The following is a 288,358-nucleotide window of genomic DNA, read 5'->3' as shown; positions in this document are numbered from 1 at the left end:
TCTTTCAAAAGTTTACAACTGAACACTGACTTAGTACAGCTTTGAAACGTTACTATGCAGAAGAAAAATGCTGCTTTCCCTTTAATTTTAGTAGTTTCCGTTTAACACAGCACTGACCTGTATTTGCTGCTTTTTTTTTTTCCATCTCTGCTGCTGCCTGATTGCGTACTTCCAGTTCCAAACGAGGTGTGTGGTTGACCGGTCAGCTCGTAACTCTGAGGTGCTACCGTATAACCAGAATGGGGTTGCAACAACAAACGTGTCCAAGATTGGGCTGTGATGTGTTCACTTTTCCCAGGCATGACATCATAGCTTGGCTGTGGTCAACATGGCTGTGGGCATTTTGAAGATACTTGCAGGGAGAGGGCCAAATTCTGCAGTTACTGTGGGGTAAATCTAGGATTAGTCCATTGACTTTAGTGGCATTACTCCAGATATATTCTCTTCAGGGCTAGCCTCAGACCAAATGGCACCCCAGGAGAGCGTCTTTGGTGCACTCCCCTTTCCATTTGTAAAACTTTTAAATACCTTACCACACCCCCAGCCTGGTGCCCCCCGCCCCCAAGCCCGGTACCCTAGGCGGTTGCCTGGGTTGCCTGCCCCTAAATCCAGCCCTGATCCTCATGTTACTGAAAGCATAATCTGGCCTGGCATACTTCCAACTCAGACCCATCTCTGAATCCATTAATTCTTTGAAACGGCAACATCTTTCTATACCAGAGTACATCTCTTGTGTCGGCTGGTGTCAATTTTGCCCTGATTTAACAATGCGTTCTGGGAAAGAGTTAAAAGTATGTGGAATCTGGCATGGAGGACTCAGGAGTGGGAGAAAGGGCAGGAAGAACGTTGCTGATGTACTCCCTAGCAGGCTAGTGTTCAGAACCCACTTCCTAAGACACTTGTATCTCATCAGGAAATGACAGAGGTATGAACAGCCAGCTCAGATCTGTGCTGTCCTATCCAGGGTCTAGTTTCCTAAAGCAACTACAGCTTTTTACATCTGTAATAGCCAGAATCAAAGGAGACCACTTTCATACTTGTCACTTTATTATTCAACTTAAATTAAAAATGTCAAACCAAGCAAACACCTCAACAGCTAACAGAAGCTGGAAAGTAACTACCCACCTTAGCTGTTCCCTCCAATCCACTGACCGTGAATAAAATCCCAAGAATTACGGGGGGGGGAGAAGGGAGGGAGAGAGAAATGCTGTGGTAAAATTTACAGGCACTCTCCTAGTGCTGGTTTGTGCAAAGGAAAAACATTTTAAGCCTGCAGCAGCAGTGAGAATCCAGCCCCAGTGAGCTGCAAATATTTCTCCTCCGTTTATGTTCAACGAGACCTCTCCTTGCTCCCCCACGCCCCTCTTTTTTGTGTGCAGTTGCTGCAAAGTCTGGTCATGCCCCTGTTCCATGAAGGAGGGGAGAGACACGTCTGAAATGTTTACAGACTCTGTTGCCTGGAGACAGAAGGAGGCTCCTCAGGGCAGCGAGCCAAGCCTTTAGCGGCTTTACATATAGGGAGTCAGACTCCGCCGCGTAAGAACAGATGTGCAGAGTGACATGGCTGGAGCAGGACTGACACCATCCCGCTAAGAAGAGGCTAGAATGCCATAGGCCGAGCTCTTGTGCATCAGAAGTCTAGGCCGATTATTGCTGATGGTGGGCAGCTTTACAGCTGGGAAGTTTTTTACAGCGTTGCCAACTCCTGTGATTTTAGTGCAAGTCTCACCAGACATGGTGGGTTTCTCAAAATCCCAACTCCTGATTTCAAGTAGTTCTCATGAGAATCTCGACTTTCATTTAAAAAAAAAAAAAGTGAGTTTCTGATCTTAGTGGTTGTGGCGAAACACTTGAAAACATCAACCCTAAAGGCTCAAAACCTGGAAAGTCCATATAAAGGATCCAAAGTATAAATTGTGGCAGAGCTCTGACCTTGCCCCCATGGGTCCTGCGCTTCTAGGTGGTATATGCTAGCCTCAGTGGCTCTCTGTGACTCTCCACGTAGCCCTTCTCTCTCTAGGGCCAGGGTTATAGTCTACTGAGCCCTTTTCATCATAAGCCAGCAAAGAGGTTGGTGAGAGAACTCCCACAGTCTCTGTTGTTCCTAGGGGCTTGTTTTAGAACAGTTTAGCCTCCTATCCTGACAGGGCCTGACTTCCCCTCCCAGGAGGTGTTCCTGTAGTGGTGGGTTGGGGGGAACCCGGGCCCGCCCTCTACTCCAGGTTCCGGCCCAGGGACCCTAATGGTAACAGCTGTTGGCAGCCAACCTTTCACTGCCAGAGTTGCTACATTTCCCTGGGCCATTTCCCCACAGCTCTCCTGCTTCTCCCTTCTTCACCCTTACCTTTGGGCTCCCTTATCAATAACTTGAGGGTGTCTTCATTGACCAGGCCTTCAGCTGCACTTCCTCTCCTCTGCCTCCCCAGCTCTCCTCTGCCTGACTGGAGTAAGCCTTTTTTATAGTATCAGCGGGGCCTTAATTAGAGTCAGGTGGTCACATTAGCTTAATGGCCTCACCTGACTCTTTGCAGGTTAATTGGAGTCAGGTGTTCTCATTAGCCTGGAGCAGCCCCTGCTCTGGTCAGTCAGGGTACAGAAAACTGTTAATGTAGTGGCCAGTATATCTGCCTTCTGCTCTTCTGCTGTACCCAGCTGGCCTGGGTCTGTCACAATATTTATTCAAAGATATCATGATTTTGGGGGGCCCAGCTCCTGTCGTTTGAAAGCTAGGGGTTGCCAAGACTGCATTATTTGTACAGCCCTGGAATCAAGGAGGAGCAGAAAAGGCATCAAAACTCCTAGCTTTCCAAAGGAAAACATTTTGAAGATCACCCTTAACAATAGGAAGAGCAATACTGGTGTAAATGCAGTTCAACAGAAAGGAGCCCAGGCTCAGATCCTCAAAGGTGTTGAGGTGGCTGACTTCTGGGCGTTAGGCACCTATATATCTTTGAGGATCTGGGCCCAACTCTTTGAAAGTTTTGCAGCTAATTACGGCCAGCAGAAAGACACCAAACTTAGCCAAGAGACCAATGAAGAGTGTAGAGTTGGTGCAGGGAGATGTATGTGATTAGACGGCGCAAATATGTAGGAACTGCAATCTTAGGGTTCAAGGAATCTCCATTTTCATCTTACTCTTCGGTGCAGAGGTAGCCAGGAATCATCTTTGATGGATTAGCTATGGGGGAAAAAATGGTGCAGTTGTGTTTTGAATAGGCACACGCAGGGGGAAATAGCAATTTTGAAGTGTCAGGAGATTGTTAGGAATCATTTGAAATGACTGCAATCACTAGGGTGATATACTATTAGGGATTATCCACAAGATCTGTCCCCTTTGAAAAACGAAGGCAAAACTCTCATTGACTACAATGGGAAGAGGTGCATACTTGGCAGCAGCAAATTTTGCTAGGAAATTGTTCTTTTCTTTCTAAATTCTTGTTAGTTAATATCAACTTCCTGCAAACTCCCATGGAGAAGGGATTTTAGCTTTAAAAAAAAGTCAGGGCTTTTTTTAGTAGACTCCATTGTCTTGCGTCTTCCTTGTTTTATCACAGAGATCATTGTTTTGTTATTTTGAGCATTTTTTGTTTGCTGTCTCTTTCGTGAGAAATCCTGCACAGCCTGTGTTGTGGACCCTCTCCTGCTCGCCAGGAGTCTGAATTCAACTTACGGCAAGGTGACTCAGTGCTCAGCTACTATCCGTCAGCTCTGGCAGACTCTGCAATTTCCTTAGTCTTCCAATAAGTTTCCTCCCCCAACGACTCTGGATTCTTTACTGGAAGGTCAAGCAAACCAGAACCTAGAGAAGAACCTAGAGAAGAAAGTCAACAGATTCTTCTGGTTTCTTAGGATATGACCAAAATATCCTCCTTTTCCAGTCTATAGCCATCCTCGCTGGCTGTCACAGTTACGTTCTCAAATTACATACAAGTAAAGGAAGTGGCCTTCAAATTAATAGCTTCCTTCATACTGTACTTCCACTACAACTATCGTGGGTGTAGGATATTCTGTAACTACTCACGTTGAGCGGTAAATAGATAATTAACTATTTGGACAACTGTAAAAATTTGCCTTTGAAGTATTCACACAATCTTTGCTGACCCTTTGTAGTCATCCAGGATTTAACCAGCCATAATTGAGGTCCAAGAAAGAACAGCCAATTTCTCTTTTTAATGCATAGTGCCAAATGATGTATGCATGTGCTAGGACGAAGAAAATGGTACAGGAAAGTCCACTAGCGTGAGTAGTTACAGCATACACTACGCCAGCTATAGGTGAAATACAATATTAAAGGAGCTATTAATTTGAAGGCCATGGTCTTGTAACATGGATGTATTGAACTATAATATGCAATGAAGGGAATTTCAGTTTATTTCCCAATATACTTATTAAAAATTACGTCCAAGTATTTGTTCAGAGCATAAGGACAGTGGGCCCAATTCACTCTACTGGGGCCAGCAGTGGAACCCAGAATTTGCACCCAGGGCAGCAGAAAGTCTGGTGGGAGAGAGGAACGTTGGTATAAGCTAACCACAACCCCTGCTTCTCTGGGGAGCAGGAAGCCAGCTGGCACAGTCTGTACACTGGCAGACCCAGTGTCGGAAGGAGAAGGACAGGGCTGCCAGAGGTATGCTGTTTTAGAGCTTCTCCAGGAAGCCCTTCTCTGCTGAACTTTTTCACATCCCTGGCCAAAACTTCTCCAAGGAGAAGCCCCCAAGGAAGGGCTGGGGCAGAACTGCCACTGATCTTCCTAATGGCTGAATTCCTCTCTCATATGCAGCTGCCTCTGGTGGCATTGGAAGTATGGAGTTGGCAGCACCTTATGCTGCTGGGAGTGAATTGGGTCCTTTGTCATAATAAAGCCAGATCAGAGCTGGGAGCGTTCGCAACTGTCTATTTTGGCTGCAGGTGGTGGTGATATTGTGCAATCCGCCGGCTGTTCATATAAACCCAGCACCTGACTTTGTGTTATTACATATTTTTTCTGGGCTGAATAAATTACCAGTGGACATCTGTAAAACACATTTGTGTGACTAAAAGGTTTATAAAGACATGATGGGTTAGCTCCAGCTCCCCTCCCACTTTAGCCCAAGGGTAAATTTCTGTGATGGATCCTCTCCAGTGACGAATGGCATTCCAGAATTAACAAAAGAGGAAAGAAGCATTTCTCTCTGTGTTACCCATTAGTTTCTTGAAGTTTATGCCAAACAAATTCTCTTACTGTTAAAGTTGTTTTGTAAGTGGATATCAATGGATATACCTCTGAGAACAAGGTAATTATGAGTAGGGGAAACTGTCTCCAATGGTTTCCATTTTTATGGCCTTGTATATATATCAGTGTAATACACATTTATTAATAAATGTGCTTTCTGATTGCTAATCCCCATAGGGACGAATTTTTGTTTTCCCTCATTCCCTGTAGCTGCAAAAACTTACTCACATGTTTAATTTATGCATTGCAAATAACCCCATTGATGTCCATTGCACTACTCACATTGTACAACGTTACGCTCAGAAATCTTTACAAAATTGGGACCTTATTTTTCAATTTTTAAAAATTTGTGTGTAAGTAAAGAAAAGAGCAAATTTTATCCAAAGAATATATAACACATTCTGCTCTCCCTTTCACCAGAGTTAAATCTAGACTCACTCTATGGACCTCAGTGGAGTCACTCCAGATTCCCTCTGGTGTAACAGAATGACATCTGATTATGATGTATCTGCCAAGCCTCTGAACAGAAAAATAATACTTTGCCTATATATATCTCAATACCAACGTAAGCTAAATCAATACACACTGAACCGTGTCCACCCAGGGAGATTTCACTGATTTAGTTAAAATTGGCAAATCTGTTAATTTCTTTTCCCATTTCAAAAAACCCCCAACCCTTCCACATATGACCATAATCAAGAAGGGAAGCAGGTGTTACTCAACAAACCAACATCTACCAACTAGATTTGCTGGCAATGATTAGACTTCGTCAGTATCCCGAATATATTTCTAACATGACACTGTGCTCATGATACTGGGGTCACTTAAAGTCAGGGATGAAGACCCAGTGGGGAGGGAAGATGGAGAGGTTAAGATCCAGTCATATTAGCCTCTAGGCCAGACCTCTTTTTTTTTTTTTTAATCTGAGATTTGGTACAATCTGGTCCATTCCAAAAGAGGAAAACAAACAAAACTCTCAAGAAGTATTTTTATGAACCCGCGTGTTAAACCCTAGGGATGGGGCAGCAGTAGCCGGAGAGGAGTTGACTCCACCATAGGCAGGGAATTCAGTTCAGCTTTCTCATCCGTGTTTTAACTTGGCCCTTCCAGAGTATTTGCAAGCTTCGATTTCTCCGACGCTTAGGGAACGACAATAACCCTGTTAAAACAAAGCACTAATGACGTTTTTAGTTACTAACTTTTTATTCCCGACATGCAGGATTTCAGGCAGTACAAGTTCCTTTCTTGGTTAGAGACGCAAGGGTGGCGGATGCAAAAGATAAAGAAAGGCAGCGAGTGGAGTTACTCTAGCTGAGGCAGGAAGGACACTCCTATTGTTGTTATAATAAGTTATAGCCAATGGGGAATCAGCCAGTTCATCCGTCCTTGAATAGCTCACTTGTTTGGACTCTTCCAGCCACGTTTTTGACCCTCTGCAGATTGCCCTTAAAGGGGTCTGTGGCTAGCGGTGAGCTGAGATCGCTAATTGCCGGTCGGGTTATATTGAAATACTTGAGGCCAGTATGGCTCTGTGCTGGTTTGGAGACAGAGGGGAGCCTATTAAGGGGGTTGGGGAGCTGGTACATCTCTGTCAGAGGTTAGGGCAGCCCTCAGAGATTCGCTAAATTACATCTATGCTGCACTTATTATGATTTGTATTTCGGTAATGTTGAGGCGTCCTCGTCATGGGCTGTACTGAGTTTATGAGGCTCTGCAGGGCGCCAAATTGCTGGTGGACAAGTTTGACTTGGCCACACCTCTCCCATTCCTTCCTACTCTGGCCTGTCCTGAACACCCGGTGCAGTGGCCCTGATGGAACACCCTCTGCCTCTGGGCGAAGGGGCCCGCTGCAGGGAGGATACTGCTTGGAGTGAGGGTGCTATTCTCTCTACCCTACAGTCCCTTTGTGCTAGCTAAGCTAGGGCAAAGGGGGCACAGGGCAATATTGATTTGACCCTGGGAGGCCTGATTCTGGTCTTATGCTGGTACAACTATTGGCTTCAGTCAGCAGTAACTCCACAAACCACAGGGTGTAACGGGGAGCAGAATCAGGCCTTGGATGACAGTCTCTGGTACACAGCTGTGAAACACATCTAAAACGACGAGAGCAAAAATAGAGGCCAGAAATGTGTAACGTATCCAAGGAACTAAGCAGTGACACACTATATAAAATGTTATTGTTCAACAAACACTGTGTCTAATAAACTCCAGTGACTAGTGTTAGCAGCTCGGCAGCTTGGAAACCCCAATGCCAGTTAAGTAAAGAAACAAAAAGCAGAGGCACAGGATGATACCCAAGCAGCACGGCTGGTTTTATTTTATAAGCTATTCAACTTTCCATATTAAACAAAGCAGCTTAGAGTGGATGAAACACATGGGTTTGGGGAAAAGGAGACCAACGTTCCCAACTCAGATCTCCCTGGATATGTACAGCCATTAAAAATAAGGGGTGTCCCTATGCCGCTAACTAGCTACTGGCGCATCAGAGAAGACCCCACCTTGCTGGCTAGGAGAGCAGGGAAAGCTGTCATTATACCAGTTGCACAGCAAGGCCAAGATCCTGAGAAGTGCCAGGGCCGGCTCTAGGTTTTTTGCTGCCCCAAGCAAAAAAAAATTTGGCTGCCCCCCATCCCAGCCCCCGGCTCCTTGCCGCACCCCCCTGCCACCCCAGCCCTGGGCTCTCCCCCACACACACACACCCTGCCGCCCCAGCCCTGGGCTCCCCCCCCACACCCTGCACCCTCCTGCCACAGCCCTGGGTCACTGGTAACTCGCTCCCAGGGCGGGTCATTCAGCAGGAATTTTGGATGCACACAGAACACCAACAGGATTAGTTCCCATATGGTTACAGAACTGCAGTAAAGTGGAACAATTTTCAGCTTGTGTGATTGGAGGATGTCTGGATGCATATTATAAGACTGTCCTACATAAATGAGGAAAAGTTGAGGTGCCTTTATTATTCTTTTGTTCCACTCTTTCTTTCTATGGGGAATTTGCCAATGCAATATCACTGTCTTCCTTTTAAACAAAACCAAAAAAAGGGCAATGGCTGTTGAAAATAGCAATTCCAGTCCTAATAACCACTGGGAAGCATTTCTTGCTCAATTTTATCCTACTTTTTCTACAGCAAGTTACAGTGGATCAGTATATTTGATTTGGGGGAAATGAAGGAACAGCCGCCCAAACTGAGCTTGAGCACTCCTGAATTTTGAGGTGTTCAAATCTGGAAGGCAGGTGCTGGGGAGGGGGGCTGTGGCTCTGCAGGGGAGCACGGCAGCATGTATGCAGCAGCGTGTCTGGCGCTGCGCGAAGCCAGACACGCTGGTCTGAGTGGCACGGTAAGGGGGCTGGGGAGTTGGAGAAGGGGTAGGGAGTTCTGGGGGGGCAGTCAGGGGCAGGGAGCAGGGGGGTTGGATGGGGCGGAGGTTCGGGGGGGCAGTCGGGCAGGGAAAAGGGGGGGTTAGATGGGTCAGGAGTTCGGGGGGCAGTCAGGGGACAGGCAGCGGTTGGATAGGCATGGGAGTCCCAGGGGTTTGTCAGGGAACAGGTAGGGGGTAGAGTCCTAGGGGAGAAGTTGGGGGGGTCTCAGGAGGGGGCAGTTGGGGACAAGGAGAAGGGAGGCTTAGATAGGGGGTGGGGTCCCGGGAGGGGGCAATCAGGGGACAAGGACCAGTGGGGCTTAGATAGGGGGTGGGGTCCTGGGGGGCAGTTGGGGCAGGGGTCCCGGGACAGGGTGCTCAGGGGACAGGGAGCAGGGGGGTTGGATGGATTGGGGTTTCTATGGGGGGCAGTCAGAGGGAGTGGATGGGGGCAGGGTGGGGCTACTCTCCCTCCCCACGGAGTGTCCAATTTTTTAATGTTAAAATATGGTCTCCCTGCCCTTCCCAGTGCAGCTCTCCATTCACAGCAGGCTGCAGCGTGAGGTCTCAGCTTCTTCACTCCCTCCCCCTCTTTCCTGTTGGTAGTGGCCAAGGGAATGCTGGGAAATGTAGTTCTTTCCCTGCTCCAGGGCTGGCTCTATAGGCAGGGAGCTAACCAAGGAACTACAGCTCCCAGGGCCCCCTGTTGGTTCTCAGCTCCCAGGCTGGATCCCTGCCGCCCCTGCAAATGGGCTGCCCCAAGCACGTGCTCGCTTTGCTGGTGCCTAGAGCCGCCCCTGTTAAGAGCCACACTATGCCATGGACTTCAACTGGAGCGGAGCAGGTCTGGAGGTGCGTCCAGAAGGATTCATTTGGGGAAGGACATTTTGGGCCTGTGAAATTCAGAACGCTTTTATGGACTTCAGTGGGAGCGGAAGGTGCTTAGCACCTTGCCGGATTAAGCCCTTAATCTTGTGTAGCAAGCAGAACCGCTTTCCAATCTTTACCAATGCACGTTGGCCAACGCAACGTGTTCCTGACCATATTCAAAGATCTCTGACCCAATCTCCTCTAGCAACCCCCTAGGACATCTCCATAAACGTATACAATGGCTCAAATGAATGCTTGTTGTAGGGCAGATGTTTGAAACTGTCCTCTCGTTAGAGCTCTGATTCAGTTGCTAATAGCTGCAGAAGTCCCTGCTACTGGCTTTACCCTTTAGGCCACACTTTCTTTTTTTGCATTTTTGGTACATTTGAGTGTCAGAAAACTCCCAAGATTTCTGGACTGCCTCCAGGACTGGATTTGGTCCATTGGCTTCTCGGTGGAAGCAGCTGAGAGTCTGAGATCACAGCATTGGCCTACCCATGTTGTCAAAAGCTGGGATGTTATGTTTGGACAGACTGAGTTCAGAGGTGCAACTTCTAGGACTATTGACATGCACGAAGGTGGCACCCTTAGTTATGTCGACAAGTTTGTTAGGAAAAAAATCTGAATTTACAGGTGCCTCCTTGTAAAACCTGTACACACCCAATATATCCTTGTGTATTCTGGAAATAGGTCCATGCTGCAAAATTTGGATTCTGTTGCAGCTTTTGTACACTCAAAAGTTTGACTGTTTGCATGCAGGAGTTTGAGGTTGCCCATTATCCGTATAGAGGCTACTTGAAAAATTCCAGTCCTGCTCGAGTTTAGATTTTGAAGAACCCCAAAGTTTGGGGAATGTTTGAATCCAAGACTTTAGTTTCAAATCTAGCTCTCCTAAGAATATCAGAATTCACAAAGGATGGATCGAGAATCATACCATTTTAGTTTCCAACCTATTGTTTCCTTCTGGTGACTTTTTCCTCTATGTGCAGCTGTGCTGGCGGCATCTGTCAACAGTTTTTAAAATATCAAAATAATGTTTTATTGTAGATTTTTTTTTTGTCCTGAAAGTAGACCATGATTTTCTCTGGCAAACCTTGCTGTAAGTAGCCTTTGATGATTAACAAAACAATTTAAACAGCAGCAGTTGGCTTAAATTTTTGGAGAATTTTTGGCACACTGAATAGTTAGAAGAAGAAAATCTTTTCTGTGTCTTGGATGTAAGTAATAACACATTCTTACAGATGTGGATTAATATGGCAGAGACAAAAATTAATTCCATGGGGAAAGTCTCACATACACAATGCCAATCAGAGTGTTAATTAGGCATCATTTCTTTGGTGCTAGTTCGAATGCTATACCAAAATGATCACAAGCTACTGCAGCAATCAGATTATCATTGTGTTTAGAAACTGCTACTCTCCAGATAGCTGTCAACAGATTAAACCCACAAACAGAACAGCTTGTTCAATTGGGTGAAGACATAAGTGAATGACGATTGCTATTAAAACAAGGAATAATGAGTTAATGTTTTCGGAAGATTAAATGTATTTTGGCTGTTTAGGAGGGAGAGACAAGGTGGGTGACGTAATACCGTGTATTGGACCAACTTCGGTTGGTGAAGAGACAAGCTTTTGAGCTTACCCAGAGCTCTTCTTCACTGCATTTAGGAATACTGAGATCAAGTCAGACAATGAGGGATAGTAAGGTAATTATGGCTTGAACATTTGATGCCTTTGAGCCAAAACTAGATCTCTGCCAATAGGGGTGACGTAAGTTCAAACAGTATAAAGCATGAGTAACTTCATCAAAGTCAGCAGTTACAGCTCTTAAGTCAAAACTGACTTCCAATATGAGTTGCCCCTCCTCCCCCCATTAGGCACTCTTGAAACCCCCACCCTAAAAGTCATGTGGGATCAGAATCAGGCCCAGAAAGTACAAAGTTGAGTCCATCTTGCTAAGCAAAACAGTAGGACTTGAGGACCCAGGAGTTCCTTTCCAGTTCTATCACATATGCTTGTCTATACTGGAAGGCCTTCAATTTGTCCAGGGTACTCAGTATACTGTAATGGGATTTTTTTAAAGCAAAATGTGACTATTAATTGTTTTAAAATTACCTTTATCGTAATACCTTCGTCAGGAAAGCCAAAGAGAGACGCTCTTAATCACTGAAAGTACGTGGCCCAGCTCCGCAGCTGGTGCTCATCTGTGGGAACGCAGAGCGGGTGGAGAGAGCTGCCATCCCGTTTTTAGGTGGCAGCTTTTCAACGCACTTCTGCACTCACTCTGCACGGAGAGAGGTCACTGCACGTAGGGCAGGCCCGGAGCTTCTGAAAACGAATACATTGGCCGACAAAATAAAAGCCACGTGGAGTTGTTAGCCTGAGGCATCGTTCAGGTAATGACAGTAGATTCTGCTTATTAGCAACATGGGGGTGCCAGCAAAGACTTGCCATTATCCGGCAGTTGCTAATAAGCGGGAGGCAGGTTTGTGAGGCAGCAGCCAGGGAAGGAAGCACTGGGTTTTGCCTTCCCTGGCAGCAGCCCTGCAAACCTACCTGAGGAGGGGGGCTGCAGTGGGATGGGGGGGGCTTTCTGTGGGGTTCAGGGGGCCCATGGGGCTGCACCGTACCACTCCCTGGACTTCTGGAGCATCAGGCTTCAGCATGTACCAGCGCTTCTTTTCCTGGTTGCAGCCCCCTGGCAGGGTGGAGAGCACAGGGCGAGGTACCAGGCCACAACCTTCCTTCGCATCTGACGGCCCCTTACCTCCTGGGCAGTCCCTGTGTTCAGGCTGGCACATCCCAGTGCTTCCTTTCCAGGCAGCTGCCTCGGGAACCTCCCTGTAGGTGAGGGCTATCTCACCCTCCCCCCACCCCCCAAAGTTGTTAATAAGTGGCCTTCCGCTGTCAAGAGCTGAATCCCGTTAATGTTGGAATTAATGGGAGGGGAGTGGTTCCCAACCACATGTTGCCATTAACCAGAAGTTGCTAATATCAGGACTGCTATTAAACGGAATCTCCTGTATGTTGCAAAGGAAGTTAGGGAAATATTCATCTCAATTCTGAACCCCGCCGTATCTCCCTAACACCTCATCCGATTTGCCTCCCTTTTGCAGAAGCACTGCATAATGTATTGTACTCCCCTTCGATCCTGCCTTTGAAAACAAGAAATCTCATGTCTGCCCCTCAGCTAATCCCTCATCTGCCAGCTTTGTCTGTTCCTGGGTTTTGCAGCAGGAGAACCAAGAACACTTTGAGGGATGCCTTTGGTTGATGCCTTTGACCATGATGTCACTGTGGGCTCTTAGGATCAGAACTCCCCCTTCGACTGCTTGGCAGCAAAGGCTGCAGGATGGCTGGTAGGAATCATTCCCCAAACAGACAGAGACCATAGAAGATCCTAAATGCGGAAAAGCTTCTTAGAAAACTAAGACAAAAAAAACATTAAATAAAAATGAGTGTTATAAAAGCAAGTGTAGTTTAACCCTGGCTAGTGGTTTAGCTCGATAAATTCCAGGCTAGTAAATAATTCAGAGAATAAGACTCTCTTGTTCTGCATTCAATCATGTCTGTCCTTCACCCTCTGATATGAAAATCCCAGCATTACTGCCTTGTGCTTTACTCTTCAGCATGACTCCCTTGTGCGTCCCAGACTCTGAGCCTCGCATTTTCTCTTTGTCTCCCCATGCTATCTCCCATTACCTACGCACCATGGCAACAGTTCCCACATCAGTTACCTTGCTTAACCGATTGCCTACCACTTCCAAGAGACATGAAACTCACCTCCGTGGTTGTATATCCCTTCCTGCACATGTAGATGGTAGCAATGTTTAATCTAATCATGTCATTCTCTTGTTTGCTTAGGCTGCCCTCCATATACAGTACTCGGGGTGTCATTGTCCAGAGCTGTAAGGGCTCTGTCTCACTTCCTCACCTAGTAATCGTGAGCTGAACTCCAATACGATGGTATCACATACCACAAAATTGTTTAGTCTCTCCCCTTCCAATAGATTTTCTTCAAATGCTCTCCCATGGGACATCTCTTGCAGGCTATCTGCTCCAAAATTCCCTACACCGTTACTACAGAGACCTGCAAAACACTTTCTTTTTGCTTTAGAAAATCTACAGGCTAAACCTCTTACAAGTAGCTTATTGGACAAACTGACTACTTGCTTCACTAGGTTAATAGAAGAACTGGTTCAGGAAAAAAATAGGAAATGGTCCAAAATCCAGCCCATAATTCAAAAAGAACTGAACACAAGTTCTTTGTAGGTCTGAAAAGGTCTATATAAACCTTTCCCCAACCCTCCAGAAAGCTCACTTCTGCTCTGAAATCCATCTGAGGGTTCCAGACAGCCTTAGTTCCTGCTCTGGTAGACTGGCTAGTGCCTTCAGATCTCACAAGTTCTGGGACTTCCCTGAGGTCAGAAAAGAAGCAATATATTTTAAAGCAGAGATCATTTAAGGAAGCCCTAGAGACTTTGAGGTTTGAATACAGCAACTGGCCCAAAGCCAGCAGAGAGAGTACCAGACCTGCAGAGACTCCCCAGCGTGACATCACCAAATGTAGCAGAACTGCTGGGCGCCAGAGAGTCTGCTAAGGATCAAAGAAAGAGGTTGGGGGTGGAGGAGGCAAGTAATATTGGGAAGAGGGAAAAGGAGCTGGTTAAACTGGGAGAGAAGTAGGGGGGTGGAGGGCAAAAGGGGGACTTCGGGAGGGGGGGGTTGGAGTGTGCTTTCAAACGTTTAGAGCTTGTCTAATCCAAAGCTCTGCCAAATGACCCAATGTCTGGTTACCAGATTAAAGAGGATCAAGTTGACCTCATTTAGCAGTTCATATTTATGTCCAGGTTTTCAGGAGGGTGGGCGTGCAAAAGCAGGTGTGCAACTGTGTGCTTAATTTTCACCTGCAGTTCAGCACAGTTGCACGTATAATCATGGTAACCGCATAAGCCAATTAAGCACCCAACTTTGGATGCCAGTTTTGCTCATGCAGTTGCACACACAAACCCTCTTGAATCTCTGCCCCGCTCTGCTCTAGATCACGTTGTGTGTAACGGTAAAACGGCTTTCATCAATGCCACGAAAATACACTTTCAATAATTTCATCACTCAATTGACATCCAACCCAATGCGTGTTGTGGGCAAGTGGGATTTGTACCTTTGAGCAATGATCCTAATGATCTTTTTCTCTTACCAATCACTTGAACGTCCCTTCTCAGCTCTGGAATTACGAGGGAAAGGATATGCTAGGGTACCTTATCTGTGCAATGCTCCAACTATGTATTAGCATTAATAGGAGTAGGTTTAATTCTCTGCCCCTGGCACACCATGATTAAAATACCACCCTAGTGCCTGTGTGGCACTGAGAAAAATGGTGACTACCAGGTTTTTGGCGAATAGATTTGAGTGTCTGAAACGTCTTTGATTCTTCATCGTCTGCGCTTTCTGTGCCTACCGCCTCGCTTTTCCCAGTGTGTATTCTCTGCAGCATTCGTTCCGTGACTCTGGCAACAGTGCATTGTCATTTGTATATTGAAATAAAGGATCAGCTGGGTATGAAAATTTGGAAAAGCTGATGTTTACACATATTGGTCTTTAAAACGCCAAAGACTCGTTTAGTTCAAAGCTCACAAAGCAACCGGTACCTGTTGCTAGTTAAGCCCTGGTTTTAAAATAAATTTTAAGGCCCCGATTTAGAAAAGTGATGAACACCTACTGCCTTCAATGCAGATAGACACTCATGCAACCCACACTGCCAAATGTAGCCTGCAGTGAAAGTCTCGGTTGTTTTTCATAACTCAGCCACACTTCGGCCGCCTTGACTGAAGCATCACATTTCTGCAGCCGCCCCCCAAAAACAAAAAATCATAGAACACCTGCATGACTATTTTTTTTTTGGTTATTGAATAGAGCTTTGTGCTAGTTTCTCTGTCTCCCTTCTCCATGATACTATCACGGATTAATTGGCACCAACACAGATGTTCACAGCTGCGTTCAAGATGTTGGTGAGTGCAGCATGTCAGTCATGCATGCTATCACTGAACAGATGAATTTATTTCATTCTTTAGGAAGACAGTTTTGTAATATGACCTAATAAAATCTTTCAGCTAGATTTCAGCAAGAGAGAATACTCATCAGTCTACCACAATGGCTTAGACTGAGAAAGCCATGCTCAGGCTGGGATTGTTGTTATTATTTTAACTCTCCTGTGCTGAATTTTTAATCAAACAATCATGAGACAAGCCCAGTTACCTAATGGAAGCAAGATGTCTATTAAAAATTACACTTAGTGAGAGTCTCTCATCCAGACGTCTCAAAGACTGTTACAAAAATGTGTGTGTGTGTTGTAACAAAATTATATATAGGGATCATTAGTGCCATTTTGCATACAGTTGCCCCCGTTCAAGCACTTAAGCCAATGGGACTTAATCTTAAATGGATGCCTGTGTTTAAATGCCCTGCTGAATATGTATGCGCTGAGGGGGACATGCCACTGCGCTTTAGGATGTTTGAAATCTGGATCCAGATCCAAAGTGCTCCGCCCCAACTATATCACTGGGGCTGTTCAGTGCAACATTAATTAACCCAAGAACATGTGACTTGGCACTTTGGACCAAATTCTGCCCCCCGCCCCCAATGTACACCCTGGTGCAAGTGTTTGAAGTCAATGGGGTGCCCAGGCAGTGAATCATGTTAGATTTGGCCCATTGTTTCAGCATAGCAGATTTTTAAGAGAGTCCTGGAGTAGCTAGGCATAACCTGTCAAACACTTTGAATTCTCACAGGCCCATCCAAATCGGCAACTATTGTGCATGCAGATTAAGCTATACGGGGAGCATGTGTAGTTGTGCTAGAACACAGGTGTGACGGGGTGGACATGCTCCAGCCCCCCGTGATCCTCTAGCAAGAGGAAGAAAGGGTTCCCAGCCCCGGCAAGGGGAGAGAGAGGCCCTCCTGCACCCACAGCAAGGTGGCAATCAGGGTGGGAGGAGCAGACAGCTTGTTAGAGGAGGCTATAAAAGGAGAAATGGGAGGGGAAGGGCCCTTGCACCCTGGGAGGATCTCACTGGCACTGGGCCTTGGCTGGCGAGGAGCAGCTTCCTGGGCTCAGTGGGCTGTAGAAATGACAGTACTTAGCCTTATGGAAGTAAGTAACCTGATGGGGTTGTGCCCCCTTCTTAGTGAGAGCTATTAACCTGAAACAACTTGCCTGCTATTGGGAGTCAGGAATGCCAAACTCTGGTGCCAGGGCGACGTTTCAGCAGCGAAGGCTGAGCAAACGTGAATGGAGAGCATAAAGGACTAAAAATGGATATCAATCATGGCAGGCAGACTAGACCTGCAGCACATGCCAAGGCATGTTTTCTGCAGCGTTCTCGAGGCCTATTTATGCTATTTGGTCTCGACTCTGATGGCAGTAGGATGTGGGTATTGCATGGATTGTCTTGGAAACAAAGATTTCTTGCTCTGTAAAAACATTTGCTGTAAACTGCCCCACGCTTTCCGAGATCTCCGCATTAAGACCCTCATCCTGCAAACGTGTTCCGAGGTGCCGAACTTCCAAGCACGTGGGTAGCTCTTTGGAAGTTAGGGAGTCTTACTGTTGACTTCAGCGGGAGCAGAGTTTGGCCGACCTTGAGTGCTTTTGAAAATTCCACCCCAACCCCGTAAGAATTAATCCTTCTCTTCAGCCAGTCAAGTCATAGATCCTACCCAGACATTTGGAGTTTTCAGCTGGTACATTAGATATGATGGTGCTTCTTGGCAGAGGTTGTTCGGGGAGCCTGTGTGACACAAGCATAGTTCTGTGTTCTCGCTATAGGCTCTTCTTAATAAAAACAACACAATATGTCCTGCTTAATGTTCTATTGCCTTACTCTAACACGCCATCTGCTTAGTGTAGCTGCTTTAGAGTCATTATAGTCCTTTACAGTTACAAGTTACAGAAACAAGTAACCTTCAAATGATGCCCACTCAGACTCCTTTTAAAAAATGACAGGGTAATTTATCTGAGAAATGACAGGGCAGTTTGGCTAAGAACACTACCCAGGTTCACTTTTGGTTGAGTTAGACAGTCAAGCAGAAAGCCGGCCTTCGTGATGTATGAAATTTGCACGTTTTGGTGTGCAAATGGAATGACTTAAACAGCTCATTTAACGATATGCCACTTAAAAGCATATTACTAGCTCATTATTGTAGCCTTGCTCTTAAGTGCTAAGGCATTACTTCTGACATTGGTACCGTCCATGTGAACATCTCCTATGCTCTCTCTCCGCAGTTTGAACTTCTTGCAAATAAACTACTAGAAAGCATATGGAAGCGCGTGCCCCATCAAGGCAGATTTGCTTAAGTTTAAGTCTACTGCAGAGTAGTGGTTTCTCAAACACCGCACATGCTTCAGCTTCATATTCTTTGTTGGAGCCTGTTAGAGGCGTGTGGGCCGTCCTGTCGGCACGCCTTTTTACAATCAGGACTGGTACAGCTCTTAGCAATGGCCATAAGTCCTGAGTTCCAAGACTGTTTCCAAGTCTCATTCATGTCTAATTGTATCATGTTCCCCCTTAGTAGCCTGTGATGAAAGTCAACGCTTACTGGAAGTAGGTGAATACACTGCTCCAATCCGTTCCTTGTCAACCATTGGCAAAGAGGTATGGCCAGAGTAAATGGAAACACGCTTTAATGATCAAAGTCACAGATGCTGCAGAAGGGGCAGAAGTGCCATTATTTGCACATTGCACAAAACATTCGAGGAAAATACTGTACAGAACAATTTTAAAAATCACCCTAAAAAAGCCGGGGGTGAAATAGAATGCAGAAGGGCAATGGAGATGGGCTTCCCCCATAGGAGGAGAGATTAACTTGGTTTCATTGAAGTCAATGGGAGTTAGAGTGAGACCACCACAGAGTGCTCTTGAATATTTCTCCCTTACACTGTATTGTACTGAGAGGAATTGAACGAGAGGGCCCAAATGAGTGGTTTAGAGAAGATCAGTCAGATGCTCCTTTTTTACCCTTTCTCATATTGCAAAAACAAGGAGTTTTCCAGTGAACACAAAACATGTTTGAAAGCTGATGAAGAGTAAATATCTATTATGTGAAGGATAATTAATCTGTGGAACTCACTGCCACATGATATGGAGACAACGATCTTAATATCGGTCAAAAAATGTTAATAGGAATAAATAAAAAATAAAGGGAAAAATATATCAAGACTATTGAGCTTCAGGCTATAAACCAGCCACTAACTGCATGAGAAATGTCCTTCAGTAGGGTCTGTTATAGGGATTTTACTCCTTGCATTGCATCAGGGACAGAATGCTGGAGCAGACTGAATGTTGGCCCGATCTAGAATGGCAATGCTGTTGTTCGTTTGTATTCTGTATTAGCAGGGGGAATAGACAAGATGACTTAATACAGTACATTTCTAGCAAGTTTTCAAGTTCTAAATTCTGTTCTTATTCAAATCCAATTTCAGTCTTGTTTGCTCCCGTGATTGGTTTTGAAAGCATTTTCTGTCACTGTCACCATTCCCCCTGCTTCAGAGTTTTACCAAGTTAGAGCCGGCTCCTCATCGGGGGTGAATAGCCATAATTCCAGCTGTGGCTCTGGTTTCATACTTACAATCACAGTCCTTATCCTGCTCTGAAGCTTAATGGGGGCTTTGCCATGAACTCCAATGGAAACAGGAGCAAGGTCCATTATTCTCAGTGACATGTGCGTTTGCAGTTCCAACTCCTTGTTCTCTTTCCCTCAGCCCCTCTCCAGCCACCAGAATACTTGGCTCCATTACCGGTGGCCTCTCGATTAGGGTTATAGGCAAAAAAGTTTGATTCCCGCCTCCTGTGGGACTGAACTAATACTTCTCCTAGATGAACTTAGCCCCTCACAAAAGGGCTCTTTGTATTTAGTCTTTAACCAGCTCTTTGTCTAGGCAGGTATTCAGCCCCGCATGAATAAAATGCCAATGCTCTCTGCTGAATCAGTGATTTATTCCTGCCCTGGGTTTCAAGGCGAAGAACAAAATGACAATTCCTGAGCTATTACAACTATAATTGGAGATAATAATATAGATAATTGGGGGAGAGGGAGCAACATTTACTTTGGAAAATGTAGACTGGCCTTAACGGAGTCCAAACGAAAGGCTCCTGGCCTTGCTTTGCAGCTATACCCAGCGGAACCTCTCTTTAAAAAGCGTGTTAAACAATATTTTAAAATTTAAAAAGTCGAGTGCCTGTGATTGGTCAAAGCAGAGGTTCATAACAGAGCCCAGGGAGCCGAACATAGGCTGAAGTTACCGCTAGAAACTTTAGCTGACGCTGCCTAGCTGTGATGGGGTTAAAGGAGAAATGGAGGCTCCTGAACTTGTGTGTGTATTGCTAATCCTCTGGATGGACTCAGAGCTTCTTACCTGTGTCTTGTGGACTGTACGGTGCTAACAAAACTCTCCTTTCGCTCCAGAGTAGGTGACCAGAGAGTAAGTGTGAAAAATTGGGACGGGGAGAGGGGGGGCAATTGGCACCTATATAAGAAAAAGCCCCAAATATCGGGACTGTCCCTATAAAATCGGGACATCTGGTCTCCCTACTCCAGAGGGAAGGGGCCTGCCTTCTGCAGCAGGGGCAATCTGTGTCCTAGCCCAGCTGTTGCTGCCGTTTGGAGAGGCCATGCTGCATAGCACAGTTATGCGTGTGAAGCCCTAAATGACCGCAGTTTTGTTTTGCTACTGTCTTTCCGCCTCTCCTCCCCCCACCCTGCATTTGTTGTCCTCAATCAGCCAGGGATGGACTCAGGCAGGAGTATTTTTTTTCATCCCGGGTCTGCTCCCAGTTGGGAGAAGAGGGGAATAAAATGAAACACTTTTACATAGTGTTCTTGTTTCTCTTTGTAGCGGGGTGGTCACCCTCTCCTGCCCTAGGAGAGGGCTGAGGTTGCGAGAGGGCTGCTGCTGGGGAAAGCAGCAAGCCTCGGCTGTTTGGGGAAACAGCCACACCTCAATCAGACCGTAGCCGGCCTTATAAAGGCCAGGGAAGCCAGGAGCTGAAGGACTCTCCCTCTAGCTCTTGAGGGAGAAGGGCCTGGCTGCTGGGAGCGGACAAAGGTACCTAGAGTGGAGCACGGCTGGGGAGCTCCAGCCTGGCGAACCCCCAGGCTGCAGGCCTTGATAAAGGCCAGAACAGGTAATGGGGCTACATAGGGGCAGCCTGGGGTAGGCAAAGGCAGCAGGTCCAAACCCCCCTTTGCCAGTGATGAATGGTGTGTACACTGCAGTCTGCCCCAGTGAACAGGGGCTAGATGGTGACTGGCAGTACCCATATACTGAGGGAAGGCAGGGATAGGGGGTTGGGGGTTCCCCTGGGAGGGGAGCCCCAGAGACTGGGGGGGTACTGCCGGGGGGCAGCCCCCAAGCAAAAGGGGCTCCGGGGTCCAGGATGGACATGGGGGCCAGCGACAAGCGGGACATTGGCCTGCAGAGGGCGCTCCAAAGGCTGGAGAGCTAATTCCCTGGACAACCAGCAGGAGGTGCCGCGGTGAGTCGCCGCATCGTTACACTCTTGCAGCGAGAGCCCTTCGAGACTACCCAGGTGGGGATAGAATATTGTTTCCATAAGAGCCTCGCTCAGCATCTTATACTTCGATAGTCCCTGCCCAAAACAGCTGACAATCTTTTTGTTCTGTTTGTACAGCACCTAGCACAGAGAAGTCCTGGTTTGGTCCAGGACTGGATTTCCTAGGTGTTATGATAATATAAATGATGAATAGTATCGGAGAGAAGCATTATTATTTATTAGTGCCTGTGCCTAAATATGGCCTTATCCATAATTATTTTTATCCAGGAAAATGTTTGTGCTATTTATAAAGATGAAGGGGGAGGAAAAGGCAACCTTCTGTTGGTAGGCCAAACATCACTTCTAAATGAACATATAATCTTCCTTGCACAAAGACAGACACATCTCAGCTGTTCTTCAGCACGCAACTTCCCATCCCAGGAAAGGGACGATGCCTGTCCCCAAAAAATATATATATTTTTTTTCCTGTGCTGATCTGACACTGAGCTGTAAACCCACCATTGACATTTCTTTTCCCAAAAGCAAAATTAATATTTAAGAAACACCCATGAACACGCATGCAGACACACACAACTTGCATTTACTTCATCTCGCCAGAATGTAAACTGAAGTCAATCTTTGATGTTACATGCACAGATGTTGTGGCCAAGATCTCCTGTGGCAAACGCTAAACAAAAAGTGACTGAACTACAGGAAGTTGAGCAGACCACAAACATCCAGCGCTACAGGGATGGCTCAAAGCTGCAATCTACAAAAATGCAATGATCTAACCCAATTCTCCTTAATTAAAGCAGGACTTCCCAAGATATCACACACAGTTGGGGCTGGTCTCAAATGCTCATTTTAGCTGCAGTTCCTGATCACTGTAAAGGAATTAATGTACTAACTAAGGCCCCAAGCCTGCCATTGATAGGTACTGTAGTTTGCCTGTGCACTGCATGGAGACACAGAGAAGTCAACAGGGCTCCATGAAGGTGCCGCAGACTGCTTGCCGGCAATGAATTGTGGCATTGGGGCCTTTGATAGAGAGAGACTTAGTTGAAAGGCTAAAATGTCAATCGCTTGTTTGTGATTGGCATATTTTAGCCCTTATTTCATTACTTCTGTATGTGAGAGCTGAGTGATTAACTCCTAGCCAATAATTTACTCAGTTAAATTAGTTCCTGTTACTGTTCTCAGATCGTACAATGAGCAGAGTGCAATGTCCTCAAATTTATTAGCAAAATAGAGTAACTTCAAATTATATAGACAAAGAGAGACAGACAGGCCGTCTCTCTCTCTCTCTTACACACACACACACACACACACACACACACACACACACACACTTAATCTCAAGCCTTTCACTCTATGCATTTGACGTTCCATATCCAAAGTGAGATCTGAATTGGCTAGTTGTGATTGGTCACACATGAATGATCATCACTTTTATAACTGGGAGAAGGAATTGAAGCCATAGATGGAGATTTAAGGAGATGATGCACAGCAGGTAAGGGAAATAATGAAAACGGGAACATTCTTCCTCTCTGGGTGAAATAGACCTTGTTTTTCCTCATCTCATTCACACAAAGTGAAGATGAACGCGTGCATAGTGTGAAAATGTACCCTGCTGTATGGTGCTTTTATATGCCCTTTTTTCAGAGTCCTGTCGGGTTTGGCGATCAGCATCTCCCATTGTGTTAAAGGCAGTGACCCATGCTCCAAACCACTTCTGGAGGCGGGAATTCTTGAACTTCCAAGTTCAAAATCCTTATCACAAGCATGTACGTCAGTAAACTCCGTTACTCAGATGTTCACAGAAAGAGCATCTGAGATGTCCAAGTATGGCTAAAATAAACTCCCCTTTAAATTTGAATATATGCTCTTGGACACCTTTTTTCTTTTTGCCTTCCAAGCGCCTCTTCCTAATCACCTACAATTTCTCATGTATAGTGCAGCTTTGATGTGAAATGCCAGTGTAGTGTACATCCCATGCTTAGAATATGGTCCATATAAGACTAATTACAAAATGCTTTCACATAACGGAGGGTAACAGGATTGTACCGTGAAAATTAGGTGGTCTTCCCTGTAACTGTCCCAGACGTCAATGTAACAAACTTCTAAAACCCACAAAGAATCTGGTGCCTACCACTGCACATCCTACTTAACCCATCAACTTCAGGAGATGTTAGAAAGTTGAAGACACTAAGAGGAGGATGTCTACAGTTCTGTTAGAACTTAATACAAAAATGATGCACGGTTTGTCCAAAGACCTGATACTGTAATCAGTGTGTTAACACCAACTTTGGTGTTCTTTGACTGATAATATGTATTTAGTCATGTAATTGTGCATGTATTTTACACAGAATTATACTGCTTGGGAGTTAACAAATACAGTCAGCTAATCAGGAGTCAATAGAACAAGGAGACATACTATGTATTTTATATATTCTAATATATGTAACTGACATGCTGTTTTATGCAACTGATAGGAAGCAGTGCATTTTCACAAAGTACATGTGCATAAAGGGCAGTAGATTTATCACTTGAAATTAATCCTTCCAAGTGGTTTTTATTGTAATAGCAGGAAACCAGCATTTTTTTTAACTTGCCTTATTGAAATCATCTGGACATATGCTACCTAATAAAATGGCAGTAGATGGCTGATGGACTTCCTGCGAGAAAAAGGGCTGATCAGATATGTACAGACCCTGTCAATAGAAATGAAACACGTAACAATAGTCATAATACAATGGGGAATGTGTTGGGTCAGATCTTCAGCTAATGTAAGATGACTGAGCACCAATCATATCATTGGGGCTCCCCTCATTTATATCAGCAGAGGATCCGGCCCATGATTTCTAAGGTGGACGCTCGCATATTTAGAACTAGTTAACCACATATGAACAGTGTTCGGCATGCTTCAAAAGAATAGCAGCAAGGTCACCATTTGCCTTTCTCTCCTTGTCCAAGAAATAAGCATCCGAGCTTTATTATGAATGGGACGTAGGGTAGGTCTACACTGCAGTTGTGGGGTGTGATTGCAGCTCGTGTAGACATACCTGAACTAGTTTGAAGCTACCTGCGTGAAGTTTTTTCATAAGCTTGGGGGCACATAGTCAAACTGAAGTGGCCCCAGACTTTCCTGAAAACAGCAACCCCAAAATAAACCAACCCGTTATGCTGATCATCTCAAGGCATTTTTCCTCTTTGGTTATTTTTTTCTCTTGTACAAGGTCTCCTTAAGCCAATTCACAAATTTGGTGGTGATAGTTGGTGGTGGTGGTTGTTTTTCCCCCCACAGCTTTCAGAGGTTTGAGCTGGAGCTAGTGTTGCCAAAAATGAGTTTGGAACAACAACTTTCTATCCCCTTTCAAACTAGTAGCTTTTTAAAAGAATCACTTCAGCATTGTTACTTTCTGATCACTTGCCCCTCCTCCCTAGTACCTGGAGGATAGCAGTGAATAGAGTTTCAAACAGAGAAAGAAATCCATAGAAGGCCAAAATGAAGACAGTGAGATTGTGAGGAGTCCTGGCTGGAGGACAGACGGAAGATACTGGGGAAATGTGGTGTCTGGCAATGAGATAACATGGTCTTGTGGTGTCTGTGATCAGATTGGTTTTGATGAATGACCAGCATGTTTAGTGGTGTCGTTTGTATGACTCATTCCTGAACTATCCAAATAGGTCCCAGCTAAATAGTGACTGCTGCTCTGCCCTTAGCGTCTATAACCCACTCTGAATTTTCAGGCCGAAAGCGCAGCAATTAGCACAGTCCATGAGAGCTTTTTATGGAGAGGGGTTTTGCATCACATACATTTTTTCTTCTGTTGCAAACAAACAAGAAGCCTGTTGCTCTTATTGATTCTTAAGTGAACAAAAGAAAATATGATGCCGCCTTGCTGAACAACTTTTGAAAGAGGGTAAACTTTCATATATAATAATCTCCTCTGACAATTAGGTAGTGGGCCAGATTCTCCACTCCACATAGCTATGCCAATTCACACCAGCTGAGGATCTGGCCCCATAAATCCGAATTTATTCACTGGAGGTCAGTCTTGACCTGTCAAACATTCACATTCCTACATTAACTTATTTTGCTTTCACTTCCCTGTCCAGATTGGCAGGTTGCCTAGGAACCTGGTTATTTAATCAGCACTCCCAATCTAACGAAGCCCACGGAGCTAAAAATATTTTGTACCAGTTTCCCAGTTCTCTTCTACACATTTTTCCACAAAGGGGAGAAATGAAATTCTGCATTTTGTGCCAGACCTGAAGCATGCGTAGAGTGGCAACGTGCTACCCTTCCTGCTGGCTCACTTCTACTTAAAACCAAACAATATTCTCCCCTCAGATATGCCATGAAACACACACAAGTTAATGGGTGAATACAGCGCCAAGTACAGCATAGCTTCACTGATTTGTACCAGATGAGGATCTGCCCCAAAGATCTGAGAGTGGATAAGACAGACAAATAGTAATAGATGGGGAAAAGGCTGAAGTCATTTATCTCATCAGTTCTAGTATTTTTAAAGGCTTCCCCAAGTCAGTCCCCACTCATCCTCTCGCTCTGTCTTGTTGGTCTTCATTCTGTTTCCCCAGACTGCCCCCCTTATCTTTCCTGCTCTCTATATGCTGTAATTGTGGAATTACATGGACATTTTTTATGGTTACAGCAGGAGTTCCTCATGCCCTCATGTGAATTCCACACATAATTTTTCATATTCTTGAATTCTGGCCACTGGCCTCCGGGTGCCAATATAAATGTCTGATTTTTGCTTTCTAATTCTATCAAGAGTCCATTTCTGATTTGTAAGTGTGGCAGGGGGGAGGGGAACAAACTGTAATCCAGATGCAAACTGTAAGCATTGCACATTTTTATATAACTTTGTAAGTATTGCCCTGGGGTCCTATTGTAGTCAGGATAGTGACTGTTAACTAGAACTGGGTGAAAGAATGCAAAGATTCAGGTTGACCGGCATAGTTCACAAATTTGTGTCCATTTCACCTAACTGTGTTGAAAAACACATACACATGTTTTGTTCTGACATTTTTGAAACAAAACACTTGACTTTTTGATTTAAAATGACTGTTTTGAAAGTACCTTTTTAAAAAAAAGAGGGGGCAAAAGCTTGGAAATGAAACACTGTTTTGTGTTTGCTCATAGTCCCAAGGTGCTACGCATTGTATTTCATAAGTGTCTGTACAATCTTTAAGAAGGCAGCCTGCCTGGAGCACCTTCCTGCAGCAAGCTGTGGTGTGACAGGTATATCTGCCTCAGTTTCCCCTCACAGGCAAACAATTCTGCTTCAGGCTTTCTTGTCTCCATAATACCCCTCATTGGGATTGACGTATTAGAAGATAGTCCAAACTGTTCCAAACATATAGTTTATTTCTCATCCCCGTGCAAACAATCAGTAAGATCAGACAACATCTTGTCCCAAAACACCCCAGGCATCACACTAGTGCCGTTGACTACACCTGGACTCTCTGGCAGTCCTCCCCTGTCCTACCACCAGGACAGCCAGCCCAGCTTTTCCAGCTGGAGTGCAAGCCTGCTCTTCAGCAGGAACTCCTCACAGTCTCCCAGCTGGGGAGCCTCCTTGCAGTACCCCCATGTCTTCCACCACACCTGGAAATCTTAACCATCCTCTTCCATCCCCCTGCATGACCGCCACCTGAGCTCTTCCAGCTGGAGAGTAAAGATGATCTCCCAGCAGAGAGGCCATGGAGGTTCCCACTGGGAAGAGCAGCTCACTCCCCCTGACCCTCTCCTTGTTTCTTTGGGGTCCAGCTCTCCGGCCCTGGAGATGTCAGTGAGTAAATTCCTCTGCTGCTCCCTTGTCTTCAGCCCTTTCGAACCCTTGGCTCCAGCTTACAGAGAGAAGGCAGCTCCCTGTGCTGCTCCTCCTGCCTTCAGCCCTCTCCAGTCATCCAGCCCTGGCTTGGATACCAGCCAGCAACCCCTCTTGCAGCTCTCCTGTCTTCTCACAGGAATCACCTTCTGCTTCTTCATGGGACCTGCTCCACTGCCCCTGGTGTCTGGCAGCTTTCACCTGCCCTTCCTGACTGAACCAGTCTGCTCAGACTCTCTGGGTCTCCCCCTCACTAGGCCTCTCTCTTCTCAAGGTCTCTCCCAGCAGGTTCCCCCTGCCTCCCCTCCCAGAGAACTTCCTGCTTCTGACCTGTCTCCCTATTCCCACGGAGCCGGCAGGGAGAGACCCACGTCTACTCTCTCTGCCACTCTCCTCGGTGATTCCCAAGCTTGCTATCCCTCACCAGGTCTCTGTCTCACTGGGTCTCTTTCCTTCCCTGCTCCAGGCCCAGGTGCCCTCTTTAAAGCCCTCTTAATTGGCCAAATTGGAGTGCACTGGTAAGGCACAGGAGCATGTGACATAAGGAGTTCACAAGCTAGATTATATATATATCTCGAGCAACCATCCATGAATCCAAACAGTAACCAGGTAAAGGTCTAATGAAAGGAAACCTGTTGATGACAACAAAACTGCCCCCGGGCTTATAAACAGAAGTCTCCACTAATCCAGGTCCCAATCCTTTACTGACTGAAGTCAATGGCAGCAGGAAAAGGGCCTGATTCAGCATTAATAACATGAGAAGTGACACAGGGTAAAAACGATCCAATCGTGTGGTCCTTGGCAAAGCCGTTATCTAAAACGTGGGGGGCTTGTATCTGTTTGTAGCTTTACTCTTTTGAGCCTTCCTGGCTGACTTGTTTGGGTGTTGCCTGACCTTCTATTTAATTACAATTGGAAAAAGGGGTGTTTTGGCTGAAGTCATAGAGGCAATGGCTATGTATAGTCTACAGGCATGCTATTTAGTGTGTCAAGAGACACCGTGTTCAGATGAAAAAATTTTCAAATGCAATGAGGGGCAATCGGCACCACTCGCTGCATTAGCTGAGCCTTCCAGCCAGGCTTCCAGAAGTAACCAAATCTCAGTCATTGCTGTTACATTTGGGATGTTCAGCATTCTGCTGCAGGGAACAGGGCAGGAACAGCGCCTGCTCAGAACCAGGGGGCTTGTTCTGGACGATACCATGACCATACACTTAGCTCTGAAGCAGAATGAACATTTAATCACGGTTTTTGGTGTGAGATTGGCTCCTTGAATCCAGTTCTCACTTGCAAGGGTCTGTCTGTGTGTGTCAAATGCATTTTCTGTTTCCAAATTGTTCTTTGCATTCTGTCTCCCTTACTTTATAGTGTTGACTATTTTTTTTTTCTAGAGATGGGAATTTCAAAGTTCTGAATCCAAAACTTCTGCATTTCATAGAATCATAGGACTGGAAGGGACCTCAAGAGGTCATGTAGTCCAGTGCCCTGCACTCATGGCAGGACTAAGGACAGGTCTATGCTACCACTTCAGTCAACGTAACTTATGTTGCTCAGGAGTGTGAAAAGGCCACCCCACCCTTAGCAACGCAAGTTACAGAGACCTAAGCGCTGTCTACACTGACACTATGTTGATGGGAGATGGCAACATGCAGCGGGGACCCTACAGTACCATGTGACCAAGTGGGGCCAGCAAACCCTGGCAAAAATCTGGCTTCACCTCTGCGGGGAAGGGGTCTCAGGGCTTCAGCCCCACAGAATGAGCTTGCTGCAGCTCAGGGCTTCAGCCCCACTCCTGCAGAAGCCCGAAGCCCCAGAAGGCACCTCCTGTGGGGCTGCAGCCACGAGACCCCCCTTCTCTGCAGAGCTGAAGCCTCTAGCCCCACCACCCTACTGTGGGACTAGTGCCCCGGCAGTCACCTCCCACAGGGCTGGAGCTCCAAGTCCCGTCAAGCTCGCCCCAGCTCTTGAACTTCTGAAGATTGTCATATGTGGTTCGGAGGGTCAGAAAGGTTGGCCCACCGGCTATATAGGCTAATGCTCTTGGTGGTGGAGGTCTTCAGTTCGGTCCCTATTGGCCAAGGTGGTGACCATCACACGTGCATCTCACCTTGTTTTTGAAAGTTAGGCTCAATTTGCAAATAAAAATATTGCTGTTCCCTGGCAGCCCTGTTGGGAGTCCCTTGCATCAGTGCTCCCCTCCACCTACAAAATCAAAATGAAACGTTCTAAATGTACCTTCTCATTCCCCTCTGCTACACTGTTCTCTCTAAGTGTGTTGGAAAGAATGTCATTATGTTCCATGGATCTGTCTGCTGTAAGTCACATTAGACCACAATAGATTTCTGCCTCTCTTTCTCCTGTCTGCCTTATCCATGTCCATCCCCCGTGTCTTGCTTGATCTGTCACATCGCCTGCCTTCTGATCTCCATTTCTTGGAAAGAAGGTATTTCTCCACCAAGCTTTGCCCAGAATATAAGTCCGTTAGGCTCTGATCCTGCAAGGAGGTCTTTGTGTGTGGGGGGGTACCAATGAAATCAGGGGGAGCATTACACAAGTGCAAGGTTTCACTCACATGAATCTGATTGTGAAGTGAGTTCTGGCTTCCTGGGACAAGGTATAAAGGTACATGGGCATGTAAGGGGTTCCCGGGTTCCCGCTGGTCCCATACGTGATCTGGGAGGAGTTATAAGGAAAGGGGTAACAAGGAATACTATGCTACTGTAGCGGAACAGGTGTCATCTTCTCTCCTCTCAGCTGGCTGAAGTTGGAAAGGCTCACATGGTGGTTAGGTGGGACTCTGAGTAGATCCGTTCATGTTTGGAAATAAAGCAAACCCCGAAGACCAGGATGGGATGTGACCTACGGTTGGGACTACATTTGGTGCATCTGCTCCTCGGCCATTTCTCTGACCAAAGCAAAGGCTCTCATTAGAATTGGGAGATGCACAATGAGGGTGGCTTGTAGAAAACTAGCTCTGAAATCAAAAAGGAGCACAGATGTTTTTGTTTTTGTCTCTTGTATATATTTTTAAAGGTAGATTTGAGGAGTATACTTGTTTGCTATTCCTTTAAGCTGATAACAGTCATTCAAAAAGAGTGAAAATGCATCATGCTCACACATGGTCTGTCCGACTTTTAAGTCTGGATTTCAACATGATGATGACGTTGGAGAACAGTTTTCTATTTCTACTGGATTGTTCCTGTTTGACCATGGTACTTCTATAGGAATACCACAATAAAATGTCCTTGGTTGTTGTTATTCCAGGTAAAATGCTGGGCAAATCTGCTAATTGAAAACATCTGATATCCTCTCCCCGCTTCCGCCAGCAAGCCACCATCAGCATTGCAAGGCTGCTCCTCCAACACCACAGCTGGGAACACCAGGCTAGCATTAAATCGACACAGCTGGCTCCTCTCCATTCTTCTCCTACCCCTCCCAGGATAGGGGCCGTGTCAGGGGTAGGTGGGCACATGTCAGACTCACTTTTGCATTGATTTCCCAGTTACGCTACTGCCTCTGTGACAGCTGCCCTGGGGATCTGGGGCATGTAAAGGTGGACAAGAGCCACTTTCACCCCCTCACCTGGATCTTTCCAAATGCAGCTCTGCTTTGGCTGCTGAACTGGGCCTCAATCCCCACTTACCCCATCATTTTATTTCCTCTCCATTCTCTTGTAATGTCTGCAGTGCACTTTTCCACATTCACCCTGCCTCCCACTCTGCCAGTCTCCTCTGATGCCTCCTGCCTGTTCTCGGGTTATTCTTAGACAACACACTTCCAGAAATCATTGGACACTCGTACCAATCCAGCCCAGAGCTCGGCCAGTGCCCTGATCTTCAAATCCTTCAGCTCCCCTGAGAGAGGGCTGCTGACTGTGCCCAATACAGGGTGGTTTTGGCATATGAACAGATGTCCATGCCTACTGGACAGGAACACCTGATCCTGACCTGGATCCAAATATGCAGAGATAAAAGGCAGGTATGTTGCCTGTTGTGCCACCTAGCCAGTTGGAGCTTATTTAGCAAGCATTTGATGAAGAAACAGAAGTTTCTTCTCCCCTGTGGCAGGTCTTTGGCACAAGAACAAAGCAATCCTTTTTAGCTGGCTTTCCTTTCCCCAAAGGAAAGGATGGAAATGATGTTTAGGTAACGCTTGGGTATTGTACGTACATTTGATGAGAGGACAATTAATATCCGGCCTCTTGCAAAGAGGCAATTGCTGCTTTAGCTTATAAATCACTGGATAGGTAGAGAACGGTCATCTATTAATGTGGCGTTTGCAAATGACTGCTTATTGTTTGCGTCCTGGTGGTGTAATTCTATCTGGCCTGAACTTTCCATACAGATTGCATACCTCTGTGATTATGTATTTGTCTCTACGAGGCTGCCAAATACATACAGTGCAGCATATGCAATCTGACCTCTACCACAGGCTATACAATTGTCTTTTCTAATCCACTCCGAGTTCCCATGCCCAACAATAGTGCTTCCAAGAAAGATCGTGCCACGCTAGATATGCCGATTGGCTACAGTGTTGATATTGTCCTAGGATGCACTAGTAATACCATCCTTATTGCAAATGTGCAAAACTGACCATTGTATGCAAGGGCCACATGTGCAACTGGGATTGGAGTTCCAGATAAGAAATCTAGAGGGCAGATCTACCTAATCTAACCACGGTCATCTTTTTCTTGTCTGAGCACTTCAGAGTTACAGAGGCAGAACCTGACCAATCCTGCAATCAAATCTGTGCGGTGGGATTCCTGGGTCCGTGTGGAGGCCAGCTCACTTCCACGGCAGCCTGCCTGGCTGGAGGAGTTCATCCACGTGGATCTGGAGGCAGGATTCGGGGTTACACATGGGATTTGAGCCCTATATGTTGGTTAACATTTACATCCATTAGTGACTATTCTATTTCTACATATGTGTGCCTCCCATTAACGTTCTCCCCGTTAGGTGCCTACTTGGTCCCCGTAGCATTTGAGTTTCACAGCCTTTACTATATTTATCCTCACAAGACCCCCGTGAGGTAAGGAAGTGCTATTATCCCCGTTGTACAGATGAGAGAACAGAGTCTAAGGGTAACGTTTTCAAAAATGGCTCAAGTGCCTGCGGACCTTACATCCTACTTGCTCTCCGGCTCTTACGGCCAGCTCTTAAAGGTATTTTGGCACCTAAATATAACCATAGGTGCCTAGTGGGATTTTCACTAAAGGGAGTTAGGTGCCTAGGGGCTTTTGAAATTACTCTAGATGCTTGTCTGTCTCTGTATGCTACTGACTACCTTTTAAAATGCAGCTCTAAGTCACTTTTGAAAATGAGACTTGGGCTCCCAAGTCACTTATGCACTTTTGAAAATGGTGCTCTACGTAACTTGCAGAAGGTTGCACAGTCTAGAGCAGGGACCATCCTCCTCTCGCGGGAGTTAAGCATGTCGATATAAGAAGGAGAATCTAAGAACATAAGAACGGCCATGGGTCAGACCAAAGGTCCATCTAGCCCAGTATCCTGTCTACCGACAGTGGCCAATGCCAGATGCCCCAGAGGGAGTGAACCTAACAGGTAATGAGGAGGAAAAGCATTTTAAGTTTTATGACCCACTTTTATTATAAACGATCTTGCTAGCATAATGTTCCAGTTCTAGACCCTACTTAACTTCCAGAAAGGCCACTGGTAAAATACTGATCTGAAGAATAAATAAATAACTGGGGAGTGATTCCAGACTTTCAACTTCACCAAACCCATCTTGAGCATGTTACATCACATAATTAAGCATCTGTAAATGTGGCAATGTGGCCATATTATTACAAAACTTCTGTAAATATTCATTAACTATTCCAACAACATTGTTTTCTCATGTCAAGTATGAAGAACTGCCTTTACTAACTCTCTGCTTTGGACTATGATTACTTATGAGCATTTAAGGGAAAAAAATGTGGTGTGTTTTTAGGGCCAAATTTAATTTTTATGGTGTCTCTTTCCTATGATATTTCCCTTCTTTGTTCTCCATAATGTTTTAAAGAGGAGCTTCTATTTTAATCAAAGATCCCAACTTTGGGGAAGTCCAGAATCAAATGCGGACATAAACATCTAAACCGGTCGCTCCTTCTCAAAGAGCCAGAAGCCAGATACTCCTAAACTCTGGGGATGTTCAGCTCAGGATCCTGCATTTACTGTTTGGACCAATGTGTAAAGTTCCAGAACTGCTGCTGTCATCCGCATCATGAGTTGTAACTTGATACGGGATGTCGTCATCACTTAGGCACTATGGTCCAGTGCCTTAGCTATGACCAACCTGCTCTGGTGGGGCAGCAAAGGAACCATGCCCCATCCAGGCTGGTCACCCCAGTGCACATTAGTACAACCTGAAGGCTGCTCCAAGACTGAGCTGCTGCCCCTGGCCCCCGGGGCCACTGAGGCAGCTGGGGATTGCTAGAGTTTCAGGCTGCCGTGGCGAAACCCACTATTCCCTGGCTACATCAGGAGCTCTGATGGGGGTGGCAGCAGAGTTGCTATGGTGATTCTGTGCCCCTATTTCACTTGCGTCTGACGAAGTGGGCATTCACCCACGAAAGCTTATGCTCCAATACTTCTGTTAGTCTTAAAGGTGCCACAGGACCCTCTGTTGATTTTTACAGATTCAGACTAACACGGCTACCCCTCTGATACTATTTCACACGGCAGTGTCAGGAGAGGAACGCAGGCAAGTAGAAAGCCTTCGCCTTTTGCTGTGTTAGGAAACAGAGAATAATTTCACATGCTTACATTTCTGCTTCTGTTTTTGATATGATCATTAAAAGGAGCTGTCTCTTGGCCACCATATTTGAAATTCTTCATCTCTTGCAAACCACCAGAATTCTTTCCTTGTTCCTTTCGCGTCTGCATTTTTCTTGTGCCCAAAGTACGCATCTACATCTAATCCATGCAGTAGATTCACAAGGAAAGGAGGCACAGGCACTCACAAATTTAAAAAAAAAAGACAAAGCAGTTTTAATGTTACTAACAGGGTAGGGGAAATGTACAAACCTCAACATTTGTTAGGTAAATTTTATAGCATGAATTTAACATTTGAATTATTCTGATTGTTTTATGACACATTCAATTATCCTGCCTCCTGCGAATTTTTTTCAAATTAAAGTGAGCTAGTAATTATCCTTTAAGTAATACTAAAGCAAGGTTTAATGGCTCGCATGCACTATATGCTTCTCAGCATGCCTGCGGTTAGTTTTGCTTTGCTGTTGATTATGGTGTAGCTGAGTGTGTCAGTAAGTATCGGAAACCAGTGATAAATCTTTCTTAACATAGCTAAGTGGGTGAGACAGAGCTGGGCCAAGTGCTATGCAAACTGCACATGTGAGTTTGTTATTCACAGTGTGAAAGGACGTCGATGGATCCTTTAGGATCTCAAGTATCCTGTGATTCATCGTACAATTATGACCGAATAATTTCTCTGCCATAAACAGAAATTTTAATATCTTAAGAACAGAGTTAAATTTTGCCGTAATGTACAATCCTGAAATTCATCCTCTCTCCCACCCCTAGAGACAAGGGGAGTTTTGGTTGAGTAATGGCTGCAAGCCGCTCAATCTTTATTCATGGGAGTGGCCCCATTGCCTACAGAATCTGTTCCTAGGAACTTCAGTGTTCTCCCACATACTGTTGTGTACTCACGGGTAGTCCCAAGCTCTGCCCTGTGGTATGTCTACACAGCTCCCATTAATATCAGCCAGGGACTTGAAGTCAATGAGAGTAGCATGCATGCATGTTTCCAATGCAGTCAGGCCCTATGCGAACCCATTAGCATTAAGATGGTGCTTTGTGTAATCTGACACGAAGACCTCATTTCCATTGCTAAATTTTATGACAATGAAATACACAGCTTACTGCAGTACTTTAAAACTGCCATCTTCAGGCTGGATCTTCCAAACAGCTCAGCAAAGCAGAAAATCTGCCCATTGGTGTCACAAGGAGAGTTTTTGGGTGAGGAGAGTCTTTCAAAAATCAACTTGAGCTGTTTGGAAAAATCTCCCCTCAACCCCAGGCTGTATTTGCCCTGTGAGTGAGTGCAGAATTTGGCCCTTCTTTTATTTAACTGTATAAATATACGCCTTATAAATGACAGTTGCATCATAAATTTTTGGTTAAATGAGTTAAAACTTTAAATTTTTTCACTGAACTCAGGATCATTGCTGAATAATATGCATGTATTATCACGGCTCACACTCAAAGGGTCTTTAATTATTTTTTTGGCATCTGAGGAAAGGAAAAGAAGTGCCCAGCTAACAGACAACATGTAATCCATCTGTGTTTGTTTTAGTGCATCCTGGATTTGTGGAAGATACTGACAAGAGATGTTGCCTGGGGTACATTGACCTTTGTGCACAGAAAGAAGTTACAGCTCACCAGACTAATAGTGTAAAACAAGAGAGCTGCTTGTCTTTAGATTATGACCCGGTCACTTAAAGCATGTGGGAAAAATGTGTTCAGATAAAGGCTACAAAATTGTTAACACTTTTAATTATGTTTAGATTACAGACCATTATACTACTAGCAGAGCCCACGTTATTGAAAATCTTATCAGCTGCCATTCCGTGAATGGCCTAGCTAATAATGCACTTGGTGAAGTCTCTTCATGTATTCATTCATGGTGTTTGTCCATCCATGCAGCCCTAGGAGTATTCTTTTGAAGCATCAGTCTGATCTTAATCCTGACCAACAATAGCTGTTTTATTCAAGTTATTCTTTATCACACAGTACTTAAAGAAATGATTTCCTTGCAATAATTTTCAGAGCCGGTGTATGTTGATGAAAAGTGAGGGCTTTTTTTCAAATAGTCATTCTGGGTTCCATCCATTCATCAGTTACATTTTTTTTAAAGCAGTTAAAATTGCAGCGATGTGGAATTTTCTTACAATATCTTTGTATGATTATTATTTTTTTTTTAACTTTTAAAAAAATCTTTGGTGTGAAGCAACAAACGGAAATTGGGAGAAGTATACGTAATTGAAATGTGCTCTCAACATCAGATGAGAGAAACTAAGCACTTAGTGTAAAGCTATTGAAATTCAAGGGGAAAATGAAAGATGTTCACTTCTTGTGTCTAGGCGATTGCTATTTTATTCAAGTGAACAATGGCTAATATTGCCAAACATCAAGGCTAACCAGAGAGGGATGTGTAATGAAACACTTAACACATCCAGGTCTAACCATAATACCCTATGGAATTCAATTAACTTGGTATCTACAAAGTTTGAATCAGAGGTTTGGTTTGGTACCCAAAGAAACCATCTGGGGAAAAAAATCACTGCCTGGGGCAGCAGCAAGTTTTTGTTTTGCCGGCATTAGCATTCAGCATCCCTGCCCACTGTATGGAGAGGACTAAAGCCCAGCGATCTGAGAAGGGGAGACCAAGCTGGAATGAAAAGGAACTAGGAGAAAAGAGAGGGAATCTTGCAACTGTGCTGTGGACTCTTGTGGAAAACTTTCCATATCTACAAAGCAAGGACCAGCTGTGCCCAGATACAGCTGTATAGACCTGGCAAATGCTTGTTTGATATCTTTTTGTTACCTAGCTGCACCCAGATTCTTTGGGGGAAAGTCAAGGGGGAGGGGGTGTCCACCCCGGATAGTGTGCAGAACAAGAAGCAATGACCGAACAGTCATCTGGTAATGAAGTTACTTCTAGAACTAGTTAGAAAATGTTTCTCCCTCCCCCAGGAATTTTTTTTTTACTTTTTATAGCCCCCCCACCTGCACAACTAAAATCTGAAATTTTCAGTTGCCAAAACTCCAAGTTTTCAGTCGATTTTTTTCAGTTTTGGTTTTCTAGTGAAAACTGGAAACGTTCAAGGAAAGCGGACACTTTCCACCAAAAAAAAAAAAAAAGTTTTTAGTTAAAAATCTAGCTTTTCATTGGAGGGAAAAGTTTCACTGCAAAATTTTGGACCAGCCTTGGCTATTTCCCAGTAGACATGGTGCCTCTTTTTAACATTGTCCAACGCTTCATTTCTGGCAATGCAAGGAAATGGCATCCTCGACTGATTTTTTTTTTCTTCTTGCGGCGGCTGTATGCAGAAATTGGGAGGCAGAATGGATGAACTGAAGTAACAGTGGAGTACCAGGGCAGCATAGCACCGTGAGAAAATAAATGCAAGCACGCATGCGTGCACACACACACACGATCCTTGCTCTTGATGATCACAGCTTCAGCAGTCTACTCCATATTTAACTTGCATCATAAGCATACAACCAAAGTCTATGAATTTGCAGGTGCCTGGCAAGTAGCTTACTCTGGCACAAAAGTTGGCCAGTGTATGTCTCCTAAGAACATCAGAATGGCCATACTGGATCAGGCCCAATGGTCCATAGACCCAATATCTATCTTCTGACAGTGGCTGGTGCCAGATGCTTCCAAGGGAATGAACAGAACAGGGAAATGATCGAGTGATCCATCCTCTGTCGTCCAGCCCCAGCTTCTAGCAGTCAGAAGCTTAGGGACCTATAGAGCATGGGGTTGCGTCCCTGACCATCTTGGCCAATAGCCTCTGATGGACCTGTCCTCTGGGAATTTATCTAATTCTTTTTTGAACCCAGTTATGCCTTTGGCCTTCACAACATCCCCCTGTAATGAGTTCCACAGGTTAACTGTGGATTGTGTGAAGAAGGACTTCCTTATGTTTGTTTTAAACCTGCTGTCCATTGATTTCATTGGGTGCCCCTCTTGCTGTATGATGTGAATGGGTAAACAACACTTCCTTATTCACTTTCTCCACCCCATTCATGATTTCATAGATCTGTCATATTCCCTGCCTCCCCCCCCCGTCTCTTTTCTAAGTTGAAAAGTCCCAGTCTCTTTAATTTCTTCTCATATGGCAGTTGTTCCATACCCCTCATCATATTTGTTGCCCTTCTCTGTACTTTTTCAAATTCTAATATATCCTTTTTGAGATGAGACGACCAGAACTGCCTGCTGGATTCAAGGTGTGGGCGTACCAGGGATTTATAGAGTGGCATTAGGATATTTTCTGTCTTATTATCTAACCCTTTTCTAATGGTGCCTAACATTCTGTTGGCTTTTTTGACTCCTGCTGCATGTTGAGCAGATGTTTTCAGAGAACTCTTCACAATGACTCCAAGAACTTTTTTTGAGTGGTCACAGCTAATTTAGACCCCATCATTTTGTATGAAGAGTTGGGATTATGTTTTCCAATGGGCATTACTTTGCATTTATCAACACTGAATTTCATCTGCCATTTTGTTGCCCAGTCACCCAGTTTAGTGAGATCCCTTTATAACTCTTTGTAGTCCTATTTGGACTTAACTCTCTTGAGTAGTTTTGTGTCGCCTGGGTTTTGTGTGTCTTGCCTGAATACAAATGCTTCATATACCACAATCTCTTGAGGTGGACACAGCCATGCATCTGATATGGCTCAGTCGTGGGCCACAGCCTTATTTAACTGTTTAAATATTAATATCTGTAAGTGATAGAGCACAATCTCCCTTCAAACAAATACCTAACAGTATCCCAGTCCAGCCCCCAATCACTGGCCATATAGACTCCACTGTTTAAAGGTGGCCCAACTCCTCCAATCTAAGTCACTAGGTGCAGGCAATTTCTGCAGCATCGGGCCTCTACAACGTTCTTTTGTTTGCTACAGAGCTATAGCTTATAGATGGGTCTAAGGTTGGCTTGCTTGTTCATGGGTGCAGCACCACTATCTTCAGTGGAGTTACACCTCCTTATAGCAGCTCTGAATGTTTCGTGATGGGCCTAGTCATGATTGGGGCCAGAATCCTCATTACCATGCAGAATTGAGCCCAATGTCCTTTTCAACTCCTGACTCAACCATAATTCTGATTGACATCATTGGAGTCAATGGGAGTTTTGCCTTTGTAAGGAGGTCAGGACAAAGTCCCCAGTGTTATGGGTGGGGAAAATTTCCAAATTATTTTTCATAGTCCATGCTTGTAAAGTCTTTATCAGAGAATATTCTGTCTTTCCTTTGTGAGCATAAAAGATTAATACAAATGTGTGGCTGAGGAGTACAAATTGCTTTTCCAATGACAATTAATCCACTGGGGCACTTAATCTTGTAGATTACACATGCACAGTTAATCATGTGGATTACACAGATACAGATATTTAATGAATAACGTAATTGGAAAAGTTTTATCGGAGTGTGGATATTTAAATGACCTTCTACTGCAAATACTGGGCCAAGTTTGTCTCCTGAGGTAAGATCTCTTCTAGGATTAACGCATCCCATGGTCTTATTGAACGGATTGTCTGCAGCTATTATGCAGTTAACTAGAACATAAAATAGTGACAAATAGATTTTTCTCTCTCAAATACAATTAATTCTGATTCATTTTCTCTTATCTTTTTATAGATTTATTTCTCTGAAAGGGAAGAACCACTGAAGAGAGAAAGCACATGGAATGTGGGGGACAAAACTATTCTCAACATGAGACGATTTGGTGGAAAATATTTTTCTACTGGTAAGGGAGTAAATCAACATTGCCTTAATAATCTCTCCCTCCCTCAACCAAATCTGTAGTTTATACATTTTTTAAAAGATTTTTTTCTTTACTTTTCTGGTCTCATTTCTCCCATGGTGAGAGGACTATCATTTTCATGTCACCAGAGCTGGGTTGAATTCCACTCTTTTTTCATCTGAGGAATATGAACAATTTACCACATCTTCAAACACATTCTTTTTTTGCAGAATGATTTTAATAAGAACATTTGTGCTTGATCAGGTTGTTGTATTTTTCAAAATGTGAGCAGACTGTTTTCAGTTGGTCACATGTTATGTTTCAATTCTGACTGGAGCCCCACCATCCTTCTTCAGGAAAACAGTCAAGCTTAACTTTTACTTCAATGGGACTTTTAAAAACATGCTTAATTGTAAGTACCTGATTAAGTGTTTCCCAAAATAGGACTGGATTTAAGCACATGCCATAATGCTTTTCTGAACTGGGGCCTGGATAAACATAAGTCTTAAAATTAGAGTCCTGAGCCTGAAAATATGTAACTTTACTCGTGTGTCTAGTGCCACTTAGTACAATGGGACTTCTGACATGAGCAGAATTAAATATATGAATAAGTGTTTGTGGGAACAGGGCTTAGAATTTCAAGTGCTCTACTCAAATTTTATAAATGTAAACCTTGCCTTTCATTAGTATTCTCCCATGTTCACTTAAAAGACGGTGCTTCTGTGAAATTAATAGCAAGAACATTTGTATGTAATATATTCAGAAAAGTACACCGTTGAAAAATGGACTCATTTAAAAGCTAGAATAAGTATTCACAGGACAACACTATAAAGCTGGGTGAATACTGGCAGACTATTTCTGTTTCAACACATTTGTAATAAAAAACTATTTTGAAGGGGTAGGAGGAATAGTGTTAACTCACTCTTTTTGGATAAGATATAAGATACGTAGACTGTTTCTTTATTGCTTTTGGCATGCTGATTTCTACTTAATACCCACAATGCTTAATGAAATTAGTTATGCTGCTAGCAGGTAGAGTAACAACTGATTAAGATATTTCTGAAATATTTCTCTTCAGTTGTATAACTAAGGCATAAATATTTACATTTTAGTTATCAGTAAAATACATTTTTTTGAAAGTACCAATAACAACTCAATCCCTTAATTAAGATATAAAACAGCTGTTTGATGGCACTTACAGAAACATTTCCCTTTGACTGATAACTTTAAGAGCAGAGAATTTCCTTTAGGCACTTTTAAATAATTCTCAAATATTTTGGAAAGAAGTTTTAAATATGAAGCTTATATAAATGCAAACCAGCACTTGTGGCAGTTTTTTCCCAAGGTTATAAATGTTGTTGTTTGTTCGCATGACCTCGGACTTGTGAATGGTTTTAATAATGAATGACTTATTATTAGGACTCATTCAGGTTGGGCCTCATTGTGTTAGGTGCTGTACAAACACATTGTAACATTTATGGTAGGTCATTTTATAGAACTTTTCACTAAATACTGTATCCTTGTTTATATCTGATTGGTACCCGCCAAGAGTTGGAATGGTCAATTAATTGACCATTGTTTGTGCCTATCACATTTCTAATTGCTGCTGGTATAAACCCTGGAAACCACTTAGTAATTCTTTAACGGTAGTTAATGACCAGTTTCTTAGGGTACATCTACACTACAGGGGGGAGTCGATTTAAGATACGCAAATTCAGCTACGTGAATAGCGTAGCTGAATTCGATGTATCGCAGCCGACTTACCCCGTTGTGAGGACGGCGGCAAAATCGACTTCTGCCGCTTTCTGTCGGCGGCGCTTACTACCACCTCCGCTGTGGAGTAAGAGCGCCGATTCGGGGATCGATTGTCGCGTCCCCACGGAACGCGATAAATCGATCCCCGAGAGGTCGATTTCTACCCGCCGATTCAGGCGGGTAGTATAGACCTAGCCTTAGCTGAGAGCTCAGAGCAAAGCAGGTTAAACTCTTCTGAACTGATTGTTAATCCCAAACCTTGAGATTGATGCTACCATGAACTTCATTCAGCAATTAAAAAATGCAGTGAGATTGGGAATGGTGGGAAAATATGGTCCTTCCATAATTGCCCATGTTCAGTAGTTGTCGTGTAGTTTGAAAACAAGCAGACTCCAAGTCAAAGCACCTGCTGCCATTCTAAGTGAATTCTGGTTGAAATTTCTTCTCTGAGACGTTGCCCACTGGGTACATTCCTATAGTAACACTAATAATTTTTTTCTACTGCAAGGCAAAATTACATATGCTACTTATGTTTTTACATTTGTAAATTTAAAAGCCAGGCCCTCAGATGGTGTAAACTGGCTTAGATTCTTAGGACTTCTCCCGGGAAGCTCTGCTTGGGCTAGTTTTTTTTTTAATAGGTGGACGTGAGGGTGGGGGAGACTTGTTCTTGTGACTGTCAGTCTGAATCAGGCCCTAAATGGGTGGAAGCCATGAATGAGTCTTTATTATGGTTGGTTGGAAATTTTCCATCCAAATTGTGGATGGAAAATTGAGTTTTTGATTAAACATTTTTTTGTGAAAACTACCTCCCTTCTGTGGAAAACCTTGATTTTTTTTTAAAACAGCCTAAAAACTGAAATATTTTCATTCAAAATGGCGTTGCCATATATCATGGGAGTTGTAGTTCAGGTGCCTAATACAATAGAATCTCAGAGTTACGAACACCAGAGTTACGAACTGACCAGTCAACCACAACCACACCTCACTGGGAACCAGAAATATGCAATCAGGCAGCAGCAGAGACAAAAGAAAGAAAGAAAGAAAGAAAGAAAAGACCACACACACACACACACAAAAGTAAATACAGTACAGTACTATGTTAAATGTAAACTTTAAAAAAACAATAAAGGGAAAGTTTAAAAAAATATTTGACAAGGTAAGGAAACTGTTTCTGTGGTTGTTTCATTTAAATTAAGATGGTTAAAAACATTATTTTTCTTCTGCATAGTAAAGCTTTAACACTGTATTAAGTCAATGTTCAGCTGTAAATTTTTGAAAGAACCACCATAACGTTTTTGTTCAGAGTTACGAACAACCTCCAGTCCTGATGTGTTCATAACTCTGAGGTTCTACTGTAGTTTCATTTTCCTCTACGATCCAGGCTCTCTGGCCAGACAGTTCCCAGGACTCCTCATGGCATGGTTCTCCTATGACACAACCTCCTCTCACTAGTTTTGGACCAAAATATTTGTTTTCCAAAATTTGCTGAAAAGTTGATTTTTTTTTAACCCATCTACTTTTTGAGGAGTCCTTGTGGCACCTTAGAGACTAACAAATGTATTTGGGCATAAGCTTTCATGGGCTAGAACCCACTTCATCAGATGCATGGAGTGGAAAATGATTATATATATATATAGTACATGAAAAGATGGGAGTTGCCTTACCAATTCTAACGAGACAGTTCAATTAAAGTGGGCTATTATCAGCAGGAGGAAAAAAATCACTTTTGTAGTGGTAATCTGGATTTTTCCTCCTGCTGATAATAGCCCACTTTAATTGAACTGTCTCGTTAGAATTGGTAAGGCAACTCCCATCTTTTCATGTACTATATATATATATCTTCCTACTGTATTTTCCACTCCATGCATCCGATGAAGTGGGTTCTAGCCCATGAAAGCTTATGCCCAAATAAATTTGTTAGTCTCTAAGATGCCACAAGTACTCCTCATTGTTTTTGCTGATACAGACTAACACGGCTACAACTCTGAAATTTATTTTCTGATTATCTCTAGATTTAATGCTGCAAGGATTTCTGCTCAGAAGTTCTTTGGCTGTTGAAGAGAGCATGCTGCTTAGAACAGCTTCTCCCAGGCTCACCCTAATATACCCCTTCAAAACCAAGGAGCCTCATTTACATGTTGGTAATCTGGAAAGTCTTTCCTGGGCTCACAGGTTCAATGGGGAGCAGGGCATGTTGGCTCCAGACACCCTTTCTACCTTTTGTTCCTCTCATATACTCCCCCATGCTATGTGTGATTTAAACACAAAAGAACCTAGGCTAAGAGGCAATATCTCTTGCAGTTATATGAAACATTATTTGCTTTTTTGGATTTATGTTAGCCTAAATTTAATTTTCTGTTACCCGTCTGACAAATGAATTTACATGGTCTGGATATCAATTAAGGAAAAGATTTTAATTTCAACTCTTATGCAAAGTGCTTAGTTTGATTAGGAGCAATCTTTCCCCATTAACTGCTTTACTTTGGGCTATTAGACATAGTTGTACCATAGCCAAGCGCTTCCTTGCAGCATCAGGAATTTACTTGGTACATGTGCTCACTCCTCCCTGTGGGATTACCTTTCTCCTACAATCTAGCCTGGAGAGAAACTTATTACTAAAATGACCTTGGCATTCTGCATAATATTTCCTTAATTTATGCTTCTTGGGTTCTTTTGGAATTCAGCTCCAATGGAGTTGTGTCCAAAACTGTGAGCAAAACCCAACTTTATAGCCCCAGAGCTTTTGCATAAAAATGACAATTTACGGAGTTAGCAGTTTAAGCAATTATTGGATGTGTGCCATGATACAGAATAGAAATTGGTTATCACCTCACTTTGTGTACACAGATCTTTATAACTCTGTTGGTGAGTGTTGATACTATGGAAAGATCAGAGTTTTTTTAAGCTTGGAAATTAATTTGTAATCATGGTTGGTCAAAATGTCAGAAAAATGCTGGATACATATATATAATAATATTGACCATTTTCAAAAAAAGTCAGTGCAGTCATCAGGCTTTATTATGCGATAAACTATTTTTCTCCAGAATATACAGTGGTTGTTATGGAATCATAGTCAACTAGCAAAGCAGAGCTTTTTAATGCTAGTGGTGAAATCCTGGACGCACTGCGGTCAATTGCAAAACATCTATTGTCTTCACTATAGGTGTCAGAGAAGCAGCCGTGTTAGTCTGTATCTGCAAAAAGAACAGGAATCCTTGTGGCACCTTAGAGACTAACAAATTTATTTGAGCATAAGCTTTCATGGGCTAAAACCCACTTCATCGGATGCATGCAGTTGAAAATACAGCAGGAAGATATATATACACACAGAGAACATGAGACAATGGGTGTTACCATACACACTGTATCGAGAGTGATCGGTTAAGATAAGCTATTACCAGCAGGAAAGAAAAAAAACTTTTTGTAGTGGTAATCAAAATGGCCCATTTCCAGCAGTTGACATTTCCGAGAAGAGATTGAGGGAACTGGGTTTATTTAGTCTGCAGAGGAGAAGATTGAGGGGGATTTGATAGCAGCCTTCAACTACCTGAAGGAGGGTTCCAAAGAGGATGGAGCTCGGCTGTTCTCAGTGGTGGCAGAGGACAGAACAAGGAGCAATGGTCTCATGTGAGGGGAGGTCTAGGTTGGATATTAGGAAAAAACTATTTCACTAGGAGGGTGGTGAAGCACTGGAATGGGTTATCTAGGGAGGTGGTGAAATCTCCTTCCTTAGAGGTTTTTAAGGCCCGGCTTGACAAAGCCCTGGCTGGGATGATTTAGTTGGGGTTGCTCCTGCTTTGAGCAGGGGGTTGGACTAGATACCTGCTGAGGTCTCATCCAACTCTAATCTTCTATGATTCTATGACAAATCCATGTTGGCTATTATTGATTATCCTATTATCCGTTAGGTGCTTACAAATTGATTGTTGAATAATTTGTTCCAGTATCTTCCCAGATATTGAAGTTAGGCTGACTGGTTTATAATTCTCCAGGTCCTTTCCCTCCCCCCACCCCACACCTTTTAAAAGATAAGTACTACGTCAGCCCTTCTCCATTCCTGGGACCTCGCCCATCCTCCCTGAGTTCTCGAAGATAATCACTCCCAGTTTTGAGATTGCTTTCACTAGTTCCTTAAGTATCATAGGGTGAATTTCTTCAGGCCCTGCTGACTTGAATACATCTAACTTATTTAACCTGTTCTTTCCCTATTCTGGCTTGTGTTCCTTTCCCTTGTTGTTAATATTAGTTGTGTTAAATATGTGGTCACAATTAACTCTTTTAGAGAAGACCAAAGCAAGGGAGGCATTAAACACCTCAGCCTTCATGATGTCATCCATTACTAGTTCTCCCCCCCAGCTAAGTAGTGGACCTATATTTTCTTTATCTTTTTCCATTCTTGGTCCTAATGTATCTACAGAACCTCTTCTTATCCACTTTTATGTCCCTTCCTAAGTGCAACTCATTTTGTGCCTTAGTCTTTCTGATTTTGTGCCTATAGGCTTGTGCTATTCTTTTGTACTCATCCTTATAATTTGTCCTTATTTCCACTTTTTGAAGGATTCCTTTTTGATTTTCAGGTCATTACAGAGCTCCTGATGGAGCCATATTGGCCTCTGTCTATTCTTCATGTCTTCTCTTTGCATCAGGATAGTTTGCCATTCTGCCTTTAATATTGTCTTTAGGAAACTCCCAGATTTCCTGAACTCCATTTTCCCTTAGATTTTCTTCCCATGAGAGCTCACCTGTCAGTTCTAAGTCTGTTAAAGTTTGCTTTTTTTGAGGTCCATTGTCTGTATTCTGCTGCTCTCCCTCCTTCCTTTCCTGAAAATCATGAAGCAACATTTCATGATCACTTTCACCCAAATTGCCTTCAACCTCCAGATTCGCAACCAATTACTCCCTGTTAGTCGGAATCAAGTCTAAAATGGCTGGCTCCCTGGTTGCTTTCTCCACCGTGTCAAACAAGAAGTTGTCTGCAATACATTTCAGGAACATATTGTACATTTTGTGTTTTGCTGTATTACTTTTCCAACAGAAGTCTGGGCAGCTCAAGATCTCCATTACTACCAGGTTTCGTGTTTTTTGGATACTTCTGTTATTTGTTCTAGAAATGCCTCATCCACCTCCTCTTCCTGACAGAGTGTGTTTTCTGCCACAAAATGGAAGTGCTCACGCATATGGAAGGTTGCAGTCATCAACAATGTTCATAAAATCAAATGGAATTCATAATTGGACACTGACATATTCCCCAAACTGTCACACCTTGAAAATGACTCTTCTATCTATGGGAAATCACTACAGTGATTGGTTGACAGATTGGATGTGCTCACAGTAGCCCATGTTGCTGAGGAGGGATTGGCTACTACATTTGACGTAACAATCTATGGCATTGTGGATCTTCTGTCGTCTCGACATTTGGCCAAATATTTAGACTGCTGAGCATTGTTTGCCTGTGTGTGTTGAGGGGGAAATAGATGCCCATACAGAGAGAAAATATGTGTTTCCAGTTTGATATTACATACATTTTGCAGGAACAAAACGTGAGTACATACATGTGTACATGCCTTTACTAGTCCCCCGCCTTTGGAAAACATGGCCATGAGTCTCTGTGGCATGCAGTGCACATCACTCATTTTATTTTACTTTTTGCACAGGGAAGGAATTTTATATTCATGTCAGACATTCTCATTCACTGCACTGATTACATAAGCTTCCCCTGTAACTTAGAGAACTGATTCTGCTCTCTCCAACTCCGTCACTGCAATTCATGTAGTTTAAGTATCAGCTATCAGCAAGAGGTAGCAGCTTGGGGTTTTCGGTGTATCGCTGAGGACTGAATGACAAGACAACAAGAAGACAAAGTGTGCACTTAGGAAAAAATGGAGATAATTTAACCTCCAGATTTATCTTCCTGCACTTGACGTCTCTAAGAACAGCTATGGATGACAAGCCTAATAACAAAAATCTGTGATCCGATTGCCTTTCAACAGAGAGCCTGTTCTATTGCATCATCCACAGCCCGAGCGTCAGTTGAAGGAAGAGAAACACCTGGAGTTAAGCGCTGAAAAACCCATTTAAAGGGGAAATACATGCTCAGATGGTAAAAGGTCATGGAAAAAGAGCGAGGTTTGTGAAGCAGCTGCAGCTAGTAGTGGGGAGGAGCAGCCATAACTGGAAATAATACTATCCTAGAGTCATGGGCCATGCGAGAAATCATCCCATTTGTTGTCACCCCGTAGTGTAGTAATATCGGGCTAGATCAGGGGGTCTCAAACTTCATTCCCCTTCTGACAACAAAAATTACTACATGATCCCAGGAGGGGGGACCGAAGTCTGAGCCTGCCTGAGCTCCGCTGCCTTGGGTAGGGGGACCAAAGCCTGAGCCTCACCACCCCGGGTGCGGGGGGACCCAAGCTAAATCCCAAGGAGCGTCAGCCCTGAGTGCGGGGCCTGTAACCTGAACCCCACTGCCCAGGGCTGAAGTCCTTGGGCTTCGGCCCTGGGCCCAGCAAGTTTAAGCCATCCCTGGTGACCCCATTGAAATGGAGTTGTGACCCACTTTGGGGTCCCGACCCACAGTTTGAGAACCGCTGGTCTAGACGGCCTCCGAATGCCTCTCACCTAGATACAGAGCAGGCAGTGTGAAAGTGATGGGAACTGAAAAGAGCAACAGTCAATTCTTCTAGCAGCCTCGATGTGTTGTGCAAGGTGAAATGAAATGGTGGGCCTGAGAGAGCCACCACTGATCAGCCAGCTCCACAGAGCAGGACCCAGGCAGAGCTGATCTACAGATGTGAGCAAACCAATCAGGAATTTGATGAAAGCAGCTGATTCACATTAACATGTTCCATGTCCGGTTTCCCCACCCATAAAAAAGGCCATTCCATGGCTTCATAAAAGTCACGCGCTGAGGTTAGCACAGAGCGCTGGGCAAAATTTTTCAGACAAAGCCTTTTTCGGTGAAAAATGAGGATTTGGTGACACCAAAATGTTTTGCGAGTTCATGTTGGTTTTTCTGAATCGCTTGTTGTGGGGGAGGGAGCGAAAAGGCAAAACCTTTAGATTTTTTTTTGTTTGTTTGAAATGACTTTTCATTTTGAAAATTCCTTTAATTTTTAAAAACAAAAACCTTTAAAAAATGGTCAACATTTATTAAATGTTTCACTGGACCTGAAGCAATGTTTTTCCGGAATTACCAGTGAACTTAAAAATCTGATATTCACACAGCGCTACTAATGCATTTTCTCTTGATAGCTGAGCTGTCATATTAACATCACCATGGATATCTGTTCAAATGATCCGATAAAAGTCCATCTCACCAACCTGTGCGTATCATCTAGTCTGCCAGCTCTGCCCTACCCAGTCCAGCTTCTAGAAAATGTGCAACTTTCTGTATCGAAAGGCTTTGAACAACCACCACCACAACAAGCATTGTTCTTCATCAGCTGCAACTGATAAAACAACAATTTGTAGTGACGTTCAACCGCAAGTATCTAAACCCTGGATTCATGCTGTAACTGCAGTACTAATATGGAATCAGCCCCCTCAGAGCCCTGTCTACTTGGAAACACACTAAGCCTAAATTTGGCAAGACGACCACCACATTTCTGTGCTGAAATCTGTAGCAAACTAGAGCGCTGCATCTGTATGAGGTTCAGACAGAAAACAAGGGGTTTTCCCCCTACAATTGAATTATATATTACAGTTTGTGATACTTACTTAAGCCCGTATTTCCAAAAGGCCTCCGCAAATGGCTAGAATTTCCAGAAGCATTTGTTTCATACATTCCTGTGCCTTTGTCTTTCTGTAGGTTTGCTGCCGAATGACAAGTTTGCTGGAGGATTTGACGCTGGCATGTCACAAAAGTAAGGCTCCCGAGAGTCACTATGTCATCTCCCCTCCTTCTAGCTGGCGAGAGGAGGTTCTTCCACATCTGCTGAGAAGGGGTCGGGGATAACAGTGGAAGGGTGGGAGATGAGGAACAGCGAACTGGGGTGGAAGGTTGGAGCTAACAATAGTGGGAGTTAGAAGGGGTCATGCAGGGAGAGTAGCCTGCCTGCCATGTCCTGGCTGCAATGTCCTGTGGTGAAGGAAAGACCAGGCACGCTCCATTTTGTTTAAATGGATTTCCTAGCACTAACAGTGGTGGGAGCACCTAGATGTAAAAGTGAGATACACGGGCAATTACTTTCCCCCAGGTGTGTGCTTTATCTGCTTTCTGGGAAAGCCCTGTCAATGTTTCCCGACCAGCTGGTGAAACAAAGCTACTAATTAATAGCGTAGCAAGGCAGTCAGTTCCCTCCACAGTCCATCTACCAGGCAGTGCCCCTTTCTGATTTTTTTCCACCCATGGGACTCGCCTGTCCCAGCCAGGACTGTGTTGAGATCCAGGTTCTCCATTACATCCCTCAACTTAACTCTTTTGGCCTTCAGTGCAATAGACAATGGAAGTCAAATGAGAACGCATTCTTATACTTTAGAATATGTGAAAACTCATGGTCCCTGATCTTAAATTGTATTAGACTAGTTCTGCTGGACCACTGCTTGAGTCTATGCTTCGGAAAGGCTGCATGGACTCGGGGTCAAACGCCCATCTGAGGATACTTGATGTTTAATGTTATCAGGATCAAAGTGATACGTGGAGTAGTTGTTGAAAGTCCATCTTCCAGGAAAGTCTGGGATGCAGCTACTTTATTAGCTGTGCTGACTTCTGATATCTTAAGAGGCTAACCCTTCACACCTGACAGGGAAGACTGTCTCCTGAAAAAGTAGAGACAGTTTATCTTGATAAATAACTTGGATACAACACAAAGGCCATTTGCTGGCTACGTACCTGCAATTGTCTGCAGTCAAAAAGGGTTAAGACTAAATTCTGAGTGGGTCTGTCTGTAACTTGATTATGTGCTGCTGATAAAGCCGTAATCAAAGAACTAAAACTCTTTTGAAGTTCAAAGGAATTTTGTGTTCATACAGATATGTGTAATGGATCTGATTATGGCAAATGATCGGAAGGTGTCTCATAATGGCAAATATAACTTGGGTAACACACAATGGGTCAAAGTCTAGGAATGACAGGACTTAATGCTACTTCAGAATGCCGTGGGTTGGAAAAATAGATAATTGGTTCACTCAAGACAATTTCCCCTCCATTGATCAGAGACTTTCTAAAACTGAGCTTAAGAGTTGACGGGTGAGACGGACACTGCCCTAGGAATAAGACACATGCTTTCGTCATGACACCATGCTGATTTCTAGCAAGGCAGGAAAGCTTCTCTTTATATTTTATTGGTAACAATTTTTCTTTACAAATTTGGCTCAGGCTAGAAAGAGCCCTACTCTGTATTTTCACTAGGCTTCATGTTGTTCTAGTAGACCTAAATATGAGTATTTGTAAGATCTCCATGACTGACTGGCTTTCTTTAGAAGGCACACTCTGACCAAGATCATAACCCCGTCTGTCTCTTGAGAGGAGCAGACAGAGGGAGTTGTTATCATAGACCACAAAGTTCAAGGAGTCCTTGCCTTAAGACGAAGGCAAGACTGGTGATTGCATGCCGAGGTCAGTACTGACAGGGCATGGGGGAGTGGATGACAGTGTTTGAGATAAATATACAAGAACTTAAACAGGCTGGTACTGAAATGCCATACAGCTTCAAGACAACAAATTGTGGTTTTGAGAACGATTCTTGAAGCCCAAATGGCTAGGGTGCACTAGAATCGCGAGATCTCATTTGGAAACCATCCGTTGAGGATACCTGCTCAGGGGACAGCTATGATGTGGATATAAGGGTTGAGGAGCACACGGAGAGGAGCAGACTAAGAAGTCTGTAGGGGAGGAGATTGTCTCCTACTTCATGTTTTGCATAGTGGGGTCCTGACCCTGCTCGGAGCTACTGTAATAATGACAGCAGCCCAAGCGAGAGGGTCCCTTGTTGGCATGGGCCTATGGCCAAGAGACAACAATAGAGGTGTACTAGGGAAGGGAAGGGCACAAGCTTTACCATTCCAAAGCAGCTTTCCATCACCCCCAGTACCTAGTGAAATCGTTATGCCTTTCAAAGGCATAACACCTCCAGGAACTGCCGCAGCCCCTCCCCAGCCCAGCATAACGTAATCTTGCCCCGAATGTAGAGTTCTCTCTCTCTCTCTCTCTTCCTTTTCCCTCCCTTCCATGCCAGGGAGTGAGGATTCCAAATCACAGCTAGAAAAGTCACTTTCCAGAATACTTTGTGTTGCGTCAGAACGTTCTGGTGTTGTTGTTCCTCTGTCAGATTTGCTTGATGGCATTTGAAAAACTGGCAGGAGAGGGAGGAACTAATAATCTCCCAAGTTATGAAATTCTGGTTTTGGAATGATTCAACCTAAGATCAATGTCTGGGGCGGGGTTTCATTCAAAAGGTGGGCAAGCTAGAACGTACTGCTCGTTGTGATTCCCTGTGCAGTGACTGCAGACTGGTCTGCGTATCTTTGTAAAACGATAGTAGCTGACTGAATCCCAAACCCCAGCTATTCGCTGTCTTCAGACACGTGCTGAGGAAAAGGCAATATTATGACTGTACATCATCCTAGTCTTCACGTGCCTCTGGGTAAGAGGACATATTGGGCCCAGTCTTGTCCTCAGTCTAACTAGGGGAATTATCTGGCCCCCATCCAGGGCCGGCTCTAGGATTTTTGCCACCCCAAGCAAAGTCAATTTTGGCTCCCCCCCCCCGTTTTTTCTTACCCCACCCCCCGTCCCCGCCTCAAATCCGCCCCTTCCCCAAATCCCCAGCCCTGCTTCCTCCCCCCAGGCTCTCAAGCCTGGGAGGGAGGGGGAGCAGCGGCGCACGAATCAGCTGTTTCACACGCTGCAGCCGCTCGGGATCTCCCCCTCCCTCCCAGGTTTGAGAGCCTGGGAGGGAAGGGGAGCAGCAGTGCGCGATTCAGCTGTTTCGCGCACCATGGCGCGCGAGCGGCACCAGCAGCGGAGGTGAGCTAGGGCGGCCGTGGCACATTTTTAGGGGCGGCAGGGGCAGCATTCTGGCGCCAGCCATGCCGCCCCTAAAAATGTGCCGCCCCAAGCACCAGCTTGTTTTGCTGGTGCCTAGAGCCGGCCCTGCCCCCATCACTACAGTATTTGAGTGCCTCACAATCTGTCATGTATTTAGCCTCACAACATCCCTATGAGGCAGGACAGTGTTCTTATCCCCATTTTACAGATGGGAAAACTGAAGCACGCAGAGGCTAGGTGACTTGCCAAAGGTCACACAAGAAGTCTGTGGCTAGCTCCCTAGCCATTGTACCATCCTTCCTCTCCATGTCAAGTTGCAGAAGAAGTAGAATCTTGATAGCTGACTGTCCCTTCGCTCCAATTTTAATATACTCTTATGTAACTGAAGAGTGTATCATAATGCATATGAAGAAGGGGGCCAAATTAAGGTTACACAGGCAACCTCGATTCAGGCATATCCTAGCATTTGAGTACTTGACTTTGCAACCTTGATGCACTTTCACAGAAGAATCACAGTACTTTTAACGTTTTATCTTTTTATGTAACAGCTGTGCTGATTTCAGCAGTTAATTTTGATAAGACCAAAATTGCAAAGAACAGGAATGATATTGCAAAATGGAAGTCACGCAGTCTGCCAAAGCGAACACACTACCTCAGCTAGGCAGGCTTCCAGTGCTGAACGGGTTAAAGTTTAACTGACCCATGCAAATCTGTTTTCAATATTCATTTTAGAATGGTTTTCTAGTCACCTGGCTGCTCTTTTTCCCCTTTCTGCATGTAAGCCTGGCATGATTCAAAAAAGAGAAGAAAATTGTCAGATTTGTGTGTGTCTACGTGTGTATGTGTGTGTGTGTGTGTCAGTCACAGATGGTTAAGAGCAAACACATCAAACACCTGTGCTCAGATACTAGGGGCGTGTACTTGGTTTTAAGAACATAGACACAGAAAGCAATCGAAAAAGTTCAGGTGTATGAATGTTTGAAATATCAAAACACGGTTGAGATTCGTAGAGATGTGAGACTAGCTATTGGTTGAATCCGAACCACATGCATAATACAATTGGGTCTGCAAGGCACGCCCACAGCCAGCTAAGCACATTGCAAACACACATTGAGGTAAGAGAGGAATTTGGTAGAAGAGAAGCAGCCCTGAAAATGTTTAAAACTTGGGGCAAACCTGGACTTGTGGCCCTCTCTATGAGCCAAGTTCCACACACAACTCCACTGGAGTCTCTGGGACCTGTTAGCACACACCTTGGTATACAACTGGCCCTATAACTGTAGGATTTCACATCTAGGGCCATTGAAGCCATAAGGGTAGATTTTTCAAAGACATGACAAGGAGTTAGGCATCCAACTTGTATAGATTTTTTTTTCCCAATGAGAATTGGTAACTAATAACCCTTTGCCTTGGAAAAATCTCCCCCCGTAGCAAACTCCAATGGGATCAGGATTTGGCACTTAGATTTCTTGTTCCTACCATCCAGCTGGAGAACAAATTACACAAGGCTTCCTGAGGCAACTGTCAATGGTGCTCTGTATTCCAGCCAGCAGGAGGTACTGTAAGAAGCTGTGTGCATTGGGTTAAAAAAGGATTGAGGCTAAAATATTTGATCTGCTTGCTGGACCTAAAGGTCAGAGTTGCAGAAAACCACTCTTAAGGATGGTTTGTTTGCCAAATACTGACGGATGACTGTCCCTTTCCTCAACAACTAAACTCTTGTTTAGCTTTATTTCAAATGTTTACATTTCTGCTGTGATTGCAATAAAAGACCTTTTCTTGTAGCAGCAGCAGCCAACCATCCGAGCACAAGAAAGGCGTCTGTAAAACTGGTCTCTAATCTGTGCTTGTAAAATTCTTTCTTTGAGAGAGGCCACACTAGCCATCCTGTGTTTTGCTTTTGGAAGGAAGTTAAACACACAGCATTTTAAGTTAGTTACCATACAGTTAGATCATCAGAATGAACAAGCTGACCAGTAGCAAAACCAAAATGGTTCAAATGAATGCCCTGGACTTTCTTACCAAAATTTAGATTTATCTTTAACGTCTTGAGGCTGATTGTAATGCAACTGTATCGGCAACAGCTTCCAATCACTGCAAGCCAGGACCAGTTGTCTTTGGTTCCCTGTTCTATACAGGGCTATTTGCTGTAATAGGAAATTGTTACTAATTCATTGAGTCCGCTGTGTGGGCTTGAACCGCATCGTATGTTACCAGGCACAGTGCTTCCTCTCTCTCTTTCTTAGTACCTTTTCATCCCCCCCTTATTGAGTTATACTCTGTGGTCAGACGGCCCGACCACTTCCCCAACCCAGAATTAGCACTGAAGAATGTAGCATCCGTTTTACTCTGTAGCCTCCATTTGGCTCCTTCCATTTTTTTTTTAAAACCTCTTGGGAATCTGTGTGCCTGGCCCAGGATTTCCAGCAAATCTCTCTAGTCTACGAGAGTATGACAGGCTCCATGCTTGTCCCTTCTGTAGGAAAGCCAAGGTTTGGAAACTCCGCTGACTTCTGCATGTTCATTTTCCTTTTCCAGCTGTCCTTCTGAGGAATGAGATGATCCAGCGCTGTGGGGAAGAGAGATCTGAAATACAGCCTGGAGAGGGGAGTGGCTGAGGAAAGCTTGTTCTCTTATTTAGCACATGTAACTATGGCCTTTAGGGCTGGTGGCCCCCCGCCCCTTGTCTCATTTATTATCCACAGCACTGAGAGGTCCTTGCTGAGATCCAGACACCATTTGCTGCTACTCACTGCACAATCATGTAGTCAATTCCTGGTGCAGCTGAGGAAGAGAGGACAAAGGTGGCGTTAAGCCGTCATTACACCCACTCAATCCTGGGGCTGCAAGATGCTACAGTGGCCCCGAGGTCCAGCTTGGAGCTATATCATGTGGAGATTCCCCCAGGAAGGGGAAACTCTCCATAGTACAAGCAGTGCGGCATTGGTACATAGGCAAGGATGGTTTAGGCTAATGTCTCTTGGGATATGGCTATGTTACAAGCACCACAGCTGCAGTGCTGCAGACACACGCTAGAGCGACAGAAGGGGGTTTTCTGTTGCTGTCGTAAATCCCTCCCCCTTGAGAAGTGGTAGCGAGGTTGACTGAAGAATTCTTCCATCAACCTAGTGGTGTCTATACCAGGGCTTAGACCAGCTTAACTACGTCTCTCCAGGGTGTGAATTTTTCATGCCTCCGAGCAACATAGCTGGGTCAACCTCAGTTTCAGGTGTACACCGGGCCTTGATGATGACACACTTGGACCTCATTTAGGAACAGCCCATCTGGAGATGGTACCTCCCATATCTCGCTTCCAAGCCCCTGAGTCTCCCACTTGCTCACTCTTGTTTAGGCCTAGATTCCAATACCCGTACTCAGCCTGAGACGCTCCTCCACCCAGTGAAGTCAGTGGAGTGAGGTGTTACTCAACATGAGAAGATTCTGGACCTGCAATTATTCAGAGTGATTTCTGAAAACACATACATTCTAGGTATACTTGGTCCTGCCTCCATGTGGGGGGATGGTCTAGCTGACCACCTGAGGTCCCTTCCAGCCCTAAAATTCTATGACTGATAGAGACTTAACGGGTCAGTCTTGTTCCCCCCAGAATATATTTGCTTAGATTCATTTTAAAGGAATTAAAATCTTCCCTACCCACTTATAAAATAGGCATCTCCAGTATTGCCAAACACAGAATATCGCCTGAGTTTCATGGAGAGGGAGCTTTCTAACGATGCCTTCTCCAGCGGTGGTGGGGTTAAGATATTTTTTAATGCTATGGCAACAGCAGGATGATACATGAAATCTTCCAGTTGGCTTCTTTTAAAACCTAATGGTGCTGACTTTCAAAAAGAAAAAGATTCGGGGTTAGGGCTTGAGTAGCGTGAGAGCACGACCGTGGCATGCCATTCACAACCCCCCACCCCGATTTTTGCACTCTGCATTTGAACCTCCCAGCACTTTGCAGGAGCTCCCATTGTATTCCAGCACAGCGGCGTTATTGAATTTCACCTCTTTTCTCTGACCTAAGAGGGGGGGGGAGAAAAACCTCTATGCTCCTTCTCCCCCACTGGTGTTGACTAAACCATGTGTGAGGGATTAAGGAAGAGCTCGGCACAGCATTTGAGCTCTGCTCTTACTACGGGAGCCGTTAAGGACTGGTGCTGGCACAGAAAGAAGAGAGTCTGTTTAACAGTTGGGCTTTTTTATCAAGGAAGTTACGATAGGACACCAAGAGAGGGATGAGGAATAAAGAAAATGATCCTTAATCCAGATAGCCCTTGACACCAATGATAGGCCATGGCTCCTTGCTGGGGTCCCAGTTTCCAAGATTCATCGTAAGGTTTTACGCTGTTCTTATAAGAAACGTGCCAATTTTTGGATGGAAAATGTTAAAGGAGCTTGTCTACTATGGGGCAATATTAATCCTTCTTACATGCAGATTATTTGCAAGAAAACCTTCTCTCTGATCTGGGTTCCCTGCTCTACACATTTGGTGGGCAGGTCTCATCTCCCTCTCTCAGTCTTTTTTCCCCCTTAAAATCCTTGCTCCTATTGGTATGGTCACCAGTCCCTCTGACTCAGCGCCTCGGAAAACTGTGCCTCGTTGTGGGTGCCCTGCGAAGTTCATGCTCTGAGGGGAGGTGATACTTCCTAAAGTGCTCATTTAGCATAGCTGGGAGGGCAGACTAGCTGCCCTGAGAGTGTTTATTAAACTGCACTGGCAAGAAAGAGAACCACAGAATAGTATTGGTTCATGTATTATTATCCACAGCTGTAAGGGACCCATTGCTGTAGTAACTGAAGAGACTGTATAGAGCCTAGATTTAGGCAGATGAAAATACATGATCCTGATTCTACTCCCTCTGGTTTTAACAGCCCCAATGAGGATAAGGGCAATAGCTTAGATGGTAGGAGAAAGCTAGTGCAATATCAGAATCTTATCGTTTTATTGCTTCTGTAAGCGCTGTGTTCCTGGTTAGAAGTTATGTATAGGCAGGGAGCACAGCAGTGGGTTTCTTAAAATGATCTCTCATCCACATAGGGAACAGAAAGGAGGCCACGTGACTGGAGCGAATGAGTGAGCAGGATGTCTTTGTAAAGGCTGAACTGATACCTTGATTTCCGCAGCTCTTCAGGAGGAAAGGTGGTCCTGGCTCTGGAGTGGGAGTCAGGTGACAGGAGTTCAGTTCCTGGCCTTGCTGTCAGGACCGGCTTAGAGAATTTTGGGGCCCCGTTCACTATGGAAATTGGGGACCCCCATCTCCCCTGGGGTGGGAGTCCCGTGGGATCTGGCCCCCAGAAGGGGGATTTCAGTTGAGGGGGAGTTACAGAGGAAGCCCCCTTCCCCTCCCAGTGCTTAATTGATCGTGAAAGAGGTGCTGCGGCTTAAGCCCAGGTGCCGGGGCTCAGCTCTGGCAAGGCCTGGCACAAATTAAGCCCTGTCCTTCCCCACTCACCTCACGGCTGCAGCTCCTGTCCTGCAACGCTGGCTAGGCTTGGCTCCCTACTCCGGGCACTGCCACCCCACCCTTCATGCACAGGGGTGGCAGCACCTCTCAGGTCTGGCTCTGCCCCCACCCCCCCATGACAGGAAGATGCCAGAGACAAAATGGAGGGAGTGGCACTGAGCGTCGCCCCCCACTGAGCAGCCTTCATATATGCTTCTTTGGAATTTCAGATGCTTGACACATGATATTTCCCGTATGGAAAAATAGCCTGCTCTGTATAAATAACATAACAAGATAAACATTGCACTCAGTGTGACAACCAAGGAAAATACTGAGAGGTCAATTTAAACGTTGAGATGGATTCAGAAGACAATGCTGGCTTTGTGACACAATCCGATGAAACTCGTCACACAAGACCCTAGCAATGGCAGGAGATGAAACAATAGTCTCTATCACACACACATCAGCTAGCATGTTCTTTTTATTTATTCTATATGCTGGCTAATGACAATACGTCTTTTGTTCTTACACCTGTTGGAGAAGGGAAATGAGCTGATGATGGAGTTTTAGTGGCTTTCCATGGGGCAAATGGGTCAGATTTCTTTTTCCCAGTTTATTGCCATACATCCGGTTTCATAAATGTGCTTTTCAGCCCAAGATATACAAGCTATTCAGAGCCTTGTTTGATCGTATTTTAAAGGACAATAAAGCAAGTCATGAAAATCCTCACCAGGGTGAAATAAGAGGGAAGACATTGCCAGTTGTAAAACAAGCAGCCGTTTAAAGCACATCAGATTATTTGTGGCATTGCAGGTTTGTGCTGCAGAAATACATCACGTGTGATTGCAGCAGCACTGACGCTCCTTTGCTTTGGCCCGACGGTTGTGTTTATAATGGCGATGCAAACAATAAAAATGCATGGCCGGGTACCATTCCCTGCTCCGATCACCACTATCCCTCTGCTCCGTTCTCCGTGTTTTAGCCCTTCTCTCTCTGATGGTTGCTGCATTGATTGGTCATCGCTGCCATTCATCTGCAGTAATCTTCATGCTAACACCAAAAGAATGAATGGTGAGATGAAGCTCCTGTAGCACAGCTAACAAGTCTTCCTTTGGGAGAATTTAGCGGAATCTGATATTGGGGCAATTCACAAAACTGGCCTGGAGGCACTGAGCCGGGGAAAACCCAGAGACAGTCAGCAAGGGCCTTTCCTCTGGGAAACGCCCCATCTTGGGAATCAACCCACTCCTCTGATCCCTGGGTGTGAGTCCTACCACCTCCAAGGCATTCTCTTCTCTGGTTCCTAAGCTGCAAGAGAAAGGTAAGCTCCTTGTTCAGTGAAATTTACAAAGTGAGGCAATGAAGATAAGCAGTCCGTTGCGTAGCAGATCCCTTCACGTTTCAGTCTGTGCTGACAGTGAAAATTCTATCGCTCGCTCCACTTCAAACCAAAGCGGACAAAACACTGTTAAAGCAGTACAGCCCTGCTTTGGTGGGACAATGGCTAGATAATCTCAAGGGCCTTGCCTATCTCTAACAACCCTGCTACAATGTGCCGTGGCATGAACATGCTGAGGTTTGTATGGCTGCAGGTTCAATACGCAGCTTTTGGCTTTAAAAACTAAAACAAAAGTAAGAGCATTACAGTCCGGTTTGCAATATGCCATGGGGGTTGTACTCCCTGGTGAAAATGCCATAGAGACCATCTGTTTCTTCTTACCCATCCCATTTCCTTCCGTACCAGTGACTGACAGTTCACGTCCTTCTACATACAAAATCCCAACTACAGAGGACACTTGCAAAGATGAATTAGCACTGCCATATTAAAAAAGCCTGGCTCCTGATTAGAAAAGCCGATGAGCATGTTGGAACGGTGCTGAATACGTAATATAAACGATATGTTGTGACAATTTTTCTTAAGTGACCTAACTCTTTGCTCCCTCTCCCCATTTATTTTTGGCTGTGTGGCAAGTGTTACAGCCAGCGGCCACACTTTGTATGAAGGATATATTTAGAAAGAGTTGACAGAGGGTTACTATATGATACAAGCACATTACAGACATGAGGAATGCTATAGATGGTTCTAAGCAAATCAGCAGAAAGTGTTATAGGTGGTTATAAACCATAGTAACAAGTAACCTGTTGGACTTTCTAACAATTGATTAACCACCTAATAAACACTCACCCTTCATAAACAGTATTAAAGGTACATTTATAAAGTGTGACTGAGCCAGCTACTGAAAGCTAACACATTGTTGGTGGGTTTTCTGGATTTTTATTTCTTTTTGTGGGTACTCCAAGAAGGTTAGGAATTGCGGTCCCAAATCCTCTCTCTTTAGAAAAATGTCAGAACTCTGACTTGACCTCCAAAGCAAATCAATGGAAAATCCTGAATTTGCCCTGTTATGAACAACCATTTCAGGGATTTGAATCCAGTATCTGTCTTATCTACAGGGATGATCCATTTTGCTCAGTCCACCGCACTGTACTAATACATTGCATTTCTATTCTTGTCAACCAAAGATCTCAAAGACTTTTACCAAAATTAATGAACTTTTCTATGTTACAGATGGGGAAACAAAAGGCTGGAGACTTGCCCAAGGTCTGACAGGAAGTACAGGGCAAAGAGCTGAATAGAACCCAGCCATCTTAATTACCAGGCCTGTGCTTTAACCACTAGACTACGCTTCCTTGATCTTTCTGATCTGAGCGCTACTCTACTTTAGTTACTCACAGTCAGCTAAATAACCAAAGCCATAATTCTTGTTCACTGATTATAGAAAGAATACTCTTAGGAGTGACATTTGGACCTCAATGAATCAAGACATCCGGCACAGTAACATCGTTTCCAGACGTGTCTTGCTTTACATACAGCATTCATCAGAACCTTATGACCAAAAGTGGCACCATACTGCTCTATAGAGAGCCCACCCTAATTTAGTTACCAACTAAATCAGATTCCATTCAGTTCTAGCTGGTTGGAAAATACTAAATATTTTCTGTGGAAAAACGTGAAAAAGAAAAGAAAAATCTTCACTTTCCAAACAGCGTTTCATGGAAATCTTCTGCAGAAATGTTTGGGTTTGATGTTTTTAAAAAGTCTCTTTGGGGGCTGAAAAAAAATCTCAATGAAATATTTCAAATCAACTCTAGTTACCACAGGTACCAGGAAAAGTGGGTACAATAAGTTGAAAGAATTGAGTGCAGTCCCTAATGTAAGAATGTCCTGGGGTTTTGTGGATGGTTGTTTCTGTGTGTGGTTTTAGAGCTGACCCTTAACAACATTTTAACCTTCGACTTGTATTTTCACTTTTTATTTAAAGGGAAAGATCTCCATGGAACCATGTGAGAGACAGCCCTGTAATACATGGATCACTGACACAACGGAGAACAGCAGTCCTGTCTATTGTGTCAATGCAGTGGCCATTGCTTCATGGATTATTATCACAGAACATCGAAGGGGCTGTTACAGGCTTGGAATCTATTGGGCCATTGTGGATTTGCGGAACTTTAATTTGAAGATAGTTGACACTACAGAGGGCAACAGATCTCTCAATCATGTCAATTGCAGGATTCTTGTAAAGGGAACACTTCCTCCTGACTAAATTCCTCATCCTAGAGGACACAAACCAGTGTGTATCCCTGTAAAAGGTAACAATGGTCAAAGTTTAGAGACTCAGTAATCTGAGACGTATCCCCCAAATTCTCTGATCTGGAAATCTTGTGGGAACTGACTGTCTGGTAAGCTTTCCAGCTAAAGCAGAACTGTGGGAGAAACTGGTGCAAAATTAGCCGCACCGTGGACCTAGTTGTTGCGATACTTCTGCAGCTGACTGGTTCCACTGGATTGCTTGCGTGTAACATTTTGTGTGTAGGTATTGGCAGGATCATGGGCCAATGCGCCTGTTTTTGATGGCTGGAGCGTCCGCTTTTTGTATCTTTTTTTTTTAAATCAGTGAAAGATTTCAAAACTGGGAATATAATCTGGATCTCTCCGCCTCTCTCAGCATGGCGATAGGCCCAGGGCCGATGCTCTCTCCCTGCAAAGATTCTGCAAAGTAGTTGTTCAAGGCCCTATGCCGTGCGCTCAAGAAAGTCAGCTGTCATATCCAGAGGGTTGGGTATATTATGTATTTCTCGCTGAGCAACTGGAAAAAAGTACTGTGTCTTTCCCGGGAACTGAGCAACTGGGTTTCTACTTGCAACTGCTCAGAATGTTGTCTGGGGCTTGTCGCTGCCCACAGAGCCTGATCACTCAGAAACAGCAAGGAGGACCTCTGTGGGAGGCACGTTTACCAGCTGTCCCATCCCACCTCCATACCCCACCCCCTCAAAAAGCTCATCCTGGAATAACGTGAGGGGGCATTAGACCTACTTGCTGGGAGCACTCCCAAAGATGCTGTGGGAGGGGGCCACATTATCCGCCTTAGATGATACCATCATGTAAAGGTAATAGTGGAGTGTCGGAGGCTAGTCTGTCTTGAAGCCCATTGTCAGGGAGGGGGATTTTGAAGGTCTAGAGAGGCATGGTGAGGCTTGGACACGTATGCGGTTCAGATAAGCAGCCAAGGTTTGTGATGTTCATCCACTCTGAACTCTGACCTTACTGAGATTTTCTTCCTTCTCTAAACTTATTGGGGTTTCCACGTTCTTCTTTGACTCTCCTCATAGTGCTGAAAGCAAGACAAGACACATTTGAAAACAAAATGGAGATTGTTATTTCTCTGTTCGCAACAGAGTAGGTGGAAATTGTGGGCATTGTTAAGGTAAGTGGCTGTTTGGAGTATGAACTGTCAACTACCTGAGCTCTGGTCTGCTCTCTGAGCTTGTGTTCAGTACAGGGTAGGCACTGTCTGTATCCATAGTGGTGTGATTTGGTTTTGCTTTTGGATGTACTTTTGCAGTGGTGACAAGGGATTTTAGTAATGGAAAAGGTCAAGACACTGTCTAAGCCCCAAATAAGAGAAGAAGAAGAAGAAAACATTTAATGATGTGGGATGTCAATAAAAAAAAGTCAATAGTCAGACCACCGATCCACATGTCTGCGCTGAGAATTCTCACCCCAGACCCTTCAGGTCAAGAGATGAGCGCAGTAGAAAATTGAGCGCTAGCATTTCTGTCTTCTTTGTGCTAAGCAAAGGGCTATGGCGTGTCTGTGACAGAATTCCTACAAGACAGGTAGGCTAAGAAGATCAGCATCACCCAGCATTTTGTAAGAAGAAGCAGAGTTTAGAGGAAAAAGTATATGCACAGTTGCACACCCACCAAATAGCATCTTCAGGAACAGCAGATAAGCTGGTCTGTTTCCCACTGGGATCCAAAGCATTAATTCTTATGGCAGATCTCTATGCCCATACAAAGCCCCATTTAGGTCATTGTAGGATCAGAACCACATTATAAGACGAAGGCCTGACCGATTTTGTTTTAATTTAAAAAAAAAATGTACTTGAACTCAATTGCCCAGAGCAACTAGATAAAACTGTGCTTACATAAAACAGATATTTTTACAGTCAAACGGGAGATGTTTACTATTCAGTATAAGTACTTATTTACCTCATAAATAACCATTTTCCAATCTTAATCAAGTACTTACATTTGTTTGCTTTAGTCTGATTTACTTATATTTTCCAGGGAATGTACATATTTTAGAGTAACACAGAACAAATGATGTATTGAGTGTATTTGCCATGGCTTTTGAAAATCATCCCAGTGTCCAAAGACTGCTTAAAAAGTTTTATTCCTCTTAAATGCTCTCTGCTTGCTGCTGCTAAATGTCATCTGCAAAGCCAGGAAGTCCTACCCTGCCAAATATGCAGTATCCAAGCCAGCAGGATTCAATCCAAATGATATTTTAGCCAGCTTTTGGAAACGAATAGAATTTGGGACCCAGAACTCAGGGAAGTATATAATGGAGTGGCAAATACAGATGGTCCATATGAAGCTTTCTGGGTAACTTCTAGTGTGACACATGAAATGTTTTGTGTCACTTAAAATATAGAAGTATTTTTGGCACTGATTATTTAGTGAAGTATATATTGATGCAATAGAGAAAAGAGCTGTGAGACTAAGGACTTGTTAGTTAGGCTTTGTACAGCTTTCCGGACTTGTGAGTATAAATGTCAGTATTGCTCCCAGTAAGTTATTCCATTCTATATGTGAACATGAGGCTTCCTCAATGCAACCCCAAATCACAGGAAACTCGTGTGGTTTGGAGTCCTCTGGCAGACTCAAAGCTGCTAATGTCCCAATTTGGGAAAATCAGTCATGGAGGCGGCAAGTCTGTTTGCAGGCTCAGGGCCATAAAGGCAAAACTGGACCTAGGCTGTGGTCATAGGCGCCAACTTCCCCTCTGCCCAGTGGGTGCTCGACACCCTCCCTCCCCCGGCCCTGCCCCTGTGTGACGAACTGGGACTGTTCTTAATGGGTTCTTTGAATGCTGAGTGGGGAAGAGTTGGCTGGGGAAGGTTGCAGGGGAGTTTGGCTGGGGCTGTCTGCATTGGGGATGGGAGACTTTCCTTGAGGGAGGAGACCTGAGCACGTAACATGAGAACCCAGGAAGGAGGTTGGAGGCCAGGTGACACGTCTGCCCGGGAAACTGGACAAAGGGTGGGGGAGGAGCCGGGGGGAGGTGGAGTGAGACGGCTGGAGGGAGTTTCAGTTTGGAACTGGCTGGAAGAATGGAGGGGAGCTCAGATGGGGCTCTGGTCTCCCAATGCGGCTCTGGCCTCCCTGCCCCCCAAGATGGACCTAACTGAGGGGGTCCTGTTGTCTGTACCAGCAAGGCCTGTCTTGGACTGTGTTCTTGTCATCTAAATAAACCTTCTGTTTTACTGGCTGGCTGAGAGTCATGGTGAATCGCGGAAAACTGGGAGTGCAGGGCCTTGACCCCCCACACACACTCCGTGACACCCTGGCCCGCCTCTTCCCACCCCTGCACTGCTCTCGCCCCACCCCCATTCCACCCCTTCCCCAAAGTCCCTGCCCCACCCTGCCTTTTCCCACCTCAACCCTGCCCTCTTCCCCCCTCCATTCTACCCCCTTCCCCTAAGTCCCTGCCTCACCCTGCCTCTTCTCCGCCTCCTCCCCTGAGCGTGTCCCCGCTCCTCCCCCGCCCTCCCGGAAAGTCCTAAGAGCCGCCAAACAGCTGTTAGGCAGCGGGGGGGGGCAGGAAGAGCTGGGAAGGAGGGGGAGGAGCGGGGACGTGGTGCACTAGGGTGGGGGGAGGGGCGAGGAGGGGAGAGCTTGGCTGCCCATGGGTTCTCCAGCCCTGGAGCACCACGAAGTCAGTGCCTATGCCTGAGGTAAATCTGAAGTTAAACCTACCTGCTTGGGGAATGGGTTGGTGACCGCTGTGGGTCAAAACCAGAATCAAAGTTTGCATGATTAGTCCTGTGCCGACTAAAAGAACCAAGGGTTGCAGGGAACTGCTGTGAGATCGAATCAATGGCTGACGAAAATCGGCTGCTGATAAATTAACACTAATCACTTGTATTGCTAAAGCTCTTCATCTGGAGGCCTGAGTCTGCTGCCCAAAAATAAAGTGGAACCAGACTATTACAAAGGGCAACAAAAAGTAAACCAATACATTGCACCCACCCTGGGGCAGAATGGGAAGGGAGGAGGAGTTAGGAAAAAGGAGTGTCTGCCCATGCCTAGAAGGAGGCGGATATTAACAAACACCAGCATTGAGCACCTTGTCCAGAACTGGCTGTGATCTGTGTTCCTCCCATAAACAAAGCTTCCATTGAAGTTGATGGAAGTTGGTCTATCTAGATCGGACCTTCAGAAGTGTTCATTACTTAGCAGCTCCCATTAGTACATAAATATTGCCATATCAGATCAGCTCCCAGGTCCATTAGTCTAGTATCTAATCTCTCATTGGTCTGTACCAGATGTTTCAGAAGAAAGTGTAAGAACCCCACAGTAGATTCATTTTCATCCTGATCTCTAATAGCGATTGGCTTAAGCTCTTAACATCCTTCCTCTTTTCAGTGGGAACTGCTGGGAAGTAAGCTGTCTTGAGAATCTGGCCCTATACACCCACAGTTGGCCTGTCCTATGGGCTACATTTTCAGAAGTGACTTGTGTTTTTGGGTGCCCAATTTGAAACACCTGGCAGGGCCCTGATTTTCAGAAAGTGCTGAGTATCCGCCCTCTGAAAATCAGGAATTTTTTTTAGTGTTTCCAGTTGGGCATCCATAATCACCAGTCACATCTGAAAATTTAGGCCATAGGGGTCAATCTAAAGCCCAGTGAAATCAATCAGTTTTTCCTTTAACTTCAGCCGATGAGGTGAACCACAGAATGCAGTGACTTCCTGGTACCATTCTCACCTCATTTCTAACTAATCATTTTTAACCCTAGAAACTGTCCAAAAGTAGGAGGTCAAAATACCAACTTCTCTTTAACCAAAAGCTTCTTCTTCAATGCTTAGCTGGACAGTCAGCCATAGTGATCGTTGGCCATTTGGTCCGTTCCTTTGCCGCCACAATACATCAGAACAGACTTGATGAACCCATGTAATAGGGGGGCTGCCTCTGGGCCACCTCTACCCGCGGTTGGTGTTATTTTATCATAGATGTTACCAGCCACCCGGAGAACGGCGTTTGCTGGAATGTCTTGTGGCACCCTCACGACATGTCCCAAAAGCGTAAGACGCCGTCTGTGGACAATGGTCCCAGTAGTCTATAGACCGGAGCGACCGTAAACATCTGCATTACAAATGAAGTCATTCCACTTTGTGCCCAATATACATCATTGGCACATTGCGTGGCAACCCTCCAGCTTTGCCCAGACTGAGTGGCACAGTGCCCAAGTTTCGCAACCGTACGACAGTATGGAGAGGCTACAGCTGGCAGAAACCGAAAGCTGTCTGAATAATCTTTGTATTTGACAAACTTCACAATTCTGTAGTCTAGTCTAAAAATATAAATATTTTACGTAGGTGGGCAATTTGAGTGCAGGGGACTCCTGAGGCATGTCAGTGCTAACTGGCACGAGTAAGGGGTTCACAGTCTGGATGGATGGAATATATGGATTTCCTGGAGCTGGGTGGCACCCTCTGTGTCAGATGTACACAAAGGACTATGAAACAATACGTGCCCCTATTTGGTTATTCAGCCACTGGCAGTGAGAGAGAGAGACTATGTCCTGAATGCTGGAAGGACAGGCAGCCTCTCTGTGGACTGGAAAGCAGAGCGGTCCTAGTTGGTAGCCCTCTGAAGAGAGGCCATAAGCTATTCCCTGGGAGGCATGGAGAGAAACTCTCCTTCTAGCTATCTAATGGTGAATATGATGTGGCTGCAGGCCCAGGAGTGGAGGAATGGGTTGGGGGAGGGCTTTGGAGGGGAGGGTTCATGTTCTGAACGAATACGTGGGGCTGGACCCTTGCTAGCAGGGCGGGAAACCAACTGCTGCTGGGTTAGTTTGCATAAACCATGGAAACCAACTGCTGCCGGCCCTGTACACCAGTGCAGCTTAGGCAGAGCCAGTCTGGAAGTAGGGCTTGCAGCAGAGTCCGTCTCTGGGCAACCTAATGAGCACACCAGCCTAATTGTTGGCTACACCGCCTAATTGGTTGGCAGAGTCAGCAGGCCAGCTCTTAAGCCCAACAGCAGCAGGTTGCCCATGGCTTGTTCCCAGCCATGCCTCACTCCAGGTAACCGGGTGTTGACCCTCGACTCTGATTCCTGACTTTGGCTCCGGCATCTGGTCTCTGACTCCGGGCTCTGGATTTCTGCTCCAACCAGTAGGCATGTCTGCCTGCGTCCCAGCCACTGACAGAGACACAGATTTCTCTCCGTATCCTTGTGCTGCTCGCCGCTGTCTCAAGGCCTGGCGATATGATAGCACAAGACTTGACAGCCGGCAGGAGGTCGCTGAAGCTGATCAGCCTGGAAGAAGCCAAACCACTTTTCTCAGCTTTGCCAAGTCAGCCCCTCTTCTTCGGAAAGGCAGCCAAGGTGGACGGTTTCGCTTTCCTCACTTGACGAAGGCAGTCAAATTACAATCCTTTGGAACGCTGTATAGTAGTGTAATGCAACATCTCCTTTCATGTAACTACTGCATTCATTCATTCATTCATTATCCACCCAAACAGAAACCTGGCAGTGACTTCCTCAGTGCAATATTTTTGGATCAGTTATTATATCTGTTGTCAGACCAGGAAATGTCAGCTTTCATCTGGCCTCACTTTTACGTGTAACTTTAAAAAAAAAAAACAGCAGCAAATTTGTTTTGGTGTATTTAACAAATTGATATATCCTCTACTGATGTCAGCTATCACCGAGCCACCAGCTTCATCACCAGGCACTCTGCTAGCTTTGACCACTGCTTTCGGGGCAGCAGCTGTCATGTTAATTGCCAGTAAAGACATCAAGCAAGACATAGCTTGAAAAGGAAAGGGCCAGTGTCTGGATTTCTTGCTGTGTTCTTCGTTGGGAAACACAACTTTATGATTCTGTGGCTCTAGTTCTCCTACAATCTCTTTTCTACGCTAACGTTGATGTCTGGGAAAAAAGAGTTAAGTGGGGTTGCTACTTAATTAAATTTTACCTTTGTATTTAATGTTCTATCTTAACCCACGCTATAAACAGGAACATAACCATTGCTATACCAGATCATAACCTAGCCTGATATTTCATTTCTGACAATCATTGGTTGGGGGGAGGGATAGCTCAGTGGTTTGAGCATTGGCCTGCTAAACCCACAGTTATGAGTTCAACCCTTAAGGGGGCTGCTTAGGGATCTGGGGCAAAATCAGTAGTTGGTCCTGCTAGTGAAGGCAGAGGGCTAGACTCAATGACCTTCCAGTTTTATGAGAGAGAGAGAGATATAACCTTTAAAAAAATGTTTTAAGCTTCAGAGGAAAGTGCAAGAAGTCCTGTAATGGACAATTAGGAAATCTCTCCAGAGGGGAAGAGGCTTTCTAACCGCCTATCAATTAGTGGGTTGGTTTATTAAACTTGAGGATTTGTATCTCTGACATACTTTTTTTTTTTTTAATCTTAACTCAAATGTCTCTGGAGGATGCTCTCATTCTCCTAATTTTTCCCCCTGAAACCTACTTATCTCTTAGCCTCAACGGGATCTTGTGACAGGGAATCCCACAGCGTAAAAACAATGGATCATTTCAAACCAGTATTTCTTGACTGGATAGGAAAGGACTCATTGGTAGCAGCATCTTCCTGCAAAGTCTGATGTATTAGGTGGCCAATAAAAAAATAAAGACGGCATCAAGCAATGCCTGAATTAGATTCAAAATATTAGCTGCATTGTTTTTAAAAGTGAAGAGGCATTTTCTTTGCAGTCACCAATACTGAATTAGTGACAAACCCCTGAGTTATGCTGGTGGCTTTGCCATTCACTTGAAGTATGAACTTGGTCAAACCACTTGGTAAAAGTCTCAAAAGTACTTTAGTGATTTAGGGGCTTACGTACTATTTGACTTTCAGTAATTACTCCCACTAGTTTAAAATACAAACTAAAAGAGGCATGTCTGGGCAGAGAGAAACACAGCTTCAGTCCAGGGCACAGATAATTTCTTCAGCCACAATGAATGTTAGGGCCCTTCCACAAACACGAAACTTGCATAGGAAAGAACGTTCAATTGCCCGTAAAACTCAACCTACTGGGCCTAAAAGTAACTCTGTTTGGGTTTCCTCTCCTTTCAAGGCATAGGCTCTCCCTCTGCCTCCCCCACCCCGACTCTGACAGATGAGAGCAGTTTTAGGTTCTGGCCATGACTAGATAGAACCCCACCCATGGAGGCCACTAAGGGAACATGTTGAATCTCCTGAACCACAAGTCCCTGTTGGCCTTGCCCACTTTATAGGCTGCACCCACCAGCTCTTAGGCTCATCAGCACAACAGGGCTTCTGTCCCCTGCCAATTGCACCACCACGGACCCAAGTCCACAGTCTGAGGCAGGCCCCCTCTGTAGACTTAACTTTAAGACACCACAATATTTTGCAGACTTTTATGTTAACAGGAACAGAGATTTCAATGTGTGTCTTTCTTCTCCTTGTGATTATTTATGCACTTCTGGTTTATTTTCAGCCTGTGTTTATATATTTCCAATTTTGTACTATTTTCATTATTGATGTGCTAAAAATAGGTATTTCCCAAAAGACCATTGTGGAAACATGCTTCTGTAGTTCAAATATCTTCCTCTACGTCTTCATTTGGCTGCTGATGACAAGACTAAGATGTTGAACAACTTGCTGAGGCTTCCAAAGATGATTACACTGTCTTTTCCTTCATCTCATTGTAAATCTGGAGAATGGTGGGTGGCCTCTTACAAAATGTATGAAAATCTTCTTTCATTACCCAATAGACAAACCTTCAGAACGTTCTGCTAATAATAATCACTTTAAATACAAAAGAAAATTGGTGCAAGAGAAGAAATTCTAGCAAGTATTCTCTTGCCAAATACGATGCTATGCAAGTGTATTTCAGATGTGGGGTACAGGTTTGTATACAAACAAAACATATGCTTGCAAGATATTTCGGGCATAGTGCAATGTTGTCGTCATCCTAGAACACAAAAACAGAGTGTGTTTTCTAAATCAGATTTGTCTTCCGATGACTATTGCTGAGACCAGGTGTCTCTGCCACACGCCAGGCTGGTTAGACGGTGGGACCAGAGATGTGTGTCTGTTTTCTAGCTCTAAGACAGCACTATACTTTTGTTAGTGAACACATGCCTAAAGTGTTAACATTTAGCCATGCTTTCAGCTTTTGGAAACTCTCTTGTCTAATTTTGCACATGAATTTATTTGGAGTGTTGGTTTAATAGCCTTTAAGATATGGATTACAAGAACCTGATCCTACTCAGGCACATGCTTAATTGCATCTGTGCAAGCAGTCCCGTCCTCCCAATGACACTACTCACTTGTGCAAAGTTAATCATTTGCAAGACAGGGGCCCAAGTTCAGAAAAAGCTTCCCATTGGAAACAGTAATCCAATGGGCTGCAGGGATCTACCATTTGTGGTGATGCCTAATAATGTAAGGACAATGGTTATGATGATGCTCTGTTAGTACGGACCTGTTGGAAAATATTTCATATGACCTCAGGTCATACAAAAGATCAAATCAATAAGTACCATTGTGTTTTTGGTATTTATTTGACCCATATTACTGTGGTATCTGAGCACTTCACAATCTTGAATGTATTTACCTTGCCCTCACCCCTGTGAGGAATGGAGTTACTACTATCCCTATCTTACAGATGGAGAAATAGAGGCACAGAATCTGAAGCCCAGATTTTCAAAGTTATTTAGGTTTTTAAAGACATAACTAGGTGCCTAGTAGGATTTTCACAAACACCTAAGTGCCTAATGAACTCCGATTGACTCGAATGGGAGTGAAGTACCCAGGCATTTTTAAAATCCCACCAGGTGCCTATCTGTCTCTTCAGGCAACAAAATCCCTTTGAAAATCTTTGCTTAGCTGACTTCCCTGATGTTACACAGGGAGTCTACAGCAGAGCAGGAATATAATTTGTTTCCTAAGTACCAGGCTCATGCCCTAACCATCCTTCTTCTGAATGTCCAATTGTGGATATAGTTATCTGGTAACATCTTAGCCATGGGCAGAATTGTTTATTGAGGAAACTTTCAGACTGCTCTGTACCAGGAATCAAAAAGTAAGAAAAGAAAGGCCTGCTAAAATACCTAGTCCACCTCCCCTGCCAACGCAGGATTATTCCTGAAAGCACCAACCAGTATGAAAACATTTGAACTGCAAGTGATAGATTCTCCAAGAACCTTCTAATTTGCAAATTAATATTTTTAAACATCAAATGTGAGTGTTTTACATGTTTATCTTTCCAGGAAACCCTCCTCTATTCCTTCCAGGAACTCAGCTGTAACTATCTACTTTGCGAGATATAGATATATATATATTTTTTTTTTTTTTTGCTAAAAACAGGAACTGATCTTTAAAGCCTTTATTAATAAACAATTTATATTTTTTGCAGTGAAGTATTTGGCCTAACCGACAAATTACCATTCACTTCACTGAAGAAACCATTTACCTCTGCAGCTGCTCTCTCTGGTGGGACTGATTCGAAGCCAAGTGAAGTCAATAGGAGCCTTTCCATTGACTTTAATGGGCTTTGGATTGATCTCAATATCTCTTTTTAGTGGTAATCCATTGGTCAGTGTATGTTACAGATCCACACATACACACTGTGCCCAATCCTCACAGGATATGACTCTGTTGTAGCCCATGTTAGCAAGCCTGGCTATTTAGCAAGCTGTAGCTGCTCATTGTAGAACCAATGCTCAATGTGTCAGCCAAGATGGCGGCTCTGATGTTTGCTCATATGTGAAGTGAGTTCAGATTCCAGCAACAGGAGCCTTATTCATCACTGTCCTGAAGCCCCTTTGAGATTACAAGGGGGTCACAGGGCAGATATATGGGCCCTGTGATGGGGTGTTTACCCCACATCAGCCCCTGAAGGTGTTAAGGTGGTTAGGTGGACCAATTAACCTAAGCTGCACCTGGAGAAGGAGCCAGGAAGCAATGAGGACTAATTAAAGGATGACACTCATCTCGACAGAAACAGGCAGAGCTTCTATAAAGCCAGGTAGTTGGTGGCAGAAAGGGGCTGCAGGAGCAAGGTCTGTAGTCACTCTCTCTGAGGCTAGGGATAGAAGGGAGGTTGGCTGGAGGGAAGGGAATACCCAGAGGAGAATGGAGAAGGAGCCTGACAGAGGAAATGTAGTAAGCAGTCCAGGGAAACAGCAGCAAGAGGTGGGACAGTGCCGACATTGGCTGCTGGTTGTAGGGTCCCTGGTCAGGATACCGGAGAAGAGGACAGGCCCAGATTCCCTTACCAGCCACTGGGGAAGTGGCAGCATTGAGGGGAAGTGAATTGAAAGGCTTTCCAGAACGGTTGGTCTAGAGAGACTTTGGTACACGCTGCCCTGGAAGGGGAAAACTAGTGACCTGGCCAGAGGGTCAAGCCACGAAGAGGGAACAGTCAAGTCCTGAGAGAGAGATGGAGTCAGCACCTGCAGGAAGGGGTGTCAGACTGGCAGAGCTAAACTTCAGCTGTGGCCACAAGGAGGCGCTCCAGCACCCTGTGTTGGACCCCCACAGGAATACCCCTGCTTCTGCACTGCCTTGGCAGCAGCCCCAGGTGCAAAGGGGGGTTGGAGTGGAGAGGGTTTTTGGAAGGGACACATGTCTAGACGCTGTCCAGCCCTGCAGCAGTATGACCAGGAAAAATCAAACGAATCTGAGCAAAGTTAAAATGGAGGCTGAACATCGGCAAATATTTCCTAGCAGTGAGATTACGAGGCTGGGGTGTATCCTGTCCAGGGGAGTGCTGGAAGGTCCATCACCTGAGTCATTTGGAATTAGACTGGACAAAACACTCAAGGCAATAATCCTGCACTGGTAGGGCATGGGCTGGATGACTTCACAGGTCCTTCCTATCTCTGGGTTCTATGCTAGCTGTACCATAAAACACAGAAATGCTTGATTTCCCTTTCCTTGCTCGTCTGTTCTGTCCTCATCCTGCCTCCTTTTTGCTTCTGTTCTCTCTTCTATTTCTGTGCCCTGCCCACTGTTTGAATGCTCCCTTGCTTCTCTTCTCTCACTGAGAAGGGAAGTTTCCCTTTAGGAAAGGGCACAGAAGTTCCTGTCTTCCGGACGAGGCTGCTTCTGTTACTATTAATGTTGCATTATATTATCTAATCACTGCTGCTCAGATTTCTGCCTCATGGCTGAGGGAGCAGAGCAAGCTGGCCTGAAAATATCTTCCTAATCCTCGAGCAGCAGCTTTCCCTACATCGCATGTGAGGCTTTATGGAGCACTTCAAGGGACAGCTCGTGGGTTATTTCCATATCAGCCGTGGCCTACCATTCTTTATGCTAATCCCTGTACTCTGATTGGTTTGCCAATTTCGCTGCATTTGGATATTATTTTCAATAGGCTGCTGTGCAGAAAACAGTCTCCAGAGCATTTCGGCGCATCCGAGACATTGCTCCCCGCAGGCCTGATCCTCCAAGGAGCTGAGCCCAGGCCTTCAGAAGCCCCAGACCTGCCTGGTGGTTGAGCATGTTTTGCAGGAAATGCAGAGCACTCGGCAGGATCAGGCCCCAGCTGTGAAAAGCAAACAAGCGACACGTTGCCAAAATAAATCACTGTTGTCTTTTTAGGGCTGTTGTGAGGGGTAAAGGCCCCTCCCCATAACGGTGCTGAACTTCCCCTCTAGAGCCACCCAGAACTGGTCTACCGACGCGCTGGCTGGTGAGAACGATACAAGGCAGTCTCTGTGCGCCTGCTGGGACTCAGTTTACCTCTGTAGCATAGCAGCCACCCACTCCACGATGCTTTAATCCATGCCAGGATTGAGGGAGACCCTGTCTTTTGAAAATAGACAGCACAGGCCATTTTAGTGAGCTAGAGTGAGGAGGAGAAAGTCTCTCGCTCTCTCTCTAGGTAGTAGCCTTGATGAAGAATCTGATTTAGATTCATGACAACCAAGTCCTGAATTCTCCAGCCCCAGAGTGAATGACCCAGCTTGTATTCCCTGGCGTTTGCAGGGTTGGCCTCAGACATTTTTTATTCTTTTTTACAACTATGGAGTGAACGTGGGACATCCTGGTAATGGGTATTCAAGATAGCATAGATTCATAGATTCTAAGGCGAGATGGGACCTTAGATCATCTACTCTGCCCTCCTGTATAACACAGACCATAGAAATTCCCCAAAATAATTCCTAGAGCAGATCTTTTAGAAAAACATTCAATTTTGATTAAAAGTAGTCAAAGATGGACAATCCACCACGACCCTTGGTAAATTGTTCCAACGGTAAATCATTCTCACTGTTAAAAATATATCCCTTATTTCCAGTCCCTTGCAGCCATTGGATCATGCGTTAGGCAAAGATTTATTCATGGGTATTTTTAGTAAAAGTCATGGACAGGTCATGGGCAATAAACAAAAATTCATGGCCTGTGACCTGTCCATGACTTTTACTATATAAATACCCATGACTAAAACTTAGCAGCTCCTGGGGCCCTGGGCACTGCTGCTCTGGGGGGCCCCAGGACATCGTTGCTGGGGGGGTCTGGGGGCTGATGGCTAGCCCCTGCACTGACCGTGAGGGCTGATTGCCCCCCAGCCACCCCTGCTCTGAGGCCCCTGGGACCACTGCTCAGGCACTCCCTGGGGCCAGCCGCCCCAAGGACCACCTGACCAGCGGCTGCTGTGGCTGGCCCCGGGGCCAGCTGCTCTGGCAGCCCTGGGATCAGCCGCACCGGCCACTGCAGCTGCAAAAGTCACGGAGGTCACGGAAAGTCACGGAGTCTGTGACTTCCGTGACCTCAATGACAGAATCGCAGCCTTAATCAGGCGCTACCCTTCTCTGCTAGATTGAAGAGCCCATTATTAAATATTTGTTCCCCAGATAGGTACTTATCGACTGTAATCAAGTCACTCCTTAACTAGCTCTTGAAGCTAAATAGATTAATCTCCTTAAGTCTATCGCTGTAAGGAACACGTTTTTAATCATGGTCATGGCTCCTCTCTGAACCCTCTCCAATTTATCAAAAGTCCTTCTTGAATTGTGGACAACAGCACTGGTTGCAACAGTGCCATATACAGAGGTAAAATAACCTCTCTACTCCTACTCGAGATTCCCCTATTTATGCTTCCCAGGATTGCATTAACTTTTTTGGCCACAGAGTCACTTTGAGAGCTCATTTTTAGCTGATTATCCACTACAACCCCCAAATCTTTTTCAGAGTCACTGCTCCTCAGGCTAGAGTCCCCCATCCAGTAAGTATGGCCTACTTTCTTTATGCCTAGATGTATAGATTTACATTGCGCCGGGTTAAAAAGCCTATTGTTTGCTTGCGCCCAGTTGACGAAGCAATCCAGATTGCTCTGAATCGATGACCTGTTGTCTTCATTCTTTACCACTCTCCCAATTTGTGTCATCCGCAAACTTTATCTGTGATTTTTATGGTTTCTTCCAGCCAGGTCATATGAGAATCTCAGCTTTCATTTTGTTAGAGAAGTTTCTGGTCCTCACAATTGTGGTCAGGGCCGGCTCCAGGCACCAGCTTCTCAAGCAGGTGCTTGGGGCGGCCGCTCTGGAGAGGGGCGGCAGGTCCAGGTATTCAGCGGCAGTTCAGCGGACGGTCCCTCACTCCACCTGGGAGTGAAGGACCTCCCGCCGAATTGCCACCGGAGATCGCAATCGTGGCTTTTTTTAGATCGTGATCGCGGCTTTTTTGTTTGTTTGTTTGTTTGTTTGTTTTGGCTACTTGGGGCGGCCAAAACCCTGGAGCCAGCCCTGATTGTGGTGAAAAGCTTGAAACCATGAACCCTAATGACTCAAAATCCCAAAGGCAAATGAAAAGAACCCAACATTATTTTGTAAGTGTCATGACTGTCTTGTTTCAGGGTAGCAGCCGTGTTAGTCTGTATCCTCAAAAAGAACAGGAGTACTTGTGGCACCTTAGAGACTAACACATTTATTAGAGCATAAGCTTTCGTGGGCTACACGAAGAAGTGGGTTGTAGCCCACGAAAGCTTATGCTCTAATAAATTTGTTAGTCTCTAAGGTGCCACAAGTACTCCTGGTCTTTTTGATGACTGTCTTGGTTTCTGGGGGCCTAACTCATGAACACTTGGAGTTGGCTATGCTGCATCCTTGATTCCCTTTCCACGGTCCTGTCTGGCTCTGGTGGCATCATGGGACTACTAGTGTGAGGGAGGATTAATCGTGAATCTTTGTAGGATTGGGTGATAACATGGCAATTGCAGCTGGTGAGTTCAGATGAAGAATGGCCCCAATTCAGCAAAACGCTTAAGCAGTGATTGCAACGGAACCTCAGCAGATGCAAGTTCTTTGCTGACTCTTGTATTTGGATTTTACTCTTTTATAACCCAAGGCCTGCTGGTGTGTAGCAAAGCAAATCTAAACACTGAGGCAGCACAACTTAGAAAGAAAAAAACAAAAAAGAAAATTCCCTGCTTCTACAGTTCATGCTGTTCTTCTAAACTATTTATAAATAGGTCTACTGTAGCCAGTGTTTGCATTTGAACTGCTTCTCTGTTCCAGTTTTCAAGGCTTCTCTGAGAGCTGAAAGTACAGGTCAGCTCGACTCCCCCCAGTTTTGAAGTAAGAAAGGGAGGGAGCTAACCCTGCAATCACAGACCAATTAAAATAGAACTCCTATAAATTAATACATGTTCACAACCTATGCATGGTGCCAATTGGGTACCCCTAATAAAATGCAACTGGCCTGCCTCTCAATCCTCTTCCCCTCTCATTTTCATTAACTCGACAACAGCTCTAATTTCCTGTGTCCTTTTCAAAGATCACTGTGCACATCATTTGGGATTCATGCAATACTGCGGACGGTTAAACAATGCAAACCACACACTTTGTCCTACGCTTGCCAAGAACCCCCTGGATTGGTTTTTGAGTTGATCTCATGCTTATCCTCCCTACAGTCTACATCCAAATAATACATGGCTCCATTTTTCCTCTAGTAAATTCATTACAGAAAGTAACAATCTATTCAGTGAAGGATTTTTTTCTGATTAATAGATATTCAGATATCAGAATGGTTTGACTTCATCAAGACCTAAAATGTATTTGATATTTTTTTTTAATTCTGGAAAATATTCCCTATCCTGTCTTTGAATTAATGTTTCAATAGCCTTCTTTTGGCCAACAGTGCAATCAAATATAGGTAATTAGTAACTACAGCCACGGGGGAGGAGGGGGGAATAGTTTAAAAATCATATTAATATATTAAACATTGTAAACCCTCTTAATGGGATTCTTTAATCACACAGAGAAACATGAGTAGACCAATTTAAGCAGTCTTTGAGTGTGATGTCATTCTGTCTCTGCATGGGGCAAATGAGCCACAGATAAACACCTTCCAAAAGCCTTTAGGCAAAAGGAAATAATCCTTCATGTACACATGCATGGTTCTTAGTGTCTAAACTTCTTCCTGGAGTTTGCATAGGAGGGCTGGTCAAATTTATCAAGCAGAGAATTTCTGAAAAGTTTGAAACAGACAACCGGGAAAGTGTGGGTTTAAATCAGGATGAGCAAACCTTAAACTGTCAAACCCATATACTGATTTTTATTGATTAGCACTGTCTGAAACTCCTGAATGCACAGAACTGGGCAGGAAACCTTAATTTAAAATAGTGTCACGAAAAAGAATGTTTCCACTTCTATCACTATTTGGTTGATAATACTAATACGTAACTCTTGTATAGCACTTTTTGTCAATACATCTCAAAGCACTGAACAGGAGGTCAGTTTTAAGACTGCAAGGATTTTAAAAATCACAGCACTGATTCTTTGATCCAGCTGAACTATACTCGAGGGCCAAGGTGGTCTTAAGTTTCTTAGTTGCCAATGCCCTTCTGAAAACATGGCCACTTACCCTTCATTTCAGTTCCTTCTGTGAAGACCTGGTCAGTTGCAGAGCTGGGGCATATTTTTGCTGATCCTGGTGTGTTTAATTGTCAATGATTGGATGAGGGTGTGTTACTTTTGTCCACACTAAGAGCATTCTGGGTGCCCTAAAGAAATGGAGCACCAGTGTCCTTGGGTTTGCTTAGATGCCTTCAGTTCCTTGTGTGGTACTGCCCCTCGCGGATGGTTATGTCATAGAGTCATAGATGACCTCAAGAGGTCATCTAGTCCAGTCCCCTGTACTCAAGGCAGGACTAGGTATTATTCCTGACAAGTGTTTGTCTAACCTGCTCTTAAAAATCTCCCGTGATGGAGATTCCACAACCTCCCTAGGCAATTTATTCCAGTGCTTAACCACCCTGACCGTTAGGAAGTTTTTCCAAATGTCCAATCTAAACCTCCTTTGCTGTGATTTAAGCCCATTGCTCATACACCATAGCTGTTACTTTGGCAAACTACCATCCACGCTCTGCTTGAAATCGAACTGTATCCTTGCAATTTGCCAAGGCAGTAACCATATGGCATTCTTACTATAGCATCTCTCGCCTAGTTTTTGTGCATTTACCTTTCTTCCATTTAGCTCTCATAACCACTTGGGGGACAATTGTCTTTGATGCAACAATCTTATTGGAGATTCACAGTTAGATTACTATTGTTCTGCCCATAATTCTCCAAACTGGTGAGCCCAATACAATATTGTGAGGTGTGTTGTGGTCGTCAAATGATGCTAAGTACAGGTCCCTCAAATCCATCAGGTCTTCTGCTGTTTGCATTGACTTCTGCTAACTTCTTTGACCATGCATAGGATGGGTTTGATGTAGTGCACTTGAAATGATGCAACAAGAGAGTTGCCAAAACGCATTCCTTGTGAACTGGGGATCATTTCTATTTTGATAACACAAACTGCAATTTACCTTATTTTTTTCCCATTGTTACTCAAAGTGTTGTATGATTGCTCGATTTCTAAAAGAGGTGAGTAGTGTTGTTTTCAGTCTCACTAGTTACAATCTGATGATTATAAAAGACGCAAACATTAAAGGAACAAAGAGTCCTGTGGCACCTTATAGACTAACAGACATATTGGAGCATGAGCTTTCATGGGTGAATACCCACTTCGTCGGATGCTCCAATACGTCTGTTAGTCTATAAGGTGCCACGGGGCTCTTTGCTGCTTTTACAGATCCAGACTAACACGGCTACCCCTCTGATACTTGAAAACATTAAAGGGCAGCTGTATGCTCACAAAAACTACCCATAACGATGTTTGAATACAACTATTTTGTAGTGTGCTTTTTAATTTTGAGAAAAGCAATACATTATTTTAAAGCATTGGGATTTTAAAAATAAACTTTCTACCAATGTGCTTATTATAGAGCCTAACCATAAACACACTCCTAACATCCTGTAAGGATTAATTTGCTTTTGTATTTCATCTATTTTGATTGATTAAAAGTATGTTTAAATATCACATTTTAAACAAGTGATCACTAGTTATTATTTTGTTAGCTTTACTTCCTTAAACCAATTTTAGACTGAAGTCATTGTTAATCTGTGCCCTTGGTGTTTTATCTCCAGTACTGAATTATATCAGTATTGTGGAAGTAGGAATAAATAAATGAATTTCTCTGGCACTTTTGCCTGTATGGGCTACTAAAACTATAGGGTATTTTTAGAGGGTTTTTTTTTTAATAAGGTCATAATTCCAAAATACCTCCTCCTTGGTTCTCTTAGAATTCTGCAAGAATGAAACAAGAGATAGGTCCAACTGGTACAAATGTGGGAGGTGGTGGAAAAGAGTAAGCACACACCTTTTCAGGCACATTCAGAGACATGCCAGTTGGATCCCATGTCACAAAGAATGAGTCAGAGATGTATTTCCTGCTGTACAGTATGCATGTGAATTAGATGGCTTAGAACCATTCCTTACACCTTCCCAAGGAAGGGAAAGAATTTGAAAACATCTTCCGTGCATCAAGGCTACTGAACTATTGGATGTGGGAGAACCAATTCCAGGACCATTTACAGTATTGCTATGTCTTAAACACAGCATGCATTTCTTGCTCTTGTTCCCTTTCAAAACAAGTTGTAGACTCTTTTTGGAATGGTCTCTGAAGCTGATATTTTATTCAATTATCCAGTTATATGAACTGGTCAACTCCAATGGCCAGATTTTCAAAAGCATGAGGTAGCCACAATTCCGGCCAGAATTTCAAGAACTCATCAGGCACCAAAATAAGAGGTCAGATTCTCTAAAAGAGCTCAGCATATTACAGACACGTGGGAGTCCTGAACAATCTGCTTTGCTTTGGATGGTTCATGGCTGTACTGTGGGGAAGATAAAATTGTTGCTGTGCTGACGCAGGGGGCCAAATTCTCCTCTTGAGAGACCCCTATCCACAGTTCGGGCATGCAGAAATGGCTTGGCATGGGATTGATGTAGTCAAACACATTGACAATGCTTTGCAGAATGTACATGTGCCAGCATTGAAAGCGTGCGAAGAGCTCGTGTGGTGACATTAAGTGCCACAGGCTGTTAGCCAGTGTGGGAATTAAGGCCTGGTCTAAAGCTCACTGAAAGTGACAGAAGGACTCAGTGGGCTTTGAATCAAGAGAAATCTTGATCTACTGAGATCTCAGACTGAGCATAGAAGGCTACAGAGAGATTACTTTTTGATTCACTACAATGAAGTCCTAACGCTTCCACGAACTGCAAAAAAAATGACACCTTTTTACTATACTTCTCAACATATGCTGAAGAATATATATTAGCTACCCATCTTTCTCTACTTCCCTCTACACTGAACCCTTTGTCTGTGTAGACGGCTTCAGTAACGGAAATTTAAACCTTCTGTTTACATCTATAAACAAGATAAGGTACAAATTGCTGCAATACAAACTTCCTCGCACTGGCCTTCCACTGACCTCAGTCATAAACCAAAGGGAACCTCCCTTTTTTTTTTATAACTGAAGGAGACTCCAGTCTCCATCGCTAAACAGCAGCTGCCAAATAAGCTTGCTGAATTATTTGTGTGACTGTTCTGTCACTGCTGTGCCACAGGACCTGGGACCACCAGATTCATTGCACTTAGCAAGAGGCCCCTACGTTAATAAATGGCAGTGGTAGCCCGACCTGCGTGGTCCTGAAGACACTTTACGCTGTAAAGTGAGGCTGATTAAAGACACTCATATCAGATGAAAATTTAGTATTTCACGTTATCACGTAACTAGTCAAAAAGCATTTCTACCATACAGCTGAAAAGGAAAACTACCCGTAGCTACTTTTAAAGTATTTGTGCAGCAAATGATGCTGGATAACTAATGACAGGATTGTGCTATGCTTTCTATTTTTTATATCCATGTTTTTCCCCCTCTCTGAAGATCATTTTTGTCAGATCAGGTGTACTGGCTGCAAACTACCTGTTTTTAACAGGCTGTAAAATAAGCAGAAGTATAATTGGATCAAAGAGAGATCCAGGCACCTCACATGTTTTTTATAGAAGCAGAAGGAAATGCTTACTCTGATCTATGAAAGTGACAGCGGAGGGCCACCTAGACAAACAGCTCTCTGCAATCTGAGCATTGGCTGCAAAGGGAAAATATGAGTACATGTTTTGACTGTGGCCTAAAGGAACATCTGGGTAGAAGGTACAGGAAACAAGAAGGTGTTAGTGACAAAGATTCCAAAAGCTCTGTCCTTCACAGCCTATGCTGTAGTTATAGCTGTATGCAACCTGGGCTCTCACCGGGTATCCTCTGCTATAAGACAATTGAACCTGATAATTCTGCTCCAGGAACAGTGATCTGGAGACAGAAGGTCACTACCACTCAGGAGCATGGCTTTTGATTTGTCAAATGGTCCTTCTAACACCAGCCGTCAACGGCATGTATCTGGGATCTCAACGGAGAAGACTTGGGCGAATACAGGAATCATCTAAATCTTGGTGTAACTTCTAGCTGGACAGTCCACTCTGCCTCTGGGAGCTACCTTTGCACCATAAAGAGGAGCTAATAGGCAACCCTGTCTCCCTGAAAAAAATCCTAGTAGATCATTCAATGCTTCCCTTAATAGCTTGATGCCACCCACTGTGCTGCAAATGATAACGCCTCAGCTTTTTTTAATGGCACTGTGATGTTTAGAAAGGGTGAATACTCCAGAATAAACAATGGCTAATGTTCTCACACAGCAGAGTCCAGCCCGAGGGCCAAACGCCTTTTAAAAGGTCAAGGGGTTGCAATCAATACCTTAACTATTTCTCTAAGCGCGGGCAGAGCCAGTTGAGCTCCAACCTTGCTCTCCCTGGAGCTCCCACAGCCCGGCAGGAAGCCGCCAGAGCTCCTCTCCCTTGCTCTCCTCCGTGATGCACCAGGTGGCCCACAGGTGAGCTGCTGGAACAGAGAAGGGAGAGTAATTGTTTGGAGCGCCTGGCTGCAGGGGGAGGCAGGTGGGGAAGCAGCAACCCCTGGAGCAATGAGGCTGATTCAAACACTGCTCCCGGAGCCCATTTTTCAATCATCATATGTAAACATTTGTAACACAGTTGCCCTCGAGGGCCACAGGTAGGACTCCGCTGTTCTAAACTGCAGGTATGGTAGCGGGTTGTTTAAAATTATATTCTCATAGCCTTATAGGTGATCAGAATAATTCGCAAAATGGAATAAGGTATTTAAATAAAAAAAGATGACCGGGATCCTTATTAGATAGCGATCCCAATGTCACTTTTTCTCTTGCTGAACTTTGTTCAGCGTTGAGCAGTTGGCTATTTAATTTTGGCTTCTTTTTTAAGTTACTTGCATTGCAGTTGTGCCTAGGAGCCCTGGACCTGTACCCCATGTGCTAGGCACTGTACAAACACCGAGCATGTTCTGAGGCAACCTCCTAATGGAGATGTCAGCTGATCCCAGTAACTGGCTACAACTCAATACCAACCTTCAACCTGGGTGAAGCAGCTGCCAGAGTTGTGTGTGGTTGTGGGGTGTGGCTACATAGACCAAGGTCAGTCTCCTCCAGTTGGGACTTTGGACTGCAGAGGGGACGGTGGGCTGGGAGCAGCTTCTGACAACAGGCTCTCGTTGCTGTGCTATGAAATGTTTTAGATGGAAATAATGTAGTAATTAAATACACGCTCTCTGTGCCTTGATAAGTGCAACACATGACCATATGGTTAGTTCTGAGTAACCCTTCCTCAGATGAAAGCATACCAGTTCCACAATATAAAATAGTGCTACACGATAGCTGTTTGGGGTAGAGACTTTCTTCTGGGTTTGTACAGCATCTAGCACAATGGTCCTGGGCCACAACTGGGATTCCCAGTGCTACTGCAATCAAATAATTAATAACAACACTATATCAGCCTTGTCCAGTAAGTCAACTGATCTATTAACTTCAGAGTAGTTTACAAGAGTTACGTTGTCTTCACTCCGGCATCTTCTGGATTGTTCTTTTTTAATTTTTCAGAAGCAAAGCAGGTAGACTATACAATGAAAAAGAAACTGGGAACAGCTGGATTCCAAAGCAAATCGTTGCTTCCTTTGCCTTCACTTCACTGTTGCCAACGCTTGGGACTTTGTCATGAATCTCATGATGTTGAGGTGTTGTTTTTTGTTTTGGGGTGGGTTTTTTTTTTTTTTGGGTAAAGCTCCAGTTCCTGGATTAAAGTGATTGTGAGAAGCTCAGCTTTCATTGGAAAAAATAAGTCTAGACCTCACGGTTGCAGAGAAAAACTTGAAAACATGAGCTTTTGTAACGCTGATAGACCCCGGTCGACGGTGGGTGGAATCGAATCTAGGCCCTCTGGAGCTAAATGCATGAGCCTCTACTGCATGAACATAAGAATGGCCCTACGGGGTCAGACCAAAGGTCCATCTAACCCTAGTAACGTGTCTTCTGACAGTGGCCAGTGCCAGGTGCCCCAGAGGGAATGAACAGAACAGGTAATCATCAAGTGATCCATTCCCTGTCACCCATTCCCAGCTTCTGGCAAACAGAGGCTACGGACACCGTTCCTGCCCATCCTGGCTAATAGCCATTGATGGACCTATCCTCCATGAATCTATCAAGTTCTTTTTTGAACCCTGTTATGGTCTTGGCCTTCACAACATCCTCTGGCAAGGAGTTCCACAGGTTGACCATGCATTGTGTGAAGAAATACTTCCTTTTGTTTGTTTTAAACCTGCTGTCTATTAATTTCATTTGGTGACCCCTAGTTCTTGTGTTATGAGAAGTAGTAAACAACTCTTCCTTATTCCCGCTTGGCCCTTAGCTAAGGTTGTAGAGCAGACTCATTAATCTCTCTCTAAGCGGTCTTGGTGCCACTAGATGAGACAGACCCAGGAGGTGGGTGAGTTACACTATGTGCACTGTAAAAGCTCAGAAACCGAAAGTCAAATAAAATGGATCACACTTTTTTTTTTTTTAAAGAAAAATCATGATTTTTTTAAACTTGACTCATGATTTTTTCAGTGCTTAGAGTTAGCAATACTGATAAGAAGGTAAAACAGCTACAATTAATTACAGTAAAAACTTTTTTTTCCAGCATGTTGGGGGAATGGGGGTGCCGGTAAATGAAAAATGCCGGTTAACTCAGAGGGAGGGAGTTTGGTTGCGGGAGGGGATGCGGGGCGTGGGGTTGGGGCAGAAGAGGGGGTGCGGGCTCTGGGAGGTAGTTTGGGTGTGGGAGGGGGTGCAGGGTGCTGGATCCAGGGGCCGCGCACCTCGGGTGGCTTCCCACAAGTGGCGACCTGTCCTGGCTGCTCCTAGGTGGAGGTGCGGCAGGTGGCTCTGAGCGCTGCCCCGAGCACTAGCTCCACAGCTCCCATTGGCTGTGAACCACAGCCAATGGGAGCTGCGTGTCCACCTAGGAGCAGCCGGGACAGGTCGCCGCTTGTGGGGAGCCACCTGAGGTGACTGCCCCGGATCTGGCACCCCGCACCCCAACCCCAATGCTGGCCCCACACCAACCAGACTATAAACCGGAATTTCAATGAAGATCAGAAATGCCGGTTTATAGCGCTTTCCGGTTGGCGAAGTGCCGGATAAAACAGCGTTTACTGTACTACTTTATGCAATGAATAATTCATCTGTGGAACAAACTGATTCCGTAACAGAATCCTGCAGCAAACTGTCATGTTAGTTTTCATGTATCACTATGTAATTATAAAACTGTAGAAGGAATATCATGCTAGCCATTCTCTCTTAGGAGAAGGGGAGGAAAAACTTCTCTCTGGCCATTTAATTTTAGAAAACCTCCTGAATGCGTGTGTTTACTTGCTAGCTCTCTTTTTTAGATTAATCAGAATTGACAATACTGATAAATTTTTGCCTCCGAAGAAATAGACCATTATAAATATAAACTCCCTAGGTCCTTTTAGGCATGGCAACAGAACGGTCTTCTGTTAAATATTCTTCCAAAGCCATCTGGTACCCTATTTTCATGGCCAAGTATTTCATAACTTCATTGCTCTAAAAGAAGATTATGCTTCCAACATTTGACCCTGGTTCTCTGGGCTACTCACTCAGACAGACTGACGTGTCTCAGCAAACTCCACCTGAGACTGTGGGCTAGTGAAACGAGTCTGTCTTAGTGCTTCTCCACTGCTTTCAACCCAGACCCCAAAATGCCAGTTGGGGTTCCTTGTAGATCTCAGTCCCGCAGGCTTTGCAGGGGGGCTGCAGCCAGAAGCTATGGCTGGTTTTGGGTGGGGTGCTGTCCATTTCTACTGCCATCCCACGCTGCTCCACTGGGAGGTGCTGGTTCAAGCATCAGTGCTGCGGTGCACCGGCTGCTTCCCTAGAAGCAGTGTGCGCGTATGGGGCATGAGAAAAAGGGGGGGAACAGAAGCAGCTCTGGAGAGGAAGAGAGAAAACTTCCATTTCACCTGTGCCATTTTCCTGGTTTTGTTTTTCTTAACTGAGGCAGTCCTCCCTCACCACCCACCTGCCAGTTGCATCCCGCCATCTGAGGAACACTGGCCTATTGCTATTGGGGATGAGGGAGGTGTCTAGTAGTAGTTCCTCATACTTAGTTTGAGGAGCAAATTTTAGGGGAATTATTGCTGCTTTCAGAGGAAGTGTGTGAACCACTGAGGTGGTACCAGCTCACTCAGTTTTGCTGTCCCACGAGAAGGCTCCACTTCCCAGGAGGTTCCAGTCACTCTCACCTCTTCCATTTTCTTTCTAGCTTAAACCCTGCTTCAAGCAAGCCTACCTCTTAGGCAGAGCACTTACATATGTGCTTAAGTCCCACTGAAGCCAACGGGATGTAAGCATATGCTTACAGTGCCTTGCTGAACAGGACTGGACCTAAGCACGTGCGTAGGTGCTTTCCTGAACCAGGGCCTTACAGAGGAAATGTACTTCACTGCCACTGCTCTGGCCACCAAGAAGATGCTCCAGGCTGGGGGCGCCACATGCTTCCACAAGGTTGCCACATGCCAGAAACTGGCTCTGAGACAAATGCATTCAGGCCATGGTAGTTATGCAGTTCAGGTAGCTCTTCGGTTGGGTGGAACTCCTGTTAGAATTTCCCCCCAAAGTCCATTTGTGATCCTTAGCTACTTGGCCTGCCTTTTAAACATGGAGCTTTATTGTGATGCCATGCTGGAGAGAGATGGTTCTTTCAAGCCACTGCACCCAGGTAATGAAATCTAATGTGGTCTATTCGCTTGTCTAGGGGAATATTAATAAACCTTCTGTGGTGCTGTAAAATATCCACAGGAAGGCACGCCAAGGATCCGATCCAGCTGCCACTGATTTTACCCTCATTTAGCCATTAGTAGTTTTCTGATAGTTTTATAATCAGTGCAGACTTAATAACACTCTGTATATAGTACAATATGGCTAAAGATTTCCTGAAGGAAGATTTTAAAGCAATTGAGTAAAATGTGACCCTCTTCTTCAAGTCATGTATGGCATACAAAGAGGCCAATTTGTGGAAGAAGAGTTTTTTGCATGTGTATTGTATCTTGGTTTTGATTTAAAAAAAAAAAAAAAAAGACTAGCTATTTCAATTTTATAATCGTTGGGGAAGGCCTAGTATTCAGGAAAAGCCTGAAAACGTCACTCAAATAAAAATGTGATGGTTTAATCAGATGTGCCACTGACATTGCTTTGTATGTTCAGTGCTGCATATAGATATGGTGAGGTGTTCCAGTGGAATGATCACGAGATTGGGTTATGGCACCATTTTATTGCATGGCCTTTGGCAAGTCAAGTGACTGACTACATTTTCCCATCTATAAGGCGACGATAATACATGTAATATCTGCCTCACAGGACGGTTGTGAGAATTAGTTTATTTGAAAATCTGTTAAGAAATACTGTAAAAGTACACGGCTCTAGGGCAGTGGTTTTCAACCTTTTTTAATTTGTGGACCCCTAAAAAAGTTTCAACCGGAGGTTCAAACCCCTTTGGAAATCTTAGACATAATCTGTGGACCCCACCAAGGATCTGCAGACTACATGTTGGAATCCACTGCTCTGGGGCAGAAACACTCTGCACCTGCGTCAGTTTCAGCATTCATGGGTTGTCTTCTGGGGCGGAGGTAAGGAACATCTGCTATATTTACTCTTAATTTGACACTTTTTTTTTTTGCAAAGGCACCTGGAATGCATAATATCAAAAATCAAAAGAAACGTGTTCAGATTCTGCTTAATTTACAGCATGTTAAATGCACGCAATAAATTAATTCAATGTTTAGTTTGAGGTTTTAATTGCCCAAAAGTCAGGAAATGCAGCATTAAGTGTCCCACAGCAACCTTAATTCTGTCCCATTTCATGGCTGCATTAAAATAGAGTCTGTATGTGCTTTCCGCTCCTGAGCTCTGTAATGGAATGGCAAGATACAGCGACTAGGTCAAACTAAGTACAAACTTTCTGCAAACACAACTAAAGGAGGCATAAGCAAAATAATTAATATACTGAAAACGTACTTCAAAGCTAACCTTAAAAAGTGAGGGATGGGCCAGCACTAGACCTGCAAAATTAGGAGGGATAGCTCAGTGGTTTGAGCATTGGCCTGCTAAACCCAGGGTTGTGAGTTCAGTCCTTGAAGGGGGTCATTTAGGGATCTGTGGCAAAAATCTGTTTGGAGATTGGGCCTGCTTTGAGCAGGGGGTTGGACTACATGACCTCCTGAGGTCCCTTCCAACCCTGATATTCTATGAAGACTATTAGGATCATCTCACCTGACCTCCAGCAGAATTCAGGCTGGAGAACCTCACCAGTTTCTGCATCAAGCTCATAACTGTTGAGCCTGCCTCTTCCACTCTCACCCCCAACTTACTAGTATCAAGCGATCCTCCAGGCTCCATGAGACAGCTGAGGGAAAACCTGGAGGCATTAAACACGGTGGCCCAGGTTGTTCCTGAACTTTGCCAATGGGAGGGTGTAGGAGAAACTTCCTTTCTACTCCCTCATGTTCCAGGAAAAGCAGGGACTGCTCCCTCCCTATGGTCCCGGGTGAGGGTGGTGTAAAATAGCTCCTACTAGGAAAAGGGCAGAATCAAACTACCACCCTCTTCCATCAGCCTATGCAGCTAGGTTGCATCATCCGTCTTTGCTCCGGGGGGGCTTCTGCTACCAGAGGCACAATTCTTGCTGATAAGAAGAATGGTCTAGTCAGAGGATAAGGCTATGGACTAGTGTTCAGGCAACAAGGGTTTGATACCCAGCTCCGCTACAGCCTTCCTGTGTGACCTTAGGCAAATCATTTAACCTTTCTGTGTCTCAGTTCCCCATCTGTAAAATGAGTTTAATACTTCCCAGCCTTGTACAGGTATTGAGGATAAAATCCATTAATGACTGAGCTGCTCAGATACTAAGTGATTTGAACCATCTAAGTGCCTAGATCGATCGCCCTGCCTGAGCCAGCATGGCGGCGCACCACACCGGGCACAGGCGAGTCCATTATGTGAGCGAAAGTTTGGAGAACAGTGAATTGAATGGAGAAAGCAGAAGCTGGAATGACTCCTGCAGAGGAGTTAGGCCACGAATTTAAACCCTTTAAGCAGTGCACCATCAAATGCTTTTGCTTGGCAGAGAAATGAAGAGACGCTTGAAAATTAAGTGCATGCCAAGAACCTGCAGGTGTTCAACTTCCTGGCCAGGTTGGAAAGGCTCAGTTGCTGTCGGATTTTCAATAAAGGCTCTGGCACAATGACTGAAAATACTCTTTGGAGGGATAGCCATTTTTGCATGGAGAAGTTACTGAATTCAGAGAAAAGAGGGCACGGGGGCAATATCTTTGCTAAAACTTTGGAGGGCGGATGCGATAAGAGAGAATTTCAGATACGCTAGGAAAGAAGTATGCTGGTTAAGAGGAATGAGAGCCTTCCATTCCTGGATTTAAATCTGGTCCCAAGAGGAAGGGAAAATCTGGCAGCTGCCATTGGTTATCTTGTGGCACCGAGGATCTACCATCAAAGGAAAACATTTTACCTTGTGGAATAAGAGTTGGGCAAGCAAACTGTGGAAGCCGATAAAGGAAGACAATACTGATACCGACAAGCAGGACAGCAAAGAACAGAGAGATTAAAGTTACTTAGGCTCCCAGTTGCCCCAACATAGAAAGATAAGACCCAGGAAAGATAGTGAAAATAGAGTTATAAAGCTAGAGGCAAGTTTGGTGTCCCCAAGAGTATTCTACTTAAACCTACATTTGTTCCCTGAGATACTGTACTGTCTGTGTGTGGTGATTAAGTGCTCTTTCGCTCCATAAATCAAGCAATTACAGCTTGATTTTTTTTGGCCGTATTTATGTAGGCAAAATTCCCACTGTCACACAGGATTTTTGCTTATGTAGGTTTGGGCCATTAGTTATTGCTTTGGGTGTAGAGACTTTGCATGCTGTAAGTAGTAACAGATCCTCCCTGATAGGAAAGTGTTTTGCTGAGTTTGTATTTATGGCTTAGTTCCTTCAGATGTTGCGCATCTATTCACTTATACTAAGATCTTCCTGTTGTATTTCCCAGTCCACAGCAGTAACTATTCAGAATGATGAACCATATACAACTTATTTGACATTATCCAAATGCCAATAAAAATACATTTTAAATAGGCAAATACCACACCTCCCAGAATGAGAGATGAACTTTAATGCCATTCTGCATCTGATTGTATACGGGCTTAAGCACAGAACACAGATCATCTGGGATGATTAACATGTATTGTTTGAACTTTAGTGTTAAATTATTTAGCTTTTTCAAAGGACATTGAAATTTAATTCAAAATAATTTATCATCATGGGAGGCATTTCTTGCCTTGAACAGGAAGGGGACTGGAATGGATTAGAACAGCAGTAATGCAAGATTGTGATTTTTTAATACCACTGCTAGAATGTGTTTTAAAATTTTGTCCCTTTGAAATTGTATCCTACAATTTCTAACCCCAAAAATATAAAATAAAGGATTATAAAATTCTCCAAGGGAGCAAATAATTTGCTTTAGTAATTTATGATACAATCTTGATTTTTCCCTCCTTTTCAGGTCCCTTATTACTCCTCTTTCCAATTTTCCTGTCTCCTGCTCCGATTCTTCAGTAATTGGGGGCTTATTAATATCTCTTTCAGGAGTGGTTGGGTGAGGTTCTTTGACCTGCAATGTGGAGGAGGTCAGAGTTGATGATCATGATTGTCCCTTCTGGCCTTAAAGTCTATGGATCTGTGTATATATGTCTTCACCTTTCCCTCTTACTTTCCAAACCCTAGATCCTACCATATCTGCTTCTGTCCCGCCTATGGGTTTCGGCTGGTTGCGTTGTAAATGATCTGCACTGGGATTTAGGAATTCTGGGTTCTATTCCCAGCTCTCTGCCATGGATGGTATGACTTGGGCCAAATCATTAAGGGCTTGTCTGCATGGTGACTTACCGCGCGGCAAGCTGGAGTGTGACTCTACAGCCGCTAGTCTGTTGTGCACTAACTGGCCGTGTGGACCCTGCCAGTTCTGCAGTAGGGTTTGACATACTATTGAAAGTAATATGGAAAGTTTAGAGCACGGTAGCAGGCTACACACAGCCAGTTAGTGCCCTGTAGATTCACATGCTGGCTTGCCGTGCACTGAGTTTCTGTATAGACAAACCCAGGGGGGGTCTCTGTGCCTCAGTTTCCCACATGTAACATGGAAATAATACTGTTTTTCTCCCACCCCTGTGTCTTGTTTATGTAGACCATAAACTCTGAGCTAGGGCCTCTCTCTTATTATGTGTTGTATAGCAGTGTTACTCAACAAACGGTCCATGGACTGGCGCCAGTCCCTGAGATCTCCCTGACAGAGTTTAGGGAGACAGCAAGCCGGTCTCTGGTATCAAAAAGGTCGAGAAACACTGTTTTATAGCACCTCGCCCAATGGGGTCTTGAGCCACGACTGTGATACAAATAATAGTGGCTACAGCCCCAATCTCTGATTAAAGCACTAACAGAACTGTACTCAGCAGGGCACTGCTATGGGCTCTCACACAAGGACATCATTTGTGTTGCTGACTGGCAGCCTGATGTCGCTCAGCCCCTGCAGCCAGCCTCCCCTCTTCTCTTTGTCGGGGGGAGGAGGAATTGGGAGATGCTGGGAATGTGGAGTTAACTGTGGTGATCAGCACCCTGGGCTAAGCCCCCCTCCCCCCCCCCCCCCCCGTTCGCCTAGCTTCCGTGTGAGCAACCAGCTGCAAAACCACACTCGCTGGCGCTGCACTCCCCCAGGCGTGTCGCCGCCCCTAGAACTTTTCCAGGGGCGTGGCTGAGAGTTCTTTGCGCTGCTCTAGGATTCTTTCCCTGTGAATCGTGGGAGAAACTGTCCTTCTGGGCACATGAGGTGGGTAGCCGGGGGAAATTGTGGGGTGACAGTGGAGGACTATCAGCACTTGAGAGACAGGGTGGGGGGGAGGGAGGTAATATTTTTTACTGGTCCAATGTCTTTCAGTGAGAGACAAGCTTTCAAGCTACACCAAACACCTCTTCTAGTTCACCCACAGAAGTTGGGCCAGTGAGAGTGATCACCTCACCCGCCTTGTCTCTCTCATATCCTAGCACCAACGCTGCTATCAGCACTTGAGTACCTGCAGCCTCACGGCAACATGGGCAGGTTTCTAGCCCAAGTGAAAGCAACACCCAGGTTTCAGCCTATAGCCCCAACTGGGCCAGCTAACCTGGGACGAAAGCACCAATAAGCTCAGGACATTGGGTGACCAGACAGCAAGTGTGAAAAATTGGGACCGGGGTGGGGGGGTAATAGGAGCCTATATAAGACAAAGCCCCAAATATCAGGACTGTCCCATAAAATCGGGACAGCTGGTCAGCCTATCAGGGCAGGTGGGGGAGCCGAGGGCAATATCCAAGTGAACGCTACAGCGAAGACATACCCTTTGTTACCTGCCGAGGTAGCACTTTGATTCATCCCAAGCTGCTGGCCAAGAGTATTTCTCTCACACTGACACAATACCAAGAAAATTTATTGTCATTCAGAGGCATGGTGGTTTCCTGCAATGACACGGGGAATTCAGGAAACTCACATGGTGACTGTAACAGGTTGGCAGTGTTTGCCTAACACCCCATACTTGGTTAGCAGGTGTTGCTCCTGCGGTGAAAGGGTTAAGCAGGTTTTGCTGACTCACTGATTGAGCAGACAGGGCCTGCGGAGAAACCTCAAGCTGGGACTCCAGGGAGTGCTGTTTTCGGATTCCCTTTTTGGTCATACACCAGCCCCAGGTGGGGTCACTTTTCAGGCCTTCACAAGTGCACGGTCCAGTGTGGTGACTCCGCCCACTTGCAGTGACCCACTTTTGCTAAAAGCCAGGCGAAAACACGCACAAACAGCGGGTTTGCGTCGAACGCCAAGTGGGCCCAGCAGCTTGAAGTTATTTCAGAATGGTTTGGTCTCTTTCCTATTTTGAGGGTTTATTTTAACTTGTTTGTACATGCACAATCAATTAACTGTGGGCACATCCAGATGCATGTTGTATAGGCGATTTACAGAAAGAGAAGCAAATAAAGCACAAATGCAAGACTGAAGCAATTCAATTCGTGGAGGAACACTCCAGTTCAGCTATTCTGACAAAGGTCTGCATTCTGCTAGCCTGCTACGCCATCGACAATTAAACGAACTGCAGAACAAGTCACTGCCTTCTAATGCTGAACAAGGAACTTTGAGAACTACAAAGCCATTCTTTCTTAGCAGCACTGTAGACCTGCCTAGAACATGTCCCCACCCCAGCTAGCCTGGGTGACAGATTTAAAGAGACATAGCATGCATATCTTGCATGGGACAATTTGTTGGTCTTCCCATTCATTATGTAAAGTCTGGTGACTTTTGCTCCAAGTTCACAGAGAGTAAAGTCGTTTAAAAGTGCTAGAGAGATCATAAGTAACTTGCTTCTCATTTGATTAGAAGCCTTGAAATCTGACAGTATCTTTCCCCTTCCTGAAAACAGGGAAAAAATTAAAGGGATGACCTCAATTTAAATATGGAGCACAATTTAAACTAGATTTTTATATAAAATTTAAGATCAATGGAAATATTTTGAATTAAAAAAAAAGAGGCAGTGTAATGTTTGGCACTGCCGAAATGTAACTGACTATACACAAAACTGGGCCACATCACCGATTTTAATTGTCCTAACTCTGAGAAATGCACAAGAAAACAAATAGCATCAAAAGCAGCAAGTTAATTGAATTTTTAAAGTTCTTGTACTTTTAATAAACAAAAGTAAAGAGATTAGTTTGTTTACAAGGTATGGGTGCTGCCACATCCATTTGGCTGGTTTTATTTCTTTTAAAGAGAGAGGCTCTCATTCTCACTCCTTTGAATGCATTTAACAGTGTTTCTTTTTCAGATGAACTATTCATTCCTGGAGGAATGAACTGATCCAAGTCGATAAGAGCTGCGTATATTTTCAGAAAGCCAAAGTCACTAGGTGTAGAAGAACAAATAAGATTCAAGAAATCATTAGATTCCCCTGATGAGGCAGCTTTAAGTTGAGAAGGGGGGCGGGGGGAAGTGCACAACAGGGAACAAAGTACAGTGGTAGAGTTTAGTACAGTGAGATTCTTGCTGCAGTGTTCAGCTTCTTGTAGATCTCTCTCCCTCCTCCCAGGGAAAGGAGTCCTGGCCTAGGTACTGAATCGGACAAGGTCTTTTCCCCTGGAAAACCAGAAGCAAAAGCTTCCTTGGAAGGGAAGAAAGTGACATGCTAAGAAAGTAGGGAGGAGCCCTCCTCCAGAGGCGGGCTCTGGGCATTTGCTTTGCCGGAGACCGCCCCCCTCCGGTCTCCTGAACTGGTTCCCAAGAACTCCGAGGGCACCAGCTAGAAGGGGGGGAGAGAGAGGAAAAAGCAGCCCACCAAAAGTGCAACCGGCGCTTCCCTGTTCCTTCCCGAGCCCCTCTCACTACACTATGCTGGTGTATCCGATACCCCGTGCGCGATCATCCCTCCTCCTCCTGCTGCCGCTGCTAATCTGCTCTCCGCTGGCAGTTGTGGTCACCGCAGAGCCCAGGGGGAACAAATCGGATGCGAGCGGTTCCCACTTTTAATAAAGTGAAGTTGGGGGGGTGGGGGGAGCTCTGAAGCAGGAGCAAGGGGTGGGGGCGGGGGTGGAATTAAAAGGGGGGAGGGGGGAGGCTGCTCTCTGTTCAGGAGCCGCTCACACCACCATGCCGCTGGTGCTATGGGCACTGGGATTAGGAACACTCTTTCTGCAGGACGTCTTGCATGTAGCCACCGCAGCAGCGAGGAAGCAGACCCTGCATCCAAGACAAGGTAAGAAGATGCTTTTGGCATCCCGAGCTCCTTCAGGGAAGTTTCCAGTTCTTTGGGCTGTTTCTTAGACCGCATTTTAACCTGGGGGGGGGGGGTATTTCTACAACTCTGCAGTATCCGTTTCATTGATTTCCCTTGGCTTGCCCTCAGTCATCAGTGACAGAACTTTAAAAAGTTGTGTGCCTTTCTCAGGCTGGGAAAACACGGTGCCCACAGGGCAGGGGGACAGAAGCGGCCGAACATGGTCTTCATTTCCTTGAAACCTTTCTGAAGCTGCAAATAGCCCGAGTTTAGAAACCCCTGTGAAGTGGAGGAAGGGTGCAGGGTTTGGGCAACTGGCCGTCCCTGGTGGGTTTATAGAAAAGCTAAGGATTCTTCTTGTGCTGATGGAGGCAGGGATTGCCCTTTTTTGTGTACAGCGCCTAGCTCTGTGGGGGTCCTGGTCTAGATTAAAGTCTCTAGGTGCTCCAGCAATGCAAATACAGTACCACTACTTCACCATCCCGTGGCTGTTGCAGGCAACCGAGTGGTGCATTGATTTGTTTGGTAAGGATAGCTACCTCTATGCTCCCCCCTTGCTAGATACAACTTTAGAGAGCCAGGCCTGGCTGCTTTGATCCAAGAGAAGTGTGTGGGAAAAAGCTACGCCTTGCCTGACCTGAGCGAGAGAGCGAGTCTTTACCGGGCATGTGTCTGTTCCTCTTTGCAGCCCAACTGCTGGAGAAACTCCGCGAGTTCGAGATCGTCACCCCCACCCGTGTGAACGAATTCGGAGCCCCCTTTCCCACGCACGTACACTTCAAACGAAAGAGACGAAGTATTAATCCTGACCCGGACCCTTGGGCCACCGACGACTCCTCCGCACACTACCGGCTTTCCGCCTTCGGGGAGCAGTTTCTGTTCAACCTCACGGCCCATTCTGGATTTATTGCGCCACGTTTCACCGTCAGCCTCCTCGGAGCCCCGGGGGTTAACCAAACCAGGTTTTACAGCGAGGAGGCCAGCGACGTAAAGCACTGTTTTTATAGAGGACATGTGAATACCCAGCCGCAGCACACGGCGGTCATCAGCCTGTGTTCAGGGATGGTAAGTGACTTCCCCTCCGCCTTCTTTCTTCGCTGCCTCTGGGGATTTCCGGGCCTTTGCTTCGCAGCCAGTCTTAAATCCGTATCTGCCAGGTGGTTATGTTTACACGAAACACCTTGTTGCGGAGTTCTTTGCCATGGTTCTCTCGCACTCCAGGATCGCCTCCTCTCCGCAGGGAAGTTGTGGGACGGCGGATGTCCAGGAGCTCGCCGCACTCTCCCCTGCGAGCTTGAGCGAGCTTGCCAGGGGCTCGCAGGGTCTGGGTCTGCGGGGGCCAAGTAGCAATGGAAGTAACTGACGGCCACAGCTGCGTCCGCCCTGCGGCATGGGAGCCCGGAGCCTCTGCCCTGTTTTCTCTGGAGGTCACCAGGGGCCGGGGCTTGTTCACACGCCGGGGTCCGGGAGCACCGAGCGGAAGCAAGAAGGTGGGGTCACCCCGGGGGCTGCTCGCCACACGAGCTGGTGCCTGCTGACTGGACGCCAGCCGCAGTTAAGGTGGAGCGAGGCACGCAGGGGCGAGGCCCCCTTTCTGTGCCCCCAGCAACCACACCGAGTTACCCCCCCGCAATGCAGAGAGGCCGCTCCAGCCCGCTTAGCTCTTCGCCCTGCAGACGCGCCGGGCTGACTTGGGGGGGTTGCAAAGGTCTGGCCTGCAGCTCTGCCCTAAATAGAGGGGGGGGGCGCTCAACCAGGGGGGCTTAAGCCACATCTGTCCCAACGTGAAGTGAAGGACAGGGGGTGCTAGTGCGGCACCCCCCCCCCCAAACCCCAGCAGAGCTTGCACATGCGGGGGGGGGTCTCCAAACTTCCACGTGGGACAACCCCCCTTCAGTCCCCAGTCCTGGCAAAACGGCCACCCAGTGGGGGCGGGGGCCAGTCCTGCAAACTCTGCCCCCCCCCTTCAGGGGGAAAGAAGAGAAACCCCCGGAGCAGGCAGGCGGGATCCAGCGTACTCACCAGGGTGGTCGAGCTGCTGCTGCTGGGGAGTCCCATGGCAAAGCCCCCCCGCCCTTCGGCGCTTTCCCGGGGGCTGCGCGCTCCCAGCAGCGTCCCCTGTTTGTTGTTGTGATGAGCCTGGGTGGGCGGGGGCGAAGGAGCGGGGGGGGGGAGCTGCAAGGAAGCCCAGCAGCACCGGCTGCAGGCAATGCCCTGGCTGCAGGACGGGGCCTGGGGGTGTTTGCACCCCCCGGCACACCTGTGACCCACTCCCCAGATTGAGATGGGGGAGGAGAGGATTCAATTCCCCTGACCCCCCACCCCACCAGTCCAGCGTGCCGCCTTAAGAGCGCTCCCTCCCTTCCCGGGGACGACCTTAAGGAGGTGCGAGGCACTTTGCCAGCCCCAAGCCAGGTCTGCTGGGGATTTAAGGAGGCCGGAGGAGATGTCAAGACGCCTTCTCCATCCTTCCAGCTCGGGGGGCGCTGGGTGGAGAAGGAGACAACACAAACAGCTGTGTGGGAAGCTGGCGGGGAGAGGAGGGCTTGTCTGGCTGCTTTCCCCTGAGCTGGGGCTCATGCCCTGGGAGCTGGGCTTAGCCATGAGTAGGGAGCCTTTCCAGAGATGATCCTGATCCATCCTTGCTGGGGTGACCTGTGGGAGACTGGCCAGAGCACCTGGGCACTTTGCTGATACCTTCCATTCCCTGGGCAGCCCCCACCAACAGCCTTCCTGGTTAAAGGGGTTCCCCGGGGAGAACTGGGGGCAGCGGCTGCCTGCCCCCTTTCGGCCCCAGGCAGGCCACCCCTAGCATACCTGTTCCTGGAGATGCAGGTGGATACGCTCTGCACAAGGCCAGGGCGCGTGTGCCTGGGGGCGGTGCAGCTGATGCTCAGAACTGGGATCGTGCTCTAGTACCTGCATCTTGGCAGGAGGTCAGACTAGCCGACCCTCATGGTCCCTTCTAGCCTTAGGGTTCTACCTTTTTGTCTTATGACATACTTTTGCCTGGGAGTGGTGTTTTTTCCCCATGGCCTGCTCCACGGTCATGTGGGCTAGAAGCTTTGATAGTCTCTCCTAGGCAGTAGCTTCACCAGGTGAGTTCCTTTCCCGGATCAAGCCACTCGATACCATGCTCAGCTTGTCTCCGCTCAGAGTTGCTCTTGGCATATCTTATGTATGAGAAACAGAGAGGGCAGAACATAATAGGGCCCAACTCTGTCCTAAGATGCACTCCAACATCTCCCATTGAGATCAGGAGTAATTTTGCAAACATATCCGAAGGAAGAACTGGGTCTAATATGTGTCCTCTCTTCACACAGGGCTGAATTTTACTCCTGGCGAGTAGTAACTTACACCATGAATAATCTCCCTGGTTTTAATGGGAGCAAAGTCTACAGAGTAAAGTGCTACTCAACGTAGCAGAATTGGGCCCATAGCTTTCAGCCACCGCAGATGTAGGGGTTGCTTGCCAAACTGAAGATTGTAAGGAAGTGTAAATGCCCTAGAAACTTCTGCATGTTCCCATGTCCATTTTATACGGTAATTGTGTAGGCCTAGTCTCTTGCATATTCCAACTGGAAGCTGACTACCTGTCTCTCTCCACTCTCAGCTAGGCACATTCAGGTCTCACAATGGGGACTATTTTGTAGAGCCGCTGCTATCGCCTGATGACCAAGAATATGAAGAAGAGCACAATAAGCCACATGTGGTCTACAGACACAGTGCACCTCAAAAAGACTCACCAAGGGAAAGGCACACTTGTGATACTTCAGGTATTCGTTTGACTATTCCCCATACAGTCACTTCCATGATACTGCATTGCTGAATTATAAACCATTTACCGTGCTATGGGAGGGGACGTTGGCACTGTTTGGGCTAGAAGTAATTGTGGGTGTGCGGTATTGTGAACGTCTAGGTGTGGTGCTCTTTGCTTTGGGGATAGTCTGTTGCTATTGTTCAGGTGAGGTACATCTTGTCTTTGACTTCTAATTTAAGAAGGTCAACCGGAGGCCAAATTCTACCACTTCCATCACCACCGTTGATCCCAATCATGCCTACCGTGAGGTAAAGTAGTCATCTCTGAGCTCTTGTGGCTTAAATGGCTTCTGTGTCTGTACCACCTTACTTCTCTTCCCTCCTAACCATAAGCCCTAAAATACACAATTTTTCCTACACTTCAGCTGAAATTCACTTGTGCCTTCAACTTCCGTCATCTTGCTTGCTTTATTTCCTTCCATCGTGGTCTTTCTAGGCCCGATCTCTCCTTACCTGAATTGGTCCAAAATGCAATGACTCGTTTCTTCTCCCAACCATTCCTCTTCTTTGCCAGAGGTTACTTAATGCTCTCACTGATTAATTTACTTCTTGGGTCTCCTGTTTTCTCCCCATGTTTGGGCACCACTCCTTAGTGTACTAAACCTACAGATGCCTCTTGTGTGGTATATTGCAACTTAAACACTATGGGCATGAATCTGCCAACCTTACTCAGGCTGAGTGATATGGTTCTCTTTAAGTAGGTGGGATTACTCATGGAGTAAAGGTATGATTTGATGTGAGTAAGAGCAGCAGAATATGGTCGCTTGTATGCATTAGCGAGTACACAGTGAGAATCTCCTTTGGACTATTATGTGATGCAGTTGTATTGTATTAGTGCTATACAGAATTTACATTGTATCTTACACTTGTGGCTCATTGTGGGAGGGAGGATATAGGCAGTGGTTTTGCCATTCAAATGTAAGTCTACATAGAGCTGGTATGGTGACAGAGTGATTCAAGGAGATGTCCCAAGGCACTGATCAAAGTCCAAGGTAGATTTCATGGTAATGGAAGCATGGTGGTACACACACGTGTACACACATTTGGGGGAATAATGGTACATCTCACAAGGCTTTTATTGTTTGTTCTTCCAAGGGTTGCTGCTGGACTATGCCACTCTGGTTTCTCTCTTCCAGCTGTTTCTGCTCCCTTCTTTGAGATCAGATGCAGGAGACTCAGAACAGTTGGAAAGAAACACGGAAACTGGCACAATTCACCAGTAACCCCTGGAGGAATGGACCAGCAGATCTCGGAACTCCTTGAATCAAAGGTAGATGGAAAGGCCCTGAATACAAGGCCCTTTCCCTTTGTGGAGTGATCGCATATCGTTCAACCTTGTGCCGCGTCTAATAGTTTCAGGTCAGGTGTTCGTGCTCCACTAGCTTTCGCAAGAAATCAACCCGCTGTATTATTCTGCTTAATTACCCGGGTCTTTTTCTGTCCTCTGCTAATCTGCTGTACTTCCCCTTTTCCTTTGCTGCTTGTTCTTTAGTGCTCCACACAGTGTGGAAAAAGAGAAGCCCCAGTAAGTTAAAGCTCTGTCCAAATAATAAGATTCAAAGGACCCAAAATAGGCAGCATGGTTCTGCCCTTCCCCCATTTCTGGTTCAACAATTTTAAGTGAATCTTGTGCTGGTGACAGGTGCTGTGTTGTTAACTGTGGACACTGAAATAGAGTAAGCACAGCATGGTCAGTGGCCATATGCACTTCCCTCCGCTGGCTCACCAATATTCTTCCGCCTTCACCAGGCCCTAGAGGCAAGAGAGAAGCTCAGATGACTTCAGGGAAAAAGTGAAGCCCAGCAATGTTTTCTCAAGTTTATCTTTAGGAGTCAGTTTGGAGTCACCTTTGGGCAAACTGCCGTGTTCACATAAGCCAGGGGAAAAGGAAATGATCTCATTAGAATTTATGAGCTCAGTTGCATTGTACCTGGGATCTGTAGATGACATTAAACTTATACTGTTGCTGCAGCCAACATGTGAAAAGTCCATTTGTACTGCAAGTTAATGGAGAAAACGGAAATCCGCCAAAAGCGGAAATTCAAGCCCAGAAAAGACTTAAACCCCAAACCTGCAATGAGCTTTACATGGGCAGACCCCTTTGCAAGACTGTGGCTTTATTAAATCTCTCTCTTAGAGGCTGCTGTGCACAGAAACGATTTCTACACAACATAATGTTTTCCAAGTATGTTCTTAGCATAATGAAGTAGTTGTAGACATCCTACAGTGTCTAAGAAAAGCTTTTCCCCCTGAGCTATGATTGATGGTTAAAGTAGGGTCTTTCATTTCCAGTGATCTCCAGGAAGCATTTATCATTAATATTATTAGTTTTCACTTGATCAGGTCAGCGAGGGAATGCAGGCATATTTGTCTTTCTGGTTCTGCTAAATTTTAATTAGCTGTTTCTTATAGCTGCTTTTTAGATACATGCAGTGTGGGCTCTCCTGACCACATGACCTAGCTCTTCTGCCATACAGGTTAATGGACTAATGATGTGTGTTATAATAAACTATTGCCAAAGCTTTGCTGTTGTTCAGTATAGCAGGCTATTGTAGTTATGCTGAGGTCCTGGGTTATAAGGCTGTTAATAGCAGCTTCTCCTTGTTCTTTCACTGTTGGCCTGTCCCATATCCTTCTCTCTGTGTCTTGCTTCCCGCCAGAGTAGTTTGGGAGTTAAGAGGCGGCCTTTGTACCCTCACTAACCCTTCCCTTCCTTTGGCCATCACAATAGAGTCCCAGAGTTTAAGCTGATCTAGTCTGATCCTCCTGGGTGTCACAGGCCACCAACAGCTCCCAGCCCATGGATGCTAAACCCCAAAGCCAGAATGAGAGCAAAGTATCACAGCCCACAGGAGACTAGACTTTTCTGTGCCAGAGAATAGGAGGCACCAGTGCCCAGCACACCCACAATATCAGGGAAATGATTAAATGAGATCTGGCAAGTGACCGCACCAACATGCTGCAGGGGAAGGTGAAAAAACCCCAGAGTCACTGCCAAGCTGGCCTGGGGGCAAATGCCTTCTTGACCCACATCTGTTGATCAATTAGGCCCTGAGCATATGAGCAAGGACTAACCAGCCAAGCCCCTGAGAGAGAGAATGCTCGGTGCCAGCGCAGAGCCCATCCCACCCAATATGTCATCTCCAGCTGTGGCCATTCCCGATGCTTCAGAGGAAGGAGATTAAAAATCTTCCAAGCGTATGCTGGGGAAAACATCCCTTCCTGACCCCTACAGGTGGCTGGCTGAAACCCTGAAGCATGAGCTTCAGGAGCATAAGACATAAACTGCACGTGAGCCCCAGGGCTGCCTCCTACCATCACAAGCAACCCTTTCATACAGTTGCACTCATAAATTTTGTCCATCTCTCTCTTAAAACTAATTAAGTTGGTTGCCCCCACAACTCCTATTGGGAGGCTGGTCCAGAACCTCACTCCTCTGATGGTTAGAAACCTTCTTCTGATTTCCAGCCTGAATTTGTTCATGACCCATTTATATCCATTTTTTCTTGTACCAAGCTGTCCTTTAGCTTAAGTAGCCCTTCACCCTCCCTGGTATTTATCCTCTCCTCCTCCCTCCCCATGTAGTTATAGAGAGCAATCCTATCTCTCTCATTTCTTTTTGCTAAACAAGCCAAGTTCTTCCACTTTCCTCTCCTAAGATGAGGCCCTCCATTCCCCTGATCATTTGCTGCACCTGTTCCAGTTTAAATTAATCTTTCTTGAACATGGGGTGACCTGCTGAGGTGATTCCTCCCCTGATTTATACCCACGCAGGTTCTGGTACAGTAACTAACTAACTAGACTTGCTTGAACAGCATTTAAAAAATGAAGACTGGCCAGGGTGGATGTGAAATACCTCTAGGTGGTGCTACTTAGACAAGCTGCCCACGGCAGCCCGGCTCTCTCTCCTTGCTTCACACCAGCAGAGCATCTCCATAAAACCTTCCCCTAGGTATTACAACTACCACTGGATTTTTATGCAGTCCCAATTAATGAGGTGGAGATTGAGAGCTTAAAAAAATGTAATTTTAATCCAGAAGGGAGACTGCTCAGTGAAGGCGAAGAGCTGAACTTCCTGAGCTCAGTGGAGGGAGGGTCTGCCGCTGCTGTCGAAAGGAAGGAGAATCTGTATTAGAATCACTTGAGAGATCGTCCAATGGACTGGATGATAACTGTGTGCTCACCTGTGTATACTTGCAAGTCCTAAGGTGAAGGAGTTCTGTAGATTCATAGATTTCATGGTCACAGGGGAGCACTAGGATTATCTAGTCCACGACACAGGCCAGGAAACCTTACCCATAATTTCTGCATCAAGTCCACAACTACTGGTTGAACTAGAGCATATCGTTTAGAAGACATCCAGTCTTGATTTAGTCCAGCTACGGTTATTACTTCACCGACAGGAAATCTCCCCTATATCTAAATAAACCACTTCGGTTCCTCTCTCATTCTGTTCCATACAATTTCCAGAGGGGGTTGAATGAACATGACTTCTAATGTACTCATTTTTTTCCAAACACACTGTATGTGTGTACACGTCACACAAACTCCTTAGTTGTGCTTATATCTATGGCTTTCCCCTTCCAGCCTGCCGCCTCTATTGAAGTTGTTAATTTGATTTGTTGTTTTCAGAAAGTGAGGGATAGGAAGCCAACCCCTTCTGTGCTGTAGGGTTCTTTATTTCTCTCATGTGTTTTCTTTTCCTCTTTGTCTGGTTTTTGCTGCTCATCTTTCTTTCCTTCTGTCTTATATCTCTCCTGGGGTGTGTTTTTGGTCAGTTTTGGTTAATTTATTTCTGATCTTTTGCTACTACTATCTATTCATGCTCCAGCTCTTTTACGGCTTGTCTGGAGCTTTCCGGTCTAATTCTACCTGTCTGTTGTGTTTTGTTTTCTCAGTATTGTTCTTGCTTATTATTTACTCCCAATTTGCCCATTTCTATATCTTTTACTACAAACCCCTTGCAAGAGTTATATTTTGAACTAGCTGTTTCTGTTCTTCCCTCCTTTACATTCCAAGTGTGTTCTGATATCTGCCCTCTTACCACCTGACTTTTCTTTATGCTTTTTCTGTTTTCTTTCCAGCTTCACAAAAAAAAGACAAAAAACGTTTAGCACAGGCTCTCCCCGCTACACCTCATTTTTCCTTCCATTTGGCATGACAGACTCAGGCTGTGGCTGAAATAGACAAGAAGTTTTTTCTCCTATGTAGGAACAAGGATCAAATGTGAGCACTGGCTGCTGTCCCCACTTTCATTGCTAGAATAGTAGGCCCCTTCCACTCGTTTGCCTCGGGATTCGGAGATAGCAGTGGGTTTTGGATGGTGGTAGGTGGGAAGGTGGTAAAGGAGGGAAGCGGGGAAGGGGTCTGGGTTTGCTTCTCACTCTGAGTCCCAGCCCCTCTTAACCCCTGCAGGTTCTTACCCTCTTCTCCCTTGGGTGGGATACCTTCAGTCCTTAAACGCTGGGGGAGGGAATGTCCCTCCCCTGCTGGGGCAGGGTCTCCCTTACTCTGGTTTTCTGTTCCTCCAAGTCTCACAGCACACCTCCAAGCTCCAGTCCTCTCTCCTTCCTTCTTCCCCCTGACTGCCTGAAGCAGGGGGGTTTATTAGGTTTCTAACAGGGCCTTAATTGATTAACCTGTAGCCACCCTCCCTAGACTACAGGGAACCACGCCTTAATTAACCTAGGGTTTAATATACTTCCCTTCTACCACTTCCCACTGCTCCCTGGCCCTCCTGTATCACAGTGGTAAGAAATGAGAGCTGGTCTCAGGTTAGTGCAGGACAGAGGAGCCCTGAGCTGTGGGAGAACAGGCAGAACTTGCTACAGCAGAGTCCCCTGCAGACACGGACTGAGGAGAGGAAATGCGGTTATGTTGCAATCTTTTCTGTTCAGTTTCCACAACCCTACCAGCCCCGAGCTTTACTTGCACCAACGCTCGTTAGGAGCCGCTCTCGAGCGTAGAATGTTCTAGCACCTCCAGAAAGCGAATGCAAAAGTGTCACAAATGCGAAGTCCCAAATTCTGACCCGCGTATTTCGACTTACCATTCTAAATTCCTGCTTGATTGTTTAGCTTCAGTGATTCAGCAAACAGAAACGTCCCCACTCCTTGGATAGCTAGCTCCCAGAGCACCAAAAAATAGACATAGAAACGTTCCGAAGACATTCGCTAGCTCTAGCATTTGAGAACTGCTCAGTCCGCTTGTGGATGGTTTTTTGCCAGCGGGGAGAAAGGTGAAATGCAAAGTAGCCGTGAATTATTTGCTCCTCTCTTCAATAAAGAGGCAGCTTTTGTTGCAGTCACGCCGAGTGTCATTATTATCTTGTAGGACACTGACGTTTCCCAGACTTCTGGCCAGATGAATGCTTGCAGTTCCCGAAGTTGTAGGCTGTTGAATGTGCGGTTATCGCATTGATAAGGTGGCCAAAGTAAATAGGTCAGCTCCTCCAGTGGAGTAAATCTGTGTAGCTCTATTGGGTTCAATCCGTTTACACCATAAGTGGTTCTAGACCCTGTTCCGTAGAAGTAACCTATTCCTGTGTAGACCTAATCTTATGTGGATTCCATTTGGTCCTTTTCGGATGATGCCACAAGAGTCATGGTACAAAATATGTCTCGCCGTGCAACTGACACGCATGACACCGGACTAATCAGTAATGTGTCACCGATTCTCAGATACATTAGTGAGTAACTTGTAATACATTACGTTTTCAAAGTAACTTTTAACGGCCTTTCCTGCTGAACGCAACACTGGAGAGTCACCGTAGCCTGGGGCCATTTGAACTATGACCTAAGCTACCAGATTGTTGTTCTAATTAAGCCTTTGTTAATTTTGGGCCTGATCCTAGGTGGCGCTGAGCACCCTCCATTCCCATCATCCAGTCTGTTGTCATCTCTCTCCCTGAGATTACTGGTGGCGCTCCCTTGCTATGGACAGGGGTAGCTACAGCCAGGGCATTCCCATTGGCCTGGGACTGCCCCTCCTGAGTCTGCCAGAGCCTGGATTTCTAAAGCTTATGGGCCTACTGCAAATCCCATATTTCCTCACAAGCCTATAGGGAGGCTGGGGTCCCATAGGTGAGGGGCTCAGACTGAGGAATGACTTGGTGGGGGCCTTGTTGTAGGAGAGGGTAGAAGGTCTTCCATTTCCTTTGTGCAGAAGAGACTGTAAACTGGTGTTTGTGTGATGAGAAACGGGGGTCACAATATTTGATTGTAAGATTTTTATGATGGGGTGTGTTCAACTTTAGGATGTTCCTCAGGCTGTGGCTAGCCACCAGATACATTGAAAAGGCATGTGTGAGAGAGAGAAAATGAGTCTTGCATGCCATTGAAATGTCTTTAAATAAACACCTGATTCAGGATAATGAGATTATCTGTGACTTGTTAGAGTCCAATCTCCCCTTTCCCAGAATCCCCTACTTCTGCCTCCATATCTCAAGATTATGTCTCTTCCTACATCCTCCCAACCTGACACACCCTTACCCTGCCTCCCACCCCAGGCACTCATCCCTGAGGAATCATTCCCATCTCTGCTTCTGTGTTTCTAGCTTGCAGTATTGTTGTGAGTCTCACAGTATTGGCTGTGTGTTTTAAAGCCCCAGCTCCTGGACTCATGTGACTAGGTGGCAATCTCAGCTTTCCTTTCTTACAGAAGTAAGCTCCTGGCTCTTGCGGCTGTGAAGAAAAGCCTGACGTGAAACCAGAAGGCAAATAAAAACATACCTCCCAATGGTTCTAGTGGCTAACGCAGGGCGCAGTGTCATTCAAATTTGGACCAGCTGCCCCTCCATAGACAGAAAAAGAGGGGCGGCTGAACCAAACCTGAGTGGCGCAGTGACCCCAGGCGCCAGGTTGCAATACCACTGGGTTTGGGGGCCCTCTCAAATGGGGCTCTGGGACAACCTGCCCCTTTTGCACAATCCCCCCGCCCAAGTGGCCTGAATGCGGGAAATGTTCCCAGCTTTAACTGTGACAAGGGGCACATGGGGGTCAAAGAGGGACAGTCCCGAGAAACCCGGGACTGTTGGGAGGTCTGTAACAAGAGTCCGGCCTTTATTATTTTTAAGCCAACCCCATAATTGTGTGGGGCCTGACTCATGATTTTTGGCAGGAGTGTCCCTATGATCCCAGACGCTCTCCATTCCCCTGCTGATTTCAACCTCCTGCTGCCCCACACTCAGACAGAAGCTGGGCCCCTGGGAGCGTAGATTGCTGGAGCCACGCTACGACGGCAGGCAGTCCTCTGTGCCCCACCCATGGCTTCTTCTCTGCTCAGCCCACCCACCGCTGCCTCCTTGTGGCTCGAGATTGGAATGACAGCTCAGCAGAGCAAGACCCGGACGGGCAGCACAGGAGAACTTCAGCCCACCAGGAAGCGCGGGGAAAAGTGCCTATGTCAGGGCAGAGGCATCCGGAAGAGGAAAAATTCGGGGAGGATGAGCCCTTCCTCCCGCTCCCAGTCGAAGTCCAAAGGAACCAATTTGTTAATAGCAGGCCCAAGAGAGGGGGAACGAAGTGGGGTAGTGGAATAGTAGGAGGACACTGGCACAGCTTAATTTTACTGGGCAGGTGGAGACAATTTCGGGAGGGGAGGGAGGGAGCTGAGGGAACAGCCCGAGGCTGCATCTTAGTGCAGCTAAGCAATTGCTTCTCTGCTGGTGGGCCGGGTTGGGCTGGGAGGAGGCAGTTGGGCCCACTGGGCACTTCTCTGTCCCCCAGCTGGGCGGCCACAAGGCTGCTCTCAGTAGCCAGCTAGGCTAAGTTTCCCTCCTTTGCCCTCCCACTGGCTCTGAGTGCCGAGCCGGCCTAGGGCCAGGGCCTCCTGTCCAGTCCAGCTCCCCCTCCCATGAAGGAGGTTCCAGTAGGCGAGAGGAGAAGTGGAGGAGGTGACTCAGCCCTGGGGGTCTGGTGAGGAGAGGAGGGGGGCTGACTGGGATACAGGCACATGGGGTCTTTGGGAGGGACATGGGCTTGGGGGAGCCTTGGGGAGGGGCTTGAGAGAAGATGCAAGACATTGGGAAAGGGGAATGATTGGGGAGAGGGATGTCAGCAAATTTGCCCTGTCTGGGGCTTTGTAGAAGAGGTGGGGGGATTTGTGGTAATTGTGAAGGTCTATATGCCCCCCCCTTCCCCCATACCTTCCCTCGGTTTAGCTGGCAGTTAGCCCACTGCCTGCAGCAATCTGCTTGAGTGCGTAAGAATTCATAGCACGGGAATCAAGCGGCGTAGACCGGAAGGTGTAATGTTTGCAGGAGCGGTATTAAATGTTGTTGTGCTTTGAGCTGTTCACATGCTTGATACGTTTCAAGAAGAAAACCCAGGATTCAGGGCCAGCAGGGCAACTGTCCCTATGAGCAGATGCTTCTGGGTTGGATGTTTCTGATGATCAAAATACATAGGTGCAGAGACTGAAAAGGTCCCAGTGGGGCAAAATAGGCCATGACCATTAACAAGGAGATGAATTTGGGCCATGAGGTCTTAGGCCTGTACTCAGACATCTCAATCTATGGCACAGTTTGATATTTCAGTGTGAAACGACTTTTTGTTTCAAAATTCTTGTGCGTGGTAGAAAAAAGGTTAAATCGAAAGAGGGTTTCCCCCCCCCCCCCCCCGAATTTGCCTTTGTGGAGAATTTAGAAACTTTCTGGTTTCGTTCCTAATCAGAATAAAAACAAATGCCGAAATCTCCAAATCCTTTGTGAATAGGGATTTCCATCCTCCGCCTGGCTTTAACATGCCTGTGAACAGTGTGCTGTATGATATGGTTTTGCTGTATTACAGTTTTGTCTGTGCAGATGCTATAAGTTTATATCTATACATTTTTTGTGAATTCTTTTGCTGTTAAAGACTCTAGATCTAATTTAGCTCTATACACTGTTAAGCATAGAATCATAGGGTTGGAAGGGACCTCAGGAGGTCGTCTAGTCCAACCCCCTGCTCAAAGCAGGGCCAATCCCCAACTAAATCCCCCAATGGTCTCCTCAAGGATTGAACTCACAACCCTGGGTTTAGCAGGCCAATGCTCAAACCACTGAACTATCCCTACCCCCGATTGATTTGTATGTGAACTTTCTTTGGTTTGCAGTACAAGTAGTAATCAGACGGTTATCATTTTTGTCTCATATGTATGAACGTAGAATATGTTGTTTTTCATTGGATTCTTGTTTGGGTTTGATTATTCATTTCCCATTTTGTTTTTGTTCTTCGCGCCCACCCCGCAGTCCATAAATGCTGTTTTCTATATCCTCCTGTAGCAATTGACAATTCTCCGGGTCCATAGTCATGGAAGTGGAGTTAACATCCTGTGGAGTTATCATTAATTCTGCCTTTGTCAGAATTGTCCGATGGTCAGAATATGCTACCAAGCAAGCCACTCCCCTCGCCTCTCTTTTCACTCCTCCATCTCTAGCTTCCATCCTAGCAGCATAACAAACTTCCATCACCAAAACTAAATTCTGCTCTGGGTTACACTGGCGTAAATCTGGAATAAATCCATTGACTATAGTAGAGTAACTCCAGATTTACACGGTGGTGTAACAGAAAGAGAATTTGCCTTTAAAAGGGAAAGATCTGAGTTTGTCTTCTGGGACAGTTCAATGAATGCCCATCATTTGAATAAGGTCGGATTTTTTGTTTATTTTGCTTAATCCAAATACAGTAAACACCGTATTTTGAGTGTGCACGTTTCTTGAAATCTGGGGTGGATCAGGGGTAATGGAGTATAGTCTCTTCCATCTATAGGTGACTGGTTTAGAGCCCTCCTAAGATGGTAGTGGCCGATGCTTATTTTTGTGAAATGAAATGCCGGGTCTCCCTCTAATTCTGGTCTCCACATCACAGAAACCGCAATCAAAACTTCACCCCCTGTTAGCGGCCTCAGCTGGCATGGAATCTGAACTGTTCCTCTCACTCCTAGCGATGGCCCCATGAGGTCAGGGTTGAGGCACATTAGTAATAATATTGCAAAGCTTGTGTTACTGCTCCCCACATTGTACCTGTGTGTTGGGCGGAGAGAAGAGTTTTTTGTTTCCCTTGTGTTCTCGTTAGCACCTTTCATGAACTTCAGTGAAAAGACTCTTTGAAACCATTAGATGTTTTTAAAGGGAGGTAAATAAAAAAGGCTATAAGGGCTGTTTAAAACACTGCTGTGTTGTTTTGAAGTTCATTGTAAGGGTCTATTCTCCTTTCCTTGCATAATTGTCACTGGTAGCAATCGGAGTTAAAATTCCTATTGAGAGTTAGAACAACAGGGTTGGATTCAATAGCCAGTACTCCTAGGTGTGTTTCCAGCGATTTCACTGGGAGTTCATGTGAATGTAGGTAGCAGGATCAGGCCTATATATTGAAACCAAGCACATATACAAAGCCATTCTGCAAGGGTGAATTGCCTATAGCTCTCCCTAACATCGTCAGTTCTAGGGAGTCAGGTCACAAGGTGTTTAACCGCCTTGAGGGAACTCAGTTAAATTTTGCTCAGCTTTATGAAAGCGTGCAATAATTAACTTCCTAACTATAGCTTTAGCAGCTGCTTCGCTGGGTCAGAGCAGTTATAGAGACTTTATAGACTAACTACCAAAGAGTGAGTCTTAAGTACTAAAACACCTGGTTTATGTATTCAAATTGCATTTGATAATAAGTTAGTTTAAAAGCACTTTTTTTTTTTTAAACCTGGAAGGGAATTTTAATACTGTTAGCTAAGAAGCTACTTCCCTCCCCCCACCCCAGCTTTCATGAACTTGAACTGGAATTGCTTTCATTGTCACATGCCTTATTTAATTGTGCAAAATGCTTTCTAGTCCCAAGGGCAAGTTAATGTGGAAGTGGAAAGGATTAGAGCTATTAGGGACAAGTGATCACTCTTTTAATTTTAGCATAACAATAGTTACTACTTCAAAAGCAATCTCGATGTCCACTCCTGTCATCCTTACTAACGCAATCAGTCGGAGTACCTCTATAGGGCCTGATTCTCCATTGCCTTTGGGTCTGGTCCAAAGTCCATTACGTTCAATGGAAAGAGTCCCATTGACTTAATTTCAATGGTCTTTGAATCATCCTTTGGCCAAACTGAACGCCATCAGACCAGGATGGTAGCATTTTACCTCCAATGTGCACCACTGGAAATGACTGCACAATGTACAAGGCCTATGTTGTTTGCTTGTGTGAATAAAATTTACAGGATTGGGTCTTTATATCTTTCTGTTGGCTTCGTTTCTTCCTTCCTGTTGCAAGTGAAAATGAATTGTTAGAGTTTAGCTCCATCAAGTACTGTACCGGGTGGTTGCTAAACTGAAGCAATCATTAAAAACAGACATGGCTTAAAATCCAATGTTAGGAAATTGTTAGACTAGTTCTTTGACCACGTTTAAATGAATATCAACTGTTGGAGCTGTACAAAGGATAGCTTCGTTCAGGCTTGAATTATTAATCTAGTGGTGGCTTGGCTTTAAACGCCAGGCACTTGAAAAAACATCTCATCATTGGGACTTGGATTTTATTGTGAATAAGCCAATGTCTTGTTCCTTAAACCCATCTAATTACATCATGTGTAGGTAGGTGCTTTCCAGTCATTTGCGAGGAACTGAGAGATTGCCAAACAAATATTTTGGTTCCTGTTGTCTGTTGATATATCAACGTGGTAGACGAATGCAAAACATCACACTCTTATTATAGCTCAAAATATAAGCGTTTTTCATTGCTTTCCACGTTTTCAGACTAAGTTAAATTTTGCAGTGTTGGCTCCAGGGTATTAGAGAGACAAGATGGGTAAGGTAATATCCCTTTATTGGACCCACACTGTTAATTTATGGTATTCTGAGTGATGTCTGAGTTTTTCACTTCTGCTTAATTAGACTGCAGAATGTAGATCTATTCGAGAGGTACGGATCATTTCTATCCTTTGGTGGCCATCTTAATGGTGACAAGTTAGATATCAACAGCTTTAGACCATATGCACAATTGCTGTTGGGAGTTTTATGCGTGGCTTGAGAGCAGTAGATTGTGGTTAGTGTTTCGTTTCTTTTACAAATTAAAGTGTCCCATTTCTGGCTGGTTAAGATAACAGCTCATTATTCTCAAAGTACATGAGTGGTTTTACATCAGTTGCTGTCATAGAATATCAGGGTTGGAAGGGACCTCAGGAGATCATCTAGTCCAACCCGCTGCTCAAAGCAGGACCAATCTCCAGACAGATTTTTGCCCCAAATGGCCCCTTCAAGGATTGAACTCACAACCCTGGGTTTAGCAGGCCAGCGCTCAAACCACTGAGCTATCCCTCCTCCTGAACGTGCTTAGTTTGTTAGGCCAGGTCTACACTATAAACGTGTATCAGTATAATTACGTTGCTCTAGGGTAGTTTCACTGACCTAACCCCCGATGCAGGCAGCACTATGTGGATGGGAGGACTTCTCCCATCAACATCGCCAACACCTCTTGTGTGGGTGGGTTAGCTATGCCGACGGGAGACACTCTCCTGTTGGCGTAGAAACATCTTCACTAAAGCATTATGGCTGTACAGCTGCAGCACTGTATGTGAAGACAAGCCCTCAGTAACGAGGTTGGAATACCCAGTGTATAAATATGACTGACTGGTGCTTTTCTGGGGCGCCTATAGAGAGAGACATGGAAGGATTAGATGTATATCCGTAAATGTCAATAAACAACGATTTCACCAAACACCCCCCTCCCCCTCGATGACACAATGTTTCCATTGAGAATCGAAATGGACAGATAGGTAAAGCAATAAAAATGCTGCTTGAGAAAGTATGAGAGATTGATTTTAAGGCTATTTACTGTGTGTATTTTGACAATTTGTGTTTGAACTGATACAAAGCTCTAACTTTTTGAATCTCAACCACCTCTCTCTTTAAAGAATTGTCTGACCCCTTGCCCCATAAGCTCCCGCAACTGTGAACATTTAAAATAGATAAAAATAAAACAAATACTTACAACTCATAATTTTGCGCAACTGTGAAAATTTAAATTGATACAAATAAAAAAGCTTTAACATAAGTATTGTTATTTTCCATCCAAATTATAAAAATGAACTCTGCCAACCCTTCCCCACCCTCTCTATAGTCACACAAATACAACTGCCCTACATTCTTAATTCTAAGCTCGCATCTTCGAATAACAAGAGTAAGGCAGCAAGTACCAAACATCCCTATCCCCTTAACTGTAACCCATTGCTGTATTAAAAACAATTACTTAAGAACATAAGAATGGGCCTACTGGGTCAGACTAAGGGTCCATTTAGCCCAGTATCCTGTCGTCCGACAGTGGCCAGTGCCAGGTGCCCCAGAGGGAATGAACAGAACAGGGAATCATCAAGTGATCCATCCCCCATTCGCTTCTTTTCCTTTTTGGATCTAAGAACCTTGCAGAACTTTACCATAGAAATGCTGCAGACCAATAAGGTCCAGCTAACCTGTAAAATTACAGGAAACAATATTGTGAACCAACCCCACATTCAGTCTGCGTTGCACCTGGCAGTGCTGTCTTCTCCCTTCAGGGCTGGGCTTGGCTGGATCCAACTCAGGGGTGGGCAAACTTTTTGGCCGAAGGGCCACATCTGGGAATAGAAATTGTATGGTGGGCCATGAATGCTCACAAAATTAGGGTTGGGGTGCGGGAGGTGGTGAGGACTCTGGTTGGGGGCTTGGGCTCCGGGGTGGGGCCAGAAATGAGGAGTTTGGGTTGCGGGAGGGGGCTGAGGGCTCCAACTAGGGGTGCGGGCTCTGGGGTTGGGCTGGGGATGAGGAGTTTGGGGTGCAGGAGGGTGCTCCGGGCTGGGACCGAGTGGTTTGGAGGCTAGGAGGGCTGGGGCCTGGGGTTGGGGCACAGGGGAGGCTCAGGGGTGAAGGGTGTGAGCGGTGCTTACCTCAAGCGGCTCCCAGAAGCAAGCGGCATGTCCCTTCTCGGCTCCTACGCGGAGGTGTGGCCAGGCGGGTCTGCACGCTGCTCAGTCCACAGGCATCACCCCTGCAGCTCCCATTGGCCAGGGTTCCCGGCCAATGAGAGATGTAAGGGCGGCACTTGGGGTGGGGACAGCGTGCAAAGCGGAGCACCCTGGCTGCCCCTACATGTAGGAGCCAGAGTGGGGCCATGCCATTGCTTCCGGGAGCCATATGAAATGGCCCGTGACCCTGCTCCCCGCCTGGAGCAGGGCAAGCCCCAGACCTACTCTGCAGCGAGAGCTCAAGGGCCGGATTAAAATGGCTGGTGGGCCGGAGCTGGCCCATGGGCCGTAGTTTGCCCACCCCTGCTCCAACCAGTGCTCAACTTGGCTGCTAGTTTTGAATTCACTGTTGATTAGTCAAGAGCTTCCAACTCCTAGCTAAGAGGTATGTGTGTATGTGCAGGAATGTCTGTCCTGATTGCAAACTTCCACACTGGCTTCAGAACCGCTGGAGAGCATGGTTAATAACTTCCTGCACTCCCTCTAGGACAGAGGTTCTCAAACTGGGGGTTGGGACCTCTCAAGGGGTCACGAGGCTATTACATGGGGGGTTGTGAGCTGTCAGCCTTCACCCTAAACCCCAGCTTTGCCTCCAGCATTTATAATGGTGTTAAATATATAAAAAAATTATAAGGGGGGGTCGCACTCAGAGGCTTGCTATGTGAAAGGGATCACCAGTAAAAAAGTTTGAAAACCACTGCTCTAGGATACTCAAATTGCAACTATTTGTTTGCAGTCAGTCAAGCCTGTATACTGCCCCCTAGGCTGGGAATGTTTCCATATCCACTCACAGCAAGTAGAAACAGCTGCTGTAATTACAGCTATAAGATTTTTGGCCCAAAACTAGAAAAGAAAAGGGGATTACATATAGGTATAATTGGCCTGCTTCTGCACTACTTCTTAGCAGATGCAGGTGGCATGTGACCCGGATTCATCACCGAATTTGGTCTTCTAGTTGGATCATTAGCTTCCCTGGCCCGGGCTGAGTACTGACGGGCAGTGCCACATGAACGCTGATCCATCTCCCCCCACTGCCACGAAAGCTTATGCTCCCAATACTTCTGTTAGTCTTAAAGGTGCCACAGGACCCTCTGTTGCTTTTTACAGATTCAGACTAACACGGCTACCCCTCGGATACTTGCCAGCTATATATGAATGCCAGGGGTTTCTCCAGGCTTCCTACTCAAATAGCTGTTATGTGTGGATTGTTAGCTGTCCTAAGGTAGTCCACACCAAACATAAGGAAACATGGCTGGCCTTCCTGTGAGTTATGTATTGGTTGCTGTACGGTAGCAATTCATTTTAGAATGTCGTGTATTGACATGGAGGAGGCAAATTATCCGTTCTCCGTTGAACAGCCATTGGGCCATACGCGTAGCTGGCTGCTGCTATTTATTAACATTTGAAAATCAGGGCTTTGGAAATTATTACTAAAACATCCGAAAAGGAAACGGCACATGTCAAATAGCCAAGAAGTTCCCTATCGCTGAAATCTTGTTTGCACTGTGAGCGTTCCTTTGTTCCCTAATATTCTGCTTCCTGTACCCTTCTCAGTGGGTCAGATAAGGAAATTGGATATTTTTCACCAGCATGATGAAATTAAAGGAAAGCTACAAAGACTGCGAGGTCTGTAGGCCGTTAGATGAACAGGGCTGATTTGGCTTTATGTTACTTAGCAGTACTGAACTGTTTCTCTTGGATGAATCACATTCAATTAGCTACTTCCTCTGATGAGCTGATTAAAACGTAAGTGGCATCAAATACCAGTGATTTTGCTCTTACACTTAAATAATGCTATAATTACGTACTAATCAGATGGTAAATCTTAATTGTACATGTTCCATATGTTTCTTTGCCCATGCACCCTCCTCACTCTGTCATCTTCATATCGGCTTTTAGCATACTTTCCAGGGCTCTTTTTATGTTTTGCCTAATTGAATATCAAAAGCAGTATATGTGAAACTTCCTGTGTTCTATTCTTTAGTCAGTGGCAGCTGTGTTATGAGATGACCTTTACTGTTTCGGTGGCACAGAATAATAAGAGGGGAAAAAAATATTTGAAGCACAGCCATGCTATTGTTACAGGCAGAAATGAATCATATGTAATTGCTTCAGTCTTTGGTTCCAAATCTGGCAGTCCTTATTCCATTCTTCAGTTGTGCCTGAGTAAGAGAGGCAGGATTCAGCCCTTGTTCTCTTATGTGGGTTAATAGCCACGTTGGACACACATGGAATCTGTACGCAAACAGAATAGTTACAATTCCTGGATACAAATAGAACAAAATTAGCTGATGTTTTTAGTATGAAATTCTTCCTACATACAGGATTACTCTGGTCCTGGTCCAGCAATGCATTTAAACACGTCTAGCTTTAAGCATCATTGTCTTCAATGGGACTACTCATGTCTTTAAAGCTAAGAACATGTTTAAGTGCTTTGCTAAACTGCGGCTTTCCATGCAATCCTTGTTTTGCATGGCTACTTAGAACAAATCTAAATGAGTGTAGGAGACAGGCTACTAGCTGTTGTATGAACTGAAGTGTGTTCCTAACATGAAAAACGTGTGGTTTTGAATGCATTCAATCAGGAATCCATCTTTTTTTAAACCATAGGGCATGAAAATAGTCACAAGAAGAGCAAGAGGAAAAACCGGAGAAGACAATGGCAAGAAAGTAGTCTGTTCTCGGACGTGGAGGTATTAAAACATAGCATGGCAGGAAATCAATTTTCTACAGATAACAACAAGACTGAGAACACAAGTGATGACAAGACGCACCGAAGGACAAAGCGATTTCTCTCCTACCCTCGATTTGTGGAAGTCATGGTGGTGGCAGACAGCAGAATGGTTGCCTACCATGGAGCTAATCTGCAACACTATATCTTAACATTAATGTCAATAGTAAGTATCAAAATAGAGGAAGAATTTCCCCCTTGGATTTTACTCGCCCCATCCTAAGAGGCTGCGATACTCATAGCTTGTGTACATCAAGTACTGTACTAAAGTCAGGATTAGGTAAAGATGGAATGTGGCTCAGATCAACAAAACTTCAGCCATGTCCTCCCTCAATATAGAAAATGTTGGAACCCACAAGAGACTCTTCCAGTCCTGTTGGATGGGTTCTTCCATCCCTGGCTCCACCACACAAATTAACTATTCCTGTGGTTCGTTCCTTCAGTTCCCCAAGTCTCCAGCAGTAGGGTTGCCACAGGCTAGCGCTGCTGTCCTTGGGATCTAGTCTCCTTCCCACTCAGGCCCGTGTGATGTACAAGCTGAATGGGAATCTTGCCGCATGTGGCTTCCGAGCGTACACAATCATGAGGGTGGATCCCCTCCCCCTTTCCTACATGCTGGGATTTAGAGGTTGAGTTGTTACCCACTTTTCTTTGCTGCTTAAAGCTCATGAAGAGTAGTAGTATCAGTTGACTTTCCATGATGGTAGTAGGAGTCCCAGCGGCAACTCTTGCTTGTGTGCAGTGGTAGGGTGGTTTTGCTGGCATCTTCCTTAGCGTCCTCACCCCATTCAAGAGCAGGTGTAACGCTGACAGACCCCGGTCGTCAGCGGGCGGGATCGAACCTGGGACCTCTGGAGTTTAGTGCATGAGCCTCTATCACATGAGCTAAAAGCCAACTGGCTGTTAGCTAAGGCTGTAGAGCAAACTCATTAGTCTCTCTCTCTCTCTCTAAGTGGTCTTGGTGCCACTAGATGGGACAGAGCACCACCCCCAGAAGGTGGGTTACGCAGGCTTAATGGTTCCAAATGCCACTGGATCTTTGTGCTAAGCTCACTGATCAGCTCTGAGCTTTCTGTGCCTGCCGAGCGCCGATCTCTACCCTCAGCACTGAAGCAGACAGCCATGTGAGCTGATGCTATGGGGGCAGATTCTGGATCACAGAACTCCACGTTCCCTAAATCAGATGCGATCTCTGAACTCAGAGTCCAGATCCTGGGGCTCAAAAGACACTACCACTATCTGTCATTAGAGGAGATTAGGTCAGTGTTTAGTTAGTGCCCTTGTTTCTCAGAACAAAGGCTTTTTTCCCAGCATAGCAACAGCTTTCCTCTTGCTGCCTAATGTTCAGTGACTCTCTTCTTTGGTGCATGGGACACCGAACAGCCTGGAAATGCATTTTGATATTCACTTGGATAATTTATGCTCTGCTTTCCAGAGATGAGCTGTCCAAAAAAAAAAAAAAAAGTTAAGTTCCCTGAAAGCCTCACAGACAGAGGTATAGAAAATAGAATGTTGTTAGAAAGGTCCCTTGAGAAGGGCGATATGATCCTCTAGATGACTATACCAAAAGCTGCAGTTATTTTGGATGCAGATCTCCCATTTGTTTGAAAACGCTAGTAAATATCTGACGGGAAACATTCCTGGACCAGCCCTCAGCAATGACTAGATGATCTGTTTGGATTTTTTCCATCTTTGATTTCTGTGGGTCAAATTGCACTCTCAGATTACCTCCCATAACCCTGCCCCCGCCCCCCTCCCAATGATATCCATGGAAAAGTAGAGTATAAACCAGATAAACACGCACTTAAGAGTAAGGCTTATCAAAATTTGTACAAAGGTTATCTGGTGAAAATCTCTGCACACCCTCCCGATCGCCACCCAAAATGTACAAACTTCATAAAGTATTATCTACTGGAAGAGAATGGCCAAGATCATCAAGTGTGACTAGTGATTTTGCGTGTCGAATTTGAGACTTATTTAGAAGGGCTGGATTTTCAGAGGGCAGGCACTCAATGTTTAAGCCATCTTGAGTTGGGCACCCCAGAAATTGAAGCATTTGAAATCACTAGTCACTTTTGAAAATCTTAGCTAGTGATAGTTGCACTATCTGAGGGTAGCATGTGGGTGATAATATATGTGCGCAGAACTGAAAGATTTTGGGATTCTGGCACCCACGGTTTTCCTTTTCATTTTAAAACAACGCTCAAGGTGTGATGCTAAATCTCTCAAGGTTTTGCACTGAGATGATGATCATGACCAGATTATTAGCTAAAATTCTACTACAAAACCCATTCCACGCTCCGCTCATTCAGAGAACAGAAGATAAATTTGTGTTGTTTTAATTCTTTGTTTGAAGCTGGCAATAACTCTGAACATTTCTCTCTGATGCAGGTAGCGTCTATCTATAAAGACCCAAGTATTGGAAATTTAATTAATATTGTTATTGTGAAATTAGTCGTGATACATAATGAACAGGTAATGAAAGTCTTTTTTTCTTCTTTGTGTTTGCCACAGGGAGTGGGCACTGAGATAAATAACTAAAATACACATTTTTGTATATATATTTTTTTATGGCTAGGATGGTCCTTCAATATCTTATAATGCCCAGACAACATTAAAAAACTTTTGCCAATGGCAGCATTCCCAGAACCACCCTGAAGAAAACAATCTACCCAAACATGATACTGCTGTACTTGTTACCAGGTATATTAAGTTTTCTCATTAATAATGTAACCATTTGAGTATCACAGTTGAAAGTGATTGATTTATAATGCATGTGATCATCAGAAATAATTCATTTGGGGTAGCCCAGTAATGACCACAAGTGTTTGGATTGCAACTGTGGAAGTAGTGTAGCAATGAAAAGAAGTATGGTAAATATTTATCCCTCTGTTAAATGCATCTTTGATTGATTGTAGTATCCAGGACCTGCTCCTAATGCCAGTGAAGGAAATTGGTAAAACTCTAATTGACTTAAATAGGCAGTTGAATCAGACCTCTTTGTTCACTGACAGCTTGTGTGACAAAACCAGCTTGAGAATGTCAGCTGGAGAACCAAGAATTGCTTTTGAATGATTTTTTTATTTTATTTTTGCATTTGTACTGTAACTTGCGTGTACATGAAAATTAAAAGCGTCAAGTCTGTTCTGCTTTCAGACAGGATATTTGTAGAGCTCACGACAAATGTGATACCTTAGGTAAGCTTAATCTATTTTTGTTTTACTCCTTTGAGGTGACAATGTTAATATGTGCTTAACTCTCTGAGCAATATTTCTTTTTTTATCGTAAACCTTTTTGTTCTGCCCTTGCCTTTCTAGGTCTGGCTGAACTGGGCACGGTTTGTGATCCGTACAGAAGCTGTTCAATTAGCGAAGATAACGGACTAAGTACTGCTTTTACCATCGCGCATGAACTTGGCCACGTGTATGTTTTTATGTAAATAAGTTTACGTTTAAATAGCCACAGATCTATGCTAAATGGAATTGATGCACAGCTGAGCCTAAGAAATGAGCGTACTCGGGTAGGAGGTGCAAGGACAAGGAGGTGAAACAGCAGGCAGCATCTGGAAGGCGGCTGACGATGCTCCATTGCATCCAGTGGTAGCAGCATGGAGTGGCAAAGAGAAGGCCCAGCCCAGGGGGAGCACAGAATGGGTGGGAGGGTGTGTCAGAGAGAGTCATAGGTGCCAACTCTGTGGGTGCTCTGGGGCTGGTGCACCCACGGGGAAAAATTGGTGGGTGCTCTTCACCCACCGGCAGCTTCCCTTCCCTTCCCGCCCCCCCCCCCCCAGCTCACCTCTGCCTCCGCCACCTCCCCTGAGCATGCTGCCATGTCCTGCTCAGCGAGGGGGGAGGAGAAGAAACACGGCGCACTCGGGGAAGAGGCGGGGCTGGGACGGGGGATTGGGGAGGGGTCCAATAGGGGCAGGGAGGGCCCAGAATTGGGGCGGGGGAAGGCGTGAGCACCCACCGGCGCCAAGGAAAGTTGGCGCCTGTGGAGAGAATCCCTAGCTGTGGGCAGCAGTTGAGTAGGGGAGAAAAGGATGCTGCCCTTCCCATCCCCCTGCCTAAATCAAACGAACACATATCCCCTCCTGCACTGTTGTTTCCTATCAGGCCTAGCTCGCCTCTAAAGGTAGAGGGAGGGAGTCCGTAGGGTGTCTCCAAGCAGATCCAAGTTCTTGACGGGCTATGGAGCTGGCATATTTTAGGGTGTAGTGCATCCGCTGCTCACCTTGCACGCACCCACACTCGTCACGAGGCCGCGATGATGGAAGAGTTAAGAGTAAACATGGGCAAACCTCTCCTCTTCTGCTCCCTAGCCTCAGGGCCCCTGCCACTGTGCGTTTCTCAGAACAGACCCTACCCTGGCGGGTAACTTTACTGAAGTCCATGGAGTAGTTACGCCAGAGGATGAACTTAGCTTAGTGTGATTGGCATTCGACTGAGACAGCTTCCACCAAGGCAGTGCATGTGAGGATAAGCATGACCATCTATGAACCTAGGATTCCCAATGCCCCCACATCCAGTTGAGCCCCCAGTTGATCGTTGAAGGTAGGGACGAAAAAGATGAGCTTAGATCACGTAGTCCTTTGTCTTGCAAGTGCAGGATGTTTCATCTATCTGATGGCTACATCACCAATTAAAATAATATACTGGGTTTTAGATTAGAGACGTCAGAGGTGGGATTGGTGAGTTCTAATGAACAGCTCATTCTCTGCTTAAAACGTTTTTCATTTGGGCAGTGTATATTTAAGTGCAGTTGTATTTTTTTAATTTGATATCCTGACGAAAATCCCCATGGTTTGGCCTTCCCCCCCCCCCCCCCTTTTGGCTCACTGGACGAAATCTGAACGGAAATAGAAACTCATCAGCCTTCAAATTTCGGATCACATCAAGTCATTTCCCCTCTTCCACTTCAAATAGCAAAGCAGCTTAAAATGTTCTGTCTTGGTGACATTTTTGCAGCATTCTTCAATTGAGCGTGTGCTGCAAATCTCACATGGGTTTATGTTGATATTGATTCTTGATGGCATTCTGTAAACCTACCAGATAAAATATAAGTTCATCCCTGGTGTGACTCCATTTAGGCAACTACATCAGGGACAAACTTGGCCCTAGATGTCTAAAACTACAGTTCAGTTTCATTAGAAACTTTTTGCTACTAGGGTATTGAACTCTCGGGGCTTAACTATACTAGGGACTTTTTACAAAAAATTTTTTAGGGGGGGGGGGGATAGCTCAGTGGTTTGAGCATTGGCCTACTAAACCCAGGGTTGTGAGTTCAATTCTTGAGGGGGCCGCTTAGGGATGTGGGGCAAAAATCTGTCTGGGGATTGGTCCTGCTTTGAGCAGGGGGTTGGACTAGATGACCTCCTGAGGTCCCTTCCGACCCTGATAGTCTATGATTCTATGACTTCAGCCATCTGTGGCTTGCAGACCCCTAGAATAGACAAGCAACACTGCTGTAAAAACACAATTTGCATCAGAGCCGTTTACTCTACTAGGAACTGGGGTATTCTGCCCTGGTACAAATCGTGATTTGTGTTAGCTGTGTCTCTCTGCACTAGGGGTTTTCACTGGTGCAGCCGTGCTGGTGACTGGCCGCCAATAGCCATTTCCAATACAGACAGTGCCCCAGTGTAAGTCCAAAATGATGCCCATATTTCACAACTTCAGCACAGCTTGCAAAAGGCTGGGATTTACAAAGGAGTCAAAGAGGGTCAAGTGCCAAACTCTTATCCACTTTCAAATTCCCAGCCAAAGTCTTTGACAATTTGGATTGGCTGGGGAAAACTTGTCACTTGCATAACATTGGGCCCAATCCTGTGAGGTCCAGAATACCTGCAGAATCATGGCTACAAGTAGCAAGAAAGAAACTGCATCTGAATTTTACCCAAAGTGTCTGGCTTGCGAATACCTCGAGTACACACAATGCCACTTAGAGTTCTGATGTTGAAAGGTTTTGTGTACTCTGACTGCAAATGGCTACAAACCCCAAGAATCCAATAATGTTCCAAAGCAGTTACTGTGTATTGGTTATTCCAAATATTTTGGCTAATTTTATTTGTACCTGTAATATTGACCAGCAGTTTCAAAATGAAACAAAATGTTTTATACACCCTATTTCTGCTGGAGTACGGTATACGTGGTCTTTAACGTGCACTTCATTAGACTTGTTTTATTTTTTGTAGATTTAACATGCCACATGATGACAATAATAAGTGCAAAGAAGATGGAGGGAAAAATCAACAACATGTCATGGCGCCAACACTGAACTTCTACACCAACCCCTGGATGTGGTCAAAATGTAGTAGGAAATACATTACTGAGTTTCTAGAGTAAGACACTATATATGTGGCGGTGTTGTTATATATACAGCGTCCCTCAAAGAGCTGCTTTGTTACACTGAAGGCAAAGTGTGCATCATTTGGAAAGGAGCTGAAGTGGGGTGGGGTGTGTGCGTATGTGTGTGTGTGTCCCGTTTACATAGTGCAGAAATGCACCTTCTGAGTTTCAGTCCCTGCCAGTTCGGTCTCATGATTAGCTGGCAAGGAATTGTTTCTCTATGGGGAAGGCTAAGTCTTGGCCCCCCAGGAAATCACTTTTCAGGAACTCGTCATCTCTGCTAAACCTGAGCAGCAGTTTCCCAAGCCTTGTGACCCAGATACCGAGTTGTATGTTAGGAGCACTTGGTACAGCTAGCAAGGCAGTTGCTAAAATCCATGAAATCTACCTCTGCGGGCTTTGGAGCTGACCTGGAACCAACCTGGACCCTGGAATAAATTAGAGAGGCCCTGAGGTTGCTCTGGTTTACACTGACTGCCCATTCTAGCATCTGAGAATGACCAGGATGAAGGGGGGAAAGGGGGGCTTGGCCATGCATGCTTTCCTCTGGCCATACTCCCTATGTGGGCAGCTGGGAAGGGTTAGTATAGCAGCTGCACCTCTTTAGGATCCCCCTATGCAGAAGGAGCCCTCTGATAGCTTACTTAAGTAGCTCTGAGGCCACGTCAACCTCTTGGAATGACACAAAGTTGCCCTAACGTGGCCCAGGATCTGTGCCCATGATGTCTGCCGAAAGTTCGGAGTTCTTCTGAAGTACAGTGAAGAGTTTTGTGTGAACATGTCCTAGGCCTGCCCTCTTCTCCCATTGGTTTGGTGGGAGCAGGTGAAGGCCCAATGTTGTGTATAGTCAGATCTGAGAGCTTGTATCCCTCGAGGTGGCTCTTACACTGTTTGTGTAGTGGGAATAGTCAATATTTCCTCTTTCAGTTTGCACTCACTCTTGGTACCCAAAGCAATGTGCTGTATTTCTCAGTAGCTGACGTAGTGTATGTTAAATATGACAACCCAATAACAAGGGAGAAAGGATGGACTTGTGGGTTAAGGCCCAGGCTGGGAGGAAGGCAATCTGGTGTGTTTTTTTCACAGTTCTGTTTATAAACCAGGACCTGGGGCACACCATGTAAGCAGGGTATGCCCCAGAGCAGCCCCATGTGTAAAATGGGTGACAGTCATCTTTCAGTACGGTGCAGGAGTCTTTGGGGTTTAATTTGTTAACCTTCATGTGGCACACAGATACTGCATTGATAAATACATTAAAAAGAGATGGGCTCTGGTCTGACAAAGCCCTATTTAACCTTGTTGTTCTTCTGTTTTATTGAAGCACCGGTTATGGGGAGTGTTTACTAGATGAGCCTGTATCAAGGACTTACACTTTGCCTCAGCAACTCCCAGGAGTAATTTATGATGTTAATAAACAATGTGAGTTAATTTTTGGACCAGGCTCTCAAGTCTGCCCCTACATGGTAAGTACTCTTCCACCTCTTCGTTCTGCTCGCAACATGCGATAGGAATAAAGCATTGCTGGGTTAGTCCCATGACCATATAGTTTGGTACCCAGGTTGTTCATTTTTGTCAGTGGCAAAAGGCGTCGCCATAACAACCGCTACCGTAGGCCATCGGCAGGGTTTGACTCCAGGGCCTCTGTCTCTGAAGCACAAATCTCTACCACTTTCGCTAAAGGATCACACCCGTGATCTTCAGGAGTGACTAGCGATTTTGAGAGCCTCAGTCTGGAGGGGTCCCACTTGGGACACTGGAAAGAGGCTTGATTTTCAGATGGTGGGTGCTCATCACTTCCAAGTTATATCAAGTTGGGCACCTAGACATGGAGGCACCCCAAAATAATGAGTCCCTTTGGAAAATCCAGGCCCCAGATGACTAGCTGGGAGCTATAAAATGCAACTGTCCTCTGTGGACCAGCCACAGAGAGGCTATTTAACATATGACTGCCCTGGAGAGAGAAGCCCTCTGACCGCCAAACAGAAGTATCACACAATAGTCCTCACTCTGCCCTGCAGCATGCCTCACTTCTGTTCTACTGAGCACCTTTGAAAGGCAAAAACTTTGTCTCCTGCTGTTTGCTGAGACTCCCCACACAGGTGCCAATTAGTGCCAATTCCAGTGGCTATTTTTGTGTTCCATTTCACATAGACTACTAAAATGCTACCAGAGGGGAACAGCTTATGATCACCACTATCTTAGGTGAGATTTCTGAATGGCCAGTTTACAGCTTGCTGACTAGGCCGCCTTTAACAATAAGCCATAGTGGTTTCAAGCACTTTTCTGGTGTACCAAAGTCTCCCCGTACAGTTCGATTGGAACTGGTGGCAGGAGGGGGGGCGGGGGGGGGGGATTTTCATGATCATGGTCCCAATACGCACACATGCAGCCCATGTTTTGTCAAAATCGCCTGTGGACAGAAATTTTCTAATCCGCTCTGCTGGTAGCTTGATTTTAGGTGGGCTCCACACAGGTGAAGAAGTTTGCCCACACTCATCCAGGTTCGGGACTGATCTATCTTAGAGCTGAAAGGCTCCATGTCCCCATAGCTATTCAGTCCTCCCCGCCACACCCGGCCCTGTTTTATATTGCACACATTCATTGTGTAAGTGATGGCAAATCTATTGTGAAATGTCCTGTGATAAACAGTGTGCATCACACTCGAGCCGGACATTACTTAATACTATGATCATTTAAATAAATGAAGCAGATGCAGTGCAGACGCCTCTGGTGCATCAGCATTGATGGAGCTCACAAAGGATGTCGTACTCAACACACACCTTGGGCTGATGGGACAGAGTGTGAACCCGGAAAGGTTCGTAATACCTGATGTTTCACCCCCTTGTAGATAAAAATGGTGTTAAAAGGCTCATACTGTATATATCAATCAAAAGTCTTTTTTTCCCCCTGAAGTTCAGTTGTATGGAGTGAAATTTACAACTGAAATTCACCCCAGGCTAATTCTATATAGCTTTGATGGTGGCACAATGTAATCATGCTGGCTTGTGATGGAGGAGGTAATGTGTTCTGTTCCTTGTCAGTGCTGATGGTGTATGATGTCAAAATGATAGTGTCTCTCTAACTTGGAATTAATGTAGTAATCTATCATCTGCAAATGCTCTAAATTGTTCCTTATATAATCTCCTGTTTGCCATTATTGTGTTTTTGAAATGTATTCTACTTTTCGAAAAGCTAATTGTACTTCATGGAATTACTTGAGCAACCTCTGGGAGCTTTTCCTGTCCCATTCATTGGAAGTTAAATATATGCAGTTGGTAATTAGTATGTTTAAAATTGGCTCCTTGCTTGGACAACTTCAGAGTAGAATACAGAGCTGGTCAAAATGTTTCATTTGAAACTTTCTTTAACAATTTTTTTGATCAGAAAGGGAAATGTCTGTGGGAAATGTCTGATTTCAACAAAATGTTTCACTTTGTGGTCTCAATTTTTCAGTGTTCATATGTCAAAAATTGGAGGGGCGGAGGGGATAGTTTATGGGATTTTAGTTTTTCCAGGAGAACCCAACCATTTTGAAGAAAATTTTCAACCAAAACTTTTTAGCTTTTATCAGAATTTTTTGTAAGAACAAAAAACATTTCCCAAGCCGCTGTATGCTTGATGGTTTTCAAGGACTTGTGTCTTAAAAATTTACATTTGTAACACGCTGGGTAACCATTAATAGTTATAGCTGTCATTGCCTTGGAAGACTTGCTGTCCCTAATACTGTCTAATACAGGGATCGGCAACCTTTGTCATGCGGCCTGTCAGGGAAAGCCCCTGGCATTTGTTTACCTGCAGCCTCCACAAGTTCGACCGATTGAGCTCCCACTGGCCATGATTCGCCGTTCCAGGCCAATGGCGGCTGTGGGAAGCGGCTTTGGCCAAGGGACGTGCTGGCCGCCACTTCCCGCAGCCCCCATTATCCTGGAGCAGCGAACTGCAGCCAACAGGAGCTGTGATTGGCTGAACCTGCGGATGCCGGAGGTAAACAAACCGGCCCGGCCCACCAGGGGCTTTCCCTGATGGGCCGCTGGCCAAAGGTTGCCAGTCTCTGGTCTTAATACATACAGTCTTTTAAATGCATTTTAATTAAAATGTATTTAGGCTATATTTGACTCATATACTTTCATAAAAGAAATAGATTATTAAATTTTTCTGCATTTCTGAAACCTTTCTAGTCAACGTGTTTTGCTAAGTGATGATTCAAGTCAATGGGCATAATATATCGTTTTACTTTTCTTTCTGATGAACAAGCACAGGCACAGAAATTGTACATCTTCTCATGCATCCACGCAGGGGACTGTGTCATGGGAATAACCTTGAAATTCCCATTTTTATACTGCTCTTTGGATCTGTGTGGCAGTGGGCTCAGTCTACCGCTCTAACTAATTTTCATCACTTTTCCCTGAGGTTCCCCCTTGGTCAGAGAGTCGGCCTAAGGCCTGTGCATCATTGTGGTCAGTTTGAACCCGATTTTGAGGACCTAAGTGGAACTTCAGGGATGCGTAAACCTTGTGGTGGCCCACTGCATAAGGGTGAATTTCACCCTTTAAAAGGCATACGGGCTTGATCTTGAAAAAAACTATTCAGTGTACTTCCTATCCCAAATGAGTCATTTTTCAGCGACTTCATTCGGTATTGGTCACAATATAAGACTAACAGATAATGTCTTACTACTCTGTGTGTATAAGAGATGCTACTGTGTGCATTTGTATTGCACTGTAGTAAATAAAGAAGATGTATTACACTCAGACGTGGTAAGAATTAATGACCGGTAAATTTAAAGTTAAAGCAACAAGCTATCTCCCACTGACTTCAATGGGACTGCTCTAGGGTGACCACACAGCAAATGTGAAAAATCAGGACAAGGGGTGGGGGGTAATAAGAGCCTATATAAGAAAAAGACCCCAAAATCAGGACTGTCCCTATAAAATCAGGACATCTGGTCACCCTAGACTGCTCAAAGTGGGTGGGCGGGCAGGAGCACTAATCCCAATAGTAACTATTTTCGTGGTCAGTCCTGGTAAAAATAGTGAGAAATCACAAGTCCCACAATGCAGAATCTGGAAGTAGCCCAGTCATACGAAGGTGAGCAGGGAGAAAGGCATCTAAGTACCTTTGTAGATCTGGGCCTAAGTCCCAGTTTTAGGCTTCACTGCAATCCACAAAACTCCTGTAGGCACCTCAACTTACTTGCATCCAAGTATTTAGGGTAGAACTTCCCTGGGCCCCAAAGTTTCTGTCGCTGATCATGCACATGGCTGCTTCTCTCCAGGCGCCTGGATGGATGCCGATTTTCCGCCCAAGTCCCAGTGTAATCCACAAAGCATGAGGCAATGGGCATCGGAGTACCTATCTCACCCATGGGGCCCAGTCCAGTAGGGCTGCCTGCTCAGAGTTAAGCTACTGGATTGGGTCCCCTTCAAATTCTAGGAGGTGATGGCGGTGGTAGTGCCTCATCTGATATTTTTTTAGCCTAGTGGTTAGAGCACTTACCTGGGTTCAATTCCCCCCTCAGGCAGAGAGGAAGAAAAGATTTGAACGGGGGGTCTCCCACCTCTCAGGATCATGCTCTAACCACTGAGTTATGGGATAGTCTGATGTGGAGCTCTGTATATAAACACTGGAGACTGGACTGTGGGTCTAGCTTACTGCTTTCCAGCTGGGTGCCCGAACCACTTGGCTTTAGAATCATCCTGTCTGTTCATGTTTATTGGGATAAAAAATTCAAAACGAAATCCAGAAATTACAGTCCCATTCCTAACAAATCACAGATGCAAAAAGAGACCATCCAGAGCTCCTCAGCCCAAAATATGTGCCTGAAAACGAAGTCAGGCCAATGTCCCCCGCCAACCCCATGCCGTCCCCCATTCCTCCAATCACATTCTTTCTTTATTTGCCCTAACCAGCAACTGAATAACTGCACCAATTGTGGGAATCAGCCTCTCAGGTGTGGTGTTCCGAGCCCAAAGACAGGCCAAACAGCCGCTCTGCCACAGTAGCATAAAACCACTGCGTTAACAATGCCCAGAGACTCAAAGGACGTACACAGCAAATGCCTGTTCTTCCGCATGGAGGCAGATGCTGAGGCCTCTGATGTCTGAAAAAAGTCTAAAGGCAATTGTCCATAAGTCTGGCCACGTGTCGGGGGGACCCTCTGGTTTTTAAGCCAGCAAATCCCCAATGGGCATATTCTGTCTGTCTGCCTCTCCCTCCCTCCCAGTGACTCTTTCACTATTTAGCCACAGTGGAACAGCGTCAACAGGAGAGAGTGAGGGAGACCCTCTCCCCCGATCAGACTATCCCATAGTACTCTCCTGGGAAACCCCTGTTCAAATCCTTTCTCCTCTTCTGCCTGAGGTGGGAATTGAACCTGGGTCTTCCACATCCCAGGTGAATGCTCTAACCAGTAGGCATCACCGCCGCTGCTTTGTGTGGAGCGAGGCACCTAACTCATTCTTGCAAGGAATGATTGAGATGCCTAAATGTCCAGGAGAACGTTCCCAACTGTGGATCACTAGCATAGACAGGCCCAGACCAGACTTAGGTGCCTATCCCCATAAGGCGGTGGAGTTTGGGGTACACCCCTCTCCTCAGCATCTCCCCTTGGCGGGTCCCTGCCTAGCATGCTGGCTTTTTGCGGCTCACAGTCTAAGGTGCCTCTCTCTCCCCATTCATTGAATAGGGAGTCTGGGTACCCAGTTCAGGCTGTGTGGGGCGCATTGTTGTTCCTGTGATTTTTGCTAAGCACCTAAAAATTAGGTTTCCTGACTCTGAGCATCACAATGCCTTTGGCTAGGTCTACACTACCCGCCTGAATCGGTGGGTAGAAATCGATCTCTAGGGGATCGAATTATCGCGTCTCGTCGGGACGCGACAATCGATCCCCGAATCGACGCTCTTACTCCACCAGTGGAGGTGGGAGTAAGCGCTGTCGACGGGGAGCCGCGGAGGTCGATTTTTGCCGCCGTCCTCACAGCGGGGTAAGTCGACTCCGATAGGTCGAATTCAGCTATGCTATTCGCGTAGCTGAATTTGCGTATCTTAAATCGACCCCCCCCCCCTGTAGTGAAGACCTGCCCTTAGTCATGTTGTGGATATGGGCCAAAGGGCCTTATAGAAAAGTGGGAGGAGGGAGCATCTCTGCGTTTTGGTCTAATTTACCCTTCCAAAGTTTGGAGCAGCATAAAAATCCTCCCCCGTATTTTGCTGTGTCTTGCAAAACATTGATGTACAAAATCTGGAGTTAATTTCTTTGGAATGAGTAGCTATTTTAGAACTAAGCTATGATGTGGCCAGCCCTGCATACTCAGTAATGCTTGGCCTCAAGTCGCCTTGTTTAAAGTCTGTTATATATGGGTTGGCAGAGAAAATAAAGTGCCATTTTTTTAATGGAAATATCTTTGGAAACCAAAGGGCTTGCCTGTCCAAACGGAGATAAAACAACTCGGATATCGTATCCCCCACCTTAAAATCTTATTCCTAAATCAAAGCTATTTATGTAACAGAGGAGTATTAACTTGCACATATTTTGAATATGAGAGCACTGAAGCTGACACCAAATTAAATCAAGTAATAATCCAACCTCAGTTTTTTGGCCTTTGCTAGGTGAATACTTGTGATGATCATTTACTTTTGTTTCACAGTATCACTGCTTCACTGATTTTTAAAATAAGCAATGCAAAAAAAAGAGGATAATAAACTTATCCATATCTCTTGTGGTTTTAGAAACTATTTCAAATAGCGTAGAATTACAGATATGGTTGCCTTTTTTTGCTACCGGTAGAGGCATAATCATGATTTTGGGTTTCTTGTTTAGGGCAGTAGGTAGTCGTATAGGCTATGCATGATTGAAGTCTTGGTACACTTGTCTGCCCCCTGACAATCTATTTAGTAGCAAGTCAACTGATGCTTGGGCTCTGGATTGGGTGAATTATCTAGGAGTCTCTTGAAGAGACAAAGGAAAGTAGACTCTGTTACAATGCCTCCCTCCACCATCACGACCTCCCTTCGTGAATTTATGTCTGCGTAAGTTATTTTGAAGTTGGTCCTGACAAAAACTGGATTAACAACAGCACTTCCACTCATTCCATAAGACACAGGCCCATAGGAAAGAGAGCTCTGGCAGACGCTGTATATTTTTTTGTTTTTAATTCATGTGTTTCCAAAACACAAAAATAATATTTAAACATAGATGTAAAACAAACAAAAAAAGACATGAAAGTTACGCAACTTGAATATTCACAGTATGTTTCCAAGAAACACAACTGTATTTCCTTAATTTAATCTTGCTGTTTATTAAAGTGGAACATCTCTCTCTCTCTCTCTCTCTTTCTTTCTTTAATGATGTGCTATTTATGACCACAAATCCTGAAATTCTGAACATAATCAATAGTGTAATTTCCTGGCAGAGTTCCGTGTCCTTAGCCATCAGATGTGAAGCTTGTAAGTCATGTCAAGCTCTGTTAGTTGCCTATATTCGTAAGTTATTCAGTCTGCTTCACTGGGTCATCAGTGCCAAGCCTGTGTGTGTGGCTGGATACTTCACTGCCGAAGTCAACATTTCTGCAGGAAGTCTCTCCTCTGGGACAGCACTGCCATCTTGATGCCACGTGTCTCTTTACTTTGATGACAGCTGCTGACTCGGTGTGCCTCTGAAAACAACTAGGACGGGGCCCCATCCTGCAGTGCTTAAAGTCTCGAAACGTCAGTGGCAGTGATGTATGCATCAGATGGCAGGATTGGGCCCTCAATGGAGAAACAGACGTCGTAGGACTTTTTAATAAAACAGGCTGTACTGCGGCAGGCCCTTGGTAATCAAGTGTGCAGAGGAAGGCAAACCCAGGGCATGCTGTAGACTAGTGGACAAGCGCATCTTCAAATGAATCCAGCAAATAGACCCCATCCCAAACAGTGAGCAGCTAGCCAAACACACCTAGGACCAACTTGTTTCATTAGCAAGTGGCAGGCAGGCAGCGCTGGAGGAAAGAGATCTCTCTTAAGCATGCTGAGAGGCCAGTGTTTATATAGGTTTAGCGTGGTAGCAGCTGGCCCTGGTTTGCATTTCTGAGCCCCCGGTGCCATACTAAACTAGCCCTCTTCGGAAACCTGACTATATTTCTCCAGTTCCAATCCTCATCCTGCACAGTTAGCCAGTGCATGTGCAATGTTCTTGCTAATGGAGAAAGATTTGATCACGCGTTTTTGCAGCGCGTGGTGTGGGATGTGTATGTGCAGGTGAGAGAGAAGACATGGAGTCGTTCAGGATGAATAAAACCTGGCCAGGGACAGTAAGTGGGGAAATCTTTTTTCAGACTTTTTCTTGAGATTTTACACAGCTTTTCCATGGAGTTTTGACTGGATAGTTCTGCAAAAAATTGTTGAAACTCCCCACGGATTCTCTGTGGCTGTAGCGATCAGTCACAAATTAACTATGAAATGAACAGAGCCCAGCGTGCCAGAGAAACCAGGGTGCATCAGCAAATTCTGACTCCATTACCATGGAGATCATTCCGTTTCGGTTTCTTTTCGTGCCAGTCCGGCCTCCGCAGTAATCTAGCAATGTTTGTTGACACTGCATTAATTTGATGAATGGTTTGTGATTTGTCTAAATATTTGAGCAGTGCCACTTTAGTTACGGGTGTGTCAGCATTTTCATTGCAAGGCCTGTTTTATGATAGGCTTACGACGGCCCGGTTTAAAGGCCGTATCCAACCACCATTGATGTTTAATGGGAGTTGGATTGGGCCCTACATTTTCTTTAGGTTTAACATTGGATTTCCCCAGCTGGCCGGCGCATAGAACAGGGAGGCGAGAATTCCTGGGATCTGTGAGCTTGTGCAAAGGGCTTTCTGTGCCTCGCTTTCCTCATCCACACGCTACCTGGGTTGAGGTGGGATGTTCTAGGTCAGGGGTGGCCAACCTGTGGCTCCAGAGCCCCACGCGGCTCTCCAGAAGTTACTATGCGGCTCCTTGTATAGGCACCGACTCCGTGGGTGGAGCTACAGGTGCTAACTTTCCAATGTGCCGGGGGGGCTCACTGCTCAACCCCTGGCTCTGCCACAAGTCCTGCCCCCACTCCACCTCTTCCCGTCCCCTCCCCTGAGCCTGCCGTGCCCTCACTCCTCCCCGCTGGAGCCTCCTGCATGCCACAAAACAGCTGATCAGGAGGTGCGGGGAGGGAGCGGGAGGCGCTGATCGGTGGGGCTGCCGGTGGGCGGGAGGCGCTGGGAGTGGGGGGGAGGGGCTGCTGATGTATTCCTGTGATTCTTTGGCAATGTACATTGGTAAATTCTGGCTCCTTCTCAGGCTCAGGTTGGCCACCCCTTTTCTAGGTGAATTTGCTGGCTGGAGCTAGCCAGGAGGCCAGATTAAACGGCCAACAATAGTCTGAGAAAAGGGAATGGTCACCTTGCTTCCGCAACCTCATGGGGCTATTTATGGAGATTCATGAGTTACTGTTTGCAACATATTTGTGTAAACTATTAGTATTTCTGGTATTAAACTCTCAATCCAGGTATGATCATTTTTGTTATACATCTGCAGTCTTTATTCCTGCAGAATTATTACCTAACAGCCCTGGTCACGGATTGTGCTAGGCACCGCGCAGACCGCGAACAAACAACAGTGATTTCAACAGGTTTTTGCGTCAGGAAAGTGCTCAGATTGTGCCTGAAATGTGATCTAAAACTAATCAGCCATTTTTAAAGGGCAAAAAAAATTGCATCAGAGTGACTTTGAAGGTACCCACATTCCTTGCTGCAGAGTGTTTTGCACCCAAGCATTCACGGAAAACAGGCTCCATCTGTTAGGATGAAACCTCTTGCTGATCCCTTTATAAATGCCCAGAAACACGGACCGTCACTTTCTGAGAAGAATTTTGTGCCAGATCCTTGAGTTTCAAGAAGCTGTCGCGATGTCAGAGGAATAGCCGTACATGTTGCAGTGGCGCTGAAAAGTCGATGGAGGGTGTTTGATTTATTTTTGGCCCCAAAGCAATTAAGCACCATTGATTTCCCATGAATAGAGATTGACTGCTGAACCAGAATCACATTTAACATTATTGCCAATAAAGTGGAATTTTTTTTAAACATTCAAATACTTTAAGCACTCCCAAATAAGAAATGCATCGATCAGGCTATTAGCTTGCAATCCTTCAAACACTTATGAATGTAAATTGTTTTACACAAGTAACTGGGGACTTGTCTACACTTACCAGGGGCTGGACACATGGCGATCAATGCATCAGTGGTCAATTTAGCGGGTCTAGCGAAGACCTGCTAAATCGACCGCTGATCGCTTTCCGGTCGACTCCTGTCCTCCACCTGAACAAGACATGCAAGGGGAGTCGACGGGAGAGCGTCTCCAGTCGACATAGCATAGCATGGACCCCGCAGTAAGATCTAAGTACGTTGACTTCAGCTAACGTAGATCGATCTCCCCCCGTAGTGTAGACAAGGCTTGGGACTACTTGGTTGCCTAAAGCTACTCACGTACATAAGTGTTTTCAGGATCAGGGCCCTATTTCATCCCACTCTTCTTAGATGTTGGAGCCTACGTGATCTGCAGCCGTTATTCAAAAACCCTTCAGTACTCCAAGGCAACAGGATGCGCTGCAGACAAACTGGTAGCCTTCGCTTTTGCCTCCTTTCCCATCCCCCCCACTGTAGGCTCTGGAGTGTTGTTTTTAATATAAAAATAGGATGTCGCAAATAGCCACGTTCATAGATTTTAAGTCCAGAAGGGATCATTATGATCACCTTGTCTCACCCCTTGCATAGCCCGGGCTGTAGAATTTGACCCAGTAGTTTCTGCAGGGGAGCATTTATTGAGCCCAGTACCTTGTGGTTGGATTAGACAGAGAATGACTTTTGGAAAGACATCCCGTCTCCAATGAACAGCACCAATTGTATGAGGAATGTCTCACTTCCCTGGGCGAGTTATGTCAGTGGTTAATTACCCTCCATGTTAAAAAGCACAATAGGGTCCTGGTCACCAAGTAGGGCTTCTAGGGGCAATGGCGATGGGGGTGGGGGAACCCCACTTGTTTTTATTTGCCGTTTTTATTGCCCTACTTTTCTTATGTTTTCCCTTACCTTTTATTCTGGCAGTTTCTACAGTTCAGGAGATTTTTCTTTCTTTATATTCCTGATCATCTGTCTCTTTTTACTGATGCATTGTGGCTCTCAGCCTGTAGCCAGAAAATCAGATAAGTAGCTTTTTTCAAAAGTCGTCACTACGAGTGTTGCTTTACAGTTCAGGAGCAGTAAACAGGGGGTATTTTTTGGCTGGTGTAGCTGTTATCGTTTCTCTATAAATCACTCTTCTGGCCTCTGCAATCTGGCTGGTCTTCACCTTTTAAGGATGCAAAAGTTTTGAACCTGCTGCTTCACCCTAATCTCATGCAGAGCAGTATAATGCTACGTGACCCGCTCTTATTGTTACTGAAGTCAGAAAAGCACGTAAGCACGTGCCTGAAGCGAAAGCTAAGCATGTAGTGGTTTCCGGAGTTGGGACATGTGAGTTTCATCCTTGATTTTGGTGAAGGCAGGATCAGACACCGGGATTTTAAGCGCTGTATCATTTAAAAATGTTTTCCCTAGTTTTTGAGCCAGTGCGATGAACAGTAAATTAAGGCTGATTTTGTAAAACGTTCCTTTCCTTGTGAATGTAGTTGTTGAGAAAAGGCAGACAAAGGAACATGGGCTGAAAACCGAGGGGAAATTTTGATTGCTATCCTCTACAACGTCAATATTCTGTAACGGAAAAGAATGGTTCTGTGATGCTCTCTTTTGCCTACAGCACTGCAAGTATGGCGTGTGTGTCCCCAAGGAGCGAGAGGCGCCGGTAACAGATGGAGCGTGGGGATCGTGGAGTCCCTTTGGAAGCTGTTCAAGAACCTGTGGTGGTGGCATAAAAACCGCCGTTCGAGAATGCAACAGGCCTGAGTGAGTACAATAGCACTGAAAAACCTGCTGGTGTTCTTGATAAACAAATGGCTCGAGCGGTGACATTGGATTGGGGGCCCAAACTGACCAAAATATTGACTGGGCCTCCCAGAGCTAAATATTTGGAGAGAGATGGTGGGCTGCTCAAAAGAATTGGCCTGACTCTGCTCCAAATGACCTTGGAACTCAGAGTTGTAAGATACCAACCAAATGTCCACCTAGCGCTACTGTATGAATCAAGTTCCTTCCACAAACACTTCATTAAGCCCCTTTATGCTTTTACACGTGAGCTGGCACAGACTAGACAAGCTCTATGGAAATCTGTACCCTGTTTTAAAAAATAATAATAATAAAAAAGCATTTAAAGATGTTTATTGTAAACATGTCAAGCAAACTCATGTGCCCTTTGAAATCATAGGGAATGTTGCCATTGACTTCAATAGGATCAATACGTGACCTGTAGAATGTTAGCAGCTGATTTGAAAACAATCCGTTTAACGCAGTGACTGGGCTGGTTTTTGCCTTATTGCCTTACTCAGTCACTGTGAGTGTTGAGGAGAGGAAGGGTTCATTTGGGGTGGGCAGAGGTGACTGAGGGCAGGAGAGAGTGTTCTGCTGAGTTGGCTGAAAACAGGACTTTAAAAAGGCAAAGTAAGAGATGACTGAGCACTTGAAGGCAGGAATCATTCCACTTTCTTGCCGGTAGTGTCAGAAAGGTTATTGCCAAGGAAATTGGCATTAGCAGTGGGTCCGTGTCAGTTTCTGCATTACTCCGCAAAACCTGCTCTCCGCTCTTTGAAGTCTGTGGTAGATGAGTGTTAATTGAGGAAGGGAGGTTTAGACCAGGGACACTGGCATTAGAGTGATACATGGAGATTGCTCCGTTTGCGTGAGCAAATGTCACTGTAAAGGAAAGGCTGAGAGCAAGGGAATTGGACGTCGACAAGTTCATTAAAATAATGCTGAGCATAATGCCAGAAACACAAGCATCAGAGCGTTCTCACCTCCGCCAGCCTCCGCCAGTTTTGCAGCAACTGAGCAATGCAGAAACTGGCTGGTTCTTCACAGGTCAAATATAATTCCATGTGTGTAAAGGATCACACAAAGTAGTCCTCCAGCCAAACACTCAGACATTCCTGGTGGTATGGAGCGTTAGGCAGCTGGATGGATAGATTCTCTGGTAAGAAGTCTCCTGGACCCCATCAGCGCTACCTCCTTCTGGAATTCAGAAGGTCCATTGTGTGTATTTGTATTTCCTGAGAAACGTTGTAGGCTGGCATTTCCAAAAGCACCTAAGTGAGTTAGGCGACAACGCCCATTTAAAATCTGGGTGCTTAACAACCTAATGCACTTTTGAAAACCCCACCCGGAGTGCAGTCAATTGTGCTTATTTTCCTTGATTTCTTTCAAGAGCATTATAACTGGCATTGTCCTCCCTTTGAACCCACCAGGAAGTCTCCACAGAGTTGGGCTTTATTGTCTTAGGCTGGCCCACATAGGTTTTACGGTGACTTTGTTTTGCCATTTAAATGTGATGATATGATGTGGGCTGCAAGGACCTACGTTCTCCTCATGAGATTTTGGTGATGTGCAAGTGAGTGAGACAAGTGAATAAAGTTAGAAAGAAAGAACGAACCTCTGCATATCCTCTCCCCCCCCCCTTTTCAAAATGTTCTTTTCTAAAAATCAACTAGTACTAATCTAGCTGAAAAGCAGTTTTATTCCTAAATGTTTTGACTCTGTTATGACCCCTTATGAAAACAACAACAAACAACCCCAGTTTCTGAAGTCTGATCCAAATGACTTTTTATTTGCCCTTGTATATTAAAAAAAGACTTTACATTTTTAAGCAGCTTTTTTTTTTTTATATGAGCATGCAGGTTGGCACCTTGTGTGCCAATGAAACGGTCTATTAGACTGATGGAGTGAAGATCCTCTCCAATCCAACGTTTAAAATGGAAAAAGCCCACGAACTCTTAGCTGGAGTACTGCTACTGCCTCTGTCTATAATATGTTTTGACACCTACATGGTTGAGCACTTTGTAGAACAGTAGGAAGCGGTAAGCCTACGACAGGCAAGCAGACCGTGGTTTGACATGCACTCAGAGGAATGGATTAGCTGACCAGACCAGACCCTTCACCTGGGAAATCCAAACTGGATGGTAAAGCTAAAGCCAACTGCTGCAGCATATCACAGACAGTATCTGCATTGCTGACGCATTGTGTCAAAGAAAGGCACAGTTGTAGGAATAGCAGAAGAAAACATAGCTCTTAGATCATCAGCACAGGGAGCCCCATTTGCAGGAAAGGCTGTTTGGATGTTCGCGTCATCCTTGTCTGTGGTTCTAATGGGATCTGCATTTCTGGTATGTCGCAAGAGTAGCAACGTGTGTTGAAAACTGGCTGAGTTTGACATGCAAGCATATCTACAAATAAATGTTTCGAACTGCTTAACTGCTGAGCTGCTGGCAATACAGTTAGCTGGTAATAGAGCTACAGATTAAAATACTTCTGAGCCTTTCCCCGTTGAAATATGTTCAGTCTTTTTTTGGAAAAGGGGTGGTCAGATCTGTCACAGCCGGGTTTTAAAATGTGGCCTCTGTTGGTGTGCGTGCCATCTCCTCAGAACCCCTTTTGTGTATGCACCATCAAGTGTTCCACTTGTAAATGATGTCACTTGTGCCCACAACATAAGTGCACATGCATAAGTGGACTTTGTATAATAACTCGGGACAGTGGGGTTGTGTCCAGCTCTCCTGAAGCAGAACACAATCACTCTGATGCCTTGAGAGGTACGTGTGAAAAATAATAAAGCTTAATATTTACATAGGGTGCATTATATAGTCAAAACAAGTCAATGTGGAAGCACGGATGAGAACCCAGGTCTGTCTCCTAGTTTGATTTGATAGGCCACATACTGAAGTGGAAGGATCTTTGAATCTCTAGCAGGGATTTAGCTGTGCGTGGGTGTGAGTGTGTGGCGCAAGGTGGGAAGGGGGATATTGCTAGACTGGAGAAACAGTCCACAACAGAAGTTACCTGCTAGTACAGATGCTTCAGAAATGGTAGGATTATGCATAGAATGAGCAGGTTTGTATGCATGAATTACTTCATTTCCCATCATTTGCCACTTGATGGCTGTCCATAAAAAGTATTTGACCATGCTGGTTGAGAATGGCTAATGCGCCAGTATTTCTTCATGACACTAAAAATGTCACATGTTATTGGTGAAAATCAGTGTCTGAAAATATTTTATATGAAGCTGATTTCTTTTTCAGGGTCAGGGTCAGCCATCTCAGTTTTACCAGGCTCTGTGAAAGTTTTTCAAGTGTGTCTCAAAAATTATCAAAGTGGTTTGGGGCTAGTTTGGGGGGGGGGGGGGGAAATCAATGTAAGTGTGTTTAAGCCTCAAATACTAGCAGAAGGGAAAATTAATAGCAAAGTTATGAAGCTGACAGCCAGATCATGGCAAGTTTTAGCATTCTTTGTTTTATGGTAGGTTCTTGTATGCAGTATATTATCTCTAATTTCAAATATCATGTCTGGAAAATGTAATTGCATAGAGGTCTAATTGTACGGGGGCGGGTGTTGAAGTGGTTAGTATCATATATGACAAGAATCCTGCATGTTCTTGTTTACTACCTTAATATGAAAAATACATCTTCTGTTAATGATATCTGTTTATAATGGGAGCATTCTGCTTTAGTGTCATAGTTGCAATGTATTTCTCTCTTTAAAATATAAGCCTGTAGAGGTTTGCATAATTTAAGGCCATCATGAAATTGTAGTACTGCTTTTTGCAATGTAAATGGAAAATATTTTCAAACTGAAACTAATTCTTGTGTCATAAGAATCCTGTGAAACCTACAATGGATTATTTTTGGTTTAAGAGGATCTGTAATGTTCACCTAAGAATGAAAACTCTCGGCGCTAATAATGAAACTGTTATTCTGATCTATGTTCTCATGCAAGCACTCAACCTCAAGTGTTACTGTTTGAAGGTTGGAAGCAAATTAGATATGCTGCTGGGTTTACTGCAGATCATCACAAAAACATTGATATTTGGTATGCGTGTAAAATCATGACGGTTCAAGCTGAAATTCCTGACAATTATTTTAAATTAAAATATTTTTGACTAAAAATTACCTCAAAAATTTGTAATTCCGAAAATGTTGACCTGTTGTAGTTCAAATTCATGTTCCCAGATGACGTTCAGTGGAGTTGCCTGGGTTTGTGCTGGAGTTTGTTGTAGCGTGTTGGATTGCTCAGATGACCAAATGCCTCTTGTGCATGGTGGGTACGTGTTTACAATAACTAGAGCTCCGCTTTTATTTCCTGGTGTAAGATCAATATGTCCAATCCTATATGGGTCTAAATTGTGGTAACTCCATTGATGTCATTAGTAGAGCATCTGTCCCAGTTCTGAGTGCCTCCTATTTCTCTTTCCAAAGAATTCTGCTGTAAGATGGTTAATATGGCCCTGTCTAGCTACTTGCATTGAGGGCTAGGTTCTCACTTAGACTTTATGCCTGCATAAGTGAGTAAGGGACTCCTCCTGAGGCATCTACATGGGAGTACGCGCGACTGCTCATCTGCTCACTTCCTACCCGGAGCAGGGATACAGAACTGTTGGACCCATAATTAGCTGAGCCAGCGTGGGAGTGGGAAGTGAGAAAATGTCACTGATGTTTGTAGCCAGCAGTAGATTACAACTCCTTGGAAACAGGGCAGAGAAGCAGCGGCGGCTCCAGGCACCAGCGCTCCAAGCGCGTGCCTGGGGCGGCAAACCGTGGGGGGCGCCTGCCGGTCCCTGCGAGGGCGGCAGTCAGGCAGCCTTCGGCGGCATGCCTGCGGGAGGTTCGCCGGTCCCGAGGATTTGGCGACAATTCAGCGGCGGGTATGCCGAAGCCACGGGACTGGCGGACCTCCCGCAGGCAAGCCGCCGAAGGCAGCCTGCCTGCCATGCTTGGGGCGGCAAAAAAGCTAGAGCCGCCCTTGCAGAGAAGATAGTTCCTCAGAAATGTGTTTCTGGGCTTGTCTAAGTGTACTGCTTTAGCTAAAGGGTTGATTTTTAAATCGATTTGCTTATCCTAGTGCAAAAAGCTGGGTGAGCACTATATTACATTGACGTAAATTACAGTTCTATTGGTTTGAGCTTCAGGTGTGAGCTTCAGGTGACTAAGAACAGGGTTAAGCCAAACCAAAATAAGCCGACTTTAACCTGAACTAAGAGCTTCTGCAGTGTGTTTTTCACTGGCTTAAATAAATGGCCAAGTAGCCAAGGCCGCAGAGTCATAAGACTGCTCTTGGAGTGGGTAGAACTTATGCATCACCCTTTGCAGAGAATTGTGCCGAAAGCCAGAATCTAGTCCTCTCTGTCTAGAGAAGAATTAAGCGATCTACATTACAACCACCTTCATTTCACTGAGGAGAGGAAATCACTGACAGGCAAAGTGGTGCCTTTTTAGCTACTGATGCATTGTATTTCTTTTGTGGTCATTGGTTGAGATGAAATGCCTGCCTGCCCAATCTATCTAAAAATACACCATACATGTGTTAACAATGGTATGTAGAGATGGGTAGAACTACCCATAATCTCTTCTTCAGTGACCCAGGATAGGGAATGGAATATCTGATATGTGTGATATGCTGATCAATATTGTCTCATTGTTCCCTTATACTTCCTGTCAGCCTGTCTATAGCCATGTGTTTGTTGTCTCTTGTCTAATCCGTAGATTGGGGTGGGCCTTGTCTTTGTTCTTCTGTGTATCTACAGCACCAAGCACAGTAGAGTCCTGGTCCATGTCTTGGACTCCTAGGCACTCCAGTAATACAAATAAATAATAATAATGCTCTGTTATTGACTCATCTTAAAAGGGAGCGTGAAAGTGAGTAATAAGTAGTAGCGAGGCAGTGTTGACTGGGAGGCATTGGATTTGGAGGCAGGCGACCTGGTTTCCATTTCTGCTCTGCCAGTGACCTGCTAAGAAAGGGCATTTGCCTTTCTGTGCCTCAGTTTCCCTCTCTGTATAATAGATATTACTGGCGCCGCCTCCACTGATGAAGTATTTTGAGATCTGCAGAAGGAAAACACTATATGCGAGCTAAATATTATTGCTATAAATGCGGGAAGATGTATTTTTGGTGGTAGGCTGTGTGTTGTCATGCTAGTCATTGAAGATCTTCTGACATTTGCACAATTTATTTTTGTTTCACTTTCTTGTATTGTGGCTCATTAGGGAAATCGCAGAATGTATTTGAATTTGGAAAGTTTCCCTTGCAATTTGTTTTGTTCATAGGCCTACTGACTGGGAAGCAGATCTACTGTCGTTTTAGGGGGAGGGTTTTTTTTGAGGCATAAATGGAAGTTTGACTGTAACCTGGAGGTTGGTGCCTATCTCCCATTTTTAGTTTTACAAATCTTCCCCTGAGATTGTGTCACACTGCCCTCTGCAGGAGAGAACATTTCAGCCCCATCCACCATTTATCTATGTGGAATGTTCTTGCCCTCTTAAGGGCTGGCCTAAAAAGAGTGTATTAAATGCAAAGAGTTGAGTTAATGGAGAGTGGTGGTTGATATTTTCCATGCCCAAAAGTTATGAGGAAAGTTAACTCTGTGTGCTCATGTACTGTTCCGCATCACTTTTGGCTTATGGATACTATTTTTCATGAGTCACCTAAACCGGCTCCTCCCAGATTTAATTTAAAGTGTCGTATCATTCCTTCAGTAACACCAGGAAATAAAGGAGAGCTGCAGTTACATTTGATTGTGTTATCAACCAAATAAACCCACACTGGAATGTGTGATCTGGCAGTTCTACTCTTAAATCTAATTTTTCACCTTTTGGAGCTTTAATTTTAAATGGCAGCTGTAGACTGTGGCTAGAACAAACGGCAGGCGGATTAGCCACTGGACCAACAGGGCCCGTGTCCGGGGGCCCTGAAAAATGGGCACCCCCGCAGCTGACCTGCTCTACCCGTGGCACTCCTGGCGAGGAGCAGGATCCGGGCACAGGGGCTTGTCCAGCTCCGCCCACCCAGCACTACTGCCAGGGAGCAGGGGAAGTCCCCGAGCCCCGACCTTGCTCCCCGATAGGAGTGTGGGAGGAGGCAGAGGGGGGACTGCAGGCAGAAGGAGTGGGGAGGGGCCCCCACTTGCTCTGGCCCAGGGCCCCACAAAAGCATCATCTGCCAATGGGCTCTTTCCAGTGTCACGTTACTTTGTTGTTTATTTGTATCATCCTCGTGCCCAGGAGTCCCACGCATGCACCAAGACCCCATGTTGTGCAAACACATAGCAAGAAGGTCCCTGCCCCAAAGAGCTTCCAGTTTTAAATGTAAGACAAGTGACAACAAGTGGGTAGAACGGACAGACGGGGAGCACAAGGAGATGACAAGAAATACTGGTCAGCATTGTTCTGGTTAAAAGATTGTAATTGGTTAAAACTGGATCAGTAACTGGTTAAAAGATAGGAAACAAAAGGTAGGAATAAATGGTCAGTTTTCAGAATGGAGAGAGGTAGATACAGGAACTCCTCACTTAACATTGTAGTTCTGTTCCTGAAAAATGCGACTTTAAGCAAAACAACATTAAGCAAATCCAATTTCCTCATAAGAATTAATGTAAATGGGGAGGTTAGGTTCCAGGGACATTGTTTTCATTACACAAAAGACTATATTTTACACACACACACACACACACACACAGAGTTTTAAACAAACCATTTAATACTGGTACACAGTGATGATGATGGTGAAGCTTGGTTGAGGTGGTGGAATAGGAGAGTGGGCTATTTCCCAGGAATGCCTTACTGCTAAATGATGAACTAGCAACAGGCTGAGCCAGGGCCAGCTCCAGGCACCAGCAAACCAAGCAAGTGCTTGCGGCAGCACAGTTTTGCTCCTGCAGTTGCATTCTTGGAGCTTTTTTTTTTTTTTTTTGCTTGGGGCAGCAAAAAACATAGAGCCATACCTGGGCTGAGCCCTCAAGGGTTAACTCTCCCACTCTACTAGGCAGCAGGAAAGGAGGGAGGGCAGACAGAGACACACACCCTGTGTGTATGTGTGTGAGTGTGAGAGAGAGAGATGCGCATTTCCCCTTTAAGTACGAAGAGTGGGGTTAGAAGTACACTGCCTTGTTAATTAGATCAGCAAGCTGAGACTAGACTGCAGTTGCTGCTGTCTGGAAGCTCCCTCTATCGTGTGTTCCACTTGCTCTATGGAAGATGGGGTAAACGGGGTGCGGGGGGGAGGGAGAGACACCCTGACATTAGCCCGCCTCTTTCCCCCCTCCCCCCGTAAAGCAAGCAGGAGTCTCTGGGAGCAGCTCCAAGGCAGAGGGCGGGAGCAGCACATGGCAGTGGGGGGAGGGACACAGCTGAACTGCGGACAGCTGCTGCACAGGGAACTTAGGGGAGCGGGGAGCTTATAGGGGGAGCTGATGGGGGGCTGCCGGTCCACCCTGGTTCCAACCACCCACAGCTAGCTGCAACGGGCTGCTCTTCCTGCAAGCAGGGGACAAAACAGGCGGCTGCCAAACGACTTAGAAGGGAGCATTGCACAACTTTAAATGAGTATGTTCCCTAATTGATCAGCAACTTAACATCCAAACAAGGTTAACCGGGATGACTTTAAGTGAGGAGTTACTGTAGTGGTGTCCCCCAGGGTCTGTACTGGGACCAGTGCTGTTCAACATATTAATAAATGATCTGGAAAAAGGGGTAAACAGTGAGGTGGCAAAATTTGCAAATGATACAAAAGTACTCAAGATAGTTAAGTCCAAAGCAGACTGTGAAGAGTTACAAAGGGAACTTACAAAACTGGGTGACTGGGCAACAAAATGGCAGATGAAATTCAATGTTAATAAATGCAAAGTAGTGCACATTGGAAAACATAATCCCAACTATACATGTAAAATGATGGGGTCTATATTAGCTGTTATCAATGAAGAGATCTTGGAGCCATTGTGGAGAGTTCTCTGAAAACATCCACTCAATGTGCAGCGGCAGTCAAAAAAGCCAACAGAATGTTGGGAATCATTAAAAAAGGGATAGGTAATAGGACAGAAAATATTATATTGCCTTTATACAAGTCCCTGGTATGCCCACATCTTGAATGCTGCATGCAGATCTGGTCGCCCCATCTCAAAAAAGATATATTGGAATTGGAAAAGGTATAGAAAAGGGCAACAAAAATGATTAGGGGTATGGAACAGCTTCTGTATGAAGAGAGATTAATTAAGGGACTTTTCAGCTTGGAAAAAAGATGACAGGCATGGGGGGGAGGATATGATAGAGATCTATAAAATCACTGGTATGGAGAACGTAAATAAGGAAGTGTTATTTACTCCCTCTCATAACACAAGAACTAGGAGTCACTAAATGAAGTTAATAGGCAACAGGTTTAAAACAAATGAATGTAATTATTTCTTCAAACAACGCACAGTCATCCTGTGGAACTCTTTGCCAGAGAATGTTGTGAAGGCCAAGCCTATAACAGGGTTCAAAAAAGAACTAGATAAGTTCCTGGAGGATAGGTCTACCAATGGCTATTAGCCAGGATGGGCAGGAATGGTGTCCCTAGCCTTTGTTTGCCAGAGGCTGGGAATGGGCGACAGGGGATGGATCACTTGATAATTACCTGTTCTGTTCATTCCGTCTGAAGCACCTGGCATTGGCCACTGTCAGAAGACAGGATACTGGGCTAGATGGACCTTTGATCTGACCCAGTATGGCTGTTCTTATGGCCTATCCATTGTCAAGTTTTCTATAGGCATCACAGAGTTTTAAGAGGGATTTGAGGAAGAACACTGCAAGGGGGCAGCATAAAAGAAAACCTGAAGGTGCTTGTTTGAAAATTTAACAAGCAGGTGATCAGGACCAGTTCTAGGAGTGGGCTAGCAGGATGATTGCCCTGGGGGCCAACTTCTAGAGGGTACTGTACAGTTGTGCTAGCCATTATCCTGCCGATGATGAAGGGTAGCAGTTGTAAAAGTTTTGGTTTTTTTTAAACTGGACGATTGCATGTTCTATAAGGTGTGTCGCATCCTTTCTCGTGCTCAGTCCTCAAAAGTGGCCAGATGGAATTTTACCAGAGTTTCTGGAACCATTATCCTTTGAGCTGCTATAAACTTCATCCCAAAGGGGACTTCCTAGGTCTGAAAATGAGTTCCTGTCCTGAAAGTGCTTTCTGATCAGTACCTCTGTCATAATAGGAGCGCTCATTCTCTCATTACTATGACAGTTACTGGTTCATATAGAAGAGACTGATGGTTTTGGGATGGCAGGTTATGAGTAGAGCTGGTCAAAAGCTGTTTTCCGGAATGATTTCCTGATAGGAAGTGCCCTTTCTGTGGGGAAAATTTCAGTTTTGCAGGGAAAAAATGATTTTTTTTCCCATCAGCAAAGTCAAAATGACAGCTGCCCACCTGGAAGGCTCTTGTCAATTTCACTTTCTGCCATTGAAATTGACAAGAGGAGCCTAGACTTTCACCTATGTGAAGAAGCTGTTACTTGGCTGTGCAAGGTAAACATCATGGTTGGTGTTTTAGTTTCTCGCTATCAGAATCAATTAGGGCTCCTAGGCTCTCCAGTAATTCAAACAATAGTTGTCACAGCAAGGTGCTCTGGACCACGTATGGTTCAAGTTTGTACGGTGATGAGGTCCCTGTATGTCTCTCTAGGGATCGTCCCATCTTTATTTGTAGATTCTCAGAACATAACATTTAAAATGACTGCAGCCGAGGGGGAATTCATTCCTCCTGGGAATCTCTTTCTCTCTGCCCACTCTCCCCAGCATAATCTGTGCTCCTCAGAAGAGGGTGGAGTCTGCCATGCTAATGAGGTGATTCCCTTAAAGATATATACACACACTGATTCATTAGCTAGTCTGCTTGCGGTAGCGTGCTAAAAATAGCAGTATGGCCGTGACTGCATGGGTGGTGGCTTGGGCTAGGTGCCCAAGTACAATCTCTCTTGACCCCCTGAGCAGCCACCCATGAAGTCTTCTGCCAAGCACCCTCTCAACTGCTGTATAGAAACAAACTGACCCTGGACTTTGCTTGGTTGTTTTTTTGGGTCTTTGAGGATTGTTAAGCATCTCACCCTGACTCCCTCGCCTATGGAGGTTTTTGTGCCTCCACCATTCCCAGGTTTCATTTGTAACCAGAAGTAGGTGAATGGAAATCTCACCAGAGAGCATTGTTTCACTAGATTTTCAGTCCAAAGTAGTTCTGAACTTGTTTGAGGTTTCCCCTTTGCAGCTCCATAGTCAGGCCTGCATTCAGCCCACTTTGAGCTGTGCCCTATTGTGTATCCGGATCTATCTGCCTTTCAGGTATCCCACTAGCCTGCTGAGAAGTGGCAAATTCTCAGGGCTTTGTTGTGAGGAGCTGTAGGGTGCAGCTCACTCTACCTCACTCCTCCTTCCCCCGCCCACATCTTTATTTTCCCTTGTCTTTGTTATTTCTTAACCCCTTCCACTTACTGCTGGCAGTATTTAGCTGTATTTGAGATCGTTTTTAAAGAAATGCAAGAACAAAATATAGGCTCTTCATCAGTAACAGAAGAAGCGTTGTAAATAATAAATGTCTTGAACTAGTTAGAGGAATGTGATTGTGGGACCGGTGGCTGGTAGCATAGAACTTCATCCAAGGCTCACTGAAGTCAGTGGAAAAACTCCCATTTGCATCAGTGGGCTTTGAATCAGGCCCATCATGCACAAGTATCGGCGTGATCCAAAGAAGTTTAAGCTTCTTCCCCTACCCCTGTGTGTGCAGAACAGCTGTCGTTGTGTAATAAGGTGGAGGGTGGCAGCAGAGACCAAAGTCATCTTCCCTTTTGGAAGGCTGGGGAAAGCTCGTGGATGGCTGCAGGCTCTGGTTGCTGTGTTATGGAATCTCTGAATAAAAGAACAACGTAACTGTTAAATACAAGCGCTCCACATCATAATAAGAACACCGCCACCTGTTACCAGGCCTGGGGTTCAAACCCAGGAAGAGTAACATACGTGCTCACGTGCAATCCAGGCAGCATACCCTGTCCCTGGGAAAGGAAAACGGGTACCACTCTAACCACTTTCCTGGTTGCTGCGGGAAGGACCTTGATGGGTTTCATAGCCTCTAGTCTCATTTGGAAGAGCATCTTTCATGAGATGGGAGAGCGACGTTGAGAGGCTCGGAGGATGAAAAGTACCAGAAGTTGATATATTAGAGGGAGAGAGGTTGAACTCAAATAGAGGCTCAGTTGATACGTTGCATCTTAGGCTTGTGGTTGATCATTGCATCTTAGAACTAAAGTGATTTTTTTTTTTTCGCCAGGCCCAAGAATGGTGGGAAATATTGCGTGGGTCGTCGAATGAAATTTAAATCCTGCAACACTGAACCATGCTCTAAACTAAAGAAAGACTTCCGAGATGAGCAGTGCGCTGACTTTGATGGGAAGCATTTTAACATTAACGGTCTACCTCCTAATGTGCGTTGGGTTCCTAAATACAGTGGAAGTGAGTATGTCAGGAAATGAACGTCCGCCTCTTTGCAATGGCTGCATAAGGGAATAGAATTAAAATAACGTGACCTTCTGCTTTTCCAGTTTTAATGAAAGATCGGTGCAAGTTGTTCTGTAGGGTAGCAGGAAACACAGCCTACTATCAGCTCAGGGACCGAGTTGTTGATGGCACCCCTTGTGGCCCAGACACAAATGACATCTGTGTGCAAGGACTTTGTCGGGTAAATATTTCCTTCTGCCGTTTAACTAGGTTGTTTTCTTGTTTTTATTGAAAAGATCAGTTCTCGATCCCACTTCCACATTCTGGCCTTCACGGGTACTAGTGTGGATTCTTCCCGAGGCAAATCAAAGAAGCCCTGCTCTCGTGGTCATGTGTCTTGTGATTGGTAAATCCAGCTCTACTTGTGTGCCTTGAGCCCTCTGAAAATTCCAGAGACCTCAGCAACTACTTTGGCACCTTAATAAGTGACCAGATTTTCAAAAGAGCTCAACACTGAGCTCTTTGAAAATCTGTCCATAAGTGTTGCAGTTTCTGGGTGCTGAGCACTCTTGAAATCTCAGCCCAATTTTGAGTGGGGAGGACATGAAAAATCTAGCCCTGGGCTCTTCTGAAAGTCTGACCGTGCCGGAATTTATTTCCCCTCTTCACAATTATTTTAATGCTCTTCTCCTCCATCTGAGAACAACCTATTCCAGAGTGACTCCCCAAACTGAGGTTCCCTTGTACACACGCCAGTCTCTAAACTGGATAACATTGCCATCTTTTTCTTCTTCTACCAGTGGCACAGTTGCAGGCACAAGTACACAAATCCCTTGATGTTAAGCCTTGTTTGGGAGTGAGGGGCACCAGCATCCGCTGCTACCCACTGTTAATAATAGTGAAGTAGGATACAATAAACTGACTGTTATGGAAAGAAATTCCAAATTGTTGTGATGTTGCAGTGTGCAAATTCCGAGTTTGATTATAACGAGTCCTTGCTTTTTGGAGACCCTCTGCTTAAAAACAGCATCAGTGTAAGATGGTTACACTGTAAATTAACTAAACATGTGGAAAAGTGGGGGGAAATAGTTTGGCGGTGGTCTTTGTACACAGATGATTAGTATGATTTAATTAGGAGATTTGTAAGTTCTGTCTTATTTAATATTTGTTCAATCTAGTTTTTAACTTTTTCTCTTAAAGCAAGCTGGCTGTGATCATGTGCTAAATTCCAAGGCAAGAAGAGACAAATGTGGTGTTTGTGGTGGCGATAATTCTTCATGCAAAACCGTTGCAGGCACATTTAATACAGTGCATTATGGTAAGACTCTGTCACCAGAAAACTTTATAGAGAAAAATGCAAACCTATAAAAGCATTAACTACCTACAGTCTATGAAAACGCTCATGTAAGCTGTAAAATCCCTCTAGCTGTGGTATATTCTGTTCTGTAGCTATTTCTGCTACCCTGACAGGAAAAATTTGGTTTGTGTAATGCCTGATCATTTAAAATCTTTAAAGATTTTTCCCTCCTCCCATAAAAAAATAAATGGAATGGCTGAGGAATAGTCTTGACCTTCTGCTCAATCTTTTAGGCTATAACACCGTGGTACGCATACCCGCTGGTGCTACAAATATTGATGTGCGGCAGCACAGTTACTCAGGGAAACCAGAAGATGATAACTACCTTGGTAAGTTTAATGCCCATTAGAATGTAGAGACACATGCTAGTTATACGGCCCTTTCTCAGGTAAGGAATATTTAGATTTCACTGTCAAGAATATGTACAGTATATCTTCCATATGGACTAGCCTTAATTTTGCTTCATCTATCTATATAAGGTCTTCATTGCTGTAGTACATGAGAAGCTAACAAATTTTAATTATTTTATCTTTACAATGCCCCTGTGAGATCAGGAAGTAGTAGTATTCCCATTCCACAGGTAGGAAGTAAGGGAGATTAAGTAATTTGCCCAAGGTCACTCGGGAAGTCTGTGACACAGCTGGGAACTGAGCTCTGATTTCTGGAGTCCCAGAGCAGGTACACAGATCCCTTCATAAGCCACATTTGCTGGAGTATAAAGACAGAGACATTTACAAGGTTTTAATGGAAATTCTATGCATATTTTTAGGTAATGTAACCAAAATATATGTTATTTACTATTCCACTGGGAGATAACAGGCCTGATCCTCATTTATACAACTTCCCCTTTACCTCTGCCAGAGCAGTGTAAACAAGAATCCAGTCCCAAGCATCTTGCTTTTATTTAAACCAATATGTTATAATGGTAACTCAACCTTTAGCTATTGCACACACACGACAGCAACATTCTGACCCCCTAGTTCACACTGAGCAGTAACTTGCTCCTAAAATAGTACGGCTTGGTGAGGACAGCAAGGATGGCAGAATCCACCGCTACAGAAATTCACCTCTGGGTGAATTTGATACCTGGGCAGATGCCCAGTAAGGCCTGTCTTCAACTTCAGTCCTGTTGTCTCTCCCCAGTAGGGTTCATGCTGGCCCTTTGCACAGCCGTGAATTTCATCCTGAGAGGGGTGAAATCCTGGCCACATTGAAGTCCAGGAAGTTTTGCCCCTGATTTGCAGAGTGTTCGTACCGTGGCTCTGTTTCTCTTCCTTTGCACACATCCTTTGTTGGGTTGGTCAGCAGCACCGTGGATCACTCGCATGTATCTAGATCCCTGTTTGGACAATAGGCGTCATCTTGTTTTCGAAAGGCGGAATAATCAGCTTGTCAAAACAGGCTGGTGGTGTTGTTAGGTTGTTTTTTATTTTAATAGATTTTTAAAAATACCTGAATACGTACGTACGTGTGTGTGTGTGTGTGTGTGTGTGTGTGTGTGTTGGCTTTAATGATTAGTGTTATTTTAAATGTTGTCTTCACTTGGGGTGAAATTCATCCCCGTGCAGAGGACCGGCATGTAACCCTTGCAGCGCTTACGTTCCACTTAAGCCCTCAAAGTAGGACATAAATGATGGATGGGCCTTGTGTATAGGAGTTAACTTCACCCATGGGTTGTTGTGGTTGTTGTTGTTTTGTAGAATCACTACTTAGGCCTCGATTTACTATGGGGAAGATTGTCCCTTATCCTAACCCAGATGCTCAAGGGAAGAGTGGGGTGTAAGGAACACCCCCAGCATGGCACAACTCCAGGAGTGGGGAGAGACAGTAGAGGCTCTGTGTCCCATGAGTGAGTGGGCGGAGCCATGCCAAGCAGAGCTGGCCAGGCCTGAAGTGGGAAGTGAGCTAAAGGCAAGAGGAGACTCAGGGAGAGGTGGTGACGTTCTGAGTCCAGGAGGCCCCAGAGAGCTCAAGCTAGCCTGATATGCTAAAGAAAATCAATGGCCTGATGGTGTTCTGCATGGTTTAAGATGTAGAAAATATTTCCTTTGCAGTCATTAGAGAATCTTGCCAATGAGAATACAGTTCAGGGAAAGGAAATACAAAATCAGGTGACTCGTCTGGGCCCTGCTCCTGACAGTTGATCCATGCATGTGGACACCTGTGCCCGAAGGGTCCAGCTATATGGATTTGATTCCAGGATTGGGGCCATTCAAGGTATTTTGCCCTTATATACATATTGCCATTAATTTGTGGCTACGTCATTTATGAATGTATGTTTACAAGTGTCTAATTAAGCAAAACTGGATGGATATGCAAGCTTTGTTACCAAGAGAACTGCAAAACTTTCCAAACACTTTCTGTCTTTCTCCAGAGTCCTCCCTATTCTCCTCTTTTCCTCTTTCCTAGAAAAATAATCTTCCATGTATATAGTTCCCTGCTGTGTATTCAGAACAGTCTACCCCGGCCAGGCCCCTGCGCCCGGAATAACCTCTCAGTTCTTTCTGAAGGGCCTTAATCTTCTTGAGAAGCATGAAGTCAAATCTTCTTTAATGTTGCAGCGTAGACTATAGGGTCTAGGCCAGTTGTGATTTCTTTAACTGAATATTGCTGGGAAAGCAGCTCTTCCTATTAGGCCTGTTAGGCAAGTGAAAAGTGTGCATGTGTACACTCATTTCGCAGTTCACGGAGTGTGAAATCTTAGGCCCTGGATAGTGTGAACCTTGTAGTAGTTACATAACAATCTAGGAGGAATTTGATGTTGTCATCAAGTCTGGGATGTCTAAACGGTCTCCCCTATTGTTGTAGGAAGGTGCACTAAATGGAATGGATTCCTTTAATGTGTTTTACTGCTGCTTAATAGTGTTAAGTCACAGTAGGAGGAATTTGGTTGGGGCTGCATTTTGAGGTTTTCCTTTGGCCGTGTACTTGTTAGCTGCTGAGCAATCTTTTGCTTTGTTCTCTCTCCTAGTTATGTTTCAACCCCTCCTTCCATGTTTTGATGGTAGCTTTAGGTTTTACAGTAGAGAGCCTTTGTAGTAACGTAGCTGTGATGGGTGAAATGGTGGGGAAACTAACTTCGGAAATTAGCTACATAATCGCATTAGTGTGAAGTTGTGCAGCAGACCGCTGTTTGCAGGAAACCGGTCCTTTTAGAAAGCAGTTAGGCTTTAAGCCGTCAGTGCTTTTGCATACCTCAAGATCTGGAATAAAACAAAGAAAAAGATGCTGCTGGCTGAACTCCATGGAAGGTGAAATCCAGGCAGCTCGGTTACATGGCGCGTACCCTACCGATGCAGGATGGAAAGGTTCTACAGCCTGACAACCTTGCCCGGCCCCTGTCTTTATCTGTGCAATTCGTGTGTTGCAATATTTGAGGTGCAGTTTACACGTACTATTTAAAGACCAAGCTGGCACCTCTTTGCCGCCCCGCCTGTGCCCTGTCTTTAGGAGCACCCTCCAGCAGTCTGCCTTTCTTCTAATAAGGCCTGGGGCCAGCGTAGGGTCTGCCTACACGGCAGCTGGAAGATGTGATTTCCCGCGCAGCCAGGCATACCCACGCTAGCTCTGCCTGCGTTCCCATTCTAAACCATGGCAGCAGGAAGGGCTACTTGCCCTGTGTCTGTTCCTAGGGCCTCTGTACTCAGCATGACAAGCTACATGCCACAGGGAAAAGCCTCCTACCTGTGGTGTGGAGCGACACGCAACAGTGAAGGGCTCTGGCAATGGGGAAAGGCTCCGGTAGCTCGCTGCGGCTTCCCACTACCAGAGCTTTTCCCTGCCACGGGGAGCTGCCGGAGCCTTTCCCTGCTGGCAGAGTCTTTCCCTGTGGTGGGGAAAGTTTCCAGCAGTTCCGTGTAGCTAGGAAAGGCTCCAGCAATGGGCAGGCAGCGGGATACTGCTACAAATAGCTGTGTAGATGGGGGAGGCAGAGCTTGGGCGTGTAGAGACCCGTGCAGGGTAGATCCCTGAGGAGTTCAGGGGTGTCTCTACTCTACTGGCTCAAGCAGTGTCTCACCATCCACACAGCTGTTTGCATCCGTGCCAGGGGGCCATGCAATGTCTCTATTCTACGTGCCATGTAGACGTCCCCATGGTCTCCCAGCGCGGAGCTGTGGTACACCACAATAAGCAGGACCAGTCCTCAGCTGCAGGCACAGCGGTTGTATTGTCACTGCCGCTGTCCTCAAGCTCCTCTCCCTTGAGAGACCCAATGGGTTTGACTGGCAGAGGATCTACAAGGTCATCTTTAAATAATTCATAGGCTCCAAGTCCAGCAGGGACCATTGGGATTGAGTCTGACCTCCTGTGTAACACAGGCCAGAGAACTGCCCCAAATAATTCCTAGCGCAGACCTTTCAGAAAAGCATGTGATGGGTTGTCACCCCCAGAGGTGCAGACAGGTTGTCACCCCCCAGGGGGACCGCTGCACCTCTCTAACACCCCAGCTGGGCTGGCCCTTTTCTCACACTGCTTTGCTGGAGACACAGCCAGCTTCACCAGGCCCTGTTGTCACCCAGCAGGACAGCAGGTGGCGCCACACACCCAAACTGAGCTACCTCAGTGCTGTACCTAAGTAGGGTGACCAGATGTCCCGATTTTATAGGGACAGTCCCAATTTTGGGGTCTTTTTCTTATATAGGCTCCTATTACCCCCCTGGTCCCCTGCCCCGATTTTTCACACTTGCTGTCTGGTCACCCTATACCTAAGCCACTCAGACAGACAGACAATTTCCCAGCTCTCCAGGCTTGCACCCCTCACTGGAGTATAAACCCAAAATTTGGCTGTCTTGCCCTGCACAGGGGTCTGTACAATGTAAGCTCAACCTTACCCTCGATCTGGGAAAGATATGCAACAGCCTCTGCTCACAGAGCTGAGATTTTCCCCCAGACACTTCACTCAAAGGCACACTGGTTTAGACAAAGCAAAAAAAAATGTATTGACTACAAAAGATAGATTTTAAGTGATAGCAAACAGATCAAAGCAGATTGCCTTCATCCCTTAACGGATCTTGTGGTCATTGGGCGATTCGATCGAGATCTGCCATGCCAGCTCTCTGCGCAGGGCTGGGGTGGTGGCACACAGAAGGAACACACGCATGCACTGCCAAACATCCATCAACATCTAACCACACATCCAATTTTGATTTAAAATCAGAGACACCATCGTGGGATAGAGTGTCCCCAGGCCTGAAATCCTCTCAATGCAGGAGGCTGTCAGGAAGCCATAGCTGTTCCCCCCAGCCCTACATGAGTTAGGTCAACCGAGGGCTCTTCTCACAGAGGGAGGCTCCTCTTCTCAGTCCCAGCCTGGGACCAGAAAAGGCCTGTCCTGCTGATTGCTCCCCATCCCCTCCTTTGAAAACTACAGCAGCTCCTCCCCGCTTCCAAAAACAACTCATTTTGCAGGGCTTGCAGTATGGATTTTTAACCCCCAAAAAGTCTCAAAAGCTGCAAAATTGTAGCATGGCATTTCCAAAACTATATGGGCAAACTCCTCAGCTGCTGGAAATCAGGGAGGGAAATCACTGAAGCCAATGCGGCTCCACCAGTTTATACCAGCGGAGGGTCTGGCCCTGTAGTTTTAAAATGTGTGTATACGGGACCTCCAATCAAGTGCTCAATCTATGTTGCTTCAGCGTAAGTGAGTTACTTATGTGCGTGTGGGGTTTTGTTTTTACCTCTTTTGCGCAGCCTTATCAAACAGTCATGGAGCCTTCATCTTGAATGGGGACTTTGTCGTCAGCATGTTTAAAAGGGAAATCAAAGTTGGGAATGCTGTGATCGAATACAGCGGCTCAGACAATACAATAGAAAGGATCAATTCTACGGAGCGCATTGAGCAAGAAATCGTTCTTCAGGTAAAGTGTACTTCTTTCACGCAAATGTACCTCCGCTGGGTTTTATTTGAGTGAAAATAGCACAGATATTGACTGGTCTTAGTTTATCCGCGTGTGTCTTTGTTTTCCCCAGATTCTATCCGTGGGTAATCTATATAACCCTGATGTTCGATACACATTCAATATCCCAATTGAAGACAAACCTCAGCAGTATTACTGGAACATCTATGGCCCGTGGCAAGCCTGCAGTAAACTTTGCCAAGGTATGTGCTTTGGAGTATTTTAAATCAGTCACGGCATTTTCTGGACTTTGGTGGTGGTAATAAATGCATTTTCACTTGCTTTCTCTGAGCTTCTTAGATCATATGAGTTTGATGATTTCCATGAGCTGTAGTAGTGGAATGATCTATGCTGGCTTATGCCAGCTGATAATGTTTAGCACTTTTCTGGTGCTTCTCCTCTTCAAAGCGCTTCACATACATTCATTCACTGAGCCTCACAACAACCTTATGAGGTATGGAAGTGTTGCAATGGGGAAACTGAGGCACAGAGCGTTTCCTTCTGATTCCCAGAGCTGCAACAGGAGTCCATGTCAGAGCTGGGGTTAGCATTCAGGAGCATCTGTCTCTATACCTCTGTATACCTCTAGATGGGTGACAGGGGATGGATCAGTTGATTATCTGTTCTCTTCATTCCCTTTGAAACACCTGGCGTTGGCCACTGTCAGAAGACGGGACACTGGGCTAGATGAACATTTGGTCTGACCCAGTCTGGCCGTTCTTATACACTACCTCTCTCTCATTCACCAGTTGGACTAAAGTCCATCTAAATAAGCTGGATCCTTTGTGAGTTCATAATGCAGATGTCACATCTATAGTAGATCCCCTGGATCAAATAGATTTGCAGAGCACAATTTTGAATTTTTTTAAGAAGCTATTTTGAAAACAGACAGAGAGAGACTAGATTGGATCACTTTCCTGTATGTGTTTAAAAATGTATTTTTTCCTGTTTAGGGGAACGAAAAAGGAAACCCATTTGTACCAGAGAATCTGATCAACTCATGGTGTCAGATCAAAGATGTGATCGAATTCCCCACCCTGATCCAGTAACTGAGCCTTGTAGCACAGAATGTGAATTAAGGTGCACGGTACTCAGTCACGTATATACATTACATCATATATTTATTGCCTAGTCTTCTTTCCTTTCACTGCCTTTTGCGGTTCCTTATTTCTCAGTGACCTACGCTTGCTGAAGCAGACAATAACATTGCTTTTGTAGGCTTCTGCAGAGTAATGTGGGGGAGGGATAGCTCAGTGGTTTGAGCATTGGCTTGCTAAATCTGGGCTTGTGAGTTCAATTCCTGAGGGGGCCACTTAGGGATCTGGGGCAAAAATCTGTCTGGGGATTGGTCCTGCTTTGAGCAGCGGGTTGGACTAGATGACCTCCTGGGGTCCCTTCCAACCCTGATATTCTATGATTCTATGAAAATTCTGCTACAAGTTAATGGTGCACACTGGCTTCTTTGTAGGAGGGAGTCAGGACATGTTTTGCTTTCTTCACTTCAGCTTGCCTTTCTATGGTGAAAGAAGCACTAACTGTAAGGGGCACATCCTTTATTCAATGCTGCGAAATGTAGAAACATGAGACAAAAGCCTGTGATTCCTATCCTGGCTTGACCAACAACGCTGGGAACTGCATGGTGATCTTGTCTTCCCGGGAGAAGCAGTCTGCAAACGTTAAAAAATAAACAAAAGTAGTCCCAAATCCAGCAAAGCAACTTAAGCATGTGCTTAACTTTAAGCATGTGAGTTGTCCTACTGGAGTCAGCGGGAGTACTTGTGAGCTGCAAGTTAGCATGTGCTGAAGTGTTTTGCTGGATGAGGGCCTTAGCCAAACAACTGCCTCTGATGATTACAGTATGGCGAAAGATTTTTTGGGGGGAAAAAACTTTCTGAAAGAACCATTATTTCTAGACCTGTTTAACTTTTACACTTTTCATAGAATCCTAGAAGATTAGGGTTGGAAGAGACCTCAGGAGGTCATCTAGTCCAACCCCCTGCTCAAAGCAGGACCAATCCCTAACTAAATCATCCCAGCCAGGGCTTTGTCAAGCCGGGCCTTAAAAACCTCTATGGACAGAGATTCTACCACTAAATTGTGAACTTTTGAACTAAAGTGTGGGCAGAGAGGGGGTTAAGTGGCTGCTGGGACAGTTTAGTTTTTATCTAGATTCCAACTGAGAATGTGATGGTCCTCTCAGATTGTCATGATAACAGCTGAAAGGTTACTCAGTTGCCATTTCAACAGCTTGGAAGCTCCAGAGGGGGGAACACTAAAAGTTAGGAAAGCGATAACAGATTTGAGACTGACCTGTAAATCGGGACCTACTGACTCCAGATCTTTATTTTGTTCTCCTAGCTACTCTGCTGGAGTTTGGCCTTGTGGCCAAGTTGAAGAACTCTGCGTTTTCTATACAAGAGACTATAATTTGGGCTCTGATCCGATGCCTGTTGAAGTCAATGGGACTCGTTCCATTGACTTCAGTGGACATTAATTAATCCCCATGGACCTAATTCTGCAAGGTGCTTGGGCGAGGTGCTGAGTGCTTTCAAGTCCCAAGTGGGCTCTCAGGACCTCATGTAATCAAGCCCCATTCACCATGTCATATCCTGCCAGTCTGCAATTGTAGTGAAGTAACCACAAGCACCTCCGACAGGGTCGGGGACAACTGGTGAAGAGGCAGTGATGCAGGCAGACCAGTTTAGCAGTCCTCGCTTGGAAAAATGGTGTCTGCATTGGATGATCTTTAGGGTGAGGGGCTTGGATAAAACCCAGAAGAGTGTGTGTATGTGTAGCGGGTGGGAGTGCAGATGGGGGATGTTTAAGAGGAACATGGAGAACACCCTCAAAAGAGTATGAAAGGCCAACTTCTGCTCCTAGATATGCAGGTGCATCTCTGCAAAGGCAGGATTCTACCCTGTTCAGTGCCTTGGGGCCCAGTCCCTCTCTGACGCCTGGGCAATCTGGCTGTGTAGATCGCATTAATGTCAATTACTTGCATGTACCCTCAGTACATTGATGGGAGAATAAACACAACTGCTCGCAACCAAATATGAAAGGAAGCCTTTAGGACTAAACATGCATTTAATTATTATTATTATCATTATTATTATTATTTATTATTGGTCTGGGGCCCATTGTGCTAGGATCTGTATTAACGGCACATTAAGAGACTACCCTTGCCCCCAAAGACTTTGCAAGATAAATCCAAAGGCTGGGACACAAAGGTGATTGGGTTTCCCCAGGGTTACCTAGCAGATCAGTGGCAGAGCCAAGAAGAGAACTCAGGGCTCCAATTTCCCAGGCCAGTGGCCCGTCAACTGAGCTGTGCTTTTTCTGCCACCCATCCAGCACTCTGTGATATAATTTAATATTTATATCAAGTCCTGACAGTAGAAAACGTGTTAGTCCCAGATTCTGGAGTGAGGAATCCCAATGGTGTGAATTAAAGTCTCCCGTCACCTGCACAGATCTATTCTAGTCATAAGGCAGGTATCGAAACATCGGAAAGCACATCTGGAGCCTGTTTTTTTTTCAGAAGCAAGGAGCACCCACAGCTCCAGCTAACGTCCACGGGAACTGTGAAAATCAGACCTCTGTTGCCTTATGAGAACTGCACCATATATATGTGGACATCAATTTAATGCAACCACCTGGGAAAAATCCAGGTTCAGCAGCAACAGCTGGACCTTAGCTCTCCAGCCTGGGGACAGCATGGAGGTGATTCTGGAGGATTCTGGAGAGAATGCCACACACATTGCATTCTTGCCTTCTCCATGTCAGTCTTAAAGGAGGATGTCTAATCTCTTAGCTTCAGGGTAGGAAAGGTGACTAAAGCACGAGGATGTGGCTGTGGATAGGAAAGTGTGGTCAAGAACCGAAAGGTGGACAAAAGCCCTGAGGTTCTCCGTTAAATGGCCTTAATTTTGGCATCACTGCCTGCGGGCCGTAGAAGCCCCCCTGGCAAACGCCAGGACCAAAGTCCCACCATCTGAGAGCCAGCGCTTTTTAATCCCTGATAGAACTTTCTTTGTATCCTCTACCTTGTACCAGTGCACAAATCACTCGGTTCCACTTCAGAGGGCTGAAAGTGTTGCTAAAGCATTCTGGTCCATGGAATTACATTTGACGTACACTTCATGCCCATACAAATCTAATACATTTGATGCCATGTTTTTGGAAAGCTTTTGGTTTTCTGAGGGTGAGGCATAGTCTAGGGGTCTGAACACAGGCCTAGAAGCCAGGAACCCCTGAATTCTAATCCTTGCTCTGCCACTGATTCTATCTGTGACCTTGGGTAGGTCACTTAAACTCACTGCCTTGGTTTCCCCATCCGTAAAAAGGGGCCAATAATACATATGTACATTCCAAGAGTGATGCAAGGAGTAATTAGCTAATGTTTTAGACAGCACTTTGAAGATGCAAAGCTTTGGGTGGTGTTGTAATGAGTTAAAAATCTATATAATTAAAGTACGTACATTCCTTATTTATGTAACATGATACTAACTGCATTATACACATAGGATACTAAAAGGCAGCAACCCTTTCTGCTTCTGCTTTTCCTCTCAAAACCAGGTGCATTCGCCGTGCTCTTCCAGGCTTACTATTTTAGACAGCATAAAACTGGCTGAGTTACTGATGGTGTTTTTTGGGGGGTGGGGTTTGTGCCCAGGTGGCATATTGCTAGAAAGAGCGAATGCACGGCGCAGTGCGGGCTGGGATACCGAACGCTAGAAGTCTACTGCACAAAGTACAGTAGGTCGGAAGGGAAGACCGAGAAAGTCGACGACCGATTCTGCAGTGGCCAAACCAAGCCAAATACTAGGGAAAAATGCTTTGGAGACTGTAACGTAGGAGGATGGCGGTATTCAGCCTGGTCTGATGTAAGTATGTCACCTGAGTGGTGAAATTTGCCTTGTTTCCGGTAAAAATCTCCAGCCTGTGTATTCTTGGCAGCTCCCAGTCAAATGTTTAGGTAGGGGAGGCACTTGGTCAGCCTAACCTAGTAATAAAAGTGGCTTTGGAAAGTATCCTGCAGTCTTCTGCTGCTGCTTTGAAGCCCTCTACTGGAATAGTGCATTAGATGTACCCTGCAGTCGGTCAGTCCTGCATGGAGCCGTCATCAGGAGGAGCTAGTCCGTGAAACTGGTAGCTATAAATAGCACATGGAACTGGGAAACAGTGACGTTTCTGCTGATTTTTCAGCATGTTCTCTGGGTCCAAAGCTGCCCAGTAACGCATCCGCCATTGCTTTCTGCATTCCTCCGATGTCTGTAAAACAGATCTTGACCTTTCTCTGCACATACAGCTGCTAGCATAAAGAGTTTGTGTGTGGCCTTAGCATGCAGACTGAAATAAAGACAAGCTTCTGTTTCATGACTGCAATATAAATCTCTTGACTTTTTAAAATACTATGTATCTGGATCTTCATTTCCACTGAGGCCCCTTTACACGGCTTTGGCACTGACACATCTTGAGGCCACGTAAAGCGCCCGAGTGGTGTAAAGGCACCTTGGTATAAATGGTAGAGGATGTAAAACAATCAGGGCTTTGGAGCGGAGCCCAGAGCTGGAGCGCGGAGCAGCTGTGGAGCTGCAGGTTTTGTCTGGAGCTGGAGCGGAGCCGGAGCACAGTTCCAAAGCCCTGAAAACAATTTTTGGTGTTGAGAAGTTAAACCGGGCCACTGCTATTTACCATTTCTTATGATACAAGTACAAAAAGACACCAGTTGAATGAAATCGAAAGGCAACAAATTTAAAACTAATAACGGAACTCCTTTTTGGCACAACCCATAATGAAACCCGTGGAACTCATTGCCACAAGATATTATTGTGCTTGGTAAGACTTAAAAAAAAAATATATAAGGGAAACAAACTTTTGTACTTCTGGTCAAAACCAGCCATCAGCTGCCTGGGCTTAGGAAGAAACTTGCCCTATGGGGACACTTTTGTACAGTTGTTCTTTATGGGGTTTCTTGCATCTCCTTCTGCGCATCTAGTCCAGGTTACAGGCCTACTTAGACTATTGGCCTGGCCCAGAGTACAATTCCTATGTGTGTATTGACTGAGTTTTTCTTTCTTTCAGTGCTCTAAAAGTTGTGGTGGTGGCACAAGGAGACGACGAGCCATCTGCGTTAACACCCTCAATGATGTACTGGATGACAGTAAATGCAGCCAGCAGGAGAAGCTCATTGCACAGCGCTGTAGTGACTTCTTGTGTCCACAGTGGAAAACAGGTGACTGGTCAGAAGTAAGTGTCTACTGTTTTAAAACCAAAAAAGGGAGAGTTCCATGGAGTTGTCTCTTTCACCAACAGGTGTTGGGCCCATAAAAGATACTCCCTCACCCACCTTGTGTCTCTCATATCCTGGGACCAACCTGGGTACAGCAACACTGCACTTAGTAGTTAGCCTGCACTGATGTGCCTGTCTTTACCCATGACTGATGAATGGCTACTAAAGACCAGATTCTTTCCCTTAGAGGGGGCACGTTGGAACCACTGGGGTTCTGCTGTGGAAAAGGAGTGAAAGATATCACAGAGTCCTATGCCCGGTGGGGGTATCAGCACTCTGTTCTAGGGGCACTCTCTTCACCCCCGCACACAAGAAAAGTTGGGAGCCAGGATAAAGGGAGGAGTGGGGAAGCAGTGTCCTTGGTCCTAAGCCTCCAGCTCCACTGGCCATTTTTCTGTCTGGAAAGCATGTGCCTACAATAGGGAAATGAAGCATTACTCCAGCTCCAGGGGTGCTTTGTCGCTTTTGACGGGGCTCATGGAGAAGGGTATGCCTGCCCTCTAGCTCCACAAACGCAAACCCCAGTAGCTCGTCTAAACAGGGCTCACTTCTCCACGGGGCATATTATTTCAGGAGTCAAAGAAATGAGATGACAGAGGAAAAATCCCACTTTGGTCTTTGGTCCAACTCCGGCGCCTAAGAACATGAGCTGTGTTGCAGGAAGAGAGAGAGTGTCAGCCCCTGGGGTGATGCCTTTGGGCTGGCAGGAACATGGAAAGAGGAGCACTTTGCTACATCTTTGCAGAGATGTTGCCAGTACTCCTGTCCCCATTGAGGCCCGGCTAGTGCTTGGCTGTGGCCTTCCAGACTCCTCGGGCCCTGGAGACAGATCATGGCTGCCTTCTGCACTGGATTGGTTTGGAGGCAAGGGCTTCTGCACCCTTTCTCCCCGGCACACCTCCCATTTTGACCCTCACGCTACAGCATCCGTAATTTGATCCTTTGCTTTCTGGCACTTCTTAAGAAGTTGTAGGGCAGGGGTAGGCAACCTATGGCATGGGCGCCGAAGGCGGCACGTGAGCGGATTTTCAGTGGCACTCACACTACCCAGGTCCTGGCCACCGGTCCGGAGGGCTCTGCATTTTAATTTAATTTCAAATGAAGCTTTTTAAACATTTTAAAAACCTTCTTTACTTTACATACAGCAATAGTTTAGTTATATATTATAGACTTATAGAAAAAGACCTTCTAAAAATGTTAAAATGTATTACCGGCACGCAAAACCTTAAATTAGAGGGAATAAATGAAGACTCGGCACACCACTTATTGCTGACCCCTGTTCTAGGGAGCCAATAACAAGAATGTTAGCAACACAGAGGAAAAGTTACACTGCTGTAAAGCTGCGCTAGCCACTGAAGTTAGTGGAGTTACACCAGGTTTACGTCAGAATCCAGCCCAGTAAATCCTGTATGAGTTGCACTGTACATCCTTAATTACATGGATTTACCCAAACAGGGTGATTAATAATAATCCTGATATTACTCCATGTTCTTTGGCTTGATGTTATTTTCAACCCTCCCTGTATGTTTGTTTTGACCCCCATAGTTCTCTTTAAGCTCCAGTTGGTGCTATGAACCAACTCCTCTTAGTTAAAGACACGCCTCTAAGCAAACAGTTGTGGTGGTTTCTGGTCTGATTTTAATATCATGGGCAGATTCTCAACTGCTGTCCATCACCATAGTTCCATTGACACCGGCTAAGGATCTGACCCCGAGTCTGTGATTTGCTCCTTGCAGTGCTTGGTAACCTGTGGGAAAGGGCACAAACATCGCCAGACGTGGTGCCAGTTTGGAGAAGATCGGTTGAACGACAGGTTTTGTGATCCGGAGAGTAAGCCCAATTCTGTGCAGACCTGTCAGCAGCAGGAATGTGCCGCGTGGCAAGTTGGACCCTGGGGACAGGTAATGTAAGAGACTCTGTTTCCTTCTGCTCCTGGCATGAATGGTCTGACAGCAGTAGCAGGACCATGCGAAATTTCATTTGTGTTTATCATAGATTGGCCAAGATTTTCAAAAATGGGTTTCCAAGCTTAGACTATGAAGTCCATATTTAGGCACCTAAATAATAGCAATACCCGCTCTGGTACAGTGCTGAGAGCCCACTTGGGACTTGAGGGCACTCAGCACCTCGCCCAAGCACTATACGAAGGAGGTTCGTATCTCTACCCTCAGTTTACAGATGGGGAAACTGAGGCACATAGGGCTGACATGACTTGCTCAAGGTCATCCAACAGCTGAGCTGGAACTGGAGCCCAGATGCCCTGAATCCCAGGCCAGTGCTCTATCCACTAGGCAATATTACCTCCTTTTAATAAGAAGGGGCCTGATTTTCATAAATGCAGCGCCCATTGACTTTCCGCAGCCCTTTTTCAAAATCTTGCCTTAGTTTTTGTTGTGTTTCAAATTTATTTCCACAGAGGGGAAAATAAGCAATCTGTGCTAATTTCTTCCAGAGAATTCTGTCGTCTTGATTTCCATTGCAGCTGTAACTTTTATGATTTAGTTATTTAATTTTTTTTTTTTTTTTAAGTTAGCTAGACCACACAAATTACTGATCGGCATAATGCCTTTCATTCATGATCATGGTATGTTACTGGAAGTTTGCACAGCCTGCATGCAAAGCAATGTGACAGGGATTATACTAAATTCATATCCCACAGAATGGGAAATCATTTAAACACTCATACATCCATATTTGAAGACGATAAATGAAGCATGCAGGATTCCGACGGAAGCAGTGAATTAAGTTTGACCTACTTTTAAGTTGAAATGATCGAAGTAGAAGAAAAAGGCTTTTTTACTTTTGGTGGATGTTACGAAAGCAATGATAGGCTTCGAATACACTACCCCGCTTAATATTGTCCAGGTCAAATCTTTATTCAGTCTTTCTTATTTTTCCCCCTCCCAGTGCACAATGACATGTGGGCAGGGCTACCAAATGAGAGCAGTGAAATGTGTCGTCGGTGCCTATGTATCAGTAGTGGATGACAATGAGTGTAACGCTGCCACACGGCCGACGGACACACAGGTAAATGTTACACTTCTCTCCATCTCTTGTTCCCATCCTGGCGTTGCCTCTTTCAGGAGTGATAAAATAAACATGTCTTTCCTCTTTATTCATTGTTCCTGGCTTAGTAAATCAATACCAAGATCTGCTCTTTTGAAGATCCCTGGGTCGAGGGGAGGGATAGCTCAGTGGTTTGAGCATTGGCCTGCTAAACTCAGGGTTGTGAGTTCAATCCTTGAGGGGGCCATTTAGGGAACTGGGGTAAAAAATCTGTCTGGGGATTGGTTCTGCTTTGAGCAGGGGGTTGGACTAGATGACCTCCTGAGGTCCCTTCCACCCCTGAGATTCTATGATTCTATCTCCTCAGCTGGTGCAAATCAATGTAGCTTTACTGACTTCAGTGGCACAATGCTAATTTATACCAGCTGAAGGTGTAACGTCTACTCTGCAGTTAGACGCTTCCGGCTGGCCTGTGCCAGCTGACTCGGCTCACGGGGCTTGAGCTGTGGGGCTCTTCCATTGAGGTGCAAACGTTCGGGGGCCCTTCCGTCTCACAGGGTCCTAGAGCCCGGGTTCCAGCTTGAGCCTGACTATCTACAGCGCAATTAAACAGCCCCGTGAGCCTGTGTCAGCTGGCATGGACCAGCCCCGGGGTTTTGATTGCAGGGGAGACGGACCGTCGGTGGCCAACTTGAGTGGTTTGGGGCAGATCTCCGGCAAGAGCAGCAGAGCTTGTAGGCCGCGCCCTTTCTGCTCCAATGCTCTCTGTTAGCAAACCTGGCGGCGGGCAGGGCGTTCCAGTGTGCATTTTTGCCAGATCTGGTGAGGATTGAACGTGTACGTAGGCCATGAAATGGATCTGTACAGTCTTGTTGTAGTTGTCACGTGCTCCGTTTTTGATGTCGAAGCCGCAGTGGGCTTCCTAGTGTCAATTCTATACCATGGAGCATGCCTAGGGTGACCAGATGTCCCGTTTTTAAAGGGACAGTCCTGTTTTTAAGCCCTCCTGCAGGTGTCCCAACTTTTTCTTAAAAACAGGCAAATTGTCCCATATTTTCTGTCCCCCTTCACCATCAGTACTGGCGGGTCCTGCTACTGGCTGGATCCCTTCTCGCGGTGAGTGGGTGGGTCCAGTGGCCGACAATATGGGTGGGTGTATAAGGCTGGTGACGAGGCAAAGCGGCAGCGCGCAGGGCTGGCTGCCCCCCCTGCTGCTCCATCAGCGCAGGCCCCCACTGCGTGCCAGCTCTTGGCCAGCAGGGCACTGTCCCCAGTCCCCGGGTGCGCACGGCAAGCTGCGGTGGCTGGTGAGTGTGGGCGGCATACGTGTCGCCCATAGGGACAATAACTCAAAGAAGAAGGAGCAGTGACTTACCTGTAGAGAAACAGGAGGAGTTTTGTGAGATGTTTTGTCCCTGTGGGTGCTCCACTACCCACCCTTCTTCTCCGCTGTCTTTGCCTCTGGGCTCCATGAATAGAAAACGGAGCAGCGGAGGGTCTTCCCCTCCTTGCATACTTTCCTACCAGACTATAAGGATGCATAAGGCACTGCTGACAAAAAAAAAAAAAAGTCTCCAATCAAGAGCATGCAGGTGCACACACATCCTGACGTGGAGATCCCATCGGACAAAACATCTTGAAGAACTCTAGTTACTGTATACATAACCTGCCCACAGAGGAGAGTCACGCTACCTATAAATGAAGGAATTTTAGATCTGGCAAAAGATCTTTGGGTTACTCCTGTCTCAGTTGCCACTACTTCACAGTGTGCTGATCATAGATATCCAGTACTGTCCAAGGGTTCAGAGTATTTTTATACTTCTCCTACTCCATCTTCACTTGTTGTTACTGTTACAAATGCAAAATCGAAACAAATAGGAAAGTCAACGCCCAAAGAAAGAGAATCAAGGAGACTAGACATCTTTGGACGGAAAATTTATTCCTCAGTGTTTACAAGTTAGGATAGCTAATTATCAAGCCATGCTGTCTAAATATGATACTCTTCAACGGGCCATTCTGTTTGATTTTAAGAACAAGATACCTGTAGAAATTACAGATGAATTTAGATCAATCTGCGAAGAAGGTCACTTAATTGCTAAAACCGCACTGCAGGTTGCATTGGACACTGCTGATACTGGTCTGTCCAGTGGCTACAGCTATTACTATGAAATGTGCATCACAGTTGTCTGCATCAGGTTTGCCTAAGGAAGTACAGGCAACCCCATTGAAGATTTGCCATTCGATGGACAGTTTGTTTAGTTTACAATGGATGAGTGTCCCCTTGAAAGGCTATTAGATCCACTATTAGATCACTGAGTTTATAGACATATTAGTATTTAGAAGGAAGCAATTTAGTCCTCATCCTTCTTCCTCGAGATAGAGGAACACTTTTCTGATACTTTTATCAACAGAGATCTTCTGACCAATCCTAGATGAGATTGAGATATCAAAAGAGGACAACTGGTCCGTCATCCTCTTTGGTAAACTCACAATCAGGACATTTGCAAAAGCATCAGATTTGATGCCACAGTCAAGGATCTTGGACTAATCTACAAGGATCTATACCTTTTCCTCCCTCGCTTTGGTTCCCATCTGTCTTTTTTTCAAGAGGGTTGGGTGACAATGGATTCTTCACGTATTGAGGATGGTTACACCATTCAATTTCAATCTCTGCCTCCCTTCCAGTTCCTTTTTAGTAGCTAGTCTCATGAGAGCACTATGCATCAAGAGGGAGGTGACGTAATCAATCCAGAAGTGACAGAATGGGTACCTCAAGAATTTGTGGGAAAGGGCTTGTATTCCCCTTATTTCCTCATACCAAAAAAGAAAAGAGGTTGTCATCTGATCCTGTATCTCAGAAATTATTACAAATACATGTGATGCACCAAATTTGGTATGGTAACTCTAGCTTCAATTATTCCCGCTTTATATCCCAAGGATTGGTTCATGACCCTGACCTTTCATGTGTTGATAAATCCTGCACATCTACCATTTGTAGTTTTAGATGTAGGCTTTCCTTCCTTTTCTGTTAATTCCAAAGATGTTAAGGAAGGTAAGACAAGCAGCAGCTCGGATTATACTGATGGCTCCTGCCTGACCTCACCAGTTCTGGCTCTCAGAACTCCTGCTATTGTGCAATCATCAGTTTATCACGCTTCCGGTTCAGAAGGATAGAATCGCAGTCTAGCCCTACATCCAAATCCAGCTTCTCTGTGTGTCACAGTGTGGATGGTTTCTGGATGCCATTAGATAGGGAAAGTTCTGCAAAGGTACAGAATACAGTATATGCTAAAATTATGTAAAGTTTGCAAAACGGAAGCATTTTTCATCATGGGCAATATGTAAAGGTCACGTTCCATCTCCATGTTCTGTTCCAGTTATTTTGGATTATTTATTACGTTTAATACACTCAGGACTCTCTGTTTCAGTCAAGGTATGTTTGGCAGAGATTTCAGCATTTCATCCGCCAATACAAGGGGGTTCAGTTTTTGGACATCAATCAGTGAATAGATTTCTAGATCACAGTTGGGGAAACTGAGGCATAGGGAGGTGAAGTGACTTGCCCAAGGTCACCCAGCAGGCCAGTGGCAGATGCAGGAATGGAACCCATGGCTCCTGAGTACCACCAGTTCAGTGCTCCGTCTTCTCGCTCACACTGCTTTGTGAAAGCCTGATTGAAAGAGGCATAAGACATTGACCAGACAGTTCCTTATTTGGAACATATTTGAGCAAGGTTAAAAATTTGTCTCATTCTTTCCAAAACCAGCGTGACTTATGATCAGTACATTTGCTCCAGGTCCAATTTTTTCATGTGATTAAAAAAATTAGTTTGGCTGGTATTTTTCAGTAGTGCTTAAGGGTGTTAGGAGCCCAATGGCCATCGAAAACTGTTAGGAGTTGGAACGCCTATTGCCTTCTTGGTGACAATCTCTACTCTTGTCCCCAAAACTCCTTTCTTTGGAAGTTCATCATCATAAATGCAGATGACCTATGATTGTGAGGTTTGGTAGTTTTGAGGATATTGGCAAATCAAAAGCTGGATGCAATTCAGTTCCCCTCTTCCCCTGGCCCCCCCCCCCAATGTATTGATTTCAAATTTTGCAGCTCTGTCATGAGGACCTAAGAGCAGAACCTGCTTCTATTGAAGTGAAGAGTTTGTAAATAACAGATTGTAGGGCACCGTATATTTTTCCTTCTTTCTTAACTACATTGGGGGGATTACTTACCTGGAGCATCTGCAAATCAATAATCCAATATTTTTCATTTCCTCTCATATGTTTGTTTGCTAGGACTGTGAAATAGCAGCATGTCCTCTCCATCCAGCTGCTCCAGAAACGAAAAGATCTATGCCCAGCGTTCACAGGACACAGTGGAGATTTGGATCTTGGACGCCCGTAAGTGTGTGGTCAATGGTTACGTTTTATAAGATGACACGTTTTTCGTTATCGTTGGTTTTGATTTTTATCCCAAAGTCTGTGACATTGCGCGACAGGAGATGACTTCTCACTAAACTACTTGCTGATCTTTCCTAGTGCTCAATGACATGTGGGAAAGGTACTAGGATGAGATATGTCAGCTGTCGTGATGATCAGGGCTCAGTGGCCGATGAAGCCGCCTGTTTTCACCTCCCTAAGCCTTCAGCGACAGAAGTGTGCTCCGTAACGCCGTGTGGACAATGGAAAGCCCTGGAGTGGAGTTCTGTAAGCAAATCCAGTTCTTACCACAATATAATCTATATGGCCCGTTCCTTCAGTTTAGTTCATATATTTCTCATGTACTCTGTCATCCAGGTGAAGGGCAAGGAAGTTGAGATGGTTCAACTTCTTTTTATTAGCAAGTGGTTTCATTTTAAAAAGCATCTCTCCAGGCCGGAAATGAGTGTCTTCTTTTCCACTTGTCAATGCAGTGTTCAGTGACGTGCGGTCAAGGTAAGGCAACGCGGCAGGTGGTCTGCTTGAATTACAGCGACCAGGTGGTCGATAGAAGTGAATGCGATCCAGACGATCTCCCAGCAACGGACCAGGATTGCTCTGTGTCTTCCTGTCAGAACACCCATGACTCCGGCAGGCCAATCCACTCTTTCTCATACCCGGAGCATCCACCGAAACCCCACCCGGGGAGAAACCCAAACCAGAACGCTGGCCCCGCGCACATACCAGGGGGCAACCAGTGGAGAATCGGCCCATGGGGTGCTGTAAGTGTCACTTCAGGCCAAACTATGAACCCTGTGTTCCCCCTGCACAGATGTGCAACTAGGGGGGGGAGGGATAGCTCAGTGGTTTGAGCATTGGCCTGCTAAACCCAGGGTTGTGAGTTCAATCCTTGAGGGGGCCACTTGGGGATCTGGGGCAAAAAATCGGTACTTGGTCCTGCTAGTGAAGGCAGGGGGCTGGACTTGATGACCTTTCAAGGTCCCTTCCAGTTCTAGGAGATGGGATATCTCCATTAATTTAGGTACTACCTCACTCCCCTGCACTCACTACCCATATGGGCCTTCTATTCCTTTGCCCGTGCATACGGGTGGATCCTTAGCTCTGCTCCTTCCAAGCACCAGAGGGCACGGCAGGGTAAGCAATCTGCTGGGCAGAGGGCTGGCAACGTTACTTCCCTTGAGGCCAAGGACTAACTAGGGATCAGATGGTGCCTTTGAGTCCCCATGTGGTTCCTGGTCTTCTCCTGGGGCAGTGCCGCTCTGCTCCTTGCTAAGGGCTAGCGACCAACCACAATTGAGACTGTCTTATTTTTTTTCTAAACACACCCTGTGAACGCAGATTTGAAACAGTGCATTGCTAAGGTCCCGCTTCAGCAAGGTGATGAGGTGTGGGAGGAGTTTTAAATATCCGAGTGAAGTCAGTGGAATGGCTCAGGCGCTTAAAGTTATGCCCATGCAGAATTCCTTCGCTGAGTTGGGGCCTAAAGCGTCATGGGGGATTTGATGTTGGTAACGACAGGCTTTTCTGCTTGATTTACGGAGACTGCAAAGCACAGGTGCCAGCTTCCTCATTTCGCTGGGGGTGTTCGACCCCCATTCTCCCACCTCTTTTCCCCCTCCCCCAAGTGTGCCTGCCCTCACTCCACCCCTCCCCTCCCCTCTCAGTGCCTCCTGCATGCCACAAAATTGATTTGTGGCAGGCGGAGGGTGCTGGGAGGGAGGAGGAGGAGCTGATCAGTGTAGCTACCAATGGGTGCTGAGCACCCACTGTTGTTTTTTCTGTGGGTGCTCCAGCCCCGGAGGACCCCCGGAGTCGGCACCAATGCTGCAAAGGTAAAAGGATGTTAGTTATGCTAATGCCATAGACTTTATATTTGTCTATTAACTCTAGCTCCTTTGGCGGGAGGTGGGGGTTTCGCTTCCTGTTGCACGAGCGCACTCCCAGAGCTGAGTGTTCTCATGGCCCTTTGGGAGAGCCAGTGGATGCTAAGCAATAACTGGACTTTATGGCAGCGTGGGTGATTGTGTTTTGCAGTGCTCTAGTACGTGCGCTGGGGGATTCCAGCGGCGGGCTGTGGTGTGCCAGGATGAAAACGGATATACTGCAAGTAACTGTGATGAGAAAGCAAAACCTGTTGAGCAGAGATCATGTGAATCTGGCCCTTGTCCTCAGTGGGCTTATGGCAGCTGGGGAGAGGTGAGAGCCAAGTGACCCTTTTCCTATCTCTCAAGACATAAGCCAAAGTTTTCAGTTGGGGGGGCAGGGCGGGGAGTTGAAAAATGAAAGAAAAAAATACTGACAATGGTTAGCAAAATGTTTTGTTTACTGAAAAGCGAGTTCTTGGGAGCTGAAACAGTTCTGTAAAGTGTCTGATAACGTTTTCAATTAAGTCTGTCGCAGAAACTTTTCCAGACAATGACAGATTTTGAAAACTCTCTTTAAAAAAGGCCATTTTTTGAGAGAAAAGCTACTCGTTTGAATTATGTCAACCTGCTCTAGTGAGTTTAGTGTCCAGCTTCAGACATCTTCAAAAGCACTGGGCTGGTGTTTAGCACTTTCTAAAGATTGTTCCCGTTTAATGTGTCTTATCCTGAGCTCCCAAAAATAGTGGCCCCCAAAATCTCTGGTCCCTTCTGAAAATTTAAAAAAACACCAACACCCTCTTCTGGGGCCTGTCTCACCCGACCCTGAAGTCCGTGGAAAGACTCTCATTGGTTTCAATGGGGGTTGGCTCAGACAATGCTCCATATGCAAATTACTAATATTATAACTCCGTTCTCTGTTGATTTCCTTTCTCTAGTGCACAAAGTCATGTGGGGCAGGAACAAGAACAAGGCTTGTGGTGTGCCAGCGCTCTAACGGTGAAAGGTTTCCCGATCTGAGCTGTGAAATTCTCGACAAACCACCAGACCGCGAGCAGTGCAATATGCAGGACTGTCCTAGAGATGCTGCCTGGAATGCTGGTCCGTGGAGCTCGGTACGACCATAACATATTTCTCTTTGTGACTCTTTTTATAGATGTTCCATACCAACAAATCTAATATGCTTAAAGCCAAGGTGTTAATATTTTGTGTCATAAAACTGCACTTAAAGAAGATTATTTACAATATATTCAGCGTGACACATTCAGGAAGGGCTTACATTAGCAAGGTAAACTCCTTTAATTTAAAAGGCACTTTCTGCTAGATAACCAACTTTGTACATTTTATTACATTGCAAGCACTATGCATTACGAGTCTTGGTTATGACTGAGTTCTTTGCATGCAAATTAAAACCTGGCATTTTAAGCAGTACATTTAAATTTAAATGAAAGTTTTGATTATATTTTATGTTAATATTTTATTGTGCACTTCTTAGTGCACATGTTTGCATTTTCTCTGCAAAAAAAATTGTAGTTACGGGAGGATTTTGGTGCTACGTTGCCCTCATTCGCAAGTATGTGTGTTTATAAGTGTGTATATATTTATAAATATATACACACCCACACAGAAAACACATGCACATTCCTACATTAGTATAATGCATATATACATGTATATGTATTTCTATATACACCTCTACCCTGATATTACACGACCCGATATAACACAAATTCGGATATAATGCGGTAAAGCAGCGCACCGGGGGGGCGGGGCTGCGCTCTCCGGCGGATCAAAGCAAGTTCGATATAACGCAGTTTCACCTATAACGCGGTAAGATTTTTTGGCTCCCAAGGACAGCGTTATATCGGGGTAGAGGCGTATGTACATGTCTGTTTATACATATAATGTCCTTTATTCTCAGCTGTGGAGCATATAGATGCTTAAAGTGGCTTTAAGCTACCCTTGCATATGTCTCTGATCCTTGGTCCGATCCCCAACCACTGCTCTAAATTACACTAGCTGCCCGTGGGACTATCATGGCAGCCAGGGATCAACAGGAAGTAGGGAAGCCCCCTTACTTTAGGTCACCTTTCCTCTTCGACTCTGGGAGGGGAGTGGAATAGGAGTGGTTATGGTGGCTCTGTGCCACTGGGACGATTCTCCTGCACTGGAGTGATCTACCCACAGCTTCAGCTCTAATGCAGGGGATGATCTGGACCATTATATAGCGTCCCGTAGCTTAAAACTCTACCCTGCCCAGCCTGGGGTCTTTCTGCTCTGCAAGGTGAACTCCACAGAATAATACTGACTTCCTGTATAAAAGGCCCTCTCCGCCTGAGGACAGGTGGAATTCTAGTGCTCCTGGCTGGTTGCTAACAGGCGCTCTTACACTGAAGTGAGTGTGGGACTTGGGACGCTGGCTAAATAAAATGAAAACCATTTGATGTGACCATTTTAAAATGACATGCAAACACGTGTCAAAATGTATTGTATATTTTGTTATAACGTAGCTGAAGGTTTTTTAAAGGTGATTTGACTTGAAAGCACTTTATCAAAAAAAAAAAAGAGGCCTTTTTGTAATATATTGACTTCCTTAAACACTATGGTTTTAAAAGTCACATTGCTGGAGTTTAACGTCACTGTAGTTTCTGTGGATGCTTTTGGTAACATTTCTAATATTTTTTTCATACCTCAGTGAATTATGTGATAGCCATAACATTGCTGAATAGTATTTATACGGTGCTTCATCATTACAAGGGACAGATCTGAAATATTTAATGTGAGGTGCTAATGTATCACTTTTATACTGATAGTTGGTGCTAACAGTGAATGAGCTGAGCACTACTCAATACCCGATGCAGTTGTTTTGTCCCACAACTACGTACTGAAAATTGCTGCTAACTTCTAGTTCATGTGCTTGAATGTTTGCAAGACCCAAAGGAGATGGATAGACTGTTCTGTTGTTTTTTTTGGTGTAATCCAGCATTTGGCATCATCACCACGTCTCTTCGGGAACAGACCATAGGGCTGTACGCAGCTCTGGCAAAACTGTCAATTTCAGTGGCGTTGTGCCCACTTACACCACAGCTGAATCTGTCCCCCAGTGTTTGATAGACAGGACTCCATCCTGCATTCCTTCCCCAGCCAAACCTCCCACTGATACCAGGGGTCAATGAGCTGGGTCAGGTGTGCAGAATCAATCTTGCAGCACTGGGTTCATGCAGCCGTAAACTGTGTTCTTAGTCTTATGCTAATTAATGTTTGCTCTAACTCTTCAGTGGAGAATCTTGTGACCAAAGTATTTAGTAGCGTAGTAGCGTCACTCGCTCCTACCGTCCTTTCTCTTGCAAAGTTCCCGCTGGAGAAAGATTTTCAGAACTGAGCCACTATTGTTCCTATGTAGGGTCTTGATTTTTCATGTCAAGTATCTTATCTGTTATTTGCCCGAGCTCTGCCGTAAGTGATTCCAGAGCTGTATTTGAGGACCTGGATGATAATCTGTGGGCTCAACAAGGAACCAAAGTTTTGTCTCTCCTGAAAAATATAAAAAATATATATGTATCCCTCGTTTTCATATTACCATGCGCTACTACAGTAGGTAGTAGGGAGAGTCCAATTTTTATTATTGTATTGCCTCACTTGCTTCTAGTTCTGACATTGATTGCAGACGTCATTCGGTAGCCGTTCATACTTCATCTGTTCCGATGGAGTGTCACTACCATATTTTTGGTCACTTTTGAAACAAGAGTGTAGTATTAGCTGAAACTTTTCAGCCGTATGGATTTATGTATTTATGTAATAAAGTGTATTTATTTTTCCAATATTGTTATTTAATTTTATATAAATCTTGCATACATTTACAATGTTGAATGTTAACATCGAACAGTGAAAATTAAAGACAAGTAGAATGTAATCAGAAATGAATTTGTATAATGATTTCTTGAGTCTTATGCTAAACTACAATAATACACTTAATGCTATAAGAGGGCAAGACTTTCTGAATAGGTAATGTAAGATTATATCTTCTGTCAACAATTTTTTAAAAATCAGTATTATTTATTTAGTGCTTCTCTAAGGAAATCAGTCCTTCATACTAAGTAATATAAACTATATTTAGAAAGACATACATTTAGTTACTTTTGCAATAATAAGACCTCTCACTGTGACTATGAAGTACAGATGAGTCATTTCATGCAAGTATTTAATTGGATAGTGTTCTTGCATGATTGACTGAAATGTATTAGGTAAAACAGCAGAACTTAGACTGTTCATTTTATTCATATTTAGTCCTGCAGTCCTTACTCAGGCAGATTTTGTAGTTACCTTTTATGAAATCAGCTGGGGGAGTTTTATCTGGCCTAAACATTTCAGGATGTAGCCGATAGATAGAGATTTTATATATAACATTGGTAAAGCTGTGTGTGAAATCCTACCATTATCATATGGCATGGCAGGTGTAGATGCCCCAAGCATTACCTTTGTAATGTACATTCTGGGGGAACAAAAGAATCACAAAACCATGTGGTACCTTTGAAACGCCTTCTTTATTCAAGAACATTTAGCGTTCAAGCACTGGGGGAATCATCATCCATCTGATAGACCTGCTTTTAGGACACAAACATATAAAGACTGTGACTGGGGATAACTAATACTTTCTTAACATTCAGGTGCATAATTAAGTTGGCTGAGAGAGAACAACTTTTTATGTACATGCAAATGGTGAAGGGAAACATTCGCACACTTCTAAAAACTAGGTCATCAAGAATCCGTACACTCAGAACCTTGAATCCATGTATCCAAAAACTGTCTGGGTGAAATCCTGATCCGGTTGAAGTCAATGGGAGTTTTCCCACTGACTTCAATGGGATCAGAATTTCACCCTCCTGAGTATAGAATCCCCACTGAAACTGATGTGAGTTTCTTACACAGAGGTCGTGGCGAATTGAGCGCTAGAGTTGTGAAAGCCAGTTCTTTGAAAGAGTAAGCAAATCATAGGGTACCTACTAGTAATATCTCTGTATTTATTGAGGTGGGTCTCTTATACCCTCACTGCATGAGTATTGTACTCAGTGATTTTAATGGGGGTTATGTCAAATACTTGCAGGAGAAACTGTGGCATCATTCTGCCATTCGATCCATGTGGGCAGACCAATCCAGGCCTTGAGTCCTATAACTGCATTTGCAAAACAACATCTGATTGGCTGCGTACAGTTTATCAAAAGCCCGCCAATAATCTACACTTTGGTTTGCTAAATCATGAGGCTACATCAACACTGCAAACAATCCTATTAAAACTGAGCACTTCAAACTAATGGCATACAGTGATTAGAGGGTAAATAATCAGGGTGGATGGTTTCTCAAGAAAATAAATGATTGCATTAGTATACCCTAATAGATAGCACAGCTGTACATTGATATGAGAGCAGTATAATGAAGAAATTACTTATCACAGGCTTCACAACCTGCTCACTTCTCTTCTGATTAGAAAACACAAAGGGTCCAGTGAAACAGTTATTTTACCCAATGCTATCCCCTTGGTTTCAGTTGTGACAGTCACAGAGCTGCCTGGCAGTGGGGTATAAGTCAGTGTTGAATTTGGCTTGTATTTGAGATAACTCTAGAAGAGTATTATCATTTTAAACATGATCTACTGTGTGATTTTTGCCAGCAGGTCTCCTTGTTTATCCATCATTATTATCAAAAGACTTTAGCCAACAGAAATGTTCAAAGGGGATTTAGGGCCAGATTTTTAAAAAGTATTTTAGGTGCCTAGTGGGATTTTCAAAAAGCATCTAGGCACCTAAAACTCATTGATTTCAATTGAGAATAAGTGACTAGATGTTTTTGAGCATCGGAATAGATGCCCTAATTTTGAAAATGAGACTCCGGTACTGCAATGCTGAGTGCAGCAACACCTAAATACCTTTTAAAAATCTGGGCTTATGGGCATGTCTGCGCTACACCCTAAGTCGATCTCTGTTACTGCGGTGGCTGATACACTACCCTCCTTCTGTCGGTGGTGTGCATCCTCACCAGGAGGTGAGGGGTATTGGGGGCGGGCTGTTGAGAGCCCTCCGCGCAGCTCCCTGCCAGGAGCCCATTTGCTTCCTTCCCCGGCCGGCTCTCGGTTCCCCGTTCCCAGCTGGCAGTGGGGGACAACCACCTGGGCTTCTTCTTGGCTCCTTGAGTGGGGAGTCTCCGGGCAGCAGCCCGGCTGGGAGTGGGAAGACGGGGCAGCCAAGCTCCAGCTGCCCAGCCTTTTTATCCATTTCATGGCTCCAGCAAGGGACCATGAAACCGACAAGGCAGCCAACAGCTGTTGCAGGTAACACGGTGTCTGCACAGACACTGCCGGCCCTAACCACACCCACATAAGCCCTACGCCTCTCCTGAAGGTGGAGTTGTTATGACGGTTTAGTAGGGCGCTTACGTTGGCCGGACAAGGCTGTAGTGTGTACGCTGACATAATTAGGTCGACGTAAGCGGCGTTACGTCAACCTAACTGTGTAGTGTAGCCCAAGCCTGCGTAACATTTCTGGTGACTAGAGTCCTTTGAAAACAGTGACTGATAAACCTGCCTCCCCCATGGAGCAAACTGAAAATGGGTTGGAGAACGGCACTGTTTCCAGGGCCATGATAATGTTCTTAGCAGTTAGTATGTCAGCTCTTGCCGAAGCACAAGTGATAACCGGAGGCAGATGTGGTTGGCTATAGCTCTGCCAGTCTCCTCTATTCCTCAGAAAATGTATTTGCTCTGACAGCAACGTTACCCAGGTGCGGCCTGATCCTTTACGCTTACTTTTGCTGTAACAACAACACCCTTGAAACTGACGAGATGTATATTCAACAGAACTGCTCATTCCCTCTGCCTTTGCATTGCTTCCCCCGTCCTTTGCCTCTTCAACGTCTGTTCAGACTGTAAGCTCCTTACAGCAGGGAACTTTACAGCTCTGTAAAAGTGTCATGTCTCCCCTCCCTCCATGGCCACTATAGAAATAATAATGATCAGTCTCTGGACTCTTATGTGGGGAGACAAAATATTGTAGCAGCAAAGGAAAGACAGACATAAGGTTCTAAGGTCCTTAACGTTGCCAGATAATGGGTGGCATTATAGTATGTGCTCAGGGACGCATTGAGAAGTAGGTGGCTTAACAAAACATATAATATTTCCATAAGAAGTTGCAGCAAATAAAGTGAGAGGCTCCATATTCTATTCACAATCTCCTAAGCTATCCTCTCCCTCTGTGAAAACCACTTTCTGCCCATTTCGACTGTGAGCTCTCTGGGGCATGGATTGTCTCTTATCTTAGTGGCTGTTCAGTCCTTCTGACTCCATGTACAGCCAACTTCCAGGTGTAGGTTAAAAGAAAAAGAAAAGCTGGTAAATTTGGCCCCTAGGTCAGGATTCGCTCCTTAGAATTCTTTAGACCTGTGTATAAAATACAAATGTTTGTGTTTTTTTTTTTTTAAAAATTGTATTTAAACTCTTCAACTCTCCTTGTCTTCTGTTTGGTGTTTGATTCAATCTACAACTACCTTTATCACATGGTAAAGTGCAGTTGAGTTTATAGCATCTTGAGCTTCCCGTTTCACTCTTCCTGTCTAACTATTCCTTCTTTGTATGGGCCAGGGAAACTCTAATGCTACTCTCCTGCACTATGATGTTGGGCCCTCTTCCCTTTCCTCGCCTCCTTAAATGCAGTCTTGGGCATCACTCATCTGCAGAGGGTACCTTGTTCCATGTTCCTCTCCTGCTTCAGCCCATTCCTCACTTACTGCCTCATCAGTTGTTGACTCCACCAAAACTTGCTTCCTCTCAGTGTCTTCCAGAACTGAAGAGATCACCCCAAACCACCACCACTTACAGCTGAGTCAAATCTCACCATCACCTCAGTGATCCGAACAGAAGTATTGGACATGAGGTCCTTTTCCTTCAGCATCTCCAGTCCATGTCAATCTAAATGCCAGCACCTCCAAAACCTTGGCCACGTTACCTGAAATACTCAAGGATTGGTTTAATAGCATAGGGATCAGATCTGGAATATCTGGATTCACTAGAGCCCTAGGTTCAAACCTTGACACCATCAGCTCAGAGCACTGTGGTCTTCATGAGCTTTAAAGAGCTGGGATTTTCAGTGCCAGCTATAGTCCAAGGGCGAGTCCCTTGGAGGCTTAGAGTAATATGTCAGGAACAACTAATTCCGGAGGGGGTCACAGTCACAATATGGCCCTATACAAACTAAGCATCAGTTATTATATTGTTTAGCATCTCACAGACACGTACAGTTTAGGGCCCCAGTTCAGCAAAACACTTAATGTATGTGCTTAACTTTAAGCATGTGCTTAAGGCCTCGTTGATGTCATTAGGAGTCAAGCACATGCTTAATTGCTGACCTGAATAAGGGCTGAATTTTGCAACTAAGAATCCAAAAGTAGGAAGTGGTACCTGGACCAGGATTACCTTGATGCTTTGTTATAGGGATTAGAATTACTGTAGCAACCTTTCAATTTGTGAAGTTTTGTGGACATATGTATTTTTGGAGGCACTATTTTCATGTTCTTTATACACTGTATATTTTCTAGATTTAAACAAATAAACCTGGAAAATTCCCAGAAGGAAAAAACATCAGGAACTGAAAGTTAAAGTGGTTACAGTAAATCTAACTCTTAGACACAAACTGGTTTAATACATAATAAATGACCATTGTTTTTAATCCCAAAATCATGATAGTGTTCGTTTGATTTTATCTGGAGAGTATGAGCAGTTGAAAGTACTTACAATGTTGAAGAAGTTAATTTCATACCATTATTTGAATATAGATAAAATTACTCATTTTATCACAGGATAAAATGATTTCTCCTGTTGTATTAGATGAGAAGAGACACTTGTGCGAAAAGGAGCTGTGTACACACATGCACAAACCCCAAAGAGTTCTGATTGTGTCGTGGTTTGTAGGGTCACAGTACTCTGAAACTTCCATTTATTTTTCCAAGAATCTGTTTGTGAACAGGAATATGGGAAAACATGTTGAGAGTTTTTAAATACTCATTTAAAGACCGTTGCGGAACATCTTATTATTGGTGGGATTGTGGCATTTGGCACGACTCAGACAATCAGCATAGAATTGACCTTAGCACAATTCAAAGGCATGTAGTAGTTTTCACTTTGCTCATGTTCTGTTGAAAAGCTTCTTAAGAAAACCAAGCCGTTTGTCTGAGTGTGACTATGTTAATATGAATGACGGTTACTATGACACCGGTTCTCCCTTTCAACTGCATTATCTGCTGGTAAATCGACCTGCAGACCATGGGCTTCATTTAACTGAAATTCTGTCAATGATCCAGCATCTTACGCTGCTTCCAAAGAGCAAGGCTTAGGGCAGGTCTACACTACAGCCCAGATCGATGCTCTGAGATCGATCCACCGGCGGTCAATTTAGCGGGTCTAGCGAAGACCCGCCAAATCGACAGCAGATTGCTCTCCAGTTGACCCCTGTACTCTACCCCCAACGAGAAGAGTAAGGTAAGTCGACAGGAGAGTTTCTCCCGTCGACCCCCCCGCGGTAACTCGACTTAAGGTACATCGACTCCAGCTACTTTGTTCAGGTATCTGGAGTTGCGTAGGTTGACTTACCGCAGTAGTGTAGACATAGTGTTAGTTGTTAGGAGGTTGCTGGGTGACTCACCGAGGCTGGGGTGGAGTCAGTTTGGGTAAGTGGATGCTGGCGTCGGGTCAGCTGGTGAGAACAGGCTGGAAACCTGAGCCAGGAGCAGGAATAGGCTGGAAGCCAGGCTGTCGGTAACCGTGAGGGAGAAGGAGCGTTCCCAGCTGAGTGGTGACACTGCACAGACGGATTTGTTGCTCTTTCTGAGGCAATAAATAGCTGCTTGGGGGTCATCTGACCCAGTCCTGGCTTGTGGATTGGCTGCTGCAGCGTACCTGAATAATGAGTCATCACACCAGGCTCTGACTGAGGATTACTGCGTGGTTACTTGTTGCTTCTTTTTATCTTGTATTTTGCCCTCTTGTCTCAGGAAGACAATCTTAGCTATCTACTGTGCTACTGTACAGCCAGAATCTGGCTAGTGGCATTTAATATCCATCCTACTTAGAACCCAAACTGCAGCCTCATAGCACAGACCGAGCCTTAGAGAGAGGCTTCTTACGGGCTAGCTTTTCCGCTGAGCACTCTGGAACGGATCTAGCAAAGCACTTGAACGTCTGCTTAAGTTGAAACATGTGAGTAGTCCCACTGAACTCAAGGGGAATATGGAAGTGCTTAAACAAGCTTAAGTGTTTTCCTGGATCAGCGTCACCACATTCAGCACTTTTCCAGGCTTGATTTCTTATGGGGCTAAACCTCACCTTCTAGTTCCCTTGAAGTCACTGGAGCGACAACGCTCAATATCTGGCCCTCTGATGACAGTGCATTTAAATTAACCGTTTTATAATGTAATTTGTTTTGGACACATTGTAGATTCTTAGTTAGGTGGGTTTTTTAGATGAAGTATTGTTCCCTAGCTCCCCTCGTATTTTCTTTCTCATACTGGGACAACTGTGGCTGGGAACAGAGCTGATCAGCTACACATGCTCTTTGTCCTACACTCTCTTTTAGTCTAGCCCAGGGGTTGGCAGCCTATGGCACGTGCGCCAAAGGCAGCACGCGAGCTGATTTACTGTGGCACGCTGCTGCTGACTTGGGGTCCCCGCCGCCGGCCCCACTCAGCCCACTGCCTGCCTGGATGGACAGAACCCCAGGCCGGCAGCAGGCTGAGCGGGGCCGACGGCCAGGAGCCTGGCTGGCAGGGGCCGGCAGACGGAACCCCAGACCAGCAGCGGGCTGAGCCACTCAGTCCGCTGCCAGCCTGGGGTCCCAGCCGCCAGTCCACTCAGCCTGCTGCCAGCCTGGGGGTCCATCCGCCGGCCCCTGCAAATGTAAAATGTATTACTGGCATGCGAAACTTTAAATTACCACGAATAAATGAAAGGTTTCTGAAAGGCTGCCGACCCCTGCATGCTCCTACATTAGGAATTTTTGCCTTCCTTCTTCCAAGGAGCAGCAAACCTCTCACTCTAACCCCTACCAGCGGCTGCCAGTAACTTGTTATATGACCACACAAAGTTCTTGCATCTGCAGTGAAATCAGTTGGGAGCAAGAGTCCTTGGGCACAAAGGTTGTAATTGACAAGTGCATTAAGCTCTTCTTTCTTTCTTTCTTTCTTTCTTTCTTCTATAGCAAGTTGTGCTTTACTAGTTCTTTAGTATCCCCTCTTCCCATGAGCTGGACATTTGCTGGTCTCTGCAGCACATTGGCATGAACTTGATCAAAAGGATATTTAGCAGTTGTGCTGGCAAATGCTGATGGTTCATCAAGTGATTTCAGAGAGCGAGGTAGTCGCTTCAGCTTATTCATTGCACTGGTGGGCTTACCTGTAGGTGCATAGGATACTGACATCATAAAGAGCTAATCCTCATTCCACCCGCCGGGAGGAAACAAACCAGCAACGGTTGCCATTTATCCACCAGGTTACATTTGTCTCCCAAAGCACTGAATTCCCATACAGCAACTGAACAGCATGTCCGATGGCAGGAAACCATGAAGGGCAGTAACACGGAAATGGAATGGCCATGGATGAGATGAAGAACGCAGGGCCTTCGAGCTAGCTGGATCCCTGGGCTAAGATTTGAAGCCTACACATATTTTTTTCCCCATGTTGCAAATTTATCCGTAAATACCCTAGACTACTATAGTAGTTGGTTCCTCATTGCTGAAGTATTAGAAATAGTAATAGATCTGTTCTTTAGAAAGAAGAATAGGCTATTATCATGGACTCTGAGCATGCAGGCATTTACCATAAATATAACCCATATCGTGACTGTTAGGTTGTTGAAGAAATAGTGTTGTAAACCTAGTTGCAAAGACACTTAAGGAACTCTATTCATCTATTCTTTTTCATCGGTGAGGCAGGTGGGTTAGCTGCATGCATGATTTCTTTGATACTAAGCACCATATGTTAGCCTCTGGACAGTACGTTATCGATGATGTATTTGAATATAGAGTCATACCAAGATATTTTCTGTTTTAAGGGAGCCCTGCTACCAAATCCCTGTAGCAAGTCATTTTCTCTGTCTTGCCTATTTAGATGGTCAGTTCTTCCGGACAGGGGCTGTCTCTTACTATGTGTTTGTACAGCACCAAGCATAACAAAACCATAGTCTTAGTTGGGGCCTCTAGGCACTACCGTAGTACAAATACTTCATCATTAGAAAAGTGTGATGTCCGCTAAATTAGGTCACCCTCTGCTTTAATTGATCCCATCTTAGTTCCTCAGCATGTCAGTCACGCTTCCCTGGACACACAGACGCCTTTACACTTTCATACACCGACTTGCTCATGTAACGTAGATATCACTTTGTCCTGGAGGGTGAAGAAGGAAGGAAAAAGTGCAAGCCTCATGTTGACTGAAAATATGTCAGTAGCTAATGCACTGGGGAAATGGTGCCGGTAATGCTGCCCGCATCAGTGCGACCCGAGGTCATTACGAGGTATTATCTTTTGAAGTTAAATAGCTTGGACCATGGGACACGTGGGAAAATTCTGCACGTAGTGATGCGTGTGCAGCAGTGTGGTCTTCAGCAGCTGGCACATGACTACACAGGATATAATGGCGGTGCAGAACAGAGGGCCCATATTTCCTTCTAGGGCTGTTCTGGGCTATTACAAACACGACCTGGATGCTGCCGGGAGAAAGATGGGTACGTGACTTTTTCCTGGCTTGTGGTGTATTCAGAGCTCCCTATTGCCCACAGATATGGGCAGTCGGAACCTGAAGCGTGAAGACGTCACTGGGAAACTTTCCACTGAACTCAGTGGGCTTTGGCTCAGGTCTTTGAAGAGTTAGCGCAACCTCCCTGCCAAAGAGTTGTTTGGCCAAGGGCCATCTCTCAGGGTAGGACTACACTGCAAAATAAAACCCCGCATCAGCGACTCTCAGACCACGGATCAACCTCCTTCGCTCCTACCCTGCTATGTTTAGCCCCATAATGTGAGCCCAAGTTTATGGGATCTGGGCTCGTGGACTCAATGTTTCCAACCCTGCACCTGAGCATCCACACTGCATTATAAACCTGGGTTTAGGGTTACTGGATCCGGTGTCAGAGCCATGCCAACGTGTTCATACACAGATCTTCTGACTCGCATCATTTTGTAGGGCTTGGACTGGGTCAGAGCCAGCTCCTAGTAGGGTCCTGAGTGTTTGACCCAAGGCAGACTGGTGTGTGTGGTGTGTGTACACAGAAAGGGAGCTTGGGCTCAAACCGGAGTCAGAGCCTGGGCTTAGTGTGCAGTGTAGGACCAGTAAAATAAGCTACGTACACATCCATCTCTGTTGTCCAAACTGCACAGTATTCACTTAAGGCAAAATTTTCCACAGCACTCACTAATTTAGGTGCCTCCGATTATGGGTTCCTGTCTTTACACACTTAGAGTACGTCTCCATTGCGGCTGGAGGTGTAATTCCCAGCTCCGGTAGATGTACGCTCATTAGTTCTGATCGGACTAGCCTGGGAAAAATAGCGGCATAGCTGTGAGGGTGGGGGCGGCAGCTTGAGTTAGCCCCCCAAGTACAATCCCTTCGGAGACCTTAGGTACGCATGGGTCAGCTAGCCTATGCCACTACCCGCTGCCCCCAATCCACCGCTATTTTAGCAGACTGCCTTGAGCAGAGCTAGCATGCGTATGTCTACCCACGCTGGAAATAGTCAGATACCCCAACTGGAGATGTGTCCAAAGGCCCTGATTTTCAGCAATTCTGAGCCCCTACTGCTCCACTTGAAGTCAATGCTTTTTTTTGTCAGCAGGATTGATCACTGATCAATAGAGTTTTGTTGAAAAATGTGAGGAGGAGGAGGACAGGGATGCTGGAACAGTTTTTATAGTGGGGGTACTGAGAGCCACTGAACCAAACTATATCCTTGTATATAATGGAAACCACTTCAAGCCAGTGGGTGTGGGAACACCCGCAACACTCCTAATTCCAGCAGCTATGGAGGAGGAGGGGAAATTGTGAAAATTCCGCCCGTTTTTTGGCCATGGTTTTGTCATTGAAATGAAAAACTGATTCAAAAATTCAAATGCCAGAAAATTTCAACCTGCTCCACTGATTGCACTTCTGATCCATAGAGTGGATGGCAGAAGTCCAAAGAAGCCAAATAGTCTATTGTAAAACCACCTTTCATGTGGTTGAAAAGCCAAACATGATGCAACACTATGGTGTCCATGGCAGTAACGTTCCTTACAGAAACATAGGCATGTTCTGCCCAGTTCACCCACAAGGAAACCCAGTGACTTCAGTGGAGGTAGAATTTGGTCTGAAGTGTTAAAAATCGAATGTGTTGTTCTGTAGCAGGCATGTGCATTTTCTTTCACAACTATATTAATTTTATCCAATTCAATAAAAATCCCAATGTCCATTTACTTTTCACTTCCCTCCTTTCTCTTACAGTGTCGGTGGAAAGGAAAGTATTACCGTGCATATCACTTGGGGGAAGGGGGGGACGTTGGTAGACTCTGGTGCCGTGGAGTAATTTTTGTTTATGTCCCTGCTTCAGTAGCTTTGTCTCTTTAGTATAAAGATTACTCTTCCCATGTTAGTTGTAAATAGCTGACATGTCTTTTGACTTGTTACCAGAGACGGACACCAGCAGTAGAGATGCACGAGTAGCATTGCAATCATTAGCACCATGAGTTCCACAAATGTGGTGAAGTCGTTCTGTATGAAAACTAGGGCCTTAATTAAGCAAGTGCCTAGGCCTAGTGACGTCAACGGGAATACTCATGTATTTAAAGTTAGGCAGGTGCTTACATACCTTGCTGAATCAGGGCTTATGAAATTAGCAAGTCCTTGTACAATTGCCACTTTTGGAGGTTGTTTCAGTGTTGCTGAATGCCATGTAAAGACCTTAATATGTTTTTAAAAATCCATGTGGTCCAATAAGCAGCCAGCTGGCCAGAATCTATCCATGCTAATCTTGCTAACAGATACGCATAGGTCTTAACATGTCTTCATCCTGACAATAGAAATGGCGCCGTGTGCTTCATAGGGCCACATTTGCAGAGCACTGGCGGTATCTGTGAGTGGATCTGTTTGCGTGCACCAATGCAGAAGCGAAGTGCAGTAGCTATTTGATTGCCATGATCTGGTTACAGTTGCATTTAAAGAAGCCCGCTGAATTTCAGTAGCTTAGTGACTAATGTAAAATGACACTGCGTTGTATGAAGGAGAAACATTAACCTCCTTAGTTTTTCTGTTTTGTTTCATCTAGCATATGTTTCAGCTAAGATATTTGGACGAATGAGTGTTTACTTTTAGTATGATACTAAAAGTGTGGAAATGTAAACCTTCAGGAATGGGTTTTAATTGCCTTTGAAAAGTTGCAGATTGCAAAATCTGATAAAAATGTGTTTAGCTTGTTTTTTCCCTCCCTTCTTCAGGTGACTGATTATAATTAGCTTAGGAAGCCCTTTTGTTGCAGCTTGTATTCATTACATTTAATACTTCCCAAATTGTAAGGCTGCTGCACGGTGTCTGTAAAAATGGCCTTGACAACACTCCATAAAATTTTGTTACTCTGAAGAATTAGCCATATTCTTGGTGGGAGTTAGCAGTTCTGCCCTGTAGTTACAGCCAGTTGTCCATTTTGAAAATACAGACAGTGTAACGTATGCACATTATAAGGGTCAGTTCTTGCGCTGGTATCATCCACATATATCCAGTTGCAGAAGTTGCTCCTAATTGATTATAATTTGTGGAAATCTTTTATAACCTAGGTGGTCTTTGTGGGTATATATTCCGTTCTTTTCAGGCACTAAGCCAGTCAGAAATCTTGGAATCTATTGCAGACTTTCCATTTTGTAAGAGCCTTAATGAAGAAGGTGGCTTCTTATCTTCCAAATTTTATACAGAGGCAATGCCGTGAGGAATAAGCTGATGCAATTCACACATAGTTGGTAACAATGAAATAATCTTCATAATTCTTGAAGTCTGAAATAGAAAGCAAATTTCTGTGAAAATGAAAATGCCAGCACCTGGACAATGGAACTGAGCATTGCATCCCAGGAAATGTTTTGCTTCACATTCTGAGTTACAGCTTCACTGACCTTGATGGGAACAACTAATAAGAATATTTATTTATTTTAAGTAGAACATTTTAGGTTTGTTATTGTTAAATAGACACCTTTCCAAGCCTCTAGGTGGATCTATAATTAATCACGTAAAAAATAGAAGTAAATTAAACCTATGCACCCCGGACATTGATTCTAAGCTTTTCTGGGAAGAGATTGTTTATTCTCTGTGTAAAGCAGAAGGCATGACTCTCATGCTATATACATGTTAAAGAATAACGATAACAATAAAGGATAGAAATGTTTCACTATACCTTTAGGGTAGTGGACACAGTTTATTTTTAAAGTAATAACAGTTTTCCACATTTATTTTCTCAACCCCAGCAACCTGCTTAAGTAGGAGAAGCAGAAGGCTGAAACTGACAGCAAACAAAAGTGAAATTGACTAGAAATCAGCCTACAGAATGCTTTGCCAGATAGCACCACTGTTTCATCAGTTTGTGCTGATAAGATCCAAGTTACATTCCCTAGCTGGCAGTGAATGAAGCCTGTTGGGAGTGGATTGGGACTTTGTTGCTATTCTGAAGCACCTCTCTAGCTCAGGCTAGCCATATAGGTGCGAGAGGGAGGATCTTTATCACCCTCCAAAGCCCCACGTGGCAGGGAGTAAAGGTTCGGGGCAGTTCTGAAAGACCCAAGAAAAACTTCACTTGAACTTCCAAGTTCACTGACCGTATATGTCTAAAACTTTCATATAGCTACCAAAAGGCCCAATCTCGCCAGGTGCTGAGTGCCCATTACTTCAAGAGAGTGACTCCATTTTATGTTGGTGCAACCTAGAGCCCAGTTTCGCTTGTAGAGCCTTCTGCAGTCCTCAGTCAATGTCTAATATCAGTGGCAGTTGCCTGTGCAGACTAATTGCAGTAGCTCAGATTGACTTTCTGGGCTATTCTTTCTCTCAGACGAATGGGAATTCTCCATTTAATTTGAGCTCCGAAGTATATGAAAAACCCCAGGGTATCAACTTCCTGGAGTCTTTCTACTCTCTTAAACCCAGCCATAGCTAATGGAAGTTTTGCATGAGACTGCAAGATTCGTGTTGGATTTTGTTGTTGTTTCCTGGCCAGACAATCTGCCCCGTTTGTAAGGTGTTAGGGTAGAATCTTCCCACATCAGTGGGAACAGAGTTAGACTAACTGAGCATGTCTGAGAGTACAACCCCTAAGTCCAGAAACCCAATTCACATAAGACCATCCATCCAATACCTCTGCTGTACATTTAGGGCCAGATCCAAAGCCAATTTTGGTTAGGAGCAGTTTCTTTATTGACTTAAATGATCTTTGGATTAGGCTGATATTCCATGAAAAGAGAGTCTCCTTTCCCCCCTTTCCCCATTACTTTGAAGTATTTTCTACAAACAAAACCAAGAAAAAAAGGAAGCGTTTTCATCCGTACACTTCACAGGCTTTAAAGAAGCCAAGGTCAAAGCTTACCTCACCGTGGAGCTGTTACTGACCTAAATTGTAAGCGGATCGTGTTGTTTCCAGCTATAAAAGAATTCTAAATTCTGTTAATGACATGCAAAGTTCTTCCAGTGTTAGAAATAAAAGGTGAGCCGGGGTGCACCACCCTGGTGTGTACTTCCATAAATCACATACAGTAGAAGTGAAGCACATCCTTACGCTTTTTTTCTGCATCACCTATGCTTAAAAATAGTGCCCCAATAAAACTTGAAATACCTGAAAAGAATTTTAAAAAATCACAATGCCTGCTCTTGGCAAAGGGATTTTCAATCCTCAGAGTCTTAGTTGCATTCGATTGTTCATCCTACTATCATTCCTTTAAGAGTAAAAGAGTTTACAATTCACATGTACATGAAAGCAAATAGGGCTTAAATCGAAAAATGTTTATGCACAGCTGTCTATTTTTCACTTATGTTCTAGAAGGGGAGAACAGAAGAATGTTTGGTACCAGACAACATCATCTTGAGAATATCCAATTATGTTCAAGCATTAGCAAAATCAGTTAAATGTACATAGACTCCTAAGGTCAGAATGCAACTATGTGCATGTAAATGTGCGTGAAACTCGCCTAGCGACATCAGGTTTAAGGCCAGAAGGGGCCATCAAATCATATCACGTATATCACAGGCCACCCACGCACTAAACCCAATAACCAAAATGAGACCAAAGTATTACAGCTCACAGGAGACTAAACTATTGTGTGCTACAGGCAGAGAAATTGCATCAAGGGAGGTTTAGGTTGGACATTAGGAAAAACTTCCTAATTGTCAGGGAGATTAAGCACTGGAACAAATTGCCTAGGGAGGTTGTGGAATCTCCATCATTGGAGATTTTTAAGAGCAGGTTAGACAAACACCTGTCAGGGGAGGTCTAGATAATACTTAGTCCTGCCATGAGTTCAGGGGACTGGACTAGATGACCTCTCGAGGTCCCTTCCAGTCCTATGATTCTATGATTCTAACTCTTTTCCCAGGTAGAGCATAGGTCTTTGAGTCAGATATTCTGAATACTCTTCCTGGTACTGTGAATGAATTGCACGTATGACCCCAACGCACATGGGAGTTCATCCTGTAAGGTGTTAACCTTCTATAAGAGCTCTCAACATCTCACAGGATTGGACCCTGAATCTCTCTGTACATCAATCTGTAAAATGAGGATCAAAATACTTACCACTGGCACCGTACCTGCAGTACCATAGTTCTTGAAAGACAGAATATTTGTCAAATACTTTCAGCTCCCTAGAAAGGTGCTATGAATGAGCATTGTTATGAGTCTCTCTATGTAATGAATGGGAGGAAAATATATAGATTAAAGACGTACATTTCTCCAAATACTAATCAAGTCTAGGCATTTATTTGATTTTTCACTGTTATGTTTAAAAGCCACGTCCGCCACCATTCCATGTGCAGAATATGTAATGAAGATAACGGAAATTTGTATTAAATAATAATGGCCGGATGTAGTCCAAAGACGGTAACCAAATGAAAACGTTAGAAGGTATTTGGTTGTAACAATATTTGAGAATGTTCTTAATCTTTGCTGCCCGGACACAATTTATTTTTAATTACATTGGCTTTGAAGTTGAGCTGTTTGAACATTTTTCACAAAAACCACTGAGTTTCCAATGAAAACTACCATTGACTTTTTTTAACCAGCTCTGAAGCCTGGCAAAAAAGCAAAAGAAAATTTTGGAAAAAATTCTGAGTTTTTTTTTTTTTTTTTCTGCTGACGTCTGAAATTTTGTCAAGATTGTGAATTTCCATAATTTTAAGACATCCCTGTGCTGGAGGAAGGAACTGTGTTTTCTTTTTGTTTTTTAATGTGAGGCTGAGCTGTTTTTTGACCCACCTTGAAACTACAGTACACATCAACAAAACCCTTAGGAAAACTTAAAGATCCTCCCCTAACTGAAAATACATGTGGTCTTCGCTTGGGTGGCACAGTGGATTGACTCATCCAGAGGAAAGTGCAGCCTGCTCAAATCCCACCGCTGACACACAGCATGGTGGAATGAGTTAGCCTAACTACGGTCACTGTGTAGGCACCACTGCATCCTATGTTGGTTCATCTTCTCTGTTCTTTGGGTTCTCCATAGTAGACTGTATTACTTTACAGTTGAGACGGTGCTTGGCTCCCCCTTTCCCAATCACACACAAGGGCTTCCTCCCACTCTGATTGCTCAAATACATGAACATTTGAATACCTGGCCTCGCAGGTTCAGTTCCCAGTGGAGTCAACTTGGTTATTTAGATTTCCAAGGTAGATTGTTCACCATACCAGCTTTGATATTGGGTGTGGGGAGGGTGTTTTCTAGGGGAGATGCTAAAAACCAAGGTGCTGGACGTCTGCTCTGTGTTAACAATAAATATCCCATGGCTCTTTTTGTACAAGTAAGGATTAAACCTAATAGCTTTGGCCAAATTTTCCATTCCCCCATTTCAAATGTGCTGTGCACTGTCCTTCATTCGATCTCAAGGGGAGTCATGTTTCGGAGGTACTCTGTTTACACAATACCAGTTTCTGCAATTTTTTGCGTGTTGAGTAACACTCAGCTGAAGTCAATGAGATGAGCATCGGTAACTACTACATAAACTGTGTAAGTATTTCAAAAGTCCGCTCCGTGGATTGCACAGCAGTTTGGGATCCTTTGAGATGAAAGAAGCTATAGATCGGGCATAAGGAATAAGAAGTGAACAGCCAGCCGGCCATCCTAACAAATAATTTACAAAGTAATGGGCTGGGCCTGAGATACGGAGTTCAAATATGAATCTGAACGTCTTCAAAGACCAAGGTGTTTAGCTTCAGGGTTTTGACATAACATGTTACAGTGACTGGGGCCAGGCACATGGTTTGGATCTGGACTTCCCCAAACTCTGCATCTGCATAATCTACTGGTTAAGAATTAGATACGTTCATGGAGGACAGGTCCATCAATGGCTATTAGCCAAGATGATCAGGAATGCAACCCCATGCTCTGGGTATCCATAAGCCTCTGACTGCTAGAAGCTGGGAGTGGATGATGGGAGATGGATCACTCGGTAATTGCCCTGTTCTGTTCATTCCCTCTGAAGCATCTGGCACTGGCCCCTGTCAAGAGACAGGGCACTGGCCTAGATGGACCATCGGATGGACCCAGCATGGCCATTCGTATGTTGTTAAGACACTGGACTGGGACTCAGGAAATCTGGATTCAGTTCCTAGCTCTGCCACAGTTCCTAACTCCTGTGTGTCTTTGGCCAAGTCATTTATGCTCTGCTTCGGGGAACAATCCCTATTCAGGGCAGCACTTAAACGTGTGTGAGAGCTTTCCTGATCTGGGACCTAAAAATATCTCCTGGCCTCAGTTTGTACTTTTTGCTTATGTGCTGTCTCCCCTGCTCCCCACTTTTGTCTGGTCTATTTAGTTTGTAAGCCTTTCAGAGCAGGAACTCTCTCTGATGGCTAGTCAACACGGTGTCCTACACAATTGAACCCGACTGCTGTAATTAAATTAATAATAGATGGGGGTTGGCTCTGGCCAATTTCTAGACCTAATGAAACCTCCAAGCTCCTACATGTACAATCCTTGTGTTTTTATTTACCAACTGGGGGTCAGGGGAAACTTTTGGCTTGATTTATTTCTTAGTAAAAGCACTGATAAGAGTCATCAAAAGGAAGGAAGAATCCTAAGGTCTATTTGACATTATTTATCTCCATCTTCTTGCATTCATTCCATTCTAAAACGAAAGCAGGAGAACAGTTATACTGAGAGATTGCAGAAATCCTGTGCTTGTATTGAAGGATTAAATCAGTATGTTTGTGATATAACATGCAATGACTTGCCTAACATGTAATGAAGAAATTGAAATTGAATCTCTCAGTGCATCATGCTGAGTAAGGGGTTTGTTCAACAAGAAACTGTCATATTAAATTCTTGTCGTGATTCCAGACCTCTTTTGAGTCCTAAATCTTTTGAAGGAGACTAATCTGAAATCAAAGCAAAGTTGCTTAGGGTTGGCATGCCAGAAGTGGTCACATTTGAAAAAGTTCAATGAACCTGCAGAGAGAGGTTGAAATTAGTTGCTTCACTACAAAGCTCACAGCTCACCTACCTGCTGATTTGCTTTTTGCTTTGATTCTTTATGCTCTGTCGTCTTGGCTTCTTCTGAGTCGGTTTCAAAACGTATAAATCTGAAGTGGGAGCTTGTCCCGATTTCAGTATTTATTTAATAAAAAATAAATCGGTCTGCACTGTTTAGTACAACATTAAAACAAACGTAGCTTTAGAAACGTGGCGTTCGGAAGGTTATGGATTTGTTTCTCCACGGCCTCGCTCCTTGTGGAGTCGTTTTAATTTGCGCAAAGTGGGCGTAGTATGTTGCTCTTCTGATTTACCCGCCTTTTACTCTCGCTTGGCACATAAGTCAATGGCTACCCAAAGGGGACTCTATCCCTTTAATTTTTTTAGTGGTAGAATGTGCCATATTAAAGGCCAGATTCTCGGCTGCTATAAATTGACTTTGGTCCTTTGAAGTCACAGGAGTCATGCGGACTTATATCAGCCAAGAATCTAGCCTGCTGAATGCCAATTTCTATCCAATTCCTTTATGTTGTTGTTGGTATTTTCTGCTTAGAAAGGCTTTTACAAGCAAGACTAAGATGCAATACATGATACAAATGAGGACATTTCTCATGGGCTAAATTCTGTCCTCAGTTACAACCCCTCATCATTAATGGCTACCATGGTGAGACGGAGGGCATCATTTTTGGCCTGTTAACGTTAAGAATAAATACCCTGTTTAGTTATTGGATGTATGTAACAATGTAGCCCTAACGGCATTAAAACTGTCTCATTGCTTTCCATTTCCAGTGTTCTGCTTCTTGTGGACGGGGACATAAACACCGAAATGTGTACTGCTTGTCAAAGGAAGGAAACCGCTTAGAGAACGATTATTGCAAGCACCTGGCTAAACCGAACGTGCAAAGAAAGTGCAGAGGAGGCAGATGTCCGAAGTGGAAAACGGGAGACTGGGGACAGGTGAGATGCAACATTTTACCTTTTGCACCATTAGCTATTCCTTATCTGTTTGCCAGCGTAATTTCAATCCTTTTGCAATAAAAGTATAAATGTTCTGGGTGACATTCTCAGCTGGGGTAGATCGGCATAAGCCTCTGGAGATGCACTATCTACATCAGCTGAAGCCCTAGCACAGTTTTAGATACAAAAAGGTGGTGAACTGCTAACAAAAAAGCAACTGTTGTAAATTTCTTCGACTGCTGCTAGAAAAGGCATTCCTGTGTATGAGTAAGCAGACTCTCTTTTCTCCTTCTTCTTCTTTATTATTTAAATATGTTGGCTCCTAAGTACAATTGTGATGAATTTGGAGGCATATGAAATTAAAATATGTTTATTTATCATTTTCCTATTAAAGTTGAGAACATATATAGGAGCTATTAATTTTAAAACATACTTTTCACTCAGTTTTGCGTTCTTCCAAATGCATTACACTGTAACAACAGCAGTTTACCTCCGTGTCAGTACAAAATCAGCTGTTTAGTGCATAGGCTGCAGGAAAGTAGGAAAGTCTGGATTTTTCAAGTGTGCTGTTTGCGGAGAGCATAACTTTAATCCATTTTGATTCTTTATTTACATTGCTGTCCCCATATTAAACTATTGAGAAATATTTCAGGCATGAAAAGTATCAGTTTGCTTTTCTCAGCCTTTTTCCGCTAACACTGATAGTGGAATTTGGGTTTTGAAACTAAAATTTCATATTTTCTATAACACCAAATTGCACTTTTAACCTATTTAATCAGATTTATTTTTACCTCTGAATCTCCATTTTCAAGTACCTTAATGATGTGCTAATCAGTCAAATTATTGAAGATCCATAAGTAAATGAATTTTTAGCTTGTACAATGTCATATTCATTCACAATCTTTCTTTGCTTTCTATATGAAACCCTAAGATTCTTGCTGTATGCATCCTTCCCTAAAAGATAAAACATGAACACATCTATACATGCATTTGTGTAGACAAATATTAATATTAGTAGATAAATTTTTATCAAATGTCAAATATTAAATTAAAAAATCATTATTTTCAGACTTGGATTTTTTATTCTCCTCTTAGAATAAGTAGAATATGTGCTGTACAATATTTGTGTTTCTTTCTTGGAGAATGGGGTAATCATATATTCATCATACAGGTTTAGTTGTTTAGGCCCTGATCCTCCAAAAAATACACATGTAGTTACCGTTAAGCACCCGAGTAGCCCTATTGAACTCCATGGGACTCCTCCCAGATTTAAAGTTAAGCCCGGTGCCTTATTGTTTGCAGTACTGAGGCCTTAATTTTGTCCCAAGAGCCTACAAGAATAAAGAATCACATGACCATTAAAATGTCTCATCATATCAGATCTGCACTTTATTTAAAGTGACTGCTCCTGAAAGCAATTTTTGCAGCTAATAAAAGTCAATGTACCAACACAACGGTCTGTTGATTGCTTAAAAACATGCTAATTTTAATTGATAAAGATAAATGCTTTAAAATTCAAAACATTCTACTGCATGATAGGATTCAGTTTCATGCAATTTGAGAGAGAAGCTCAGCTTAATGGGAATATGAGGTGATTTATGGCCTAAAGTAATCTGTTATGACTAGGCAATTAAAGAATATTTGTATTCTTTATATACTATAGAGCATTGCCCGCGTGACCAGCTGAGGATCTGGCCCTAAAAATTAGCTAAGAAAGCAAAGATGAAAATGCATCTTATAACAGCAAAATAGATCATTTAAAAATAATGATGTTATGATACTGTTTCCTTATATTCTGTCTGTAACACAGAGTCAGTCCCCATATAGTAAATCGGCAGATTTGGTCTACGTTTGATATAGTAAAACTGGAACAGTTAGAAGGCTTGAATAATGTCATGCCATAGTGACAGGCATGTCACACTTCTAGAAGTGCCTTTTATGCTAACTACTTTTGGAGGTATACAAGTGATTTGTTTATAAACTGCTGAACAACAGTGATTAAAATGCTTTCTCTGTATGATACATCCTGAAGCCTGCTAAATAAAAAAGAAAAGCATAACTGGTCAACTGAAGTCAGCTTGGCCAGATCCCACACTGGTGTAAATCAATGTAGCTTCATTGACGCCTATGCAGCTGTAATGATTTACACCAACAGAAGCCCGGGCCCAGAGTTTTTTCCAACGTCTGCTCTCTATTTGGGCTCAAAGATGTCACTAGAATGGTTAAATGAGTTAAGGAATTGATTTCTGATCGGAAACTTGACAGCAGAAAGTAAAGCTCTGCGTTCTGTAACACTGAACACATATCTAATGTGCCTGGATTCTAAAACAGAAGAAATTAACAATCGCACTCTGGATCCAGTGCCAACTGACGTCAGTTCAGTCGTTGATTTCAATGGGTTTTGGAGCAGGGCCTTAGAGATACAGGATACAGCCCCAGGCACGGTGGCAGGAAAGTATCTGGAGCGCATATGCAGATGGCTCACTGGCTTCGACAAAAAGGGGGAGTTTGGCCTGAATTAGGACTGCAGGATAAGGTCCCCAATTAATATAAATATGGGCAAAACTACAGCCAGTTGTATTTGCCTTTTTCAAGGAGACTGACATTATGTAGCAGGCCAGTTCAAGGCCTGGGCACCATTCACACGCCATGTTAAAGAGAGAGGAGAGAGCTGGTGTGATCCTTCCACACCGGGGTGAAATGAGCTATGTGCTGTTTGAAATCTTAACTATGAACAGTTTGGATATCGTCAAAGAAGCACTCTGTTTTTTTCGTAGCTCTTATCAGCTGTAAAAATAAGCACGGTGCTATGCTACCACGAGATTGTCTCTTTCTGTTGCGGGTAAACCAGCAATAGATTGTGTGAGATGTAAGACAGAGTTTAAAATACACTTACATTTTCTTTGTCACCACACACCCACAGTTTGTGTTGTGTGTGTGCCCGTGGCCGTTTCCTTTTCCTTTTAGGAATGGGAAGGTGAATGATTAATAATGAATACTAGCCATCACAAAGTATAAGAGAGTGCTCCAGTCCCATATGTTTTCTATTATCTGGACTGCTTGTATTTAAATTCTGAGCAATTCTTTTCTAGATAATTGTAAATCCTCCTTCCTAGAGCAAAATATTTTTTAATTTATGCATTCATCTGAAAAGGTTTTTCTCTTCCAGTAATGAATGGACTTGTGTTTTTAACTAAGGAAATGCCCTGAGACATCAGATATGTCTGACAGCTTATGCCAGATATGTCTACGGCTTATGTCTCCTAAGAATAAATCAGCACCGTTATCTTTTAAGCGGTAAAAATAACAATACTTATTCTGTAGTCTGAAAATTGTCTGTTTCTTTATGTAGATTTCAGGCTGAAACCTGGCCCTATATTTTTCTCAGTGATAAACTTGTGCGTGAGTTAATATGTTCCTTTTTTACTGTTGTGCTTCTCTGTAGAAAGTGGAGAAATTGTGCTAAACTACATTGAGGTCTAAAGTGAAAATAGTGGCAGGTTTGTTCTGTCCCATAGATGACAAATATATGATATTTATATATGGTATAGTAACAGTACACCCTGATCCTTACGTGAACAGGGGGAGGACTGTACTATCAGGTTTGTTATGCTTTTAGGGCCAGATATCCAGTAGATGTAAATCAGAGTTGCTCTTCTCAGATCAACAGAGGTGAGTCAATTAGTTTGATAAAGTAAAACAATGATCACGGTTAAAAATACTGTAGGGCAGAGTTTCTGTCTAAATGGGCATTTATAATAGTGTATCATTCTATTATTAGGAATCCAATTGTAAAATCCTACCTGTACTCTGATACATATGTAAACGTTATAAACAGAGAGTGAGAAGGCTGCATACTGATTAGGGGCTTGATCCAAAGCGGACTGGGTGGTAACCCCTTTGAAAGAATTCTAGCCCATAAACTGGCAACTTCCTTGTTTTCAGAACCTTATAGATGACACCGCTCTGATTTGTAAGGAAAATGATGTCCATCCAGTATTAAAGTTCTAATAGCGGCAGTAGTTTCTCTTCTGTTATCGATTAAGCCAAAGAAGTAGTTTTGGAGCCTTGTCTCTTTTGGGATTTTTGAATGTGTTCTGGATAAACATGACAGTATAGCAGGGATCTCAGGAGTGAAATCCTGGCCGCATTCAAGTTGATGAAAATATTCCCACTCCAAAAGATTTTTCCTGACTTAAGCTCACAAATGGGTGCGATCCTGGTGCCACTGAATTAAGCAGGAGTTTTTCTCTTGACTTCAATTGAGCCAGGATTTCATTCCAGGTGGGCCCCTAAATTAGCCAAAATCTTTTCCTGGGGGCTTATGTCCATGGCTTAAAAGTCCCTGTCTGGTCCTTGGGAGTTTTACAGTTTTACATATAGTAAACTGGAGTCCAGTTATTACAGCTTTTCATACAATAAACTCCCATTACTAAAATAAGACATCACTGTCCTTTTTTCAGAGTAGCAGCCGTGTTAGTCTGTATCCACAAAAAGAACGAGGAATCCTTGTGGCACCTTAGAGACTAACACATTTATTAGAGCATAAGCTTTCGTGGGCTACAGCCCACTTCATCGGATGCATAGAATGGAACATATAGTGAGGAGATACACCTCTACCCCGATATAACATGAATTCGGATATAACGCGGTAAAGCAGTGCTCCGGGGAGGCGGGGCTGTGTACTCCGGCAGATCAAAGCGAGTTCGATATAATGCAGTTTCACCTATAATGCGGTAAGATTTTTTGACTCCCGAGGACAGCGTTATATCAGGGTAGAGGTGTATAGATACACATATAAAGAACATGTCCTTTTTGGCTCACTATATTGTATAACATTTTCCTATTCAATTCGATATCAAATGCAGGATCAGCCCCTTCTAGGACAGAGCTGCAACTTTAACCTCTTCTGTCACTATCACAACATTCTTGCAAATGTGTGTTTTGTAGGTGATAAACTTGGGCGAAAGTTATTTAAAAATGTACTAAGCATCCGGGTGGATGTGTTTCTCCGACTGTTCAGCTCGCTCTCCCTTGTGGAATGTTTAAGATAAACCGTGTTATTAATCACAATAGAAGCACTACAGCATATGGGATTTATTTGCATCACCAATCATAGGAATCTAACTGCGTTGTGCTACTTTTCCAAGTTACACAAACCAGCCTTTCATAAATATTTATAATCAGGAGAATGTTCACAGTCAGGGGTTGGGGTTTTTTTGGTCTCGTTTGCTTTCTGATGTGTTCAGATAATAAAGGAAATGCTGCATTACAGAAGAATACTTTTTAAAGTTTTGGAAGAGGATTCCTTGCACGTTATAAATTGCTTAATTCCATTACTTAATAAGGCTTACTTTCGTGGTATTATAAACTTGTTTTCTCAGTATCTCATATATTAATTAGGTCTTTTCTACTAATTTTTAATAAAGCAAAATGTTAATCATAATATCTACATTTCAACCATACACCTCTGTTATACACACTTCTATCTAATCTTTACTAATCTTGTTCCGCATTTACAAACTATATATTAGGACCTAACAATAAAGAATCCATAGAACAGTGAAGTTAAGTACCAGTTAAACATATTATATTGTGGGAAAGTATTTTTGTATGGAAAAAATTAAGCTATTGAAAACAGCGAGCTGTAGATATCAATATTCAAAAATCTGAAAAACGTATTTTGCTCATGATTAAAACCAGACTTTCATTATATGACTAGAGGTGGATAAAAATGTGCTCATGCCATAATGAAGCTAATATATGTGAAAGTAAAGCAACTAATTTACAAAAATAGTTCTGTTTGTGGGGATATGCGGTATGTAGTAATTTTGCTATGGTGTATATGTAAATTAAAAGTAATTCCAGAAGTCTTGTACCTACAATTCTTCATGGCTTCAGTTCTTATGCTATATAATTCGTGCTTGTTTTTCATTACAGGCTGATCAGTCTACTAAACGATGTTTCTGTAAAGTTTGATTTATTTATTTAAACTATTGAACTGAGTGTGCAAGGAGTAACATACAATTCCTGCTGACTCTAGCATCTTGTGATTTTTTTTTTAACAATGTTGCTATCCTTAGAGATTTTTGCAGTATAAATCTTATAGGTGAAACCCTGACTCCGCTGAAGTTAATGGCAAAACTCCCATTGACTTCACTGGAGCCAGAACTTCACCCTATGCGTTCAGATTCCCTGCAAAATGTTTTCTTACATGGAGAAGAATTTTCTGCATCAAAAGGAGTCAGAGTTTTAAATGTCTAGGTGCTGTTGCTTGCTAGCTCAGACAAGTGTTAAATGTGTTTCCGAACTCAAAGCAGAGCATTATCTCCGCTCCCTTTCTCGTCTGAAATCAGAGAAGTTCACTATAGCAACAGAGAGTTTCACAAGGAAAATCAGGAAAGCTGCAACTTACTTCTTTTTGTCCCTCTTTAGTGCTCCGTGTCCTGTGGACGAGGCGTTCAGCAGAGAAATGTGTACTGCCACACGGGCACTCAGAAAACAGCCAGGGAGACGGACTGTTACCAGTTCACAAGACCAGTCTCTGAACAGGAATGCCACATTGCTGAATGTCCCCGTTACAGCTGGGAAATGGACGAATGGCAAGCCGTAAGTAGAAAGGGCCCGTAGTGGGCAGCTTCAGCAGTATTCAAAGCATACCAAAGTCAGACCTTCTTCCTGACGTTTCCCAGTATCACGTTACTCGTTCTGTGAAGTGTGAACTACAGAGAGACTTAGGAGATGGCTGGCTTGTTCAAAAGATTGTTGTCAGATGGCCAGGGTTTACACTAAGCAGGGTTAGCGCTTGCCTTGATCCAGACTGAGGGTGTATTTGTGTGTGTGCGTATGTATGTGTGCACGCATTTAAGTTTAAAACTTTAGATGGCCAAAAAAATATATATATGTAAAAGGAAGTCTGGCATAAATTAAACAGTGATGTGTGCAGATTGTGCCAGTTTTTTAGAAAGTACCAAAGAAAGCACTGGAGTTTAAGAAGATGCATAGTATAGTTGTATATGTGCATGCTGCAGAATGTTTTGGTAGGGCCTACACAAAGCCAGTATTTTTCTCATTTTGCTGACGCTGCACCCGATTCCGCTCCACTAGTCCCGTTCATTAGTAGCTGACTTTGGGTGTGAGTCTGCCGTCCATACACATGCGGGAGTAGTAACGTGGTAAGTACGTTTTATTGAGCTAAGTTTCACTATTTGCAGAGCTGTAGGAAGCTGTGTAAACTGGGCATTTAAAAAGTAACCTCCCACCCTACATAATCATCGATGTGCCTTTGGGATACTTGTCCAAACTCCCTCCGCCCCGCCCCCTGCAGTAACGTGATAACTCTCCCCATCCAGCATGCCAATTCCTCCTCCTCACTCCACCATCTTTGAAACACACCAAGATTCAAGCTGCACTCAGCTCTCTTGCACTGTGTGCACTTACTATGACCGGTGCGTGTGTAACCCACACACCTCCTGGGTGTGGTGCTCTGTCCCATCTAGTGGCACCGAGACCACTTAGAGAGAGATTAATGAGTCTGCTCTGCGGCCTTACCTAAGAGCCTTATGGCTTTTAGTTCATGCAGTAGAGGCTCATGCACTAAGCTGCAGAGGTCCCAGGTTCGATCCCACTTGCCGACGACCAGGGTCTGTTGGTGTTACACGCGGTATCAGGCCTCGTTAGAATATTCATCATTACTTGTGGTAAACCTACTAGACTGTGTCTAAATGGGATGATGATCGTTATAACAGAGATTATGACACACCTGCTGGACCCCGTGACTATAGCAAGGGCAAACGAGGATGAAACCAGAGGCCTTTTTGAGGTCAGCAGGGAAGCTATGGATTCTTACTATCTACCAAGGCCTACAAGTGGATGTAGGGGCCACTTTTCAGCTGTCTAAATCCTGCATTTGGATATTCAGGTTGCCAATTTAGATAATCAAATGCAGGATTTTTATGCCTCTTAGGCCATCCGCATTCAGAATTTAGACTTCTAATGAACCAAAATGAAGGACACAAAGACGATTATTAATGAAGGAAGCTTAATATGATGCCAGATTATTTTTCTGAAGATAAATATGATGGTCTATAAACCCCAGTTCACAAAACGTCCACTTGAAATGAGAACACAGAGCCAATTTTGTTCTAAAATGGCCTATGTTGGAGGTCCTCAAGGCATAATCAATTGGCAGTTGACTGGTCACATGGTACTAGCCCCTCCCCCTTATTTCCAGCTGCTACATTAAATTCTAACACAGTTAAAACACGTAACTTCTGCTGTAGTTACCCCAAAGTGATACAATGGTGAATGGGAGGGAGAGGCGTGGCTCCCCAAAGAATCCCTGTAATACGCAACAGGCCAGGAGATGAAAAGGGGTGAGCGTAGGACTGTTTGAAATTTTTCAGCTGGATGGTCCAAAAAATGGTCTTTTTGGAAAAAAAAATCTGACAACCTGCTGACTTTTTTGAAATGTTTCCTTTATTGGAGACATTTTTGGTGATTTCTAGTAAAATGAAAATTGTGGGTCTGTTTCAAACACTGCAAAATGGAAACAACTTTAAAATGTGTCAATATTTCATGATGGTGTTTTTTTTTAAAATGCCATCCCGTTCTCATTGAGAACCCTGGGCTGGATATTTCATAGTAAGCAATACTGAGAGAAATGTCTGAGCACAGAGAGGTTCAAGTTCCGGGTTTTATTCTCCTGCTTTTAGGAGGAGAATTGCTTTGCATCCTCATGTGTAACAGACCTTTCCTGAATCTCCTCTTCAATCCAAATGGCAACCTGCTTAATGTGCCTTTTGCTCTGCCTTCTGCTGCAGGCACATAACCCTGATTGATATCAGTGGGGGGTTGGTGTGCATTAAGGACCTATTGAAATCAATGGCAAAGCTCCCAATGACTTTAATGGTGCAGGATCAGAGCCTATGTGTACACTGTGGTTAGTAATGAAGGCAGCAATGGTGCGGATTCCAACCCATAAGGAGAGCAGAATAATTGTTAAGCGATCCAGGGCCTGGTGTTCATGTACACTAACGCCGCTTTACAGTGCTTTTGCAATGCAAAAGGGACTTAAAGCAGGAATAAATTCTTTAAGGCCTGTTTATGCTGCCAGAGGGGGTCTTCAGTTTAAATGAGAATCTGGTCCTTTCTATTCAGAGTGCAAAGGACAATCCAGCGCTGCCTGTTTACTATATTCACCTGCTCAGAATATTGGTGTGCTCGAAAACTCCCATTTTCTTTATTATTGTTCTGTGGTTGTTGTGACGGGTTGGATCACAGAAACCCCCTTGGGAGCTGCCACCTGATGTACCAGGACTACCTCTGCTCCTGTTTTCCCTGCCAGCTCAGGACTCCAGCACCCTGTCTTGCTGAGCCAGACACTCCCGTCTGCTCCAACACAGACCCAGGGTCTGAATAACTTGCCCCAAAGCTGCAAGTTTACCTGAAAACAGCTCACAGGAGTGTGCTTATCTTTAGCACTCAGATGCCCAACTCCCAATGGGGTCCAAACCCAAATAAACCCGTTTTACCCTGTATAAAGCTTATATAGGGTAAGCTCATAAATTGTTCACCCTCTGTAATACTGATAGAGAGAGATGCACAGCTGTTTGCTCCCCCAGGTATTAATACATACTCTGAGCTAATTACTAAGTAGAAAGTGATTTTATTAAATACAGACAGTAGGATTTAAGTGGTTCCAAGTAGTAACACACAGAACAAAGTAAGTCACCAAGCCAAATAAAATAAAATGCGCAAATCTATGTCTAATCAAACTGAATACAGATAATCTCACCCTCAGAGATGCTTCAGTAAGTTTTTCTCAGACTGGACACCTTCCAGGCCTGGGCACAATTCTTTCCCCTGGTACAGCTCTTGTTGCAGCTCAGGTGGTAGCTAGGGGATTCTTCATGATGGCTCCTCTCCCCTCTGTTCTCTTCCACCCCTTTATATATCTTTTGCATAAGGCGGGAACCCTTTGTCCCTCTGGGTTTTCACCCCCCCTCACTGGAAAAGCACCCAGGTTAAAGATGGATTCCAGTTCAGGTGACATGATCACATGTCACTGCAAGACTTCATTGCCCACTTGCCAGCACACACACATACAGGAAGACTAACAGGTAAACACAGCCATCTGCAGACAATGGTCCTGGTTAATAGGTGTCATCAAGATTCCAAACCACCATTAATGGCCCACACTTTGCATAATTACAATAGGCCCTCAGAGTTATATTTCATATTTCTAGTTTTAGATACAAGAGTGGTACATTTATACAAATAGGATGATCTCACTCAGTAGATTATAAGCTTTGTAATGATAGCTTACAAGAGACCTTTTGCATGAAGCATATTCCAGTTACATTATATTCACTTCTTATTATGTTTTTATAAAACCATATAGACAGCACAACGTCACAGTTGTATACAAGAAATAAGAAAAATATTCACAGAGGAAACAAAAAGTATTTCAGTCCTCCAAAGGCTGTGGAATGTTTCACCGGCAGCAAGACGGTCCAAGGTCAAAGCAGCAGCTCCATTCTTCCTTTTATTTCTTCCTTCTCTACTCGCTCATCCTTGATTCATTACTGTACAGTACACGGCAGCATAACGGATTATCGTATATACCTCACGGCCCTGTAGTACTTGGCCTTATGGACTAGGTTACAGACAAATGTAACCAACTTCGTTCCATTAGCTGTGCCATAATCGTCATGTTTGAAAGCTGTAATGATGTTAGAGTCTTATGTGGGGGCAGCTGAGGAATGATTCCAAAACTACTAGAAACATTGGGGATCAGATCTGTAGCTGGTGTCAAGTGACATAGGTCCATTGAATGGAGCTACACCAATTTACAGCTGCTGAAGATCTGACCCTGCAGTTACAAGACTGAGGAGGTAAGAAACAGAGGCCGAACAGAATAGACGATGAGCTGATGCCTCAGACAGAAGTGCGTTAGCATTAAAGACATTTGCAAAAGGCCAAGCTGTGCAAAAGGCCGAGCTGTGCAAAAGGCCAAACAACACATTCCTTCTACAGAGCACATTAAACCCATTCAGCTAATGAATGTGCAAGCGGGAAGCAAAGTAGATCACCAACCAGCATGCAGTTTTAGTACTTACCAAACAGCATAATTAGCCCTTCAAGGAACGTCTCCAACCTGTGGTCCTCGCTCTCATTTTTGCAACTGGAGAGAATGACCCGCTCCTCTTCCCACCACTTTTATGGGAGGCGGATGTTCACATCATAGGCGTGCACAGCCCATTCCATTAGGGTGTGCACCCAGGGAGCCCCGCTCCCGCCCTGCCGTAGCCCTGTCCCCACCCTGCCCCCATCCACTCCCTCCTACTTCCTGCCCCCTGACTTCCCCCCTCAGAATCTCCAAACCACCCCCTGCTCCTTGTCCCCTGACTACTCCCTCCTGGGACCCTGCCCCTAACTCTCCCCCCCAGGACCCCACCCCTATCTAAGCCTCCTTGCTCCTTGTCCCCTGACTGCCCCCCTAGGACCTTACCCCCTACCTGTCCCCTGACTGCCCTGACCCTTATCCACATCCCCACCCCAGACAGACCCCCGGGACTCCCACGCCTATCCAACCGCTCCCTGCCCCCTGACAGGACTCCCAGAACTCCCAGCCCATACAACCCCCCCCCCCCCCCCCGCCTCCCCACCCCCCCCCGCCCCCCCCCCCACCCTAACGGCCTCCCCAGGACCCTCCTTGCTCCCTGTCCCCTGACTGCCCTGACCCCTATCCACCCCCTGACAGACCCCGGGACTCCCATGCCCCATCCAACCCCCCTGCTCCCTGACTGCCCCCTTCAGAGACCCCCCATCCCTAACCACCCGCCCGGGATCCCACCCTGTATCCAACCCACCCTGCTCCCTGTCCCCTGACTGCCCCCACCCCTTATCCAACCCCCCTGGACCCAGGCCCCTTACCATGAGATGAGGCTCCTAGCCTCCCCATGGAGCCAAACACTGCCCTGCAGGAGCGCACAGCCCCGACTCCCAGAGCGCTGCATGTGTGACGGCATGGCTCCAGGGGAGGGGGGAGCGTGTCTGCCTCACCACGGAGCCAAACGCTGCCCCATGGGAGTGCGCAGCCCCGGCCCCCAGAGCACTGCGCGTGTGGCGGCAGGGCTCCAGGGGATGGGGGAAGGCGGGAGAGGGGCCAGTGGCATGCTACACTCAGCCGGGCACTCCAGTCCGGAAGCGCAGGCCCCGCGGCTTGCCGCGCCAGGAGAGGGGGGGCCATTTGCCCACCCCTGCATTAGGGTGTGTCTGGGCACACCCGGCACACCCTGTGCGCATGCCTATGGTTTACATTGGTTTCTTAAAGGGCTCCCCACCGGACTCTGTGCACTCTGGAGATTTCAAGCATGTGACACGTTGGATTCCAAGGAAGCTTTAGGGACAGAGGGGGGAGAGAAAACCCTCCTTGCCCATGAAGAATCACTAATTGAAACCCACTGCGGACGTTGCCCATTTTGAATTTGTCACTTTGTATCTGTTCCCAAGTCCTTCTCTTGGAGTAGTTTTTATTTTGTCAGATGCACGGTTAAAGCCAAATCACCTCCTTGCTAGCTATAAATGTAGCTTGCACGTTATTCATAGGGCTGAGGCATGGATTGCTTTAGCATGCTCTGAACAAGGAATGCAGGGAACCCAAATTGACACGAATGGCATGACCTAAAATAACATTACAGCACCCTTCTCTTTTTGATTTCATTTTTTACAGGGAGTTTGTCAAGCATTGTTTAGTCTTCCTCTTTTTAAACCACCACTCTAGTCTTGCCGGTGAAAAGCCATAGGGAACATCCTGGAATCCATCTCTTGCTTCTTACAGCACTGAGGATGCTGAGGTTGTTGGGTTGAGTGGGCAGGTGCTGTTTGGTGTTGGTGGCCTCTGATATAGGGGAGACAGGCCCAGCAACGGGGCCAATTGCCCAGGGGCCCGGGCGATTTAAAAGGGCCTGGGGGGCTGCTGCCACAGTAGCAGTGACCGGGAGCCCCATGCCCTTTTAAATCGCCCAGGTGGGCCACAGAGCTCCTAGGTGTGCACGGCCAGCACCGAGTTTCTAATCTGCGGTGTGGGGGGGTGCTCCCCCCTGGCTCTGCCCTGGCCCCACCCCGCTCCACCCTTTCCCCCGAGGCCCTGCCCCCGCCCTGCCTCTTCCTGGCCCCGCCCAGTTTTGCCCCCTCCCCCAGAACATGCTGCGCCCTCGCTCCTCCCCCCTCCTCCAAAGCCTCCAGACCCCAAGAAACAGCTGATCCGTGGCAGGCGGTAGGTGTTGGGAGGGAGAGAGAAGCGCTGATCAGCGGGGCCCGGCAAAGGGCCGGAGGCGCTCGGGGGAGGGGGAGGTTCTGGTAGTGGGGGTGCTCGGCTGCCAGTGGGGGGTGCTCAGCACCCACCATTTTTTCCCCTGGGTGCTCCAGCCCCCGAGCACCCACGGAGTTGGTGGCTAAAAACCAGCGGCGGTGAAGGCAGCCGGGCGGGCAGGTGGAAGGCCTGGCCATGCCAGAAGACCGCACCCAGCAGTACAGCCGGCAGGCACAACACTACCCAAATGTTAGGCAGACCGCATCCGCGGCTTGTGCGTGCCTGCACCAGCTGCCGCACGGGGTCCAGCTCCGCGCCCATGTGGCCACGCCGGGCCAGCAGCCGCGTGGGGCCCAGCTCCAGCCTGCCCTGCACGAATCAAACCTCAGCCATCCCTTTCTAGGGGACCCATTGACTGTTCTTTCTTGGGACTCAGAACTGCTGTCGGCGGGCCTGAGGGGAGACCATGCTATACGTTCCCTTCTGGCCTTCTACTCAGTGATTCCATGAAACGGTTGTCATTAGAAAAGGCCCTGTTAATTGCAAGGACGAAATGGGTGTGGGACTAGGTGACCAGATAACAAATGGGAAAAATTGGGACAGAGGGTGAGGGGTAATAGGCACCTATATTAGACAAAGCCCCAAATATCGGGACTGTCCCTATAAAATCGGGACATCTGGTCACCCTAGGTGGGACCAAAAGGAAAAGCACAAAATTGGGAGGGAAAGAATTTGTATGTTCACCCTTATGCGAGAATGCTGCAAAAGAATGGAAGTTACAGCAACAACAACAAATACGAAATTGTGTATTTCTGGCATTTGTTACTTCAGGGGAAATCTTTCAGTCCTGACTTAGGCAGAATGCCCATTGAAACATGTTCTGATTTTGTTTTTTACTTTTTTGGTTTGGTTTTGTTTGCTTGCTTGACATGAATTCACAAAATGCTTCAGTTGACCTAAAGCTGCAATTTTTTTGGTGGGAAAACAAGTTAAAATTTTTGGTCAACTCTATTCATGAGCTTAAAGTTAAGTGCCTGCTTAAGTATCTTGCTAAATCAGAGCCTAAATAGACAAGACGGAAGAAAGGTGGGAGATGCATTAGACTTGCTTCGCCTTCCTCTTTGCTCGGGTCTTTTGCTCTTCAGGGTACATGGCAAAATTCCTCATTTTACAGATGAGCAACTGTGAGGCACCGAGAGATGAAGCGATTTGCCTAGGGTCACTCATGAAACCCAGGAACTGAAATCTTATTTCCTGGGTCTCAGTCCATGTATCTTAACTCCAAGACCCTCCTTCCTCCCGAGTTAAAAATTAATAACACAATATGGCAATATACTGTCACTGTATCTGTCAGTCACTTTGTCTTTTCCCCATGGCATCTAAGGGCAAACTGGAAGTCATGTTCAAGGATTCTTCTGCCTCTTGGACAATGTGACAGTCTGAACTTTATCTAGTATATTTCAGCCTAGCAAGGGAGCTTCCGCTACCTAGAGTCATAGAATATCAGGGTTGGAAGGGACCTCAGGAGGTCATCTAGTCCAACCCCCTGCTCAAAGCAGGACCAATCCCCAGACAGATTTTTACCCCAGTTCCCTAAATGGCCCCCTCAAGGATTGAACTCTCAACCCTGGGTTTAGCAGGCCAATGCTCAAACCTGTTGCTTGTGGTATTATTGCTGGGCTTAGATGAAATTTCTCTTCATTTACGGGGCCTGGCATCAGCCTAGCTTAAAAATCATACAACTTATTCCCTCTCCCATCGCATCCAGGTTTCTGCAGAAACTCCCTAATTAGAATGGAGCACTATGGCTGCATTGGAAAGGTGACAATTAATGCTTTTTGTTGACTGTGCTTAGGGAATCCAGTAACCCACTTTTAAATGTAATTTAAAGAGTTCTCTACTTATACCATGAGGCGATACCTGAGAAGGGCAAATATAGCACATGTGGTTCGTTCTCTGGGGAAATCACAGTCAAGCAAATTATTCTGTTCCCCTTAGGAGTGCTACATTTCAGTTCGGACCTAGGGGAAATTTCCACTCTCGGGACTTACAACAAGAGAGTAAATAAGGTGGAAAGCACATGCAGACCGTGGGGTCTTTTGCCAGACTGCAGATTTTTTAATATTGGCTCTTGTCTCCGAGCTGCTAAATTACTCCTCCAAAATAAAAGCTGCTGGGTGGGGGTGTTTGCAGTTTTGCATGATTACTATTTACTAAATATTGATGTTGAGCATTAACTTGCATTTCCTGCGAGCCCTCTGCAGCCAAAGCGCTATGCTGCTCGTAACCACAGCACTTCTACTTATTGACGTTTTAGTTCAGCCGTCTCAAGAAATAATTTGCAGTCTGGGTTCTGACAGCTAATTAAAAACGAAAGGCTCTGATAGTACTGCCGTTCACCTAGGTGTACTCGGTAGATCTTGCTCATCATCGGAAAGCAGTGACTGGGTCAGAGATCTTGAAAATTATGTACAAATGGTGAAGCTAACTGGATGAAACCCTCGGTAACTTGGCATGTAGATTTGTGTGTGTGGGCGTGCGTGCAGTCCGACTGAATATTACATCCTTTGCTTAGAGGAAGACAATTCCTGTACATTCTATCCAATGATAATTTTCAAGAAATGGTCTGTTAACAACTCCAGGTAGCTGAAATCTTAGCAGCTTCTGGTAATTTTTTATGTTGACTTTTCTGCTGTCAATGGCTCTGACCCTTCCATACTTTTGATAGGTTCTCTTCTCAAAGCGCATTCTATCTGTGTGAGTGCAGGAAGGAACCAGGCCCTAGTTTAGCACGGCCTTGTGATCGGAGTGTTTCTCCACGCTCCTGTGGCTGCAGAAGGCTTAGAAAGCATTTGTTGGGCTTGGCTGAAGTATCCTGCTCGTAATACCGTGCATTGTAGCGGCAGTGGTTAAACCAGGTTGAAGCAGGAGGGGGACCTCTCAAGGCACCAGTCAAGGAGGAGAGAGGGGAGCCCGCTTTACTCAAGCCAAGTTGAGAAGGGGAGCTCTCCTTCTGCTTTTAGAATGGGTAGGGGAGCTGCGCTTTCCCTTTACTTTAACCTTTAAGCTGAGTTAGGCACTTGATCTTCCAGCCCTTACTCATGGGAGTGTGCCACAGAGAGGGCTGAATGATTGGACCTTTCAGGAGCAGTGGTGAACCTCTCCATCCATCGATCAAGGTATTTTCAGAGCCCAGCCCGAGGTGGGTAAAGCGTGTACACAGGACCTGTTTGCCTAGCTGATGAAGAGCTCCCTTTCTGCTCTCAGTCGCCCTCCCACAGTCCAAGCAGTCTCTGTAGGGCTGCTTTTTCTTCACCGGTGCTTGGGAAATCAGGGGCGACCTTCCCTTCGAAATGCGGGCCTTGCTCCAATGAGCCACGCCTGGGTCCCCTTGAGGCGAGACGGCTGTGGTGCACTCCCCAGGGGGTTTCCCCTCCAGATCTTTTGGAAACGTAAATTAGTGCAGAAGGCTGCTTGCTCCATCAGACAGTGAACGCACTGTGCTGAGGCTCCCAGGTCTGCACCGGCTTCCAGTCAGATTGTAAGTGGAGTCTAAAATGTTTGGTTTTGACTTAGGAAGCCTTCCATGGTTTGGGCCCAGGCTGTGAGAGAGAGAGAGAGAGAGAGCTCTTCTCCCTCGGGGGTAACATGGCATTTGCAATCAGAGGAGGTGCTTGAGCTGATGGACCCCAGGTTTAAAAGAAAGGAGCCAGCTGACAGGCCCCCTTCACTCTGAAAGTTTCACTTCCCCCTACTTTTTGCCCAACAGAGCCCAAGTCTGTTGAGCTTTGGGGAGTGGTGCAAAGGTTCCTGGGCCTTGCAGGAAGGGTTGAGTTGTCTGGTTGTAGGGCAGTAGACGAAGGCTGGCCCAGAGGTCAGGGCTCTTGTCTAGTGTCGACCTGGGTTCAAGTCCGTGCTTTGCCACAGACTTTGTGCCTCAGTTCCCCGTCTGTAAAATGGGGGTGGTAGCCCTGCCCTGCCTCACAAGGATGTGGGGAGGATAAATATATTCAAGATTGTGAAGCGCTGAAATATTGTTGTAAAGGGTGCCAGATGTGTACCGTACATAGCTAGCTTATTATTCAAAATGAGCGATCACTGGGGAACCTTTCTTCCGGAGTCCTTCTCTGGGCTCTCATCTTTTGTGTAGGACACAAATCATTTTTTATTGTTTAATATTGGTGATAGGTGCTTTTTAATAAACCGAAATACATAAACCCCACTTCACTTCACTTCTCAACTCCTTTTCCCGTTTACATGGTGTCGGAGGTGCCCATGATTATTTGCCACTCCTTCTGGTTATAGGCATGCACATAGTTTGGGGAGGGCCATGGGGGACCATTGCTCCTCCAAACTGTAAGTCTCAGGAAGATGCAGAATTTGCCCCCCACACGTTGCCCCGTTGGCCTGGCTGGAGTTGTCTCCCCAAATATAGAAGTCAGTCTACCCCTACAGGGTTATAGGCCCTGGAGTTCAAGTCCTTTTTTCTTCAGTCTTCTCTTGGCAGAGTCTTTCCATTGTATCCTCTGTCTTCCATTGCAGTCCCTTTCCTCCAATGCTTTCTTTGCCGGTCATTCTTCTCCCATTCTTATCACATGTCCAACCCTCCTCAAATGTACATTCTCCAGCCAATCCATCAATGAGAGTTCCAAGTTTATCTTCCCCTCATTTTTCCATGCACATTCTGTCTACCCTCCACTTACCTGCCATTTTTACTGTGACGGGTTGGATCACAGAAACCCCTTTGGGAGCTGCCACCCGATGTGCAAAGACTACCCCTGCTTCTGTTTTCCCTGCCAGCTCAGGACTCCAGCACCCTGTCTTACTAAGCCAGACACTCCCGTCTGAACCAACACAGACCCAGGGTCTGAGTCACTTGTCCCAAAGCTGCAAGTTTACCTGAAAACAGCTCACAGAAGTGTGCTTGTCTTTAGCACTCAGATGCCCAACTCCCAGTGGGGTCTAAACCCAAATAAATCTGTTTTACCCTGTATAAAGCTTATGCAGGGCAAACTCATAAATTGTTCACCCTCTATAACACTGATAGAGAAATCTGCACAGTTGTTTGCTCCCCCAGGTATTAATACATACTCTGAGTGAATTACTAAGTAGAAAGTGATTTTATTAAATACAGACAGTAGGATTTAAGTGGTTCCAAGTAGTAACAGACAGAATAAAGTAAGTCACCAAGCCAAATAAAATAAAATGCGCAAATCTATGCCTAATCAAACTGAATACAGATAATCTCACCCTCAGAGATGCTTCAGTAAGCTTTTTCTCAGACTGGACACCTTCCAGGCCTGGGCACAATTCTTTCCCCTGGTACAGCTCTTGTTGTAGCTCAGGTGGTAGCTAGGGGATTCTTCATGATGGCTCCTCTCCCCCTCTGTTCTCTTCCACCCCTTTATATATCTTTTGCATAAGGCAGGAACCCTTTGTCCCTCTGGGTTTCCACCCCCCCTCACTGGAAAAGCACCAGGTTAAAGATGGATTCCAGGTCAGGTGACATGATCATTGCCCACTTGCCAGCACACACATATACAGGAAGACTAACAGGTAAACACAGCCATCTGCAGACAATGGTCCTGGTTAATGGGAGTCATCAAGATTCCAAACCACTATTAATGGCCCACACTTTGCATAATTACAATAGGCCCTCAGAGTTATATTTCATATTTCTAGCTTTAGATACAAGCGTGGTACATTTATATCAATAGGATGATCACACTCAGTAGATTTTAAGCTTTGTAATGATACCTTACAAGAGACCTTTTGCATGAAGCATATTCCAGTTACATTATATTCACTTCTTATCATGTTTTTATAAAACCATATAGACTGCACAACGTCACACTTACCTTACTGCTTACCTGCCATTCTCCTCAGTATGTTGTTGGCTAAATCTAAATACATAAACTCACACTGAAGTTAATTCTTCCATCTGGGCTGCGCAAGGTAACCAAGGACAAATTGGATCCACCAGCATTTAAAAACTAATCAGTGCCGCCCTATTGACTCTTGCCAACTCTTGTTACATCAGGCTGCGAGCAGCCCCTGAACAATTCCTAGTCTCAAAATAAGGATGGCCAATAAGGAACCAAAACCATATTTTACATTAATTGGATATAAAATAGGCATGTTAGAAAGACAATTTAAGAGGCAGTAGGGTCTAGTGAGTGGGTAGGGCACTGGACTGGGAATCAAAAAACCTATATTATATACCCACTGACTAGCTGTGTAACCTTTTGAAAGTCATTCAACCTCTTTGTGCCTGTTTCCCCTTCCACCTTTTGTCTTGTTCATGTAGTAGGGTTGCCAACCCTCCAGGATTGGCCTGGAGTCTCCAGGAATTAAAGATGAATATTTAATTAAAAATTATGTCCTGTGATGAAACCTCCAGGAATACATCCAACCAAAATTGGCAGCCCTACTATGTAAATGTTTGCTCTTCAAGACCTGGGCTCTTTCTCCTTATTAGTTTGTGCAGTGCCTAGCACGGTGGGGCCTTGATCTCAGTTGTGGCCGCTAGTCGCTACCTCTGATACAAATGAATGCTGTTGCTCTCTATTATTAGTTATAAGTAGCATTAGTTTATCATTTGTACTGGGGAAATGTTTTTGCGTCACTACGTGAATTAAAATGAAGTTCTGTGACATCTGTGCTGACCTCTCTCATTTATTGGCAGTGCATGAAAACGTGCGGGGAAGCGTTCCGGTACCGGAAAGTTGTGTGCATGAATCAGAATAACCAAGAGGAGGACAGCGTGAATTGTGATGCGAGCAAGCGCCCCTCTGATAGGGAGAGCTGCAATTTACTGCCTTGCGAGTACATCTGGATTACAGGGGAGTGGTCTGAGGTGAGCACCATAGGGAATCTACCGCAGCACTCCGCGGCAATTGTCATTCTGCTGATTGTACTGGGAGCTTCAACATCATTAGTCTGATCAGGGTGTGAATGTACCCTCTGAATAGCCAAAGCCAACCCCCCAGCTGGAGCAAAGCAATGGAGTTCCTTTGACTTGGATGGAGTGATGCTGATTCTCAGCTTGGTGCAAATGTCACCAAAAAACTCAAGTCTTTCCACACAGGAGCACCATCCCTTTGCCCCCTCCCCCCAAGAAAAGCCTGGGTTGATGTGCTGGAGCAGTAATTAGTGCTGGCAGCATGGTGCTGGATACTTTAATTATTAGTTTGTTTCTTTCTATGTAGTTTCTCTGTGGGAGAGAGGAACAATAGAGAGGATATTAAAAAAGTAAAGATCAGTTTCCAGTACAGTCCTGGTTGATAACTTGAAGTGTTTTTATTCCCACATGGATTCCACCTACTGTACAGTGTAGATTAAATATGTTTTTATTCCCTTGGTACACGTAACATAAGTGAACGCAGTCAAACCACGGCCTCCTGTTTGCACAGTTCCACTAGAAACGGCTCCTTAGCTGGTGGGAATCGGTATAACTCCATTGAGTTCAGTGGAGCGACACCAATTTCATCAGCCTAGAATCTGGCCTTCGAAGATTGGTATAATTACCAGATCCTTCTCTTAATCCTGCATACCGTAGCATTTGAGAGCCCAATCCTGCTCGCTTTCCTGACCCCAGCACTCTCACTGGCCTCACAGGGCTACTTGTGGGAGTAAAGCGAGCAGGTTTTGCCACCTAAAATGTGAAGGAGGAGGCGTGCCGAGGAAAATTGTCTACTTCCCTTCGGAGCCAGAGCTCACTGCAGAAGGAAACAAACTAATCACAGATTGTTTCATTCTGCACCAAGTGAAGGAGTACTTTCCACTTGGAAGAGCAACAGAGGAAACTGACCAGGCTGCTGCTGACACAGCAGAGATGAGAAAGGGAGAGAGAGAAAAAGAAAGAAAGAAATGGTAAAAGGTGAGGTGGGGAGGAGCGCAAGAAAATACAGGGGAGAGAGATACAGAGAGAGAGATTTTTGGGAGGACCAGCCTATGATGCAGAATTCCTCAAGTGCCATATGGTCTTTCTGGAAAAATGTTCCTTCAAATATGAGAGGATCTACCAAAGTATCTGCTTCAGTAGCCTATCGTGAGTCCAGTCCTGCAAACACGTATGCACATGCTTACATATAGCCATTGCCGGGGGGCTACTCACATGCATAAAGTTGCGTGTTTGCATGTTTGCAGAATCGGGGCTATTGCACAGATCAACAATGTGTTCACCCCAACTGCTGTTGAATTCATAGCCTATAAAGGGAATGCTACAAAATTGCAGACAAAACATTGTCTGTCCTCCTAGCATATCTCCATTCCAGTGGTACGGGGCAAACATTTACCCTCCCACCCCCTTTTCTGAAAATCCTGTCGAACAACGCAGATTCACAGCAGCGTTTTACTGATCGCAGAGGACCACATGCCGCTGCCCTTACTCGTGAAGAGAAATACCGTACGACACAAGGAGTCCCACCGACATCAGTGGACTCATGCCTGCAGATTTATCGCAGCCGAGGATCTGTCCAAATGAGACTACTTGTGAACTGAGCTACCATTCAGAGGGAGTAAGGGGGGGGGTCAAAGTGTGACCCCCCAGCTAATTTTAGCACTTGGTTTTGTAGGTTGCCAGTGGCCACTACAATAATCAGCAGCCACTTAAGTATTGTGCTTTAAGGCGGACCGGTCATTTATTGATCATTCTGAGCACAAGCATATAGTATCCCTTCCCCCACACCACCTCCATAACTGGCATAAAATTCAAGCTAGCCTTTCTTTTTTCCTGTTTGTGAAAGACACGCTGCGAGCGCCCATGGACAACGTTAACCAAACTCCTTCATTTCCCCAGTGCTCTGTGACCTGCGGCAAGGGCTATAAGCAAAGGTTGGTCTCGTGCAGTGAAATTTACACCGAGAAGGACCATTACGAGTACGGTTACCAGAATACAGACAACTGCCCTGGCACCCAGCCACCAAATGTCCACACATGCTACCTCGGGGAATGTCCAGTTTTGGCAACATGGCGAGTTGGCAACTGGGGGAGCGTAAGTTTAATGTTGCATTGTGCCTGGAGAGAAGCAATATTACCAAGGGGCGAGAGAGGCTGAAGTTGAGCCGGTGGGTCAAAACATTGGCCCAAAATTGATGCATTGGTTAACACACATTCAAGCAATGGCAGCTTTAGCCTATGAGACTCTTCCCAAGGGTCCCACACCCAGTGGTCAAACAGCTGACAGCTCCGATGATCACAGCACTGCTGCTGAAGCCAGGTGACTGATAACTCCAATCACAGAACCGTCAATGGTTCTCTGATCCCTATGGCCCTTCCTTTCTGCTCTCCCTTTCTGTCTTAGCAAGACTGCATGACACAGATCTCTTCCTCCCAGCTCCCATCAATGCTCTGCTTGACTTACTCTTGCCATCCCAGGTAGCTTGTATATCCCAGCAGCCTTTGCATAGGTGGGCAAAAAAGAGGAAGTGATCTTTTGACTGGGATCTAGCAAAAGCGATGGTTGGCCATGTGTTTTGGAATGAAATTCACTCACATGAATATTCAAGGCTTAATATGTGAATAATTGATCCACCAAAATTTGGACAAATTTTGAGCATCAACACACAAAGAATTACACTTTCCTTTCCCCCCTTACTTCAAGTGCTATGAGAGAGCATTGAAAAGAAACTATCCTTTCAGTGTAAAATTATTATAGTGCCAAACCTTTTCTGGATCCTAAACCACCAGATCAGATTTTGGTTAAAAGATGACAATTCACTTTTGAAGACTTCGCCATTCTTTGAAACATTATGTTCCCCAGTGGCTTTGATTCATTAACACATCTCAGGCATATAAGGACATGTATCGAATCTTTATGAGGATTGAGTCAAGCAAAACATTGTGAAATTTGTCTGAGTTAATAGAACTTCTTTTGGGAGTTGCACACACTTCAGAAAGTAAAAATTTGGCTGTTGGTTTCCCCTATTGTCCTTACCAACCATTGTAAACTACCATGGCTTTGCCAACCTTCGATTTTCAAAATAATTTAGTGTGGAAATAATTCTCAGCTTTGTTCAAATCCTGGGCCCCATTCTGTTCCCATTGAAATGTTATGGTTCAGGGTGTGATACAGAGTGACCCAGGGACAGGCACAAATTGATAATTTGTGATTGGCTCTAACACGTGAAGAATGTTTTCGCCATCTTACTGTGCACTAGTTAGGAATAAATTTTTAACAGGAACTAGCGATTCTGGCTGCCCGTCCTGTGACACCGTAAATGGGCCTGATTTTTAAAACTTAATGGGAGCACTGGTCCTTTTAAGGCGTCTCCGGTTGGGCTCCCAAACATGGAGAGCGTCCAAAATCACTCTTCGCTTTTGAAAATTCAGGCCTCGAGCGGCGCAAAACCGGGTGATTTCCGTTTACAGGAGCGGGTGTAAACACTTCCTTTGGTTTCAGTCCTTACCCCTGAGTTTCCATTTGAGTTTGGGTTTCAAAGAGAGCCCAGATGTAGCCACCATTTCACCTGGTCTCTTGCACAGTTTGGATATGAAATCATAAATGAACCCAGGTTTGTTCAAAGGGGCCTTTCTGTGACCCGGAGCAGAGCTTCACATTCGTAAGCAGACTTGCTTGGATTCTGGCTCCCTAATGAATGTTTCTCTGTCGTGCATCCCTGCTGGTGTGAAACAATGTCAATCCACTGGGTTGAGCAAGTGGAATGAGCTGCCACTGGGACTCTTTGCTTGAGCATATGGTTCACTTGAACCATTTCTGCCCCAATCCCACAAAGCACTTTAAGGCTGGTGAGTAGTCCCACTGAAACCATGGGATTCCTTGTGTGTCTAAAGTTCAGCGTGTGCTCACGTGCTGGGCTGGGCTGGGGCCTTGGCAATCTGATCTTCACCAACCAACGGTCTGTGTTTTACCTGCCTAGCACCATAAGCACCAGTAATAGCACAGTACTTACGATGTTTTATTTTATAGTGCTCGGTGACTTGTGGCATTGGAGTGATGCACCGGTCAGTGCAATGCTTGACCAACGATGACCAGGCGAGCGCTTTGTGCCATGCTGATTTAAAACCCGAAGAGAGGAGGACGTGTCACAACATCTATGACTGTAAGTCTACGGATTGGTGCTTTCCACTTACGGTGGAGCCAGAGAGGCACCGAGCGCCTGCAGCTCCCATTGACTACCGTGAGGGCTGCAGTCCTCGGCACTTCCCGCATCAGGCCCTTGATTCGGCAAAGCGCTGAACCTGTGTGTGATTTCCCTGGAACCACTCCCGTGCTTAAAGTTAAGCATATGTTTAGATGCTACACGGGATCAGGGCCTAAGCGCTCCCAGAAGGAATGGTGCTCTACAATGACTACTTGACTACATCTATTTCGGTGTCATTTCAGGTGAATTACCGAGCAGCTGTCAAGATGTTAAAAGACTCAAAGGTGTCATTGAAGATGGTGAATATTACCTTAAAGTTAAAGGAAGGATATTAAAGGTGTGTTTCGGCAACCGATTCCGCATTTCTTAAAGCTGCACGGTTATCTTGTGTGTGCTCTTCACTTACGCATTTCCCACCATCAGTTTTCTAGTCACATGCTTTTCACAGTCCGTGTCTGACAAAATTCTGATCTCTGTCACTCTCAGATATATTGTGCTGGGATGCAGACCGACAGCCCAAAAGAGTATGTGACTCTTGTCAGTGGGTATGCGGAGAATTTCTCTGAAGTGTACGGCTACAGGTAAGCAATCTCTTGGCTCTGAGCTTCACGCTGCTTTGTTTTCCATGGCAATATTTTCCTGTCATGAGTAGAAAGGGTTTTCTTTTGATTTAGATTACATAACCCGACNTTTAATAACATGTTTTTTTTTATTACAGTAGACTGTGAATTAAATGTATAAAAAGACAAATATTTGTGTATGGCTGTGTTCCTGAAAATGACCAATAATGTAAATAACAGATTCCTCATTCAGTATTTAATATAGGCTGGTACTTGAAAGGTGGCGTTGTGTGAGAAAGTGAAATCTTATTCAATAAAATCTCCAACTCCTTAGGAGTCTGGTTGCTGTTTCCTAATCAGATCTGCATTACATTAAACTGCTTGCCATTCAACTTGTTAACAAGCTTTGCATTAAATAAAGCTGTCACTGGAGTTGAGTGAATGAATAGCCATTAGAAGTGTCTTGTGCATAATGTCTGGCCGAAGAAAAGCCTGCAAAAGAGGTGGTCAGAGGAGAGAAAAGGGAAAGGAATTTATAGCCTATTCCTAATGCAATTAGTATGAATATGCAAACCTTAAAGGTGACAAATGGGTACCAATCAGGAGAACGGCTCATGCTGCTTTTGCCACCCTGAAGTTTTTGATAGTCCTTTCACATGGACATTGGAGAAAGTTATACTTGAAATTGCTTTAGTACCGCTTTTAAAATATACCGTTGAATACAATCACGCATACTGCCTGCCGCATGTTGTCTGATTTTGGTGTATCATCTACAGCCCTGTATTGTTTAGATGTGTTTTCTCTTTCAGAGAGTCTTTTCACCATCAGTGACCCTCACAAGTCAAACACTCCTTTTATTCCCAGTCCCCACACCTAGTCTTCCCACACTCAACCCCCCCCCACTCCAAGCAGAGTTTTAACCTCATAATTTCCTAATAAATATTCATCTTATCATAGGCCTGATCCAGTAAAGAACTGATGGCGTCTAATTTAGTTGTTACCAGTCAAGACAGAGATCTTGGCGTCCTCATGGATAGTTCTCTGAAAACATCCACTCAGTGTGCATTGGCAGTCAAATAAACCAACAGAATGTAGGAACCATTAGAAAAGGGATAGATAATAAGACAGAAAATATCATAATGCCACTCTATAAATCCATGGTATGCCCACACTTTGAATCCTATGTGCAGTTCTGGTCACCCCACCTCAAAAAAGAGATATTAGCACTGGTACAGAAAAGGGCAACAAAGTTGATTAGGGTTATGGAACAGCTTTCATATTAGGAGAGATTTAAAAACTGGGTCTGTGCAGCTTGGAAAAGAAACAAAAGAGGGGGTATGATAGAGGTCTATAAAATCATGATTGGAGAAAGGGAATAGGCAAGTGTTATTTACTTTAAACCATCACTTACTTTCAAACTAGAGGTCACCCAACAAAATTCATAAGCAACAGCTTTAAAATAAACATAGGGAAATACTTCACACAACTTCAACCCATGGAACTCATTGCCAGGAGATGTTGTGAAGGCCAAATTATAACTGGGTTCAGAAATAACAAGGTAAGTTCATGGAGAACAGGTCCATCAGTGACTACTAGCCAAGATGGCCAGGGACACAATCCCATTCTGTGGGTGTCCCTAAGCCTCTGACAGTCAGAATCTGGGAGTTGACAACAGGAGATGGATCACTCAAGAATTGTCCTGTTTTGTTCATTGCCTCTGAAACACTTGGCACTGGCCACTGTCATAAGACAGGATACTGGGCTAGATGGACCATTGGTCTAATCCAGTATGACCACTCTTATGTTCTTAAATGGAGAAGTGCCAGAGACTCCATGAAGTCCACTAGAGACTTCGCTGTTGCTATTGAGTTTACATGGAAGGTGCCCAGATACTGTGCTGACAGGTGGCAGTATAAAACCCTAAGATAGATAGTATTTTTAAAATTAGCCAAACTCTTGCAGAAAATCTTTGTTGCCATAGTTATGCTTCTCATTTGCAACAGCTTTAAATAGCAGTAATAAATGTGCCATAAAAATGATGCTAATGCTTTTAGTTTTTGATGGCTGCTGTGAAATCACATTTGTGTTGTTTATTGAACTCTTGTCCCTATAACAGGCTGCAACATTTTTTCCCTAAGTCGTATTTTGAGGGTCAAAAGTTCCACTTCTCCTCAAGTAGCCTGTTAAAATTGTTTTACAGTCTCCATAACTTTGGCTTATGCTTATGTAACAAGCATTGCCCAGTACTTTAAAAGACACTGTAAAGCAGAATCTTTAAAAGAAGGGAAACCATTTGTTCAACCGTCTTCTCGGTTTGATAATATTTAACATTAATGAATGAAATCCTGCAGAGAGAGCTGTTGAAAGCATTCACTGTGTTTATAAAGCGTCCAATGCCTCAAGGAAAGCGGACCCTAGATTTATATAGAGGTGGTGTGATTTAGTGGACAGAGTACTGGATTGGGAGTCAAGACACCTAATTGCTGTGTGATGTCGGGGAAATCACCTCATCTCTGTGTGGTGACAGGCCCAATCTTTGTCTGTTTTATTTAGGTGGTAAATTCTTTGGGGGTAGAGACTGTACAAATTGGGTGTTCGTACAGTGCCTAGTCCTTGATCTCAGCTGAGTCCTCTAGGGCAGTGACTCTAAACCTTTCCAGACGACTGTACCCCTTTCAGGAGTCTGATTTGTCTTGTGTACCCAAGTTTCACCTCACTGAAAAATGACTTGCTTACAAAATCAGACATAAAAATACAAAAGTGTCACAGCACACGAGTACTGAAAAATTGCATATGTTCTCCTTTTTACCATATAATTATAAAATTAAGCAATTGGAATATAAATACTGTACAGCATATAGAGCAGTATAAACAAATCATTAGATGACATTTTAGTTTGTACTGACTTTGCGAGTGCTTTTTAATGTAGCTTGTTGTAGGCAAATATCTAGATGAGGTGATGTACCTGTGTACCCCAGGGGTACATCTACCCCTGATTAAGAACCACTGTCCTAGGGACTAACATACCATTAATAATTAGTAAAGTAATTAGTAATTCTATATTTGTACATAACCCAAATCTGCATATATTGGAGTCACATTCTTCCCTGGGGATGTACATGTCCCTGGCCAGCTTTCGGTCTTCAGTTTGATTACTGGTGTAGCTTCCAAAGAGCAGAAACAGCAATGTTTTCAGTATAGCACATGAATGAATAACAATGAATTCTGAAGCATTTGTCTCTGGTTTAAAAAAAAAAAAAGGAAAGAAAAGAAAATACAGATTATTGCTTCCATATGTTTTCAGCCTTTTTACACTGCTTGCAGTTGTTTCTTTTCATGAATAAACATGCTTTGCATCTCTATCTCCTTTAGGATTCAGATATTCTACACGTCCTTGCATTTTTATTTCTAAGGCTTTTAGTGTGGAGACCATGAGCATACCTTACACGATCTTATCCTGTTTGAGCTTCTGTTCATATCACTTCCATTGCAGTAGCTCAAGGCCATGTTCTCTTATTCAGTTTTTGCAGTGGGTTGCTGAAATAGAAAAAATGTACCGGTGGGAAGAATATTGAACCTAATGACCATGAATACCCTTCCATTCCCATCTCCAGAAGCCATCCCTTGGAATGTCATGTGTTTGGGGGTTCTACAGGAGTGAGTAAAGCAGGGTCTATCTTATGGAGAGCTGTTCTACATGACATTATATCTTCTGCAGTTAATGTTGAGTCTATCGGCATTAATTTCTTCATGTTCCTGCTCTGCACCATTAAATGCCTTGGGAGCCCAGGCTCTAAGACCTGCAAGGTGGGAGGGTCCCAGAGCTCAGGCTGCAATCCAAGCCCGGAAGTCTACACTGCAGTCCCATAGGCCTGAGTCAGCTGGCATGGGCCGGCCACAGGTGTCTATAGATTCATTGGAGTTGCTGCTTTGGCCCGTTGACTTTGCATCAGGACTTAAAATTAACCCCAATGGGACAATTTATCGCCACAGACCTGTGAGAATTTATACTAGTTTGTTTCTTTTTTTAACTGTATGTATGAATTATAAAGCCTTGGAAGCAAGCTAACGCTCTGACATACAACAGTAGTCGTGTCCAACTCAAATGACCGACCAAACGTAAACGAATGTATTTTTATTGAACACTATAAAATGCTTCTAAGAAAAACATTTACATTGTCTTCAGCTATTGTAAAATTGATCCATCAACCGGTGAGCCCTAAGAAAGGAAAAATAACTTCTTGCCAAAGTTGAAGTTCTTCTTCAGCCTTCTGTTCTGAGACATAAACTAGAAACCCGATTTAGCAAAAAGAAGAACAGGAGTACTTGTGGCACCTTAGAGACTAACAAATTTATTAGAGCATTTAGCAAGATACTTGTGCACGCATGTAACTTTAAGCATGTGAGTTCAATGGTCCCATTTACTTACATGTGTTAGGATAAGCATGTGTAGACGTGTTTGTAGTATTGGGACCTAATTTATTATTTTATGACTTCTCTTTGTAAGTTTTCAGTGAAAAACCAGTGTTAATACTATTGATCTATCTATGGTACTTATATGGGCCTCTGAGTGCCTCACAATTTTTAATGTATTTGTCCTTACAGCACCCTGTGAAGTAGGGAAGTATTAGAGATGTGATAACCCAGGTCATACAGTGTGCCTGAGGAAAGAGATGGGAGATCATGGGTTCTTTTGTCAAAATAATCTTTCTGCTTCCACTTCTGATTTTCTTTCATCTTCCGTATGGCTTCATTGTGATGAGATTTCAGGAAGTTGGTTGAATTAGATTGGATCCTTCTTCCCATTAACTGCTGAGTTGGAGAAAAGCCATTCTCCAGAGGTGTACTTCAGTAAACCAGTAAAGTTTATACAAATCATCCCCACTCTCAAAAGTTTTCTTCATAAGGTTCTTTACTGTCCTTTTAGACCTTTCCACAAGTCCATACGATTGGTGGTAATTTAGACTTGATTTTTTTAGATGAAAATCCCCATCTCTGGCAAATTGCCTAAAATCTATACTGGAAAATTGGGGCCCATTATTGCTAAAGACTTCATCTGGAATTACATATCTGGAGAAGACTTACTCTTAGTACTGTGCAGTGTGCAAATTTCTGGATGCCAAGAATAAGAATCTGTGACTATTAAATAGTTCTTTGGTGGCCAGGTATAACTCAGTGCCTACCTTCTCATAAGGCCTTTGTGGGACTGGATGAGGTTTCAGTGTCTCTGCCTGTTGGCATGGCTCGTATTTCAATACAGCACCGTTTTCCCGAGTCATAGCCTTGACTCCTGGCCTCTCTCTTTTATGGGGTGCCAGGAGGAAAAAAATGTAGCTATTACATTTTGTTTCATGAGGTTCTCTTGCAGCGATGACGCTAATGCTTCAGATAATCTGCATACTGGACCAAGTTCTCAAGAGGAGTGGGGGGAAGGCAATCAGTTTTCTTATTTCTGCTACCCCCTGTAGACGAAGGGTGCTTGCTGTGCTGAGTAGGCATTACCTCCTATGAGTAATTGAGAAGACGTGTCGTTTTACCCCTTAGTAAGCTTGATATTTATTTGTATTGCTTAGACTCCACAATCAGGAATCAAGGCCGTTTTGTGCTAGGTGCATGTAAATGAAGTAATGCTTGGTATGAAAAGAACTGATTAGCAGCAGTTGGAGAACTTGTGAAGTGGAAGATTTTTTTTGGGGGGGGGGGAGGTGGTTGTTGAGGGGATTCAGCCAGTAGATGGATCTGAAGGCATCTCACATCTTTATTCACAAGAACCTGCCTTTGGTGACGTCCCAGTACTCGGTAGCAAAGCTCCCTTCTGTAGAGCTATTGCAGTGATATTGTTCTAATTGTCAAGTCAGGTTTCCGAGTTGCATAGTAACAATGTGTAGTTGGCTACCGTTTATTTCCTGAAAGGGCCTGAGCCTTGTATTTATCACCAGCACTTCCCATGCCACATGGCTCAATGAGCGATGAAAGATTACTCATGGAAGGGGCCGAGTTCTCTCAGTAGGAGCCGTCTCTTGAGAAGTGCCCAACGCTTTAGAAGCAGAGCGCCATCATGGATGGTGGAAGTTAATACAGCCATCGCTGACCGAATGTTTGTGGGATCGAATAGCCCTTCATTCATTCAGATCACTTGAACATTGGCTGTAGCTGACCTCATTTATTTAAAGGTTCATATTCTTCTGGTTTGATGGTTTTCACTGCTGATTCTTTGCTGGAACGTTTTTTTACAGCTATGTTTGTAGCCTGCTGAGAAGAGAGGTGTTTTGTCAAGGGAGCTATTCCTCTACGATAGGGGTTCTCAACCTTCATTGCACTGCGACCCCATTCCGACAAACAAAAATTACTACAGGACCCCAGGAAGGGGGATCAAAGCCTGAGCCTGCCCAAGCCCTGCCCCCAGTGGGGATGGGGCAAAGCCAAAGCCCTATTGCCCCAGGCTGGGGGGGCCAAAGCTGAAGCCTAGGCAGGAGGCCTGTAACCTTCACTCCGCTGCCCAGGGCTGAAGCCCTCAGGCTTGAGCTTTGGCTTTGGCCCTGGGCCCCAGCAAGTCTAAGCCAGCCCTGGCGACCCCATTAAAATGGGGTCCCGACCCACTTCGGGGTCCCGATCCACAGTTTGAGAACTGCTGCTCTAGGATAGCATAGTGGTTTTTAAATTAGCAATTCAAGATCCCTCAGTGAAAAGATTCAGAGTAACACTAGTGGGTTGGTGAGAAAAATACCCTACATACAGAGAAGAGAAACACAATTAAAAGGGTGTGCAAAGACATCTAAAGGATGTGATTTACTGAAACAGTGTTTCTCAGGCTGTGGTCCACTGGTGGCCCTCCTAGCACTCGGTGAAGAGCCCTGGAGAGTTGTCAGCCCACATGATGCTGGCAGTTTTTTGTTTCTAGGTGCCACACTGCACCAAAGTCAATTAAAAATACATTCAATATTTCCCCAGTATTACTTTTCACTGGAAATAATGTCTGTAGTTGCCACCAGGACATTATGGGATAACAAATAGGAATGAGAGGATGTCCATGACATTGTCAGTGGGAGACGTCCATGAGACAACTTCTCTCTCTATTAAGATATGGTCCATGTTGCAAAGATCTTTGAAGGCCTCTGATACAAGAGGATAAGGTTTGATTCTCCTCCCACTTATGCTGCTGTAAATTGGGAATTACTCCTGTGAAGTCACAAGAGACGGGATGTGGCTGGTGTAAAACTGGTGTAATTCAGAGCAGAGTTGGATCCTGAGTCTCTCCTGACTGGTAGAAACTGTTGAGATTGTCTCAGGTGTTCTTGCTGTCAATTCCCAGGAGTGAATTTTCCAGGATAAGGTCCTTTTCCTTAGACTTGAAGGTCCTTCAGTGTGGTGCTCACTTCCATAAAAGAAGGATGATCTTGTGGTTAAGCCACAGGACTGGTAGTGAGGTGGTCTGGATTCAATTCCAGATCTTCTCTATGATCCCTCAATTTCCCATCTGGACAATGGGGATAATACTTCCTTTCTCCCACTCTGTTTTCTCTTCACTTTGCAAGCTCTTTGGGAAAGGAAACACATCTTCGCCCACGTGTGGGGGGGTGTACACACATATACAGTGCCAAGCACAATATGCCTCTAGGTAATTGTCTGTAATGCTATAATAATTAATAACTTCCTCCAGTATTCTGACAGAGTCCAGGTGTAGTTGTCCTTAAGATGGTAAGGGGTACACATTTTGTTAGGCTTTTAGTTGGCCTTAATTACACCAGCATAAGGGCTTGATTGTTGCAGATGTCATTTGGCTTAGTGGCTCATTGTAGTGCAGCTGTGGTTTATTGCCGTCTATGTGTGAGTACGTTGTGGTTTTTTTAATTGTTTATTTAAGTTTTCTTATTCGGTAAATCGACTCTGCGTCTCAGGGTACGTCTACAGCACAAATGCAGGTTTGATAGCCGAGCCAGCTTTCGTCCAGTTGGCATTGGTAACAATGGTAGTGAGGATGTGGCCAGCGCAGACTAGCTGCCCCACTCCAAGCCCGCCGGGGACACTAAGTACTTGGGTTGCTGGCCTGCTCCAGGTTCCGCACTCTCTTGTCTTCACTGCTCTTGTTGCCCATGCTATCTAGATGAAAGATAGTGGGGGATATGCCTACCCACGCTGCAGCCAGACTTCATTTGCGGTGTAGACCTATCCTGGGAAGCCGCGTGGTCTAGTGGAGTCAGCACAGGACTGGGAACGGGGAACTCGTGGATTCTAATTCTACTTGACTCACTGTCAGCCTCCAAGAATCCCATACCTTGTGCTTTGTGAGCCCAAATGGGAGCCTGTTAGCTGGGTTGGGTTGTGGCTGGTGGGGAGGGGCTCTGGGACCATTGTGGGAGGGAGGGTACATTGGACCCTTTCAAGATTGTTCTCCCATGTGTTCTCACTTGGTTTCCCCCATAGTACCCTCTACTTCTCAACCCCCTGCAGGGAAAATACTTTTGGGAACCCCTGGAGCATGGCTGAATCTGGGAAAGCTACAATGCAGCCCTATAGACCTGTTTCCCCACCCAGTAAAATGGAAATAGTAATATTTCTCTGCGAGGCGGTTGAGGGGGCTAATGAATGTGTGTGCAGTGCACAATGCGTAAGGCCCAATCAAAAGGGCTCAGTATTAGTATCATTATCTCCACCAGCGGTGGGGATTGTAGCGCGAATGGGCATTTATGCTTTGAGAGAAACTCCTACACCTTCAATAGAGGGCTTATAGTCTAAGAGAGAAGGGACTTAAAAAACTGAAATGTGTTAGTCTAAAAAAGATCACCTTTTCCCCTGGCCAGTATTTCACTTTGCAGCCTTTCATACAGAGTCGAGATTCGTTTTCTTAAGACAAAAACATTTCTGCAGCCAGATCCTACCCCGAGCTCCATCAGCAGAAGTCAGGCCCTGGTCTTTAATTTGTTCCCCATTACAGATCATTGTTCTCACTTCTTTCCAGAGAGTCTCTTCCCTAGTCTACTGTTTATCTTTAAAAATCTTCCTGCATTCTTTCAGTTTTCAATTGTACATTCAATTGTCATCCATTAATGATTGTATCAGTGATTCACTACTTTAATAATCTATTACATTCTAATTGAATACTATCTCCTTATAGAAATCTTGGTCCTCTAAGTATATGGAAAAGCTTAAGTAACGGCAAATAGCATCAGCTCAGATTTTTGCCTGATGGTCTCATAATAGCTTGTTTGTGAATTTCAACGGTACATTTAATTTTTCTACCATGAATAACCAGGCGGTTGTCACACAGGAAATCAGAGGTGAAGGTTCTGTAAGCAGTGCACCTGACATGATGCTGATTTGTGGTCATTAGCTAACATTTAAGGAATTTGTGATGCTATTTGTAATTTGTCTGATTATAAAGAAAACTAATTTCTGCGTAAGCCACACAGGCATGGCTGTTGCTACACACACAGTCTTTCCAATTAAGTTTTGGTATGTCTAGGTGTTTAAAACATAGCACTGCATGTGCCGTAAAATGCTTCTTGCTGTTTATGGTCCCGTTGCACCTTTTTTACACCAATCTAGTCTTCCATTCGTTTCAGTGGAGCTGCTCCTCGTTTAGATCCATGTAAGGGAAATGATCTCTCAGCTGGAAATCACTCGCTTTGTTGTTCACTTGTACTCCCGTTGGCACTGCACGGGCTGTTCCATTGCATACAGCCAGGTTCTGCAAGGTGCTGACCGCCTCCGACGACGGTCTGATCCCTGTGTTCAAAGGGAGCTGAGGACATTGTGTGAATTTGGACTCCAAGCCCTCATTCTCACAGAACTCTGCACCTCCATGGAGTGCCACTGAAGTCAGTGGTGCTCCGTCTAGGCCCCAAAAGGTCCATTAAAATTGAGCTCCAGCCAGGATCGGGGCCCGCAGAAGTTAGGTTGGAGCTGCCAAAATGACAGTGCACTCTTGCGTTAGGCAGAAAGAGCCTGGCTATTTCTTCCTCTATGTATGATTCTTACGCTGTGCAGTGATCTGACTCCAAAGCTTGGCGCTTGAAATGCTAAGCATCACTATTATTATTATCACTAAGGAGGGTGATGCTTAGCACTCAGTCATCATGGCAAATAATTCATTCGGTATCAGTTGCCCCGGTGCACATGCTGCTGCTCCAATGATAAAAGACATAATGGCTGCTTTTGGAGATAAGGAAGCTATAGAAATATAATTACTGAAGTCCCTCTGCGGGGTGGGGGTGGGAAAGCCTGTAGATAGATGAGTCCTTCTGCCTCTGTATCTGCAAGGGATGCTCCTAAGGCACTTTGCTATGCCCTAGAGAAGGGATAAAACTCCACCTAGCCGGCATGCTAACCACTTGCTGTAGCACGCTTTCCAGCTGGTTGTAGCTTCTGGCATACTAAATTGGAGCTGTTTGGTCACAGCTGTGAACAATTAGCTACCCACCCCCCCACCACCACCACTGGAATTCATGAGTGAGAAAGGGAAGCCCCTAGCAAGTTGGGGAGTGAGAATATTAGAGGTTTGAGCAAATCACGTGGAGTTAGTGAAATTGCAGTTGCATTAGCCATTGTGGCTAACAGGTTTACAAAGGTCTGTTGTTCTTTCACTAACTTACCCACAGGAACAAATTCAGCCTCATCATAAACTATTGGGAGTTGCATCCAATTACCCAGAGCTGCCAAGGTCTCAAAACACTTACAAGTTCGTTTCTAAGGCCTTTTCCACAGTAGGTATTTTAGCCCTGGGGTAGCTGAGCTAGTGCAAATGTACACAGATGTGATTTGCACCAGTGAAGCCTGAGTTGTACCCGTTCAGCTCACCCCCAGATAGGAACCAGGAGAAGTTGCCCAGTGCCCATTGCACTGTGTTGGTGGTTGTCAAGTCTATGCTACGGGCTTGCATCACAACGAATGGATATAAAATGGATATAAACTGGACATTAGGAAGTTTAGACTTGAAATTAGACGAAGGTTTCTAACCATCAGCGAAGTGAAGTTCTGGAACAGCCTTCCAAGGGGAGTAGGGGGGCAAAAGACATGTCTGGCTTCAAGACTAAGCTTGATAAGTTTATGGAGGGGATGGTGTGATGGGATAGCCTAATTTTGGCAATTAATTGATCTTTGATTATTAGCAGGTAAATATGCCCAATGGCCTGTGATGGGATGTTAGATGGGGTGGGATCTGAGTTACTACAGAGAATTCTTTCCTGGGTGCTGGCTGGTGAGTCTTGCCCACATGCTCAGGGTTTAGCTGATCGCCATATTTGGGGTTGGGAAGGAATTTTCCTCCAGGGCAAATTGGCAGAAGCCCTGGAGGTTTTTCACCTTCCTCTGCAGCGTGGGGCACGAGTCACTTGCTGGAAGATTCTCTGCACCTTGAGGTCTTTAAACCACGATTTGAGGATTTCAATAACTCAGGCATAGGTTAGGGGTTTGTTATAGGAGTGAGTGGGTGAGACTCTGTGGCCTGCGTTGTGCAGGAGGTCAGACTAGATGATCATAATGGTCCCTTCTGACCTTAAAGTCTATGAGTAACTAGGCTGGTGGCTAAAACCCTCAGTGTAGACCAGACCCAAGTTTCAAGCTTATTTTTTTTTTATTTTTCATTTCTTCTTGTAGGTCCCAATTTTTTTAACCGGGACTGGAGTATGTTTTCTAGTTGTGTAGCCAGAAATTTCCGAGGCCAAACTGATTAAAATGATTTCCATGGCAGCAGTAACCATAGGAAACCTTCTGAATGTGTCTTGTGTGGTTCCTGGCTCCTTTATTTTAACTGTGTACTCTGCAAACGGAACAGCGAGTATCACTGGTATTTTGTGCACATTGTAACCGTGCAAATGGCCGAGAATATTTGCTGTGCCCCTTGGCTGATGTCACCTCAAGTCTGTCATTCCTTCAAGCCTACTGGAATGTTTTCGCACAACTGCACAGGTTGGGGGTGGGGGAACCAAGATGTGGTGACTAATTCTCTTTAGCTGGCTAGAAAAGCTTTTGTAGGAGGATCTGTTAGAAGAAATGAAGCTTCACAGCTATCGTCTGACTCCTGTGCGCACGCAAAGGGTGCAAAGAACATTGTACGTTTGATGCTAATTGCTCTAGAAAGAAAAGGGAATCGGCTCCCAGTACCTAGTTCCCTTTTGCTATCTTTCTCTGTTCTTTCTGATAATATTTTAGAAAGATGATGCATTTCTGGTACAGCAAGGACTTACTATACAGTAGAATCTCAGAGTTACCAACATCTCGGGAATGGAGATGTTCGTAACTCTGAAATGTTCGTAATTGAACAAAACCTTATGGTTGTTCTTTCAAAAGCTTACAGCTGAACATTGACTTAGTACCAGCTTTGAAACTTTACTATGCAGAAGAAAAATGCTGCTTTCCCCCCTTTTTTTAGTATTTTGCATTTAACACAGTAGTGTACTGTATTTGCTTTCCTTGTTGGTCTCTGTTGCTGCCTGATTGTGTAATTCTGGTTCCAAATGAGGTGTGTGGTTGACTGGTCAGTTTGTAACTCTGGTGTTTGTAACTCTGAGGTTCTACTGTAACTATTATTGTGTATTACTGTGATGCCTAGAGCAGTGGTTCTCAAAGCCAGTCCGCCGCTTGTACAGGGAAACAGGTGGGCTGGTTTGTTTACCTGCCGCGTCCGCAGGTTCGGCCGATCGCGGCTCCAGGCCACTGGGGGCTGCAGGAAGCAGTGGCCAGCACATGCCTCGGCCCGCGCCACTTCCTGCAGCCCCCATTGGCCTGAAGCGGCGAACCGCGGCCAGTGGGAGCTGCGATTGGCCGAACCTGCAGACACGGCAGGTAAACAAACCGGTCCGGCCCGCCAGGGACTTTCCCTGAACAAGCGGCGGACCGGCTTTGAGAACCACTGGCCTAGAGCCCACCCAAGAACAGGACCCTATTGTGTTAGGAGCTGTACAAACACAGAGTAACACAGTCCCTGGAGAGCTGACAGTCACCCAGGGTGGGCAAAAGAGATGGAATGTTTATCCTTCAGCAAGGATGGAGAATCTGGGACAAACCTGGGAACCTGGGACATTTCTCTGGGACCTATTCAGAGGAGGGGTCTCTTGGGTACTGCTGCATATAGGAAACTTGAACTGAAAAGCAAGTCTAGTGCTGGAAATGAAGCTTCTAAATCCTCATAATGAATTGGAAACCATTGGTGCAAATTAGAGTTAGACAGGTAGTTCACAGACAATCCTGGCACTGGGAAAAGGGCAATTGTTTGCAAAAATAAAAAATACTTAGCCCAGCTCTAGGCATGAACATTATGGGAAGGGGAACAGGCCACTTATGTTTTGGTATCACCGTTAGCCAGATGAGGAGGAGGGGAAGAGTCCATTAATGATTAGTACAATTACTGTTATTCCCTACAAGGCAGAAATACAAATCCTTTCACTCCCTCCCTACCCCAAAAACATACATTATTATGTATTTGTATTGTGGTAGCACCTAGAGGGCCCAGCCATAGCTCAGGACCCCATTGTGCTAGGCACTGTGCAAACACGGAACAGACAGTCCCTGCTGCAAGGCGCTTACAATCTCCGTAAATATATATTGCCTCAATGACAAGCATACGGGTCTGCTCTTTCCTCCTTCCATCTGCTGTGTTTTACAAACCACTGTTCAGTTTGTACCTTGGCCATTGCAAGGACAGCATTAGTGCTGGTAATTCCACACATGGACTGCTGTGCAGAAGACGGATGTGTGGAGAGAAGCATGCATAAACTAGTCAGGCTAGAGAACTCGGTGGCATTGGAGGAAGGGTCTTCACTTGTCATCACCTTTCCCCGTCACCTCAGTGGACGCTGGCACAAATATCGAGGCACTGCCAGTCCTTGCTGCTCCACAGGGGAACATAAAAAACAGCTCAACCAGGCTTTTTTTGAGATTTGCGGGGGAAGGGTGAAATTCAACTTCTGCTTCAGCAGGGCAGTTTGACAGTTCATACTGCTTGCTGCTGGTGAGATGATGATGATAATTATGTGGAACTGACATTTTGCATTTGATGGGAAAATTCTACTTTTCCATAGTCTGAGTATTACACCCTGGCCCGGTGCCATTCTGTAGGGTCCCCATCTATTGTAAGTCGACCCAACCTCTGGGTTCCATGCGGTTGTAAATTAATTGGGTCTAGCCTGTCTCTAGCTCTGGATCCACAGTCTTGTCAGTGTTTCAGACTGGGCAGATTCCCCTCCCTCCCCCGCCCTCTCCTCTCCTGTTTCCCTGTGGCGATGGTGAGATCCCACTCCACAGAGAAGCACTCACCCTTGAATACAGTCTCTGTCTCCTTTTGCCATGTTCTCTTGTGCCATGTTTATCCCTTCCACGCTCTGGGCTCCTTTACAGAGAGTCCATTGTTCCCTGGAGTTGGACCATCAGTTTAGCAGCAACCACAGTTGATGGCTTCAGATCTGCTCTGTGATGGCTTCTCCAGGAGAGTCCTTCAGTAACTCCCAGACTCAGGCCTTTTGTCTGACATCTTTCCTTGGGATGTGGGACTCTGCGATCCAGCGGCCCAAGACCTTGAAAACAGTTGTCAGACCTCCCGAGGCCCTCAGTTGCTTACACATACAACCCTAAAGCTACAACAAGGCTGTGGGCATTCTGGATAGCTCAGTGGTTTGAGCATTGGCCTGCTAAACCCAGGGTTGTGAGCTCAATCCTTGAGGGGGCCACTGAGGGATCTGGAGCAAAAACAGTACTGGGTCCTGCCTAGTGAAGGCAGGGGGCTGGACTTGATGACCTTTCAAGGTCCCTTCCAGTTCTAGGAGAAAGGATATCTTTATTTATTTATTATTATTAACTTCTTTAGGAACATTGTGGCAGGAAAGCAACGGACCCAGGCTTAGCAAAGGAATTTCTTAACCATAGTCATTTAACTTTTAAAAGCACTTGAGAGTTACAGATCTTTGAACACTAACAGAAGTCTTGAGATGCCCCCTCCCTTTGTTTGATCTGACCACTTGTGTGGGTCCAAAGTCTTGTCAGTGTTTCAGACTGGGCAGATTCCCCACCCTCCCCCGCCCTCTCCTCTCCTGCTTCCCTGTGGCGATGGTGAGATCCCACTCCACAGAGAAGCACTCACCCTTGAATACAGTCTCTGTCTCCTTTTGCCATGTTCTCTTGTGCCATGTTTATCCCTTCCACGCTCTGGGCTCCTTTACAGAGAGTCCATTGTTCCCTGGAGTTGGACCATCAGTTTAGCAGCAACCACAGTTGATGGCTTCAGATCTGCTCTGTGATGGCTTCTCCAGGAGAGTCCTTCAATGAGATGTCAAACACCTCTTTGGGGCAAGGCTGCTGACTGACATACATGGTGTGATAACCTTGCGTTGGGCCAGGTCAGACATGAATTCAGCAAGTAACACAAAATGGAAGTTGAAATACAACATGGAGTTCACACTTTGACCCAGACACATCCCACTCTGTCACAGTGACCGTTCCCTACTACAAGACCAGAGTATGTAGAGCTCTGTCTGTGAGGCTACGGGGCAGCTGTCATCAACTCCAGTAGCTGGGATTTCTGTGAGGCAGCTGCCCCTAGACCTTGTACTGTTTCATATTAGCCTCTGATGAGAGGGTGTCTAATAATGTGAAGGCCCTTGATCTGGTCCCTTTTTGACTATTGGAACGGAGAAGCAATTAGGGCTGGTCAAAAACTTCCCTCGAAACTTTTTTTCTGTAAATATTTAGATTTGGATATTCCCCCACAATGCCTCATGGGAGTTGTATTTTCTTTGCCTCACATCCTCATTCTCCTCTGGGGGCCAGGCTAGGGTTGCCAACTTTGGTTGGACAGATTCCTGGAGGTTTCATCAGATGACATAATCTTTAATTCCTGGAGACTCCAGGACAATCCTGAAGGGTTGGCAACCCTGGGCCAGGCTCCCTGCCTGGACAGTATCTCTCATGATGCACTGTGGTCAGAGATTCCCATGATGTACCACCTCCCCTCTCCAAGTGCAGGACCATGGTGCATCGTGAGAGGTCTCATCTCTGAATCCATCCTATAGAAGAGAATGGGACCAGAAGGCACCCAAACTACAACTTCCATAGGGGCACTGTGGTGGCATTTCCATACTGAAATATTTTGGGGTTTTGAATTTTCATCAAAAATTTAAATTTTCCATCGACAAAAAATGATTCTTTTGGTTTTCATCTAAATTTTTTTGCAGGAAAAAACTCTAATTTTCTGGCTAATGCTGACATGTGCGGTCCCTTTCCCCGGAAGATTGCATCAGTTGGGAGTGAGGGAATAAGAGATATCGGGCCTTTTTGGAATGTATGTGTGAAGAGAATATGGGAGAATGTAGTTGATTTCCTAATTAAATAGATGAGCTTTGTTATGACAAGTTTTAGGTTTGCGTAAACCTGAAACTCAAAGTAAAATCTGGGTGCTGTGAAACTTCAGCAAACCTAATCTGGCTATGGTTGAGTAGCCATGCACTTCTGTTAGTCGTGAACTATGCACGGTAGAAGGGAATCTATAATAGACTCATGAACACTAGGAAAATGGAGCAATGGGCATAGCTCCTTGGGCCACAGACGGTAATTTTGTCTATACGTACTGTGCTGAACATACCCTTAGTTCTTAACAAATCATAAATACCACTAATTGTTTATGGCAATGAACCTATTTGAGCAAAGTGCCATTTGAAGGGCAATGTGTCAGGTTGCAAAGACTGAAGGACTTTTCTTGCCTGTGCTGAAAGGAATCTCTCTTGCCCGTTGTGTTCCATTCCACAAAGTTCGTAACTATTGTTTGTCTTCTACATAGAAGGCACAAATCAGATGGTGCTTGCATCATGCGCCTGATGATGAAAATAGGCCAGCTTTACCAGACCCCAATAGACTTGAGTCCTAACAACGATGCCTTTACTTTCGACAGATTATTTAATCACCGTAGCTCTAAAAGTCAGGCTTTTGCTTAAAATACAGGACTATTAAAGAACAGGCAATCAGTCGAGAACAATGCAAGATACAGAATTGCTTTCTCTTCTCACACGCAGAACTAATTGTAACATTTATAACAAAGCTGCGTTCCTGCTGTATTAAATCTGTATTCTGTGCCATAAAGAAAATGTGCTGGAACTGTATCTCCTTTAAATGTCAGATTTAAGGAAGGTGGAGAAATGTGAATACAATAAAAGTTAATATTATTCGTTGCAGTTTGTACAGAGTAGTAATATTGTTCACTTAAGGCTTTAAATAGATGCATTTGAATTTGTTTTTATTATGGTGATTTTTCTTCCTAATACCAGGAATAATGATGTTCTTGCAGAAGAAAAATGGTTCCATATTGTCATGTGATGGATTTAGCTTGTACCTGTTATAGATGTGAAATTTGGTGAAGTATGCAAATTCCAGAATAATAAAGCCACATTGTTTGCTCTGATTTTCCCTTGTTATTTTCAGAGATATAAATAAATCATGTCCAAACTGCACATCACGAAGTTCTAGTAGAGACTGTATTTACTTTCTGCAAAGGTGATGCATCTGTGGCATATGAAACATGAATATTTGAAAGTGTCTAATAGGAGAAATCTCCAGGCACTAGCATTATGCTCAGCATCTCAATTGCACAAACATTTAACTTTAATAAACATTTAATCCAAAGTAAAATTATAAATATTAAAATCGCTCATTGGTTCTTCATTTTAAATAAAGGAGCATGTGTATCAATGTACAGCAGAGGGCACCATATAATGCTTAGCTGAGTATTTTTCTGCTTAATATCTGTATAAAGGGAAAAAAACTGCTTGAATCATATTTTTTAGAAATTAATTACAGTGCGGCTGTATATATAATATATGTGGCCACCCCTGAAGCTGGTTCAGTAGCTTGTCATATTGATTAGTGTTCAGCCTGTTGGTATACCAAGCTTCAGGGGTTTAAAGCTAAGAAAGATACATTTTGAGAGACAAAGAGGAGTAATGATGAAAGATGTCAGCATTGTAGGGATATGTCTGAAGGAGTCTTTCCCTACTAGCGGGTATAGTTGTGGGCACTATTACAAATCAGAGAATTCTTGAACGGTATCTACACAATATTAGATTATATGTATTTCACTCAAAAGTGTCAGAAGTGCTTCACAGCAGAAAAGGGAGACACGGTCCTGGCCAAGAAGACCTTCTAATCCAATGTCCAGACTCTGCCACCTTTCTCGTGGGGAAAGTGCCATACTCTGCCATTACCCCCATGGATTTCAGTGGCACTCCTGGTAGGTAGAATCTTACTTGTGAGTAAGGGTAGCAGGATCGAGCCTTAATTAAGATGTTTACTGTCTCACCACCTTGCTCACATGTGTAGTCACTCTGAAGTCAGTGGGGCTCTTTCTGTTAATAAAGTTACTCACACGTGCAAATTCATCAAACCGCAAACATGTCAGTTAAGTCCCCAATCCTGCAAAGACCTAGGCAAGTAATTCATTATGCACACTTGAGTATTTCTGCTGAAGTCAAAATCGAGGCTGTAGCTAGCTTAATGCAGTGCCATAGACAGAAACACACCATTTTAAATAGTAAATCCAACACTGATGCCGTTTCTCATTGAACTACTTGATATATATTAAGTGTTTCTTTTAAGGGGGAGGGGAAAAAACCCTGCTCAAATGGTCTGTATTTCATATTGTGCATAGTTGAAGAAGTGAGATGTGTTGGCCTTTGTTCAGCAAGCAGTTGTATGATTGTGAAAATGCCAAGCCTGTGTTCAATTTAAACTTTACATGGTTTTACTTCACTATGGCGTATTTAAATATTCTATACAGCTGCATTTTTGATATTACACTTTGGCCCATGTACTTTAAGGCGGACCCATAGAATTCCATACCGAATTTTAGAATTTGCCATTCATCTAGAAGGATTTCAACATTCCCCCTTGGCAACTAGCCCCTTTCTATTCAGATTGTTCAGAATCAAAACAGTCTCTAAGGGCTTTACACCGACTGTGTGCAGAAAGTATGAACATCATTGTATTGAACAGGGGGACTGGTAACTATAGTGATAGTCCTTGTAGTCAAAGATAACCAAAATTTCATGCTATGTGAATGTCTGTGGACTGTAAAGAACAGTTAGAGAAATATGGAAATGTTGAAGATGTTTTACGTTAGTGTGCACCACTCTCTAGCATAGAGACTACACTTATAAAGTTTGCAGACTATACTGCGCTGGGAGTGCTTGGGAGGACAGGATTAAACTTCAAAATGATCTGGACAAACTGGAGAAATGGTCTGAAGTTAATAGGATGAAATTCAATAAGGACAAATGCAAAATACTCCATTTAGGAAGGAACAATCAGTTGCACACACTAAAATGGGGAATGACTGCCTAGAAAGGAGTACTGCGGAAAGGGATCTGGGAGTCATAGTGGATCACAAGCTAAATATGAGTCAACAGTGTAACACTGTTGTAAAAAAAGCAAACATCATTCTGGGATGTGTTAGCAGGAGTGTTGTAAGCAAGACATGAGAAATAATTCTTCCACTCTACTCCACACTGATTAGGCCTCAACTGGAATATTGTGTCCAGTTCTGGGTGCCACATTTCAGGAAGGATGTGGACAAATTGGAGAAAGTCCAGAGAAGAGCAACAAGAATGAGTCGTCCCATATGCTTTAACAGGGCTGCTCGCAGGCAGAAAGACATGGAGCTGCTTAAGTGCTTTGCTAGACTGAGGCGTAATTGCCCACTTGGAACTTTCACTGCATCATTTAGTACTGGCCGCGGTTGGAGATGCTGGATCCTGGACCAGGTGGCCCATTGTTCGGATCCTACATGGCAATTCCTGTGTTCCAGTTTTGTTTAGTTGAGATAACAGGCCACGCCTGCGGTTGTGACCATAGATTCGGTTTTTCTTCTGGGGTCTTGGAGGCGAGAGCTGAGTTACCAGTGATGTGCTGGAAGGAATTAACTATAACAACGGGAAACCAGTGCCAGCAGCAGCAGCAAAAACGACTTCTGTGGCTCATTTCCCCTCATGCTGATACATAGCAAGGAGCAGATGAAGAATCAGTTTTGACTGGGGCGGGGGGGGGGGGGGGTTATTGCCCATGTTTCAAATATGGATATTTGACATTTGAAAATACCTTCTATTTAAAATATTTGAAATAATAACGGTTTAGTAAACCTTGCACAGTACACCCTGTGCTGGAAAGTCTTTTATATGCTAACATTTATCCTGTTATGAAAGTCTGAGTGGTGTTATGGGAGCAGTCACCAGATGGTGCTGTTACAGATAGGTCTCTTTTTTTTTTTAACACTTTTTTTTTTTTTTAAACAAGTTCTTCATCTTCACGTGAACACTGTTCAGTCTTCTAGGAAATGTTTGTAGTGTTAGTTTTGTGAGGCAGCATGTTTTGGGGCGGAGCTGTGGCATGGATAAAGGAATTGCTCTCTGCCTACATTTTTCTACCTAGTGTCAGTTCTGGAGGCAGAGTTGCTCCTTGGGAACTGGGTGTTGGTTATTTGCCTGAGATTCCTATAACAGGGGATTTCTTGCATGCTGTTTGTAACCACCTCTGTTCCAGGACTAGGGAATATAGTCTAAACAAAGCGGAACTGAGACTATACCTTGATTCCATATAACTGATTTCACCTCCAACAGGAGGATGACTTGATAGGCCCTGATATCTGCTACCACTTACAATAGTATTATCCTGGGAATGGTATAGATAGGAGAAATCCAAAGCTGCGTAGAAAAATATGTCCATATGTGAACTCAGTAGTGTCTGTATTTTTGTTTGTGTAACTCTGCGATAGATTTCCTTACCCTAGAAGATGATGTTATTATTGTGTGTGTAGGAGCCCCAGTCCTGGGCCAGGTCCACATTTTGCTAAGTGCTGTACAAATACAGAACAAAAATACAGTCTCTGGTTGTCTCCTCTCCTGCCATTCAGGCTTCCCCCGCATTGTGGGAGCTGCATGAGACACCACACGTAGCAAAATAAGAGTGCTTCAGAATATTGACCAGTTGGGAGGTTAGGATTTATAATAGTTTCATAGGGTTTTTTTTAGCATTAATGTGTATTTATCAACACATCATTAGAATGACTATGCTAATGGCGGCCCTGCATTGTTCTGAAGACCTTCTAGTCTAAAGACTCACCTTTGCCAATGTCAATAGACGTGAAACTACTTAAATACACAGTTAAAATATTTTCTTATATTAAAGTGTGGACCTCCATGCAAGATTACTGTTTAACTATAATCATTTAAAGGACCCTCATGCAATACATACAAAAGGCTTTAAAAACCTCACAGCATTAACCACTCGAGTGCTGCCAAGTGTACTTCATACATGCAAAGGGCACATCAGTTTCCTCTCCGCGTACCAAATTCACACCTTCAGCCCCCCAGTGTCCCAGTGACAGGGTCAAGGAAATGCTGCACTGTTTTCTTAGTGCAGTGAAGTCCAGCTAGATAGTCTATCATGTTTTTTTCATTACTATGTGACAGCCAAAACCTTTGTAATAGATAATCTTCCAGCCAAGTTTTATCACTTAATTTATTTTAAGCTGATCTTCTATTCTTTCAGTTTTTTTCTGGATGATGCTGGAACTTGCAAAAATCCCCAAAGTAGAAAAAAGGGGCCAATGAAACATGCCCTTATTGTTAAGAGATTCATGGAGCAGACCCTTTATACCATATTGCATAAAGAAAAAAGTGGATTCCCTAACCTTAGGGTCCTATAATATCCAATTTATCAGGGTGTTGGCAACCATTCCATAATGTTTTTCGTTCTAACTCCTCTTTTCAATCACTCACGATAACTGTTTACCCTTTTTGTCCTGAAACAGTCCAGGCTTGATAGGAGATCCTGCCCCCCTGAAGTCAATAGGAGTTTTGCCACTGACTGAAATGGGACCTGGATTTCATCCTTGATCTTTGCCTGAAGATAATTTATTTTTGACAAATTTGAGTATTTTGGAGCATAATGAGGATTTAAAGAACTTCTCCATGATTTCTAATAAAGAAAACCTCACTACTTTTGAGTCCTGTGGCACCTTTAAGACTAACAGATGTATTAAGCTTTCATGGGTGAATACCCACGCATGCATCTGACGAAGTGGGTATTCACCCACGAAAGCTTAATACATCTGTTAGTCTTAAAGGTGCCACAGGACTCCCTGCTGCTTTTACAGATCCAGACTAACACGGCTACCCCTCTGATACTTGTCACTACTTTTGGAAGCCCTTCAGCAGCAATGACTGGGGGGATAGAAAGCTGAAATTTGGCATGAAAATAGCCTTTCCTGGGAAATGCATTGGTGTGTTCCAGGGAAAACTACTTTTGATTTGACTGACCCATAATACTTCGACATTTTGAGGACAGTGTGTGCACAATCCATTTTAGTGAATTCACCGCGGCACAGAGGGCAAGCCCAAAGGCCACGCGTGATTTAAATCCTACCAAAGCCCTAGTTTAAGAACTTCAGTGGGACAAGGCTGAATAGTGCTGTCCCTTCTTCACGTGTGTGAATTTCACCTAAGAGACACAGTTAAGGATGGTCACGCTCCCCTTGCATGAATGAAGAGTGTGTGCTGCCCTCATCTGGATGTCACCTGACTTCTGAGGTCGTACCCCTGCATCCTTAACATTCTCCTAACAAGGGCTGTTTTTGTTTTGTTTTGATGGACTGCAGAGGTAATGCTCAGGCTACAGATTGGACGTGAATTTGGTAACTGATACCTACCATAGGTGCTGGAACTAAGGGTGGGGGGGGGCAGGGCCAGCTCTAGGCACCAGCAAAGCAAGCAGGTGCTTGGGGCGGCAAATTTGCAGGGGCGCAAGAATCCAGCATGGGAGCTAAGAACCCACAGGGGGCCCTGGGAGCTGTAGTTCCTGGGTTAGCTCCCTGCCTATACAGCCAGCCCTGGAGCAGGGAAAGAACTACATTTCCCAGCATTCCCTTGGCCGCAATTATCAGGAAAGGGAGAGGGAAGGAGTGTGGAACTGAAACCTCATGCTGCAGCTTGCTGGGAATGGTAGGGACAAAGCCAGCTCTAGGTTTTTTGCCACCCCCATCCCAGCCCTGGGCTCCCCCCACACCCCAGTGTTGCCCCAGCCCTGGACTCTCCCCTGCCCACACCCCCTGTTGCCCCAGCTCTGGGTTCTCCCCCCACCCGCATCGCCTGCCACCCCAGCCCTGGGCTCTTCTTCCCCCCCCCACATCCGCACCCCCTGCTACCCCAGCTCTGGCCCCCACCTGCACCCTCCTGCTGCCCCAGTCCTGGGCTCTCCCCCCACCCCCATCTCCTGCCACCCCAGCCCTGGGCTCTTCCCCCCCCCCCCCCGCACTCCTTGCTNCCTGCACCTCCTGCCACCCCAGCCCTGGGCTCTCTCCCCACCCGCACCCCCTGCTGCCCCAGCCCTGGGCTCTCCCCCAAAGAAAGAACTGGGGGGACTAAATGGACAGTGCACCTCTCTATCTGAAGCCTAGCAAGGGAGGTACGTGGATCCCACTAGAATTTAAAATGAAAACTAAGGGAGGGGAGGCTCTACTAGACTGGGCAGCTTTAGATACAGTACCAGGCACGTAGGAGGATTTACACTTCTGAGCCATGGAAGTAGAAATTGACTTTTCTTTTCCAGATTTAGCTAATATTCAGAAAGGGAATCTAGCACCTGCCTTCCAGATTTGAACACCTCAACATTCAGGAGTGCTCAAGCTCAGTTTGGGCAGCTGTTATTTCATTTCTCCCAAATCAAATATACTGATCCACTGTAACTTGCTCTGGAAAAAGTAGAATAAATTGAGCAAGAAATGCTTCCCAGTGGTTATTAGGACTGGAATTGCTATTTTCAACAGCCATTGTCTTTTGTTTGTTTTGTTTAAAAGGAAGACAGTGATATTGCATTGGCAAATTCCCCATAGAAAGAAAGAGTGGAACAAAAGAATAATAAAGGCACCTCAACTTTTCCTCATTTATGTAGGACAGTCTTATAATATTCATCCAGATATCCTCCAATCACACAAGCTGAAAATTGTTCCACTTTATGCAGTTCTGTAACCGTATGGGAACCAATCCTGTCGGTGTTCTGCGCACATCCAAAATTCCTGTTGAATGACCCTCCTCCTCCTCACTCCTCCTCCTCACTCCGGGGAGTGAGTTACCAGTGACCCAGGGCTGGGGTGGCAGGAGGGTGCAGTTGGGGAGAGGGGGAGGGAGAGAGAGCCCAGGGCTGGCGGGGGAGGGACGGGGGGCAGCCAAAATTTTTTTTGCTTGGGGCAGCAAAAAACCTAGAGCCGGCCCTGGTGTGTGTGTGGGGGGGTGCTGCTGCATCCCCTGGCTTGAAGTGGATTCCATTCGATACAGGGTTTACAGTTTGGTTCAATGGCTCCCAGCATCCCCCCTGCCCCCATAAAAATGATTCCAGTGCCTCTGCTGATACCTTTTGGTTTTAGACCCTTCCAACTTCAGATCCAGCCTGGAACCAGAGCTGACGACATGAGTTTGGGCCTGAGCACTTCAAGTCCAAAACCTCATCCCTGAATTTTGAAAGGGTTCACAGTCAACGTTTTGGCATTGTCCTACCTCTAAAATATAACCATGATGATGATTGTGGTATAAATATTTTTCTTGGGCTGAGTTTGGGGTGGCCATTACTCACGTGTAGTTTCTATAAACTATAATATTAGTATTATAGCTGCAGGCACTGGCACCAATTAAATTTCATTAAGTATTTCTGTAATAGACCAGTGAACTCAGCTGCAAAAAGTCTGTCTGGGCTGAAGCACAGTGTCCGGAAGGGGACAGGACCTGATCTGATTTTTTTTATCAGATCCCATTTAAAATAAATCACATTAAACTTACAATTCCAGCAGATCTCGAAGATCACTTTTGGGGATGTTTACTTTGGAGCTCAGACTGATTATTCATTCTTAACTCACTCTCTTGTGCCTCGCTAGTGCAAGAGTTTCTGTAGTGGTATAATCTTGCATACAATTATATGTATCCATCTTGTACTTTGCACACTTCAGTTCCATTAACTTTAATGGGCGTTATAGTGGTATCTTGAGAGGATCTAATATATCCTCTCGTGTATTGCAGTACTTCAAAACAGCCTGGTGGGGTTGAACTGAGCCTTAACTCTCCGTTTCCATTTTAAGGCAAACCCTTAACATTTCTTCAGTGTGATAGTTTGTGGTTCTGTACATACATGCATAGCTTATTGAGTTTGACTGACATTCTTACTTTACAAATTGCTACTTTTTGAGTATTTTTTTTTGTCAGATACTATTTTTTCCCCTCTTCTCTGAACGTAGGGATCTCAGTCGTCTGCTGGTCTCTGGAAGTTTAATATTATGAGTGCTTTGATTTCCATCCTGCTGTATCTTTCAGCTGATTTTATGCCATTGCCCCGAGGTGCCCGCACACCAGGGCGCTTTAGAGATATAAATTTGGTTTGAGAAATTATTTTCGCTGCGACTGTCTCTCAGTTCAACACGAGTTGGTCCCGTAGCTTTTAATTAAAGTTGGTGAAGATTTGGAAATGAGTCGCTATGAACATAACGAAGATAAGACGTAATCACGTGCCACCTAATCCGCCCCCTCCACCCCTCCCGTAAGGGTCCATTGAATGTAGGAAAAATAGGAAGACTAAGATCGAAAAGGATGAGGATTTGGGAGCAAATCTGCCTTTTAGAGTTGGAGCTTTCAAACTATTTTACTTCTGGTTTAGGGATTTCATATACACATATTGTAGGTAAACATAAAAGGGCCCAACCCTCAGCTGATGTAAATCAGCATAGCTCTACTGAATTAGATAGATATAGACACACACACAGATATATTGTGGTCTTGCAACATATGGGACCTCAGAGAGATTAATCGTGTCCTGATGTGATGAGAATTAGCTCTTAGTTAATCCATGCTATCAAGGACTTTCCCCAAAGTTGGCAGTTATTTAGGCAAAAGCACTTGGTAAATTGTATGAGAATAAGAGGGAGGAGAAGTTTTCAGGCAGGCAAGCTTTTTGCACGCTCTTTCAGCCGGAGGAGCTGAGCTGTGATTCCCTGGTTGTGATACTGCACTCCAGAATTTCCACTGTAACTGAAAAACTAAAGCTATTTTTCTATCCCTAATGATTGCTAGAAAACTTTTTACATTCAGGGATTGAGTGTAAATTGGATATATCGTTGTCTTCCTGAGTCTGAAGAGAACCTGAAACGAAAGCTCCGAGTGTTGTGATCTTCCCTGTTATAATTTATCCTAGAGTCCCATATGCATTCCCGAGTGCTAGAAGCCTCAACTGTCCTTCTCTCTGATTGCCAAAGCCTCTGGTTTTCCCTTGACAACTTCTTTCCTGCAGCTGTGTGTTGTCAGTGCTGCGATCTTTCCCACATGGCAGACAGAAAATATAGCTTGTGCTGAATGCTTCATTTATTTAGTAAAAAATCTCCAACTTTTTAATTTCAAGGCTTCTGCCCGAAGACTGAGGAGTCCCCCATCTGCCACATGAGAGTGCCGGGGACTGTACCACAGAATTGGGCTCATCTTACCGCAGAATGCGCAGGGTCTGGCGCACAGCTTCGCTAATACAAGACAACAGGAATTGTTTTCTGGGCGGAATAATTATGAGACTACAGCAATAACTGGTTCATCTTTTCTAACTGTTTGAGAATTCGGGAAAGCTCTCATCTGTGTATTAGTTGCACAATAAGATAAGGCCATAATGTGGTCAAAAACAATGGAAAACATGTCTAAAGTACTGTTATTTATTTATTTAATGTGCCCTTCAAACTGCTTTACCAGCATAGGAACAAGGAGTTCTCCGAAGATCTCTGCATGAGTCCAGATCATATTTGCTAACATGTTTCCTGTTGATGACCCGAGCCTGCAAATGACTCCATTCCAGATCTTTTCACCTGCACAAAGCCCCATTGGGTTAAATGAGGAAAGGTGCAGGTTCCGGGCTATTCATGGGGTCTTGGTTTGTCAACGCAGGTTGTGTGAATAGCTGTGTTTAAAGGCCAGTATTTAGATGTTATGACAGACCATGTTGTGGTGATGTGTCACAAACAGTGGTGTTTAACTTTGTGTAGTTCTGGGTTAGAAACCGTGCTGTGTTATGTGGTCTAGCTGGGGGGGTGGGGTGGAGGAGGGAATTTAGACTTGTGTGAGTGTGTCAATCAAGAGAGAGAAACAGAGATTCTATTTACAACCTCCCCGGGGTTCTTTGGTGTTAGCAGTAGAAATGTAGGAGCCATTTGTGAGAGCCTTCATATAATCAGAGATGTGCCATGCAAGATGTTTCTGAGCACTAGAAATTGGAGAAGGCACGGCATGGATTTAGGGCTCAATCCAACTCCCAATGAACTGAACGGAAAGACTTGCATTGACTTCAAAGCAAATTGGATAAGTTTGGATCTGGGGTGAAATCTGAGCCCTGTTAAAGTCAATGGCAAAACTTCTGTCATCAGTTGAGCCAGGATTCCAACCCTGATTCTGTTCAGTTATGCTGGTGTAAATCAGGAATAACTCCACTGCAATCGATGCAGTCAAATTAGCATAAGTGTGATTGGAATCAGGCCCTAAGATTTCCAACACTTGGAGCAAGAAAAGCAGCACAAGGAATTTGCACTTGGCTGTTACCATTGGTAAAGGTAGACTTTGAACAACAAAGGGTTAAATCATCCACTAAGTGACAAGGGGAAGAAAACGGCTAAAGAAAAGGGGAAAAGAGGGCTAAACAAATATCTGACAAAAGACTGAAGTGGACCAAATTAAAGCAAAAATGTGTCCGGCTTCCGCACTGCGGAACCCCATGGAAACTAGAAGGGCTTTTTTTTTAATCTCTCTGTTGAATTGGGATCAAAGCCAAGTGAAAGAAAACATTTTCCCAACACCAAATGGAAAAATGCAACACGGCTCTCTTAAACGACCTGTTAAAGGAATAGAGCTGTGAAAAGAATACGTTTGCTGTGCACCAAGGTTATGCATTTAACAGATTTTGACTGTACTTGACCTTTGCAATGTGTAGGAAGAGAAATATGTTGCTGAAATTTGAGAAAGTACCGAGTGCTGAAGACAAATATCCAACATCTCATCAACAATAAAGGATTGAGATTTAGTTAAGAAGAATGTAAAATATCGTTCCATACTAACAAGATCTCTCCTCCCCGCCCCCTCTCCCCCCCTCCCCCCCCCCCCCCCCCCCCCGGTCCTCTTTTCTTTTGCAGATCACTAGCAATTCTGCTCATGCTTTAAAATAATCCAGGCTAAAAAGTGTGATTTGCGTTTCAGTGATTTTGATTACACCCACGTACTATATTTACTGCCGTTGAAATCATCTGTGTTAGCTTGAGATTTGTTTCTTATTTTTAAAAAAAGCCTACTCTGCCCTGTTGCTAAGGGAAAGAAGATTTTTTTTCATCTGGGCACTGCTTTAGTATTGGAAGGCTGATAGTCATGGGAGGGGAGTGTCAGAAAAAAAGGATTACACATTTAGGCCTTTTTTGGGAACTTTGCCATATTTACTGATGGTTAATGGATATAATTTTTTCAACATTATGCATGTTGGCTTAGAGGTGCATCTTCCATTATCGTTCATGGCAGTTGTTTTTCATCTAGGGCTTGATCCAATGCTTATTAAAGCCACTGGGGAAAAAAATCTATTCACTTCAGTGAGTTTTGGATCAGGCCCCTTATTCACCAGGGCTATAAGTTTTAGCTGTATTCCTTGTTTCGTTCAGCAGATGTCCCATGGCATCCATTCCCAAAATGAACGGAACTTCTTTCTTCTCATCTTTTGTAACGCTACTAAGGTTAGTTTCTTACAACTCTGAAAACCATTTCCTGCTCCTTTCGGGAGAGAGACCGGTTTTCTTGAATAATTTCTAATCTAGCGGTTTAAAGGTGTTCCTCTCCACCCTCTCCTTTGTATCATATCTGTTTGAATTAGCATTTGCCTTGACTAGGAAAGGTAGTTGAATTGAGGTTGGGTTTAGCTAAGCCATCCAACATAAACGCTACTCTTTTTTCCCCCCAGTGTAGATTCAAGCCAACACTTTTAGCTTGATTTCAGCTGCTCAAGTTGTAGACTAGGCGCGTCCGTTCCTCAATGGCACTTGGTTGTTCCATGGATTCCTAGATCCCAAGGCCAGAAGGGACCATTGTGATAGTATAATCTGACCTCCTGTAGAGCACAGGCCAGAGAACTTTCCAAAAATAATTCCTAGAGCAGAGCTTTCAGAAAAACAGCCAATCTTAATTTAAAAATGTCAGTGATGGAGAATCTACCACGACCCTTGGTAAATTGTTCCAATGGTTAATTACTCTCATCATTAAAAATTAATGCTTTATTTCCAGTCTGAATTTGTCTAGCTTCGGCTTCCAGCCATTGGATCATGTTATGCCTTTCTCTGCTAGATTGAAAAGCCCATTATTAAATATTTGTTCCCCAGGTAGATACGTATAGACTGCAGAGATTGTATGATGTGAGTTGCCAGTTTGCAACTGAGTTCTTTAAATCCGTGTCAGATTATAAGCACCGAGAGCCAGAAATGTTGCTTCTAATGAAGGGTTCAGCAATGCTATTAGTTGTATGTGTAGTTTTCTTTTAGCCGTCATAGCCACAAGAAAATATAGTTTCTCCTGAAGACTTACTAAAAATTTCTCCTTCTTGATAAAAAAAAAAGGTAACTTTGAAAAAAATATAAGTTTTGTTTTGATCAGGATGGCTTTCCTCTCTGGTGTATTAACCAAGTGAATCGCACTACGTAATTCCCCCCACTGGACTCATTCAAGGCGTGCCCCAGGAATTCAAGCATTATTTAATGTTAGTCTTAAAATGAAAAAACGTTACTGGCATTGGTGTATGTAACCTGCTAAGACTTGGGGAGAACACCAAAATCTGTTTAGATTGCATGAAGCAAAGGGAATGTATATTAATTCTTCCAATGTAACATTTATAGTCTCACCACGGATAGTCTCTATAACTGTTAAATAATTTGAGTTTTTTCATAAAAAATACCAGCTTACTCTAGACAGGTTGCTTTAACCTTAGAGGGTTAAATATGTAACAGCCTCCTAAAATGCATGTGTGGCGTTTAAAGATGAATCCATTGGTATATACAAGCCCTCAAATTCTTGCACAAATGGATATTTACATATTCAAATTGGACAGTTAGCAGTGCAAACACTTGACATGTGTGTCCAGTTATAGAGACCATCAGATATTTTAGCCTAACCTGCTTGTTAGTGTTTCTCATACAAACTACCTGACTCTTTTTGATCAATGTACATACTCTTATCGTTGTTAAGACTGTGATATTTATCATGGTGACAGGAAAAGTCATTGGGCTTGGATATGGTGAAGGGCAAAATTAATGAAAACATTGTTTTAAAAAAGTTCTTCAAAAGTTAAAGGCATCCTGCAGCACAAATACAAAACCATTTCTCTAACTTCTGTGCAAATAGCAAGAACAATTTGTATTTAAGAACTGTCATACCAGAGTAAACCTAACCAGGCTCTTTTAAAAATAAATATGTATATAAAATATAATTTTAGCATGACATCTGGAAGTGTGACACTTCATGACTGGACCTATGTGCACCCTTCTCAGTGTATAATTGGAAGTGGGCTTGCAAACTTTTGTGTCGGGTACATTCCGCATAGGTACATGGAATACTAAAAGTGTTAGCTTGGAACAAATCTGGTTATTATATGCTCAAATCCAACGGTGAACCTATTTTGGGTTCAGGTTCACCAGAAGCAGGATTAGAGTTAGCGGCCATGTTAGAAAATAACCTGGCCTACATTTTCAGAAGTGACTAGTGTTTTTGGTGCCCGACTTGAGACTCCTTAAAAGGGAAGGTCCCCACCTCTGAAAAGCAAGCTTTTTTTAAAGGGCACTCAAACACCCAGGCCTGCAAAAATCACTAGTCATTTTTGTAAATTTAGGTTGTGTGTGTGTGTCTTTCCCCATTCGATCTAACCCACAGATCCCAGGTGCAGCTCTCAAGACATTGCGATCGATGGCATACTTTGCATACTTCCAGATGGAGAAGAAAAGCCAACAAAAAGTGTTGCTGGATAAACTGGTCACTCACAAGTAGGGCTGGTTGAAAAATTTCTGGCACAACTGTCTTTCAACTGAAACTTGGGTTTTCACCTAAATGATTCCCCCCCCCCCCCCCCCCCAAAAAAGCGTCTGCTTTCCATGCACAATGTAATTTTGTCAAAAAATGGCAATATTTCAATTTGGAAATGTCTCATGAGAGTTGTTGTTTGATTTCATGTCCCCATTCTCCCCTATGGGCCTGGCTCCCCCGCTAGACTATATCTTCTGTGACCAGGGATTCCCATGATCCACTTTCCAAGAGTGGAGACTGTGATGTATCAAGGGAGATATAGTCCAACCAGCAAGCCCAGCTTGAGAGAGGAAAATGGAAGCTTGAGGAACCTGAACTACAATGGCTATCAAATAAAAAAAATGAGTTTGGGCTGAGTTTTTTCAGCACCTTGACACCAGAGACAGGACGTATATGCTTAAATACTCTGGCTTTACCGAACGAGTAATGAAATCTCTTTATTGGCTTTCAATGCCCAGACCACACCAACAGCTGTAGTGTTGCTATTCTTTAAAAAAAATTTTTTTTTATTTCACATAAAACAGAGTTGGCTCCTTGTTGCCATAGAAACCAGCAACCCTAATTATAAGGAGTGTGATTCACTGGATGTAGAAAGCCATAATTCTTCTTTCTATAAAAAAAACAGAGCCGGGTCACAAAAATGACAACCCAGAGCTGGCACGGGATCAATCTTGAGAGCTTCCCATGAGAATAGGGTGTATTCGGATGATACAAATAGCATTGCATGAGAAGAGACCACCCCCTTAGCGTGCGGTCAGAGGTGGTGGGCTTCTCTGTGATGTAGCCAACGCTGGTTTCCTTTTGAGCTCTGTCCCTTGTACAGCGGCGTAGCTGTTTCCACATGGATACCCTAAACCAAATCAAACGGACTATGTACTAAGAATGCAGATTTCTCTGTTCTGTCACTGGATTGTGTGTAGCAGCAAAGCATAACTTAATGTGACTGATCGGAGCACTAACCGAGCACAGTTTTAAATATCTTCTTATGAGCTTGGTTCCTGCAAGGAACTCAGGACTCTTAGTAAGGTGAGAGTGCTCAGCACCTTACAGGATTTGGCCCTGGCCTCCTGTAGATCCCAATCCAGCAAAACAATGAGGCGTGTGCATAGTTTTAAGCTCCTGAGTTGCCCTGTTGACTTCAAAGGGACTGCTCATATGCTTGAAGGTAAGCAGAGGCTTAAGGGCTTTGATAGATCGGCCTTAGAACTTGCCAAATTTGCAAACAGCAGTTAAGTAGCATTCTGACTAGATCAAAACAGGATGTGAATCAGAACATCAAGAATGCACCAAGGTATGCAGTGTATGCACAAAGCAGACAACTCAAGTATCCTCCAAGTTCATCTTGCCATCTGTTTTCTGATGAGTCTTAACCCAAACCTATAAAATTGGGAAATGTTTTTATCTTGACCTATTAACTTACTTTCTTCAGGCAATGAGCTGGCAGAGGGTTAAATGACTTTAACGAGTCATGGTGTCACTCTTCTTTGGGTCAATAAGGTTACTGGGAAGTCAGAGATTTGCATGTGGGATTGATTATTTTATTCCGTTTTTAGAATGTGCTTACTGCAGTTTAAAACTTGTCTTGCAAATTCATCTCATAATGTGAATATTTAAATCCTGGGCTGGAACCTTAGATTCAGAGGGGAATGTATTAAATAACCACTGAATCCTTAGTTCAATCCCTATTTCAAATATACATAAAAGAGAGAGTCGTTTTCTGGTTCATTTGTCAAGAAACAAAAGTTGATATTTTAAAATACATTCCATTAAATAATGCACAGTGGGCTTTAACGTAGGAATAATGCCTATAAAGTTTGCTTTCTGACAGTCTGAAAAGCAAGAAATGTTTAGAAGGCCTATGTAGGCAGCTCTATTGGCTATGATAAATTATGCATGATCAATCCCTTGCAACTAGGAATTTTTCCAGCAATAGGTGGAGTTGGTTATGAGGAACGATTTTATACACCATCTGGCTATTGGGAACAGTTGGTGCGGTGGTGTTTTGTGTGGCATCCAGATGCTACAGCAATGGGCACTGTTTGAACATCTCACAATACCCCTTTGAGACTAGGAAGTACTATCCCCATTTTACAGATGGGGAACTAAGGCACAGAGAGATTGTGGTTTGCCCACAAACCTGTGATGGAGCAGGGATCTGAACACAGATCTCCCGAGTCTCCGTTCAGGGTGTTAACCACAAGGCAATTCTTCCTGTGTCTTTTCAGGACCATTGCTGGAACTCAACTGGCAAGTTTGTTTAACAAGGAGTCTCTGAATGATACCTTAGTGAACAACTGAAGGTAATAAATGTTAGACCCTCATCAGCCCACGCTGTCAAAATGTGGCAAGGATCTTAAAAACAAAACAAAATGCATTGCAGGCACATGGACAATTCCAGTGTTTAAAGTGGTGGTTATTCTGCAGTTGGCCAAGAATGGGGAACTATAGTTTTTTATAGCTGCACAGAATTAGCAAGCATGATTTTTTACAGGTGCTTAGCAGTGAAACTAGGAGGGCTATTCATTCGGTCTAACATCATGTCAAACACTTTGGGGATAGTAATTGGCTGCCAGAAAGCAGTTTGGGAAAAGATAATTTTCTCTAGCACTGGAGTGTTCAGCTTTGTTCAGGCTGATGATTTGTGATCGCATCGCTCCCAGATTTGGAAAGTGACGTGTCATTCCTACAGGTGTTACCTCCAGTACCTGTGCGAATGAGATTACAGCACTGGGAAAAGATGCTGCTCGGAGGACATTTCTTAAGAGACATTAACTCTGCAGATGATGGCCAGTTAGTTGATTACACAGCAAAGTATTTAATCATGTGCATAGCTTTAAGCACGTGACTAGACCAACCCAAGTCAATGAAATTACTTTCATGCTTAACGTTAGGCAGTACGTAAGTGCCTCACTGAATTGTGACCTTAGTGACTCATCCTGAATAGGATGTTATCTGGACCTTTTCTAAACTGGAATCATTTAGCTACATTTTACATTCTTTGTGAGTTCTATGAGCGATCCATCTCTGGCTTAAAAGTTCTTAGCTGTAGTAAACCATATCTACCTCTGACAGCTGTTACCATGTAAGAATTATGATGTTGTGAACAGAATTTATGAAACCACAAATTACCCTTCGTATATTGAAAATTAAAACAGCACTAGCATTTTTGGACTAATGCAAAGGTAATATAGTACTTTTTCACTTAGCAAGTAACCTTATGACTGATACAATATTTTTTTTACCTACCCCCCATGTTTGGAATGTGTATATTGGGCATAAGAAAATTATAAAAACCATTAGGCAAGAATAACAGGTTTTAAATGTATTTTACATGTTTTTCTTAGGCCGAGTCAACCATATATTAAAATAAACTTCACCAATGGCATCAGTGCTCATTTGAGGCTGATTATGTCTGAATAAAATAGTCTGTGGGTGGTAAATACAAGCAGATACATTACTGCACAGACATCAGCACTGGGATATTTTATATTATGTTTATAGATCATATAATGTAGGATACAGGTGACCAGAGTTTGGCTGACTACGGTTCCTAAGGTGGTCCACTCAGCTGTAGCTTGACGATGATTTTTTTCTGTGCTCCCAGCCCTTACGTGAGAATTTGTTCTGCTGTTGCTTGTGCTGATCAGCTCACACCTGCAATTCTTAAGCCAACAAAATGGAAGCAGTGGATCTTATGCAAAAGTAGTCTGATACAAAGCCGAATGAAGTCAATGGTAAGACTCCCATTAGATTTAGCTCGGGCCCACAGGTGGGGTGGATTTCAGAGCACTTAGAAACATCAGCTGATGAACAGTAAGCTAGTCTCAACCTGAACTATCGGGATGCTACCACACAGCTACAGCGGATTCAGGGGGTCTGGGGTCTTTGGTGGCGGGGGTCCTTCCGCTCTGGGTCTTCGGGGCACTTCGGCGGTGGGTCCCGGAGCGAGTGAAGGACCCGCTGCCGAAGACCCGGAGCGGAAGGAGCTCTCGCTGCTGAATTGCCTCCGAAGACCTGGAATGGAAGAAGCTTCGGGTCTTCAGCAGCGGGTCCTTCACTCGCTCCGGGTGTGTTCGGCGGCACAGAAGGACCTGCCGCCAAACACCCGCTGAAAACTCTCGTGCGGCACCCCTGAAAACTCTCGTGGGGGCCCCTGTGGAGCCCGGGGCCTGGGGCAAATTGCCCCATTTGCACAGCTATAATCAGGCCCCTCATTATCCCTCTGCTAGATCTATGTACCTGCTGCGTTACGGTTGACTCCTGTTGCCACTGAAATCAATGGCATCATCCCATTGTCTTCCCTGAAAGCAGAATCAGGCCGTTAGTGATCACATTGGCCAGGTTGTGACGTCCTCACTGATGCTAACCAGTACCTTGCACTACGAGTCATTCCACTGAAGTCAAAGGGACAGTTTGTGGAGTTCAGGAACTATTCAGGAAGAGTACAGCAATCTGGGTATCGGATGCAATGGGATGTCTAGGTTAGGAAATTCCAAGTATCCTGTGAATAGGATACATGGCTTAGCTGATCTATGTTTGTGTATACACGCCAAGTGACTTGCTAGATCCTTGTAATCTATTGTGCGTCTTTCAATGTAGAAACATTTCCCCACTGGTTTAAAGCAAGGCAGGTTGCCTGGATGATCCTGATGCATTTTGGGGTGATGGCAGTGAGCCCTAGGTTAAGGCAAAGGCAAACATAACTGTTTGTGTGACTGGCTAATGGTCTAATAGTGTCACTGTGCCTCTTACTCTTTCACAAGTCACTTTTGCATCTCCTAAAATCCCCAGAAGCTCGTCTATTTTGAGAGCAGGCAGAGAAATGCAAAACCTCCAGGACGTGGTACATAAATCATTCTTTCAACAATCCGCCCGGACAGCGTAGAAGTAGTGGTGTGAACTTGGTCCTGAGCGCGTGCACTGAGCAGTGTCACTTCCTCCAAAACATTCCACCAATTCTGCGACGGGAAGGATAGCTTTGAAGCTATGGCCTCAACCTTTTCCTCACAGACGCAGGTGCACACACTTCAGATTATGTATTTATGAAGACACTTGAGCCATATGCTTCCGTCAGTGTAACTGCAGTAGTGGCTCCCATCTGTTTGCTGCATGAACTGCAGAAACTAAATAAGTCGGATCAAAAGGTTCAAAATCCCAGTGACACACACCTGGGAATAAGGGAGACTGAGGAATAATTACAAGAAACAAAAGGCAAGGGCTGATCCACAGACCAAACATTTAGTCCATATTAAAAACCCCAAGACAGATTAGTTTCTGCTAGGGTCATTTCCCCACGCCAGCCTTCATCTGCTGAGAAATCCAATAGCCACAGAAAGTTAAGTGACAGGATTCTAGTGGGCAAAAGGGAAGACAACCCATTTGCTGCTTTTGTGAGGCATTTTGGCAACATAGTTGGTTTATCTTTGTTTTTTTTTCCCCTCAGACTTCAGTAGCACGGCTCCAACAGCCTTTTCTTAGCCCTTCCCCAAAACTCCATTGGTTCCCAGCGTTGGTCTCAGTGGGAGTTTTGCTCGAGAAAAGACTAGAATATGTCCCATGCTTAGTTCAGCTACGACAATCTGGAACTGCTCCCTGTGTTTCAGCACGGAAACATGTTTGTTCCATTCCTGCTACTGGTTCAGGATTTTTCATTCCTTGCAGAGTATGTGAACTATTCACACCGATAGATATATTTCCAAGTGCTCAGCTTCTTGCAGCGCACAGGAAGGCCTTTGTTCAGCAAGTTTAAGCAGTGTTTAAAGGTGGTGGAAGGGGGGGGTATGTAATAGCCCTCCCATACTAGACAAGTTTTATTAACACCATTGTAGGACACAGTGACTCCAAGGCATGATGAGTAAGCCATGAGCTAGCTGACGTTCTATCTCCTGCAGCATATTGAGTTCAGTGTGGTCTTTTTCAAGCCCTTTAACGCACAGCGGTTCATGTTTCCAGATGCTTGTTTGAAGGAGTTGGACAAAGTCGTTCAGAGCTGGCAGCCTGGAATGTGCTATAAAGGACAGTTAATGCCCTGTGTAATCTCTGACCTGTGTATCTATGGCTGTGTAAACCTGACCCGCTCTCCGCTTACTTTAATCATGCTTTACTTTTCTATACAGAACTTCCTAAAACTGTGGACTAGACTTTTTTTTTTTAAAGCAGAATGTGCAAGAAAAAACGAATAGAGGTCAGCTGTAGCCGGGGATGTAACTAAAGGTTTGGTGGAAACCACATCAAATGGTAACATGAGTCCAGAGATGAACTTGACTCAGCAATGTTCATATTCCAAACCGGTACAGATGATTGGTTCATTCCAAATGTGGATTTCATGGCCACCATTTCATACTGTATCTCTCTGGCCACATGCTAACGCCTCAGAAGGCCAGCACTGCTCTTTTATCCTTTCCCCACATCCTTTTTTCCTGCTCTTTTCCTTATCAAAAATGGGGGGAAACACAGGCAAAAACCTAGATGCTCCTCGGGGACTCTGGAATTCCATCAGTGAAACCAGCGCTTGCTTTTAACTCATGGGCTTAGTCTCTCAGTGGCAAACCCCGGCTTTACATTTTCACTGTCATTTTCCACTAACGCTGGGCTCTGCCAGTCAGTTGCCTTTTCAAGAGTGATGTCTCATGCTCATCCTCCCTCCTTTGACTAATGCTTGTGCTGCGAGAAAATGAAAAGGAATCAGTGTACTTGTTAGAGCTGCAATTTTATTTTAAACCCAGTCTCCTAACTTCATTGGGATCTTGGAACACTAATGGCTGGGATGGGGAAATGGATGTGCCCAGAATTGTTTTGCTTTGGGGATTTTCAGGAGCGTTTGGAACGTGGCTTGTCTTTTCATCCTTGTCATTATTCCTCAGTCCCTTAGAAATGTAGGGTTTGGATCTTCTCTTGCTCTGGTATTAAATCAGGAATAAGCTCATCTGAAACAAATGGTTTATAAAGTGGCATAAGTGTATAAGGAATCAAGTCCCTTGAGTCTTGGATGTCCTGGGCTTTTCCATGTTTTACTAGCCTCTGATTAGAGGATCTCCTGGTTATTATCTTGGAAACACTCTAAGTCCATTGTAAAGTTTTGTTTTCTGTTCAGTTTTTTTAAGATAAGCGATTGTCACGTTCGGGCAAACCAACATGTGTTCAAATCTGGGATGTGAACGGGCAGCTAACCTTCAGAAAGATCTGAGCTCTTGCAGCCAGAAGGGACTTGAAACCCGAGTGGGGTTTTGATATTTTTTGTTTTTAATCTGCCTACTTAAATGTACAGCTTGTCTATTCATACATGCTTTTATAAAAACTCCTTCTCCAAGTCTACAGCTCAATCACAGGAACCGCAGCCACTTTCTTGGAAGCACTGGTGTGGGGTTTTGTGGTGTCGATCTGCCACATATTTCAAGAGGCAGCGTAGCAAGTACCCTCATAATGGAAGGTAGCCAAAATATTTCTCAGCTGTGTTAGCCTATTCGTGTTGGTTGTATAATACATTCTGTCACTCCAGAATTCTAGTTCTATTTATCTTTACCTCTGATCATTTACTTAACTTTGCATTCATGTAGGATTTAACTCGAGCAGCTTGTTTTAATTGCTTATACTGCAGTGTTGTTGTGCTAAACTCAAGACAGATGGCGCTTAAATACAGACCACACATGGAGACCTGCAACAATTGTGCTTCCTTGCTCTGCTGGTCCAGTGGAAGGCAAAAATGACCTGCTTCTTTTTGATAGGAGAGGACCCGATGGAAAATACAAAGGCTGGAAACTGCCAAGAGATTCAGCGCAGTCTATTCTGAACTGAGTGAGGAGCAGCAATTAGTACAAGGAAGAGAAAAGTAAAAGGGAATCATGTTGAAAGCGAGTAAGATCCCATGGTGCCCAACTTAATCTATTTATTTGTGCATGTTTCCATAGATACTCTCTGCAAAATCACAGAATGTTATTCAGGTGTGGAGAGATATTAAATTCAGCCAGGTAATGGCTAGGGGCCTGTGATGGGGTATATAAACACCACACTGGGACAGTAAGGGTTAAGGAGCAGTTCTGGGCTGAGGTGAGACTTCCCCTGCAGAGCCTTCTGCAGCTGGACCAGGAGTTTAAAAGGGAGCCAGGGCAGACAGGAGAGGAGGACAGACCTATCTTGAGAGCTTCTAAGCAAGGACGCCCCTTGAGTTCCTCCAGTTGCTTCTCCCTGCCAGCTAGAATTATCATGGTTTCACGGGGCAGGAATTGGATCCATGTCATGTGCTTGTTCAGTGCCTAGCGCAGTGAGGCCCTGATCCATAACTAGAATTACTAGGCACTATTGTCGTAAAAATAATAAACTGGCTTCAGCCTTATCCAGCTCCATCTCAGGTATCATCCAGGTTCCCGTGTTTGCAAGCTGTCGGAAACAAAAGAAAGCTGTTGGCTCTAACATATCGGAGAAGTGCAGTTAAGTGGCATGATTAAGCTGATATTTCTGCAACCCAAAATACTTCCCGGTCTCCTCAAGTGACCCCCACTTTGAACAAGAGGCCATGACTCAGTGGAGCCCTCAGAGTAGATTAGCAGTTGCCCAGCACCACCCTTTAAGGCTTTTTGGAAATGAAGAAAAGGAGCCACAGAAGAATAACCTTGTCCACTCTTGTCAGGTCCTGTGGGCAAGTCAGTAAACCTGGGGGTTGGTGCTCTCATGAGCTGCTGAGAGATCTAATATAATAGCCTGGCCATGTGAGGGTCACGTATTGTGCAAAGCTTTTCTTGGCGGTTTTATTATCCCTTGCATGGAAATCCTGTTGCAAATGGAAAAAGGAAAACTGAGAGTGACACTGTGTATTAAAAAAGCCAGCTATCTTCAGTTCAAATAAATACAGCTATTTCCAGCTTTGCTTGTGGCTAGATGACGACTAATGATAAAAGGGAAATTAACAAATGTTCTGGATCTCGGTAACTGGAGTTTAGGACAATTAAAATGTAATTTTAGGATGATTAGCATGTACATGCTCAATAAAAGCTAAAAGAAACCTCATGGAACAAAAAATACTCTTCAAAACTAAAGCTGGAATAGAACTATTAGTTCATCTTGTTCATCTTCCTAACAACTGTATGTTCTCAAATGTTTTGTCTAGCCTAGTTGAAAATGACTCAAGCAGTTGTTTCTTTGTCCAGTCTGGTATTAAATGACTCAAGCCTTCTACCACTTCCGTTGCTTGCTATTCCGCAGTCTAATAGATCTCTCTGTTTAGGAAATTATTTCCTGATATTCAATCTAAATTTTCCCCTGGTCAGTTTCGTCTTGTGAGTTATGCACTTGTGCCACCCAAAGTAATTCATTTCCGTTATTTGTTTGCACTTCTCGAATACTGCGAGGTTAAATGCAGAGCATTATCCTATTTCCCCCTCAATATGGTCAAGAAATATATATTCCTATCATTTAATCTTCCTTCTTATATCCCCCAATAATTTTGTTGTGCTTTTCTCAATTCCCTCTGGTTTAGCATCACCATTCTGAAGTGCCCAGAATGCTGGGCAGCTTTCTAAAAATTAGTGTTAAAAAGTGCATTGGTTCTGTTTTGACTTGACATCATTCGAGCATATGAAAAGAAGCTGCCATGCTTTGGATGAGATGTTAAACAAAAGTCTCTTCTGCCATGTCTCTAGAGGCTGAACAAGTGGAAGTTGAAGATCCCCTAGTATTTCCTGCGAAGCAGAGAGCGATAGCCATTCTCTCACTCTTCACAATAGATTCTAATAGCGATGGGTGAGCTGTTACCGAGCACAAAATGGAAGGAGGCTGCATGCATGACGCTCACTGCAGGACCTGGTCCTTTGTTGCTGTGCTCCGAACACACAGTATTGCTGTGTATGCAATTTGAGCTGCCTGGAGTATCAATTGCCCAATATGAAATTAAATCCCTTTCTAGGTTGTTTACTGTGTTGTTGTCAAGATGCTTTTAAGTAATTTTTTTGGAAGCGTTTTATCAAGAAGTGTATTTTCCCTCAAGGATGCTTTTCTAAGTGGATTTTCCAAGTCAGCTTATTTTTTGTAATTACATCATGTTTGCTGATTCTGGCTCATGAATTTGTAATAAATGAATGTTGTAACTGCCTTTTGCACTAAGTAAACACAGTACAGAGGAAGGAATCCAGTCAGCTAATTAGTTTGGGCTCAGACTAAGGCCTGGTATATGTGTATAATTTAGATCGACAAAGCTATGTAGGTCGGGGCATGAAAAACCCACATCCCTGACTGAGGTAGTTGTGCTGAGCTCACTCCCAGAGGAGACACAGTTATGTTGATGGAAGAATGCTTCTGTCTGTGTAACTACCATCGTTTGGGAGGTGGTCTTCCTACACCGATGGAAAACCCCTTCTGTCCATATAGGCTTTGTCTATGCTATATGGTATGCTGGCATAGCTACAGCGCCCTAGCCGGGCTGGTATAGTCACCAGCCTTAGTAACAAAGGAATTCATGGTATGTTTATCCATGGAGTTTCATCAGCCACTGCGGGTGTTGCCCAGAGGCTGGTAGAGAAGGGGTTTAAATTATTTTCTGAGTTCTAAGTCAGTTTGCATAGAAGACAAAAAAAGAAGCAAATTCGAATCAGCGTTTAACTAAGTTTTGAAATCTACCAACATTTCTCATAGGTTGGTCGTCCTCTGCTTTAGTGCTATTGCTGGAATCATTCAGTGTAACTAATTACAGTACCAGGCTGGTGAGCTGGTAAGACTCTTCTTTAACTCTATAAAGTGGGTGTGGTTCTGATCTTTTTAACTCCTCTGTAGAAACCAGTGGAAAAGAAACCAAACCCAAGCCTGGAGAGTCTATATTAGACTTAAGTGGATATGGGGACCAAGCTCTTATACCTGAGATAGAGAAGAGAGCCTTATTCAGAGGAAGCATTGTAGTTCATTTTGTTGTGCCGGTGTCAGGAATATTCAGGACAAGTTCAGATTTCTCTCCTCTTTGTAAGACAGACGTTCACTAGCTCAGCTCTGTTTTGAATCAATCTTTCCCGGGAATAAGGAGGTATAGTGATGTAATGAAAGCGGCCACGAGATATTGTGTTTTTAAAAAGAAAAAAACTCCTTTAGTAGTTTTCGGACAAATGGTTTAAAATCTTTGAAAATGTTGGTAACCAAAGAAACAGTTCCATAAACGAGTAGCATGGTTACCGGTGTGGTTACCAATGTAAAACCGAGGTTATCTAGAATTTAAAAAAACCTTTCCCTATGGAATGTTTTTTAAAGTACAAACCCACATTTTAATTACCCGTCCAATGATGGGAGGAATACTTTTCTTTTTTTTTTTTTACAGGGCAGCTTATCAGTGACACACATTTGTTGCAGAATTCAGCACTAATATCACGTCTTTGCTGTCATTTCACATGCTATCCTTTGCTGAGAACAGTCTCTGAACAGGTATCTCAGAATCTCAGGCAAAATGGTAAATATCTGTCACTGGGCATTGACTCTTTCTTTTAGAACTTGGCACCTTGCATAGCATCACCCAGAGCTCTTTGCACTGGGATTTTGCTTTGTTATGTGGTCTTTTAAGAACCTAACAGAACTTATGTTAGTTCTACTCGTGTTGGGGGCTGAAACTTGTGAATTTCATGAAATGGGATCTTATTTTTCACCACCTTTTCACTGATATAAGTCCATTGGCCACTGGGGAAATTACTTCTGATTTATATTGGCATAAATAAGATCAGAAGCAGGTCTTTTGAATTTTTTCAGTCTATTGTTTTGACAAAGCACATGTCAAAACGCATACCAATCCTCAGACAGTTGTCAAAACACATTGTGCTGTCAGCTACTAAATTATATTTATAAAAGTAAAAAATATGCTAGCTTGTGTACAATGAATGGTTGATTATTGTACCAGTAGTGGGTACCGGGAGATGGCAGGCCTAGAACCACCCATAGTGAAAGGTACTCCCCCTTAGTTAGGGGGGGAGGCACCAGAGGACCCGGGCTACAATTGAATACTGGCGACAACAAATGAAAAAATGGATGGGAGTGAAGGTCAGAGGGTTAAAATCAAAGAACCAGAAGGGGATACCAAGCAGAGAACCACCGACAGCACCCACTGCTCCTCAAAGGTGTCTATGCAGTCAGTGGACACCGCCCAGAGGAAGTGACTTTGGAGGTGTGACTACACAAGGAAATGGAAATAGGCCCCACAGTCACAGAACACCCTCCCACCCCCCATAGAACTTCGTCCTCCTGGTACGGTGGACGGCCATCTTGGCTAGCACCAGGAGAAGGTTGACGAGGAGGTCCTGTCAGTGTGTGCCAGGGTTGTCAACTTTCTACTTGCACAAAACAGAACACTCTAGCCCTGCCTCTTCCCCAAGGCCCCGCCCCTTCTCTGAGGCCCCACCCCCGCTCACTACATTCCCCCTCCCTCAGTGGCTTGCTCTTCCCCACCCTCACTCACTTTCACTGGACTGGGGCATGGGGTTAGGTGCGGGAGGGGGTGAGGGCTCCAACTGGGGGTGGGTCCAGAAATGAGGGGTTCAGGGTGAAGGAGAGGGCTCTGGGCTGGGGCAGGAGGTTGGGGTGCGGGAGGGGGTGAGGGCTCCAGCTGGAGGTGCAGGCTCTAGGGTGAGGCCAGGGATGAGAGGGTTGGGGTACAGGAGGGGGCTCCAGGCTGAGGGGTGTGGCCGAGGGATTCGTAGTGCAGGAGGGGGCTGCAGGTGGAGGCAGAGGGTTGGGGTGTGGGAGGGGGTAAAGGTTCTGGGGTGGAGCCAGGGATAAGGGGTTGGGGTGCAGGAGGGGACTCCAGGTTTGGGGGGTTTAGGGCTGGGACAGAGGGTTGGGGCTTTGGGTTGGTGTGTGGGCTTACCTCTGGCGGCTCCTGGTCAGCGGCACAGCGAGGCTAAGCCAGGCTACTCCCTACCTGTCCGGGCTCCGTGCTGCACCCCAGAAGGGTCTGGCAGGTCTGGCTCCAAGGCGGGGGGACCGTGAGGCTCTGCGTGCTACTCTCACCTGCAGGAACCGCCCCTACAGCTCCATTTGGCTGCGGTTCCCAGCCAGTGGGAGTGCAGAGCCGGTGCTTGGGGCAGAGGCAGCACGTGGAGTCCCCTGACCGCCCCTGCCTAGGAGCCGAACCTGCTGGCTGTTTCCAGGGCGCAGTACGGAGTCAGGACCGGTAGGGACTAGCCTCCTTAGCACCGCTGACTGGACTTTTAATGGCCCGGTCGTGGTGCTAACCAGAGCTGCCAGAGTCCCTTTTCGACTGGGCGTTCCGGTCAAAAACCGGACACCTGGCAGTCCTAGCGTGGGCCAAGATCGAGGGGTGTGGGGAGAAGTGCAGCCCGAACGTCAGTAAGAGGTTCTGGTGGTTGGTTATTGTAGGGTAGCTCATAAGTACATTTTAGTCACGGGTAAAAGTCGTGAACTGGTCACGGGCAGTAAACAAAAATCCACGGCCCGTGACCAGTCTATGACTTGTATTCTATACCCCTGACTAAATCTTGGGTGCTCTGGTGGACGGGGGTGGCTCAGGGGCACAGCTACGGCCCGGGACCCCGCTGGTGCAAGGGGGGGGGCAGGCGGGTAGCGGCGGCGTCCGCCTGGGACTACTGCTGCTGCTTGGGGGTGGGCGGGTGGCAGCGCTGCTGGGGTTGGGGGTGGAGGGGCGTAGCAGCCCAGGACCCCTGCTGCTGCTGGGGGCGTGTGCGGTGGCCTGAGACTGCCCCAGCAGCGACTGGCCCAGCGGCTGCCCCAAGCTGGTCGGGCGGCCCCCGGGCCAGCCACATTGGCCGCTGCTTTACCGCGTTACATCCGAATTCGTGTTATATCGGGTCGCGTTATATCGGGGTAGAGGTGTATTAGCCCAGCCCACTCACTGCCACCCGCATAGAAAAACCTCTGCATGGAGGTGCTTTAAGCCTGGTGCTTTAACTTGATGGGAACCCACCTGCTTTGCAGTGAGGGGACAGTCTAAATCGCTTGAGTGCTGATAGTCCTCCAAAGCCTTCCCATCATTCCCCTCCGAAGGACAGACAAGTTCTCCCATGGTTGATTGGGAAAGAATCCTAAAGCAGTTCAGCGCAAAGAACCATGGGATATGCCCCCAAACACACATGGCCAAGTGCAGAAACAGGGCTTTGCAGTCGGAATGCTTGCACCTGGGCGAGGACAAACCCAGCTGTTCAGCCTGAGGTGCCAATCACCCGGGTTCACTCCACAATGAAGACTTGGCCTATATGACTTTCAGCAGTAACTCCAAACCTTGTTGAAAATTGCTTTAAAATTCATTGACAAGCTGGGAGACATTCAACAGCACTGTGCACAGTAAACGAATCAGCTTTTTAATAACCTCTCTATCAAGTTTTAGAATGGCATTTGTCTCCAGTTACCAGTCTCTCCAAAACACACGTGCTGCTCTTTGCTACTATAATCTTCTAGCATGATTTGTTAGTAAAGATCTTTCTATGTGGCCTTATTAAATGATCTTTCAGTAATTTTCGGAGTTTGATTGGGCTGCGTCAAATACTTTTCATATTCTGATAGCTTGATGCATTTATTTAAATCCTTGCACATTTGATTATTTTTTCCTCATGCTCAGCGATGATTTTGTTACAGGGAATATATTCATAGATGCATATAGGAATGCCATAAAACTAAGAAATTCCAGGATTCAGACACAGAGCGTCTGAGCACCAGTCTGTGAATGCATCTTTGCTGTCTAGAGAGTTATCGGATCTGGCAGTATATACAACAAGATTTGGTAATGCTCCTTTAATCTCTTCTCATCTGAGTTAAAAAACCTGTTCTACACAGAGCTGCAACCAGCCCCCCCGCCAAAAAAAACAACTCACTGAAAATTACAGATCTAAATATTTGCTCAGTGAACATTCAATTCTTAATTACAATTAAGCTGCTACAAATTCTCCTTATAAATTGTTTTTGAAAGCACAAAAGCTACAGCATGAACACAGATATTAAAAATAGCCTTCTACAATTGCTATCTCTGAGTGGCGTGGTCCCATCTGGAAATCATTCATTCAAACATACAACCTATACACAATAGATCATTATTTTCCAGTTTAGTATGACTTTTGTTCCCCAGAGCATACATTGTATCCAGACACTGGATCTATTTCTTATCATCTATATTGTCTCATTAATACTGCACAAACTGGCTTGCAAGGGTACGTCTCTTTTGTATGGTTGAGTGTCATCCCTTGTAGCAAAAAGAAATGCATGCCAAATGTCTTGGGTTAGTAAACTACATATGCACATTTTTATGGGACTATTGACTATCATCTCCCACTTAGATTTGGATAAATTTTGTAAAATACTGACCCGACGGATTGCATTTTTAGTCAAAATAGCCTCATGTTGATTAAAACACACTGAGAGAGAGAGAGATTTCCTAGAATGATGGCTGAAAATGGTTTTGTTAGTCTATGGCAGTGGTTCTCAACCAGGGGTCTGAGGCCCCCTGGGGGTTCGCGAGCAGGCTTCAGGGGGTCCGTCAAGAGGGCCAGCGTTAGACTCACTAGGGCCCAGGGCGGAAAGCCGAAGCCCCACCCAGGGCCGGCTCTATTACCTCCAAAAAAAAAAGCCGCCCGGACTGTGCCGCTCCAAGAATGGACAGAATGCCGCCCCTTAGCATGTGCTGCCCCAGGCACGTGCTTCCTCCGCTGGTGCCTGGAGCCGGCCCTGGCCCCACCGCATGGGTCTAAAGCCCAGGGCCCTGAACCCCGTCGCTCAGGGTTGAAGCCGAAGCCTGAGCAATGTAGCTTTGTGGCGTGGGGCCCCAGGCAACTGCCTTGTTTGCTACCCTCTAACGCTGGCCCTGGCTTTTATATGCCGAAAAACAGTTGCTGTGGCACTGGTGGGCCGTGGAGTTTTTATAGCACGTTGAGGGGGCCTCAGAAAGAAAAAGGCTGAGAACCCCTGTTCTATGGTATCTCATTTCTCGTGTTGAAGTTAGTTTAAGCATGCTCACTGCAGAGAGCTGAATGGTCAGGCTGTGCTAACAATGAACATTTAGTTACACGGACCGGATTCTCAGCTGGTGTACATGGGTCAAGCTAAACTGACTTACATGAAGTCCACAAATTCAAAACAATTTTTTCCCTAAATGGACCTGCAAATGATTTCATTTCCAAAGATTTCATTGTGAAGTTTTTAATGGGGGGGGGGGGGGGAAGGGGGGACATTTCAAAAAAAAATTTTTTTGCTTTTTCCAGTCCCCCCCCCCCCCCCCAATCAGTTCTAATTGGATCCACAAAAAGAAAACTGGTAAAACCATATATCGGCATTTGCATGATAACTGAACCCCAATCTCCTTCCCCTTGCTGGGCACTGCTCACGGAAGTAAAATTACTCACATGCACGAGTGCTTGTAGAAAGAGGCTCTTCGTAAACTAACCAGGGCAACGACCTTGCATGAAATCTTGGCCCCATTGAAGTCAATGGCAATGTTGCCACTGACTTCAGTGGAGCCGGGATTTTAGCCTTCATCTTTACATTTGTCTGTAAAGTATTGCAGAACTAGAACCATAGAAACAGCAAAGAATAATGGTAACACTGAACAGTTTCCTCTAATCCAAAGCAGACTTTTGTGGTTATTTTGTGATTCTGAGCATTGTCATTTCAAGAAAACTCCATAATGAGAACTTTCTGTCCATATCAGTGAGGTTTCCTATATTAACGCTACCTACCTTCCATTGAACCCAGGATATTTACAAATTGGACAGTGCAGTTTAAGCCCTTTGGGGGAAATTTTCAGTTTCTATTTAAATCACTTTAGACAATTATGTTAGGCAGCTTGTTAAAAGAAACATGAACTGCTTGGGAAAAAAATACACACATATTACTGTGTATAAATAGCATATAATTTTATCCCTTTGGAGACCTGGAATGTTGCCTTTCGTGTCCTGCATTATTGGATTGCATTCACAATGTCAAATGCTTGTAGCAGCTGACAAGGTAAAAGCTTAGTGTTCTTGTACTAAAATAACCCAATAAGCTACATAAATGTGATTGGGTTCGCCCTCCCCACCTCCCCCGATTTGATGGTGCTTTCACTGCCCGCTTACTGTGTGGAACATTGTTTTCTGGGAAGTGATAATATGCTCTTATGCAGGGTTTATTCATGGAGTGGGAATCTTTTAATTGAAATGTAAGTTACCAAAAATATCATTGTTCATCTTTTTTTAAAAAAAATAGAATCCACTTCAAAGCCCAGTATAAAGGTTAACATTCTCTACAACAACAACACTGAGAAGGCAAATCTGCTTGAAGGAGTGTAGATAAACTGAAATGTTCTTTCCGGCTTTGTTTTAAGAAGCCTTTTGTTGATAGAGATTTTGCCTATCACTGTTCCAGATGAGACAATGATCTAATTGGCAAAAAAACACTATACAGTAAACGCTGTATTATCCGGCACTTTACCAACTGCTGCTCCTAGGTGGAGGAATGGCCATGGGGGCTCCGTGCGCTGCCCCACCCCAAGCGCTGGCTCCGCAGCTCCCATTCGCCAGGGTCCGTGGCCAATGGGAGCTGCAGAGGTGGTGCTTTTGGGCGGAGGCAGCGCGCAGAGCTGCTTGGCCACCCCTCTGCCTAGGAGCAGCAGGGACATGTCGCCACTTGGGGGAGCCGCCTAAGGTGAATGCCGCTCAGATTCGGCACCCCAAAACCCCTCCCACACCAACCCCCTGCCCCGAGCCCCCTCCCACACCCAAAGTCCCTCCCTCTACTGGTAAGTATAACTCTTAGTTAACCAGATTGCTTCCCCCACGATGCTGGATAACAAAGCTTTTACTGTACTAGGTGGTGATTAAGGTTGCAGCATGGCACACCACATCCATCCAACATCTTAAAAGCATGGACAGAAGTTAAGGAGAAAGATTTATGCATCCCCTTCTACCTTCATATTGCCCAGACTCCTATGCTCTATAAGGTTTCTACTTCTATCTCCAGCAGATACCCTTAAGCAATGCATACTCATCTAAATCAGACTCCCACAACCCTCATCCCCATACTTCATCAGACTTGTACTCAAATGCAAAACCTTAAGCTTGTATAGCAATTACATCATCAGATCAGCACAGCTGACTCTTACATTCCATGCATGTGGGAAGTTATTTTGCCTTAACACTGCTGAGGTCACTGTCAAGGTTTTGCATTATGTGCCTCATGCCCCCATTCTGCTCTGTGGGCTGGGTACTCCACCCAAACTACGCCTCCCACAATGCACTGTGGCCAGGGACTCCCAGGATGCACCACCGTAGCTCAGAAACAAGGGAGACCATGGTGCATTATAGGAGTCCAGGCCATAGAGGAGAATGGGGACATGAGCATCAGAACTACAACCCCCATGGTGCACTGTGGCACCATTTCCAAATTGAAACTCTTTGGTTTTTAGCTTTATAGGTCAGTAAACCTTTAAACTCCACCAGGCAGCAGTACATCTTGGAGCAGTGGTTTAGTATGCACTGAACAAGTAAACTACTGCATTATGAGTGTGCTTCCGTTTCTGAATGATTTGAGGCATAGCCATGTGTAGAGCACATCACAGCAGTCTGATCCTCTGGTTAAAAAGACTTGAATTGGGGTGATGATGCCTCCACGTCAAAGAGGAAAAGTCGCTGTGTTCCAGCCATACACTTGATAGATGTCCATTTCAGATACTGCCAAAGGTTGACAATCCAGCAATGGTTGAGAATCTAAACAGACTCCCAGGTTGCAAACACAAGTGACACACAGAGGAGACACACCTGTGTTGTTGACCGAGGTACCCAGGGCGGTGAGACCCCTCGCTACCAGCTGCCCTTGGCCTAAGGGAGCCCTGTGTGTGCCTGCTATGCATCAGCTCCACCAGCTACTGGCAACACAAGCGCTGCCCTCGAGGTCTCGCAAGCCCTCCTGTTACTCTGTAGGTTAGCGATAGGCACGCCCCAATGCTCGAGCCCTCTGAGCATCTCCCTGGAGTGTCCAGCCCCTGCTCCACTGGATGCTCAGTGTTCACAGATTCGCTGCTTCCAACATCACAGTACACCCCCGCTTACCGGTTCCACCTCAGATTCCTGCGCCGCTTAACACACACAACCCCTACATATGCTCAGAGTGAAATTAAGTATACGTTCATTTTACAACGCGTAGAGATTCAAGTGATAACCAGAAGTACTGACGACAAATGAGTGCATATGAAATAATGCATTCTGGAGATAATCTCCTGTTTTCTTCAGTATTGCTCACCCAAAATCTTTGCAGTCAGGTTGGCTGTGACCCTCCTTACGTGAGACAGATGCACTGTCAGCTTGACTCTAAGTGAAGGATCCCATGTGTTCCCTTGCACCCCAAGATATACCAGAACAATCCTTTGTCTTTATTCATAACCAGGACGACCCCCCCTCCCCCGCTCTTTGTTTCATCTAGTAGATTTCCTTTCGCCATCTCTTCTTTCACCTGAGGCTCAGTATGCACATAGGCATATCTTCCGAGGCCAAATGGCCAGACGGGGAGATAGGTGTCTGTTACCTCCTGCCTCATCTGAGGTTCCCATCAGATGTTGGCTTAGAATCTTCCTAATATACCTACCCAGAAATAACTTTCTCCTGCTAGCTTCCCATAACCATAAAAGCAGTGAATATTTTATCTTTGGTCAAACTCATCCTGACTGCTTTAGAAGAATGGCTTTTCTAAAGTGTACTGCAGATTAGCTGTGGACGTTGGTCTGAATTGTAGCTGGATAAACTGGGCGAGTTGTGAGACTTCAACAAATAATTGTGTTAAATAGTTGAATGCACTTTCTGGATCCCTACTGTGTTGGTAGCTTCCCTGCACCCCCAGCTAGTGGAGGGCTCTGTTTCCCAGTTCAACTTCTGTCCTAACCAGGAGAGGGCTCCATAATCCTGGGAGCTGGCTATGGAGGCAAGGCTGGGTAACTGGCATTCTGGTGCCGGCAGGAGGCCGGCAGTAGCCGAGGCCTGAGGATGCAGTGGTCTGGAAGCAGTAGGCGTAGGGATGACTGCATGTGTGGAGACCCCAGTACTTGGACTGTCGCCAGGGGCTGAGCTAGGAACCATTGGATGGATCTTCCATTGTAATTTAAAATCATCGAGGCGAGGACCTGAGTACGTCTTAATTTCTGGTAGCTCTAGCAAAGCCCCTCCTTTACTCAGAACATGTGACTATTTATGGAAACCTCCGAGGGCTGCAGCCTGTCAGGCCTAGTCCTGGAGTACCTAACTTAACTCTGAGCTCCTGGTACGCAGATCACACTACCCGTACCAGCCATCTAGGAGGGGCTGGCGCTTCACATGGCTTGCGTCAACAAGCAGTGGGTCCAGTTGTAGAACTATGGTCTCCTCTTTTTAGATTTTGCCCTTTTCAGGGGATGAATGCTGCAGCTTGTTCTTTCCTTAGGAGCACCGGAGGCCAGTGGTCCACCTAGTCCAGGATACACTCAGAGAGCCCAATGCTAGATGCTTGAGAGGAAGGTGTAAGAAACCCTGTAATGGATAACTATGGAATAATCAGCCCACTGGTGACGTTTTCTTCCTAACCGCCATCAGCTATTGGTTGGTTTGCATCCTGAAGCATGAGGATTTATAGCCCTTGTAAAAACCAGAAATAATGTTTGTATCCGGTGTAATGTAACTGCGCAGATTCTCATTATCTATATTAATGTCTAATCTTTATTAAGCTCTTGACCTCCATATTAGTTTGTAGCGATGACTGATTTGCAGAATGGCACTTTAATAGTTTCCGTATTTCCTATCCCATTCCTCCGCACTCTAACATTTTGTTTGCCATTTCAAATCACTGCTGTGCATGGACCAGAGTTGGGTTGCTGACAAAGATGTCCAGGGCTTTTCCAGAGTAGCCAGCGTGGTTAGTTCTGAATGTGTCTCAACTCTTGCATATATTACTAATAGTACATTGATTTGATAAACACAGCTAATCCAGCATGCCTCTATCTTGCTTGCAGGGAGAACGTTGTTGTGTGAACATTTACCTTCACAAGCAAATTCAACTTTGCTAGCGGATCTATTTTCTCAGTTCCAAGAACTGAACTGAAATTATCCATTTTACGTATTCTAGCCCACAGGCTATCACAGAAGCACGATAGCAAGATTGTGTGTCTTAGATTGCAGTTGCTTTAACAGAGAGTATCTTCTGATGAATCTTTGGGGACTTGCCTGGGGTTACAGAGGAAATTGTCTGCATTGATTTTAATATTTAGTGAAATATTTACAAAGTGGTGCTACTCAGTATGGCTACCACAAAGGAGCTATAAACTTTGGTATGTCATTTTAACACCAACGTCAGACACCTGGGACTCTGTAGCTCAACAGCATTTTAATATTGGTTTTAACTGTGATTAAAGCTTGCAGAGAGAGGATGTCCTTTTCATCCCTGATAATAACCCTCGTGGCTTTAGAATCATAGGACGAGAAGGGACCTCGAGAGGTCATCTAGTCCAGTCTCTTGCACTCATGGCAGGACTAAGTATTATCTAGACCTTCCCTGACAGTTTGTCTAATCTGCTTTTTAAAATCTCCAATGATGCAGATTCCACAACCGCCCTAGGAAATTTATTCCAGTACTTAACTACCCTGACAGGAAGTTTTTCCTAATGTCCAATTTAAACCTTCCTCGCTGCAATTTAAGCCCATTGCTTCTTGTCCTGTCCTCAAGGAGAACAATTTTTCTCCCTCTTTTATGTACTTGAAAACCGTTATCATGTCCCCCCTCAGTCTTCTCTTCTCCAGACTAAACAAACCCAGTTTTTTCAATCTTCCCTGATAGGTCACGTTTTCTAGACCTTTAATCATTTTTCTTGCTCTTCTCTGGACTTTCTCCAGTTTGTCCACATCTTTCCTGAAATGTTGTGCCCCGAACTGGACACGATACTCCAGTTGAGGCCTAATTAGCACGGAGTAGAGTGGAAGAATTACCGGTACTTATTGTGTCTTGATTACAACACTCCTGCTAATACATCCCAGAATGATGTTTGTTTGCTTTTTTTGCAACAGTTTTACACTGTTTGACTCGTATTTAGTGGAGCAACTTCAGTGACGAATTTGGTCCATACAGTAAAACACAATGTTGCTTCCATAGAATTATGGCAGTCAGAGATAGAAAACACATGTGCCTGTCAGTGAAGGACTACTCCCTACAGTAAACGTTTAGGGGAGAGTCTTGACTTCATTGAAGTCGATGATAAAATTCCCATTCATTTCAATGGGACCGGAATTTTGCCCTTAATGTTTAGCCTCATCTTGTTTTTGTTTGTGATTAATTTATTAGTTTTCATAAAGAAACAAAGAGTAAAAAATACAGAAAGATAAATGACTTACAGCTTGTATATGTTACCAAATACTGCATGTTTTACAGGATAGCCAATACAATTATGAAATTGCACCATTTTACAACTTGTCAAAGCTTCCCAGGACACATAGTACAAAATCAGACAATATTATACAGAGATAACATAGAACCACAGGACTGGAAGGGACCTTGAGTGGTCATCTAGTCCAGTCCCCTGCACTCATGGCAGGACTAAGTATTATCTAGATCATTCCTGACAGGTGTTTGTCCAACCTGCTCTTAAAAATCTCCAATGATGGAGATTCCACAACCTCCCTAGGTAATTTATTCCAGTGCTTAACCACCGTGATAGTTAGGAAGTATTTCCTAATGTCCAACCCTTGCTGCAATTTAAGCCCATTGTTTCTTGTCCTATCCTCCGAGGTAAAGAAAAACAATTTTTCTCCCTCCTCCTTGTAATAACCTTTAACGCACTTGAAAACCGTTATCATGTCCCCCCTCAGTCTTCTCTTTTCCAGATTAAACAAACCCATTTTTTTCAGTCTTCCCTCATAGGTCATGTTTTCTAGACCTTTAATTTTTTGTTTTTTTTGCTCTTCTTTGGACTCCAATTTGTCCACATCCTTCCTGAAATGTGGTGCCCAGAACTGGACACAATACTCCAGTTGAGGCCTAATCAGTGCGGAGTGGAGCGGAATAATTACTTCTCGGGTCTTGCTTACAACATTCCTGCTAATACATCCCAGAATGATGTTCGCTTTTTTTGCAACAGTGCTACACTGTTGACTCATATTTAGCTTGTGATCCACTATGACCCCCAGATCACTTTCTGCGATACTCCTTAAAAGGGAAGGAGAGGACTGAGGGGTTGGGGTCTGTGAACAGGTGGAGAGGTTGGGTAGAATGAAAGTCTGGATTATTTGAGCTATCTCAGCATTCTTTAGCCAAATGTATCAAGAAACAGAGTCCTAATTTGTACAAATTCACGTAATTGCTGTCTGTGTCATTAAGCTATTCTTCCTCTGCAAATTCAGACAGGTCCAAATACCACTACTTTCTTGTAGGCCTAGGCCTACGCCTACATTTTTGATAATCATTGAAGCCTTCAAGAACCAGAGGCTTTGTGGCACAGTTAACCTAGCAGAGTAAGTACGTAACCTATGTCAGTGGTTCTCAACCTTTCCAGACAACTGTACCCCTTTCAAGAGGCTGATTTGTCTTGTATACCTCCAAGTTTCACCTCACTTAAAAACGACTTGTTCACAAAATCAGACATAAAAATACAAAAGTGTCACTGCACACGGTTACTGAAAAATTGCTGACTTTCTCCTTTTTACCATATAATTATAAAATAAATCAATTGGAATATAAATATTGTACTTACATTTCTGTGTATAGTATATAGAGCAGGTCATTGTCGGTCTGAAAATTTAGTTTGAACTGATTTCCCTAGTGCTTTTTAGGTAGTCTGTTGTAAAACTAGGCAAATAGCTAGATGAGTTGATGTATCCCCTGGAAGACCTCTGGCTAGCCCCGACCTAGGATATAATTTTCAGCTGAGGTTTGGTTCCTGAAGCCAAGCGCCAATTTCACTCTTGTGTCCACCTTTTTCCACAGCTGCCTGACTGTTGGACGGTCCTGTAGCATATGCATCAGGCTTCCTTTATCTTTATTACAGAGCCCACAAACATCAGAGGACAAGGCCCCCCAACTTGCACCGCCTCTGTGGCATCCGATAGAATCGTTTGCTGTACCGGGTGTAATAATATGCTCTGCCATTGAGGTTCCTTGAAAAGCCGTGAAAACTCCTTCCTGTGCTTTCACAAAGAACTGCAATGGAGTTCCTCTTCATTAGTAAAGCATACATAGTGCTATTGGCCTGAGGAGTTTATGAAGCTTTTCCAAGGTTCCCAGTAGGTCTGGGGCCTCTGGCAGTAGTAGGGCATCCGGACCAAATTGAAACGACAGCAAATGTTTTAGTTGTAAGTACTGCCACTCTGCTGAGGATGGCAGGTCATATTGTTGCTTTACTTTTAGAAAAGAGACAGAGCCCCCATCCTTGACTAATTGGGAAATAGCTTTGTTTTATTTTAAAAGTCCCTAGAGATGTGGCTTTGGGACTTTGAGCCTTTGATGGCATAATGAACACAGTTGTTCATAGTTATGTCCATAACCATACCAAGGCATGCAATTATGACTAAAGAATATTGCTGGGAAAAATTAAACAAGAAAAACGATAGACTAAGGAAAATGACTGAGATGAATGTTTGCAGTTAGAATTTTGAAGCGAGTGATTATGTATAATCAATAGGCTTGTGTCATGGCAGAGCAATTTCAAGGGCAATACAACGGGTTAGTCCTTTGACTTTTTTAACAATTGTTTATTTGTATTTTTTAAAATAAACTTTCTTAGCGCTTGTAAGTGCTACTTAGCATCAACCTCTTTGATATGCACAGGAGCAGAGACACACATATATGTTAAAATCCTAAAAAAAATATTGCTGAGGCAGTATTGTGTCGGGGTTTTATTTTCCCCCAGTTGCATCTGTGGTTTTTGGAAAGCTTGATTTTGTGTCAGGTTTTCCACCCTTGTAGAAGGAGCCCCTCCCTCCCATGTGGTGAAATGTAACTCAATTTCTGTTAAATAACTAGGATCGATTACACTCGTTCTTGCTCTGTTGCTGACATGAGCACTCTTGACAATACCAGTAAAACACACAGTCTTCACTTTCCACACTAATGAGCCGTCTGAGTCGCTATATTAAAGCCATTTATGCTGGTTTTTATTTTTATCCACCAAGCAATCCTGTTAAAAAATAGTAGTAAATGGCTGAGCTCTTGCTCCTTCCCATTCGAAGGATATTCGATTCGATATTTGGGACTCATTCTGCCAATTCTGTATTACTGTGGGAACATTTTCTACAGACCTTTCAGCCAGTGGGAGAGCTTCGTATGTGGGGCGCTTTGCCAATTGTGCCTGTCATTTCTGGTTTAGTATTTGGTTCTTCTTCCCTATGTTTTTTTCCCCTTTATTCTTCGGAGTGCAGGCATTTCTTACACACCAGCTCATCTGCAAGAATGAGTAATCACTTCCCCTGCAAGGATTACTGAGTGAAATTCTGTTACCTCTATTATGTAGGAGGTCCAACTAAATGTGGCCCCTTCTGGTCTGAAAATCTATCAATCTACAAGATCCTGTTTTTCTAAAAACTGGGACTATTCAAGAAAGCTACACTTCTAATGTCATGTAATATCTTTAATATTTCTGCAAATCCAGTGGCCTTCCCTTCAAAATTGGGTTTGTCCGCTGCTTTTCTTCTTGAAAACCCCACTTCCACCAACACACTTTTGCCAAAATAATTAAATCCTTATTGACTGCTTAATCCTAGATTAGGGACTGTTCAGGGTGTGGTTGCAGTGTGAGTAGACAAACCCAAGCTAGATTTAATTTATCTAGCTCAAGTCCTGGAGTAATAAAGATGCAGCAACTCGTGTGCTCACGCTTCAGCATGGTCTAGCCCCGTGAATAATTATCCAGGTTCCTAGGTGGGTTTGTATAGCTAAATTAAACCTAGCTTGTTTATATCTACGTGATCTGCAGTTATACCTTGTGATTGCAGTCTGGACATGACCCTCAGTTTGGCCACTCAGGAATTGAAGTACCCTCAAATCACCATTCACTTTCAAAAGTTTTGGGTCACAGCATTTGTTTTGCTCCAGTAAGATTTCTAATGGGATTTCATTTTAGGTGACACATCAGGCATTTTAACTTGCCAAGATTCCACTGCAGTGTACGTATCCCTCAGCAACAGGTATCCAGGTAACCATGCCAATGTTGTTCCCCAGCAAGGTGGCTGGAACAACTTGTTTCTTCAGTTGGCAGGAAGAGCAGTTCCGCAATTACTGTACAGTTTTCACACTCCTGCTGAAATTGGCATCTGAACAATACGGGTTTCTGGTTCTTGTCACTCAAAGCCAGGCACCTTCCAAAGCCGATAAGACATCAGACGTTCACCCACAGATCAAGATATTCTGACCTGTCACAGGTAAATTTGATTAAAACTTTTTAATTAGTGTTTAACACTGAGATTATGCCACATAGGATTGTTTATTAAAAATACTTTCCCAAATGATTTTTGTCTTCTGATATTATTAAATGGTTACAGAAACACAAGTGTATGGAAGAACTCACCAGAAACTCCTTATATTTAAAAGAATAAAATAAGAAGCTTAGACTAGTTTACAGCTATGTGTTGGGTGTTAATACTTTTGCTTTTGTGTTTGCCTGGTTTTAAAAGACAACCATCTTGTGTAGCTATTTGTGTAAATAGAAATATTTACCTTTTTTAAAGAAATTCTCTCTCTCAAACAGCTCCTCTTCCGCTGACCACTTGTAAATACTCTGTTCCCGCAAAGGACTGGGTTGTTCTGTCCGAGCTCAGATACATTGTAACAATAATAATATTGGGCTTCATTCTCCAGGAATTTGGGCCATGAGCAGACATTGACCAACCCCAGAGTAATTAAAGTGGCTGTAAAATGCGACCATTTTTGATTTGCATTGTATGCCCATTGTACTCTCTCCTTGCCCAGCTGTAAATAACTACAGAAGGTCATAGTCAATAGAGAACAAAGCCCAGAATTTATACATCAGGAAACACTGCCACATTTTTGTACTATTAGCTGGTGAACCTGTCTTTTTAAGACCATGTCAGTGGAAAGTCAGCGCAAATTAAGCAAATAAAGCACTAAAAAAAAAAAACAAGCAAAGTCGCATGATTCCAAAGGGAGGCCTGGCAGTTAAAATAGAAAATACCTAAAATATGTAAATTAAATAGTTTTCAGCCTTTTTGAAGATGCAGGGGGAGAGAGCTTGTGGTGGTTGCTCCAGGGGTATATGACCGATACTACAACGAAGGCTGGATTGCCCTTTAATTTAAAAGCACAACGGTGCAACCCCTAAAATGTTGATGGTGTCATAGCATGGGCCCTGATTCGGCAAAGCCCTTAAGCACATGCTTATGTGCCATTGGCTGCAATGGGGCTTATGCATTGGCCACAAGTTAAGAATGTGTTTGAAGTTTTACCAACTATGGGGATTGGATTAAAGTTAAGCACATGCATCAATGCAATAGTGAATCGGGGTCATAGATAACAGCCAAGAGTTGACTTATGTCGAGTCAGGTCCCTCGTTATCAGAGAGAGTCAAAAGTCAGCAGAGACCTCTTATCAACCCACCACTTTAAAGGTAGCCAGAAAGAAACCATTTCACAGGCAAGTCTCATCAAGGGAGGACTTTTGCCTAATCTGTTTTGAGTCAGACACTTTATGATCTTTGCCCCGTGCTGTAAACTGGCACCGAGCCAGGCTTTATCACTCAGTTCTACCTTCCCACTTTCAGGTGTCCTCAGCCTCTATAGCTGTGAAGGGGAATTGTGGGGTACTTATAAGTTGATTAATTGCATGATGTTGGGGTGGGGTTTTTTTGTCTTCATAGATGTGGCTAGGAATATTCTGGAGTTTTAACTACAAAGGGTTTTCAGTGAAAATTAATACAAACTCTGCAGAGTTTCCATTTTGGGATTGCATATTTGGAAGCTCTTGAGTAGCCATTCACTCTCTGGTCTGCATGCACTAAGATCTTTCACCATGAACACTTGCACATTTGATGATAACCTCTTATAATAGCCCACGTAGCCTTTTTGCAGCAGCAGGCTCTGAAGTGATAATAGATCCACGCAGTCAATGCTCGTTTGTTGATGTGGAGATCTGCAGTCTTGGGATAAAAGATCAAGGAATGCAGTTCTGACTCTTGGCCCAGATGCATTTTAGTTTATAAGTCTCAGCAGTGGGAGCCGGGCAAATCATTGTCTCTGAAGCATGTGTGTACAGATGGGTGTGTATGGGCCTGATTTTCCCGCCTGGCTAAGCAGTGCTCAGTGCCAGACCAGGAGGAGAAGGGAAAGACAAAGGTAGTTGTAGGTCACGTTTACACCTTTCCAGTCTCCCCGGGAAGATAAGTATCTGATCCAGCTGCCAACACCCGCATATCACTGGGGCACATGGACACCCCAGTTGAGACCCCTTTCCACCGTAGGCTCTAGCTCTGTATGTACGGGGAATCCTCCACTAGCTGGATTTGCAGAGCTTTGAACTGGGAGACACATGTGCAGATCTGTATACGTGTAGGCATGCATAGTGTGTGCATAAAATAAAGTTATACTGGGGTATTGCATGTTGAAATAGTGTCTGTCGTTTGTAGGAGAGCTGTGAAATTAGAGACTTTGCCAACTTTGCTAGACTAGACAACTTTGCTCCGGAGCCTGATCCAGTGAGCTGCTTAGCACCACCTGCAGGGTGCCTGGTACGTTCTGCTCTCAGTGACAGCTGAATGCACTCAGCGTCCTGCAGGATGAGTTTAGCAGATCTTAGGATCAGATTCTGCAGGTAAAAAAAAAAAAGAAAAGAAAAAGTGGTAGGACTAGGCCCTGCTAACATTCTGGTTTTGCTTTTAGGAACTCTAAAACTGTTGATTTATATTTAAAGAAAAAAGATCTAAAATAATCCCCTTTCTCACCCCCAGATTTAAATGTCTGTGAGTCTCAGCATGGCAGAAGTGTTTCCCAGGGGAGTTATTTGGTTTAAACCCCACATGTTTACCCCTCCCCCCATTATATTTTAATATTTGACTGTGTCTCCTGAATAAGACTTTGAGCAAAGCTGAATCTCGAGACGTCACTGCATTTTAAGTTGTAACACATCACTGGAACATTGCGGCTTTAAAATGTCTGGTTGCAGTGCCTTTAAAACGAACATCATAAGCCTGAAACAATGATACCTACAAATTCTTAAAGGGTATATAGGCAGTGGTCTATACATCCTATACAACCGAAAATAAGCAGGGTGTGGTGGGAGCTGCTTTTTTCTGTCTTGGGGAGGGATTATTTGTTATTGTTTGGATCAGAACTTCCACGGGATTTAGGTACCCAAATCACTGGATGTTCAGTTAAAGCTCCACTGCAAACTCCAGCCTTAAATATATATATTAAAAAAAAATATGGACATTCAGACAAACCTTCAAATAGCAAATAATACAATTACAGGAAAAGAAATTAAAAAGGAGGAAGAAAAGATTTGGGTCAGCCAGGTCTGAGCTTCCTAAATGATTGTTCCATCATTCTTTCAACCGGATGCCGAATGGGTTATAAATTAGTTGAAACATTTTGTTTCTGAATGTCTTTCACACGTGTGTTTTCAATAGGGAAGGTGCCCATTGGTTAGAAGAGAGTTCTAAGCGTCTCTCCTTTTCTTCAATATAAGAATAACAGTATCTGGCAATGGGTTTTGGTTTTTTGTTTTGTTTTGTTTTAATACCAGCTAGATTACTCAGGGAGAGTGACTTCAGAATGACAAGTGAAACTTTCAATAGTAATAGTCTATTAAATCAATTAGTTTTTTTCTCCCAATATCTAAAGTCGGTTTGACATTCAAAGAATTTGGGATTAATTGAATTACAAGTATTATCAAAACATAGATTTGATGGTATTAGAAGTACTTTATGTAATTTTGTTTATATCCAGTTAATATCCAAAACCAAAAATCAGGTCTGAATATATGAGGCTGATTTTGAGGATTTGAACTCCCCCCCCCATTTTAAATCTATCTTGGATATTTAGTTCTGACTGTAAATTATTTTATTCCTACATGTGATACAAAATATTCTATTGGCTTCCATAGTTACATTTAAATAATTTAATATATTTTGGAGGCTATATAAAGATTTGATTATTGCCTTCTTTTGAGGGTTATATGAAGTGAGAAAGTATGCAATATTTTAATAGCTGAATATATTTGTAGTCTTGATTGAGATAAACCAATACTCCTCTTGTAGACCGGGAGTTAATAGTAATGCATTTTCTCTATTTATATAATCAAGAAAGTGAATATTTTTTCTATCTATGGTTTCCAATAAAATGCATTTTAATCAATTTCCTCCTGAGTTGTATAGATATTTATTATCCATAGCTTTGTTTCATGTAACAAATGACTTAATAATGTGAAATGTAATTGGATTATTTTCCAAAGATCTCGGAAGATTCACTATTATAACAGAAATATTAAATGACATTGTCCCTTGATAAGTAACCAGGAGGGTAAAACTGAATTGTTGAGTCCAATTTGAATTGTTGAGTACCTTGGCTTATAATGAATGCTGTATAAGGGCAAAGATTGGGGAAATTAACTTTGCCTTGCCGTTTTGGAAGCTGTGCCTTTTTCTATGTTTATTCACTGATTCTGATTTTTCAAAAATATTACATCAGAAATGCTGCTACATGGGTATGAAAACTCAAAGGCATTATAACTGGTAACATCCTCAATTTACACACAATCTGAGTTACAATGCCTGTTTTATTGACTCTGTATGACCCACAACACTTAAGTTTCAATGGGCTTCACTTGTCAATGTTGCCCTTGCATAATGTTGGAATTATTTTCTGCTAGGTTGGAAGTCGATATTACCCATTGATTTCACTCCTGGAGATTTTAGGCTATCAAGGCTCCATATAACAAGGCCTGTTTGGAATGTAAGAGGAACAGCATGAGTCCAATCTAAAGCTGTGGAGCTATGTCCCGGGGGCTTGGGCAGGGCCGGCTCTAGGTTTTTTGCTGCCCCAAGCAAAAAAATTTTTGGCTGCCCCCCACCCCAGCCCTGGGCTCTCCGCCTCCCAACTGCACCCTCCTGCTGCCCCAGCCCTGGGTCACTGGTAACTCGCTCCCAGGGCGGGTCATTCAGCAGGAATTTTGGATGTGCACAGAACACAGACAGGATTGGTCCCCACATGGTTACAGAACTGCAGTAAAGTGGAACAATTTTCAGCTTGTATGATTGGAGGATATCTGGATGCATATTATAAGACTGTCCTACATAAATGAGGAAAAGTTGAGGTGCCTTTATTATCCTTTTGTTCCACTCTTTGTTTCTATGGGGAATGCACTATCACGGTCTTTCTTTTAAACAAATAAAACTAAAACTTAAAAAAAAAAAAAAAAAAAGCAATGGCTGTTGAAAATAGCAATTCCAGCAATTCCAGTCCTAATAACAACTGGGAAGCATTTCTTGCTCAATTTTATCCTACTTTTTCTACAGCAAGTTACAGTGGATCAGTATATTTGATTTGGGAGAAATGAAGTAACAGCCGCCCAAACTGAGCTTGAGCACTCCTGAACTTTGAGGTGTTCAAATCCGGAAGGCAGGTGCTAGATTCCCTTTCTGAATATTAGCTATATCTGGAGAGGAAAAGTCAATTTCTGCTTCCATGGCTCAGAAGTGGAAATCCTCCTACGTGCCTGGTACAGTATCTAAAGCTGCCCAGTCTAGTAGAAAGAACAGGAGTACTTGTGGCACCTTAGAGACTAACAAATTTAGTCTAGTAGAGCCTCCCCTCCCTTACTTTTCATTTTAAATTCTAGTGGGATCCACATACCTCCCTTGCTAGGCTTCAGATAGAGAGGTGCACCGTTCATATATTCCCCCCAATTCCTTCTTTGGGGGAGAGCCCAGGGCTAGGGCAGCAGGGGGTGCGGGTGGGGAGAGAGCCCAGAGCTGGGGCAGCAGGGGGTGCGGGTGGGGGCCAGAGCTGGGGTGGTAGGAGGTGTGGGGGGAGGGGAAGAGCCCAGGACTGGGGCAGCAGGGGAGTGCAGGTGGGGGCCAGAGCTGGGGGAGCAGGGGGTGTGGGTGGGGGGAGCCCAGGGTGGGGGGGGGGAGGGGCGGCAAAAAACCTAGAGCTGGCTCTGTTCCTACCATTCACAGCAAGCTGCAGATTTCAGTTCCATACTCCTTTCCCACACCTTTTCCTGTTGCTAGTGGCCAAGGGAATGCTGGGAAATGTAGTTCTTTCCCTGCTCCTGGGCTGGCTCTATAGGCAGGGAGCTAACCAAGGAACTACAGCTCCCAGGGGCCCCTGTTGGTTCTCAGCTCCCAGGCTGGATTCTTGCGCCCCTTGCAAATCTGCTGCCCCAAGCAACTGCTTGCTTTGCCGGTGCCTAGAGCCGGCCCTGGGGTTGGGTCTATCTCTGAGAGCTCCCACACTTCCACTTACATCCTGCTGTGTGTAGCGGCTAACTGTGGCAATTTAACCTTTAATTTACTGGGATATGAGGGTGAACCCTTTCATTAATGTAAAGCAAAGGTGGCGAGGGAAGGCCTAAGTGAAGTGCCTTGGCATTAATGGTTTCATTTTGTGACCACTGGAATTTTACATGATGCAAATGAAGCCGCTGTACCTTGCGTGGTTACTCATATTCTCCTAAGGTTATTGCCTGTGCTCAGCTGACCCGTTAGCCTCCCACGTTTTTGCTGCAGATGAATATTGGCATCTGATGTGGAGTTTGTAAAAGCTGCCTCGTGACTGTGCTTCAAAATGGAGAACCCAGGGTTTTGATCAGTCTCCAGTGTTAGTGTGGCTAAAGGAATTATGACTAGAGAACGATCATTCACACTAGCAATCACGTAACACTCTAGGGACACAGGAAAGGAGCTGAGACATGTAAGAAAGAGAAAAATGCAACGCAAACAACTGTGTTGATTCTGAAAGAGAAGCTGCTGTGGTGTAGCCTTTCAGAGAGGAGCTGCGAGGTGAAACTGGGATCCATTTGGAATAGTAGATCCCTAATAATAGATCTCTGTCATGCAAGCATCATGGCCTCTCTTCTGAACGGCTGCTCACTGCTTTTGATTGTCATGAATTAGATAGTACTGCAGGGTTTCTTGCTGAAGGCAGTTTAACTCACAAAAGTGCTTCCAGAAATATTTAATCCTGCCTCAGTGCAGGGGACAGACTGGATGATCTCTCAAGGCCCCTTCCAGCCCTACATTTCTATGATTCTGTAAAAGCCAAGCCCATGCTAAGCTTCCTACCGATTTCAGTGCACAGGAGCCTCTATTTGTGTTCAGTTTCAGAAAAAGAAATAAATACACCGTGTCTATTGGTCATATATCTGTTAAAAGCTGTAAAACAATGCTGAGGGATTATAATCTAACCTTTCCTCAAAGAAACTAGAACATTTCAGATTTAAGGTGACCTCACTTAGTTTGGGATACCTTGACACTGGTACCTCCTAACACTGGAGAGTTGAGAATTTTACCTCTTGAACCTCTAAACCAGCGAGAGTTCCACCATTTTGGCTATCCGTATTCCTAGAAGTCTTGCCACAGACACAGCACTTCTGAGTATTGCATCACAGTGTAAGGCATCGGCCCATGGTGTGACATAATTCACAAAACGCCAGTTTTCCAGGTGGCAGCACTTCTAGGAGTGACCCTCAACATGCTATGGAGTGACCATGTGATAAGTCAGACATATGGGAGCTCCTCAGAACTACAGCAGCACATATTGTCCTTTATGACAGGCTGTAGAGATTATAATGGGCCTCGTAATGTGACGCAGTGTGACGGAACTCACGGTATAAATACTTACATCTTCCAGTTCCTTCATGCATTCCGCTGACTCTTCGTGCCTGGCCTATATGGGCACATGTCATGCTGCACCCGTGGGTGGGTTGTTATTAGTGGGGACTGAGTCTGGGACATCTGGTTCTGAAAGCATGAACCTCTGCTGCTTGAGTTACATGACCCAGTTCTATTAGCTAAGCCTGTATTAGTCTTTTCAACCTCTACTGAGCAAGAAAACTGCATGGCCGCCTTTAGCTTGTCCATTTAATAAAATGGGCTTTAGGCCCTAATCCAGCAAAACATTTAAGCACATGCTTAACTTGAGGCACTTTTAGTCCCATTGAAGCCCCATTCTCTATGAGAAATAAGTTAAAGATGCCTTGATGAAGCTTTCTTGCTCTGTGAGGACTTGCAATTTCGGGAGGTCACAATTTCACTGTGACTTTTCCTTTAACTTTTCCCACTGGTCTGTTATATGTCCATCTCTGTGCCTGATCCAAAGAGCGCATGAGTCTGTTACAACCTCCAGCTTCAAAGTGCTGGTTCAGGTTGAGATGAAGAAACTCATGGATTTAGCTCTGAAGGTTTCCAGCGCAGATCTTCATGTCAGGAGAAACGGTGGTCATAAGCCGTATGCGAAAGGTCAATGAAATGCATGAAAATATAGGAAGAGATAAGAACCTCGATAGAATATGGTACTTGATTCTGCAATGTCATTGTGCAAAATGTCCTAACTTTCCATTGACCTCAATGATAGCTGAAATGACTCAGCGCTTTTTAGTTTTTGTTCAAACAGTGTACGCACCGCCGGTCAGGTGCCATTTTTCTGGAAGTGTGACAAACAGCTGGAAGGCACTGGAGAAATCAGTTTTTATTCAAGACAGCGCTGAGGTAACATGCATTAAAAATGGTTTCCCCCGCATTGGGAAGCTGCTAGGTCTGTACAAATGCATGCAATTTTATTTTTAAACAAGTACATTAAAAATCAATAATGATCTCATTAACGTGCCAATTGCAACTCCTACTGTTCAAGAGTATTTAACTGCTTTCTTCCGCTGTAAGTAGCCATTTGTGTATTCTTCCAGGGGAGCCGTAATTAAGGAAAGATGAGAAATGAGGGGAGCTTGTGTAACTGGAAACTGTTATTATTGACTCAAACAGAAAGCAAAGTCCACATGCTAGTTTTGAAGCATTCCATCTCCGCAGGAGTTCCTCCACTCAAGCATCCAATGTTGCCAACCCCAAATGCTCAACAATCATCAGGCAGGCCACCCAAAATCAGGAAATGGGCTTAAAAATCATGAGATGTAGTTTATAAAAAGAAAAAGAGAGAAAATGTGGGTTCTTTTCACTTGCCTTCTGGTTTTTGAGCCTGTAGGGTCTATGGGTGAAATCCTAGCCCCATTCAAGTCAGTGGCGTTTGGCCGTATTTTCAAGCTTTTCTCCATTACCAGGAGGACTAGGAAATTACTTTTTAAAATTAAGGCCTGGTCCACACTAACCCCCCCACTTTGAACTAAGGTACGCAAATTCAGCTACGTTCATAACGTAGCTGAATTTGAAGTACCTTAGTTCGAACTTACCATGGGTCCAGCCGCGGCAGGCAGGCTCCCCCATCGATGCCGCGTACTCCTCTCGCTGAGCTGGAGTACCGGCGTCGACGGCGAGCACTTCCGGGATCAATTTATCACGTCTAGACAAGACGCGATAAATCGATCCCAGAAGATCGATTGCTTACCGCCGGACGCGGAGGTAAGTGTAGACCTACCCTTAGATTCTCTCATAATCACCTAACTCCAGAAGCTGGGGCTTCAAGAGAAACAGCAAATATTGCAAGACTCTCACTAAAATCGTACGAGCTGGCAATAGTGAACACTCACTACACTTTTCCTGGCTTTGCTTTCACTCTGCGATGACAGGGATAGAGATCATTCCTTTCTATGTGATTTAATTAAGCCACTAGACAGTGCTCTTACATTGTTTTGATCTTATAGCCTACTTACCACTATTATGTGTAGGAGAGTGTTATAAAAAAAAAAAGTGAAAGGTTTACTCCTTTCTTCTAATGAGCACCAGTTATCCATTGCAGTAGAAATAACTACAGAAGATGTAAGTAATCATTGGCATTATTAAAGCTGAAACCTGGATACAGTCATCTCAATTGAAAAATACATACAGGAGTCTTCTATTTACAAAAGATCAAGAATTTCTTTAGGGTTTATTATATACTCACAAAAGAGTTCAGTTGTCTTTAAGGGAAATGCAAACTTTGATGTCTGAGAAATGTGTTTTAAAAAAGTCTGTTTCATTTTTTTAATTCCCACGTTTCTTTGGTTGTTCCATCTCCCTCTTTTTTTGTCTTTTTATGATAATATCTTGCTTTCGCATCCACAGTTACACACTCAAAATGATCTAAAGCCGAGAGTGGTTTATCATGAAATGGCGAACCGCAGCTGTGCTCTGTGGTGTAGACTATCTAGATAAAAACAGTACATGATTTTTAGCTCTCGTAGTGTTTACATTTGGTGCCAGAGGTACTCAAGAGTTTTCGCAATGTGTGTCTACAGTGCAGGCAGGGTTTCAAAAAAAAAAGAAGAAGAAGAGTGCAGTATCTTTTGAAATCTATACAGGATCTTGGTTACCCTGCTGGGTTTAATTTTAGAATACAGAGTTTATCGTAAAGGGGAAAAATATTTTTGGTATGTTGTGTTCTCTATTTAATCAAATCCAGAAAAAAAGCTGTTGTGGGCATCGTTCGTTAGATTCATCTACATGGGCAAATTCATGTTTCTGTTTTAGTTTTCTAAAAATCCTGCACGAGTGAAATGTATTTATTGATGGTGCAGATCTGATGTCCCTGATATTGTTACCCATGGCGTGGAATGGTGGCGGGGTGTATGGGCAGCCCAGGATGTATTTGTGTTTGAGGGTGGTTTAATACTGATAACTGTGTGTTTAGTCACTGTGTGAAATTACTGTGCCGGGTTTTTCACACTTGCTGTCTGGTCACCCTACCCAGAAGTCTCCCATGTCCCCTTTGCTCGTTTGTGATCATTTGTGCCTTGTGTGGATTAGAGAGTAGAATTCTCCCATGGCTCGTTCCCCGAAGTGGAGCACTGGGAGCTGGAACACTTTGTAGAGCCCCTCAGTCTGCAGAAACCCATTGCTGCACCCCTTCAGAGTGCAGCTCACTACTCACTCCCCCTCAGGTGGCCGGCCAGCTTCACCATCTAGTGCATAAGAGGGGAGGGGTGGGACCAATGTCCTAGCCCTCCCAAGCCCCTTTTTGGGCACTGAGCATGCCCGGCGAATAGGGATGAAGGGATGGAGCAATCCATCAGCACAATGACTACGACTGTACCTGGCCCTGGTCCAGGCCACGGGTTATGGAAGGCAGGCTGCTTGTGTTCTCCTCCTTCCCAACTGTGCACCTTGATAAGGGGCGGGCAGAGACTTTGTGAGCACTAGGGGAGAGGAACCTAAACACCAAAGCTGGGTGGCACTAACATTGAAACAGGGAGCGGTTAGGGTCCTCTTCAGGGACAAGAACTTGCAATCCTCCACTGTATTTTATAAAGGGATACAGCATTTACATAGTTTGGTGTAACAAAGGAGAATTAAATAAAGGATGCCTACTGTATCAAATGACATTTTTGTATGCAGACTATCATCCAGCCACTAGGTGTCTCTGTGTGCTGTATAGAATTCCAGAGAGGATGGGCTCCCTGGTAAACAAGAGAGACAAAACGGGAACTTAAGCTCTCCGGAAGCCTGTTAGCGTGTTTTGATCGGGGTAGCTGCTTTATTTAATAAAATGCCTCCTGTTTGAAAAGAGTTGTGATTCCACATACCATGATGCTGATGACATGTGGAGTTGAGTGCGTAGAAATACATGTGAATAACTTCAGCGTGCTGCTGTGATTATGTAAGCATCAGCAAACTGTAGTGAGTGCACATGCAGAATACCCAGCTGCAGTAATTGCTTGTACAGAGTTTGTGTGTGCAGTAATGAAAATCTGGTCCTCAAGTGTGGTGATAAAAAAACAAAACAAAATGGCTTGCTTTGTAAAAGATGGCCCTATAGTCTTTGTCAGGGGTGTGTTTTAATGTAATGATACATGATGACAGTTAAGTCAGAATTAGAGTGCTCAGGAAGAGAATTCCAGTAACTGCCACCAATAGAGCTGAATTACATTTCATTTCCCTAATTCAAGAAACAATTCCTGTCATGGTAGGGTCCAGTGAAGCCAAAGAAATGGCAGAGGCAGAGAGAAGTAAGGTGTCCTAAACACAAGGAAGTGAAGGCTCTTATTTTTCATAATTTGACATATTAAAAATGGAATTTTCTAGTTCTGTTTGGAAGCATTTTAGCTGCTAATTTGCACGTCTGTGTCTTCGTACTATTGTACGTTCTTCTGTATGTTAATACGTGCCCTGGAGTCATGTCTTGTGAGCTACTCTGGTACTCTGGGGGGTGGGGTGGGGGGTGTCCTTCAGCAATAGGTACTCTGGTAATACAAAACAAAAAAGGCGGGTGGCCTGGACTGTATTGCAAAATGGAACCGCTCTAGCCTGCCTGCACTAAAGGGAAAGAGACAGGCCCCATTGCCCAAATTAATTTATGGTATTTGAAAGCCCCCTCAGAATATGTGACACACAACACACTCATGCTGGAAACAGCTGAACAGTTCATCACTGCAAGAGCCGTTCCAATCCCTGAGAGGGCATTTTCAGAAGCATCCACAGACAGATCCCTTGGAATGCTCGGCCAGTTGAGCAATTTAACTAGCTGAACACAAGAGCTTTACAAGCTACATTCATAGGTCTTATGGCTATTTCTTATAGTGCCACCTAGTCAGTAGTTTTGGGGTCAGGACTATAAAGATGAACAGTTCTCGCAACGAAGCTCTGAGCTGTACCTCTGCTCATTAGTCCAACTTTTCATTACAATTGCCTATTTTAAGAAACGGAGAGGTCATGGCAAGGCATGTTTCT

The 288,358-nt window shown here is 44.6% G+C and overlaps 1 protein-coding gene across 1 annotated transcript; it reads left to right on the top strand.

The window, feature by feature from the left end:
• The first annotated feature begins 94,590 nt into the window (after positions 1-94,590).
• Positions 94,591-218,732, top strand: ADAMTS9 (ADAM metallopeptidase with thrombospondin type 1 motif 9). Its single transcript, XM_034775562.1, has 36 exons — positions 94,591-94,745; positions 95,455-95,831; positions 98,380-98,542; positions 116,157-116,443; positions 118,669-118,752; positions 118,856-118,980; positions 119,434-119,474; positions 119,595-119,700; positions 122,471-122,617; positions 123,946-124,087; positions 125,335-125,439; positions 135,426-135,571; positions 147,888-148,069; positions 148,159-148,295; positions 149,255-149,372; positions 149,645-149,740; positions 155,106-155,272; positions 155,385-155,514; positions 156,265-156,391; positions 159,984-160,194; positions 161,396-161,560; positions 163,340-163,504; positions 164,511-164,630; positions 168,899-169,003; positions 169,142-169,309; positions 169,516-169,803; positions 171,077-171,238; positions 171,843-172,019; positions 193,401-193,568; positions 200,004-200,177; positions 213,572-213,742; positions 215,687-215,881; positions 217,817-217,949; positions 218,234-218,328; positions 218,478-218,572; positions 218,666-218,732. The coding sequence occupies exons 1-36, from the start codon at positions 94,640-94,642 to the stop codon at positions 218,730-218,732; spliced, it is 5,445 nt and encodes a 1,814-aa protein (XP_034631453.1). The 5' UTR covers positions 94,591-94,639.
• Positions 218,733-288,358: the final 69,626 nt, after the last annotated feature.

Source organism: Trachemys scripta, chromosome 7, assembly GCF_013100865.1.
Source record: "Trachemys scripta elegans isolate TJP31775 chromosome 7, CAS_Tse_1.0, whole genome shotgun sequence".
NCBI lineage: Eukaryota > Metazoa > Chordata > Testudines > Emydidae > Trachemys > Trachemys scripta.
The sequence above is the reverse complement of the archived record's forward strand: the minus strand, read 5'-3'. Positions and strand labels throughout refer to the sequence as shown.